The 283,604-nt window shown below is 40.0% G+C and overlaps 1 protein-coding gene across 1 annotated transcript; it reads left to right on the top strand.

The window, feature by feature from the left end:
* The first annotated feature begins 69,772 nt into the window (after positions 1 to 69,772).
* Np (serine protease notopleural) lies at positions 69,773 to 186,667 on the top strand. Its single transcript, XM_083143144.1, has 9 exons — positions 69,773 to 70,075; positions 111,514 to 111,655; positions 161,582 to 162,532; positions 167,017 to 167,355; positions 171,624 to 171,700; positions 176,339 to 176,439; positions 179,593 to 179,861; positions 183,374 to 183,528; positions 185,298 to 186,667. Exons 2-9 carry the CDS (start codon positions 111,550 to 111,552, stop codon positions 185,457 to 185,459), a joined length of 2,160 nt encoding a protein of 719 aa, XP_082999270.1. The 5' UTR covers positions 69,773 to 70,075; positions 111,514 to 111,549; the 3' UTR covers positions 185,460 to 186,667.
* The last annotated feature ends 96,937 nt before the right edge of the window (positions 186,668 to 283,604 follow it).

Below are 283,604 nucleotides of genomic sequence, written 5' to 3' on the forward strand. Positions count from 1 at the left end.
TGGCCAGGCAATGATTGGTCATCGCCATTTTCACATTCCATGCCGCAGTGGCCTTGTACTGAGGGTGTTAAGTGACTTATTGAGCCACCCTGTACAGTGAAGTACACGTGTCTGTATATTCTTTTGCAAGGAGCAACTTCGAGAGTATTGCATGCAGGTATACAGTTCAAAGAATTGACATTTCAAGACAGGACTTTGTATAAGGTTTTAGCATTGCTTGTCTTTCATTAGGCCAATTGATTTTACAATGATGTGTAAAATTGTAAAATTTATGTTCGCGATAGTAACAGGCAATAAAGAAAATATACTATGGTGGTACTGAAATCAGAACGATAGTGCTGTGACAAAGTTACAGAACTACAGTTACTGAGTCTAAATACTAATAATAGAAAGCTGACATAGAGTGCTGAATTTAATTACATAATGTGAATAAAATATGAAACAGAGATTCAAATCTTACTTATTATTTCACAGCATGAGTCGGGCAAGAAAACAATGAGAAGAGGCCACAGATATAATTTTCTTGTAAGTTCTGCAAAAGACTTGATGAATTTCAGTGGAGCAATATACCTGACAAGATTTTGCGTCCATATTTTTAAAACCTTTTTATACTTTTTATGTACTCAAAAATATACATCTCCTTGTAGATGTCTGAAATATGTCAGATGTTTTTGTGTCAAAATTACATTAAAAAGTTCAAATTTTTGTAAATTAAAATGGGTCAATTTTAGATCCTGTACTGTTATTGTTAATAAATGGAGTTACTGTTAATCGAGTTTCTTCATCGTCTTGTCCAGAATTTATACTTAAAACCTAACAGTTTGCAACACTGACTTCCTGCTATGTTTATAAAATTCGAGGTTATCGTCCTGTTCTCAAAAATTATTATTTTTATATTTTATCCGGGTGGGTTTTTCTCTTCGTTATATACAGGGTAATTATAACGTTTCGATCCTTTTTTGTGTGAAAACGGCTGATTTCCTCTTCTATTGTGTGTGATGTGAAAGCTGCTGACTGCAGAAGAGAGAATAGCGGTGGTTTACTGGGATTAAGCTTCAACGAGGTCCAGGCAACTTTCTAAAGGAAATTCCACAAACTGCTACCAGCAGGGTTAATATCAGGCTACATGTTCAAAATTCAAGTGTACAGGTACTGTGTACGATTCTAATTGTTTACAAAGGCCCAGCGTAGCAGCCAAAACCGTGCAACGGGTAGAAGATGCCATTACCAGAAGACTAGAAGCATCAACAAGAAGGCTACGCCAGGAGCTGTCTTTACCACAACCGACTGTGTGGACGATATTCCTTTACACCCGTCGCCGAAACACAGATGTTACAAAAAAAAGTCTGTCCCTTGTAGCCGCTGTAACACATATGTTACAAACAGCTTTAGATACAATTATCGAGGGTTTGCCACACTTATATTTGTATATTGAGGTTGAAACACTGACATTTCGTTCGGGACCATGTTTTGCAATCGTGTTTACGAAAATTAAAAATCCCCTCCCCCTCCTTTCTCGGAATATGTCACGTGTTTGGGCTCACCCAAACACGTGTTCGCTCTTCAGTTGACAGACACAATAAATGCTTGGTATTTACGATGTTGTTTTCCTCCAAGCTTCCAACGCTGTGATTTAGTACTGATGAGGCACACATTCTTCTTTGTGTTTAGACCTGGTGATCCAGCTGAAGTAGTGGCCGGGGGTGGGGGTAACGAGAGAGGGGATTGGATGAGGTTTGGCGGTGTCAGCTTTCTGTCGCCTCTATGTTAGAAATGCAATGAAGCTTGACGATAGCCAGAGGCCAGAAGCATGAGTCTAAAGCGTGCGTCTATCCAGAAGTATAGACAAAACAAACGATTGCAAAGGCTCCCTTCCCTCCTCTGTTAGGAAAGGCCTCAACAGTAACAGTTCGTATCATATAACAGCTCATCGATTTCCCTAACGCACAATCGTTTCCTTCCGGACATATTTCCACAAAGAGCCGAGTCAACAGGGAAGAAATAGATTCACAGTAGCTACACAAGATCCAAGTGCGAACGAAAAAAAGCAAAAGTTCGGGTTTTCTCCCCAAAGTAGCTGGAGAAGAGGGGGCAAACTCCACATTTTTATGATTTTTTCATTGAAATTCGGGGGATGCAGCCCCCGCCCGTAACCCCCCCCCCCACGGTTTGGGCATCCAAATTTTACATGGTTGCATGCACTGATGTTCTGCCTGCAAAACAAAAGTTATCCGAAGAAGATTGGTCCCATAGTGTCAGTATAACAATTTTATGAATAATATGTAAATTGGCTAAAATTCGCTAAAGTTTTACGTTTTGCCTTATTATTCAAATTGTATTGCACCCACGAACATGAATCAAGTTCCATTCTGTTGCGGAAGGTCCATTCTTTAAAAACAAAGGAAAAGTTCCAGTTTTCTCCCCAAAGTAGCTGGAGAAGAGGGGGAAAACTCCACATTTTTATGTTTTTTTCATTGAAATTCGGGGGATGCAGCCCCCGTCCGTAACCCCCCCGCGGTTGGGGCATCCAAATTTTACATGGTTGCATGCACCGATGTATTGCCTGCAAAACAAATGTTATCCGAAGTAGATTGGTCCCATAGTGCCAGAGTTATTACGATTTTTCTCCATTATGTATAGGAATTCAAATTTCCCGCTCAAAGCCTCGGCGACACTGGGCTTACTTTCGTCAGACCGCGCGGCGTACTAAGGGTTAAAGAAAAAAAGGTAATCATATTCAGGTGTTGCAAAAGTTAGAAAGGAAGGACTATGCTGGTCGTGAAACAATGTGTGCAGATCTGGTTCTCGCCCCCCCTAACTTAAAAAAAAATTGTAGGCTTGAAAATCGCTCTCGGCAGGGGAGATTTTTGAAGGTTACATATTTTTTTTAAAACACCCTGTATATAAAATTTCACACAAAAATTCCTTGATGATTCACAATAATAATACACAAGTAAACAAGGCTCAATAATACATAATACAAAAATACATAATGTTGAAAAATAGCAATGATACTAATATAGAAATAAGTGACATATAAATAAAACACAAAACAAATCAAATTGTACCTTCCCTTCACAATGTCTCTTAAGTGCCCAATGGCAAATTGCAGATTTCGCGATACCTTTTCATCCAATCTTCCCGTTTCTCTTCAGAGCAGTTCCATCGTTTGCAATTCTCCACGTGCTGCGGCGCGAGTTGTTTTCCTGTTACACAATCATCAAGATCCAAGATGTTCGTTGCAGGTTTGCCCTTACAGAAATATGGTCCATCGTACATGAAAAATAACTTCTTTATTTTTCCTTCCACCTGCGAGCTCAGGCTGTGGTTCTTTACAAACACGAGATCTCCTTGCTTGATCTCGGCGCCGGCTCGCGTCGCCTTTTCATTCGCCTTTCTCCTGGCGCTCTTGGTACGCTCTACGGCCATCAAGATTTTCTCATTGACCTTCGGGTCGCGGTCATCCTCCTGTAACCCGAAGTGACGTATCACATCTCCTCGTTGGACACTTCCGAAGTGAAGCTCTGCGGGTGTAAATCCTAACCTGTCGGACTCCGTGGTGTTGAGTAAAAGTACAACAGAAGTGACATGCTTGCTCCATTCCTGGTGGTTACCGTGGCAGAACACTCGCAGCAGTCGGTTCATCTCGCAGTGCATCTGCTCCACCTGGTTCGCCTGCGGCCTGTAAGACGGTGTCCAGAGGGGTTTCACACCGTAAGCTTCAAGGGTATCTTTCCAGACACTGCTGGTGAACTGTGGCCCTCGGTCTTCCATTAAGCCTCGCAAAACCAGGATCCTTTCATTATCCCCTAAGGACAGCTCCTCTGAGGTAGTTTCAAATCCCTCCAAAAATGCAGACGGTAAAACCCGATCAGCCCAGTTGAATCTTTTGAAATGGGTTTTATATTCAAGAGGAAAAATAGCTCTTCTCGCAATTGTGGGTACCAAATAATGACCTTCGCTGCTGGTGGTCGCTAGTCGAGTGGGTAAACCGGGGAAACTCTCATTTACCGCTAGCTCATTGATACTTGTCAATTCAGGCAAAGGGTCCTCGTTATTGCTGGTGGTCGAAGTACCTGGGTTCGTCCTCGTAGCCGTGGGCGTTTCTCGTCTCTGAGGGTGAGAAAGGTTCAAACTGCCCATTCTTTTTTCCAAAGCCTGTATCTTTTGGGAATGGTCATCAACCTCGCCTATTGTTTTCGCCACGCGCTCTCTCAAACCTTGCGAGTCCTCGTGACAGCTCGCCTCAAGTAGTGCCAGTTCCTCGTCCGTCTGGTCTGTCCGTCGCGACAGTGTTGCCAACTGCTGGTCCTGGTCATCAACACGGGAATCCAAGCGATCGACTTCTGCGTCGAGTTTCTCCTCATTGTCTTGCAAGCGCGTGGAAAAACGTTCAGTTATTTGTTCCGCCGAAACACGCACCACTTCCTGAAATCGGATCTCAAGTTCTTCGATTCGCGCTTGCGTTTTCACATTAGCTGCGTTTATCCTCTCATGGAGCCTCCCTTCCAGTTTCGCGTGTTCCGCTTGCAACAATTGCCGTAGCATTTCAAAAACTTGGTCATTGGTGCCGGTGCTATTCTTCAACTCGTCAGCGGCCGGGATGGCTTCTTCCGGGGCAGGGGGAGTATCGGTCAGCTGATTCAGGTCTTGAGAAGCCGGCGTGGATTCAGTATTTACAACTAAGCCCCCGTGTCCTGACATTCCTGACGAAATAACACAATTACTACAACGCGGCTGCGCTTCGTTCAACGGGTGTATTTCACCTAATGGGATTTCAATCCCACAAATTACACAATTCCGTGCTTCGCTCATGTTTCCGTAAATAATTTTATCACTTCTCAATTTCATTAGATTCTTAAAAGCACTCACTATGTCCTGAGGTTGTCAGAAAATAAGTCTACACTTCAAAAACATGAAACGCACTACAGAAAAACAATACAAACAAATAACTATCAAAAGTGCAGAGAGGAGGGCACGACGGGTCCCCTTTCTGCTACCTACAAAGATGCCTACGCACGCACCCACAAAACAAAGTCGCCACTGAATTTGCATGAAATAATTCCTAGAAAATTCGCCCTTGCCGATATTCGCCTACATAATTGCCCTTACTTTAATTCAAATTCGCGCCAAGAATGAATAACACAAACTCAAAATACTAAATGACACAAAAAATAATAAAAACGCCACAAGAATACACGTAAACACAAAATACCCAATGAAAGTTTAACCAAAGCAATGAAAAAAATCCTCACGCTATCTATCAATTAAAAAAAAATGAAAATGTACTTTTTCGACGAGGGTAAAAGATAGACCGGTCCCTGTTCGGGCGCCAAATTCTCACCGGACCTTTAGGTACAGGACCTATGTTTGACACTTAGTCCGGAGACCGAAGTCCCCTTCCTAGGTGCCGGGCCCAGCTAAACGGTTTGATTCCAGGGTACGTGTAACCGGATCGGTTTTTACCCCCGACGAATAGCCGACTCGTGCATAAAGTGACGTTGAATAATAATAATAATAATAATCAATAATAATAATAATTGATGTTAGCCAGCAGAAATGCTTTGCTGACTTAACGTTGAACTTAAATGTAAATACCAACAGTTATGAGGATTAGTATACTATTTGTATGAACACAAATCATAGTCAAGCATAGATAACAAAAATGTATATTATATAACACACAAAAAATAGACACATTACACAACCCCTCACTATCATTCAAGCATTCACACACTCTCTCGTACCGCAGGGGAAAAATTACATTAAGATAAATACATTGGCCCTTTTTTAGACACCATGCAATATTTAGTTTTTTCTTATGAATATTAAACTGCGCCCGAAGACGTTAATTGGCTTAGAATTAAAGATACAAAACTTTCATCTGCGCGTGCTCATTACATTCTGCCAACGGGCAAGACACGTAAACTTTTTATTCTTGCAATTTATTTAGACATTTAAATAATTGTTGTAGAATTATCACTAATGCGCCTTGGAACTTCAATAACATTAGGCATAGATATCAACTGCAAGGCACACATGTTTACAGAATAAAAATTAAGACTCTGATGTATGAAAATATTAAAAATAGCACGAAGTTAATTTACTTCCTCACTTAGCAAACTTGAGAGGTGATCTCTTCAAGAGATACACGATTTATGCTGTTTTTAATCAAATATTTTACCGAGTGAAGCATATAAGGTGACATAAATAAAAATTATTACTCAACAGTTCGGCGCAGAGCGTGGAAAAACAACAGTATGCTGTGAATATATCTTCCGAATTAGCAATTGTCGTGAAATTTAGATGATGTTGGCGAGAAATTATTATAATTAATACCTTCGCGACTTTTAATTTTAAATACTGGTATATTTTCGTCCGACGGCCGATCTTTGGAGGCTTGGGTAGATGATCACTCACAATATAGAAAATGAACAGTAGTATACTATACCATCTCGGCGTTCTAGACGTTTCAGCGACGTTTACCGTAGTCCTCTAAACGGCGGCGGGACGTCAATGCGCGGTCCTCTTTGCAACACTAACACTTCCCCACATTTCTTCTTTGTAGCGGCACTTCGCAATCTTCTTGGACACCTCTTCCTTCTACGCTTCAACATCACTGCGACCATCTTGTCGGCCTCGTAATGGAGCGATTAATTGATTCGCATCGTCTCTCTCTCTCTTTCTGGGGGGACGGCGAAAAACGGGCGAAGTTTCTTTACCGGGGGTACTCGTGGATTCTCGCTGCTAATCTCACGCGGGACGTCGGCGTCGTCTCAATACGCAGTAGGTGTCGCTTCATTATCTCAATCTTCTCTTCTAGACGGTAGATCTAAGTGTGGGCTGGTGTCGCTTCATCTTCCAATTTCTCTCTCTCCCTCTCTCTCTTTCTCTCTCCGTAGAATTCTCGTCGGCGTCGAAGTACTCAGGAATGCTGATTCGACTGGCGGCTTTCGGCGGTATCATTTCAGGGCTTCTAATCGGGCTGTGGGCGTCGTTTGTGGCGATGTGTCGTTTGTGGCTTTTGTAGCGCTTGTGGCGGCGTTTTAGTGGTGTGGCGTCGCGACGCTGAGCGATGATCTGCTGCGTTGTCGGCTTCATGCAGGCTAGGAAGACCCAAGGCCCTCCTTCTCTCGTGATTAGCCCGCCATAGTGGTATTAATGTTCCTCGTCACAAAACGAATAACGCGAATCCAGTGCACAGGTCACTAATTAACACTGCGTATTCGTACAACTAGTCACTGTCACTCACTGACGCAGGATAAAATACACGGCGCGGTAGAAAAAAGACAAAGTCCCGGATCTTTACTCCGACTGTCGCAGAGGTGTTGTCGGTTCAAAAACTGGCGGTAGACTGTGTTTGTTTGTTCGTTCTGCCACTATATAAAGACAGCTTGAAACTTCGAATACAACGGACTGACTTTTAGGCGCGGAAATCTGAAGTTACGACGTTGGTGGTCAAGCGTCCCTTTTTTGCCTGGTCCAGCTTCTTCAAGCACACGTGTTGCGTTAGAATGGTGTGAAAAGAATAGTTCTACCCTCATCCGGTACGTAACATGTTCCTCCAGTAATTGGCCTCCCACGTTGACTTTCCGTCGCCAAATGCACAAAAGTCGCTCAAAAATAGCGAAAGATTTATCACAGCACATTGTTGGTTCCGAGCTCCTACGACCGAAAGGGGGAAAAGTCGACAAAAGCAGAGAAACACAAAAGGTTCAGAAACGTGGTGTTTTTCTACCGAAGCTTCCAGCGGATACGAAGGTTACAGAAAAATATAAAATAATGAAAACCTAGGATAAAAAAAGTAGGTGACAAAAACTGATTGTCATATGGTACAGGCAGTGGAGGAGGAAGATTTGACGGAACACGTGTTGTTTAGTGACGTAGCCTCCTTTCACACATGAGGGACTTTCAACCGACACAACTGCAGATCTCCCACCTCTTGACTTTTTGAGCTACACCAAGTCACAGGTGCACAGAACGAATATCACCTCTCTTCAACACCTGCGTCCCAGGCCCGTAGCTAGAGGGGGGCAACTGCCCCTCCTGAGAGCCTCCTTTGCCCCCACCCTGTGAAAATTACAGAACACGTTCCTACCTGAAATTCTCACTAATGTTTAAAATTATATCATGTGTTACTCTAGCAACATAACAAACACACTAATTGATTTTGTGATTTATTAGGGTGTACGGGATTCCGTATAATGTCGTATCAGGATTGGATGGGGGGGGGGGATTCCCTTCCAGATTCAAACTTCGGCAAATCATTTCACAATTTTCAATATCTAGAACAACAGTTGTGACATTTTGAGTAGTCTTGCATTAATGGTGCCGAATGTGTTCGGATGTTTTTTCTTGACTGTGTTACTATGAACGTGGAACTGCTTAAATTTTTGTTTCCCAAGTCTACTTTTTGGTAATAGTGATTCATGTGGTACAGGGAGGGAGTAAAAAGGTAAAAAAAAAAAAAGGTAAAGTGTTCCCCTGTGCATAGCACCACGCCATGAAGGCGTATAGGGGGTGTGGGGGTAACGCCCCACACTTTCTTGATCCGGTCGTGAGTGGGGGTGATGTGATCAGCATCACGCCCCTGACCGCCTTTACCCCCCAGGGTTTCCCCCAGGTACCCATGTTATTCGACGCTGGGTAGGCGCCGGGGCCGCTTCCACCGTTAGAAAAGTTCCGGGATTTGAACCGGCCGGGGATCGAACCCGGGACCTTGAGCATGGTAGTCAGACGCGTTACCGACTGAGCCACCGCGGCCACTCAGGGAGGGAGTGGATATTTGAATTTATATTTGAAGCAAAAAAACAAGACTAGGAGAATCTAAGAATAGCAAGACAATTGGATACTCATTATGGAATTAGTTTTTACGTGTTCCTTGAATTTTTCTTCCAGACGGCCAAGGATACTTGCAAGGGGCACAGAGGGGCAATTACCCCCCTCGATTTCAAATTTTATACAAATAAAAATACATTTCGTAAAATGTTTTTGCTCGCTTCGCTCGCAGTATCTACTATTCTTACAGTCCACGTTCAGAGCTATAGCTATATGGGGCGGCGGGAGTCGGCCCTATGGCGCCCCCGTAAAATTATTTGCGCCCTATTAAAAAAATTTCTTTCTATGAAACTTAATATCAAATATTGATGATGACGCAGTGATCCAAGAAGTCAGGTATCGAAACATGTATTTCAATTATAATATAATACAATTCACACAATATTTTGCAAAATGGTTAACGTAACCAGTAGGCAAACATTGCCTGTAGTGATGCAAGAGTCTCCCCTTTGAAGGAAATAGAATCGGTGGTGTACTAAGGGACCCATGCTTTAATGTTTTAGTAAGGTCAAAAAAAGTATTACAATTTTTTAAACAAGTCATCAAAGTGCAGATAATATGTAAGCATTATTATTTAATTAATTCGATAAATCACCCTCTACTTTATGCTTGTCGATTTATTTCATTCTATTTTACTGGATGTTTCTTTCCGAACAATCTTGAAAACTTCAAATTTATGGATGTGAAAATTTCCTTCTTGAAATGATAAAGTGTATATTTACGTTGTACTGGAGAACGAAAGGAGAGGATAGTTGTAATCGCCATATGTGGTCAGTGCACCGGTTTTCCTGCCTTAGATGAAGATCTGCTTATATATATATATATATATATATATATATATATATATATATATATATATATATATATATATATATATATATATCTCTGTGATACAACTCATTATTAGCTCACTACACAACACAGCACATATCATTGACAAAAGTATTCACTTATTCACTCACTACACACACGGCCCGCCGCTATAAAACTACGGCGCACCAGGGAAACGAATTTTCTAGAACATCTCCCGACGTGATTTCGGCTACAACTACAAAACTCCTCGCCTTTGTTATTTTTAGCTGCAGCGATACGTTATGCTTGGTTGTGCACAGATCATTCAGTGTAATAATAATGTTAGAAAATGCAATCAGAAAATTATATTATTTGGGCAATAATATCTAGGACGTATATTGTAGGGCGTAAGCGTATAATGGTATTGTAACATTGTATGATCTATACATACCACAGGCAAATTGTAATAACATTATTGCAACAAAGAATGAATTGAAAACGATATATACGTATTTTATAAATATAGCCCACAACTCTGTACACTTCGCAACATCTTATTTGACCGCCCCGAAAGAATTCTAAGTCCCGAAATCGTAAACTTAGCAACATTGCACTTCGGCTCCAGGTGAGAGTAGCCAACTTTGAGTAGGTCCTTCCACTAGACGAAAAACGCTGCGGTGATAGGTTTTCAATTTAACACTTTGCATGAACTTAGAAACTATAAACCGCTATTATAATACACAATCAAACAGAAATAATAAATTGGAAAAAGAAACTTGAAGGATATTTACGATTCTGCTTGCTCGACTTGAAATTTGGGGGGTTTGAAACACTGAATAGAGTTTTTCTCCACCTGGAGAAAATCGCCATCAAGTTTGTGCAGAAAGAAGCAAATTTGTAAGGAGTTTATGCGACATTCTATTTACAATACCTTGCATAATATCGAACAGTTCTCAAAAACATATATTTTACGCGACTTGTCGAGAAAATGTGCTTGAAATACAGGAAGGTGGAGTCTTCATAAACGTCAACATGTTTTTAAGCGTATAAAGTCAAGAAGTTAACGTAGAGCACTTGGTTAGGCGCTGCTTTCCTTATTTTTCATCATGCGTGAAAGGTCGCGGGTTCAAATCCCACCCTCTTCTCTTTCCTTTCTTCTCTTTTTTTTTGTTTGCTGAACAGATACATTTCATATTAGAATATTTTAAAAATGAATCCGATGCATACTTGAGGGACGTCCCTTCTGCGCGTATTTCCCCTTAGAAGTTGGAGATTTCCAGGACTTAAAGTTAAAACTTTCCTTTTTAGTTATTGTTCATGTGTTGTGTTAACACACACATCATGATTAATTCACAAATCACATATATGTATTCAGGATGTAAAATGTAATGTTATTTAAGTTATGTATTGTTTGTTCTTCACTGACACCTAAAATATTGATTTTTTGATTTCGATATACTAAAAAAAGATATACAGTTATGTTAAGTAGTGATGTAGTGCAGTACTGTAACGAAGGAGAGCGTTTAATGAGTTCAAATTGCTAAGATTGGTAATTTTATGTCCGTAACTTCGTAATGACTGTTGTCAATCCCCTCTCCACCATCTTACCATGCGTCTAAAAATAATAGTAAATCGCCAATTAACATAAGTAAATGGTTATTGTGACGGAGGCCGATTCGATAAGAAACTACTAATAAGTATTTATAGTGAGTGACAAACAAAAAATTCAAAACCTCACAATGATCGTTAATTCCTCACTGTTTGTATCTAAAATGTTTGTCTTCTTTGAACAGAAAGTACGAGTATCAGATATAACAAACTTTCCGCACTAACTTTGCAATATTCGAAACCACCATTACAGACTTAGCTCTATGTAACTTGATTCTGCGCATTCCAAGTGGCATGTGACTTCCTCCTATCATCGAAATAACTTTCTCTTACTATTTCCTTTCGTGAAATACAGAGATAAATGTTAACTTCTTAGCACGGTGGATAAACTTTACACCCAACGATATACTCCTGAAAAAAATCCTGCCTAGGTGGAGAATCGAAGCACGCTACCTCTTCTCCAGGTAGCTCATGTTAAAATTTTTACAAGTTTGAAGAAACCAATTCACACATAATGTCTGATCTATAATTTCCTCATGGCGATTTTCATGAGGAAACGAATTCAGATAAAATCGAGAAACGCTGAAAGTGAAAAATGATGAACATGTCTATTGGCGTTTTGTCATATTTTGTAAATTGTGTAAAAATTCCGTGTTTTGAACAAGCAATCGTTTAGTTACGAAGTATTTTGTAGTTTGTTTAAAGTAGGAACAGGAGAGCGAAAAGGAGTCATTTGAACCAGACCCCGTTTGACAAGAAACTTCAGCTTTTTTCCAAAGACTGTATGAAAAGAGAGAGGAACGTATAAAATATAAAACATGTGTGAAATTAAAACAATGGAAACCTTTAAAGATAATACTAACGAACTTCAAACTATGAAAAACATATTTTCGTGGTGGAAAACTCCAAGTCATTTTCGAAATATGAACTTGATTTTTTTTCTTTATTATGAAGTGGAGATGGGACGATACGATCCCTCAGCAAGAAAATTTTAAGTAAGCTACCTTCAACTAATTAGGGTCCGGAAGTTGATGAAAAATCAACTTTTTTTCTGACCCTTAAAAACAATGCTAAACCTGATATCATGTCCGTTTCCCTTCGGTTAGATCCGAAAAACACTTTCTTTTTTACATTTTTTTTTTTTGCATTTTTCGGCCTTTTTTGGCTTTTAGTTTATTTGTCAGTATTTTTAACAGCCGTTGTTGCATTTTTACTTATTTTTTAGGTTTATTTTTCTCCTCCCCTGTTGTTTCGTGCATTTTAAATGCATTTACTAGTAAAACTTACATATTTAGATTTCTTGAGATGGTCCTTTTAGCAAATTCACCATGAATCGAAAATACGGTCAATGGAAAACCATAATATTATTCTTAACTGAAATGTTTGACAATGGATTAAAATACTTTGTGTGAAGATCTAATTTGAGGTTCTTTTTCTGGACACTATTATCGCTTTAATCTGCAGTTTTAAAGTAAAATTAGTCACAATATTAAATGCAATTACACTCTGGTATATGCGAAGCAGAACTGTATTTTCGGATTCTGGCCGACTACAGTATCATAGACGGCCCACTCTGAAAGGAGATGAATTGGTTGATTTGGTGTTTTAAGTCAACTTTATGCATAGTAAGGCTAATCGGGACTGGACCTACAGTTTAAAGTGGGATCCGAACCGAGTGCATAAAATAACGTGAACCGTGTGGTGTAGGGGCATCGTTTGTTTATGGAATGGAAGGTCATGGGTTCAAACCTACTTCTTTGCAAAATCATTTTCGGGAAGTAAACGGCTTTGGACGAGAATGCTTATCTACGTTTCTTGGATATTTCCGTTGATATTTATGCGATTTATATGCAGCATTTCTGGATGGAGAAATTTGACATGTAAGTTCTTAATATGTGTTAACGTATAACAGCTGAATGAAAGGAAAAGTATTTCCTAAAATCCTGCCAATCACTGAAAGATTATAAACATTAGTAGAAGCATTACTTGATTCATGCACAGTGGCGACGATTATGGAGTGTGGAGGGGCAGATGACCCAGCACTATGCTAAACATTATCTACCAAGGGAAAGAAACTGTCCTTGCCCTCCACCCTCCCCCCACCTTGCCCCATCAGTTTTGAAACAAAATCGCCGCCACTGAGCATGCATCGCATAAATATTTACAGTAATATCATATAATATTATATTACGTTATTAGAACACTTCGAACTCGGTAAATAAAAAGTAAAAAATAATAAGGAAAGGGTGGGATTTGAACCTACGATGTTTCGATCTTGACGAAAACAGTAAAAAACCGAAAGTACTGTCATCTAACCAACTACTCCAGAAGATTGCTAACAGAAAGCTCAGTAAAACACGTTAATCTCAGTTCAAGCAACATTGTGCCGGAGTTTCGAACCATTTTTCGCCAAGAACCAAGGAAAAGACACACTTTGCAGAATCGTTTGGTGTTGTGCAAGGTATCTTTACTAAACATTTCGCATAAAATCATCATAAATTTCTTTTTGCATTCAAATGTGACCGCAATTCTTTCCAGGTGGATGAGAACCTGGTCAGTGTTTCACAATGCACATACATTTTCCTATTTTCAAATTCAGAACGAAGAATCTTGAAATATTTTCAACATTCGTATTTCTACTTAACATTTTTTTTGTCTACTCATATATTTTATTATTGCTTTAGGGTATCTTTACTTTATGGAATGTGAACGAATGAAAAAAAATCACAAGAGCGTTTTCATTCAGGAAGAAGGAATGTTGCAAAGTTGGCTACTCTTAGTTGGCTCTGAAGCGCTATGCTGCCAAATTTACGAATTCTGGACTTTGAAATTTTTCAGGGCGGTCAAATAAGATGTTGCGAAGTGTACATAGGCACAAATAGGACAATGTACTGAAATGTTCTCAGTGCGAGTTGAATTTTAAAAAAATAGTTGATCTTCCTCGTGAAAGTTCCTGGATGTGCCAGGCAACTATTTTTTAAATGCACCTCGCACTGAGAACATTTAAGTACATTGGCCTATTTGTTTAAGCAAAAGTTAGTCCAAAAGGGAGCAACACTCCCCACCATTTTCGATACATGGCTCATTTCAGCATCAAATTATACGAATTATGTAATACGAGGCGAAGGTGGGTACAAGGTTGGAATGATTTTACAAGCATTCTGCCAGGTGTCAGGACAAAGCAGTGTCTCACTCTGCCATCTAGTGGACAAATATATAACTGCGTGGAGCTTCCTGCTACCCGTATCGTAGGATTTGTTGCAAATGCACGATGGCTGAGCACGTCAAGCGGTCGACTTCCGATTCGTCGCCGAAGTTCCCGGCTTCGAGTCCAGGACTGGGCATAGGTGAATTTTGTGGTAACTCGTTTACCGATTTCGTCTGATCCGTGATTTATTCAGTGGTGTAAACATTTGAAAATCATTGGTTTTGCTGAACTCAGAGATTTGTTTTATAATTTTATTATGTCATTAAGTAGGCTGAGGATTTATCTGAAAATGTAGGCTTTTCTCAAAGAAATACGAGAATTTTATAGTGGCTGTTTTGCCTATTTCAGTTGCAACTGCCTATTTCGAAGACAACTGCTTTTTGAGAGCCTACTCTGGGAAATTACGAAAAATCTGCCTATGTTTATCGGTCTGACTACCACACTAAAGGTCCCGGGTTCGATCCCCGGCCGGTTCAAATCCGGGAACTTTTTTAACGATGGAAGCGGCCCCGGCGCCCACCCAGCGTCGAATAACATGGGTACCTGGGGGAAACCCTGGGGGGTAAAGGCGGTCAGGGGCGTGATGCTGATCACATCACCCCCACTCACGACCGGATCAAGAAAGTGTGGTACGTTACCCCCACACCCCCTATACGCCTTCATGGCGTGGTGCTATGCACAGGGGAACACAAAAAAAAAAGTGTCTATTTTGTATATTTGGTGCTTTTTTCCCGGCCTATATTGAGACTTTTTAGTCCTATCGATCCTGGTTATAAGCTCTTATCAGGCCCATATCCAGGATATTTTGGAGGGAGGGCCCAGATATCCGTGTACTATACACATACATACATACATACAATATGCGCCAAAATATACAGTACTGAAATTAAAAGACGAACATTACATTGTTGTCATCTGTGAGTTTATTTGTCCTGAAAGAAACACTAACATACACACTGTTAGCGAGTTTACAACTTCCTTTTCACTACTGAGAACACAAGCGGCTGGAGCTATGCCCCATCGACAAACGCACATGCGCGTTCGAGGTGCGCGAATTTCAGTACTGTATATTTTGGCGCATATCGTATATACCGGGTGGTCCATTTATAATGCTAGTATGGAATATCGCATGCAGAATGCATCTAATCGAAAAATTGCACAGAATAAAAGTTTGATACTATTGAGGGGGTAAGTCAATGCCGCAAAAATTTCGTCGCCGCCACCCACCCCTTAGGGAGGGTGGGGGGTAAATGTGAAATTTCAAATGGAACACCCCCATTCCGTGTTGGAAAAGAAGTATTTTTTGTTCGAAAAATTTTGTGAAAAAATTTCAAACTTCGAACATTTATAAACATTTTGTAGTTTCAGATTCATTTTGTTCCCTTTATGTAATAACAGTTTTGGTTTCCGTTGAGAACATTGCATAAACGAATTTTATTCAATAAATGTGTGCAAAGAATTCGGCAAAAGAAAATTGTTTGCAATTTATGTTCTTGTGTAATAATAAATAATACGTATTAATTTGTTCCAACTCTTTGGTTTCAAGGAACAATTTCATATGAACAACAAAATTAAGTATGTTACTACAAATTAGTTATCATTTGAGGTACACAAATAAATGTTTAAAGGAGCAAATGTTCAAAATGAAGACCGTTCTCTTCAATGCATTTCAAAGAACAGTGTCTGAAGCTCCACACTGTTCGTCCCAAAATGTCAGGAGTGATAGAGGCACAAGCATCAATAATTCGTTGACGCATGTTTTCTGGCGTTGTTGCAACTTCGTGGTAGCACTTTTCTGTAAGTAGTCCACAAAGGTAGAAATCAGGCGACCTGAGATCGGGTGAACAAGCTGGTCAAGAAACGTGTCCTCCAAGTTTGACACTCCTAACATTTTGGGACGAACAGTGAGGTTCTTCAGACACTGTGCTTTGAAATGCATTGAAGAGAACGGTCATCATTTTGAACATTTGCTCCTTTAAACATTTATTTGTGTACCTCAAATGATAACTAATAGTAGTACAGTGTCCCCGGTACCACAACCGAAAATGAGGTATAGTGAGGTACACAGTGTTGCCAACCTCTTACTCGAAAAAATAACCAAGGTTTTTTTTTTTTGGTCTAACCTAACCTCAAACAAGGAGCTGGCAATCTTGCTTGAGGCTTTTCTCGCAGTGTTGCCAGCTGGGGCTCGGTGGCGCTCGCAGTGTTGCTAACTCCTCACTTGAAAAAAATTACTAAGGTTGTTTTTGGGTCTAACCTAACCTCAAGCAAGGAGCTGGCAATACTGCTTGAGGCTTTTCTCGCAGTGTGGCCAACTCCTCACTTAAAAAAATCACCAAGGTTTGTTTTTTGGGTCTAACCTAACCTCAAACAAGGAGCTGGCAATACTGCTTGAGGCTTTTCTCGCAGTGTGGCCAACTCCTCACTTAAAAAATCACCAAGGTTTGTTTTTGGGTCTAACCTAACCTAAGGCAAGGAGCTGGCAATACTGCTTGAGGTTTTACAGTGCATAAAGCAATTTGCCAACCTACTGGTTTGCCATAGCCTTTTACAAAAAAAAAAAAGAGAGAGGGAAAAGTTAAACAACCGATAGTGTTGCTAATATTTACCTAACCAACACCTACCTACAACTCTTTTTTCTTACTTGGCAAGAGCTATCTTGCTTGAGGCTTAACTAATTTATATACTGACGTAACATACACACACTGAGCAAGAAGAGTCGGCAACAAACATATACTGCCGTAAAAGAGAAAGAGGGATAGATAGATAGATAGCAACACAGTATGTGTGTGCGTGTATAATATGTAGCATTATTAACTAGAGTGCGTTGGCAACCCACCTACAACTAAAAAATAGAGATGCCAACGTTGCTGTAAGATAAAGAGAGAGACTAAGCTGGCAACAGTGGTGAGCGAATATGCATTATTTCCAAGTCCCGAGCGCCAATGTATATCGTGATTTTTGCAATCCTCTCTCGCGGCAACGATGTGCCACACACACACGTACGTACTTCTCTTTATTTTTGTATTTTCATCTACTCAAGTGACTGAAGGGCAAGCTGAAAATCTGTAGTCAACTCAACCGGTTCTCTTATCATTTGAAATCTTTTTCACATACATCGACCTCACACCCATCAATCAAGCTTCAAAAAGCTTATCACGCCCAGATATTTAAACATCCGGTTTAATTGTTACCGCTGCCGCTAGTTGATCGCACCCATCGTACCCAACCCATCCGGTTTGATTGTTACGCGACATCGCAGCAGTGATTTCCCACGGCAGCTCTTTTCTCCCCCCACGATTGCTTTCAAGCATATCGTTTCGCTCTGTTGCTTTAGTATCCTGGGCTTGTTATACATCACTGTCACTTTATTTGTATCGGCAGTAATTTTCCAAGCAATTTTAATCACAGCCTATCTACAATTTTCATCGACTGTTGGGGGTGATTGAAAGGATAAGCTAAAAATCTGTGGTCAACTCAACTGTGTTGTGTGGAAACTTGGGCGAGTAACTATGGGAAACCATCAATCACACAACAGGAAACTGTCAATTGCCTGGGTGCGACTGCAGGAAGTTGTCCATCAAGTTGGGCGTCAACGATATGTTTTCTAGGAAAGGGCGTTTACGCATAGCTCGAACCAACCTTGAAAGTTTAGCTGCCGGCAGGTATAAGTTTCTATTTAGAAATCTCGCGCACATTAGTTGCAGTCGAGTATTGCTACTAGGTAGTCGCATAAAAGTGTACGCTATACCAAGTGTAAATATCAAGTGTAATAGAAGCCGAATTAGTTTGGTCTGTCAGGTGAGTACCATATCAGCATAAGTTATACGCACACAAGTTGCTTGACTAGCTATAAAACTAAAATTTACGCAGTAAGGCTAATCGAAACTGGGTCTACAGTGGGATCCGAACCACTTCCACTGGGTATCGAACTTGGAGTTTACAATTATACAAGTGTACAGGGGAAATTTTATTTTTTTTTGAATTTGTTGATACTCTCGATTGGATTTTGTTGTTTTAAGTCTATTTTATACATAGTAAGGCTAATCGAAACTGAGCCTACAGCGAGATCCGAACCACCTCTGCAGGATATCGAACTTTGAGTTTAAAATTATACAAGTGTACAGGGGAAACTCTATTTTTTGAATTTGTTGATACTCTGGATTGGATTTTGTTGTTTTTTAAATCTATTTTATGCACAGTAAGGCTAATCGGGACTGGACCTACAGTTTCAAGAACTACTTGTGCGGGTATCGAAGCCAAGATTACAAGGCTATTGCAGTGCTATCGCAGAGGCTGTTGGAAGTACTGATTGATTTGATGTTTTAAGTCTATTTTATGCACAGTAAGGCTAATCGGGACTGGACCTACAGTTTCAAGAACTACTTGTGCGGGTATCGAAGCCAAGATTTTTTAATTATAATGCTACCGCTGCGCCATCGCAAAGGCTAGTAGAAGTACATAGTTATTCGAATCTTATTTATTTAGACTTACAATCTAAAAAAATATCATGGTATTATTATTTCTGCAATTATTTGCAATCTTGGCCAGAGAGAGGAGAAGAGGGAAAAAAATAATATTTTTGTTTCAATATCGAACCTATATTTTAAATTTATACATGTGTGTATGCGTGCAGGGAGTATTTTTTTTTGATCGGGTGGGTTGTAAGGTGAGTGAATATGTAGGAAAAATACTGGTATATTAATTGATTGATTGATTGATTTAGTTTATTTTATTTTGCGTTTTGTGCCTCTTGGCTAATTTGCGAAGATGGGGGTGAATGATGAAATTGATGAATGGATATTTACAAACAACCAAACCCAAACGGGATTCGAACCCGGGACCCTTGGCATCGCAGCACGATGTCCTAACCACTCGGCCACAGGGTCGGACAAGTACTGGTATATGCATAGACCAAAGTTACATGGTTCTAGGCCCCATAGGAGCCGAGAAAATCAATGTCTTGGAAAATGTCTTAAGACAAATATCTTAATCTTTAAGAAAGTCGACTTCCGGTATCTCAAGATGTTACTTCCGGTCTGTCAAGAAAATTTTCTTAAGACAAAAATCTTAAGATGTTTTCCAAGACATTGATTTTCTCGGCTCCTAATTGAGCTAGGATGATGATTTTAGGTTTGTTGGATAGGATTCAACGAGAACTATTCGACTGGCAAATAAAATCAATTCCACCCCCTCAAGTTTCGGAAATACAGACAATTTTTTTATTTTTTGAGAAACTTGATTTGCTGGCTTAGTTTTTACCCTATTTCGAAAATTTTAATAGTATTCGATACAAAATTAGAAGTACTCTACAACCTAATGGAGGGATGATGACTAGTGCCTGCTGTTTTTGAGTTATTTTGGATTAAAATTTCAAGATGTAATTTCTAAGATGTTTTGTAATTTATAAACTATGGGTTGTAGGAAAACGATTCTTGCTCTATCTGCTATTGCCCGACAAATACTATAAACACAAATAAATTTTTTAAAAAAATAAAGATCGAAAATAATTTTGTTTTCTGAAAATAAAAAATATGTGTATGGAAAAAAATACGATTGTGTAATTTTTATGATGTATGTTTGCATATAAAAATAAGTATACCTGAAAGTTTTAGAATTTCAAAATAACTATATATATATTTGCTATTATATCAGCCAAAACAAAAAAAATATATATAAACAAGTATATTTTCATAGTTTCACACCTCTACTAGATTGGTGGAAAAATATACTAGTGGGCAATAAAATCTGAAGAAAATTCGTGTCTAGCGAAAGTAAGCTAAATAAAATTACACATACATACAATATTTATTGTTTTTTTCCATCTACAATCATATTTTTCTTATATATTTTTTTATATTTTTTTTATAGAGTTGATTAAAACACATATTTGAGGAAGACAACGCTACCCATATATAAATAAACATACCCCGAAAAAATGCCCTCTATGAAAAGTTGCCCTGTGTGCAAAAAAACTATATTAAGCAAAAATTTTGCAAGACATTGTCGCACCTGCGTGCCAGACAAGCATTTGGCTGCCACTGAACTGTGTTCCGGATGCAATAAACATATTACGATTGCGTATGCCAGGAAGCATAAGCTTACTTGTTTAAGCAAAAGTACATCTGGGACTCAACCGTCGACCAGCTCAACCAAGAGGAAAGCGGAAGCCGACTCGCCACCATCCGCCAAGCGCATCAAAACTGTGGCGAAAGCGAACCAGTCTGCTTTCCAGCATTTGTTAGAGGACTTTCCTTTTACTTCGGAGGACTCATGCGACGTGCGTAGCTTTTTGGAGAACGTGCAAGCCCAAATTATTTTTATTCTCGGCAACGCACTGGCTACGCACTCCTCCACTAAATTCTACGCATCGCTTTGTTGCTGGTACAAAAAGCCGTCTGATGAAATTTACAGCTTCTGCCACAACACCAAGGCGAAGACGCTGCATTTGGCGGATGTCGAAAACCTAGAGGACATCTACAGCAAGTTTGTTGAGGAGCTGCTGGCAAAGCAAGAAGAACATGAAGCTAAGGGCTCGGGGGGTTCGCTGTGTGGTGAGCCTCACGAGCTGCGCGTCAAACTTTCCAAGTTTGTGCCTCTCTCCGCCTCCAGCTACGTCCGCTTACCAAAAGCAATTGCGGCAAAGACGGCCGTCCTGAACATCCAAAATAAAGATAACAAGTGCTTCGTATGGTGTGTGCTTGCGGCGTTGCACCCTGTCGACTGGAAAAACAATCCACACCGAGTTAACCACTACCTACCCTATGAGCCAGAGCTGGAAGATGCGATGGCTGGGATTGACTACCCGGTGGAGGTCTCGGACATTCGCAAGTTCGAGGCCCGTACACACAACCCTCGGTTGGCCATCAACGTTTATGGCCTCATCGACGAAAATGTGGTTTTCCCTATCCGGGTGAGCGACGTAGACAACAATGATGCTCGAGAAATCCATCTCCTACTCATCAAGAACGAGACCCATCACCACTACACCCTCATCCGTTCTCTCTCTAGACTTGTTTCGAGCCAGCTGAGCAAAGACGAACACCACATAGAAGTTTGTCCCAGGTGCTTGTCTATATTTCGTAATCGAGAACGGCAGGATTACCAGCGCATCAGAGGTCGCAACATCGCCGCCGAGAAGCTCGCTAACCACAAGCTCTACTGCAAAGCCAACGAACCTGGGTTGGCAGACTTGCCCAAACCTGGCGACGTGGAGCGTTTCCGCAAGCACGGTGCCATGGTAGAGCACCCCGCTATCATCATCGCGGATTTTGAGGCCTTTCTCAAACCCCTGTCTACTTGCGATCCCGATCCCGAAGTTTCTTCCACCACCCCTTACCAACTCCACGAGGCATCCAGTTTCGCATACGTTGTGGTGCGACGAAATCAACACATCGCGCCCGAGCCCTACGTGTACCGTGGTCCCGACGCAGCCAAACACTTCCTCGAGAGGATGGTTGTGGAAGCCAACGAGATAGGGAAGATGCTGTTGACCCCCAAGTCTATGCTCCCACTGTCCCCCGATGATCAACGTAGACACGACGAGGCCATCACTTGCCCTGTCTGCATCGAGGAGTACACCGCCAACAACCGTAAAGTCCATCACCACGATCATTTTAACGGTAGGTATGTTGGTCCTTGGTGCAACAAATGCAACCGTTTGGCCCGGGACTCGCGCTTCATCCCTGTGTTTTTTCACAATGGCTCGGGGTACGACTTTCACCACCTGATCAAGCATCTTGGGTACGACGACATGCGAATCAACGTTCTCGCCCAGAACGAGGAGCGTTACATCAGTGTGAGCAAGCGAGTGTCGATCCCAGAATCCGGCTCTACCGTCGAGCTTCGCTTCCTCGATTCCCTGAGGTTCCTCCCGGCCAGCCTCGATGCCCTTGCAGGGAAGCTGAGCAACGAGCAAATGCTCATTACCTCTGCGAATTTTCCAAACTTGGACGCCGGTCTCTTCAGGCGTAAGGGGGTCTACCCCTACGAATACGTCACCGACTCTACCAAGTTTGCGGAGACGTCGCTACCTCCCCAGGCGAAGTTCTACAGTCAGCTACGAGGCTCGAACATCACCGACGAAGAATATCATCACGCCCAGTCCATGTGGCGCGAGCTGGATTGCCAAAATCTCGGAGACTACCACGATGCCTACCTCAAACTTGATGTGACGCTCCTCGCCGACGTGTTCCAGACGTTCCGGGCGACTGCAATGAACATCTACCACCTGGATCCCGCCTACTTCTATAGTCTCCCCGGACTGGCGTGGTCAGCCATGTTTCTGGTGACGAAAATCAAGCTGGAGCTTCTTTCGGACGTGGACATGATGCTGTTTGTGGAACGCGCCGTGCGGGGTGGCATGGTCCAGGTGTCGCAACGGCACGCGCGCGCCAATAACCGTCACATGGCTACTGGCTACGACTCCACCCAACCGTCGAGCTACATCATGCACACGGACGTCAATAACTTGTACGGGCACTCCATGATGCAGCCACTCCCCTTTAGAGGGTTCGAGTGGGCTGACCCTTCCAAATTCGACGTTGAAGGTTTCGACGATTCGGAATGCGGATTTTTCGCCGAGGTGGACCTTGAGTTCTCCGAGAAGCTGCAGGATTTGTTCTGCGATCTCCCCCCTGCACCCGAGTTCAAGTGTCCACCCGATTCCAACCAGAAGAAGCTCGTCATGGATTTCGAACCCAAGAAGAATTACGTTCTTCACTACCGGAATCTCCGGTGGTTGATGCAGCGAGGGGTCACAGTCCACACAGTTCACCGCATCCTCAAGTTCGAGCATTCTTCATGGTTGCGTCCATATATCGAAGTCAACACTGAACACCGCACCGCAGCCACGTCCGAGCTTGATAAGGATTTCTTCAAGCTCATGAATAATGCGGTGTTTGGCAAGACCATGGAGAATGTACGGAATCGCGTGGACATAAAATTGGTAACAAGGAAAGAGCGATGTCGTCAGCTTGTCGCGAGTCCATTGTTCAAGTCTCGAACAATCTACAACGAGCAGCTGGCTCTGATTCACATGAGGCAAGGTGTGGTGAAACTCGCCAAGCCTATCTACGTCGGAGCCACTGTTCTGGATCTGAGCAAGCTCCACATGTTTGAGACGTACTATGACATATTACGTCCACACTACGGCCACAACATCTCGCTTCTCTACACGGACACGGACAGCTTGGTGTACCACGTTCGCACAGCCGACGCATACGGGGATATAGCCACAGCTCCATCTTTGGTTAAACTCTTCGACACCTCGGGCTATCCCCAGCCGAACCAGTACGATATCCTGGCCCACAACAAGAAGGTTCCTGGCAAACTCAAAGACGAAAAGGACGGAGACGTGATTCTCGAATTTGCAGGTCTTCGCGCCAAGGCCTATACCATCAAAGCCGAGGGCAGCGTTACCAAGAAGGCGAAGGGTGTCGGCAGACGGGTGGTTCGGGAGCATCTCACATTCGAGGACTTCGTCGATTGCCTCAAAACCAGGTCGTCGATTCTAAGAGCAGAACAGCGCATCCAGAGCATCAACCATGTGTTGACCACCAACAAGGTGAGGAAGATTGCCCTGGATCCCAACGACGACAAGAGGTACGTCCTCGAGTGTGGAATCCACACACTGCCGTGGGGGCACTATCGCTTAGCAGAAAGCAAAACCTGCAACATATGCCCATCTTCAACAGAAGATTCATAAAAACAAAACAAAAAAAAAAAAAACAAAAAAAATCATTTTGTTAGTTATTACAAAAAAAAAAAAAACACTGACTGTCATTACAAAAAACTTTGACCGTATTTTAAATAACCAGCATACCTATGAATCTTTTTGGTTTCCGAAAACAAACCAACATGGAGACTGTACACCGCGCGACGACAGATCATGAATTTCTACCTTCCATGTTAACTAAACTCAACGGTCTACTGATTGTTCACCTTAACAGCATTTGGACGAAATTGGATGACGATGTAGGCAAGATGTTTTATGTCTTTAACAACAATTTACATTTTTACAAAATTCCGATTGATGGAAAACTTCAAATTGCCGTGAATCCGGAAAACGTAGGCGAAATCAAAATATCTACCGGCAAGAACATTTTTCGAATCAAGCACGACAAGATGCTTTCTAACATTACGTACGATGTTTCTGCAGGAGATTGTTTATACGTGGAACTCCTAGGAGATTACGACAAACTCATTCCTCTCTTCGTAGAATTACGAATCGTCTATCCTATTATAAATAACCGTTAACCAAAATGCCTAACGATATTTTCGGCAACACCAAGCGTGTAGACCACGCAGAAGAGATTCTCATGTTGGACGTCCGAATTAAAAAGTTGAGGAGCGATTTGATTGCTTTGCAGGAGACCTTAAACAAAAGTTTAGAGTCCGAGATTGCTACGCTCCAAACGCAATGTCTGGACCCCATTCTGAAAATCGATTCCGAACTGAAAACGCTCATAAAAAATTATGTCGACGTACCTTCTTACGACAACGTTCAAAATATACAGTTGAGCGTGGATAAGCTTCAAAATGATTTGGCCAAATTACAACAATTTCAATCGAAAAATGAAGATTTGGAAAAATTGAAACTCGAAATCGAAGAACGAACTTCCGCAATCGAAAAGAATTTCTCTGAACTTCAAACCGTCGTGAAGGATATTGATGTAGAACGCTTGCATGTTGTTGTTTCCAAATTACAAGAAGAATTCGCCAGCACGTTGGAAGAAATTAAATCCAAGTTACAGACTTTGGAAGATACAATGACGAACCTACCATCGTCAGACGAACTGCAGGTCATCGGCAAAAGCGTCGCGAACATAAAAATTCAATTGGAGGCTTATCAAGATTTCGAACACATTCAAACCACCATCGCTACGCTTCAGGCATCTCTGGAGTTGATCAACGAAGAAATTAAAAATATTCACGCTGAAGCAAACGCGTTGACGAGCATACAAGACACGTTGAGCACGGTTCAGCAGAAGATCGAATATTTAGAAAATTTGAACGTCGAAACGAACCTTGCTCATTTTCATCACGTACTGGACAACATACAGGGTGACTTGGAATCGTTACGGACGAGCGTACCTTCGAGCGAAGATTTGGAAAAATTGAAAACGGCGGTGACGGCACTATCCGATTCGAGCGACATCAAAAGTTCATTGAGCGATCTCGAGAGTAGGGTTGCCAATCTCCCCACCTCCAAAGAATTGCACGCTTTGAAAAGAAGCATATCACGTATGCTGAAACGACTGGAAACGGAAACGGCGAACGTGGAACAGATTCGAGACGAACTTGCTTCGTTGGTGTCGACGCTGCCCACTTCGCAGAGCGTCGCCGACCTTCACACGCAGTTTACCGAGATGCGAAGCATCGTGAACGATCTCACCGAGAAGAGTTCGAAATTGAATCAAGTCGAGAACCTTCAGAGTATCGTCGTCAACATCAGAGATCAAGTTGGAGTGCTGGAATCCACGCAGGAATCGACGCTGGCCTCTTTCGGTGCCAAGTTGCAAGAACTCAACGAAAACTTCAAGCAGTTGAACGTGGAAGTGAAAATCAAACCGTCATTTTCTACAGTAACGGATACCATAGTCGAATATTTGTTGCCAGTACAAAATACACTGGGACAGCTTCACAGCAACCTCGTTAGCGTCGATACTAAATTCGCTAAACTGCATTCTCTGCAAGCCATCGAAATCAACAGCGTACCCAATCAACAGAGAATCTCCACGTTCGTTGAAGGTAACAAACTGTACATGTTGCATCCTTATCATCCGTACTACAAGTTTCTCCTCGATGGCACGATTCAGATAAACGAATTTTCGTACTGGTCTCACGGCAGAAAAGCTAGCGTTCCCACCATGACCTTGATATCGAATCGTGGTGTCCAGAAAGCAGGAAATATTCCTCTGGCACGTTGGAACGAAACGCGCAACATATATGAAATACACGAAGACGAAGATCTCACCGTTTTTGACGTGAGTGCCGGCGATAAGCTGATCATTCAAAACACGAGCGAAGTACCACCCTCTTTGAATCCCATCACGCTGGTACTTCTCTTCAAACGTAATCTCTAAAAAATGTCTAGGCAAGCCATCGTCGAAGAATTGCATAAACCTGCACGCCGCAACTACGAACGTTTGGCGGTGGTAACCAAGGGAATCGACGACCTCTGGCAAAGTGACCTCGTGGAGATGAGTAGCGGCAATCTAAAAAATGTGCATAAATTGAACAAGGGCAACAAGTACCTCCTCACCGTCATAGACACGTTTTCGAAATTCGCATGGGCTCTACCTTTGAAAGCCAAAACAGGAACGTGCGTCACGGAAGCATTCAAGACAATTTTTCGCGAAAGCGACAGACGACCTCGGTTTTTGCAAACAGACAATGGTAAAGAATTTTACAATGCCGTATTCCAAAAGTTTATTCGAAAACACGACATTCGACATTATTCAACCTTCAGTCACATCAAAGCCAGCATCGTGGAAAGATTTAATCGAACCTTGAAAACACACATGTGGAAACGATTCACGCTTCGAGGAAATTACAAATGGGTCGACATACTGCCGGAACTCGTCGACACCTATAATAATACGGTACACAGAACGATAGGCATGAAGCCAGCTGACGTTACGAAATCTGACGAGCAGCGTTTAATTTCTACAGTTTACTGTCCAAAGTACACTCCCACGACTACCAAGAAATCAAAATTCAAAATTGGAGACCAGGTGAGGATCAGCAAATTCAAACGCACCTTCGAGAAGGGGTTCACAAAAAATTGGAGCACGGAACTTTTTACGGTGGTTCGAGTTTTACCCGGAAACCGACACACGTATATAATAAAAGATAGTAGCGGTGAGATTTTGAAAGGAAGATTTTACGAAGAGGAACTCTCTAAAACAAAACATCCCGACACGTACCTCATCGAGAAAGTATTGCGTAGAAAAGGCGACAAACTGTTTGTCAAATGGCTGGGACTTCCGGAAAAAAGTTGGATCAGCGCGAACGAAGTGATCTTGTAAGTACATGGAACGTGGTGAAGCGTCTACCGGATTCGGAAAGTCAAACAAGAAAAAAGAACGGCGAGTTGCTCCCCGACAGCATCCGTTGTCTAATCGTAGGCCCTTCAGGGTGTGGGAAAACAACACTGCTCGTGGACAATTTTCTCCTCGCACCGAATTGGTTAGATTGGAAGAACAGGCACCTCTACGTATTTTCAAAAAGTTTGGAGCAATCCAAATACCAGCAACTGATGAAACTGTACGATGGTCTGGATATTGCAACGTTCTCTTCGGAAATAAAGCCACTCGACGATTGTCGTGAAAATTCAGTCGTTGTGTTCGACGATGTCATCCTGGAAAATCAAAATGAAATTCGTAATTTTTTCACGCAAGGTCGTCACAAAGGAATAGATTGCTTCTTCCTAGCTCAAACGTTTTCCAAAATTCCAAAACAGTTAGTACGCGACAACGCTAATTTCATATGTTTGTTTCGCCAAGATCACACCAACCTCAAGCACGTGTACGATGACTACGTAGGCGGAGACATGAACTACAATCAATTTTCGGAACGCTGCTGCTCCCACTGTTGGAACAGTGACGATTTCGGATTCGCGACGATCGACATGACGAGGAAACCCAACGACGGAAAATACAGAAACAAAATCAACGACTTTCTAAACGTTGCAACGTTGTGAGAAACAACGTGTATAAATAACGCTATGACGAAACGAAAAATCGAAGACGAAAATCTCAAGTTGCGAAACTACCTCGCGAAACGCTTCAAAGGTTGGAAATCCGAGAATCGCGGATTCTACGAAGAGAAGAAACGTCAAGATCAACCTGTGATCGATGCCATCAGCGATCTAGGTAAAGAAATTAAAGGCGTCACAGAACAAAATAAAAATTTGATCAACGAACTCGTACCACTTGCAGCTAAAAGTTACACCGTACCCACGCCCATTTCGAGCATTCCTTCAACGCCGTTCGAACTGAAGGACGTACCGGCACGACGTCGAGCCATAGGTAGCACGTCGTCGTCTTTGGATAAGATCGAGTTGGGACCTTTGGCACGAGACTACCTGAGCACGGGGAAATTCGACAAAGATGAAGTGTTCGGATTGTATCCGAGCATGGAGAGTAACGAAGGTGGCGGTGTGGTTTGGAAGATTGGAAAATCGAAGGTGAGTTTCGAAGGCAACGACATTAAAGTCAATTTAGGCGATAAGAATAGCTGGAACAGGTATCCGGGTACGGTGGGACTGTGGGAACTCGTTGCCAAAAAGCAGCCGAAGGATTACACCGACGAAGATTACCAGAGTTACAAGGAAATTCTGATCATGACGGACGCCTTGTACCAGAACAACGACGCTACGCAGAATAGGGTCAAATCCAGCAGCGGTGAGAAGTACAGGAATCTCATCAAACCGATATGGAACCAGGTGAAAACAGGCAGCGGCGTCAAACTCTACAACACCCTGCCCAAAGAGTTTGTGTGGGTGGACGACGTGCGCAAGCTCATAGACCGATTGTTGGTTATTGCAGGAGAGGAGAATGCAGGCAATCGTAATTTCTACAACGAGAAGGTAGGAATTGTGGACATGATCAGCACAAAACTTTCCAACTTCATCGTGAACAACGACAAGGGCATAGGTTACCTCATTAAAATTATCAACACGCTGCCTCCGAGATTCTGGAACGTGGCCGAAGGAAAGGGACTCGTGAACGACATCATCAACAAGTTACCTTTCGAGATGCATTTACCCGGCTACCAGTTCTGCGGACCAGGTACCAAACTCGAGAAAAGATTGGAGAGAGGAGACAAGGGTGTGAATCCGTTGGACGTCGCATGCAAAGATCACGACATTGCCTACAACACCACTCGCACCGATCTGAATGCACGTCACGAAGCAGACAGAAAGTTAGAGCACGCAGCTTTCGAAAGATTCGTTAGTAGAGACGCTTCGCTGGGAGAAAGAGTTGCAGCACTGGGCACCACCATCGCCATGAACACGAAACAAAAATTTGGGTGGGGTGTATAAATAAATAACATACAGTAAAAAAGAAATAATAACAACATGTCTTGCATAACCGATTTGCCGCACGAACTGCTATGTAAAATATTCAAACACGCTTGCGAGGATGTAGGGAAACTTTTACACGTAGCAAGAACAACTCCGAAATTTCGTATCCCTTGTGAAATGCTTATCAAGGGTCATCTTCGGGAGATCAGTGGAATGAGGAGCGGTGATCTTGACACTCTTTTTTCGGTTGCGGGGGAAAAATTAAACGATAGGTTAGACGAACTGCACGAGGCGAGGCAGGGGAGAAGACGATATACTGATGATTGGTGTAAGTCCAAACAGGAAACTGAAGAAATCATCACGCACATCATTGCGTTTTCCGAAGCACGAACTTTCTTCCTCTAACGCACACACACAAAAAAAATCTTCGATACAAACCGTGAAAAAAAAAATATATATAAATAACACACATCGTGAAAAAAATAATCTTCGGTATATATAAATAACACACATCGTGAAAAAAAAAAAAAAAAACTAAATTTCTCTAACACACACACTGAAAATTTCTCTTCGATATGACAACTGAAAAAATGAGTGACCTCCAAGCATTAAAACAAATGCTAAATTTGTCAGTAGAGTATGTAAAAATTCGGGAATTGGAAGTGGACAAACCTTACACGATAACTTCCGGTTCAATTGTTTCTACCCAGTATGGTCCCAAGGCGCGTCTGTTGCTCAACGCACAATACAGTCTATTTTTACCAGATCGATACGCTGACATGTTATCCAACGAGAAGCTAGCTATTTTAATCGAGAACAAAACTCGAATCGTGTACAAGGGTACAAAAGAACTTCTTGGTAAAAAAACAAAGCACGTAATAGAATTTGTGTAACGGCTCTGCGCGGAGTATATTCTTGAAAAAAAATTACACGGAACAAAAAAAATTTCAGAACATTTATATATAAATAACATACCAAAAAAAATTACACAAAACAAAAAAATCTCAGAACATATATATAAATAACATACCGTGAAAATAACATATAGAGCATCAACATGAAGCCTAAGGGTGTCGTGTACCAGATACCATACTCCAATCTGAAAAATCTAGGTGCCCTCGATGGGTTACTCACTAAGAAACAACGTGAGAAGAAACGTTCTTGCTTGACGAAAGGACACGGAATGAAATTACTTCTCAGTACACCTCAATTGAGACGCTTGCAGCGTTCGCGAAAACAGCAAAAAATCGGAGGTTTCATATTCAGCATCCCGGCCATCCTGGCAGCATTAGGGGCCGTTGGAAGTTTGGCCGGCGGAAGTGCCGCCATCGCAAAAACCGTCATCGACTCGAAGAAGAACAAGGCAGAATTGGAAGAACAAAAACGTCACAATCTGGCTATGGAGAAGAAGGGGAAAGGTATAACCAAAAAACAAAAAAGCAACCTCGATGCTTTGAAAAAATATAAAAAAAAGAAGAAGCCCTGTCCAACTTCGATATTGAATCTCTGATCGAACCGTTGGGAATAAGGAACTTCAGGGGTGTTTTCATGTCCGATTCTCTACCCTCTGCTGTGAAGAAAAAAGAGTATGGCGTGGTCAACCTGGACCGTTACAAAAATCGTGGTACACATTGGATATGCTACCTCAAAATTGACGATAACAATGCATTTGTTTTCGATTCGTTCGGTGGCACACCGCCTGCCAGGTTGGTGAAGTATCTCAGTGTTGCCAACCTCTACTACAATGACAAACGCATCCAGGGTTTCACCGATGTTAACTGTGGCCACCTATGCCTTTCCGTTCTCGCATACATGTCTAAAATAAATAACCCGTCGGTGGAACATTTTCAGAAAGCATTGTGGAGCCTGAAACACGATGGGCGTGTTCCATCTCACGAGCGAATCTTCGATCCTGAAACTCACGCTGCACGACGACATCGTCTATCCTAAATCCGTAGCTCTGCGTGCATTCTACAGCATGTACCTCATACCTAACGTCACGCAGCACAATAATAAAATTAGTGTCGGAAGCGAACACATTGTCGTCACGCCAGGCCAATACAATCTTTCCACTTTGCAAGCTCAGTTACCCAAAGGCACGTACCTTTCTCAAAATTCGGTCACGCACAGAGTGGAAATCCTATCGGCGACGGAAACCATAAACCTGGGCACCATGGGAGAACTTTTAGGTTTCGAGAACAACACCAAACTCGAAGCTGGCATCAAACACACGGCAACCAACATTCCTAAATTTCTAGCCATCGAAACTCTGAACGTTCACTGCAACGTGGCGGAAGGCATGATCACGAAATCCTCGGACGGATTGTTAGGAAGTCACAAGCAGACGGGGATCATAGCCACGTTCAAACCCAATTCCGAATTCATGGAACCGATCATCTACACGCCCTCTTCGCCGATCTATTTTCCAGTATGCCGCAACCGCATAGACGACATAGAGTTGGTAGTGACAAACGAGAAAGAAGACGTGGTGGATTTCGCAGGTGCCACTACGACGGCCATCGTGGAGATCAACATATAATAAATAACACGCATAGTAAAAATGGAGCAAATCGAAAGTTACGAATTGCAATCTTTTCCTCCCAACCGTCGCACGTTCGCTAATCTCAACGAAGCGAACAGGGAGATCGAATACGACGTGGACGTAGGGGACGGGTTTGTTCATCCTCACAGAGCGGACCTCTACCTTCAATTCGACGTGGTGAAGAAAGAAAGCGGAGAAGTGTTTCCGCCCAATGCAAATTTGAAACTCGTGGACAACTTCGTACCTCATCTGTTCTCGCAGGTGGAGGTGAGGAAACACAACACCGTCATCGACAGAATAGATTATCCAGGCATCACGTCGACGGCAGTGGGAACATTGAAATTATCCAAAACGGATGCGACATACTACCAGGCGGGAGGATTCGAAGCGGGGACGAAAATATCGGCGAGAAGTCACACGGTGCTCTTTCCCATGCGTCTGCTACCGGGATTCTTCTCCGACTACAAAGAGATCATGTGGAAGGGGGGATTGCGCGTCACTTTTCGAAGAGCAGCCAACGACAACGACGCACTGATGCGATACACCAACTTAAACGCCGACGGCACGCCGATAGCCAACACATTACCCGAAGCAGCCAAGTGCGTCATCCGGAGCATGGAGTTGAGAATGCCGATCGTGGAATACGAAACAAACTACGCCCTCAAGTACAAAGCAGAGATCTTGAAGAGTCCGCAGGTGCCGATTCACTTTCACGGTTACCAGTGTGTGCAGAAGATGGCGTCGGGAAGTCACATGGAATTCGACGTGACAACACAGTTCAACAACATACAGTTCGACATGCCAGATTTCGTCGTGGTGCTCTTTCAGACCGGGCGCGATAACAACCAGGAAAAAGATTCCAGCAAGTTCGACGACTGCAAGATCAAGAACATTTATCTGAAGAATGGACGCAACGAAGTTTTCCCGCGCGAGAATTACAACCTCGACATGACCAAAGACGATTACCTCAAACTTTACGAAGCTTACACCTCTTTCAAACGCGTGACCGAGGGAAGCATGGACATGTACTACACGCCCAGCGAATTCAAAACCCGCAGACCCATGTTCGTCATCAATACCACGAAGAGGAAGCAGGTGGTGGTCAACGATCGAACCAACATCAAGGTCGTCTGCGAGTTCAACAGTCCGTTGCCCGAGGACACCGTATGCAGTGTGATCCTGGTCGCCGAGAAGTCCTTCGTCCACGACGTGAAGAACGAGAGGGTCACAGAGCAGTTTTAACAAGTTTTTAACCTCTTTTCTTGCACAATAAGAAATTTTTGTACTAGCACAATCAGTTTCAATAGCACAATGCAAAAATTTCACTACTTCAAAATCAGTTACAATATTAATTTCATCAGTTATGAATTACAATATCATCAGTTTTTGCACTATAGCACAAAACAATCAGAATTTTTGCACAAAAATTTTGTTGTTGTTGTTTTTACATGAGAAAATTAACAATAAAATTTTTTTTTATCGTTTCAGATGCTGTCGAAACATCAAAAACACATACACATACACATACACACTAAAAAATAAGCATGCAACTTTATTTGTAACACACACACATACATTCTCCATCTTCATCAAAAAATATTATAATAAACATAATTATTTTTATCTATATCTCACAATAAAACTCTATATCCAAAAATATTACAACATCAAAATAACACTAGAGTCGTTAGTACACGTTGCATGCATTACGGAGGTCCTCTGTAGGGTTTCATGGAAGTTTGGGGGAAAAAAAAAAAACACGTGAAACTCTACAGAGGTGCGGCTATCTAGAACCGCAGCCATTAGAACCTTTTTGGGTTGGGCACCACGCACCCTGGCGGGGTTAGGGGCCAGGCATCCTAAAAACAATTATTATTATTTGTTTTTGCTTGCGTCATAATACTGAAATAAAGAGAAGTACGTACGTGTGTGTGTGGCACATCGTTGCCGCGAGAGAGGATTGCAAAAATCACGATATACATTGGCGCTCGGGACTTGGAAATAATGCATATTCGCTCACCACTGTTGCCAGCTTAGTCTCTCTCTTTATCTTACAGCAACGTTGGCATCTCTATTTTTTAGTTGTAGGTGGGTTGCCAACGCACTCTAGTTAATAATGCTACATATTATACACGCACACACATACTGTGTTGCTATCTATCTATCTATCCCTCTTTCTCTTTTACGGCAGTATATGTTTGTTGCCGACTCTTCTTGCTCAGTGTGTGTATGTTACGTCAGTATATAAATTAGTTAAGCCTCAAGCAAGATAGCTCTTGCCAAGTAAGAAAAAAGAGTTGTAGGTAGGTGTTGGTTAGGTAAATATTAGCAACACTATCGGTTGTTTAACTTTTCCCTCTCTCTTTTTTTTTTTTGTAAAAGGCTATGGCAAACCAGTAGGTTGGCAAATTGCTTTATGCACTGTAAAACCTCAAGCAGTATTGCCAGCTCCTTGCCTTAGGTTAGGTTAGACCCAAAAACAAACCTTGGTGATTTTTTAAGTGAGGAGTTGGCCACACTGCGAGAAAAGCCTCAAGCAGTATTGCCAGCTCCTTGTTTGAGGTTAGGTTAGACCCAAAAAACAAACCTTGGTGATTTTTTTAAGTGAGGAGTTGGCCACACTGCGAGAAAAGCCTCAAGCAGTATTGCCAGCTCCTTGCTTGAGGTTAGGTTAGACCCAAAAACAACCTTAGTAATTTTTTTCAAGTGAGGAGTTAGCAACACTGCGAGCGCCACCGAGCCCCAGCTGGCAACACTGCGAGAAAAGCCTCAAGCAAGATTGCCAGCTCCTTGTTTGAGGTTAGGTTAGACCAAAAAAAAAAAACCTTGGTTATTTTTTCGAGTAAGAGGTTGGCAACACTGTGTACCTCACTATACCTCATTTTCGGTTGTGGTACCGGGGACACTGTACTACTACTAATTTGTACCGTGCGTCCATTTCGATCTTCAGCCGAGAGATCGGGAGAAGCGTGGCGGGCGGCGCTGACGGAGATACCGACATTTGCAGCTTGTAATGTCCGCTTATTTTTATGAACATATGCAGACATTTATATAAATATTGCAAAACGAGCACTAACCTGTGTTATAAGAGTACGGTTTTAATTTTAGTAGCTTAGTGGCTGTATGTGCCGATGATTTTGACACGTCCACCTCTTGTCAAACACGGCGTAGAGGTTTGTTTGGAGAACGTTCTAACGCTGCACCAATATCATCGAGTTTTGCTTCGGTTAGAATCCGTCGTTTTTGCTTAGGTATTTTAAAATTTAACGATCCAGTTTCTCGTAATTTAAGGACAAGATGTCTAACCGTATCTCTATGTGGAGTTGAAACGCCTGGGAATTTCTGTACAAATTGCCTACACACGTCTCGACACGAGTCTGTTTTCACGTACGTGTCATACATAAAAAAATCTTTGTTCTAACGTGAACCTTGCGGCTGGCATTCCAATCGTCTCACTGACACAACACACATACACACTGCAATAACACAAACAAGTAACTGCAAGTAACCAAGAATAACACTCTTGCGCACAGTACGAAATTAACACGCTCTTGGTTTACATTGCTCGCCACTATATTCACAGCTCTGTCTTCATCTAGTCACGAAGGAACAAAAAAACTCGGGCTCGGAGATTTCGGATTGCAAGGAAGCTTACGAACTCCATTCACTTTTAACGGTTTCGTCTGAGGCGTAATCTTGATACAGTGTTGCACATTCGAAACCTCCAAACGATTCCCATCGCCACAAAACTCTTTCAAGCATATAAACTTAAGCAGGACGTTACTGGTCAAAATTTATGATTAAAATGCTTTATTATCTGTTGCTCTTAACATCCATCGTTTCTATAGCGTATTTATTTGTGTATATAAGAGCAGAACTTGGATGAATTACAGAACTTTTGCGTGTTATAACACAGGTTAGTGCTCGTTATGCAATATTTATATAAATGTCTGCATATGTCCATAAAAATAAGCGAGCATTACAGGCCGCAAATGTCGCATCTCCGTCAGCGCCGCCCGCCACGCTTCTCCCGATCTCTCGGCTGAAGATCGAAACGGACGCACGGTAGTAACATACTTAATTTTGTTGTTCATATGAAATTGTTCCTTGAAACCAAAGAGTTGGAACAAATTAATACGTATTATTTATTGTTACACAAGAACATAAATTGCAAACAATTTTCTTTTGCCGAATTCTTTGCACACATTTATTGAATAAAATTCGTTTATGCAATGTTCTCAACGGAAACCAAAACTGTTATTACATAAAGAGAACAAAATGAATCTGAAACTACAAAATGTTTATAAATGTTCGAAGTTTGAATTTTTTTCACAAAATTTTTCGAACAAAAAATACTTCTTTTCCAACACGGAATGGGGGTGTTCCATTTGAAATTTCACATTTACCCCCCACCCTCCCTAAGGGGTGGGTGGCGGCGACGAAATTTTTGCGGCATTGACTTACCCCCTCAATAGTATCAAACTTTTATTCTGTGCAATTTTTTGATTGGATGCATTCTGCATGCGATATTCCATACTAGCATTATAAATGGACCACCCGGTATATGTATGTATATTCAGTGGCGGCTATTTGGGGGGATATGTGGGCAACTGTCCCAGACTTTCTTGCCACTTTTGCCCCCGAACAACGGCCTCTTAATGCTTGTCTACGAAGAGAAAATAATTGCCCTTACCCCCCTCCCCTTCCCCAGTTTTGGCATCTAATCGCCGATACTGGTGAGAAGTATTCGGATAGTTCTGAGTTTCGCAAAAATTAAAAATATTTTCAAATTTCCTTTATTTTCTTATAACAGAACCATTGAACAGCCACGATATTTCTATATTTAGAAAATACAAGTTTGAAAAATCGTCCATGTTTTTTTCGTAGCTCTTTATAGGTTCACATTTTAAAAAATCATGGCTCGAGGGGGGAATGGGCCCTTATCCTTTTCAACTATCCTAACAACAAGTAATATAGGACACTGAAAAGTATCATATTGAATATCTAACAAATGCTTATGAACTATTTGATAAAACTCAGTCAGTAATAAAGTTGTGAGAATTCTGTAAATGTGCGAGGGGCGTTCAATAAAGATTTCCTCTTACTCACTTTCAGTGGCCGTATGGGGATGGAAGTGCACATGGATAAACATGCATCCTTACATGAGACATACTACAATTTGTAGCCATTAACTAATAATAGTTTTTGTTTTACGGCTGCGAAAATACTTGAAAGTGCCAGTATGGAGACAGTGGAGTATAGAGTAGTTATCAGGTTCCTGTTCCTCTAATTCAGTGGTTCCCAACGCGTGTGCCGCGGCACACTACTGTGCCGCGAGAACTCCAGATGTGCCGCAAAACTTTGTAGACTTCGTGATATTGCTGGTAGAAATTATTAAAATAATTTCACTCAATAACACAATATTTATTGTTACGCAAAGAAGAAGTGAATAATATTCAATATAAATTTAAATAATATTCTAGAAATTAACTTATTTTACAGGTGATGTATTTGCTAACAGCTAAGCTAAAGCCTTAAAGAAAAGCCTTATTAATGAGACACTTGAGCTTGTTGCTTCTTACACAAAAGTTCAATTCGTGGTGGAATTAAAGACACACACACGCATTTCCTGTTCAACTGAGAGAAGTATCTCTCCCGCTTCTTGTTTTTGATGTTTGTTAGTGCCGAAAAGGCCAGTTCGCACAAGTAGGTGGTTGAAAAATGTAACATTGCATTAACTGCTTCCGCTGCTATTGCTGGGTACTCATTCCTTGCTAACATCCAAAACTTGGTAAGTGGTAGTTCAACATCTTTCAGTTGAAGTGTTCGGTCTGTCTGAAGTTCTACGAGCTGCTCTTCTTTCTCCAGAGAAAGTTTGGTGGTTGATTCTGGTGCATAGCATAAGGTTTGTGCACCCAATCATAATTGTCGACAGTGGTGATGGAGGGGAAATACTGTGCCATGTTATTCTGAAGAGCAACAACTGACTTGTGAACAGGGAGTCGTAACGTAACGAAATGGAACGGTATTTTCAATTACGGTTTCCGTTACGTTACAACCAGAAACAGAATAACTTTTTTCGTGAACAGAAACGTTACCTCAGGTATATGAACATTACGTTACAGGTGTGCATAACGGTACCGAACCATAACTGATCTCTAAAGGAGTAGGTCTTCACGTGACACTTTAACGTTACATCCATTGCCGGCACCCAGTAACGTTACAGGGTAAGAAAGAGGTTCGTCACGTATTGACTAGTAACTTTAGTGTGTGTGGAAAGTGATAGTAACGTTACAATTAACCAGTAACTTAATTGAGGTCACGGTTGTAAAAACGTTACACTCCTTTTCTCAAAGCAACAACGTTATTTATAGCTGGTATGATACAGACGTTCCGATGTGCAATACCGTGTCCGATGCCGTGTTCCGGAGAGAATAACATAGGTCTCTCGTATAATTGTGCTCGTTACTTTTGTAACGTTACAGTTCTTTTCCTCCACAAAAGTCTGTTTCGAAAAAGTGATACACATATCCGTTACGAATAGCAAATACCGTTATCGAAGGCGTTTTCGAAGAAGCCTCATAATTATGATCGGCAGCATACTAACATTACAGTACTTTGACCCCTTGAAAGTCACTAAGTTATAATACGTATTTTCGTTTTGGATGTCAGTGAAAAAATTAAATTGTAAAACAAAACGTTTGAAAACATCCGTAAACAAGATTCGGCGTGACAAAAGTTCTGGTTATTGGAATTTACTTATTAACTATGTATTTATCACAAATATATTTCTTTTCTGCATACTTAATCGCTTTATGTGAATTTGTTCTAATTTGATTATTTATGCAAGATGAATTTTAACATGTACGTTCACTTTATACGATAGCAAAGCAAACGTTTGTTGAGGGAAAACGTTTATATCTATCTATCTCATCTCTCTCTCTCTCTCTCTCTCTCTCTCTCTCTCTCTCTCTCTCTCTCTCTCTCTCTCTCTCTCTCTCTCTCTCTCTCTCTCTCTCTCTCTCTCTGTTTACATGTGTTACATCATTTTTTTTTAAAAAAAATACAGTTGTTTGGCGATGAGAATGATTCGTGCTTAGATTAAGTTGCTGAAGGACGAAACATAAAGGACCAACCATGGTCGAGCCAAAAAATCATCCGTGCCAATCGTTCGTCCACCTAAGCGAGAGGCAAGCTTTCTCCTATCGGAAGACCAAAAATAATTGCTTGTTGCGCGACCTTGAGAAGGCGAACCGAACTGATAGCAGCAGCACCACGCAAAATCGGAAAATCTGAATCCTGAAACTTTGTACACGTGACTTTCGATCACGAAGCATCCGAGTAGACAACGCCTTGGGGCGATATGAAAGGCACTTTTGGCAAGTAGAAAATGCGTAGAAACGAAATGTTAGATGGAATTGTTGTACGAAACAAACGAAACCGCGTTTGTGCAACTGGTCTGTAGCTAGACAGGGCCATTGGACTCTCAAGAAGGCAAGAATTGTATGGAAAGTGATTCTTAAAACTAAGCGAATAAAATGACAGTATATTTTATCATTTACAAGGGCCCTCATCCGCTTACAATTTTGAAAATTACTTTCAGTAATTCTTGTCTTCTTGGACAGGAGGTGCATTAAACTTTTTGGTGTAGAAACAGACAGAATGCCCGCCTACCTACCACGTTCGAAAGAAGGTCATAGACAGACAAGAAAGTAATTTTCAAGAACGCAAGAACGGCAGTCGACATGGATATTGAGCAACGTGTGACTGAGAAATACAATCGGAACAAAGGACAAGATTATTCAAGAAACAGTAATTTTATAAAACTTCCTATAATTAACTCAAACTCAGTTCATCCTTTTATCCTCTTTTGTTTGTTATACTTTTGTATTATTCATGTTTTATATCGCTTTTCTGCCACTTGTAGATAATCGCGACTATGAAGATGAATGATGATCATATTAAATCTATGAAGGGATGTTATAAAAAAAAAACAGCCATGCCCAGATGTCTACTCGAACTTGAAATGTTTGGTACGTACCGAGTGTATGAATGGATTACTAAACGACTTCGGCCTTCGAGGCTACGGTTTCAGTTGCAACATGCAGTATAATTACGTTTCTACTACTCTGAATTGACCAAAGCATGTGGTATGTATCCTTCATTTTACTTAAAAAGCCCCCTTTATACATGAGATACTACAAATAGTTTCAGGCATACCCTTGAATTCTGATTGCCTGGCACTTTTTTTTTTAACTAAGTAATGAAGTGACGTTTATATTCATATTAGGCCTACGACTAGCTCGAACTAAAAACTCTTGTGAAATACTGTGTATATGTTATCCTTGTGAAGTGAGGAACTTCATATTTTGCTAAGAAAATATGTATGAAAAATTATATTTGTAGCTACTACTTGAAGAATTCAAATTATTATTATGATGGAATTTCAACTTACGTACAATCTGCATATAATGTGTTATCGGAGAGGAGTTTTTGTCTCGCAGTCAATTTATTTTTAGTTGAGGAACTCGAGAGTAAGCTGGAAATATATAATGACCCACGTTGTGGTGTGCTGTTCGATTAATCAGAATTGGAGTGAGAGAAATCTGTAGTTAAGTTCATTCAACACGTCAATTTGTAACTGTGAATGCAAGTTTTCTTTGATTTAGCAGGAAATCAGTCTGCTATTGTTGTAAGTAATAAATGGAAATATATATATTTTCTGCTCGAGTAGGAATCCGCAGCCGTTATCCAATCAATCAGTTTCTCTGTGTGAAACTTCTGTCTAGGAAAGCTACATACAATTTGCTTTTAATAACAGCAGCTTCAAAATAACCTATCCATTCTTGTCATGCCAAGTAATGTTTGATTTTGATTTGTTATATTTAAATTTGGTTTTATGCCAGTTTTGGCTAATCGCGAAGACGAGGATGGGTGATGAAATGGCAAAATTGATGAAAGGACATCACAAAGAAAATAATGCACAGGCTGTGATCCGAACTCGGAACCTGTGGCGTCGTATTGCACTGTGCTAACCACTCCGCCACGGAGCTCTGCAAAATAATGTTTGACCATACATTGTTCATGAAATAAAAACATAACATATACAGTGGCTCACATTAGTAATCAAATACGTAGCATCTTGCTGCATTCCTTCACAATATTTGAAAATTAACAACATGTACATAAATATAAACGATGGTGAAATATTTATACGCATTTCTTAAAGTTATATGTAACTTTTTTTTAAAAAATTTGGGTGCGTCAGCACTTAGGCTATTTTGCACCCGCCACGTTATACGGGGTGCAGCCCCTTACCATAACAAATAACATAACTGTAATGTCGCATAACTGAAATATTAAAATATTCTGACTTAGGTTAAAAGCTGAGGCTGTAAAGAGGCACTCAGCGCATATGACAGAAAGCAGGAGAACACACAGAATTATACTGGCCATAGGGCCAGTCGCCAGAGTCTCGTTAGTCTGGAAAGAGCAGTCCAGGGCGTACTACGTGGAATGAAGTTGAGGATTGGATGTAATACGTGGAAGGTCACCCCTTACACCCCTGTTACGTTTAAATATTTGAAAATAGTTATTTATGTTTGGGTGTGAAAAAAGAGATCACTTTAATATTCAGACAAATCGTGAAAGCCTTCTGTTTCTGTTAAGCTACGTTTCCATTCTGACAAGTTCCAGACCCATGACGCGCAACATGTGCAGGCGCATGTTGCGCGTCATTCAGTGCACTGTTTCCAATTCAAAACTACTTCTGCAAAATACGCCTACAACAGCACCGGAGTGCAGGACTTGAGTGTAGCGTTGTTCCATTGTGCTTTAGAGTAGTCAGTGTTTCTTCTCTTGTATTGTAATAATTTGGTAGTGATTTAACTTGTGTAAAGATGAACAATACAACTATGGCGGGTTTTGTGGTTATGGCAGGCGCGTACCATGAACTTGTAAAAATAAGAGGCGAAAACGACCTAGATGGTGGATTAGAAGTTTTCTAGCGAAAAGAAATTCGGAAGGAGCATATAACTCGTTGATGAGAGACTTACGTCTTCAAAGTGGATACGAAAACTTTGTAAGAATGACTGTAAGTGATTTTGCATTGTTATTAAATCTTGTTGGACCACAGATTGTAGTCGCGTCGTCTGTTTCTACTCTAGTGCGCATGCCCCAGGAACTTGCTGCAGGCTGTTTCCATTGTCCGCGGCGCATGTTGTGCGTCTTAATTGTTGGGGCAATTTTGTCCCCGGCACTTGCGCCGCGGCATGTTGCAGACAATTTCCATTTCAACAAATGCTTGGCACATGCAGCGTCGCATGCCGCGCGTCATGTTGCGCGGCAAATTTGTGGTAATAGAAACGAGGCTTTACATCGTTTTTTTTACTGGTCAACTACAGTGCGGGGAAGGAACAATTGATGCTACTTCCTGACTACATTTGTTACCAGTAGCTGCATTGCTCCCTGACTGAAGTACGAGAAAAATGGGTAACAAAAACAAAAATACAATATTTGACGAATGGCAGCTATTTATTTTTACCGTACCTAACCAAAGGGTACAGGGAAATTGAAAATGTTAAGTAGTATATGTAAGCGTACCGTGGGTGATGCAATAAAACGTAATGACAAGCAAAATGAGGTAGATTCCGTATCTCAGAAAATTCAACCAAGAGAAATAGGAGACTGAAATGAAGGAGCTTCAGTATAAAAAATCAAGACCCTTTCCTCATCCCGACCCCCTTTCCAAACCAAGAGCTCCGAAAGCAGCTGTGCAACTTGGAGTAGGCATTGGGACTGCTGTACGGTTCAGTAGCGTTTCGTCCGAAAGCGAAATTTCTAGAAAAATGCTACAGTTCGTCTGCGACGGTTTAATGAGTTGCGTTTTGTTCGATCCTGGCTGATGATGAGTCACACCTTGACTAACCACTGGCAGCGATGGAATTGGTGACTAGTATACCTCGGTTTACAACTTTTAAAACTACATTGCATAGACAGCGGAGTGCAGACTCAAGACAAATTGTCGAGAGAGAGGTCCCGGGTTCGATACCCGGTGGACGCACAAGTGGTTCGGATCCCACTTTAAACTGTAGGTCCAATCCCTATTAGCCTTAATGTGCATAAAGTGGACTTAAAACAACAAATCAAATCAAAACAAATCGTCGAGAGGAAGTGAACTTGGATCTAGAAATTTTAGTCATGGCTGATGGCAACACTTTCTTACTATCTGTCAACTACGAAGGTGAGATTTGCAATTTCCAGAGGGAAAGAAATATTAAAACAAAAAAATATATATTTTCTTCGATGGAGCATTTAAGAGTGTTAGCAAGAGTTTGCTTCATTAAACACTATTAGGATGTAAGCCCTCGGACGAAACGCTACTTGGTCAGGTAACCGTAAGTTGCCTGTTCCTGGAATTCGGACGCGAAACGCTGCGCCAGGTGCTGTACACCTGGCGGTTCAGAAAGCGAAGATGAGCATGAGCGACGAATGCTGAAACTGACGAAGGGACACTCACAGAGAACACTCATGTGCAGATCGGGATTCGAAACCGGGACCCCTGGCGTCGTAGTGCGCTGTGCTAACCACTCTGCCACGTAATATTTTTTATTTACTCATTTATAGCTACTTCCTTTTAAACTAACTAACTAACTCTCTAGCTTTCTTAAACCCGAAGGTTCATAGCTGCAGCAACACAGGCCTTCCATCTGTCCCTATATTGAGCAAGATCTATATACTCTTTTCCATCCCTACCGATTTCCTTTAGGTCCATGTCAACGTTGTCCCTCCATCTTCGTCTTGGTCTTCCTACAGGTCTCCTACCATCAGGTTTCCCAACAAGAATCCTGTAAACTCCTCTTTCCTCTCCCATTCGTGCCACATGGCCTGCCCACCTAAGTCTTCTTGATTTAATTATTCTAATAACATCTGGACATGAATACAAATTATGTAGTTCTAAATTATGTAACCTTCTCCACTCACCTGTCTCCTCATCCCTTTTAGGTCCAAATATTTTCCTAAGAACCTTATTTTCAAATACTCTCAATTTATGTTCCTCTTTCAATGTAAGGGACCAAGTTTCACACCCATTTAATACGAGCACTACATACAAAATTACTGTTTTGTATATTTTAACTTTTAGTTTCTTAGTTATTAAACTAGAAGACAAAAGTTTATGAAGAGAGAAGTAACTTGCATTTCCTGAATTAAGCCTACTCTTTATTTCCTCTTTAATATAATTTTCATTGGTTAATATTACTCCTAAGTATTTGAATTTGGAAACTGGTTCAAACGAGTTGTTATCAATAATTATATTTTGATTATTACCTAACACTTGGTTTCGGCCTGTAAGCATATATTTAGTTTTCTCTTTGTTAACTTCCAAACCTATGTCTTTAGCAGTTTTGAAAAGTATTTTAGCATTATTCTTAATTGTATTTATATCATCCCCTAATAAGTCTACATCATCTGCATATGCTAACAACTGAGTCACACCATTTAATTTTAGTCCTTCGTTAGTTTCTGTTACCTTCCTGACAGCATATTCTAAGGCAAAATTAAAGAGCAATGGATATAATGCATCTCCTTGTTTTAACCCATCATGAATTGTATATTTGTCAGACACATAAATACCCACACGAATTTTACTTTCTGTTTCACTGGTGCATACTTGTATCATATTAACAAGCTTCTTAGGTATTCCAAATTCGACTAATATATTATATAATTTATCTCTTTTGACCGAATCATATGCTTTTTTGAAATCAATGAATACCTGATGGACATTTTGATTATATTCCCACTTTATTCAAGTGACTTCCTTTTACCTACGCTAAAAAAAGAAATTTTAAAAAATGAATATTAGTCTTTTTTTCAACATGTCCATTGAGAATGTAAATGATCTGTCCCTTTTTTATTTTGTCAGGAAACCTTTAAAGTTTGACATTATAGTTCTTGGACTTTTGTCGCCATTGCACTGAAAGTTTACATCATTGCAAAGGTTGATATATCTATCTACCAGATAGAACACTGGAATTGAATGAGATTAGGTAGTTGTTCTGTAATGGAGATAACACATTTCCATTATAACTTTGTCATTCGGTAAAATAATCGATTACTTTGATTTCACTATTATTCAAAATGTATCTATCTGTTAAAAGCAAAAGTAAGAACCGAAGTCCACCATACCAGCAACACTACTACTTCTAAGCAGCTCCCACAATTGACTGAGGTTAGAATGAAAGTTTGTCTTGTTTTAACCTTTTGACGCCCAAGACCTTTTTCACAAGTAAGCCTCTGGGTACCGAGCCGATTTTGAGCAAAATGCAGAGTTTCAATTAAATAAGTGTAGATCGGAAGCTAATTGTCCTAGAGAGATGAGTGATATACCGTTGTACGCGGAATGAACCAGAGATTCAGACTATATGAAATTTTTGCAAATATGTGGCGAGGGGGAGGGGGCTAACTCTCAAAATTCCAAAATTTCGGGATAAAAATTGTGTTCCCCCACCCTCCCCTCAAGCATGTTCATGCAATAATTAACATATATTATTATAGCTAAAATGCAATTGCGCGATATATATAATTTTTGGTTGACTTTCCTTTTCCAGGTGGTTCGTGCCCTTGCCTTTTTTTCGGACATTCATGCAAAGGTTCTATTTTTATTTCGCGTCTACCACTTTCGGTTAATCGCGATGATAAAGGATGTGATAGGTGATGGAAGTGGTATAAAGACAAATGACCCATCCATATTTTCTAATCCGACATTAGACTTCGCAGTGTATTACGCTAACTAATTTGCCACGGGATCGGCTTCTTCGTGTTTGTCTACTCATCAAATGATTGATTAGTTATTCAAACTATATAGGTAGGAAAGCTATATAACATAACGAAACAGAAAAAAAATCCACTTGACGTCTTCTAGTACTATCATCAGCCTACAATTTCATGCTCTCAAATCCACACAGAAAACTTCTTGTGGCATTAGTTTTACGGAATGGCCTTGGGGAATAAAGATCGCCCATTTCCTGGTTCAGCTCGAAACAATCAGGTGCCTTATCGAAGCTGCTGTTGAGCACGCAGGGTTTCTAACCTACTTCGCCGTAATTCAGTTGTTGTATGTATTGTAGAGCCAACCGCAGATTAAATAGGAGGAAAAATACTTTTTCCGACGGAAAATAAGTTGGCAATGCTACGAACACTGAGGCATTCTTGATAAGACGCCTGAGGAGGGTCGAGAAAACTTTCCTGAAAAAGCGCAACCCCAGTATCGAAGGTCATGCTACACGTGGATTGGCAACTTTCGGGAGCATGCTGTCTGTCTACACAATTCTACCCAAATACCTGTTTGAAAATGAATCTTCTGCTCGCATTTTATTTTTCAAATGTAGTTCTGACATTGTAGTCATTTTGCAATTATTTTTATTTGTTCTTATTTTGCTTTGCTTTTGTCACTTTTATAATTAATCGAAACTATGAAGATGGATGATAAATAGATGAAATTGATGAAGAGACACCTAAAAAAGATATTTACAGACCAGGACTCGAACCCGGGACCTAAAGTGGATAGGTTGGGGGGGGGGGGAGACCGTCAATAACTCCCGGTCACGAACTGGCTTATAATGTTTGTAATTTCTCAGGAGTATTTTTTGTTCTGTTCATGCATAATGCCTGCTTTCGGAAACTTAATTTATAAGTGACACACTTCGTTCGGTGGGGACAAGCCACGAATTGTTTGAGAGGAGGGACAAATCTCATTCATATACTAGATACAATCATGGACTATACTTGAAATGGCCTCCCCGATGGCGCAGTGGTTGCGTCGTCGCCTAGTAATCAAGGGGTCCCGGGTTCGATACCCGGTGGAGGCACAAGTGGTTCGGATTCCACTTCAAACTGAAGGTTCAGTCCCGATTGGCCTTACTGTGCATAAAGTGGACTCAAAACACCAAATCAATCAATCATATACTTGAAAAATGACGTGCTAAACACTACTTTCGGAGATCAGATGGACATGGCAATTTTGATATACAAGATGCACTTTTTCTACTTAGATTGTTTATGTCCAAATTGTATCCTAATAGATAATCTCGCAACAACGCAAAATGTTTAAATTGACTCGAATTCACAATGACTCATATACAGTGTGTTTATAAATGAACGGTGCGGCTTCAAAAATTAATAATAAATCTATTTATTACCTTACACGGACAAAACTTACACCGTAATCAGCAGCAACTGTCCAAGTTTATATAACTTTTTTTAAAATTGGTATAAAGATAGAAATCGAGAGGGGGCAATTGCCCCTCTGTGCCCCCTTGCAGGTGCTCTTGCCGTCTGGAAGAAATAGTGCACGAAAGACGTGAAAACTAAATCCATCTTGAGTATCCTTTTGTCTTGCTACTCTTAGATTCTGCAACCTTTCTTTCTATAGTCCAATGTTTGCCTTCCTTACCTCCTAGAATTGATTTCTGTACAAGTTTGAGGGCTAATCTACCCTGCCCCCTGTGGTTGTGCCACAACACCTTCTTCCGCCGTTGTTCCTTTGTGAACTTTCATCGGCTTCAAAATACTTCATTTTCTTCAAGAGCATAATATCGTTTAATAACCGGCGATATGATTCCTCTACCCTAAATTTCTGGAATAAAGTATAATAATATAAGGGCATGGAAATCTGGAAGGGGGGCGAGGATGGCCACCTCTCCCCTTTAGAAAACGAATGTCAGCTAAAAGTATATATTTCACACGTATAATTTGATTTGTCATACTAATTTACATTAATTATTATAATGGGGATGCAGGAATGCGATAATTTCGAATTCAAGTGGTGTTTCTTGAGGGGGCAACACTATTATCGGGTTAATATGCAATTGCATATGGCATATTTCTCTGATGTCCATGACGAGGGGGGCATTTTACCCCTCCCCTTGCACCCCGTGCGCACGCCTATTGCTACTCCTTTCTACACTAGTTGGAAGCTTTATTCAGTTTCGAGCCAAAAATGTAATTTAATATCAAATCAGGGTTGTTAAACGTCCACGAACCCATAAATTCTAATGGGTTCTATTGGGTTCCGCAACAAGACTGGAAACTTTTTTATCGCACAGTTTAAATTCGGTCCAAGTTGCGTATTCTTTCATTTCAATATGGAACTTAGACCGTCTTTTAAATTGATCCGGAAAGAAGGTCCCTTTGCCGTATTTCAATTGATCAGGAGAAAAGGTCCCTGGAACGATCTGAAATACATAAAAAGGCTCTTTACGGTCCAGATCCATTTATGCTTGCTAATATTCCCTGCTGAACCGGAATTGAATTGATTTAAAATTCCTGACCCTTTAACAACCCTGGTTGAAATTCATTTGTTTACAAACAACCATATTTTTCACGGCTATTTCACATTAATCCCATACGATATACTGAGTTATTTTTCGCAATGTTCCAATGAAAGGTAAGAGATTTTGGCTATTCCTTTTTCTTCCGTGATGTTAAATAGATTATATTCGTCACGCGCCTATAACGTTACTAGCTAACATTTGTGAATTGTTCTTTCCTTGTAACGTTAACATCTACCATACTGAATTTATTTACGTTCCTTATGTAGATGGTATGTACCCAACTGCATTTTGTTCCGTTCCGCTACAGTGGTTTACATTTTGTTACATTCCTATGTAACGTTAATTAACCATATTGCCTTTCACTTCATTCCGTTACGGAGGATTGCATTCATTACGTTCCTATGTATACCGTTATTTACTACCATGTTGCATTTCGTTACGTTTTTTTGTAACGCTAGTATATACCATATTGCATTTCGTTACTACGTTCCTTGTAACTTGTAACGGTAGTATATACCATATTGCATATTACGTTATGTTCCAATGTGCTCATTTCGTTCCGTTCCTTTATAACGTTAATATCTACCATAATACATTTTGTTACGTTCCTTGTAACGTCAATCTATAAGATATTGCATTTCGTTACGTTCCATGGGTACCAGCAGCTGAACCATACTTTTCCTCCTACAAAATGGAACGTACCGTGTAACGCAAATTGGGTACGTTACGACTCCCTGCTTGTGAAGGCAAGCTGTGCTGTTGCCAAGTCGAACGACAGTCACCACTCGCACTGTGGCCAACTCGTACGTTAGTGTGCCGCGGGATCTCCCTACATAGTATAGTGCGCCGTGAGCAAGAAAAGGTTGGGAACCACTGCTCCAATGCAACACACCCCTACAAATTTGCCAGGAGATGACGACGCTATATGGCAGAGATGCTCCATTATGAAGTCATAAAGCACTGGCTTAGGCAACGCAAATGTGGTCGGACCTTGATAGAAACGGCTTCTTGACCGGTCAGACTTGATGGAGACACCGCCAAGAAATTTGAGATTGCAATCGTATAATATCGCCGCATAGCAATTCTGGAACTAATCTACATAGTCGAGATTAGCATAGGTTCTGTGGGAAAATCATCAAAGATCATCTGCATACGCGAAAGGCAGGCACGTAGCCAGGGGGCTACGGGGGATGAAGCCCCCCGAAATCCTACAAATATCAAATTTAAATATTATTTTTGTTGTTAACAACAGAAATAAAGTTATAACCACAGTATAAATTGCATTACATCGAATAAATTGATCCACAGCTTCCAAAACTTATAGTTTTCTTTGTGAGAGGTCACAGAATATAAACTTTATGACTAAAATTTAACACTAACTGTTAAAACCTTTTTTGAACGATTCTGTAAAAGTTAATAACAAAATACAATAACTATGATTTTCAGTACACTAACTGTACAAAATATAAGAAAAATAATGGACAACAATTGTGATAGATTTTCACTGATACTGTAATAATAACCATAAATTTGGATTGAAATTGGTATAATTTTAATAACTTCTAATAGTTATTGTAAAATTACAATAATTATTATTGTAATTATTATTTGTATTAATCAAGTTTTATCTATGGCCTGACCCCCTCTATAAATATTTCTGGCGGCGCCCGTGCTGATAAGGGATGAGCTCCCCCTCCCCGAAATAAAATTCTGGCTACGGGCCTGCCCATCCCTCTTATTCTCCTGACCTTGCACTTCCACCTCTTTCCCTCCATGAAGTAATTTTTGAAAGATAGGCACTTGCAAGATGATGACGCACTAATTAATGAGGTGCTGTCCTGGATTTAGTCCAAACCTGCTATAAAAAAGGGTCTGCATGAAACGATGGGAGAAGTATGTGACTCTAGGTGGCAGCTATGTAGAGAAGGACTATTATATTTGATAAGCATTTTCTTTTCTTGAGTACTTACTTAGTCCGTGTATTGCATTCCCTCTCCCTAAAATGTCCTGACAAGTAACGCGACATTACATCTCCCCAACATTCCTGAATACAGCTCGTTAATTAAGCATTTATAATTTCACCGAAGTTCGTTTAACGCCTTTATTACCTGCTTGTATGAAGTCAATCAACCGCAAGTAAGTGAAGCGCGAAAAATTGCCTTACAAGTTGACCGCAGACAAGGTATGCAAGAGCCTTTCAGAACTCTAAACATCAAACTCCATTTCTGCATGGCAATCGGCCACTGAACAACTGCAATGCGACATGGACATGTCAAGATTTCAAAAACTGTATCTTCAAGATTTATAGAGACATTTAAGAATAAGAACATAGAAATACTCTTTGGAAATGATAAACTTTCTACAACAATAAAGAGGAAAAGTGTAGATCAATGAATTTCTAATTTAGACTTTTCCACCGTTGCCATAAACTAGTAAAGTCAATATATCCATGTCTAAAGATAACAAGAACATCATTTCAAAATTAGAACTTGAATTTCTCCAAGTAATGAAACTCTCCTCGAGAGAAAATGCACAATAGTTATTGTACAGGAAAGTTTCGTTAATTGCTGATGCTAGGCTGTCAAACAAAGGAAATATAGATAAATGTAGTCTTGTGAGTTTAAATGAAAGAATATTTAGACTTTCCCACCGTTTCAATTACGGCCATAAGCCAGTAAAGTCAATGTATCCATTGGCACAGAAAAGAAATATATCATTCCAAAATTAGAAGTTGAACAATTTCTCCAAGCAAAAGTATTCCCCTTGAGAGAAATGTACAATAGTTATTGCAGATCATTGTTCACCTATGTTGTTCATTTCTTATTTTTTGAACGTTTCAGGTTTACATTATATAAACAGTAATTGATATACAGTATACTCGTTCCCTGATGGTACACTAGCAACATATTATATTCTTCTTACAGAGAACAACAAAAACAAATGCAAGTAAATATCGTCTCACACATAAAAAAATCATGCCAGCAGGAACTTGTGTTCGCACAAAAAGTAAAGGGATTAATTAACGCAAAGAATTGCATGCATGTTGTAACCTGAAGAAAACGTCTGCACAGAAAAAATGATTTGCTTGTCTCATGTATTTCTTTTTTACCATACTATTTACTGCACAATTTGTATAATTTCAAATCAAACACTTCGGTTCGTTCATTTCCTATATTTTAACTCCATAGCATATATCAACAACAAGAAATCATGATAACAACAATACATATAATTTAAAATTATGGCCGATTCAGTCCATGGCTGCATACTTAACCAAATGTGTTAAGTTAATTCAAACTATTATGAGAAGGTATATGTTTCTTGGCAGCTATAAACATAAACTTTAGTACCAGTTACCAAATTAGATGATTTTTACCGAACTCTGAGGTAAGTCTAATCAAATGAGCATGATCTTGCAAAGTTAAGCTTGGTTGCCCACGTTGCCTAGCACACGACACACCGCCTCGGTCCCCTCGAAAGAACAAGACCGGGCCTCGTTGCCTACCATTTCTCTTTCTGTTATAATAATATGCCACGACTACGCTCAGTTCCTGCGGGACATGAGAGTCCGCATCCCAAAGTTCGGGTAAGGGTCTGCTTTTGAATAATAATAATAATAAAAAAAAATAATTAATGCTTACTTAACCAAGAACCTTAACTCTAAAATAAGGTAACCTTCCTTACGCTTTAAACTTCCATGGTGATCGCACCCGCATCCCACTGACCAGTGAGGATACGCATGCGAGTCGCGAGCGAAATCAGCATAATCGAAACTAACATCTTATGGGTTGATAAAGCCTCCGCCTCACTGACCAGTGACGGCGGGACACCTCATCAAACCAAAAGGAGGCCAGTTAATTTGTACTTATAAACCAAATTTTCTATAAGGAAATACCCATTAACGATTACAAATTTATTTACATCTCAAATTTCCAATAAACTTTCCAAAATTAACATGAAAGAAGGTTCTCCGCTTAAACCTTAATCAACTTATTCACAAATTTAAACATAGTTAAGTTAAAAGAAAAATATACAAACTTCTGATCAAAAGGAAAACTACAACAATGCCAAGATAAAATTTAGATCAATAACGACTTCCGTAACAGACTGAAACTTGCTATAGTGTAAACATAAAACCCAGAGAGCACTCTCTTATATAACATGTCCATATCCCATCATAGAACTATCACAGCTTTAACTTGGTTTCAATTAACGGGTGACAAATTAATCAGTAATGGTCGACAATATTACCAGGAAACAAAACAAAACAAAAATTTGCATAACATCTATCCGTAAATTTCTATTCGTGCTTTTGTCATATTTTCACATCTGCATTATGTTCTCGAGGTAAACTACCATCTTCAGGGTCAACCTCCAAAAACATTCATAACAAAATATAAGGGGAGCCTTTCTCTACCCAATATCAAAGCCATATCTCGGCCACAAATTACAAATGTCCACGTGGAATTCCTTAACATAATAGGGGACTCTATGTCTACCCTTTTTGGCTACTCACATTGCAAAAGCAAAACAATAGACTTTTACATTAAATGATTTCTAGAAAAAATTATATACGACCGGTCACCTATTATAGCTGTTTCAAAAATACATCTAATATAAACCTAAATAAGAGAAACCATAAACTTTCCTTAACGTTCCGGATACTCAGACTTTAAAACGGACATGAAAACTATATAAGCTATGAGATTTAAAAGGCACCCTCTGACCAGAGGTATGCTCTCGGATTAAAGTAAATAAAGAAATAAACTTTTAATTTAAATGAACCTCCTGACCAGGAGAATTCTGAATTATTTAGAATAAAAATGAACTTGATGAGAAGGATGTATATATGTTTGATAAGCCTAATTTATTTATCTTGAATTTACATTGAAGTCACACTGATCAGTGCCAACTTCGACAGAATTTAAAATTTATGAATAATTTCAAAATTTATAAATTATTAAGATTAAATATATATATGAATTAATTATTTATAAGCCTGCGAAAATCCCCTGTAAGGATCATGCTGACCAGCACTAATCCTGAAAGGTGGCTTACGGAAAACCTCGGACATTGTGGAACGCCCGTACAACGCCCGTATTCTCCCAGCCCTGGACCTCGACAAGCGATTTAATCACCTAAAGATTCCGGAACATACTGATCAACTGATTCTCTTGACAGCGAAACGGTTGGTATTTATACTCGCGGGATTGCGCAATTCTAATCCCTGAACAAAAGATTTGGACAAATGGAAAGTTATTTTTAGCTTTAACAATTACCCTTTCCAAAAAGGCATATCGAGAAACACAATGAAAGCTAAACTTACAAAACCGCGCAGCGCCGAACGAAAATGAACCCATTGTTGATAACAAACTTCAACTTGCTTTGCGTTCTTTTTCGCTTGGCAGAAACTGCGTTACAATTTTAACAAGGATAAAATATACATTCAAAAAAGATTAGAACTCCAAAAGAATTTATACGAGCGCTGTCAAAAATAAAAATGAAGATCACGAAAATTTATCAAAATTTCTTGATCGTAACAATCTCTAAAATAATTTGTTACTGGTAAACAATCATTTGTTTCTCGATTATTCAAACACATGTTTGGTTGCCAGAAGCTATTTTTTGGTTATTCCAAATAATTTTTTTCCTTGGCCAAATGCGTAAGATATTAAATATACACTAAAATGCATTTGATTTTTATAAATATTTTTGACATTATATTAATCGATTCGTTAAAATACATCAATGTTCTGTAAATTTACTTCCAATAAAGCTATTTTCAATTTTTAAAAATATAGTTAGTCAATCCTGATTGTTTAAAAAAATCTTTCCTTTTGTGGAATGTATTACGTACACATGTATAATAAAATTAATGAGTAAATAAACAAAAACTACTTGAAAAGTAAACCAGTAGTATGAACTAATAATACAAGGGAATGCATAAATACAATAAAATAAAAAGCATTAAATTTCGATTCAAATACAGACAAAGTATTCTAGCATTAAGCTTCATTGATTTTAACGCTTCGTTATCCCTTGATCCATTAAAAATGCACAGAAATATACGCATATATTGAAACCATTGAATGTAAAAAAGGGAGGGAGACAGTGAGACAAATCTACAAAAGTCACTTCTATTTACTTCCTGTATCAGAAACTGACAGGAAAACAGGACGAAAGCAATAAACGCGCGAAGAATAAATTTGCAATATAAACAATTATGGCACCACAGCCGTTCCAAAAAACATAAAGCAAAATTCTCGCTCTTCTTTTCCACGGTAATTTGAGCACCTCGGTGGCACGAAAAAAGTTTAAGGAAGATTGCAACAGAAACCGAAGAAGGGGGAAAATGAATTTCGTTGGACCAGAACAGAATGTCTGAAGCACGATTCTCTCCGCTCGACCAAACTCTTCTGTCCTTTACGACTGGAGCTGTCTCTCAGCTGAACAGAATCTAATTAAGAGGCTCGCTTAACGGGTCTTCTCGCAATTTCTCCTGCTCTGACAGAGGAGTTTTTAATGGCTTTCCCACGACTCGGATGCACACGTGGAGGCCATCCCCGTTTGAGTTTTATCTCCATCAGGCTTCGAGAAAGATGAAGCATGTACAGGTGCGACCGTATATTTGCGCTCGGGAATTTTCGTGTGACGTATGGCTGACGTCATTCTCGGCCTCCAATGATGCAAGAGCGCGGGAATGTTTCAAGGATATCTTCGGTCTGACTGGTTGTTCCGAGTGCTTGCCGTGACGTGCAGGAAAAACACGCAAGTAGCGACCAATCACGTCGACTTTTGCCTTTTTCGTCACAAAATATTCTTCCACCAAACTACATTGCTTATTTTCTAAATGGATATCCTTTCAATAATTACGGTTACAGACCAACCTGTGGGCCTTCCCGATGGCATTTCGTGTACGCCATCGGGGAGGCCCTAACCTATCTTGGGAATCGACAGCAGTTCTATTTATGAAGTTGCACCACTAACCTCTTGCGACGTAGGGAGAGGTTCGTTCATGTACTAACGCCTACTTACGGACGACCGAAAGAAATTCACCACAGAGATAATTGAAAAACATATGATGGTGCAGAACTTCAAATTTTGATAAAGTTTTTGTATTGGACAATGTATATCTTTTTTAATTAAAGAAAAGCATTAATTGCACTGAAAATAGTGCCTACATTTCTGGAAGAGTAGCTGCAGCAAAGGCTACTTTTCTTTGGAAGAGTAGTTGCAGCGAAGCTACATTTTTGGAAGAGTAGCTGGAGAGAATCTACATTTTTGGAAGCGTAGCTGCAACGAAGGCTATTTTTTTTTTTTTGAACAGTAGCTGCAGCGAAGATACATTTTTGGAAGATTAGCTGCAATGAAGGCTATGTTTTTTTGGAAAAGTAGCTGGCGAAACTACATTTTTTGAAGAGTAGCTACAGCGAAGATACACTTTTGAAAGAGTTGTTACAGCGCAGGCTATATTTTTTTGGAATAGTTGCTGCAGCGAAACTACATTTTTTGAAGAGTAGCTACAGCGAAGATACATTTTTGGAAGAGTTGTTACAGCGAAGGCTATATTTTTGTGGAAGAGTTGCTGCAGCGAAACTACATTTTTTGAAGAGTAGCTGCAGCGACGGCTTTTTTTTTTTTTTTTTTTTTTTGGAATAGTAGCTGCAGCTAAGCTACATTTTTGGAAGAGTAGCTGCAGCGAAACTACATTTTTGAAGAGTAGCTACAGCGCAGATACATTTCTTTGAAGAGTAGCTACAGCGAAGCTATATTTTTGGAAGAGTCTGCAGCGGAGCTACAATTTTGGAAGAGTAGCTGTAGAAGAACTACTTTTAAAATGTAGTGTTCTGATCACTACGCATTTAATCATTACTTTGAGAACATTTCACCTAAATCCGGAAACCTCCAAAGTTTGAAAGTACATAATTGCTTCAGACCACGTGAAAAGGACTAAAGAAACTTCAACCTGAAATGTAGACCATAGAATGTCTGGACATGGTTCAATACCGCCCGACAAGAGAATGGACCCAGTGAAGGCGTTGCCTTTTTTTTCCTCATTACCAATTTCACGTAAAAAGAAGAGCATTAAAAATAAAAAAGCAACGTCTCCTCAGTTTGCGTGTACATGGGTTGCATCGGAAAGGCGTTACTCCATTGTGAAACCAGGGCTCAAGTGCCTTGCCTAGTTTTGAAGGATGGCCCCGATAAAATGGCTGCCGAGGTAGTGTGTGTGCAGGTCCTCAATAATGACGATTAAGATTGTACCGGCGATAACACTGTTGAGATGCTCCCCAAGGGAGGAGATGGGTATCTCACTCGAGCAATTGGTGTCTGGGAATTTGACCCAGAAATGTTTTCGTAGATTTCCGTGACGCCATTGCAGACGTTGATCGTTGTAAATTTGGCGCTTAGCAAGGGACGATGACGCCAGTTATTCAGTTGGTGGTGTATATATGCATTTATAAGTTCACAATATTGAAACTTCAGCCGACCTCCGTGGCTCAGTGGTTAGCACAGTGGTTCGAATCCTGGGCTGGGCCTGGATGTTCTTTGTGAGTGTGCCTTCATCAATGTTACCATATCATCACTCATCATCTTCAGATTTAGCCAAAAAATGGAAGAATAGCCAAGTAAAATCAACCAAATCAATAAACAATGAAACGCCTCGACTGATTTCATTCACATGCAACCTTCCAAAATATCTAAATGTTTTGAACATTTCCAAAGGATTGATTAGAAGGAAAATCTTACGTAGAATCAACATAATAGTATTTTGGAGTTTAAGATGATGATTGTTAGTGGGAGTAGTAGCACAATTTCTACATAAAAAATAAGGAACATTACTGGAATTAGGAAGAATCACATTGAAAAATGGAATCGGGAGGATGTGCTTAGAAATTATGATACTAGTAGTTTATTCAATTAATTAATTAAAGGAACTAGGCAAAAATATGTTCTCGCCTGTTTATAAAAAACATGGAAATCATGAAATACATGATGAAAGGATCTAATATCACAGCAGTTGAAGTGGGTATACACATTGGTGACTCCTTCCCCCCTCACCCTTAGCCATGCACTATTTCAGTTGTTTTTATTATTATTATTATTATTATTATTATTATATTTCCAATTGCTGAGTGGTTTGTTCCTTAATCTCTGAAAATGTAGTCAGATGTTTGAAAATATCTACCCTATTTAGAGCACTCGCAACATAGGTAAAGTCGTTGTCTCATTTGCAATGTTTTGACCGTCTTCACTGTAACACAATACCATATTGGTTGGTAAAAGTATCTAGTCGTTGTATGAATTTCGGCTTAAAATATCTAAATTTCCTGGATTTATCATGGTTACCAAATTGATAGCTTGCTACTACCTGTTTAATCCACGTCCCTCCTGGAAAGTATTATGTCAAAATTGTAGGATAGGTGATGATATAACTTTGAAGAGTTCCGTCTAATAACCTTCGAAAAATGTAGCCTGCTCAGAGTTTGGTTTGGAAAGAGACAAAGTAGGCCTCCCTCCACCTCCACTCTCTCTCTCTCTCTCTCTCTCTCTCACACACAGGGTGTAAAAAAGGATTGAACAAAAACGAGCTATGGGTGTCGTTAGAGATACCGGCTCCAAACTTCACAGGGATTTTAGCCTTCATAATCGTTAGTTCTCAAACTTCATTAGATTGTGTCGTGCAAATATGGCACCCTATGCCCTCAAAGGAAAGATCTTCCAAGTGAATAAACATGACAAAAACAACAGCAGCCCGGAAAAGAACTGAAAATCAGTCTAAACTAGAGTTGACGAGCTCTATCTTTGCGGGTGAACCCTGCCCAAGCCCGGCTGCGCAGTAGCATGGGGGAGGAGCTACCGGCTGCGCGTCATTATTCTTGCGTTCTGTCCTTGCTGTCGACCACCCAAAGGGCGAGTAGGTGGCAACTACATAAACGTATCTCTCTCACACTCTACGCGGAGTAGCCAAGGCCACCCGCAAAGATACAGCTCTTCAACTCTAGTTTGAGGCGAAGGTGCAACAACACGGCAAACAATTGCCAATTTCATAGGGAAAACGAACTGAAAGTTGCGAATAAGCTTCTGTGGTGGCTAATTTCGTATGTAGTCTTAATCACGTGTTTACCTGTGATGGCTCTCACATGAAACACATCATTTCATAAATCCCATGTGTTCTTATGTAATTTACATTTTGAATGAAATCTGCTTTCGTTGGAGAAATATGACTGTTTCTTACGTTAAGCGCTGTCTGTGTATAGACACATTTACAAACACGTATCTGCCTGTACGCTAGCCTGCGTGGCGGAGTGTTGAGCGCTACGAACCAAGAAGTCGCAAGTTCGAACCCTAGTCGACCTATCTCAATCGTTAGAAATCAAGTTCGTTCTGCTATTCGTGAGATTTAGCCACGCCTTCTGAGTAAAAATACTGCCTAGCTGGATTTGATTTTTAATTTAGCGCCGATTTTCTTCCATATCTGGCTACTCGCAGCGATGGGGATAAGTGAATACATGATGACATTGGTTAAGGGATACTTGCAAAGGACAACCAAACCCAGGCCAAGATTCGACCCCGGTTGCTGAGAGGTGGAAATATATTTTTATCCAATTTTTATTTCTGTCTCTCCCTCCCTCTCTATTTCTATCTATCTATCTACACACACACACGCACGTATCTGTGTGTGTGCTGGCGTCCATGCCGTAGTGGTCAGTGTTATACCTGACGTCGTAGCACGCTGCGCTAAACACTCCGCCACATAGATCGGCACTGGCTAACTAGAAACCGACTGGCTTCGTGGAATGCTGTCACTGCCAGTGCAGGATCTACAAGTCTTGGACCCCTCCGCAATATATTACCAAAGGCCCCACTACCTACACCCACCCACTCACACCCACTCAACTCAAAACACAACTATTTTTTTTTTTTTTAATGGGAAAGGAGTTATGTGATACATAGTACAGTTTTCTCACACCTGGAAAATGATGCATTTGTTACAATCATATTTTTTTCCTGATTAAAGATAGGTTGAAGAAACCTTCACCGCTGCATTTCTCGTAAAATTGTAGCCTGATTTGATTCTAGTCTGACTGCCATACGGGAAAACTGTGTTGGGTGGTCTAAGGTAGGAATTTTCCCGGCATTTTCCCCGTATAAAGCGGCTCAAGAGCCCACCCAACCTTAACTCAAATGGCATCCGGGGATGGGGGTAAAGGCGGCCGCAGCGTGGTGCTGATCGCATCCCCTCCAAGATTGCCGACATCGAAAATATGTGGGACCCTACCCCCACATTCCCTACATGTGTCTTCATGGGACGGTGCTATACGCACAGGAAATTTAACTTTTCTTTTACCTGTATATATTGTACTCGTGTACTTTCGACGTGGCCTTTGGCCACGTCTTGTACGCTCGCATGCTTGACCTTCGGCCACGTTGTGAATGCAATCACGTTATAGATGGGGTTCCTCAATGATCTTAATGACTTTGAAAATGTCTGCATGTTGTGTTGGATGATGGGGAACATATAACTTTGAAAAGTTTGGAAAGTAACTTTATGTGTGTATGGGCTCTAATAAGGTACAAATATTCAAACTATTATTGTCTATTTTCTTCATAATGAACAGAGTAAGTAATAACCGTTCCAAGATAATTAGTTGGATGTTTTGCATTTACGAATTAAATTGCGACACTAAATTGAAAATGCTATATTTGCTTCTTTTGTTACTTTCACATTTTTGAACGTAATTGGATAATAACTGTTTTCCGTCATTCCCCTCAAATTCCTACCTTGCCTCTTTAATAAATTCTGATGCTCGTATTTTGAAAATCGAAGAGTCTAGCATAATTCCCTTACAGTAGTTTTCGGGTTGAAAATAAACATTCTTTAAGTTCCCTAGCAACGTCCGTTTTCATGGACAACAACAGGCACGGCAAGCTCTAAGGAATTGCATGTCATTATACCCTCTAAACATTTAGTTAAAACAAGCACGATGGAGATATTTACGCATTGAGTATAACAATATATACGGAATTGTATCTGGGCTGAAACTCCTTATTAAGTAGATGTCACCCTTGTTTCAGGCACCTTTTCAAAGTCATGAGTTCATTCATCTGTGTGCTATTGATCTGTGAGAAATATAATGTAGCTAGACAATTAAGAATTGAAGGAAACAATGTGTGCTGCAAAAAATTTCCGTGGCAACGGTTGCTAAGGACGGGAAGAAAGGGCATTTTCACCCTTAAGGAAGGGCCGATTGAGCGATTTTTGAATTTTCTCGGTCATTTGGGACGATTTCATGGGGGGTCGTAATCGGGCATTTTTCGCCTCCGGGGCTTCCTTCATGGAGAACATTTATGTCAGAGAGTCAGTGGGATTGGGGCTATATATATATTGGATTCGTTTCTGTACCCCTGAGTAACTAAGTTTGTTTTTTACATACGCATACACGAACCTTCCGCTATGACAATGGCTGAGGGCCCCTTAAAGGCTTACTTGTCCCCGGAGCCCCAGCACTGAGGGTTTTGCGGCTTGTAGATCCGGCACTGACCACTACCTAGTATATATCTCACAAAACGAGATTCTCCGCACAACGGTGGCCAGTATACTTTATTAGAAATTTTGAACGAATCTAATTATTGAGAATTTGAAGTACTGTCGTGTTTCTTCCAAACGGAAGATATCTTTGAAAAAACTCTTCTCTCAGGTAAGCCAAATAATCTTGTAAAGTCTCCATGCACCACAGTTTGCTATGGGCCAAGAGAAGACAATGCTATTTTCGTAGCTTATCTCATGTTCCATGGCACCTAAGCATAAATCGCAAATTCGCACGTTCGAGTGTCGAAAAGCGGTCGAAAGATTCTTGCAAGAAAAGAGCGACCTGCGAGGGAAGACAATGACATCAGAAGAAACGCAATCTGGTGACCTTCGTGTAATTGTCTGTACGTGATAAAAATCCATCTTTCCACACTTCCGTGGAATCGCGGGAGGATGGGTTCACAAAGCGACTCCTGGGACACCGTGTGGTGAACCGTTAAGCATTGTCGCCCATTCTCACATGTGGTGATTTATAGCACGAGAACTTCCAGGCTACCTGTATCCGAGTAAAGGATAACCGTTTGGATCGGATTCTTCAACACGGAAACAACTTTTTACCATCTGCCTCCACGTGAACCTATTGAAACCTATCGTAGAAATACCATACAACTTAAATCTCCAATGAACATACATGGCATATTCAGCATATCTTCTATCTTGTATTTTGTAAAGTCCCTAAAACAGAAATAAACAAGCAGTCGATGTTATGTAAAATACGTAGTGTGTATAATAGCATTACAATAAAAAACGGTAGACTTGAATCTTTCATTAACCAAATAGAAATGTGTAACTCAATCGACAGTGGGTTCCAAAAGTGGGGTAGGGAGTCAAGGACAGTTTATTTTTCCTTGCTAGTGCATAGTGCGGTGGAAAAATTGGCAAAAAGTGGGGGCAATTGCCCCTAGCACCCCCTAATCGCCGCCACTGTCAATCGATAATATGAACACAAATATTTTCTTCACCCGGGATATCCTCCGAAGTTTCTAATGTTAACCATGATAATTTTTTAACTTCATATGATTTTCGACCTAAACTTTCTTTTTTGTAAACATATATTTATATTACGTATGTTTATATACGTGGTCTCCCGGATGGCCTAGTGGTAACGGCATTTCCCTGTAATCAAGGTGTTGCAGGTTCGATACCTAGTGGAGGCACATAGTGGTTCGGATCCTATTTTAAGCTGTAGGTCCAATCCCAAACAGTCTTTCTTTCTGTGCATAAAGTAGGCTTAAAAACACACACACATATATATATATATATATATATATATATATATATATATATATATATATATATATATATATATATATATATATATAAATATAAATACACACACACACACAAACACATACATACGCACACACACTCACACACACAGAGGGTAATTTTAATGGCGCCCACAGACTACAGAAACGAATAGAGGACATCAAAACAAACAACTTTTCTGTCTTTTAAAGAAGGTCGTTTTGCCTGAACCCAACATTTATATTTAACGTCGCCTCCCTACCTGTTAAGAATAAATGATGAACTGATGGAGTAGTAGATGATGGGAGAAAAAACAATAGCACGCCAGTATCCTGGCTTCTCAGCGAGTTATGTTAATCAATATTTCATCACGATCGCAAATCTGTATAGCAAAAAGATCCAGTATACATTTTCTGTTTACACCATAAAAGTTAATGACATGTAAATTTACTGAACAAAGCAAATGGTAAAGTCCACTGTTAGCTTAGATAGGCTAACGTACACAGTTAGAAGCTAACTTAAAATTAACAATATTTTACCGTTAAAATTTAACAGTTTTGCCCATTAATTTACAAAAACAGATTACAACAGTTTCTTCGTGATGGCAGATGCATTACTGACATCACCTCTCTGTGCTTTGACTAGAATGAGAAAAAAAAACATGGCGTTGGTAACCACTGGGAATATTAAACACAAACACATAGGCCCAAAGCCGGCCTCCGTGGCGGAGTGGTTAGCACCCGGCCTGGGCTTTGGTGTTCTTTGTAAGTGTCCCTTCATCAATTTCATCATACCATCACTCATCCTTATCTTCAGGATTATTCAAAAGTGGATGAAAAAGCGAAGTAAAATAAAACAAATCAATCAAACAATGCCTATAGTACAGTGGGCTCCATGAGTATTACCGTGCAAATTGTCCATGACTATTTTCATTAATTCTTCTCTTACATCCTATGTGTTTTTAAGCAATGGATTTTTATGTATGCTGGTGCAGAAGTTGTCAACAGCTGGTTTTGAGTTTTCTTTTAATTCTTGAAGCTCTTATTGGGTCAAATAAAGTGCACGAACATGGTGATGGACAATTTGCACGGTAATACTCATGGATCCCACTGTACAGCATTGTGACATGCGAAGGAAAACAACTTAAAAATTCAAAATGTAATTGTTTGCCTTGCATATAGACAACTGCTAATAATTAAATATCGTTGGAGATGGGTGTTCGTTGTGAGTGTCCCTTCATCAACTTTAATACATCACCACTTATCCTCATCGTCGCGATTAGCTAAGAAAAGCGAAGTAAAACATACCAAATTAATCAGTCAGTACAAACTAAAACCGACCTTACTTTTCATTTCTAATGGCACGCCTGTCTTTATATCCAAAATAAACTCTAACCTGCAAATTTTCTTCGATGATGACCGTCAAATACACTTATAAGAGCCTTACTTTTGAAATTGATATCCCCACGCGGGAATCTGACGTCCCAGAACAAGGGAACAGGAAGACCTTTATTGACCAAACAAAAAAAGCATTTTGTTTTATAGCCGGATTAAGCCATCAACATGCCAATAAGGTATAAGGAAAGGGGAAATGCACGAAAAAAAAGCTGTTACCAATGCGAGTCAGACGATCCGTGGCACACGGCGGCCATCGTCCGTCCTCAGACCGGACCAGCACGTTTTACGACTCTGCGACGGGAAGAACCAACTGGAGGATGTTCCCTGCTTGCAGGCACGTAGCCAGGGGGAGGGCTAAGGGGACTGAGCCCCCCCGAAATCCTACAAATATCTAATTTAGATGGTGGTAATTAATTTTACTTCCTTAGCATGATTACACATAAGATCGAAAAAAGTATAATAAAGGAACCAGGTTATTTATGTATATCCTACCATTTAATACAAAGGAAAAATGGATCCACAGCTCCCAAAATATATGGTTTTCTTTGTGAGAGGTCACACAATATAAACCATGAGTAAAATTTTGACCCTAACTTTTAAAGCCTTTTTTTTAACTTAATGTGCAAAACTTAATAACAAAATACAATACACTAACTGTACAAAATGTTAGAAAAGTAATGGACAACACTTGTGTTGGGTAGTAAAGTCTCTCTATTTATACAGGGTGTCTCATCTAACATTGCGACCTGAAAATTTCATGAACAACAACAAATATTGAAAAACTGCTTTCGCAGATATATAGGTATGAGAGGGGCTCATGAATTTCAGAGTCTGAAAATACTATTTTGTCAGCAGCAACAGTTCTGACGTACGTACACTATCACAAACGTCTGGTTAATCAGTGTACTTTGTTACGCCCTTGCTTTATTTGATAAATTTGATAAATCAATTTGAAGGAAAAATGTATAAGCTGCAAAGTTTCAAAGTTGAAAACTTAAAGATTTGTCATGGCCAAACGAAAAGAGTTGATTGTTCCAATGTACTAAAAATTATGACGTAAATAAATGAACGCCAATTAAAAATTAGAAAGATGTTAATGTACTAACAATTATGTATGTAACTGATGGCGGAATGTTTAAAATTTATACTTTTTAATAAACATTTATTTGATAACTCAGAAATATGTATCAGAACCTTTTAGATAATTTGTGAGAGTTTACTTATGTACAACCCGCAGTTGTCGGGAACATAACAACTTTCCTAAGCACAACGCATAGTATGCAGAAGAGTAACATGTTTGTTAGATACACGAATGGCCTCAAAAGGGGGATATGCATGTTACGACACACGAATCAACTTGTGAGAATGTTTGTTTCATGCGTCAACTTCAGGTTACATTTACTTGAGAACTACTTGACGTATTACAATGTATCTAACAAGCGCCATTCTTAATGATTTTTCCGTACTTTCAAATGAGCTGAAAATAAAATGGGGTTTCCATTTAAAAAAAGTAAGTTTGTGTTGAAAATCGTACTTCCTTACGTAGTTGAACGTATTGTGTCCATTAATTTCATGAGCCCCTCTCATACCTATATATCTGCGAAAGCAGTTTTTCAATATTTGTTGTTGATCACGAAATATTTCAGGTCGCAATGTTACATGAGACACCCGGTATAATAATAATAATAATAATAATAACAACAACAATCAATTTGGATTAAAATTGGCTTATTTTTAATAACTTACATTAGTTATTATTGTAAAATGACAATTATAACCGTGGTAATAATTATTATTATCATTATTATTTCTACTAATAAAGTTTTATCAGTGGCCTGCCCCCTCTACAAATATTTCTGGCGACACCTGTTCGGATAAGGGATTACCTCCCCAGAAATAAAATCCTGGCTACGGACCTACCTGGTTGGGTTGAATTGACAGTGCAGTGCAATCGTAGCTTCCATCTGCCAGTTGTCCGGATTCATTCTGAGCGGTTTCATGAACGGATATCCGAAAGCGGATGGATTCACAGTATCTAGGCGGTGATGGAAGAGACTTACAACAGAGCAGGGCGTCGAAAATTTGACAATAGCGTCGCCACAAGATTCTAGTGCTTAGGGGGTTTCGGACAGTGTTGTTAAAGGTTCAAGAATTCTGATGGGTTCTATTGGGTTCCGTAACATATTTCTCGCACAATTTAAATTCGGTTCAAGTTGCGTATTGCTTCATTTCAATAACTAACTTGAACCGTATTTAAATTGATCCGGGAAAAGGGTCCTGGAACAGAACGTGGATGTTTATGCTTGCCTATCCTGAATGAAAAGAAGAGAGTGTTGCGATTATATTTGATATGAGTTTGATGTGTGCGGGAGGTTGCCGCTTAGGTAGGCTTACCATACGGCCGGGATTAGCCAGGACAGTCCTGGTTTTTTTGTGCTGTCCGGGGTGATGTCCGGGATTGCAAAATGTCCGGGGTTTTGAGAATCTGAACATGAAAATAGCTACCGGTGTAGAATATTCACGACCAAAATTTATGACCGGAAAGGATCGATTATACCCTTTTCTGATTTACAAGAGAGTGCACAAGTTATTAATGCAATTGTAAAAGATGCCGTAAATATTGATGACCTATTTGATGAACAAGGTAATTCAAAACCAAAAGGTAGGTTGTGGTTCAAGTTCTGAAAAAGTACCAGATGCTATTAAAGAGAAGTGGCAAGCAATTTTTAAGGTGTTTCAAAAGGCTGATATTTCACGTAACAACATTTCTAAAATGAATGAGTTTGCTATGTCTTTGCCTGAAACATCTGCTCCAGTTGAGAGAGTATTTTCAATTATGGGGAATATTTGGTCTTCAGAAAGCGGTAGACTTCTAGTATCCACTGTTAAACATCTGCTGAAAGTTTAAAATTAATTCAGAACTTTTATGTTGTGAATTTTATGATGTTATTAAAACAAACAAGCCATTTCTGAAAAAAAAAAATAATGTCTAGTAAAATGTACACCTGAGTCAACTAACAGATAATGCTGGCTAGAAAAGAGAGGTTTCCTAAACATCAGAAAATGTATTATTCAATTAAACATTTGAAAATTAATTGATTGATTTTTAGAAAATAATATTAATATTTTTTTTGTACAATTTATAGTTTAATGTTCCAATAAAATGTTAAGGCTTTTAAGTCATTTCAACTTATTTTTGTAAAAAAAGAACTGAAATTCAGCAGTAACGAGTTGATCGCGAATATGTCCTGGGTTGGACCAAAAAAAAATATGGTAAGCCTACGCTTAGGGTAAAAAAATAATAAAAAGGAGTGATAAGACATGGGACCAAACGAGAAAACTGAGAATTGAGTAAAACAATATATGAGGGTATACGAAAAAACAAAGAAATAGAATGAATGTCGGGGGAAATTACCGCTTAGGGTTTTCGAAATAAACAAAGACAGTGGAAACGTGTCGCTTTGTAATGAAGGGGTCACGGGTTCGACAGCCGGTGGTTTATTAGATATATTTTTTAAAGTTCACTAATCAGGACTAGACCTACAGTTTAAAAAATGAGATCCGAACAACTATGTGTTTCCACTGGGTATCGAACCCTGGACACCTTGATTACAAGGCGAAGACGCTACCATTCACTCTTTTTCTCACTTTTACACTTTTCAATTGTTACATTTTTCTTTGTTTCTAATCAACTGGACGAACACAAATACCCATGCCTTACCCGGGACTCGAACCCAGAACCCCTGGCGTTGTAGCGCGCTCTGCTAACCAGTCCGCCACGGAGGTCGACTTTCACCCACTCCGCCACGGAGGTCGACAACCACTGGGCCCAGATGAGAACGGCAAAGATGGTAAAATATATAATCAGCAAGAAAGAGCTTACGGGGGATGAAGTAGACACTATGACACATAAACAGGGTTTATACATCAATTTCTATGTGACAGGTCAAGGGCGTTTTAAGGCTACACTTAATGCCAAAATGACCATAAACTAGACATTTGTTAAAAATTTTGGGGAGATATTTAAAAATAATAATAGGGTTACTGACAGTGCTCGAACAGGGGTGGAGGGACGTGGGGATGCTTTCCCCCAGTTAAGAAATTGCGTAAAGCATCCTCTCAGCATTCCCACACCAGCTCCAATATCTACAGGTTTGTTTGAATTTGTTTTTAAGTCCACTTTATTTACAGAAAGGCTAATCGGGACTGTTTACAGTGGGATCCAGACTACAATGTCCCTCCACCATGTATCCAACCCGGCACCCCTTGATTACAAGGCGACGACGCTACCACCACTATGCCTTAGTGTCTACATGTTCATGCATACAAGCATCGCTCATCCCCAAACTCGACGACGCGTCCCCCAGATAGCAATTTCCATTTCTATTTTATTTGATTTTTGTTACTTAGCGTCGCCTTTCTGCCACTTTTGGCTATCTCGACGATGATATGATGAAATTGATGAAAACCACTCATGCTGGGATTTGAAAACTGAACCCCTGGCGTCGTAGCGCGCTGTGCTAACCACTCCGCCACGAAGATCGGCTATTTCCACTTCACTGCATGCGCAAGAAGGAAGGGAAAAAAACCATGAGAAAGAAAGGAAAACGGAAAGGTGGAAGAGGAATATTGATATAAGAAAGAAGAGTGTAAGAGGTTGCCCTATCTCAAGACACCCAAATTTCAACCTCACACGTGTAGCCAAAAGTGTCAGAAACACGAAGTATAATAAATCAAGTCAATCAATCAATGACAGAGGAAAGACATAAATAATGAATACTAGGGCTGAGGCGATACCTGTACTGACGTCGATACTCTCACCGATTCCCACCGATACCGATGCTTGGAAATTGTAATAATTAAAACTGGGTACTTTAGTATTATATGGACTGCCTCATTTCAGACCGTCTGTTTTCAGGGAAAGCAAAAGAAACACTCATGGACATAATAGGAACACTGTATTTGAAAGTTTACAACATATAAATCATACAATTTAGGTTAGGTTAAGTTAGGTTAGAAATGTTTCTTCTGCTTTCCCACTAACCTAACCTAACCTACATTGTATGATTTATATATTGTAAACTTTCAAATACAGTGTTCCTATTATGTCCATGAGGCCTCCCCGATGGCGCAGTGGTAGCGTCGTCGCCTTGTAATCAAGGGGTCCCGGGTTCGATTCCCGATGGAGGCACATAGTGGTTCGGATCCCACTTTGAACTGTAGGTAAAGTCCCGATTAGCCTTACTGTGCATAAAATGGACTTAAAACAACAAATCAGTCCAATATTATGTCCATGAGTGTTTCTTTTGCTTTCCCAGAAAACAGACGGTCTGAAATGAGGCAGTCCATATAATACTAAAGTACCCAAAAGTGTGTGTAAATATTTTACCCTACATCAATTTACCGACGCCTCCCCGATGGCGCAGTGGTAGCGTCGTAGCCTTGTAATCAAGGGGTCCAGGGTTCGATACCCGGTGGAGGCACATAGTGGTTCGGATCCCACTTTAAACTGTAGGTCCAGTCCCGATTAGCCTTACTGTGTACAAAGTGGACATAAAACACCAAATCAAACCAAACCAAACTAAATCAATTTACCAAGATTTTTGTTTTCTAATATTTGAGTATTACATCAGGTATCGGCAAACAACCGATACTTTCCGATACCGATAAATCGGCATCGGTATCGGCACAGCCCAAATATGTACCATTTTATAGCTGACCTCTCTCTCTTTCAGATCTTTCCTATGGGCGCCCATGCGTAAGGTCAAGGTGAAGTGGACCTTGAAGATCTGGAGACCCAACTCCAGTATCAGCATAATCTTTCGAACAACGAGCATTCCAGCCATTCTCCTTGCCACACTTCATTGGATTCGCCTCTACACCTGCCCCGCTGCAACCCAGCGATTGACCCCATTAGCTGAATAGTTGAGGAAGGTTTCCCCGTCCGCGCGGAATAAGAAACCACAGGTTTTTCGGTCCGCTGGTCCCTCTCATTTCGGTCCCACATCCGTCGTTCTGCTTCGATTGAGCCTAATGGCCAAACAGCAAACAATTAGCTGTCAACAAAGCAGAATGGAGGAAAATGGGTTGAAGAGTGGCTTTCTGGTGTCCACAATCGCCGCTCCAGTGGGCTTCCTTCGTGGCGCTACCGTCGCAGACACCTTCCTTCAGCTAGGGCAAGGCTATGGAAGGTCATTCACTTTGTAGTCAGCTGTGAGTGAGTGTGTGCGCTCGGGACGAGTCCGGAGGATTGCCGGCCGCTACCTGAACATCCCCCCAGCACCGACTCTTGCGCTCCAGAAAGGAATTTCGCTCGTTCCCGAGGAGGAACAGTACAAGTGATTACCATTTTGTTTGGAACCAGTTTTTCTCTCTCTCTCAATAAGTGCTCGTGACATATCGACAATAGGAAATCTTTAAAGTGCAGGAATTGGAAGCTGCCTGTAATAAGTGCCAATTGGGGAGCAGCGGAAGTAGTGCAGGTAAGAAGACTTGGGATCTTGTGTGAAATGAATCTCGAACACATGGCTTTATCCAGAATGTTCAATCTACTGGAGTGAAAAGCACCAAAATAATGAAGTAGGCCTTTGTGCAAAAGTTTAGAGCAGTTGAAGCTAAACCTTGCCATTTTTTTGTCTGACCAGCTTTAGTACTAACAAATTATCTTATTTCGAGGCAATATAGTTAGTGTTAGTAGAATGTGATATGGGTAGTGACAAATAGTTACTGACCCTGCGAGCGCCCCCTGCTCTAAAAGATATGGAGCACATATTGTTGGTTCATATGGATGCTTTAGATTGCTTACTCTGAACCAGCTGGAGCAGTAGTAACGTGGTCGCCTTGTGGTCAAGGGTTCCTGGGTTCGATATCCTGTGGAGGCATATATTGGTTCGGATCCCATTTCAAACTGTAGGTCCAGTCCCGTTTAGCACAAAGAATCAAAAGCTATGAACAACGTATTGTCAATAAACACAAATCTAATTGAAAGTTTAAAAAACACACGTGGAACAGTAAAACATTGTTGATGGTGCATTTAAAACCCCATTTTTAGCTTCACATGCAATGTGCAAGAGGTTCATAATCTAGAATATATAGAAGGTCTGTCTTCAACATTTGTAGGAAACTATCATCTCAAATAGTATTTCTTACATTTGCAACCAGAAGGAGTGATTCAAGTATCAGGAGGGCATACTACCACAAATGTCACCCTAATTTCACTCTTAGATAAAGAGTTACGTGAAACAGTAGGCAGATCTTAGCAGTATTATTACTATTTAAATACATCTCAATGTGGGATTGCAGTAACTCATCTTTTAAAGTATTGTGATATTATTACATGTAGCACACCCAGAAGTTAAAAATTTGCAACCGGAAGGGGTAATGCAATATCCAAATGGGAAATTCCCTACTTATCCCCACATACCAATCTTAGTAATACGTAGAACCAAACTGGCAAGTATTGTTAGTCAGATGTGGAGGTAGATGTCCTACTTCTTTGTCGTTGCAACAAGAAAAGGGCATATAGTCGGAAAACCCTTACGCAAACTACTGAAATGTGTCGTGTCTTGTATTCAAACCTAGATATCTTTGCTTGCCAGTGGAGGGGCGGTTCTTGTGACAATTTGTAGTCAAGATACGTTCACTTTTTCTCTTGCATGCTTACACGGGATGGTGGGAGACAGAGTGCCCTATTTTTCTTTGAGAATTTTATTTTTAAATTTGTTACTCATATTCGTCAAACTAAATTGTTTGAATATGGTGTTGCGCACTTTGGTACCCTGTCCTTTAGGAGTGCCACGACCAGTGGCGTGCCCAGGATTTTTGAAAGGGAAGGGTTACGTATATTTTTTTTAGTAGTCAGCCTCAGTTTGCCATCTTTTATTGCCTTTGACGTTCTTTTTTAAGGAATATTGGACCAAAGGGAGGGGTTATGATCCCCCCAACACCCCCCTTTTGGTCACTTTTATCCCTTGTCAATCTCTCTTCCATGTAGCACACCCTAGAAACATTATTCTTGCAGACCAACGAGCTTCTGGCGCCTAGACTCTCAGCCAGTATAACCTCAGAGATTTGTGTTCTGCCTGTATGCATCTGTGATTGTCCATTTATCCATTTCATCTGTTGCCGTTTTTTCTCAACTTAATGATGGCCAAAAGTAGGTGCAGAACTAAGTAGCATCAATCAAATACGAATACCATTGACCCTGACAGGACGAAGTTTGTATTTATCAATTTACGTCGTTTTACCAAAACGTTTGGCTAATTGTGCCGATGACAAAAGAGTGCAGATTAGATGAAATTGAAGGGTATCACAAAGAATATCCATATGCACGCCAGGGCTCGAACCCGCGAACTGCAGTGGTGTGGTCGAAAGTCGACCAACAGCATTTGAGGTTGTATTTGTTATTTATCGTCGCTCTTCTATCAGTTTTGGCTAACGGTGACGATGAGAATGGGTAATGTGTGATGAAATTGATGGATGGACACGGGACCCCTGGCATCGTAGTCACTCGGCGAAGGAGGCCGGCTCAGATACACAACACACGCCCCTCAAAAGAGATTAGGAGGCTATTTGAACCTGAAGATTGTTGACAAAAGAATATGGCCAATGTCTGACTAGTACCTACAAGGCGCTAACCAAGACGCACGTGTAATCACATCTTTCTAAAACTTAATCCACATTTTTTTTTGTGTGCGCGCGAGCTACGAAATGAAGGTCATTGAAACTTTGTGACACAGATCCTTGGTCTTTCCAACAAAAGGATCTAAAAACGTGTCCCTGATGGTATGTGATTTGGAGAGGAGGATGTAGTCGAGCTGATTTGACGTTTCTTTTTGTGCACGTCGTTGTGAATAGTGTCAGTCCACGGGCCTTTCTTTAATTTTTGATGCTCAACCTCCACTTTTTTATACATCCCTCTACATGATCTTGCTTGGTAATCAGGATATTCAGGATTTGATACCCGTGGGAACTTTTTCAAATTTTAGGGAAACTTGCAGGAAATATATTAATACTGACCTTAATCTTAGTGACGAAAGATCGGTAAAAAAAGTAATTAAAGTATGGAATCTTAGATCAGAATTCATTTCGGTCAATGCAAGATTCATTGCAATTATATTAGTTTTCAGGAGACTTCCTTTGCCTATTACTGAAGTCTGAAGGTCGATTGTCGCTCCACTTCATCACACATACAATGAACTCCCTGCCATTTTGAAATCTCCTGGTGCGCAAATGAGGCTTCCAGCTGCTAGAGGAGTGGAAGTCTGAATGTGACCACTCGCCCCTAACACCCAAACAAGTGTTTCAACAACTTACGCACTGGCGTACGCAGAGTAGGGCTGATGGGACTACTGCCCCCTCCCAAAATTTGAGAAAATGAACATTTTCAAATAAATGCAGTGAAGAATTCGGGAAAATTACCCCAGATTTTCATTTTCGCGAGTAGAAAGTTCTAAACATATGAAATATCTTATTGTGTATACCCCCCCCCCTTTAAAATTCCAACCATTTCCGAGGAAAAATCCCGTGTACGCCAGTGCCTGTACAAGGGCAAACATGAAAATTTTTCATCTTGGTTTTTAATCTGTCGTATTTTTAAAAATTGTCAGTACAGTCAGTATTTATTTTCGTTTTCGTAACTGCAATTTCCGATTTGTTTTCATTACTTCCTTTTGGGAGATACATGACAGTTTCCCATTGAGTGACAAATCTTTCAGAATTCAATTAAAGATATATTCTTTACTAAGTTTCTTATCCTATTAATAGCTATTATTGTGCTGACAAGGTAACAAAGTTACGAAAGCGTTTCTTGGACATTGACTCTCCAAATGCTGAAGTATGTAAAAATACAGTATTACAATTTCGTACTACATGTTACCACATCACCATTATTTTTATAACAAAACTAGCTGATTGTCTGGCGTTGGCCGGGTATTTATTTATCCCATTCTTCTAATAAAGTTGTCCGTGGTAGAAACATGGCGATCTTAAATCCACTCCGCAGTACTTAAGACTGCCCCTGTGACTTGATCGTGATCGAGGAAGCAAGTGTCTCTCTCTCTCTCTCTCTCTCTCTCTCTCTCAAATATCATCGTGAATGTCACCAATTAGCTTAGCGACTCCGAAACCTATAGATTCCACACTAATATCGGTCGTTTTACATGTCAACCCCTTCCCACCCCCATCGCTAGGGGTGTCTTGGAGTTGAACAGCATTGGGAGTGTCACTATTCATCTTAGCGACCCCGAAAACTATGGCTTCCACACTAATATCGGTCGTCTTCGATTATTTTTACATGTCACCCCCTTCCCACCCCACCCCTAGGGGTGTCTTACCCCCACAGTATTTCTTTCCAGATTGTAAGTCATATGTGTACCAAGTTTGGTTGAAATCGCTCCAGGCGTTCGAGAGTTATGCCGGAACAAACATACACACATACTTACATTTTTTATATATAGAAGAAGATTACTGTATTAACTTCATAAACACATTAGTTTGTGTACAATAAAAAAAAATTACGATGACTGGATATGGAGATACTGGATGCAGAATAATATATAATTTTAATAAAATCCCATCCGGCCTCCTTAGCGGAGTGGTTAGCACTACGACGCCAGGAGTCCCGGGTTCGAATATCGACTTGGGCATAGGTGTTCTTTGAGAGTTACATCATATCACCCATCCTCATCTTCGCGATTAGGCAAAATTGGCTGAAAATCGAAGCAAAACAAACCAGATAAAAAATCCCAGGTTTACTTTTAAAATGCTAATTTCAGTCGGTATTGTTTGATCTTTTAGTACCTAAAATCAGTAGCTTTATTTAACCCTTTGAGTGGTTTGCACCCCTTGTTAACACGCTAACGTGTACGAATAAATATTATATTTATTAACTGAAACCTCTTTGTCCATGTGTGGTTTTGTTGGTTAAGTTAACAATTTAAAAATATTACTTGCAAAGAAAAAATCACAAGGCATTTCAAGAATGCCTTTATTCCTGCGCGCCAGTCTGTAAGTTAATGCATTACTCCGAGTGCAGCAGCAACTGTCAAAATGTTATGTATCACTCCGCGCTGGAGGTAACAACATCCTTACGATTAAGACATTCAGGTCTTTTGCCAAAAGTCGTTCATCCCACTTGCCACATCACGAATCCGGATTTCATTATTACGTGCGACATGTAATGGCGATTCTTTGGTCAAGATTATGTACGGCCGAACCGGATCTAGAAGTTCTGCTCTACGCATTTCGCATCTTCAAAGAGAACTTGTGCCTGTATCTTCATCTCTTGATACAGAGCGGTATGGCATCCGGAATTGAACACGCGGGATATATGTGACATTCAGCGTTAGTACGCACATATCCAGAAATATATTTCGGGAGGGTACGAAATTGTGTTTCGCAAATAATGAGATAATAAATAATATAAATGCTTATAATTAATAGGTAAAGTTCCCTTGTACATAGCACCGTGCCATGAAGGCCCCAAACATTATCATTTATACGTTGATATAAATTTGTCTGACCATAATGATAACTGGGCCTTGTCATCAAGGGGTCCCGGGTTCGATACCCGGTGGAGGCTTATAGTGATTCGGGTCCCACTTTTAAACTGTAGGTCCAGTCCCGATTAACCTATATGTGCATAAAGTGGACTTAAACAATAACCCAACTCAACATAATAATTGTTAAAATAGGTAAATTTATTAATATTGTTAGTACATTAATAGGTAATTGATTGCATTAGTCTATTTTTATATTGCTTTTCTGCATTTTTTTGCTAACCGCGACGATGTGGATAAGTGATGACATGATAGAATTGATGAAGGGACGCTCACCACGCCAGGCCTGGCGTCCTAGCTCGCTATGCTAACCACTCAGCTACGGAGGTCGGTTCATTCATAGGTAAAAAGACTGTACAAGAATAAGAACACATATTCATTTTCTAGCTTATGGGTAGTAGTTAAGATCGCTAAAAATTGTCCTTTCAAGAAAATTGACTTCAAAATATGAGATCTAATATTTTTTTGAATAACACAAAAAGGATGTTGTGTCCAGGTGATGAAAAGTTCCTGCTTAATGTTTTAAGTACATTATCCTCGTAGTATACACAAATCATCCTAGGAACTATGAATTCAAATCCGTATGATCCCAATCTAATCCTTGCCTTCGTGGAAGTTGGGTGAATATAAATAACCCCAGCTACAACAAATGCTAAACAAATATATTTCTATTATTTAAGTACGTGGTAAGTATTTCGGGGGTCCAAGCCGCCTGGACTTCCCTCTAAATACGTCCTGACTCTTTAGTTCTTTGAGGGTTATAGAGACTACTAGAGGGCATTGAACAGTAGCCTCTGGTGATTCCAACCGTTGGATAGGCAAGTATCTTCAATGACGTAATCGTTTGATGTTCTGATTGGTCCGCTTGAGCTGGGTACTTCTTCCGTGGTCAAGCAGCAGTGTTTGTTTACAAGTTGTTTACTTAATAATGTACAATAGCCGACCACCGTGGCGGAATGGTTAGCACAACCCATTACGACGGCAAGGACGGTGTTCTTTGGGAGTGTTCATAAATTTCATCACATCACCACTCATCCTCATCTTCGCAATTAGTCAAAAGTGGCAGAAAAGCGAAGTAAAATAAACCAAATCAATCAAGTCAATAATGCACAATCTATTCCATCCCCCCGAAACTTGGCAAAAAGCAGTGCTAGAAGTCGAAATTCCTAGTAGGAGGTGCTTTGTCAAGTTTGGGGATATGAGGTGGATGCGTGAGTGGATTTACCGGGTGGCCAGAATTATTGTTACCCAACTCGGAGCTTTCTGTAGCCTGTTTGAGGCATCGTAGAACCCCCACTTCGAGCACTGGTTATAAGCGTAACATTTCGAAACATTTCTTCAAGCCTTTGCGGACCCTTTGGAGGGCATGGCAGACCTCTGGTGGTCCAAGAACCGCTCGTCGACTACAATGGCTTTGATTGACCATTGTTAAATGTGTTTAATTTTCCATAAATCCGTTCCGCTATGATTCGAACGAAAACTTATTCTTTCATCTTTAGGGCCGCACAACATTATTCATTTCTCTTCTAATTGGAGGTAGATCATAACAATACTTTGCTGTAGCTATAAACACTACATTAACTCATTAAAGTTTGAATTTAAATTAGGAGAGGATTGACTGATTTCGGAAAAATGCACAACAAAGAATAATGTCTATCTCTCTCTCTCCCTCTCTCCCATTTTCAAGAGACCATCAACAGATCCACGTAATAACAATACAGTAAAACCTCGTCAATCCGGACCTCGATAAGCCGGACTTCGCTTAATCCGGACAGGCAAAACCAGCCCCCCCCCCCCCAAGAGCAGAATGCAAGGTTTTAAATATGGCTAGAAGTCAACAAGAGAACTTCCCAAAGACAGGGCAGTCAACCACTGATGAAATTCTGTTTCCCGCAGACATTTTACTGTACTGTATAGTGTATTTAGGCCTATGCTCTTTAAATTCGCCATAATAAACTTGTTTCGTTGCTATAAACGGAGTTTTAATGCACTTTCTACTGTTCTTTTAGGTTATTTCAGTTAATCCGGACTTTCGTTAAACCGGTCAACTTATCCCCCATTAGTCCGGATTAACGAGGTTTTACTGTATATGCACAATAAACGTAAAACAAGAGTTCAAGACAAATATAAGTATGGAAAATATCTGATTTATATTAATAGAAAGCAAAAAGTAGACGGTACTAATATGTAATGAAAACATTTCAACTATTTTGTAATTTATTAAAATTTTTAGCCAGTTGCTAAATGGATTAGTTGCTACTGTATAACATATGATATGTACATAAAAGTAACAAATGAATCCCTTTATATATATTTAATAATATAGTATTTTAAAGTATTTTGTAATTTACTTGTATGTGATAACATAGTAAATAAGAAGACCCGTGTTTTTTTTTCTTGCGTTACACCGTACTGGCACCTTTTCATAGGCGATTATATATATATATATATATATATATATATATATATATATATATATATATATATATATACAGGGTGTCATTTTAATGGCGCCCACGGGCCACGGAAACGTATAGAGGACATCAAAACAAACAACTTTTTTCAATAACATTTTTCTCGTTGGAGCGTCGTTTCGGCGCTACAGTCGTTCAAAAAAGCCCGTTTTGTCGCCTGAATGCTGGCAACCACACACAACATTTGATTGCATTTGTGACGTCATATCCCGTCGTGAAGCGATGCGTTACAGGGTTGCCTGGAACACACATATTCTGTGAAAAATGACATAGCTACAATCAGCCACATTATGTACCGTAAAACAAAACGAGAAAACACGTTCTGTAACCTAAGGAAGTAAACAAACGATACGAAAAATGGTAGAAAGAAAATAGAATTCAAGTGGAAGTGATCATATCGAATTTTGTCTCAGCTTACAAGTCAAATATTTGCAAATCTAGTTACCAAGTTGGCATCTACAATTTAGTCTATCCACTTCGTCCTTCTGATACTAGTTGTCTGTGACACACTGAACAGATGACAAAATAGAAATGAAAAAACTCAAAATTCCAAAGTTAAGCAACACATAATATAATGTATATTCAGGGCATTATGAGGCAAGTGACAAAAATGGTTGAAAATACAGGGATATAAGTAGTAGTAATACAAGATCTCCAACGACCGTGTTTATCTACGCAGCGGATACACATGTAATAGTTTGCAACTCTGAACAGGGCAGTATATTCGCTACTGATTCATCATTAGATTGTTACTGTGGTTGTACGTGTTTTAGCCGTAATCTAACAACGTGAACCTCGGATACTTCAGTTTTCAGCAGAAAAGTACCACAAGGCATCTGGACACAAACCTGTAGATATCAATCTTGCAACGAGATTTGTAAATATATTTGACATGTAGCTGGGCGTAAACTGCCCCATGTAAGCTGTAAGCAATAAAAGTTATTGTTGTTGATATTTGACATGTAGGCTGAGACAAAATCCGATATTGACTCTTCATTTTGAATAAGTTTTTTACCATTTCTCATATCGTTGGTTCACTTCCCCCTTCCCCTGAGATGACTGCTGATCTTCTGGCTGGTAGGCCATGATGTTCGGTTTACTGGACGCGTTTCTCGCTTCGTTTTACAGCTAATAATATGGTTGGTAGTTTGTCATTTTTCACAAAATTTGTGTGTTCCTTGCAACCCTACCGTGCACTGTTTCGTTGCAGGAAATGACGTCACAGATACGATCAAATGTTGTGTTGGGTTGCCAGCATCCAGGCGGCAAAACTGTCTTTTTGGAACAGCTGTAGCGTCGAATTGACGCACCAACGTGAAAAATGTTACTGAGAAAAGTTGTTTGTTTTGATGTCCTCTACACGAATCTGTGGTCCGTGGGCGCCATTAAAATGACACCCTGTATATATATATATGATTATTATATAGGTGGTGACTCGTGGTCTGGTTCTATGGGTGTGCACTTTAGTCTCGCGTCCGGAAGTATTATAACACCCCTGTCAAATACTTGTACCCGTTTTTGAGCACATATTGATGCTTAATATATTGGCAACCCAAGTTTTGATCAACTTTCACTGAAAATGAGGCTATGATAGTTATTTTTCATAATTTTTCTAAAACTGATTTTTTACAAATTTCAAATATTTCGGAAATTGTCCAGCCAATCACGAGAAGAGTGATGTTATTGTGTAATATGTAATTCAGCATTCGATAATCTGACAAAATCACTCAATACATATAAATAACGATCTACAATATCAATACTATTGTCGATTTGCAAAATATTTCATAAAAACTTCCTCCTCCGCTCCACTGATATTAATAAACAAGGAGAATATAACATTGACGTACACCAAAGAAGTCGATCTAACTACCACATGGAGGAAATCAATTGTAATCTATCTAGCTGTTGTTTATTTCTAATGACAGACTGATCGAACCAAGCAAATTAAGCGAATTCAAGAGAATAATAAATCTTAATGAAAATTACAGTACTCACTCAGTTCACACTGCCTTGCTTCGTACTTGAGAAATTTTCCTTCCCTTCCGCCGTATCCATATATTACTGCAGTTGCTACAGGCTTTGTAACTTCCCTCCAAAAATTCAAAACGTTAAATATTAAGTCTCTGCTTTCGCGATGTACAGTTTCCCTATTCATTATGAAATCAAACAGTTCGCACTGAAAAAAGGTACGAGCTTTTGACAACACTAAACAATTTTGCAACTTGGTAACAGAAACACACAATGCAAAACAGCTGGCTGATTGATGTACGCTTCCTCGGCGTGGGTTGATAATTCTGCTACTGCGCCATAGAGACCGTTTATTTTGGCCAAGATGCACTAAGCAAAGGCAATATCAGGCATGTTTAAAACACCCGTCTCGCTTTCAGTTGCCCTCCTCACCTTCCCCCTTTTCTTTCCCTATCATGCACGGGACACAATCGGAGGGACAATATACCATCGAAATTTCCCTTTTCTAAAAAAAAAAATTCCTCAAATTGCATTTGTATGGGTTAGCTCGATTCTGTCACACGATCTCTAATGGAATGGGTTTGCAACACTACAGTTGCTCGCACACCGATCGCTACGTTCACGGCTTTCCTCACACAGCGCTCAACCCAAAAGACCCAATCAGCGTCCTCTGCGCGACTGCTTCAACAGCGTCATAGGGAGCGAAACTAACATTGTGTTCAAGTCCCAAGCGCGGCTATGTCGACGCAGGTTGATATCACTGATCGCACACTTCTCCACCATCTATCTCTCTTGGTGAAGCGGCGTGGGAACACTTGATGTTTCGAAGGAGATCGAGTTCAATCAATAAGTATACTAATAATGTTTTGCATTACAGATTTATTTGGGTGTGCACGTGCGAATAGGGAGAAGCCGCTACTGCATAGCACAATATTTGGAGTAGTTTTTTATAACGAACACAATAACAAACTAGCTTCAAGTGAACCGGGACCTTTCTTCCAAGGAAAAAGAGCACTGTGTATATCATATAAGATTTCATACCCTGTATGTGAGGATAAGATAGTCGCTCTGTACAAATGAGATAAAAGTGGCAACGCCCCACTCAGACTGCACAACAACCTTGTCGAAAAATTGAGTAATTGGTTTTCTGTAATTGTCCTTGCACTGGAAAGTCAATTTCACGGAGATGCCTTAGATAATTCCGCCTAGGAAAAAATCGCGCAGCCTTTTAAATCTTCGCACATTGGCGTGCGAAGTGAGCTAACAGGCTAAGCAAAGCTCGTTCGAGGAACGGAGAGAAAACATGAGACAATGAGGAGAGAACGGTGGTGCACAAAGGAAGCCAAATAGCACGAAGCGCTAATTGTTGTTTTTTCCCGCATGGGTCGACCCGTTCCTTGCTGGAATACCACGAGGATTCCGTTAGAGCTGATTGTGTTCCGTGATTTCCTGCCCTCTCCTTGTGTTTACGAGGCTCCCATGCTCAAGGCAGAGCAGAGAGAGTGACTGACGTGAACCTTGCGAAGGAGACTGCACTCTCTCCTTCTTTCTCTTTATCCATCCCCTTGTCCATCTTAGTCTCCCTCTCCTATCTCCGTCCACTTCCCCATCTCAATCTCCTAGTCTTTCTCCGTACCCTTGCCTTGTCTTGTCCCAGCTCCTTCTCTTTTCTTCTCCGCACCTTTCTCACACTGTCTCTCCCCTCCCTCTCTCTTTCTGGATTCGATTTTGGTCGGGGAACATTTCAATGCTTCGAATTTCATTATATCGCCCCCCTCTCTGTTCCCTCTTCTCTGCCTTGCCTCTCCCTTTCCCCCGTTCTCTCTTTCCCCCCTTTTCTATCTTGCCTCCTCTTTCTCTATCATTCCTCTCTCTCCCCTTTATCTTGCCTCTCTCTCTACAATTGCTCTATCTTGCCTCTCTCTCTACTCTTTCTGTATCTTGCCTCTCTCTCTCTCTCTCCCTCTCTCCCCTTTCTCTATCTTGCCTCTCTCTCTTCCCTTTCTCTATCTTGCCTCTCTCCTCTTTCTCTATCTTGCCTCTCTCCCCTTTCTCTATCTTGCCTCTCTCCCCTTTCTCTATCTTGCCTCTCTCTCTCCCCTTTCTCTGTCTTGCCTCTCTTTCTCCGTCTTGCCTCTCTTTCTCCGTCTTGCCCCTCTTTCTCCGTCTTGCCCCTCTTTCTCCGTCTTGCCCCTCTTTCTCCGTCTTGCCCCTCTTTCTCCGTCTTGCCCCTCTTTCTCCGTCTTGCCCCTCTTTCTCCGTCTTGCCCCTCTTTCTCCGTCTTGCCCCTCTTTCTCCGTCTTGCCCCTCTTTCTCTGTCTTGCCCCTCTTTCTCTGTCTTGCCCCTCTTTCTCTGTCTTGTCCCTCTTTCTCTGTCTTGTCCCTCTTTCTCTTTTTGTCTTGCCTCCCTCCCTCTTTTTGTCTTGCCTCCCTCCCTCTTTTTGTCTTGCCTCCCTCCCTCTTTTTGTCTTGCCTCCCTCCCTCTTTTTGTCTTGCCTCCCTCCCTCTTTTTGTCTTGCCTCCCTCCCTCTTTTTGTCTTGCCTCCCTCCCTCTTTTTGTCTTGCCTCCCTCCCTCTTTCTCTGTCTTGCCTCCCTCCCTCTTTCTCCGAATTTTCTCTATCTTGCCTCTCTCTAACTCTCTCCTCTGTCCCGTCTCTCTCTCTTCTCAGTCTTTAACTATCTTCCCCCTCTATCCTCTTTCTCTGCCTAGGAACAACAAAACTATTTTTAAATATTATATCCCGAAGCTTCACGGATCAAATATTGATGAAAATAATCATCTTGTAATCAATAAGTTATGGATTAGATTTTTTGTCGGGTCACATTTCAATTGTTCGGATTCTACTGCAATCTCTGGATCCTAGTATAAATTAGTCTATGAAAGACTGAAACTTGAATTATGTTACAGCCTCAATAACGAAAGTAGCTATTACTTATATTGTTATTATTGTGTGCGTTGTTAATCCACTTTACGTTCAGATAGGCTAACCGTGAGCACCTTCATCGGTGGTCGAATCAGTTACCCTTGATTACAAGGCGAGAGCATTACGATTACGTCATCGCGAAGACCCGAATTATTAATATTATATCCTTAAGTCATATTATGTTAGTGTTCGATATAGCACAACATACATGAACACTTAAGGGAGGCCATTCCTATCTTTGGATACCAGGACTGCACATGTGTCTATGATAACTGTACGCGGCTGAACATTGTCCACAGTAGCAAAGGAGATTTTGCTTTACCTTTCTTCCGCAAAGTTCAGTCACCGGAAAGTGCCCCTAGAGGCATATAGACCATGGATACTCAGTAATAACTAGACTTAGGATTCTAGGTTTTTAACCTATTTTTTTTGTTTGCAGGTAAATAAGAAATAACAAGTTACGTCAGCGTTCCGTCAAAGAACGCAATACCTGATTATAGTGCCTAAAATAACTTATTTTGCTTGTTAGAACCTATTGTAAGTCTCTTCGCATAAATCAAACCTTTTCTATAAGGTTTTTGTGTCTTTTTTTAAGGTTCTGCAGGATTTTTGCATCACACAAAGGTATTTGTTCTGTTTGGTAATGAAAATATTCAATGACTAACTTGTTTGAAACACACTCTGTGTCAATTTCCCTCCCTCTAAGCTCTAAACAAAGCAAAATATCTGGTGCCACTGTTGCCTGCACAATCCAAAGTGCAAACTTCTGATCGTGTGGTCTTGCTTATTCTTGGTACTTTCTAGCATTCACGCATTACGAAGTAACGCTTCAGCATTCAAATTGGCACCACTTGCTATGCTTATGTTTAAAGATCATTTTCACCATATAAGATGATGCTCATAGATAAAAGGCGGGATTTTGTCTGTGGATAATATGAAAAAGATTGTTTATTTATTTATTTACATTAATGAACTCAACAGGCTGGCGCCCAGTTAGTGTTCAGAGATACAGGTTTTCATACATGCTTCAGAGACAGTTATTTGATATTGTTTTCATTACACTGTTTTTAAATTCTATATATGGCATAGAGAACAAATCAATATTTTTGTTACGCTTTTCTAAGGCATTGTAAAGAACACTCATTCTCCAGATAGGGAATTTCTTGACAATGTTTGTTCGCGCTCTATTCACAAAAAAGGTTTGATGATTGGGTCGCGTCTTATTGTTAGGAACGCGTAATTTAAATTGTGAGATCCAAAGAGGAGAGCGAAGTTTTCCATTATATATTTTCCAGAGCAGCAGCAGGTCGCGGACTGTCCTTCGATCGTCAAGCCTGTGCATTCGGAGCTCGTCAATTAGATTACTGTACGAATCGAATCTGGGATAAGTACCTTCAAGTTTATACTTCATATAACGTAACATTTTTGATTGTACTCGCTCTATTTTTGTAGTCTGTACTATACTGTCAGTGTTCCATACAACGGACCCGAATTCAAGTTTTGAACGCAGTAATGAGTAATATAATATCTTAAGTGTTTGGGTGTCTCGAAAGTCTCTGCCCATTCTAATAATGAACCCGATAGGTTTGTAAGCGTTTCCTATTACTTTGTTATATCGATAAGTAACTTTTTGCTAACAGTACAAGTATTAGTATTACAATAACTAGTGGATAATTTTGAAAATGATGCCTAGAAATGAAATTTTTGGTTAGAAAATTAATATATGTGATGGTTTTGGATGGATGTATGATCTGTTAAAATTTGTCACGGTTACTTTGAAATTTTGTTTCAATTGTTCCTAATTAGCATTTTTCAGGAACTTTGAACCATTTTATGTTTTTTGGACCAATTTGAGGATTTTTTGAGTGTAATTTAATATTTTTAGAGCCTATTTTAGGATTTTTAGAGCCTATTTTAGGCTTTTTAGAGCCTATTTTAGGGTTTTTAGAACCGATTTTAGTGTTTTTAGAGCCGATTTTAGTGTTTTTAGAGCCGATTTTAGGGTTTTTAGAACCTATTTTAGGGTTTTTAGAGCCTATTTTAGGGTTTTTAGAACCCATTTTAGGGTTTTTAGAGCCCATTTTAGGGTTTTTAGAGCCTATTTTAGGCTTTTTAGAACCGATTTTAGGGTTTTTAGAGCCGATTTTAGGGTTTTTAGAACCTATTTTAGGGTTTTTAGAACCTATTTTAGGGTTTTTAGAACCGATTTTAGTGTTTTTAGAGCCGATTTTAGGGTTTTTAGAGCCGATTTTAGGGTTTTTAGAGCCGATTTTAGGGTTTTTAGAACCTATTTTAGGGTTTTTAGAGCCGATTTTAGGGTTTTTAGAACCTATTTTAGGGTTTTTAGAGCCTATTTTAGGGTTTTTAGAGCCTATTTTAGGGTTTTTAGAACCGATTTTAGGGTTTTTAGAGCCGATTTTAGGGTTTTTAGAACCTATTTTAGGGTTTTTAGAACCTATTTTAGGGTTTTTAGAGCCGATTTTAGGGTTTTTAGAACCTATTTTAGGGTTTTTAGAGCCGATTTTAGGGTTTTTAGAGCCGATTTTAGGGTTTTTAGAACCGATTTTAGGGTTTTTAGAACCTATTTTAGGGTTTTTAGAACCGATTTTAGGGTTTTTAGAACCTATTTTAGGGTTTTTAGAGCCTATTTTAGGGTTTTTAGAACCGATTTTAGGGTTTTTAGAACCTATTTTAGGGTTTTTAGAGCCTGTTTTACGAACCTAATGGGCCTCCCCGATGGCGCAGTGGTAGCGTCGTCGCCTTGTAGTCAAGGGGTCCCGGGTTCGATACCCGGTGGAGGCACATGGCACAGTGGTTCGGATCCCACTTTAAACCGTAGGTCCAGTCCCGATTAGCCTTACTGTGCATAAAGTGGACTTAAAACACCAACTCAAACCAAACGAACCTAAAAGTACATTTTTTAGAACCTAAAGATCCGAGGTCTAGTAATAACCCAGAAAACCTAGTGAACAAAAAAACAAAACTTCCGCTGGAAGACAGACAAAAATCCAACTTCAACAATTTTACGAGTCTCCTTGCAACTGACAGAAGAGAAATGATCCAGAGTGTTGTATTTCCGGAACTGGATGAGGCCACATCACATCAACGGGGGGGAAAAAAAAGAAAGAAGTCCTGTAGCTCGGATATCAAGAATGTTTTCTAGGGCAGTGGTCATCAGGTGCCAAGTTCCCGTACTCCACAGTACCCTTTTTGTTCTTTCCCCATTTCCTGAAGCAGTCGGATGAATTATTGTCGCCAGTTTCCGTTGTCTTGCGTGAATCATGGCCTGGCCAATGTTGAATCCAGTCTACGAAAGACTGGCCTGAATTCGCAGCCCAAATCGCAAACGAATTTCAAGCTTCACGTGACACGGAAGAAATTTAAAGGCGAGCGAGAAATTTTTAATATCCTCTACTCTTGTCCTCTTTTTGTCTGGAGCTTCGTATGGTTTATGACATGAGGAAGTGTGGACGAAGTTTTCGAGGAAAATGTGGCCCAGTCTTCATCAAAGAAAGAGGTGACCGGCCGGAGGTAGTAGGCATATCTGCTTTCTACCACTTTAACAATGTTTGCTTCACCTGCAAGCCTGGAGGAATTTTAGTAGGATATGTACATCCATCGTCCCTTTGTCTGGCTTTCTAGACCTGAAACCATTACTACTTTTTCAAGGACCTTCGCTGCTCTTCTCATGTTGCTGTTTCAATACCGAAAATGGGTTGTTGCCGAGTATTGTATGAATTCTAACTATGTCACGTTTATATAAAAATAAGTCCAGTCCAGTCTAGTTTAGTGCAGGTGCATCCCGTGCCGGGCTGGTGCAAGAAAGTTGTACACAACACAGTAGACGTTGTGCGCAAGAACAGCGTGTTCAAGTTCAGAAGATTCGACAAATGCCTATCTGCTGTTCTCACCGTTCATTTGATTGGTTAACACGTACCATGTGATCATACACCACACTGTATACCGCTCCAGGACGTAGTGCAAACGGTGCAGACACCAAATCAACGATGCTACACTTTGTAGCCAACTAGACACGTGGGTGCAAGGACAGTGAAATTGCAGCGAACTAGAAGTGACTTTAGAGTCCTGAAAAAAAAAATGTTTCTTTCTCTTGCATATGCTTCGGCAACATAACGTCAAATACGGAATTCAGGGTTTAGTATCACCCTTTCCATTTTAAATATACGGACTGACTATAAAGCAAAGTTCATCAACTCACTCAACAGAGTCCAAGAAGTATCCTGCATAACGGACGAACGCCTTTTTTATCACTCGACAATTTTTTCGTCCTTCTCGTTGCATGCTGCACTTCTTGGACCGGCTGGACTGTCACCGCGTGCAGAGTCATTTCCGTCCTGCAGAAAAGACTCTCGTGTTGTCTGGACTTCCCGTTAAGGCTCCTCAGGCACCCACACTCTTAGCTCGGCAAAGGACAAGCGGTCTGCTTTTTTGCTTCGTTACTGCTTTTCCTTGATATGTCTCTCGCTACTTCCCTCCTATTATTTCCATCCTTGTTTCTCTTCTTTCAATCCTCTTCTGTTTCCTAACTGTATCTCTTCTTTCCTTCGGTCTTTATCCCTCAATTGTTCTTTCTTCAGGATCTCCATACCCCTCTCTATCTTTTGCCTGTCTGAATCTGCTTTTCTTTCTCCAAATTATCCATATCTCTCATCTAGATGTCTTTCCTTTCCACCTTTTTAGTCAACTCTTCTCGCTATCTCGTCGTCGCCTTGTACTCAAGGAGTCCCGGGTTCGATATACGGTGGAGGTACATAGTGGTTCAGATCCAACTTTAAACTGTAGGTCCAGTCCCGATTAGCCTTTCAGTGCATTTGGACTTTGAACTAAAACTCAAGCTTTCCTCGCTCTCTTTCTGCTTTCTTTTGATTATCTTTGTATCTCCCCCCTCTCTCTTTGTCCATCTCTGTGTTAATATTTTATCTTTGTTTATAACCTTTCTATTTCCGCTGTCTCTCTCTGTGATTGATTTTCTACATATGTCTGATTTCGGGCCTACACCTACATATTTTCAATAAGCAAATCCACGTAAACACACCGGTAACTGCAATGTTGTAGGGACAACGAGGCTCTGGCATCTGGGCATACATCCAGTATAATCCTCGGTAGAGCTGTGCTGTCCTGTTTTTTGTCCTCGTATGGGCTGAGTGGCTCTTTACGCCTTCAACCTTTAACCTGGATAAGGATATATTAGTCCTCAGAGACACATGTTGATTTTTAGCTATGGTAAGAGGCTTGACTTCATATAATGTACCCGAGGCATTCTGATGCACACTAAATCTTAATGAATCAACCAACCATAAGAAAATCCTTCCTTTGTGATTTCTAACCACTCGCTGTTCGATGTTTGCAAACGTGAACGAGCCTTTAATTTCCACCCTAAAGTACAAAACTAACCAAAACTATTACCAAACTATCAAGTCCATCTTCCTTCTAGTCTCAAAAGTGTCAATTGATTCCAACAGCTGACCTCCTAAATATGTGGAAAAACAGCAGAAAACAAACAAGGAACACTTGCTTGTATAGGTATGCATGCAAGAACCGATAATCGGTTTGAACTGCGCTGAAAATAGCCACATGCAAATGAACTGGATGCAGAATTCTTTCTACTTGGACAGATGTTTAGTACCCAGCGTATAATCGTTACGGTAAAAGTGATTATAACAAGAATGCGTAATTTCCCCGGTCGATGTTCCCCGAAGGAGAAAGTGCAGGGAAGTGTTTCCTCTTGAGAGAAATGTCTTGTAGAAGTGTTGCCCATGAAGTTGAAATTTCGTGCTTCTCCATGTATTTCTATTTCATTTTACATCACTTTTCCTTCTGCCTCTTCATGCTAATTACGACGATGAGGATGAATAATGATTAGATGAAAGTGATGAATGAGCATCCATAACTTGAACTCGAGGAGTCGAACACGGATCTTAGAAAGAAAATGCTGAGAGATTCATCAAGCTAATTTTTTCTCTAGTTTACTGGACAATAGTGTGGGTGAATAATTCTCTTTATCTTTATATTTCATCTTGTGAGTTTCATTTTTCTTCACAAAGCATACTTAATTTAGTTCTATTAATTTAGTTAGCTTCTTGTTGTAAATTTAGATTTATTAATTTAGTTAGCTTCTTGTTGTAAATTTAGATTTATTAATTTAGTTAGCTTCTTGTTGTAAATTTAGATGTATTAATTTAGTTAGCTTCTTGTTGTAAATTTAGATTTATTCATTTAGTTAGCTTCTTGTTGTAAATTTAGATTTATACATTTAGTTAGCTTCGTGTTGTAAATTTAGATTTATTCATTTAGTTAGCTTCTTGTTGTAAATTTAGATTTATTCATTTAGTTAGTTCTTCTTGTAAATTTAGATTTATTCATTTAGTTAGCTTCTTGTAAATTTGGATTTATTAATTTAGTTAGCTTCTTGTTGTAAATTTAGATTTATTAATTTAGTTAGCTTCTTGTTGTAAATTTAGATTTATTAATTTAGTTAGCTTCTTGTTGTAAATTTAGATTTATTAATTTAGTTAGCTTCTTGTTGTAAATTTAGATTTATTAATTTAGTTAGCTTCTTGTTGTAAATTTAGATTTATTAATTTAGTTAGCTTCTTGTTGTAAATTTAGATTTATTAATTTAGTTAGTTCTTCTTGTAAATTTAGATTTATTCATTTAGTTAGTTCTTCTTGTAAATTTAGATTTATTCATTTAGTTAGCTTCTTGTAAATTTGGATTTATTAATTTAGTTAGCTTCTTGTTGTAAATTTAGATTTATTAATTTAGTTAGCTTCTTGTTGTAAATTTAGATTTATTAATTTAGTTAGCTTCTTGTTGTAAATTTAGATTTATTAATTTAGTTAGCTTCTTGTTGTAAATTTAGATTTATTAATTTAGTTAGCTTCTTCTTGTAAATTCAGATTTATTCATTTAGTTAGCCTCTTGTTGTAAGTCCCATGTTATGCTCAGATCGGCCAATCTGAACCAGACCTAAGGTTTAAAATAGGATCTGAACCACTATGTACCCGGTATCGAACATGTAATCCAACAAGCCACCTCTGTAGTGGAGTGATCAACACAGAGCGCTACAACGACAGAGGTCCCGGGATCGAATCCCGGTCTGGGCATGGGTGTTCTTTGTGAGTGTCCACTCATCAATTTCATCGTATCGTCACTCATCCTCATCTTCGCGATTAGCCAAAAGCGGCAGAAACTACGGATTAATCCAAGATATGGAAATGCGACTTAAATAACTTAAAACTACATTTAAAAGTAAACTCCATTGCTTAACAATCCTCTGAGGGTCTGTCAGAGCGGCTTTTACATTTTTTCACGCGTGGTCAGTGCATCTCGTTCCGTCGCCGCTGTTTCCTGGCTTTCGAGACAGGAGACTGCTACTTCCTTTCTCACGTGTATATGTATATATAGTATGTTGGAGTAATCACAAACATATAGGAACAACACAAAACGAGCCCAACAGAGGACTGTACTGGCTGGGAGTGCTGACGCCAGAGCCTCGATAGTCTGCAATATGAAGCCCATGAAAGGGAGGATGACATTTTGGTGTCTTCGCAAAGTGTTACCCCCATATATATATATATATATATATATATATATATACAGGGTGTATATAAACATGTGTCAGAAACTTTAGGGATTTATTCGTGACATCAAAACATAACAAAAAGTTCATATGAACATGGGTCCGCAAATTCTTCGTTAGGGAGGTATGAAAGGAATTCCCTGTAGTGACTCCTGGTTGTGTAATGTACCTCAAATGTGCATTTGTACTCACTTTCTTGTGTACAGTTGGGCATGGCATTTGTTTTTTTTTGTGTGTTTTTTTTTTTTTGGTCTGGTTGTCGTTTGTTCTGTTTTACAGTAACTTCCATCACAACACATCACAACGATGTATTCAGTGTCTGAAATTACGGATATGCACTACATGTACGACCTAGCAGATGGGAATGCGGACGCAGCACGTCAACGTTATGCTGAACGTTACCCTGGGAGGCAGTTACCTTGTGCACAAACGTTTGTACGACTACACCAACGCTTGCGAGAGACAGGCACATTTGAGAAGAGAGTTGCAGATGGTGGGAGACCACGCGATGTACGAACGCCTGAGCTTGAAGAACGGGTTCTTCGGACCGTGGATGAAACTCCATCAACCAGTACAAGGAGAATTGCGAGAATGGCGTTAATCACATGACGATCTGGAACATTCTGCATGAAAATCTTCTGTACCCGTATCACCTTCAACGGGTGCAAGGATTAAACGAGGCAGACTTTCAGCCACGAATAAATTTATGTCAATGCATGTTAGGGCAGTGTGCTGTGTTTCTGCAGTTCTTAGCATGTACCTTATTCACTGATGAGGCTGGCTTTGCACGTGATGGGATCTTCAATTATCATAACAATCACATCTGGGCTTATGCAAACCCTCATGCAGTGCGACAAGACAAACATCAGCAGAGGTTCAGCCTCAACGTCTGACTGGACAAACGTATCTACAGTTTCTCAGACATGAGTTGCTGCATTTACTTGATGATATACCTCTAGACGTCATCCAACGAATGTGGTTTATGCACGATGGTGCTCCACCGCATTTTACACGGATAGTTCGCCAGTTTCTCGATAACCAGTTTCCGAACAGATGGATTGGTCGCGGGGATCCATTGCATGGCCTGCCCGATCGCCAGATTAAACCCAATGGATTTTTCCCTTTGGGGACATTTAAAACCCTTGGTGTATTCAACTCCCGTACCCAATGTCGATGTTCTGAGGGAGCGTATCCAACATGAATTTGACCAAATACGGAACACACCAGGAGTTTTCAACAACGTACGGCAAAGTATGGAACGCAGGCTCAGGGGATGCATGGAACCAGGATGTGCTCACTTCGAGCAATGTGTTTGGTAAATGTATCATTTTTGTGCCATGAATATTAAATCCTTTCACACATGTAAATGTGTTTGGTCAATGTCTCATTTTTGTGCCATGAATATTATTTCCTATCATACCTTCTTTAAAGAAGGATTTTCGGACCCATGTTCATATGAACTTTTTGTTATGTTTTGATGTCAAGAATAAATCCCTAAAGTTTCTGACACATGTTTTTATACACCCTGTATATACACACACACACACTTACACACGTCTTTCTTTCCCTGATTACAAACTTTATTCATATCCGCTTTATGCAATGAATAGATGTGAAAGTGGTGCCAAAATTTTGGAAAACTAACCAGGTGTATTTGATGCAGGTTTCAGTAATGTGGCTGTAGTGTAGCAGTGTCAGTGCCAAGGAATCCGGAATTAATGCTCTTGACATCGGGTGGCACCTTTTCATAGAATGTTTCTTGGACTTTACAGGATTTGGTAATGAAGATAAATTCCATTTTTTAAATACCAACTTATTGATTGCAGATGTTCTAGACGAAATAATTCTGTACATTTGAAAGTTCCTCTGCACTGTTATTGGTGACCGGGTCTCGTGATACCAGAGGACATGCTGAGCTTTTTCCTGATTTGTGAACATTTCCGGTTTTCTGGGCACTGACACTGCTACACTACAGCCACGTTACTCAAACCTGAAACAAAAAAACTTGGTTAGTTTTCAAACATTTTGACACCACTTTCACATCTCTACCTTGCATATAGCGGATATGAATAAAGTTTGTAATCAGGGAAAGACTTCTGGGACACCCGGTATATATATAGGTGTGTGTGTGTGTGGGCGCCTGTGATGCAGTGATTAGCACGTCACACTACCACGCCAGGAGTGCCGGGTTCGAATCCTGGCTTCGGCATGGATGTTTGTAAGTGTTCATTCTTCAATTTCATCATATCACTCATCCCCATCTTCGCAAATTAACGAAAAGTGGAACAAGAAGCGAAGTAATACAAAGATATATATATAATTTGTACGTATGTCTGTATGTATATACACAAGAGGAACAGAGTAGAAGTGTTTCCACAATAAGTCCATTGAAATAATTGCCGTAGTTTATATGCACGGGGCATAACTTGCTGATTATGACCATCTTCGTAACATTTTCTCCGGACGTTCATGGATACATGGAGAAGAGGTGGGGGAGTGACCGACCGAGAGAAAGAAGCCGAGAGATCTAACAAAAGAGCTCTCTCCAGCGCCTTAACGTTAACGGTTGGAAGAGGAACTAATTTAGAGCATTGATAAAGAAGGAAAAAACGTATTAGCTGCGTGGCGAAATGTCCTCCACGGCGGAACAACGGTTCCCAACCATTGGAGGTCAAAGTCAAGGACTCTCCAGCGGAGGGCCTCGAGGAAGTCGGGCGACCACCAAACTGGTTCCCCATTGCCTCTGGTCAGGCTATTCCCGTTCCTCCAACCTCAGGGATTTACGCAAGCGGAGGAATTTTTAGCCACAGACGCGGATGGATGCTGCAATGTGGAAAATATGGAAAAGCCTGCGTTGGTCGTAGGTTGCTCTTCCACATGACATAGATACTCCATTAAGTACCAATGATTTTGCTTTCCTTACTCTCATATACTTTTGCACCAGCACTCGAAGTGATGAGGGTGCGGGAGGATGGTATCCTCTCAGCCAGTGGCGTACCTAAGGAGGAGTTGGTTGGGGTTATAACCCCTCTCCAGTATTTCTAAAAAAAAGAACGTCATAGGCCGGAAAATATAGCAAAATGAGGACTGATTACTTCAAAAATGTACGCATAACCCCTCCCTTTCAAAAATCCTGGGCACGCCACTGCTCCCAGCTAACAAAGTTTTCGCGAAGCATGTCCCAGCTATTACAAAGGCTTGACCAAACATTCCGCCAATTGGCAATTTCCACTTCAAGGGCTGGTTTGCACCATGCATTGCTTTGTAAGACATCATGATTGAGTGAAGAATTGATTTTGTTTATTATACTTCCCTTTTCTGCCACATTTGGCTTATCGCGACGATGAGTATGAGTGATATGACCTATAACCTAACCTATCCAAACGTGGTAGAATTCAGTCAATCAATCAGGACTCGAATTTTAATAGCAAATTTCCAATGTATTTTGACGTACACTCTTGAATACTTGATCAAGAAAGTTTGCTAAGGTTTTTAGTTTAAGTCCAGTTCAGTCACAGATTGGTTGTACGTGACTGGACCCGCTGTTTAAAGTAGAATCCGTACTACTATGTACCTCCACAGGGGATCAAACCCAGTACCCCTTGATAACAAAGCGACGGCGTTGTTAGTACGCCATCTGGTGCTGTCCCTAAACGTAGGGTTAGAGCAAGAAAGAAAAGTAGAAGAGGAACTGGACAATAGATAATGCCCAATGAAAATGTTGTCTAAAAGATGTTCTATAGTGCAGGAGGCCTTAGAAAGAGCGGGCTAACAGCAGACGTCGCTCGCATACTATTGCCGATACTCTCGTATCGTCTGCTTCTTAGCCGAACAAACAGGCCGAGGTAGCAAGAGGCAGAGGTGACTCACCCTTCCAGAAGGGTGCAGCGAGCTAGCTGGTGGCAACCGGGCTCGCTCATTCGCGGACCTCATTGGTAGACACACCCCCATATTGTCGTCTGCTGTAAGCCCGCGAAGCGATCTTTGTAAGGCCTCCTGCACAATAATATCTGTCTCTGTATCTGTTTTAATAGCTTCCCTTATGTGAGAAGAGAAGGCCTGTTAGACGTACTTGCAGGAGTGCCCCCCCCCCCCCCCCGGGTCCCACCAGATCATGTCATAATCCCCAAAAAGTATTTACTTACGACAGCGTGTCCACTACTTTGATATTACTGAAGTAACTTTTTTTAGCTCTACTGAACACTTTACTTGATATAAATTTCCCAAAATTCCTTCTTTTCTTTATCTAACTGACTAAATATGATGCACCGAATAGAGCAACTTACTAAACTGAATTAATTATTAAGGAAATATTTTTTGAACACCCGGTCCCACCAAAGTGTAAACTTCTTTAACACACATTTTAGGAGAATATATGTACAGATTATATATATATATATATATATATATATATATATATATATATATATATATATATATATATATATATATATATATATATAAATAAAAGAAAAACAAATATTCCTCCTGTGGGCATCCCTGGTCACTTGCGTTGAAGTACAGAAACTTGGAGATAAAAAGGATACAATAGAAGTTCTTATTTTTTCTAGCCCCTCCCACCAGCCCCCTACCTCCATCTTTACCGGCTCTTTTTTCCCCCTTTTACGTTCAATCGTTCCTCTTCCACACCTCTCCCACGGTGCCTCGTAAGCAGATTAACAATGTCAGAATTTCAGAAAGGGGACTCAACAAACTATTTCACCCGTCCCTAGGTTCACAACAATACTCAAATGTAGAAAGTGAATGGATAACTCTAGTTGCTGGACAGCTATTAATTAATACAATAAAACCAGTAAAGATCGATCCCGATCTTGGCATATTTTACACAAGTACAGTCAACGGCAATAAAAATGGGAAAAGGTGTTGTGTATGTTGCGTAACTGTACGGCGGTGGTAGAAGTTACCATTGGAAGTTTGCTATTAAAATCCACTTATCGCCTCGAGTTAGACAACCCACACAACTCCTTGCAGGGAAGCCAGTATTTCAGAATCTAGGTGTCCCCTTTTTTTGCCGCTGACTGTACTTCTAAAGGGATGTGTGAGAGCGCATATGAAATGTCACTTTAAACAAACGTAAGTTCGACAGTCTATGACTCGGACTACAACGATAACTAAAGGCCGAATCACAAGGAACTGGATAATAGTTCCTTAGTTAGTTGGCGCTGAACTAGCTGCCTGGCTGGTTGCTTGACTGGTTTGGAGGAATAGGACATGTTCTAATTGCAACTGGCTTTCGTCGACTGACTTCTGTGGAACAACCAATCAGAGCGAAATTTCGACATGTGAAGATAATCTGTGAGTATGCAAAGGGGAGACTTTTGTTTGTGGTTTCAGAGTGTTGGCTGTTTTTGTTAGTTTCTCGATAAATAAGAAGCAACTAGATGACGTGCAGTGAATTCGTGTTCAGTTCATTAATATTTAGGTATTATGCAAAGCGATGAGATGTGTACGTCACAAATATGATTAGCCGAAAATCAAAACCCTCATTATTACAAGTGTATTAAATTAAATGTTTGATTCTTTTAAAATTTATGAATGAATCCTGCGAATCTCATGTATGAATATGCATACCTGAGTTAATTAAAAAGCTTGTTCTGTGCTTATCATATTTTTTTCGACCCAATCTCTAGTCTATCCTTTTCTTTTTTAATTTTCAATAAGAGCACAAAGCAGTAATTCTCCTACAACATTCTTCAAATTGCTCGTCCATCTTTACAGATTGTCTGCTCTGTGCAATGCCTCATGGGAACAAAAGTCTATCGACAAGTAGGGTAACACGTATCGTGTGAGGCGAAAACTAGCAAATGGCTAGCCAGTACTGGTCATCCAGTTCCGTCTGATGCAAGCTTAACCTGGTGTCATAAGCACAGCTCCAACCTGCCTGCTTTCTCCTCGAGCTAACTTTTTGTTTTTAGTCTTTCGTCTATTTAACGGACCGAGAATGCAAACACGTTGACTTTTTTATTATTATTGTTGTTCAAGCTGGAATGATGTATTTGCGAGTCGGAATTTTTGCTGGATTTTTATGACAACCTGTTGCCTGGAACCGTTACACCGTCACGAACAGAGAAGGTGAGCGATGGGGCGAAAAGGAAAGAGAAAGGAACCTGCGTGACGGGAGAAACCGACCTTTGAGTTGTGGGGGTTAGCGCTGCCAGTTATGCTATTTATCTTCAGAATTGGGCAATTTCCGAGAGGTATACGGAAAGCCAAAAGTCAAAATCATTCTGACCGAGGTTCTTCCTCGGATCTTCTAGGGTTGGATGATATCTTCGAAGTTGACCATTGACGCCCGCCCTATCCCCTTGACAGTTAACCGAAAACCGGCGTCATTTGTTGAACCAACTTAGTTCCGGAAGAAACTTGGTAATTCATACGGTGGAGGCACATAGTGGTTCATATTCCACTTTGTAAAGTGAACTTAAAAATAACATTAGTCCACATTCATCCTCACCATCTCGACTAGCCAAAGTATGAGGAAAGCAAAGTGAAACAAAACAACCAATTGTGTAAGAAATAAAGTTTTGTCATAGTCCGGCGTATACGATGGCCAATTCTGAATTTAGCAAAGGGAAGTTTTCGAATTGGTGATGCTGGTGGAGGAGAGGGTGAGTAGAGTTCGTAACAGAACGTGCCTATTGTTCTCAGGTTTGCAGCAGTGTTGCCACATGAAGGGAAATTTCCCTTTTTGCAGGGAAATTTTGACCGAATTTTATGCCAAAAGGGAAAACGAAATTTCGATGAAAAATTCCAAAATTTGACTGAACAAAACACATCATATTAGGTCCTACTTCCATATTCACTCCTATAGGTATCTAACCTAACTCAACCTAGCCTAACCTTTACTATCTAATTAGTTAGGTTTGGTTCCTGTGGCGTACTAATTAGATATGAAGGTTAGGTACGTATAGCGTACTAATTGGATGTAGTCCGTGTAATACTAAAGTACCCTTAAAAAATAGTCGAAAAAGGGAAATTTTGCCCCTTGCATAGGGAAATTGTGTCATCATATTGTGGCAACACTTTTTTGCAGGTGTTCACAAATTTTGTATACAAGTGCACGTGTGTGCACACGTGTTCACAAATGTTGTTAACAAGTTTGACATGTAGTGAATAGAAGTAGAGGGTGAATAACTTATGTTCTTTTGTTATAAACAATAAAGAACGCAGGGGAAAATAAATTAGAAGAAATGTATTGTATATATGTAAAAAAGGAAAGAAGTTTTGTATTGTATGTATGGCAAACTTGTTAACAACATTTGTGAACACGTGCACTTCATTACAAGATTTGTGAACACCTGCAAACCTTAGAACAATAGGCACGTTCTATTGTTGATTCTACTCGGGTCGATCCATTATTGCCCTATCTGAACATAAGTGGACTTAAACAGACAGCACTATACACGGTTTCACGTTGAGGCCGTCTCAGTGCCCGAGCACGTGACTGTACTTCGTCACTGAATTTTGTGGATTCGAGTCCCCACCAGGCCATGAGTGTTTTGTGTGTGTCCTTTCACCACTTCCGTTTAACCTTCAATCATCCTCATTGTCGCGATTAGCTAAAGCGAAAATAAAACTTCGTAAAATAACAAAAATGTAAATGCGAAATTTTTGGCTTCCGTGATTGCTTTAGTGGTAACGCTTTCGCCTTGAAGTTCCGGGTTCAATCCCCGGAAAGGGTTCGGACCCCGATTAGCATATTTGTGCATAAACTGGACTTTAAATCTTAATTTTCTCCTCCTTTACACAATTCTCTGCAAGCTTCGTTTGTTTCCAAATGAATCCTGTACTTGGAGAACTACCTAGTGATAAGGGTAGGCTTGGAACATCATACAAGCCTGTCTTGGCTTGGTTTCCAACGCGTGGTGTGGAGAGAGAGAGAAAAAGTTAACTGAAGAAGTAGAATTCCGGGGCATTTGAACTTCGGGTCCATGACACCGTGGGGAGGAAGTGACGTCATCCGTACACGAGACTTTCTTTTGTTGCCGCCTGGCGGAATGCATCCGACTGACTTTAATCGTTTAGGAGGTAAATATTCTCATGTGTTGCACCAATTAGCACTCTCCTGGACGTCGTTTCGCTATTTACCCAACAAGCTCAAGGTGGTGCCATTGGAATCTTGGGTGATGGTCAATGCCTCAAACTGGAGTACTGATATATAGGCACTAGTCAAATGGAAAACTAAGCAAAATGAAAGCAAGTATTCAAAAAGCGCTAGACATTTTCAAAAAGCGCTAGAAATTTTCAAATGCGCCAAAATTGACTTGTATTTTTAGTATTTCATACTTGTATTTTTTATTATTCAGTGTGGCTTTTCTGCTACTTTTCTGCACCAAACAAGTGCTTTAAGTTTCGCACGCAATACCAAACCCTAACCTCTTGGCAGCCACAGTGTTTTCTTCGGCCTCTGCTTTCAACTGGGACAGTTTTTACCCAGGCACAAAGAAGACGCGCACACCATTCCGTGCATTTGTATTCGATCGAGGTTCCGCTGCGGCTTGAGTGGCTGCCAATCGGATGAACACTTCCTGCTTTTGTGGAACGGACAGGCAAACAAATAAAGAGGCTGTCACTGGCAGGTTGCAAGGTCTCTGCCAACAGGACAGGAGACGAGCGGTCCTCCTGAGTGAAGCGCCATCAATCTACAGAATATGCTGTTAGGAGCGTATATTCTGGGGTAGCTAGAAGTCTCAAATCTAAAGAAGGAAATACAGGAGAAAAACCCATCAGAAATTGTAAATAATATTATTCAACCTGATTTCTTATGAGTTGGCAACCTGATTTCTTATGAGTTGGCAACCTGATTTCTTATGAGTTGGCAACCTGATTTCTTATGAGTTGGCAACCTGATTTCTTATGAGTTGGCAACCTGATTTCTTATGAGTTGGCAACCTGATTTCTTGGGAGTTGGCAACCCGATTTCTTGGGAGTTGGCAACCCGATTTCTTGAGAGTTGGCAACCCGATTTCTTGAGAGTTGGCAACCCGATTTCTTGAGAGTTGGCAACCTGATTTCTTGAGAGTTGGCAACCTGATTTCTTGAGAGTTGGCAACCCGATTTCTTGAGAGTTGGCAACCCGATTTCTTGAGAGTTGGCAACCCGATTTCTTGAGAGTTGGCAACCCGATTTCTTGAGAGTTGGCAACCCGATTTCTTGAGAGTTGGCAACCCGATTTCTTGAGAGTTGGCAACCCGATTTCTTGAGAGTTGGTAAATTTATTTGTATTCATAGCCTAGGACCACGTGACATCGTGAGATAGCCCAGATCTTGGATTCAGTATACGCTACTGGCTGTTAAATTATCATTTTAATTAACTAGAAGCCTTAGGGTGTATCGTCACTAGGTAGCAATGTTACTTCAAGCTGATGTAACAAATTCGGTCCATTGCGTTGACATAGTAGATCTTGTGGTTTCGATTCCAGGGCACAACATAATTCCCTATGTTCATCCTTCAGTCGGGCTCCAAAATCAACCAATTGTAATTATTGCAGAATTCCTGTAGTGTCTCCCCTTTTAAACTTCATCCCAAGTATCCACCTAATATCATCAAGGGGTAGAAGGGTTGTACCGAAAATTATCAACTTATCTTGATTCGTAAGAGGGCCGTGTATTTTAAATGACAACCTTAATCACTTTTCTATATATTTCGTGCTATTTTGTACTTCTTCCAAAAGTACTCGATGTTGAAATTTGTACGCAATATTCCTTTTCCTGAAAAGTTAACGTAACAACTACGATTCTTAAGTTATTTGGGCCTCCCCAATGGCGTAGTGGGGTCCCGGGTTCGAAACCCTGTGGAGACGCATAATGGGTTGGTTCGGATTCCACTTTTAAACTGTAGGTCCAGTCCTGATTAGCCTGTCTGTACATAAAGTGGACTTAAAACACCAATTCATATTCATACATAATTTATTATTTTTTTTGTTTGATTGATTTGGTATAAGTCGAGATTGAATTTACTGCAATCGAAGGATGCAAGAGGTTATTTTTAAAGGAATGGCGATAGAAATTAACTTAGATTAGATATGGGTTTTATACTCTCCATGACTGAACCGATATGGATTGGTTAAGAAAAGGATATTACTTGCCTTACAAATATATGAAGATTGTTCCTACACTTGTCCTCTCAACTATCACTTGTCTGACCTCCCTGTTAGACATCGAATCTATCACACACCATCGTCCAATAATCGTTCTCCACTTTGCTCCTCTCTCACAATCCGCAGACCTTACTCTCTCTCGTATTCTCGCCAACTGATCACACCTCCTGACAATTCCAACACTCATGCCACATACGCCTTCCAAGTCAATCACCCGACCTTTGTCTGATTACTTATTCAGCATTCCTATCTCTGCTACCTGCTATGCTAAGACTTTATACTTCTTACCCAATACCTTGGGTACCATACGGTACAGTTTAATAGTTAAAATAATTGTTACTATTTATTTATTATTAATAAACAATCAAATTATAATCAATAAAATTTTCATTTCAAACAATTTGGATATAAATATTAGCTTGATATAGGCCTACGTTATATTAATCATAACAATATTATTTTTGCATTTAAGTTCAGAGGTAGACTTTAATTTTTAAAATTCTACTTTTGTGTGTGATATTAATATAACTTTTAAAATTATGGTGTTTTAAAATTATTACGCAATGTGTGTAAAATGTTTACGAAACCAGTGGGAGAGGTTGGAATCCGTTAAACCTTTCCTTCATACACGACATATGCCAAAACAAGAATAATACAATAAAACACAAGCGTGCGTGTGACGTGGACAACTCTCGATTTCGCCACTAGTTATTTGCTAGAATCCCTTCATAATTTTCATTTAATTATCACTTATTCTCATCGTCGCGATGTACCAAATCAATGGCCTGGCATGGTACTATGATAAGTGTCAAATCAACGACATGGCCGTGCAACAAGTACCAAATCAATGCCTCATGATCCTCTGGTAAGTCAAATCAACGACATGACCCCGCAATACGTACCAAATCAGTGGCATAATCTTCCCACTTACAAAATCACATTTTTGTCTGTTTACCAACAAGTCAATGGCATTGTTACACTACTTTGTGATTTGATTTGATTTATTTTTTACTTCGCTTTTTGTGCCACTTTTGGCTAAGTTGCGAAGATGGGGATGAGTGATGATATGATGAAAATGATGAATGGACACTCACAAACATCCATGCCCAGGATCCTGATAACATAAATAGTTTTCTATTTATAAAGCATTTAAAGTGTCTTATTTCTTTTGTAGTAGCCCTGTATCAGGCAAGTGTCTCAGGAACCAAGTGTCTCAGGAATTATAATTATTATAATGATGATAAAATAATAATAATGTTTAAATTAAAATAATTATATTAAATCAAATCAATACTAATTACAATAATAAGTTAATATTATATTATTATTACACGATTAGGTAAAATGACTGTAGCTATAAAAATAGAGATGTAACAGCGAATATTCATTACGTAACTTACCATTAGTTAAGATCGGAATAATTTACATACAATCAAGTGCTCTGGTAATGAAATTAATGTCAAATTGATGAATAATTGAATATTTATCGAATAACAAAAATGATGTCACATGTAGTTGGAGAAAAGCAAGTTTCTGTGATTAAAAAAAGTTCAGAGGAAATTAATAACCATCGATTATGCAACAAATGCTAATATTTTCATTACTTAATTTTAGTACTTGGTAAGTCTTTCGGAGGTCCGGACGCATGGACCCCTCCTAAGTACGTTCTTCCTGTCCCTCAAAGTCGTATGATCCCAATATAACCCATGTCTTCTAATAAGTTCAGAGGAAATTATATAACAAATACTAAAAGAGTATATTTTCATTATTTAATTTTCGTACTTAATGTCTCTTGGGTGTATGTGTGTGTGTTGGGAGGGGTGTCCGGACCCCCTTCATACGTCCTTCCTGTCCTTCAAAGCCGTATGATTCCAATATAATCCTTGTCTTCCAATAAGTTCAGAGGAAATTATACAACAACGACTGCACGAATATATTTTTCATTATTTAATTTTCGCACTTGATAAATCTTTCGGGGAGGGGGGGGGGTTCGGACCCCCTGGAGCCCCCCCTAAATACGTCCTTGCCCTGTATTTATAATATCCATTGGTAAACCATGGAGTCCGGTTTACTGAAGTTTAACTATTATTTTTTTAATCTGTCCACTGTAGGAACGATGTCGCTGTAAACAAACGCACGTGACTTGTGGAAAGAAAGCCATACCATTTAATTAACTAAGCTACTGTAGTGAAGTTAAGGGACCTTATTTTATGCATACGTTCAATGAACCTGTGAACGAACTCTGCTAAGAGTTAGCCAATATGCTAGTTCACAAGTCACAAGTCTCTGTTTACATAGACTCAGTTTGTACAGTGGACGAAGAATAGTTGATTTGTCCAAAGAACGCATCCTCTTTAGAGAAGTATATGAGGATGTCCTTGTCCAGTAGAAGTACTGTTAGTTAGTTCATAGCCGAGAACCTCTTCTCTCTTCACGGCGAAGTGGTATGCAAAAAGAACTTTCCGTTCTCATCGATAGATAAACTTAGGAAGAGGAAAGGAGTTTGGATTCTCTCTCTCTCTCTCGGCGTCAATCTTTATTTCCTTCCATCCCTTTCGTTATCTGTCTCTCCATTTTCTCGCTCTCCTTCCCTTCTTCTCTGAGAGAGGGGGATTGAGCGAGAGAGGGAGGATTAGATGGAGATAGAGACGGACAGAGAGACTCAGAGATGAAAAGTGGAGAGAAAGAGAATAACGGAGAGGAGAAAACATTAGGTCTCCCCCTCTCTGTTTCCCATCATCCCAATCTCTCTCTCGAAAGTCGAAAGAGATGAATCTGAAGCTTCTCCCGATGCTAGACCCACTTCTGTTTCCAAGTTCACTGCATTTTCATGGCCCACCACCGGGTGCGTAGCGTAACAGGATGCGTGTCTTGGATTTAACGCACTGTTTGGCACGCGGATACGCAAATTGCGTCCTCGGTCATCAAAAAAAGAGTACTGAAGTCAACAACGGAAGGTACATGCAAGAAGACGTTGCACATTTCACGGTCAAACGGCTGCAACCGAAATGTAAATGGATACCGACTTGATGCAGATGGCTGCTGGCTACAGGTAGCTGCTGGCTACAGGTAGCTGCTCGCAAGATAGATGTCAGTTTGCAAAGTGCTAATGAGCCAATCTTCCGCTTCTTGAGCAAACAATGTTTACAGCGGGCGCGGGTTCTTGGGGAACGTGATGGGTCAGTCATTAAGGAGTGGCCGAGTGAAGCACGGGAGATGTTATCGAGCGGACATCAACGGCCACGGGGCTATGATTTGGAACAGCGTGACCAATCATCTGTGATGCCCACGCACCAATTAAATCACTTCAACAACTCACGGATGCTGTGGATATGTGTACTTAACATCATTGCAGCTTCACGAAGACCACCACGAGAAGATCGGAATGCAGGATGTGGAAATACATGTTGTTGGTGTCGGTAAACATTAAAAAAATAAATAGCAGAGATAAGTGATTTATCCACACACCCCAACACCTCCATTACACTCCCCAAAACCTCATCCACACCCCTTAAAACTTTCACAAAGGTCCAATTTAAGGGCATTTTGGCTCTGAATTTATGCTTACTTACCCACCAGATGGAAAATTTTGAATAAACCCATAGAGAGTCATTGGGAACACAACGGGACATTCCAGCGTTACTTGTGAGACGGTTTACACACAAAATGTAAGATTCTAGACGTGCGATGGGATTAAAACGTTCACAATGAACATGGAACTATGAAGTACTTTGTGGTGTCTAACAAATGAAAAAACTTGAACATGATGACACAGCCTAAGCGAATGCAAAACATTAAAGAAAATGTGTTACGTGAAGCTTTAAAAATGTAGCAAAGTTTGACTTTATTTGTGTGTGAAGCATATAGGCTACAGATGCTAATATTTTTTGTTGGTGAAATGTACAAATTATATGCTTCACAAACATTTAGACCTTAATTAAATTAAAAACACTAATAATTTTGTGATTAATTCGTGGAGTAGGATCACTTTTCGTGGATTTGATTGATTACTTTATTTTATTTCGCTTTTTGTGCCACTTTTGGCTAATTTGCGAAGATGGGAATGAGGGATGATATGATGAAATTGATGAATGGACACTCACAAACATTCATGCCCAGGCCGGGATTCGAACCTGGGATCCCTGGCGTCGTAGCGCGATGTGCTAACCACTCCGCCACGCGTGCACTTTTCGTTGAATGCACCATAAGTGCAAATATCATTGATTCCTTTACATATTCACAATGGTGAACTTCAGATTTAATTTTGTCGGTTACTAAACTTTACACGGATGTGCAAATGTATGTCTCCAGCAAGTGGCACGTTGTGCGTTAGGATGTTCGTTATTTCTGTATTCATTTGACGTCCGTTTTCTGTATCTGCGAGGATAACTGCGACGATAGAGAACGAGTATTGAAGGGACATTCAAAACTGAACCCTCATCCTCATGTCTATATCAGGACTCGAACCTCGAACCTTTGGTACCGCTAAACGTGGATGGTCAAGGAGTGGGTTGGACGTTATGTATGGCTAGTGCTTTACAAAATGGGAATGTCTTAAGCCATAATGATAACCATGGAACATTTTGCAACGGGGTCGCCATTTTTGGCAAAGGGTCATGTGCCCCCTTTGATGTCCAGAATATTTTATTCCAAGGAGGTGCAAACAAGGTTTTTTCCCGCTGGGATCATGCGAGGAATATTTTCCTCATAATATAATTTCCTCCTCAAAAAAACACTCCTTCAGTCTGAAGTTGTCATGTTCCTGCAACTCTCTTATAATAATTAACATAAGCTACTGTGACTGAAATGAAATTATATATGTGAAAATTATAATTTTAGATTCACATTCATATTCCAAGAGCGTCGTGCACCCTTGCCCCCATTCTGGACTTCAATGTTGCACCCTGTATCCCTCCCAATGACCATTTATGGACCTCCTTGAACTTGGTACAAGCCAATAGAAGAGAAATTGCATTATAATAGTTACAAAATCCAGTAGAACGTGCGCCATTAAAAAAAAGTCCTGGTCCATGTTTTGACACATTTTTTGTTTGTATTTTTAAATAAAAGTAAATTTAGATTTTATAAAAATATTCCCAATTACAACGTATTTATACAGAAAACATTATCCTATCCTAATATATAATTTGTAATCGGGTGAATTTTATGTGCTACGATTCATAAGCCGACCTGTGTGACAAAATGGTTAACACAGCGAGCTACGACGCCAGAGGTCCCAGACTTAAAATTGGGCTTGGGCACGGGTGTTCTTTGTGAATGTCCTTTAATCAATTTCATCATATCACTCATTCTCTTTGTCGTGATTAGCCAAAAGTAGTAGAAAAGCGAACTAAAATAATTGAAATCAAATTAAGTTGACATATTTAAAGGCTTGATACTAATTTATATACTTGAGCAAACTCAAGGCCCATAGCAAGCAACATGTAGATGTGAGCGTGTGTTATACACATCCATCAAATAAGAATCAACTCTGTAAAAATACAGTTGTAAAAAAGAAACACGAGCAAATTACGAGACAATCCGGAAAAGGAAATGTTTTTTTTTTCCGCAAATCGATATTGCGAAGCGAACAGCGTTCTCTCCATATAAACTCCAACAGTTATAATCATATACATATTTGTGAAGTCTTCCAAAACCAGACTTGAGAAAAAGAGCACATTATTTCTTACAAGCCGCCATGCAAGTTATATCTCCGTAACGGACCCATTCAATTCGTTCCTTCCTCTCGGAACGGCATTGTCTATCTGACAACATAAAATGCACAAGAATAACGGTAACGTTTCCTCCATTCAGCCATTGCTCAAGAACAACCGTCATTATATTTATGATACAAAGAAAAAGAATGATGTTATTCCATCAGAAACAAACAGGCGGTGTATTTTTTAAGGTTTACCGCTCCTTGCTTGCAGAAGTTTCCATTTGGTAATAATATTTAAAGATGTAACGTTTTGCTCGTGGATATACCACGTTTTGAACACTGCTGAATACGATTGAAACTGCAAAACTCATATTAGTTAAAAGTCCAAACGTTGCTCGTAACTGCACGTAGAAAATAAGATATTTGAATTGGTATTCTGTCACAATAGTCCAACGTTTTACAACTTACTCTTACAGAGATTAGGAACAAATATGAAGGTAGTCAAGACTTTTTCGATATTATTGTATCATTTAGTAAGTGTTTTCATTACATTAATTTGGTAAAGTTCCTGTGGTTGCTAATTATTATGTGCAATAATTTAAATCGAAACGTTAAGGCTTCAACAGTTCCACAAGGAAACCCCTATAAGTGTGAAGGTAGATTTGTGGACGAAGGTTACGGCCATACAGAAAATTATAAAACGACACAAGGAAGAAAACTTAAGAAATTTGAATTATTAACAGTTTTCAAACTTAGATTTTGCATCATTATATGCAAACTATTTGTTTATACTGAACTCCGTTTATGTATGTTACATGTTTCCAGCAAGTTTATTTTCGGTAAAGGATTATGTCGTAGGTTTTTTGTGGTCAAAAAGATCTGAGGAAGTTTAAATAATACACTTTCATAAAAAATGAAATTCCCAGTTCAGTAAAATGTACATGAGACGATATTTACTTAAATGTTTAAAATAAAGTTTTACTTAGCCGATCCATGTTCGAATTCTGCCCTACGCATGGGTATTCCTTGTGAATGTCCTTTCCATCAATTTGATAATATCATCACTCATTCTCATTGTCGCGATTAGCCAAAAGTGGCAGTGAAACGAATTAAACCTAATCAATCAACAAATCAAATATATTAGTTCGTAAACTTCTTGAGCTATAAATGATGCAGATCTTGACATACATATCTGTATAGATATTATAATAGAAGAGTTGGTCGTGAAAGCTGAGACTTTAAGCTAGAAGACACCTATAATAGAACTCACATTTAGTATATATGTATTTTGGTAGAGTTGTTTGCACCTTTGGTACTGTCACGATTGAGTTATAATTTCACTAGTAGTGAACGATTAACAGCCATGTGGTTCCAAAAAATATTTTCCTGAAAACATACTGTAATGCTCTGTAAGTGTGAGATTTGAGCTGTTCCATCATCCAATATTCTTGTTTCATGAAGCATTGAATTTACATTTAATGTGCATGTTCTGCTTGCAATGCTCTCTCAACAAGTCGTAAATCGCATAATGTGAAGAAAGCAAGCGTTGATTATAATTCTTGCTTTCAAATTAGTATGGTCAAAAATAATCTTCATTGTGGAGAGCCTTTTTAACAACTTTCTCCACATAAACATACATTACTGTCGATCCGTGAAACCAAATAGGAAGATGCACGCGGGGGAGGACGCCGTGTAAAAGAAAAGACTTTCATTTCTCGCTGGTAACTGGGCTGGAAACGCCTTTCCCATGTGAAAAGTGATAACTCGACAGTTACTGGACGCTTCTCTGACTTTTTAGAGATTGCGTAGGGCTCTGATACCTATCGAGGCGGACACGGGGTGTAGCGGAGAAGAAAATAAAGCGTACGGTCACCGGCAATAAAAAATGGTACACCTAAATCCTGAAATACTCTCTTCCTTTCAAGGCGATGTGCGTGTTGCCTAACTCTACGGTGGTAGTATTGCAGGTGACTGTACGTGGTTAAGCCCATATTATAGTCAGATTGGCTAATTGGGATTGAACGTACACTTTAAAGTGGAATCCAAACCACTGTGAAATGTGCCTACGCCGATATCGAAGCTCAAACCTCTTAGTTCGAGACGACCGAGGCTCTACATGCTATAAAGCTATGGCCTATAAGTAGGGAGACAAATTTATGGTAAATAAAAACTGAGGAGAGCGGTGAATAAAATGTTAGATCAGCGGTATATACCAGCGGTGAAAAAAAAATGGCACACACTTTTTCATCATGAGAGGAAACAACATACAAAAGAGCTATAAATTCATAAACTACTTCATTTTTATATACTGTACACATACACAAGTACTTAGCTGTCCAACCAAGAAGAAAACATCAACACAAAATCACTTCATTTCTAAATTGCATATCTCAAGTGATTTATTCATTGTATGTATTTAAAGGATATCCATGCTGTCCAACAAATAAAATAATCACTACTGCACATACACAAACACATGTTCAAAATCACATGATGATAAACAAAATTCGTTCATGACTGAACACAAATGACACCATTGTTTCCCTTGATGTGCGGGAACAGACTAATCTTATCGCTGCTACAGCTAGCAAGTTCAATGAAACTGGATGTTGAGTAGACATTGGGGGGAAGAAAGGAATGCAGCTTGACAGGGGGCGAAGTTTTCGAACTGAGATTATGTGCATGGGAAATCCCAATTTGCAGCGTCTTCCTGATGTGATCGAAGATAAAACGTTCTTCAGCTGCTAGTGGTAGGAAACTTTAGGCAAACGTTTCGTTACAAATCGAACAATACTTGTTCCTGGGTTCGTATCCCGGGCTTGACATGGGTGTTTTTATGAGTGTCCCTTCATCAATTTCATATCATCATCACTATTGCTAGGATTTTATGACCTAAGAATCACGGAAATATGCAAAATAAAATATGCTCTCATGACTTAAAATTTTACAAAATATGCACTTTAATTTGAAAAATATGCCCTTATAACTAGACTGTTTCAAACATCAATATCTAACTTATGCTGAAATATTTTCATATACATACTATTTTTAGTTCACTTTATGGACCCTTATGAGTTGAAATGCACAATGAATACTTTCTGTAAAGTTTCAATTAAAAATTAAACAGATTTTGCTGCAGTCAATAAAAACAACCCTCGAGAGAACATGGGAGTACGAACGAATCCACTTGGAAAATGACTGTATATTTCTTGAAAAACTAAAATATGCTGAATATGACCGAAAATGCATCAAAATATGCTTTATCCCGTAGAAATGTTCACATATGCTAAAATATGCCCTTAAAAAGCACCTTAATTCAATTAGTTTCTTCACAATACGAATTTCTATATATTTAGGGAACACATCGCCCTTACCAAAAAAAAAATGCTAAGTCATAAAAATCCTAACCCTAATCATCACTCATCCTCATATTTGCGATAGTCAAAAGTGAAAGAAATGCGAAGTAAAATAAGCCAACTCAATCAATCGAAAAATACTTTGTTCATGCAGATTACTATCGTTCATTCTGTTCCTATACCACCATTAGTTTTTGTACGTTACGATGTTCAACTCTTTGTTCATCAGTGTTTAATTTTTACGCTGGGATGTTCAATTTTATTCATATGGGTAATTTTTACGTTGGGATGTTCAATTCTTTGTTCATCCTTGTTATTTTTACGCTAGGATGTTCAATTTTGTTCATCCGGGTTGTTTTTACGCTAGGATTTTACGTCTGGTTTAGGTTACCTTCTTTGTTCATCCGGGGTATTTCTTACACGCTATTCAATTGTTCCTTTATACGTTCATCCAGCATAAAACGAATTAAGGACCATCAACGGCATCTGTTGATAAGGTTGACATACAAGATCTTCGGAAAGGATTATTGATCTCTTATTTTGACTAACTGTGCCAGTTTGATTCTGCGACAGAGGCACTCATAAACAAAAGTGTTACACCAATCTAATGCACTGTATGAGCTAGATGTAACGCTGAAGTTACAGACTATAATATGGTGGTAGCTTGACAGCCAACAGTTCGCTGTGATAGCGACTCTCACGTGACACTCTAACATCTGTTATTGAGCAAGTGTGACCCGCATGACCTGTTGCTTACAGTTAGATCACCAGCCTCTTTTCTTCAATCTTCATTCGGGGGGGGGGGGATCCTTAACTGCCAAGAATGAAATATATTTTTTGCATCTCTTATGAAGACAGCGACGGGATAACTATTTTTTACACGTAGACTGTTAGAATATTTTCAGTAGTTAGTGCCCTAATTCTCATTGTGGTCTTAGTTACAAACTACTCATGCCAAGAATTTTTTGTTTACATTTGTACAGGGTGAACAGATATGACAGTCGTACAATATCCACCTATGTAGGTGTTGCTCTCTAAATTTGAAGATTTTTCATCAATCACTTTTGTCTATTTTTGTGTTCTAAAAGCAGTTTAGGATGGAAATGTTGCGATTAGGCAAACGCAAAATTCCAAGATGACAGTAACTAAAACAGACACAAAATGCCTCCTAGATCATACCCAGAAAGAACATCAATCATATTTCAACTCCTCCGTGAGATTTAATAATATTCAGTTAATCCTATGTATCCAATCTTCCTCCATACTCGTGTTAATATATATTTAAAATTTTCCAAACTCCAATGTGATGTGTTGGGACAACTTCAACTACTTTGTTCATGCAGATTACTATCGTCCTGCTGTTCCTACCCTCTTAATTTTTGTACGCTAGGATGTTCAATTTACGTTCATCCGTGTTATTTTTACGCTAGGGTGTTCAATTCTTTGTTCATCCGGGCTATTTTACGCTGGATGTTCAATTCTCTGTTCATCCGTGTTGTTTTTTTACGCTAGGATGTTCAATTTATGTTGATCCGTGTTATTTTTACGCTAGGATGTTCAATTCTTTGTTCATCCGTGCTACTTTTACACTAGGATGTTCTGGCGTGCCCAGAGAGGTGGGTGGGGTATACCCCCTTCACAAACTTTCATAAAGAAAAAGTCTAATCCAGAGGCAAACTGTCAAAATATGAAAGTGTCTTCTAAAAAAAAAAGATGCAGAATCATCTTTGTCTTGGAAACAGAGATAAATTTATTTTGCTTCGTCAACACTGCTCTTTGTATCGTTGTTCTGCAAGTTCAATTCTTCTGCTATCATCTTCTCTTGCACTAGCTCATCGCAGCTGAAACTGATGCAAAGTCAAAGAAGAACAAAGGACTTCTGCGAAGAACAAAACAGGGTGTCACGCAATCTCTTTACTTCGTCTTTTTCATCTTCCTCTACTGTTTTGAGAATTCTGTCACTGTAGTCTTCCCAGAAATAAGGTTGCCAATTGCAGGATTGCCTTTCTCCATATCAAGAATCGTGCCAAAACATGAATTCTACCTTCTAGCATGCACATATTCGGTAATATCTAACATTAATAGTCATTTAATATTGATTAAACCAAATGAATCAACAAAGTATACGCAACATATCTTGCATCTTAATCACAGCTTCAATATATTTATAAAACCTCGTCGAATTTCAAACCGCCACAATACTTATGTGTTTATATGTATTGAAAAATGTTTTTTTTTTCTTTTCGTTGCAGAGGGGCAAGGTTCACCTGAATGTCGAGACAAAATACATGATGGAATTTGCCAAGTCCCCCCCTCTTCTGGTGGCCCTCATCTCCCTCTTTGTACAGCAATGCCTCTCGTCTCCAGTCTGGCTGCCACAGTTCGTCTCTGGGGGTGAGTATTTTTTCCAGTTCTTCTATAGTAATGATTCTTACGTGTGTTCTCTTCAAAGTATTAGCAGAGCTCTGGTATTAGCCTTCCAACTTTATATACGACACTAACAGGATTTGTCCTGCTGTTTTATGTGGGATGCCAAAAGCGAAATTCGGGTCCTCACCAGGGATTGAATCTAGCATAACTCATACACTCTAAAAAATAAAAAGTCGAACTGAGTTGCCAACAAAAGTGGTGTAATATAATACCTAAACGTACTTGGTGTGATTTGACAACAAATGGTGTAAAAGGACACCAAAGATGGTGCTGAAGAACCAAAAAGTCAGTTTCCTATCACATTGGGTGGCAACTGAATTGCACATTTTGCAGAGTGTAGGTAAGGTAAGCCTCATTTATAAAAATAATCATGTCTTCCGTGAAATTAATTCAAGAAGATATCTCAAAAACAGACATAAAAATATGTAGAGGGAATTGGCCACAACTGAAAACTATACAGAATTGCATCTCTTACACTTTTAAAAAGAAAATGTATGGAATGCAATTTATCCCATGAAAAGCTGCTTCACTGACCAATTTAATATCACAAATTCTTGTGTTTTGCTCCATGTCCTCCGTGTGGCTACTATAGCAAGCTACAAGGCAGGGAGTCTAGATTAGAGTCGTGGGTTTGCCATACATGCCATGATGTATTAGATGTTAGTAATTTTCAACTTTCTGTGTGAGGGAACGTTTTTCAAATCTTAACAATAAGTTAACAGAATGATTTTAGGAAGAACAGAAGCAGGAAGGCATGCACGGTAAACTAGTTATATTAACTAATGATGCAACAAATCACATAAATGTAAGTAAATGCATCAAAAGCTTGATTCAAGTTCAAAACAACCATTCCAGTGCATCTCTTGATATGTATTATTTTCAACTGATACAATAAAATGCATCGTATCGGATTTAACGACAAACCAAGGAACAAAACATTGTGTCAAAATATATATTTGAAGTGCATAAATTAAATTTGAAGCATTTTGTCTATGTGTACCTTCTGACGACACGCGAGACCACCTTTTCCTGCTTTCCATCCTTTTTCTCCATCCGAGTAAAAACACTTCCGGTGCGGCCTTCCCAGATCACGCCACATACTGGCAGTTCCTCCGTCGAGAGTGGAGAACCGTTAGCTCTTAATGACGACCTCGCTGCCAGCTTTTCTTAATCCAGCTTCCATCTTCTGCTCCATCAAGCATGTCCATGCAGGACTTCCCAGTTTCCTCCACATCGCTCCTTTTTGTTTTTCTGCGATTTCTGGCCATCATGTCTTTCGATGTCAAAACTATCAGTTTATAGCGAAAGCAGAGGTGCATATTGCAGACTAGCTAGTTTATCTTCGAAGCCCAGAGACTACACCGCAGAAGAAAACGTTCAGAACATGAGCGTAAAAGTATTCATTTCAAGAAGTAATAAGTTGGCAACCCTTTTCTTAGGAGCTGACAACCTGTCCGGGCTCAAGTCCCTCTCCCACCTTTCCACCCCAAACACCAATACTGATTAAACAGAGTGGTAGCTTTTGCCTTGCTTCGAAAGCATGTTGACACGAGTTGAATTTTCCCATAATTTGGAGCCCAAAACCGAAAAAACTGTGCATCTTTCTCTCGACAGTATGTCCAACTGCCATAGTTTGTTGCTAATTGAATATGAGGGGACCGACTTTTGCAACAATTGAGCAAATGCATGAGAAATCTTTGGTAATGAAGATTTATATATCGGAAGCTAATATCCTCTCATAATTGAAATTCGGATATCGAATGCCATTGGATTCCGACAATAAAGATTAGGATATCGTTTCACTGACTTGAAGAACCAAATCCGTTTCAGCTCTAAATTAAGAAGCTAGTCTCACGTTCTTTAGGGGGTTCCGAATGTTATTCTCCTCAGTAAGAATTTACAGAACTACACTATTCCCAAAGACAAAGCTTGTCACAGGCGACCAAACAAGGTGGAGGACAATCGCTAACTTTGTCGTTCTGTTTGGGGAAGCCGGTGGTATGTGCAGCCATGGGAACTGGTCGAAGCGCTGGGAAGGTTCCCAAGAAGCGAAGAGTCCTCCACGAGCGCTCCTCGGCTTTTTGTGTGAAGCCGTTTTGGTACAACAAGTACTTTGGTCAGTCTTTCCGAGAGCAGGTTGCAGTCAAATTCTACGAAGCCAGAGATTCTCGGAGGTTCTTTCTCGTACGCCTTGTGATCATGGACGTTGCGATCCTACGAGAGAGTAGTGGTTGACGAGTACATATTGTTATTAAGGTGTAACTGGTTCGATTGCATGTGGTGGAGACACATTGAAGTGGCGGCCCGGAAAACTCGTTCTAAATTGTAACAAGGTTCCAAGCAGCTTCTCTGTGGGGTAAAAAAGATGACTCAAATCAAGCCAAACGAACCGCAAGAGGGTGTCATAAATTTGTAGCAGCCGATGGCTTAGCGTGTTGGGTTTTCGACTCTCGATTTCGCCACTGAAGATCCAAGGTTCGAGTCCCGGCATGGGTGTTCTTTGTGAGAATGATCTCATCGTCAAGATTAGTCAAATGTGGTAGAGAATCGACGTAATATCAAATATGCTAGGGCAAATCAAAAAGTAAGTTTCACCTCCCTGTATAAAACAAACAAGACATATTAGAAAGAAAATAATTATTGGAGAAAAATGCATGAACATAGTCACCAAGGTATTCCAAGCACTTTTCGAATCGTGTGACCAGTTTTTTGATTTCTTGTGTGTAAAAATTCCGTCCAATTTCAATTGAGTTGACTTTTGTGCACATCGGTTAACAATTCGTGGCACCCAGTGAGAGCATAGTTTACTATACACCCAACTGGTCACGAATCAGCATAGTCACACTATTGTATGGTATGTTCAGTTCACTTGCAATCTCTTTTAATGTTCACATGGTGGTTGGCAAGGATGATTGCATTCACATGCTCAGTTTTGTCGATAGTGTTCAAGTTGCAGGCTGCCCGACACACTGTTAGTTCTTTCGAACATTTGGCAATTTCCTGATCATGGGACGTGACATTGCATTCCCACCATACACCTTGACAATTTGGCAATGAATTTCACTGCCTTCGTGTCCACTAAAATCGGACGACTGAGCGAAACTCAATGTTGGACGCCACCTCAGTACGACGCGCCATACTGACACGGCGACTACTCTCATATTAAAGCAGCTGCAGCATGGCTGCTTTGGGTATGGGGAGAATACATTCCGGACAGTGCTGCCACCAAGCGTGATTATTTTCTCTTTTAGTGCAGGAACACGGCTCGGGTGTAACTTACTTTTTGATTCGCCCACGTACAAATTAATTCGCAGCGTTTACGGGATAGAGGTTGATGGGCTTGTAAGTAAATATGAAATGTGCAGTCATTATATGCTTCTCTGTTATCAATCATACAGGTTAACCATGTGCCACACCCGTGAGCTTATTCAAAGCGAGAATGTCCGAGAATAAACTTGTTCATGTACTTCTACGAAGGCAAGCTGAGCTCAGACATCGAGATTGGGTTTTGTTTCTCAGTCCACTTTGTGCACAGATAGGCTAATCGGGACTGGACCTACAGTGTAAAGTGGGATCCGAACCACTATGTGAATCCACGTGGTATCGGGACCCCTTTTGTAGCTTAGAGAGTGAAGGCGCAGTGCACCATGCAAAAGCATGGCTACAATGCTTCCCATCTGGAGCCGCCAATCTTGTCGACGAGCCGATGGTTTGGGCGATCATTACAGTGGCGGATTAAGGATACATCTCACGGAGGGTAGATGACTCGTCGCGCGCTAGGCCAATTGAAGTTTCATTGTCAGTTTTACGTGTGACAGTGGAGGAGGATAGCTCACGTTTGATGTCAACCGGGAAAATTGTCGTTGCTGTTGTCTCTACCAATACAACAATATAAGTTACTGAGAGGAACATTTTATTTATTGAATTAAGAGTGTACTATGTTATTCTTAGGATAATTCATGATGGTTAATTAATGAAAAAGCTATAATTTTTCGTAATGAAGTTAGATTTAGCCCTGGCGGAGTGGTTAGCACATGGCGCTACGACGCCAGAGGTCCCGGATTCGAACCCCGGCCTGGGAATGGATGTTTGTGAGGTTCCATTCATCATTTTCATCATATTATCACTCATCCCCATCTTCGCAAATTAGCAAAAAGCGGCACAAAAGGCGAAGTAAAATAAAGCAAATCAATCAATTGTAGTTATTTTATATAAATAGACCACATGTCTTCCATTCTCTCCCATAATCCATCCATGGACCAGTAACTACTGACACAGAGGTCCTACACTATAATTATTGTAGTGATGCTCTTGTATATTAGGTAAAAGCAAGTGTTATTGATCTTCAATTAAGTGAGTCACACAATACGGGGACAAGTACCTTAATTATCTATAAATCAAAATAAAATGTCTGTTTAAAACTTCCTTAATCAATTTCTAAAACTAATACACTTAATCCTTAACAACAACTAAACTAAACAGTCTCCGAGCATAAAATCTCCATAGCACAGATCAAGTTGAGGCTGTGAAGAGGTATTCAGCACACCTAAGGACAAATGCTGGACAGTACGACCCCTTAGAATTGTACTAGCTGTTTGTCCAGACGCCAGGGCGTCATTGGCCTGCAGGAAAGGCTGACTTGTGGGTGCCTTTTCAGAAGGTTACATACCTCCTACACGTCCAAGAAACAAGTGTTAGTGATGATGATGATGATTTGGTGTTTTATGTTCACTTTATGCACAGTAAGGCTAATCGGGACTGCACCTACAGTTTAAAGTGGGATCCGAACCACTATGTGCCTCCACCGAACAAGTGTTATATTTCGGGGCTATGCGATGAGTGACGCAATGGAAAAAAATAATAATGTTAATTTAGTGAGGCACTGGCCCTCACGGGTTGTTACGCCACGGGTTATTATTACAGTAAAACCTGTCTATCCCGGAACATGATGGTTCGAAGCAAAATTTTCCGTCTTAACAGTTTTCCTTCTTATACGGGGTTGACTTTAAATACAGTATAGAGCGCTGCACGAAATAATGAAAAGACAGATTTACATTTCGCATTACTTATAATGTACAGTACTAATAGATGTACGTACATGAATAAAAATGCGATACAGTCGCAATAAGCATAGCAGAGATTACAATTATGTAACTAAACAACATGTTGGTACACTTTTTTCATTATTGTATGAATGTACAGTACGCACTTATGTATCTTTTCGAACCCAGGACCCCAGGCGTCGTAGCGCGATGTGCATAGAGGCAAAGAGAAAGATTAAAAGATGGAATAAGATTGGTGAAGAAAGATTGAGATAAAAGTGAAGAAAAAAGAAAGAAACAAAGAGAGATAACAAGAAAAATAGAAAGATGACGAAAGAACAGAGGAGAAATAGACAAAGGTGGAGGAAGAGGGTAAGAGATGAAAGAAAGAAACTGAATCGTAACAGCTATGAGTATTGTAGCGCATTCTTTCATATCGACAATGTTACCGATAAGCGAGTGGCAACAGAGGCATGTTCCACTTACAGTATTTCATTGTTTTCTTGCGAGCGAAAATAATAAAGGAAGAAATTTCCGTTTTACTGGGAATAAAAACATCTCGTTGGTCTTTAAATGGTGTTCCGTTTCCGCCTCAAGCAGGTCATTTTCAGGTATAAAATCGGTCCGTTCTGGGGACTTTTTTTCCCCATATTGACAGGTTTCCTTCTTATAGAGGTTCCGGGATATGCAGTTTTTACTGTATTATTTAGTGAGGAATTTTTTCTCATGTAAAGAAATGCATGTGATGTTGTGTTTGTTTATTTATATTTTCCATGTTTTACATAACTTTTCAGCCACTTTTGGCCTATTGCGATGTTGAGGAATAATGATTGTATGAAATTAATGATGGGATGCTCACAAAGGAATGAAAACCAACCCATGTTCAAACCAATTCTCGAGCCTGGAACCTTTGATAATGACACCGTAAGTGGACAACATACCGCGTATATTCCCTCCCGCGCGAGAGAGGACAATCACAATCCAAAATGGACAAGTCCCACAGAGATGAGTGCAACAGGCACCACAGCCTCGCTAGTCTGCCAAAGCAAGCCCAGAGTGTACTACGTGGAAGATAAGGTTGACATTTGGCTCTCAAAGGCCCTTACACACCCACCCAATTTTGAGAGAACTTGATAAAACTTCATGGAATCGTCACTTCCCATCCTCCTCCCCCACATCTAGGAGATCTCTCCTTTTCTCCGTACACTTTGAACTGCCTCACGTGGCAGTTTCATGTCCCGTTACTCGGTGCTTCAGTGGACGTGCCACGATCGCCGAACGCGTACGCCAGGCCTCGGCTTTCACACGTCTGGCTTCCGATCGGAGCATCTCGGAATGTCTTCTGTGATTGCATCCGCGACGTGGCCTGCAAGCAGATGAAACGTGGACATCTCATTTTGCTCGAGGAAACTGGAGCTCCAGCGAGAAGCATGCACGGTCACCACGAGACCATAACGCTCTGTAATGAATTTATACCAACATCTACGAGGCGCGTCCAGAAAGTAAGTTCCGATTAGCCATACAGTAGCAATGGCTATTTATCGCCGGCTGAATACTGTGTTGTCGTATGTCAATCAGCAATAACTCTTCAGAAGAGCTGCTCCGAAGCCAGAGGTCTCGGGTTCGAATCTCTGTCTAGGCATGGATGTTCTTTGCGAGTGTCCCTTGATGAATTTCATCATATCAACCTCATATTTGAAATTAGACGAAAGTGTCAGAAAAGGGAAGTAAACTAAATCAATCAATCTTCAGGAGAGCCGATTGAAGTTCGATGTGGATTTTGAATACACTACAAGATTTACGCAAACATCCTATTCATACCAGATACGTCGCTTCCGAACGCATTAACATGTACGAAACGCGATGACGTCATCAACACATTTCCGATGAAAAAATGAGGTACGACAAAACAGTATTCAGCTAGCCTTATTGCAAAAGTTGCTCACAGCCTACGTGTCGACATACTATCCACTGTTTTTCAGGTATTATCGTAGCGTGTGCCCTCGTGTCTGCCGCCAAAGGGACCAGAAAGTTACCACCGCCTGTGCCGCAGGGTCGCTGTGAAAACATTGTCCTGCCAGAAACCGCTTCAGCGGAAGGAAGAGATGAAAGTCGCTATGCTCAAGGTCGGGGTTGTACGGGAGGTGGTCGAAGATCTCCCACTTGAAGTGATGCAAAAGAGCCAGCGTGCGCTCAGCTGAATGGGGTTGTGCGTTGTCGTGCAAAAACACAATGCCTTCGCACAGCTGTCCATGTCTCTTGTTCTTCATCGCCCTCCGCAGGTTTCTCACAGTACCGATAAGTACAAAATCAGAGACACGATAGGTATCAAATCAACGACTTGACCCCACGATAGGTATCAAATCAACGACTTGACCCCACGATAGGTATCAAATCAGTGGCATGAGCGTACGATAAGTACCAAGTCAGTGGCAAGGCCCTACGATAAGTACCAAATCAGCGGCATGGCCCTGCAATTAGTTGGGTTCTCCTAACGAACACGTCAGTGGCGTACGTTTTGTTTGATATCTGGTTCTCCACAAGTAGGTACTAGTAGTATTACTACAGGCACCTAAAGAATGGCCAACGAGGCTGAAACACACCTGCATAAATAGTCCCATTCAATTCTATTCTATTCTATTCTATCGGCGAAACTCCTAATCTAATCAATATTTTATCCCCGCTTCCTTCTTCTTGGTTAGAAAGTGAGTGCAATCTCTTTGTTTTGCCTCCTCCTTGCTTTACAGAATGTGCAAAGAAAAAAATAGTCTCAAGAAATTACATTTTACAATAAAAAAAAACGTGAACCTTTCTTTAATGAAAGCAATGAAGAGAACGAATTTCGCAGTTATGCACATGCTACATATCCTTTTCCTTCTTCTTCTATCCTGAGACGGATAGCTGGTGAGTCATGAACCGTTACAGGTCAATTCCAAAACGGAAAAGGAAACTGGAGGGGAAAATGTAAAAGAAAAAGCCGCGATTAGGCCCTTGGCGCTGCTGTCGCTCTCAGTTGACCAAGACTCGCCTCGAGCCGCCATTAGGCGTCACGCAAGGCGGGAACTGGGGAATTTTCATCAATCAACAGGTTTCCTTTCGTTTGGAAGCGAGTTTTCTTCGCTTTTTTGCAGTGATTGGGAACTTTTTTGTAGTTTTTAATAGCAGCGATGTTATTTTTGTTTCTTTCCCAAACATTATGCTCGTACATTTGGGATTAACGCCACAAGAAGTTGACAGTTGAGATCGTATTTTTTCCCGCCATCAGGAAAGGTTTATGGATTACATTACCTCATTCTTCATTGTAGCAGGGGAGGAGGGGGCAGTCTATCACCCCTGGAAATTGACAACGTTCATTTGAATGAACAAAAAAAAGCAAAAACCTTATATTCATGATGGCCGATAAAAAAAATGTAGTAAATTAATATTTCGTCTGACATCCGTCGGAAAAAATAAATTAGCTAAAAAAAGAACGGCGTGCCGAAGATGGGAACTAACGGGGGTGCATCCCCCGAAATCCGCATGATCGGAAAAATACAGTTTTGAGAAAAGAAATAGGAGATATTGCATGCAATTTATAGGGATATACACAGATGTTTCTGTGAAATCAGGGGAGAGCAATATTTTGTTCTGAATTATTCTTGTTAGAGCCTCAGCCCCTCTCAAAATAAAATCCTGGGCATGCTGCTAGATACGAACTTGATATTATCATATTCCTTCACTAAATTCTAAGGATAGATAATTTCACAAAAGTATATGTGAAAAAAAATCATTATTGGGTTGGGTAAAAGTTGCAACAAACAATGATCGCGTATTTCACTGTATAAAAGATTTTAAATCTGAAAAAAACGTTGTACTACATATTTCCCTCTCTGCTGTATTTAGTGGAAGTCTCACCAAGGATATGATAAAAATTAGTTTACAATAATTGTTAATGACTATACTACTTAATTTTATACATACGTCTTGACCAGCGACTGAAGTGAGAATTTGGTTGCTTCTATTGTTTAATAGAATCAGGGAAAAATGTGCCCGGGAAAAATGCGCTCTCGCAATAAAAGTGGGAAAAATGCGCCCTCCCAAGAGTAACCACATTAGAAAGTGGGAAAAATGCGCCCAGCACACAATTAAGCGAGTCTGTGGCGCAAAGTTCAAGACGTTGGATTGGTACCGGACTACACGAATGACCAAGAAGTAAGGCTTCATGTCCGCATGTGCAGCGCTCTGGCAATGATCCCCCGCGAGGACGTTGAAGATGGGTGGCTCCAAATCCATAGTACGGCGCCAGCAGGAGAGAAACTGACAGCGTTTCTTGACTATTTTGTACAACAATTCCTGCAAAATCCAAATCTACCAGTTGATGTGTGGCACTGTGGAGATGCAAAGCACCGCACGAACAATGCTGTCGAAGGGTGAAAGAATAAGCTGCAGGAGAAAGTTCGACTTCATCCCAAATTCTACACCCTTCTGAAGATGCTGAAGCAGGATACAGCGGATACAAATATGACAGGGCTAGCATCGGTTTGGAAGGAACGAAGAGGAAACGAACGTACATAAAACTGGATGAACAGATTAGCAAAATTTTACATACTTACAAAACAAGCACACCCAAGGACCTTACCAAGTGCCTGAGAAGTCTGGAGTAAAAGATCGTCAACGGAGGTCACAAGAAATGGAAATACAAATGTAAATAAAAACCTTAATCAAATAAAATAAAAATGACAACATATTAAATGGAAATTACAAAAGCAAAAAAAAAAATATGACAAAGGACATCATCTCCAGCTTCTAAACACGCCAGAAAAGATAATATTTTTACTGTACTTTTTTTTAAAAAAAACTCTCTTTCCTGACAGTCCCAAGCCTGTGTTAAGGTTAAGGGGAAGCTGCGTCAAGGTTGTTTTAATCAACATATTATCATATTGATGAAGGTCGTCTGTGCTGGGCGCATTTTTCCCACTTTTCATTGTGGTTACTCTTGGGAGGGCGCATTTTTCCCACTTTTATTGCGAGAGCGCAATTTTCCCGGGCGCATTTTTCCCGACACCGTTTAATATGGTGACAATGACACACCTTGGGGGTGGGATTTACGAAAATTTCGCTAGCTGTATCCTCCTGTCACCATATGCAAATAATTTTGGCAACTCCCCTGAACTTAAGACAATCACGATATCATTCATATCAATATTGAACTTGATTAAAATTTATTTTTGTATTAAGCAATCAATTAATAGTAAATTATTTTATTGATCGCAATATATACGTATATATTTTTCGTGGGTGTCGTACATTGAAAAGTTATCAATAAAAAGTGAATTTGAAGAAAATTATATTTAAATTTGCTTCTATTTTCATAGTAAAGTAAACATTTCCACCATCTCCTAATAATTTTATTTTTAATGATTGATTTAATTTTGAGTTTTAAGTCACCTTTAAGCACCGAAGACTAATCGGGACTGGATCTGCCGTGAGATCCGAACCAATAAGCGCTTCCACAACTAGGTGTCGAACCTCGGACCTAATTTATCATAAGTACTGTGCACAGCAACAGGTTAAACATTTCGCCGGCCTCCGTGGTGGAGTGGTTAGCACATTGCGCTACGACGTCCGGGTTCAAATCCCGACCTGGGCATGGCAGTTTTGTGAGTGTCAATTCATAAATTTCATAATATCATCACTCATTAGCCAAAAGTGGCAGAAAAGCGAAGTGAAAATAAACCAAATCAATTAATCAATCACGTCAAACATTTCATGGAATGGTCACACCAGGGACGTATCTGGAAATATGTTTTTGGGGGGGTCCGAACCAAGTGTCTCAGGAATAATAATATTAATAATGTTTAAATTAAAATAATTATATTAAATCAAATTAATACTAATTACAATACATAAATTAATATTCTATTATTATTACACGATTAGGTAAAAAAAAACTAGCTATAAAAATAAATATAACAGCGCATATTCATTACGTAGCTTACATTTAGTTAAGATCCGAATAATTTACATAAAAACAAGTGATCTGGTAATGAAATTAATGTCAAGTAGATGAATAATTGAATACTTATCGAATATCAAAAATGATGTCACATGTAGTTGGAAAAAAGTAAGTTTCTGATTAAAAAAGTTCAGAGGAAATTAATAACCATCGATTATGCAACAAATGCTAATATTTTAATTACTTAATTTTAGTACTTGGTAAGTCTTTCGGGGGGGGCCAGAACCCCTGGACCGCTCCTAAATACGTCCTTCCTGTCTCTAAGAGCCGTATGATCCCAATATAATCCTTGTCTTCCAATACGGAGGAAATTATGCAACAAATGTTAAACGATAATATTTTCATTATTCAATTTTCGTACTTTCGGGGAGGGGGGGGGGGGTCCGGACCCCCTAAATACGTCCTTGGGTCACACGTACAAAAATTGCTCTTTATCAGTCCACCAGCACTTCAGTGTTTAGTAGTAGGCAATGTTTCTTTGGAAAAACATACGGATATCACTGCATGTGGATCGCCAACACGAGATAAGTCAGAGTGCAAACCAGAAGAGATCACCTTTTCGGATGAGGCAATCGTGACCTTGCGTTTAGGAGTTCCTTTTTTCCCGAAGCCGTCTGGCATTGTGGGATAACGGGATATGGATGGGGAGTAGCGGTTAGGAGTGCCTGAGGGTGCGAACCAGGTCACCAATCCACCTGGCTCCCGCTGTAGGCCATCCGAGAGGTGTGACCATCATTCGTCTCCTACGCCCCGCGCATTCCAACGAACCCTCGCATCGCAGGTGAAATGAAGCGAGGGAATGCTCGGCAGGCACTCCGCTTGCAAGGGACCAATTTATATTTATATATTTTTTTAATAATTGTGTAAGTTGTAGTTTTTGATTTGGTTTTAGTGTTGGGTTAATATTAAATTTTGTAATGTTATGTATTGTTTTTGTTATGGTGTTAGTTTTTTTGGTTATTATAATGTTAGGTTTTGTTATTTGTAGTATGATTTGAGGTTGGGATTCGATTTTGCTATATTTTTGTAGTATTTAAGTGTTTTTTTAAAATTTTGTAAGAATTTGGGTTGGTGATTTAAATTAAAAATGATTTAGGATTTATAATGTTTATTAAGTTTGTGTTTATTTGAAATTGTAAATTTGGTTTTAAATAAGTTAAATTTTGATTTTTAGAATTTGTTAATTTGATAGGAATATATAACTGAGATTTAGGTTTAATTTTAATTTGTTTGGAAGTTATAAATTTTGGTATAAATAAATTTTTGATTAGATTAGCAATTGTTATGGATATGTTAAAGGTTTTTTGTGTTTTGTTTTTAATTGGTTTTGCGGAGGAGTTTTAAATTTTTTTTAATGCGGGTTGATTTTGTTTAAATTTTGAATTTGTTGTATGAGTTTTTAAAAATTATTATTTAAGATTGTTTTATGTTTAAAATTTGGAATTATTTGAAAAGGGTGGGTAAAATTGCGGCTGTTTATTGTAAATGTTAATAGGATATTTTTTTAAATTTTAATTTGTTTCTTTGTTATTTTATATGGTTGTATGAATTTTAAAATGTTTGGCAGTTGAAGGAATATTTTGATTATTAGTAATTGATATTTGGTTTTTGAAATTTATAAGAAAGTTTTTTTTATATATTTGTATTAATATATATATATATATATGTTTTTTATAGGGGAAAATAGAGATTGACATTTTTTTTAATTTTTTTTATAAAATTGGTCCCGAAGCAAGGGACCAATATTTCAGCCTTAGTGTTCACGTGATCTAGCTAGAAATTTCGAAGGTATCATAAATTGTATTTTGCGTGAAGTAAGGCCTGAAGCTTTTCTGGCGACGAATGATGAATAGATTCTCTCGGGCTATCGAGCAGGTGAGTTGTGGAAAAGATTCCAAGGTTTCTAGAGCTAACGTCACTCGTCTTCAGGTAGAAGGTGATACGGAAGTTTGGAATCTTTTCCACAACTCACCTCGTCGATAGCCCGAGAATATCTTTTCATGTATTTTACATGTTTAGATATATATTTAACAGTTATGATCATCTACCTAATACCCTAGGTCGATGCGGGGCCGTACAATATATACGCTGGGCCTGTAACCAAAATTTTTCAGAAGCCTAAAAAATCAGATTTTTGTTTCTTAGTCTGAAGTACAGGTGTCCAATATGTTGACAATACAAACATTACATTACAATAGACAATTAATTGATATATTTCGTATTATTAGATGAGGGCAATAAACAGAACATGTGGAACCGAGAATTATGGAAAGTTGTTGCTAAACTAGTGTTTCATTTCATTTCTGACAAATCACTGGTGTCACGTTCATAATATTTAATTAAAAACTATTACAGTAAAACCTCGTTAATCCGCACTAATGGGGGGATAAGTTGACTGGTTTAACGAAAGTCCGGATTAACTGAAATAACCTGAAAAGAACAGTAGAAAGTGCATTAAATCTCAGTTTATAGCAACAAAACAAAGTCTGCGGGAAACAGAATTTCATCAGTGGTTGACTGCCTTTTCTTTGGGAAGTTCTCTTGTTGACTTAGCCACATTTAAAACCTTGCATTCTGCCTTTTTTTCTATCTTTTGCCTGTCCAGATTAACGAGGTTTTACTGTATTATACCTATCAAAGTGGGAATTTTTAATCATAACGAATAATAAATATTCTGTCACAGTTCTCTTTTGTTTACTTCTTATTAAATTTTAACGCTGTAGCGGATTTATATTGTTTCATACAAAATAACATTTTTACTTCATAGTTTCATTCTGTACTGCATATTGACTACTTTTGATTGAAATGTTTGAATATGATTTTTATGTAATATCGTTCTTAGTTTAGAATATAATTTCAGAAATATTGGCTTTTTTCAATGTGAAAATAATCCATGAAGTCAGGAAAAATCACACTACTGTAGTTGCTTAATTTCAAGCAGCAGCGTCCTATAAACTCGCATTAACCCGTTCACAAATAATATTTGTCATCTGGCGCTGGGCCTAGAATGAATGCCCTAGTTGCCCTTCCTAAGACCGACTCTGCATAATACAGATCAATTCAAATTGCGCCACTGTGCCAATTTTAGTTATTTTTACCAATTGATGAAAGCTGAGTCATTACCAGAGCTACTATATCGAACCCAGGTTCCAGCGTCAACGAACAAAAAAAAAAAATGTTATGAAGCGATGTTCGTATTCATAAAATTTCCACGTTTAAGAAAACATCATTAACTTTTCATCAGAAGTAGTTGTTACATTACTATTTTTTTGGTTTAAGAGACCATTACTTACTTTTCAGTCATCTGATGAGTCTTGAAGGTGGATTTGAGTGTAATTTTATTTAAAGTAAATCATTTGAATTGTTAGTTGTAAGGCATGCACAAATCGTGGGAAGGTCCTAAAGAAAACCTTAAATAAAATAAATAAGAAATAAAAAACAGTGCAGTACGAACGGGAATCAAAGTATTTAGATGAATTGCCACCCTACATGGAACACAAATTAACTACTCCCCGTTAATAATATCAACATAAGGATTTATGTTATTTGCCATAGGAGGACTCACATGAGTGGTTTTAGCAAATTCATCACTATATCGCGTTTGTTACAACCTGCCCCGGTTCCCGCGCTAGCTGGTCGCTGACTTTTCTCTGTGCTGGGGAAAGTCAAAGCCAGGCAGCCAATTAAAATACGCAACGTCTCAATAGTGTCTACGTAAGCGCCTCTCTTCTGGCTTCCATTCGCTCCTCGCTGCCCAGCAGACGACTTTTTCCTCGTTTCTCATTGGTGCAGAAACTGTCGAGCGATCGCTAGCGCGGGAAACGGGACAGGTTCTAACAAACGCGGTATAGATATTGTATTACATGCATATACATCCAGGCTCTTACCCAGGGCCATCACCTCTTCGAACCATATCTTTTTTTTATGTGAACGTATACAAAGCTACAAAAATAACATAGACTATTTTTGAAACTTGTAAAAATTTCAATTTTGTCCCATAAATGAATGTGTTTTTTGTGTAGAGAGGCGTCTTCAGAAGTCTGCAGTCTGCGATTTTGGGTACTCTTAGTTTTATAACCGGGGATGCAAGGCTACCAGTAGCGCGGCGATTGGAGGGGAATGGGGGGAGGGCATAGTGGTTCGGATCCAACTTCAAACTGTAGGTCCAGTCCCAATTAGTCTATCTGTGCATAAAAGTTGGCCTAAAACAAAAACGCAAACTTTTCCACAAAGAGAGAGTAAATTGTCCTTTACCCTCCGTTTTGGCACCCGATCGTCGCTACTGGTTATCAAGTGAAAATTTCTCTCTCTCTCTCTCTCTCTCTCTCTCTCTCTCTCTCTCTCTCTCTCTCTCTCTCTCTCTATCTCATCTCTCTCTCTCCTTTCTCTGTCTCCTTTCTCTCTCTTTCTCTCTCTTTCTCTCTCTTTCTCTCTATCTCTCTCTCTTTTCTCTCTCTCTCCCTCTCTCTATCTCCTCTCTCCCCCCCCTCTCTCTCTCTCTCTCTCTCTCTCTCTCTCTCTCTCTCTCTCTCTCTCTCTCTCTCTCTCTCTCTCTCTCTCTCTCTCGTTAACCATAGTCCGCTACGATCCCTCGTAGCGGGTTATTGGTTAACTCACATTTAGAATTCTTTATTGTAATAATAATTGCGAAACTCGGAACTGTCCGAATTCTTCTGACCAGTATCGGCAATTGGGTGCCAAAACTGGGGAAGAGGAGGAGGGCAAGGACAGTAAAACTGTCGACGGCAACTACCCCAGGTGTATATATATATACACCACAATTTTTGAATGTTGTTTGGCAATAGGTGATAGGCACGGTGGCATATGTCGGTGAAAAGACAAGAACGTCCACCAGACACAATGTGTTGTTGAATTCCAAGGCCGTGTCTATCACCCATTGTCTAATATAACAATATTCCAAACTTTTTGTGAGGAGTGTAATACTAATTACCTCAACATAAATACAGTTAGCCCTAAAAGAAAAATTAGTTGTGAACCTTTACACTTAAGCTGTATTGGACTGTAAAAAGTTTGGGAACCATCCTTTTTCATGCTTTAATATGATCCATGTTCCAAATAATCCCACATTTATCAATTTCCAGAAGCTACGCACCGTGAACTTCTAAGCGAGTCACGCTGTTCGGGCAACAGGCAGATCGGCGTGACTTTGAAAGATAGAAAAGATATGCTACGGAGAAATTAAGTTATCGTATTGCAGCACATGGGAACTTCCTACTTGCCGAACGCACTTATGCGAAGGAAGCTACAAGGGGCCTTTGACGGGCCAGCAGGTCGCAGAATGCATGTGAATTGCCTTCGGTACAACAATGTAGTGTTTACCAGTAGACCCACGAGAACCGCACGCACTCCCTATGCGTGTCCCGACAGTTCTGCTTTATTAATGTGACTTAAACAGTTGCTAACAGATCGTCTGATGAACTTCAGGTTTACATGCAGTTCCTTTGTTCTGCTGCAAGAAAACTAGGAACATTTTCACAGAAGTTAACAGCGAATCGCTTCACGCTTGTAAGAATCTTGACATAATTCTCGATGCTGTACACACACATATATGTAATGCAACATTACAGTGATTTGTTTGTACTTTGGTTACTTAATGATGCATTTGTGCTTCCTTCGGTTTATCACAATGATAAGGATACAGGGCCCGGATTTAGATGACCTGAAAATCTTTGAAAATGACCTTTAAAATGACAACAAAAATCCTGTAAAATGACCTAAAAATGTTTGAAAAATTACCTTTAAAATAACAACAAAATCCTGTAAAATGACCTAAAAATCTTTCAAAAATGACCTTTTTTAATGACAACAAAAATCCTGTAAAATGACCTAAAAATCTTTGAAAAATGACCATTAAAATGACAACAAAAATCCAGTAAAATGACCTAAAAATCTTTGAAAAATGACCTTTAAAATGACAACAAAAATCCTGTAAAATGACCTAAAAATCTTTGAAAAATGACCTTTAAAATGACAACAAAAATCCTGTAAAATGACCTAAAAGTCTTTGAAAAATGACCTTTAAAATGACAACAAAAATCCTGTAAAATGACCTATAAATCTTTGAAAAATGACCTTTAAAATGACAACAAAAATCCTGTAAAATGACCTAAAAATCTTTGAAAAATGTCCTTTAAAATGACAACAAAAATCCTGTAAAATGACCTAAAAATCTTTACCAAAATGACCCAAAAATTCGTACAAAACTTAACCTGCTTATTGAAAATAGTATATATATTCCAAGACAAACAATTTAACAATTCCTTCTTCACCTTGGTGTGTTGTACTGTGAATAAGAAACTCGACAATGTTGCATTTCGCGATTTTCAGACAGGCTTTGTTGCGCTGGTAGTTAAACACAGAGTAAGTACCGCTAGATCACATTCAGACAAAACAGAAATTGTTGAACATGTTATGTTTCAGCATGCAATGACACAACATTTTTTAAAAAATGACGCAAAATTTTTAAAAAATGACCGAAAAATAAAATAAAAATGACCCAAAAAAATTACATTTCTTCAACCTGAGGAGCGTGTTCAGGATTTCTGTACTAGTTAGCAATGTCTACGTTGCACCAGTTAAAATATGAAATGTCATCAAAATCCGAGCCCTGAGTGATATTCATGAAAGAACAAACATACTCGGGCAGGATCACCTTAGAGGAAAACATCATGCGCCTCCGCATGACGAAAAAATATTACTGGGAGGCAGAGGGGAGTGGGAATATTTTTTTAGCAACAGTCAACACCTAAATACAATACCAAAAAAAAATATGTTTGGCTTAAACAGGCTTTTATCTTATTTCCTCTTGTTTCATGGGGTAGTAAGGGGAGGGTCGGTCAACAGAAGGGGAATATACCTGGAAATGTACTGAAAACAATGTTTTTACCAAAGCTTTCTATTAGTTTTATCAGCTGATCAAATTTATAACAACTGTCTGAGACAACCTCCGCGGTGGAATGGTTAGCACAGCGCGTTACAACGCAAGGGGTCCTGGCTTCGTATCCCGGCCTTCACATGAATGTTCCTTGTGAGTGTCCCTTCATCAATTTTGCCCCTTTCATTATATATATATGAAATATATGTATGAATTATGAAATCAAACTGAAAAAGAAAAGGGGCACTAAACGCATACCCCTGAATGTATGTGGGTGGAGGTTGGGCTACTTCGCGGGTTCCCTCCTATCTGTCTAATTTACTTCGTCTCTTTACCTCCAAAATATGCGTTTACACAAAGAATTCGGAAACCTTTATATTTTTTTTCTGGAAAGTTTAAAATATGTATATTTTACGTTCATTCTCATCTTCGCTATTAGCCAAAAGTGGCAGAAAAGGGAAGTAAAATAAACTCAATAATTTAATAACTCGTAAGACAAAAAACTTTCTGATTATCCTCATTTCGTACTTCCCTTACCCACCATCAACTACAGTAAAACTTCGTTAATCCGGACCCCGATAAGCCGGACTTCACTTAATCCGGACACACAAAAGGCAAAAAAAAAGCAGAAGTCAACAATCGCATTCGTTTTATTACTCCGCAACTGCTAAGAATACGTACATCCAAATACACCATAATAAACGTGTTTTGTTGCTATAAACTGAGTTTTAATGCACTTTCTACTGTTCTTTTAGGTTATTTCAGTTAATCCGGACTGTCGTTAAACCGGTCAACTTATCCCCCCATTAGTTCGGATTAACGAGGTTTTACTGTACTAACAATAGCCAATATATTGGGGCCTCCCCCGTGGCGCAATGGTAGCGTAGTCGCCTTGTAATCAAGAGGTCCAAGGTTCAATACCCGGTGGAGGCACATAGCGGTTCGGAACCCACTTTAAACTGTAGGTCCAGTAACCGATTAGCCTTACTGTACATAAACTGGATTTAAAATCAACAAATCAACAAGCCAATATATAGTTTTGGTTTAGTACATGCATGCATCATGTGTAGTATGTGATCTACCAAGTTGATCGACTTCCAAAGCAACAGAAAAATATGTGTGTTATGGGCTAAAGGTAAAATTAAGCATGTTTATGAGAAATAAGACTTCGCAGATTAAATTACAACCATATTTCTGAAGTTTCCGCTTCCTAATAATGAAACACTCATTTGTAGTCTGAAATGCCTTTAATTGATAGGGAAAGATTGACGATACATTTTTCTTCTTGTGAAGAGCACGGTACCACGTGTCTGGTCAGGGAAACATTGCTCAGTAATCGTTGTTTCCAGTCATGTATATGAAGCTGTACAAAGTTGCTGAGGTATAATCACATAGTGGCTATCCCATTTTTATTACTCCAATCCTACCACCTCATTGCTTTCATTTCCAGGATATAATCAATTAGGCACAACTCCAGGAATTGCAGAGCATACACGACGTGTGGGCCAAATTGTGGGATCTTCTTCCTGAGCATTGTCGAACATTCTCACGAGTTCCTACGCGAAAGGTGTTTCCTACGTTGTCTCGGAAAATACCGTAGGATGGTTCTTCTTCGGAAACCCCTTCGAGACAGCTTGTGTGCGTTTCCCCCTAACAAGATCTCACTAACCACATGCAACGGCATGCTCGCTTAGCTCCTGAATCTCCACAACTTTCAACGTGGTTCGATGATTCGCCCACATGCACTGCGTTGTTTTTCTTTGCGGCCGAGGAATTCACCTTGAACCTGTCAGCCTGCTTTTTCATACTTGTCCGTTGATGTGCCTTGTGGCGCTCCGCAGTGTTTGCTGGTCTCTGTGCAAGATGTTGAACCAACAATACAAAAACACAATTGTTGCCATTGACGCCAGGGGCAAATGCAAAAGGCTGAAAATGTTCAGCCATATGCATTAGAGATGGTAAAAAGCATACAGGACACAAAATTTGGCTTGAAATGTACCCAGCTTTCTGTTTATCTCAGCTGAGTGGTTAGCACAGTGCACTACAACGCCAGGTATCCCGGGTTCGAATCCCAACCTGGGCATTGATATTCTTTGAGTGTTCCTTCATCAATTTACTGATATCACCACCCATCCTTAGCCAAAAGTGGTAGAAAAGTGAAGTTAAATAAACCTAATCAATCAACAACTGTCTGCAAAGGCCAAAAGTACATGAAGCCATGCAATAAAAATGGCAGCCATTTTAAAACTAAGCTATATGTAAAATATATAATGCCTGTTTTAAGCTACCCTTGCATAGGAGTTAAAATAAAAAAACTGATTTTTTTTTTACAAAATTAGGCAACCGTTTAATTTTTCTTTTGACCATTTGATGTGGATTGATCCAATAGTTATTTTTATTTTATAATAATAATTATGCTATTCAAGTTTTATAAGCGGCCTGAAACTCCTTAAAACACGTTGACTGCCAAGGCCAGATTGTCTGAATGACATCGTGGGGCCAAATAAAAGCAATTTGTGAAAATGGATCAAGTTGGTGTCATTAGATCTGTGAAGCACAAGAAATTTCAAAACAATCCAAAAAACCATTGAAAATTCACTTTAAATTTCAGACCCAGTTTTGGGTATCGTGGCCTGGAGAAGAGAATTTTCATCAGAAGGCCTAGAGACCCATTTCTGTGTCTCACTTTTTTTTTTTTGAAAATGACTTTGTTTTTTCAAATAACGAACTTCAATCACTTGAACTGTCAAGCTCGTCCAGTGTTGGACGCATATTTTCTGTTTCTTGTTCATGCATCGTCAACAGAACATACAACAACAGAAGTGCTTCCTCCATAAAATATTGAACGAAATGCAATCTACACGTTCAATCACACTGAATATAGTCTTAATTTCTTCTTCTTCCTTTATTTTTCTCCTTCTTTGTTTAATTCTTGCCTGAAATACAACAAATGTCAAACAAGGATGCATTAAAAAACGCATCGATTGTTGTATTGAAAATCAACAAAATAAAGTCATCATAAATAATCACAGAACACTAAGTTTATTACTACAATGTTACGGCCATTTGTACGCCATTGTTGTAATCGCCTGTTGCTATCTAGGGCCAGGCTACGAGTATAGTGTAACATTCTGGAGCCAAAACAATATCTTTGATCATGTTAGCAAATGACAAGTGAAACCCATATAGGCGTATCGCGGCCTGAAGCAATTGCTGAGGTGAGACACACAAGTGGGTATCACGGCATCATGAACGACGATACTTGAGACCCACTGTTGGGTCTCATGGCAGTCAAAAATCCTTCCCGATGGCGTAGTGGTAGCGTCGTCGCCTTGTAATCAAGGGGTCCCGGGTTCGATACCTGGTGGAGGCACATAGTGGTTCGGTTGATTGATTGATTTATTTTTCTTCGCTTCTTGTGCCCCTTTTGGCTAATTTGCAAAGATGGGGGCCCGAGAACTGTGGTGTCGTAACTGTAGGTCCAGTCCCGATCAGCCTTACCGTGCATAAAGTGGACTTGAAACACAAACTCAATCAGCTCAATCAATCATGGGCAGTAGAAGCATAAGATGATAAAACATAGTACATGAAAAATCTGTGACGTCAGATCCGCCTTGGTTTAACAACAGTTTTATAGAGCAAAAAGGATCCCATCTTTCCAGTTCGTAGACAAGACTATGCGAACGTGAGGCGACCCGTCCGATTATGCCCCAAATCAACCGTCCTTGATCTGGTAAATAAGTGCCCAGACTGGAGGGTACTGTTTTTTGCGTAGAGAAAAATCGAGATTTCCTTCCAGTTCAGTAATTCAAGCTCGACCTCAATTCGCGGTTGTAGAGGTTCGCCCAGAAATCCTCTTTCACTCAATCTAACAAGGTGTGGAATGGAAAATCAGCCCTTCTAATTACTCCAGAAGAAGGGACGATCCCTGGTCCGTAAAATTACGGGACCCGCCACTTTGCTCCAAAGAAATTGCAATCTGATCTTCACCCTTGGGAGAAGAACACGGAATCTTGATCCCTTTTTGTTCTGTGTGCAGGCATTTTCTTCCTGAAAGCAAGAGGCAGTTGAAGCTATGAGGTTCTTTTAACCTACATCCTCGGCTCCAAGACTGTGGATAATGTGGGCATGCCCGGGTGGAAAAGCGAGCTGGTCGACCATGAAGATGAAATTGCACCGGGTCGTTGAAAGACGATCTGTCTTGAAGTTTCCGGTTACTTAATTGAAGTGGTAGTTTCGAAGACCACTTGACACACTGCCACTTAACTTGAGATCTCCACCAGTGATTGAGAGGTTGAATTTGAAGTCTAATTTAATCACAGATAGGCTAATCGGGACTGGACCTACAGTTTAAAGCGGATTCCTGACCACAATGTGCCTCCACCGGGTATCGAAACGGGGTACCTTTAGTTACGAGAATGCGTGAGAACTTAACCTCTACGGTTCCTGAATTCCTTCACGGAATTACTTTGCATTTCTGATTTCCAGTCCTCACGCCCCATAATAGAAGCACACATGTGGGATCCATGAGTATTACCATGCAAATTGTCCGTCACCATGTTCGTGCACTTCACCCAATAAGAGCTTCAACAATTAAAAGAAAACTCAAAACAAGCTGACAACAGTGTACATAAAAATCCATAGCTTAAAAACACGTAGGATGGACAATTTGCACGGTAATACTCATGGATCCCACTGTACCAGTTATCAGTAATAAAAACGAGACAATTAGATCTTGAAATACTCCTCACTTGTGTAGCGTTATGTATGCTGCCTAACTCAGACTTTCAGTAACAAGTTAGCCCATCGCTGTAGAAATAGACAACACACATAACACCATAGAAGGAAGTCTCGTTTTGTATTGCCGGTGAGTGTACCTAAGGAATGCTTGAAATCGGTATGTAAGAATTACACTGTGCGACAATTAAAATTGCCGCAGAACCAAATCATGTGATTCCTATGGAGTTTAGCGCCCTGATGACGATACTGAAAACAGTTTTTCGCTATCACCTAAACTTTTCTCTGGAAACGCAATTTTATCAGCACACGACTGCATGTTATTGTTGTCGAGGCGCTTATCAGCACAGCCTGTTACTAGGGCTTGACAGTGCATAGGGGAGGGGGTGGAGAGGAAAGGGATAGATAATCAATTGATTGAGGTATAGTGGAGTTGCAGTTATTTGCATCAGTCAGTTGCTAATGGGATCACGCAGTTTCTGTTCATGCAGTGTGTGTCGTGCAAAACCTCTAACGTGAAGAATACTGTTTCTTCGTGTTCGCATGTTCCTTGTGTTTAGATATTTATAGGAAGTGTGTAAATTCACCAAACCTTTCCTGTTATGTGTGTGGTGAGTTTACGACGAAATCCCAAAGACATCCCATTTCCCCGCTGGTCAAAAAGTCGTGCAAGTTGTATTTTAAATCAAAGGTAGATGAGGGTAAGTGTTGGGCACCACAGAACTGTTGCTTACGTTGCTCCCGCTATTTAAGAGGCCGGTTGCATGTTCTATGCCATTTGCCGTACCACAGTTGTGGATGGATCCTAGAGACCACATAACAGATTGCTACTTTTGTTTAACGAAAGTAACAGAAATAGCAAGGAAATCAAAATACACAGTTTCATATCAAAATTTGGAATGTGCAATGCGCCCTGTTCCAAAACCACAGCGGAATGGACACTGGAAGATGAAACAGACAATAGTAGTGACCAACCAATAGATCACGAATATCTTGATTACACGCCATCTACATCAAAGACCCAACAGCAGCCATTGTCATAGGCAGAATTGAACGATCTTGTAAGAGTTCTAAATCTTTCGAAAACGCAAGCAGAATTACTTGGTTCTCGTCTTCAAGAAAAAAAACTGCTACACTAGTATACCATTACGTAAACGACAGCTTGGTCTTTTAACTTTTTTCTCAATGGCAGAGAGTCTGGTATATTGTAATGACTAGAGACCGGATGTTAGGCAAAATGCCTATTCTTTCCTGTTAGAGATATGATGAAAACGAATGTTGCGATGGCCAGGGGGGAGGGATTATCTTCATTTAAAGGCAATTTAATTTTGCCTATTTTGCCTATTTCATACGATATTGCCTATATTATTTCATAAATGCCAGATATTGCCTATTTTAGGCATTTTCTTTCAAATTGGGACATGACTGAACTCGGTGCATACAATTTCCTGTTCCCAGGATTAGTTTCCGATGCTTCCAAGAAATTTAAAAATAACAGTTAGCGAGTTATTGCAGCTAATAAGGACTTGGACAAATTAAGGGCAATTCAACAATTTCTGAAAGGTGAAAATATAAAACTGAGTTAGATCCACATGTTCTGGCGTGCTTTAAGTATGCTCCGGTAACATCTGTGGAGGTTGAAAGATCATTTTTAATCTAAAATATGTGTTGTCCGATTGCAGACATAACTTGTCGGTTGATCACGTGAAGAAATACCTTGTTCTGATGTGCAACCGCAATTAGTGCTTCTTATTCAGAGATTGCCAAACCGTACAGTACAAACTTGAAATGCATTTAAACAGTTTCCTAGTTCGAACTGCTGTGTGGAATATATAGTGTAAATTTTTTAACTGAAATAATTCTGCGTGCAGTGATAAAGTGTATATTTAAATAATTTGCGTACCTACTGGTTTGAAGTAGCCAACAATTTCTTTTGTCAGACTATTGTGTGTAGCCATTATACAATGGAAATTTTTTGGCTGACGTGACTCCTGTTTGCAGTGATTTATTAAGTACACTATTGGACTGCTGTCTCTAATGATGAGCGCCTGGTTTATTTTAAGCAAATATAAAGAATGTACAGGTATGTTTCTATATAATTTAAACACCTATTTCTTTTTGTACGTCTATCTTCATTATTTTGAGTTAAAATTCATTGCCTTTTTTATTGCCTATTTGTATTTTAATGCCTATTTTACTGCCTATTTTGAAAATTATAAGTGCTTATTTGCCTGCCTATTTTATATGTTTCTAGGGTCTAAATATCCGGTCTCTAGTAATGACATAAATGGGTTGCTTACAGAATTTGGTATGATTCACAATTCGGAAGAATGACGCCTATTCATAGATTCATCAAAAACTAGTCTCAAAACTGTTCTCTTGCATAACGGAAACGAGAAACCTTCGATACAAGTGGCACATTCTGTTCAGTTAAAAGAAACCTACGAGAACATGAGACTACTTCTGAAGTATATTGGCTATTCGAACCACAAATGAAAAATCTGTGGTGATATAAAGTTCTGAGGCTTGTGCTGGGAATGCAGACTAGTTTCACAAAATATTGCTGTTTCTTGTGTCACTGGGACAGTAGGGCAAGGAGAGACCATTATATAGTGAAACAGTGGCCTTCGAAAGAAAGCATCAATCAATCCGGGTACACAAAATGTGTCGCATGAACCCCTGGTTGACAAATACAAGTGTCCTGTTACCACAGCTCCATCTGAAATTGGGCTTCATAAAGAATTTTGTGAAAGCAATGGACAAAGATTGTAGGGGTTTTCAATTTTTACTTTTCAAATTTCCTGCGATTAGTACTGCAAGAATTAAAGAAGGTATTTTTATTCGGCCTCAGATTCGTGACTGGATGAAAGACATAACCTTTAAATAGTTGCTGACAGATACTGAGAAGGCAGCTTGGCTTGCCTTCAAAGATGTATGCAACAATTTCTTGGATAACGTCAGGTCTGGTAATTACAGGGAACTGACGTGACAGATGCTGGACGGTTACAAGGCTGGCTATGGAGTGCAACATATCTTTGAAAATACATTTCTTGCATTCATTTGTTGTTTTTTTTTCCGCCTAATCTCGGAGATGTGAGTGACGAACATGGTGAGCGATTTTATCAAGATATCGCTGCCATGGAAAGACGATATAATGGAAGATGGTCACTAAACCTTTTGGCAGATTACTGCTGGACACTCCTACAAGAATTTTTACCATCCACCCGCAAACGGAAAGTTTCCAGGACACTGGAAGTACATTTCAAGCTTTTTGCAGCATTCTCGTAACTTTTTGTATGTTTTATAATACAAAGCATTAATTTTGTTCCATTATCTGTATTTTATCCAGCTACAGGTTCTTCTTGTACTGTAATGGAGTCGTTACCAAGTGTCGCGAAAGTTGCTACTTTGTTTTTCAAGAATTACATTATATTGCTAACTATATGAAATATAGGCCAGGTGATACAGTGGGATCCACGAGTATTACCGTGCAAATTGTCCATCACCATGTTCGTGCACTTTATTTGACCCAATAAGAGCTTCAAGAATTAAAAGAAAACTCAAAACAAGCTGTTGACAACTTCTGCTCCAGCATACATAAAAATCCATTACTTAAAAACACACAGGATGTAAGAGAAAAATTAATGAAAATAGTCATGGACAATTTGCACGGTAATACTCATGGATCCCACTGTACATGTGGCATATTTTTTCCAGAAAAATTGGTACGTGATGGAACATTTCTGATTTCATTTTCGTAATCAGCGCATTTGATTTAGTAAAGAACACCTTCCTTCATCTCGCGGCAAGCAGAATTTGTTGCACTGTGTTATTGCATGGGCATTTTTGGAATCTCAGACTTGATAGATTACTATAACGTGTGCCCAAAGGATAATACCTCCCCGATGGCGTAGTGGTAACGTCGTCGCCTTGTAATCAACGGGTCCAAGGTTCAATACCCGGTGGAGGCACTTTGAACTGAAGACCCGATTAGCCTATCCGTGTACGGAGGAGAGAACAGCCATGCCCAGGCTGGGATTCGAACCAATCCTCCACGGAGGTAAGTAACATACGAGTAAAGTTGTTTATTTGTTTGATTTTACTTCGCTTTTCTTCCACTTTTGGGTAACCGCTAAGATGAAGTTGAGTGGTGGTAAGGTGAAGTTAATAAAATAATACTATAGACAAGCCACACTGAGGATTATACCGGCTGTGGGACCAGAAACCAAATCCTCGTTAGCCTGCAAAATTGCATTCCGGGGTGAACTACGTGGGACGGTGGAATAACCGCGAAAGAGCACAACTGCGAAACGTAACACAGGGTTAAACGCGAAAGGAATAAGAGCCAAAGGGAACAAGAATGAACGGGATAAACAACGCGAAGGAACTAGCGCGAAAAGTTTAACCGCGAAACGGATTAAACGCGAACGTAAAAAACGCGAAAGGTTTAAGCAAGAAATAGAATAAGAGCGAAAGGAACAACCGCGAAACGGATTAAGCGCGAAAAGAACAACCGCGAAACGGATAAATCCCGAAACCAAAATTAAAAACCTGATTAAGCGCGACAGGAACAACCGCGAAACGGATTAATACCGAAACCAAAATTCAAAACCTGATTAAGCGCGAAAGGAACAACCGCGAAACGGATTAATCCCGAAACCAAAATTAAAAAACTGATTAAGCGCGACAGGAACAACCGCGAAACGGATTTATCCCGAAATCAAAATTAAAAACCTGATTAAGCGCGAAAGGAACAACCGCGAAACGGGTTAATCGCGAAACCAAAATTAAAAACCGGATTATGCGCGAAAGGAACAACCGCGAAACGGATTAATCCCGAAACCAAAATTAAAAACCGGATTAAGCGCGAAAGGAACAACCGCGAAACGGATTAATCGCGAAATCAAAATTAAAAACCTGATTAAGCGCGAAAGGAACAACCGCGAAACGGATTAATCCCGAAACCAAAATTAAAAACAGGATTATGCGCGAAAGGAACAACCGCGAAACGGATTAATCCCGAAACCAAAATTAAAAACCTGATTAAGCGCGAAAGGAACAACCGCGAAACGGATTAATCGCGAAACCAAAATTAAAAACCTGATTAAGCGCGACAGGAACAACCGCGAAACGGATAAATCCCGAAACCAAAATTAAAAACCGGATTATGCGCAAAAGGAACAACCGCGAAACGGATTAATCGCGAAATCAAAATTAAAAACCTGATTAAGCGCGAAAGGAACAACCGCGAAACGGATTAATCCCGAAACCAAAATTAAAAACAGGATTATGCGCGAAAGGAACAACCGCGAAACGGATTAATCCCGAAACCAAAATTAAAAACCTGATTAAGCGCGACAGGAACAACCGCGAAACGGATTAATCGCGAAACCAAAATTAAAAACCGGATTATGCGCAAAAGGAACAACCGCGAAACGGATTAATCCCGAAACCAAAATTAAAAACCTGATTAAGCGCGAAAGGAACAACCGCGAAACGGATTAATCCCGAAACCAAAATTAAAAACCGGATTATGCGCGACAGAAACAACCGCGAAACGGATTAATCCCGAAACCAAAATTAAAAACCTGATTAAGCGCGAAAGGAACAACCGCGAAACGGATTAATCCCGATACCAAAATTAAAAACCTGATTAAGCGCGAAAGGAACAATCGGGAAAAGGCTTAAGCGCGAAACCAAAATTAAAAACCTGATTAAGCGCGAAAGGAACAACCGCGAAACGGATTAATCCCGAAACCAAAATTAAAAACCTGATTAAGCGCGAAAGGAACAATCGGGAAAAGGATTAAGCGCGAAACCAAAATTAAAAACCTGATTAAGCGCGAAAGGAACAACCGCGAAACGGATTAATCGCGAAACCAAAATTAAAAACCGGATTATGCGCGAAAGGAACAACCGCGAAACTGATTAATCCCGAAACCAAAATTAAAAACCTGATTAAGCGCGAAAGGAACAACCGCGAAACGGATTAATCGCGAAATCAAAATTAAAAACCTGATTAAGCGCGAAAGGAACAATCGGGAAAACGATTAAGCGCGAAACCAAAATTAAAAACCTGATTAAGCGCGAAAGGAACAACCGCGAAACGGATTAATCCCGAAACCAAAATTAAAAACCTGATGAAGCGCGAAAATAACAATCGGGAAAAGGATTAAGCGCGAAACCAAAATTAAAAACCTGATTAAGCGCGAAAGGAACAACCGCGAAATGGATTAATCGCGAAATCAAAATTAAAAACCTGATTAAGCGCGAAAGGAACAACCGCGAAACGGATTAATCCCGATACCAAAATTAAAAACCTGATTAAGCGCGAAAGGAACAACCGCGAAACGGATTAATCCCGATACCAAAATTAAAAACCTGATTAAGCGCGAAAGGAACAATCGGGAAAAGGATTAAGCGCGAAACCAAAATTAAAAACCTGATTAAGCGCGAAAGGAACAACCGCGAAACGGATTAATCCCGAAACCAAAATTAAAAACCTGATTAAGCGCGAAAGGAACAATCGGGAAAAGGATTAAGCGCGAAACCAAAATTAAAAACCTGATTAAGCGCGAAAGGAACAACCGCGAAACGGATTAATCGCGAAACCAAAATTAAAAACCGGATTATGCGCGAAAGGAACAACCGCGAAACTGATTAATCCCGAAACCAAAATTAAAAACCTGATTAAGCGCGAAAGGAACAACCGCGAAACGGATTAATCGCGAAATCAAAATTAAAAACCTGATTAAGCGCGAAAGGAACAATCGGGAAAACGATTAAGCGCGAAACCAAAATTAAAAACCTGATTAAGCGCGAAAGGAACAACCGCGAAACGGATTAATCCCGAAACCAAAATTAAAAACCTGATGAAGCGCGAAAATAACAATCGGGAAAAGGATTAAGCGCGAAACCAAAATTAAAAACCTGATTAAGCGCGAAAGGAACAACCGCGAAATGGATTAATCGCGAAATCAAAATTAAAAACCTGATTAAGCGCGAAAGGAACAACCGCGAAACGGATTAATCCCGATACCAAAATTAAAAACCTGATTAAGCGCGAAAGGAACAATCGGGAAACGGATTAAGCTCGAAACCAAAATTAAAAACCTGATTAAGCGCGAAAGGAACAACCGCGAAACGGATTAATCCCGAAACCAAAATTAAAAACCTGATTAAGCGCGAAAGGAACAATCGGGAAAAGGATTAAGCGCGAAACCAAAATTAAAAACCTGATTAAGCGCGAAAGGAACAACCGCGAAACGGATTAATCGCGAAATCAAAATTAAAAACCTGATTAAGCGCGAAAGGAACAACCGCGAAACGGATTAATCCCCAAACCAAAATTCAAAACCTGATTAAGCGCGAAAGGAACAACCGCGAAACGGATTAATCGCGAAACCAAAATTAAAAACCGGATTATGCGCGAAAGGTACAACCGCGAAACGGATTAATCGCGAAACCAAAATTAAAAACCGGATTATGCGCGAAAGGAACAACCGCGAAACGGATTAATCCCGAAATCAAAATTAAAAACCTGATTAAGCGCGAAAGGAACAACCGCGAAACGGATTAATCGCGAAATCAAAATTAAAAACCTGATTAAGCGCGAAAGGAACAACCGCGAAACGGATTAATCGCGAAATCAAAATTAAAAACCTGATTAAGCGCAAAAGGAACAACCGCGAAACGGATTAATCGCGAAACCAAAATTAAAAACCTGATTAAGCGCGAAAGGAACAATCGGGAAAAGGATTAAGCACAAAACCAAAATTAAAAACCTGATTAAGCGCGAAAGGAACAACCGCGAAATGGATTAATCGCGAAATCAAAATTAAAAACCTGATTAAGCGCGAAAGGAACAACCGCGAAACGGATTAATCCCGAAACCAAAATTAAAAATCTAATTAAGCGCGAGAGGAACAATCGGGAAAAGGATTAAGCGCGAAACCAAAATTAAAAACCTGATTAAGCGCGAAAGGAACAACCGCGAAACGGATTAATCCCGAAACCAAAATTAAAAACCTGATTAAGCGCGAAAGGAACAATCGGGAAAAGGATTAAGCGTGAAACCAAAATTAAAAACCTGATTAAGCGCGAAAGGAACAACCGCGAAACGGATTAATCGCGAAATCAAAATTAAAAACCTGATTAAGCGCAAAAGGAACAACCGCGAAACGGATTAATCGCGAAACCAAAATTAAAAACCGGATTATGCGCGAAAGGTACAACCGCGAAACGGATTAATCGCGAAACCAAAATTAAAAACCGGATTATGCGCGAAAGGAACAACCGCGAAACGGATCAATCCCGAAATCAAAATTAAAAACCTGATTAAGCGCGAAAGGAACAACTGCGAAACGGATTAATCGCGAAATCAAAATTAAAAACCTGATTAAGCGCGAAAGGATCAATCGGGAAAATGATTAAGCGCGAAACCAAAATTAAAAATTTGATTAAGCGCGAAAGGGACAACCGCGAAACGGATTAATCCCGAAACCAAAATTAAAAACCTGATTAAGCGCGAAAGGAACAATCGGGAAAAGGATTAAGCGCGAAACCAAAATTAAAAAACTGATTAAGCGCGAAAGGAACAACCGCGAAATGGATTAATCGCGAAATCAAAATTAAAAACCTGATTAAGCGCGAAAGGAACAACCGCGAAACGGATTAATCCCGAAACCAAAATTAAAAACCTAATTAAGCGCGAAAGGAACAACCGCGAAACGGATTAAGCGCGATACCAAAATTAAAAACCTGATTAAGCGCGAAAGGAACAACCGCGAAACGGATTAATCGCGAAACCAAAATTAAAAACCGGATTATGCGCGAAAGGAACAACCGCGAAACGGATTAATCCCGAAACCAAAATTAAAAACCTGATTAAGCGCGAAAGGAACAACCGCGAAACGGATTAATCGCGAAATCAAAATTAAAAACCTGATTAAGCGCGAAAGGAACAATCGGGAAAACGATTAAGCGCGAAACCAAAATTAAAAACCTGATTAAGCGCGAAAGGAACAACCGCGAAACGGATTAATCCCGAAACCAAAATTAAAAACCTGATGAAGCGCGAAAATAACAATCGGGAAAAGGATTAAGCGCGAAACCAAAATTAAAAACCTGATTAAGCGCGAAAGGAACAACCGCGAAATGGATTAATCGCGAAATCAAAATTAAAAACCTGATTAAGCGCGAAAGGAACAACCGCGAAACGGATTAATCCCGATACCAAAATTAAAAACCTGATTAAGCGCGAAAGGAACAACCGCGAAACGGATTAATCCCGATACCAAAATTAAAAACCTGATTAAGCGCGAAAGGAACAATCGGGAAAAGGCTTAAGCGCGAAACCAAAATTAAAAACCTGATTAAGCGCGAAAGGAACAACCGCGAAACGGATTAATCCCGAAACCAAAATTAAAAACCTGATTAAGCGCGAAAGGAACAATCGGGAAAAGGATTAAGCGCGAAACCAAAATTAAAAACCTGATTAAGCGCGAAAGGAACAACCGCGAAACGGATTAATCGCGAAACCAAAATTAAAAACCGGATTATGCGCGAAAGGAACAACCGCGAAACTGATTAATCCCGAAACCAAAATTAAAAACCTGATTAAGCGCGAAAGGAACAACCGCGAAACGGATTAATCGCGAAATCAAAATTAAAAACCTGATTAAGCGCGAAAGGAACAATCGGGAAAACGATTAAGCGCAAAACCAAAATTAAAAACCTGATTAAGCGCGAAAGGAACAACCGCGAAACGGATTAATCCCGAAACCAAAATTAAAAACCTGATGAAGCGCGAAAATAACAATCGGGAAAAGGATTAAGCGCGAAACCAAAATTAAAAACCTGATTAAGCGCGAAAGGAACAACCGCGAAATGGATTAATCGCGAAATCAAAATTAAAAACCTGATTAAGCGCGAAAGGAACAACCGCGAAACGGATTAATCCCGATACCAAAATTAAAAACCTGATTAAGCGCGAAAGGAACAATCGGGAAAAGGATTAAGCTCGAAACCAAAATGAAAAACCTGATTAAGCGCGAAAGGAACAACCGCGAAACGGATTAATCCCGAAACCAAAATTAAAAACCTGATTAAGCTCGAAAGGAACAATCGGGAAAAGGATTAATCGCGAAACCAAAATTAAAAACCTGATTAAGCGCGAAAGGAACAACCGCGAAACGGATTAATCGCGAAATCAAAATTAAAAACCTGATTAAGCGCGAAAGGAACAACCGCGAAACGGATTAATCCCCAAACCAAAATTCAAAACCTGATTAAGCGCGAAAGGAACAACCGCGAAACGGATTAATCGCGAAACCAAAATTAAAAACCGGATTATGCGCGAAAGGTACAACCGCGAAACGGATTAATCGCGAAACCAAAATTAAAAACCGGATTATGCGCGAAAGGAACAACCGCGAAACGGATTAATCCCGAAACCAAAATTAAAAACCTGATTAAGCGCGAAAGGAACAACCGCGAAACGGATTAATCTTGAAATCAAAATTAAAAACCTGATTAAGCGCGAAAATAACAATCGGGAAAAGGATTAAGCGCGAAACCAAAATTAAAAACCTGATTAAGCGCGAAAGGAACAACCGCGAAATGGATCAATCGCGAAATCAAAATTAAAAACCTGATTAAGCGCGAAAGGAACAACCGCGAAACGGATTAATCCCGATACCAAAATTAAAAACCTGATTAAGCGCGAAAGGAACAATCGGTAAAAGGATTAAGCTCGAAACCAAAATTAAAAACCTGATTAAGCGCGAAAGGAACAACCGCGAAACGGATTAATCCCGAAACCAAAATTAAAAACCTGATTAAGCGCGAAAGGAACAATCGGGAAAAGGATTAAGCGCGAAACCAAAATTCAAAACCTGATTAAGCGCGAATGGAACAACCGCGAAACGGATTAATCGCGAAATCAAAATTAAAAACCTGATTAAGCGCGAAAGGAACAACCGCGAAACGGATTAATCCCGAAACCAAAATTCAAAACCTGATTAAGCGCGAAAGGAACAACCGCGAAACGGATTAATCGCGAAACCAAAATTAAAAACCGGATTATGCGCGAAAGGTACAACCGCGAAACGGATTAATCGCGAAACCAAAATTAAAAACCGGATTATGCGCGAAAGGAACAACCGCGAAACGGATTAATCCCGAAATCAAAATTAAAAACCTGATTAAGCGCGAAAGGAACAACCGCGAAACGGATTAATCGCGAAATCAAAATTAAAAACCTGATTAAGCGCGAAAGGAACAATCGGGAAAATGATTAAGCGCGAAACCAAAATTAAAAACCTGATTAAGCGCGAAAGGAACAACCGCGAAACGGATTAATCCCGAAACCAAAATTAAAAACCTCATTAAGCGCGAAAGGAACAATCGGGAAAAGGATTAAGCACAAAACCAAAATTAAAAACCTGATTAAGCGCGAAAGGAACAACCGCGAAATGGATTAATCGCGAAATCAAAATTAAAAACCTGATTAAGCGCGAAAGGAACAACCGCGAAACGGATTAATCCCGAAACCAAAATTAAAAATCTAATTAAGCGCGAGAGGAACAATCGGGAAAAGGATTAAGCGCGAAACCAAAATTAAAAACCTGATTAAGCGCGAAAGGAACAACCGCGAAACGGATTAATCCCGAAACCAAAATTAAAAACCTGATTAAGCGCGAAAGGAACAATCGGGAAAAGGATTAAGCGTGAAACCAAAATTAAAAACCTGATTAAGCGCGAAAGGAACAACCGCGAAACGGATTAATCGCGAAATCAAAATTAAAAACCTGATTAAGCGCAAAAGGAACAACCGCGAAACGGATTAATCGCGAAACCAAAATTAAAAACCGGATTATGCGCGAAAGGTACAACCGCGAAACGGATTAATCGCGAAACCAAAATTAAAAACCGGATTATGCGCGAAAGGAACAACCGCGAAACGGATCAATCCCGAAATCAAAATTAAAAACCTGATTAAGCGCGAAAGGAACAACTGCGAAACGGATTAATCGCGAAATCAAAATTAAAAACCTGATTAAGCGCGAAAGGATCAATCGGGAAAATGATTAAGCGCGAAACCAAAATTAAAAATTTGATTAAGCGCGAAAGGGACAACCGCGAAACGGATTAATCCCGAAACCAAAATTAAAAACCTGATTAAGCGCGAAAGGAACAATCGGGAAAAGGATTAAGCGCGAAACCAAAATTAAAAACCTGATTAAGCGCGAAAGGAACAACCGCGAAATGGATTAATCGCGAAATCAAAATTAAAAACCTGATTAAGCGCGAAAGGAACAACCGCGAAACGGATTAATCCCGAAACCAAAATTAAAAACCTGATTAAGCGCGAAAGGAACAACCGCGAAACGGATTAAGCGCGAAAGGAACAACCGCGAAACGGATTAATCGCGAAACCAAAATTAAAAACCGGATTATGCGCGAAAGGAACAACCGCGAAACGGATTAATCCCGAAACCAAAATTAAAAACCTGATTAAGCGCGAAAGGAACAACCGCGAAACGGATTAATCTTGAAATCAAAATTAAAAACCTGATTAAGCGCGAAAATAACAATCGGGAAAAGGATTAAGCGCGAAACCAAAATTAAAAACCTGATTAAGCGCGAAAGGAACAACCGCGAAATGGATCAATCGCGAAATCAAAATTAAAAACCTGATTAAGCGCGAAAGGAACAACCGCGAAACGGATTAATCCCGATACCAAAATTAAAAACCTGATTAAGCGCGAAAGGAACAATCGGTAAAAGGATTAAGCTCGAAACCAAAATTAAAAACCTGATTAAGCGCGAAAGGAACAACCGCGAAACGGATTAATCCCGAAACCAAAATTAAAAACCTGATTAAGCGCGAAAGGAACAATCGGGAAAAGGATTAAGCGCGAAACCAAAATTAAAAACCTGATTAAGCGCGAAAGGAACAACCGCGAAACGGATTAATCGCGAAATCAAAATTAAAAACCTGATTAAGCGCGAAAGGAACAACCGCGAAACGGATTAATCCCGAAACCAAAATTCAAAACCTGATTAAGCGCGAAAGGAACAACCGCGAAACGGATTAATCGCGAAACCAAAATTAAAAACCGGATTATGCGCGAAAGGTACAACCGCGAAACGGATTAATCGCGAAACCAAAATTAAAAACCGGATTATGCGCGAAAGGAACAACCGCGAAACGGATTAATCCCGAAATCAAAATTAAAAACCTGATTAAGCGCGAAAGGAACAACTGCGAAACGGATTAATCGCGAAATCAAAATTAAAAACCTGATTAAGCGCGAAAGGAACAATCGGGAAAGCGCGAAACCAAAATTAAAAATCTGATTAAGCGCGAAAGGAACAACCGCAAAACGGATTAAGCGCGAAACCAAAATTAAAAACCTGATTAAGCGCGAAAGGAACAATCGGGAAAAGGATTAAGCGCGAAACCAAAATTAAAAACCTGATTAAGCGCGAAAGGAACAACCGCGAAATGGATTAATCGCGAAATCAAAATTAAAAACCTGATTAAGCGCGAAAGGAACAACCGCGAAACGGATTAATCCCGAAACCAAAATTAAAAACCTAATTAAGCGCGAAAGGAACAACCGCGAAACGGATTAAGCGCGATACCAAAATTAAAAACCTGATTAAGCGCGATACCAAAATTAAAAACCTGATTAAGCGCGAAAGGAACAACCGCGAAACGGATTAATCCCGAAACAAAATTAAAAACCTGATTAAGCGCGAAAGGAACAATCGGGAAAAGGATTAAGCGTGAAACCAAAATTAAAAACCTGATTAAGCGCGAAAGGAACAACCGCGAAACGGATTAATCGCGAAACCAAAATTAAAAACCTGATTAAGCGCGAAAGGAACAACCGCGAAACGGACTAATCGCGAATTCAAAATTAAAAACCTGATTAAGCGCGAAAGGAACAACCGCGAAACGGATTAATCGCGAAACCAAAATTAGAAACCGGATTATGCGCGAAAGGAACAACCGCGAAACGGATTAATCCCGAAATCAAAATTAAAAACCTGATTAAGCGCGAAAGGAACAACCGCGAAACGGATTAATCGCGAAATCAAAATTTAAAACCTGATTAAGCGCGAAAGGAACAATCGGGAAAAGGATTAAGCGCGAAACCAAAATTAAAAACCTGATTAAGCGCGAAAGGAACAACCGCGAAACGGATTAATCGCGAAACCAAAATTAAAACCCGGATTATGCGCGAAAGGAACAACCGCGAAACGGATTAATCCCGAAACCAAAATTAAAAACCTGATTAAGCGCGAAAGGAACAATCGGGAAACGGATTAAGCGCGAAAGGAATTAGAGCGAAAGGAATAACCACGAAACGGAGTAAGCGCGAAAATTTCACTTTCGCGGTTGTTCAGGCGACCCAACTACGTATGAGAGAGGATGACTTAGGTGTCTGCAGCGAATGTCACCCGCTTACACCATTTATAGTATACATGAAAAAAAAAGTATGTGTATTAACAAAACACCTTTGATTATTCTTTTTGGCATCCATAAACAAAACAAAATCATAGCCTCAATTAATTATTTAACTTTGACCAAAATATTACCAGAAACTATTTTTTTTTGGTTGTTCCAGGTTTTTTCTTTTTTTGTGGATATGAACCACTAGATGCCAACATCACTTCCACCCGATGTCACAGAGACGGGATGCTTGTGAACCGGAAAGCTTTGAATACGAAATATTGCACCATTGCCAAAATGTTTCCCTTTGTTTGATTTTGACGTTACACTTGGTGCTTCTTTAAGAGTTTTTTTTTTCTCTTAAACTACCGTTCCTCCATTTGTAAGAAAACAAAATGGTGGATGTAACGGTTCGCGCATTTCTATTTATTCACACACACGCTCTAGACTCTGTTCTTACCCACTCCATGCCCCCTCCCCCCTTTCCTCTTTGCTAACACAACGGAAACGCATTCTGAGTGTCACTCGACAAACTTGCTTTGAAGTTATATAAACTGGACCGAAGCCGGAAGATAAAATATTAAAAAAACTTGAAAAGGCCGCAAAAAAAGAAGCTTTTTGGTCTTGTAGTTCGACTCGCTCTTCCAAGATTCAACTTCCGTATTTCTTGGGACGTGGAACAATCCAAAAGTGCCCGGACTCGTGCGCTTGGCAAACATTTGCTTTCGAAGTAGCCCCCTGGGTGGACGAAATCAAGTGCTTTTCGTTTCCGTCGTTAGGGCTGCAAAGTTGATATTGTTCTTAATCTCGTAAACGCTTAGTTAAGCTCTGAAAACACTTTCGTTGTCTCGAAATCTCTCCTGTAGGTAAGAGTTTAGATTACTCTCTTTTGCACTCAGTTTTTCAAGTCGAGGACACTTTCCGGTGAATCTGGATCCAGCTGACTAAAATATTTTTAAGGCGTTTTTGTTTATGAAGACCAGTCAGAACATAGCGAGAAAAAAATAGTCAATTCATATTATAATGTTCCTTTTCGTCAATATTATCTTTTCACGTTAGCCTGAAACAGGGATTTCTTTTTGCAAACATTATTGTTTTCGGCTTGATACGAGATAACATTCTTGCAAAACACTTTACCTGCAGGGCCTTTCCAATAGCGTAGCGGTAATTCTATCGACTTGTAATCAGAAACCCCGGGCTCGATTCATAGTGAGCAGAACCCACTTAAGTAATAGAGTTTGAGTGTTTGTTTTAAGTACACTTTATGCACAGATAGGTTAATCAGGACTGTACCTACAGTTTAAAGTCTGATCCGAACCACCCAAGTGCCTCCACCGGGCCTCGGGGCCCCTTAATTACAGGGCGACATTACCACTGCGCCATCGGGGAGGACCGTACGTCCAGTCTTGATTTGTCTATCCGAGCACAGGAGGGTAGTCAGACTTCAATTAAGAAACACGTGTTTGAAATTCGTTAGAAAATAATGCACCCTTCACTATGTATATTAATTTTGACTTCTGTATTAATAAAATACTTCCTTTGACAAAATACCGGGTGTTCCAGAAGTCTTTCCCTGATTACAAACTTTATTCATATCCGCTATATGCAAGATAGAGATGTGAAAGTGGTGCCAAAATGTTAGAAAACTAACCAAGGTTTTTTTGTTGCAGGTTTGAGTAACGTGGCTGTAGTGTAGCAGTGTCAGTGCCCAGAAAACCGGAAATGTTCACAAATCAGGAAAAAGCTCAGCATGTCCTCTGGTATCACGAGTCCCGGTCACCAATAACAGTGCAGAGGAACTTTCGAATGTACAGAATTCTTTCGTCTAGAATATCAATAAGTTGGCATTTAAAAAATGGAATTTATCTTCAGTCCCAAATCCTGTCAAGTCCAAGAGACATTGTATGGAAAGATGCCACCCGATGTCAAGAGCATTAATTCCGGATTCCTTGGCACTGACACTGCTACACTACAGCCACATTACTGAAACCTGCAACAAATAAAGTTGGCTAGTTTTCTAACATTTTGGCACCACTTTCACATCTCTACATTGCATATAGCGGATATGAATAAATATTGAAATCAGGGAAAGACTTCTGGGACACCCGGTATTATGGAACACATTAAACTCACATGTCGTTATACTCACTCAGAAGCAATTTCAGACAATTGACGTTTCGTCGGTGTTATTTCATTTGTAAAGAAATAAGTTGCCTACATATTTCCATGTATTTTCAGTTACATTCCCTTATACAACATGATAACTGGAGTCAATCAGCAAGCGTTAGTCGACCATGTGTGGCGGGATCGTTAGCACAGAAGTTTGCAACGCCAAAGGTCCCGGGTTCTTCGAATTCCGGCCTGGGTATGGATGTTCTTTGTGATAGTTGCTTCATCATTTTCACCATATCACCACTCTCCCTCGCAAAAGTGGCAAGAAAGCGGCGCTAAATAACAAAACGCAAATCAACAAACGTTGACATAATTTTGATATTGAACACCTTAAAACCAGGGTGCGAAATCCCACCAAACTTTTCCAGTGGGGAGGAGACTTTTTTTTGTTGTAACAACAAAAGAGAAACAATTAGTTTTGAAGTCGAATATACTTCACGGGAATAATATCGGAAACACGCACAAAGAATGAACAACAGAGCCTCGTCTCTAAGGACACTCAACGCAGCAATCCCCAGAACACAAAAATTAGTCCGATTTGTTATTTCTTCTCCATTTCTCATCGCATTTCGTCAACTACCGCAAATTATATAAATATATAAATAAAACTTCTTAGCTTTTAGATGTCATTTTTATGTTGGCAACTATTCTTATGTCTTAATTTTGGCCACTCCCCCTACTCACGCAAATCATTGTTCACAGCATTAGCAGTGTAGTAATATCTTAAATTTACAATCGAATTTGGAAAAAATATATATAATTACAATATAATTGAATTATTTGATAATTGACATATATTTAATGACTATTGTGTGTATGTATGTCTGTGGGTTGCTCATTCCCCCCACCAATCTGTTGTGATTTCACACCCTGCTTAAAACGCAAAGTGAAGCTTTCGTTTGTTATAGGTGTAAGAATCCGTGCGAGAATTTACGATACCCATGGATAAGACCCTGCAAGCACTAAAATCCTGGAATAGCCTTGTAATCAAGAGGTCCCGGGTTCGATACGCGGTGGATGCACAATGCACAGTGATTTGCATCCCACATTAAACTGTATGTCCTGTCCTGGTTAGCCCATCTGTTCACAAAATGGACTTAAAACAACAATTCGAAGAACAAAACTAAAGACGTAGAATATTGAGATTGATATTGGCACAAAGATCGAGAGAAATATCACCAAAAGGGTATTGTGCTATGTTCTGTCGCTAAGGCCTCGGCATAGTGTCTGGGTCAGGAAGAAATCATGCTGCATTTATGCCATATATCGACTGCTGTGCCAACAGAAGGAAAACTCTTGTGGAAAACAAACTGACCGTTCCACAATCCCATTCCCTGCCCTCCATTACGTGGCAATAGGTATTCGAGTGTCCTCCTGTCTTCTCACGTACTTAACAGTTAAGAACTGGTCTCGGCCAAGTTACGCAAACATTGGAAACAGCGGTAAACAGCCGTATGCTAATGCACAGCGCACTTTGCGTACTTCCCGGAACCCCCGCTAGAGGCAGCACATGGCGCCAACGAAATTCCCCCCTACCACGTACTGTACGTGTGTTTGCCCAGCTGGTAACTGTATGTCGTTTGTGGGACATCCTTCCATTGTGGTCGAAGGACTGATGGTACACTAACCTATTGAAATATTAATGAAAACAACTGAATTTGCTTCTTTTGCAAGATAAGAAAAAAGGAGATTGTATAAGAACAATAAAATTGCAGTGAACCTGAAGGTTGTAACAATTCTGAATTGTTTTGTATCAAAGATCTGGATCAGATATATTTCAGCATTGTTAGTGCAACAATATCTTAACGGTATTTTAATATTTTGGATTAACTAGCAATGCTTTTCTATCTATATTGGGGCCGATTAGCTGGGGCTCAATCATTGGCACATCCAGACATATTTAAGGGGATTCAACAAGATGCGAAATCCTGGCCTCAAAAATCCCCCCACCAAAAATTTTCGGGGGGAGAGTTTGTTGCAACAAACAAAAGATGAACTATTACTTTTAATTTCAAATATACTGTACTAAGAATAATATCGAATACATACACAAATTAGTGTAGTTGTGAGTGTTCAATGCTTTTCCTCTCTCAAGAGATCATTAACAAATCTACATCAATACGCACAATAGAAGTAGCAAACAAGAATGGAAAACAATAAAAAACTATGAAATCTAATTGATTTATATTAACATAAAGCAAAAACTTGATAAAATCTTACACATAATAAAACCACTTCAACTATTTTATAATTTATTAACATCTGTAACCAGTTAGTAGAGGACGTAGTTTGATACTTTATTATATCTGATATATTTAAAAGTAAATTTATTTTTTATTTTTTGGTAATTAATAATAATAATAATATATTTTTAATTTAGTACTGTATTTTTACTTTTAATAACATTATAAATATGTATATAGTATAATTTATATGTATGTTTGTGGGGAGGGGGTTTGTACATTAAGATTTCTCCCCCACCAGTCTTAATCGATTTCGCACCCTGGGGTTCAACTCTTGAAAAAGAACTGTGCGATTATGAATAGTGGCAGAGTCCAAAGGTACAGTGTATGGTGAATGATGATAGATGAATAGATTGTAGATACATACTCAGAACCTACATATTATTTGATTTGATTTATTTTAATTCGCGTTTCTGTCACTTCTGGCAAATTGCGAAGATGAAGATGAATTGTGAAAAGATGAAATAGATGATGGGGAAATCACAAACACACACATGGACAACAAAAAACACAAGCCTCGCATGAGGCTTCAGGTCCAGGCGCCAAAGCCTCGTTGGTCTGCTAAATACAGTGAGATTGACCGTGTCTGCAGATTAACTGAAATTTTTCCACAGAACCAATTGACACGAGGTAATCGCTGTGATTTTGAAGTTACGAATTAATAAGTAAAATCCACATAAATCGACTTTAAACTGCTGATCCAGTCCCAGTTAGCCTATTTGTGCACAAATTGAACTTTAAACTCTAAGGGAGAATTCAAACCGAATCGACAAACGACATGTGTTGCTTGAGGATTTCACCAATCGAACGCAGGTTTGTGCGCCGTCATGCTGCTACGGTGTGAAACGTTGCTGCTGATTTGCTAATTTCCAAGCGACACGTGTCGCCTCTCTCTTCGGTTTGAATTCTCCCGAACCAAACACATAAATTTTTCAGTTCTAAATGCTTCTGAATCACAACACGATTCCTGATACCAATTAGTTCATTTAAGCATGGCGTTGTATTCAGCTTTTGAAGTGGGAATTGCTTGCTGCGAGGATGTTTGGTAAAGCCTAGGAGCTAACTGGGAGGATGTTTCAATTGTTTCGGGACTGAACCTACAGTTTAAAGTGGGATCCGAACCAGGGGTGCCCATCCCTCCCATGGCCGAGGACGCATCCCCCTAAAATTGTTCATCAACCCCCCCAAAAGAATTGTTCATCATAACCCCCCCCCCCCCACACACACACACACATACATACACACACACAAATAAAGTTTGGATAAACATGCAGTAATTGATTTTTGTTTGAATGTCGATAATTTGTTTTAATTTTAAAAAAAAATAATTCGAAATACTTAAGTTTTAGACAACGAAAACTGACAGTATGTTAAAATTATCCAGTCAGTCGTAGCACAGGAACACATACATGCGAAACAAATGTGCCTGAAATCAGCCAACACTAAAGCTGAAATCCGCATGTCGGAAGTTCCGGGCCGACTCGGAACTACCAAAAGAAATACCAGACAGTTTACCACTGGCCGACAAGTCAACAATTCAAAGGCGCATGAAATTCGAATCCTTTCATTGCAGTTGGAATTAAAAGACTAAAGAAAGGAAAAAAAACGCGGTTCACTTTCATGTTTGCTAACATAGAATGTGCAAAGCTGCTCAGGCTCACTGACATTGTTAGTGTACTGAATCAACCCTATTCTTAATAGTTTGTCTACTTGACTAACCTTGTAAAGGGTGTTTTCTTAAGAGTGATAGAACTTTTTATAGGGATAGCTGTCATTTGTTTTGTTTTGATGACGTGTTGTTTTGTCATTTCATATCAGTGAGCATTGGCAAATGATCATGGAAAGACTGACGCCGCAACAACGTTTACAAATTGTGGAAATATATTTCCAAAATCAATGTTCTGTTCGCCAAACGTATAGAGCACTTCGGAAATATCGGTGCTGTCAGTGAATTGGCCTCACAAGATCATGGGACCTAACGCCACTGAATTATTTTCTTTGGGATATCTAAAGTCTCTGGTTTATGCTGATAAACCAGCAACAATTGACGCTTTGGAAGCCAACATAACTCATGTTATTAACGACATACGTCCCCAATTACTTGAAAAAGTGATTCAAAATTGGACTGATCGAATCCGGTTCATCACAGCTAGTCGTGGTGGACATATGCCGGAAATTATTTTCAAAAAGTAAAAGTCAGAAAGTTATCTTTCAAATGAAAACACAATTGGCTTCAAACTTATTTTTTTGTGTGTTTTATTTCAATTCAAAGTTCTATTACTCTAAAAAAACACCCTATATTAATGTGAACAGCGACCCCCCACCCCCGTTTCCAAACCGGTTCTAAAGGCATAAGAGGTAGGGTTTCATTTCAACCCAATTGCCGCGATCACTTATAGGTAGGAATAACAATAACTAAAAATCAAACTTGTGACAAACAAGTCAATCAATCCAAATGACCCCCTCCCTCATTGTTGTTTGAAGATATGTAGAATTGATAGGTAAACTATAAAATTGCCCCCCCCCAAAAAAAATTCCCATGGCGCAGGCGCGTCATGAATCCCTCCCGTGGGCACCCCTGATCCGAAACACTATGTGCCTCCACCAGGTATCGAACCCGGACCTGGGTGTTTGTGAATGTCAATTCATTAATTTCATCATATCACTCATCTTCAGCTTCGCAATTAGTCAAAACTGGCACAAAAACTAAGTAAAATAAACCAACTCAATCAATACGTGGCACCAACAGCGGTAAACGTCCAGTTCATTCACCATGCCCTGAACCTACTGCACATGTAGAAGCTAAAGGCAACTTGGTCTGGCAACTATTGCACCATCGAGATGGTGTTATCAAAGTCGGCCGTCTCTCTTTTCATCGGCAACTCCCACACAATCACGTCCGCCTGCAGCCAGTTCCTGGTGACGGCCACCCGTAACATTGACCCAAATCACGATGGCCTCCGCCACGTCCACTTACTCAAAGCTGATGTCCAAGGGCTGGTGGCGTCTTCGGCTGTTGGCAGGGATAACACCCACTGTTGATGATGGAGTTTGGCTTGGAACCGGAAGTACACTTTCAAGGTGTTGTTCGTTACGTACATGCGCGTCGTTTTCCCACTATATGCCGGTGTTGACAGTTGACACCGTCTGTCAGCGTCATTCCATCCTGTGCAAATACACGATTCGTAAAAGAAAGCGATGGGCAATTGCCTACTCGCATGCACTTGTTGTTGACTGTATTACATTGCAATTGGGAACACTAAACAAGGAATGTACATGTCTGCTCCTTCCAAGACATTCCAAATGTCTATTTCCCTAAGCAAATAGATCCAAAGCCCATTTTCCTAATTTAGTGCATTTCAAACGCTATTCTCGGTGAAACAATGATTTGTCTCTACACTGTAGTAACATATTGAAATCACGAAGACACTAAAACACTCTGCTGCAGCAACAATTGAAGTGATGAGGATATTGAAACAATGATTGTTCTCTGCTATAGTTAGCTATACACTTGAGCGCAGGAACATGATTTCTCTCTGCTATACATGCAAGCGTATCTAAGTGGCGACGATACTGGAAAAAATGTTTGAATTTTCTATAGTGACTTATTCACTTGACCGCAGTGAAAATATGATTGTTCACTCCCAATCCCAGTGGTTATTCATTAACAGTTGTCTTTTGCCACAAATAATGTGATATCAGTTGCATATATCTTCTCGTTACAAGAATTCGACATTTGGTTCAATTCCAAATTACTATTTTTCACATTTCCTAGTGCCCTAATTCGTACTTGCTTGTGCGGTAAGCTTTTACTAAACACACCATCAATAAAAACCCACAGTGTAATAAACAAAGATTTTCACGTGACGAGGAACATTATATGTCTGTGCTTATAATGAGCTTAATTTAAATATAGAAGACAAGGCAGAAAATGGTAGTACAGGGTGTTCATAAAGTCCCGGTACCATTACAACAATGTTGATTGCAAAATGAGCTACAACTCTCCACGTTTATATGCCATACACCTCAATGTGCGCCCCTCTAGTTGCTCTCAGAACATCAAGGCGGCAATCAACTTCTGACCATACACGCCCCAGCATATCACCAGTAACAGTTAGGATACTCTCAGTTATTCTTCTTCGAAGAGTAGCAACATCTGGAACAGGAGTGCGGTAAACATAATCTTTGACATACCCCCAGAAGAAGAAATTTAAGGGGTGTGATATCAGGAGAGCGCGGTGGCCAGGGAATAGGTCTATCATGGCCTATCCAGAAGACGTCGAACATCTTTGGACCAATGAAAGGGTGTCCCATCTTGTTGAAAAATTATGGTTGGCTGGAATTCCTCCCACTGAGAAAGAAGGCACTGTTCAGGTTGTTTTTTTGTAATGGTAATTGGCTAATCCCGAAGACGAGGATGAGTGGTAAGATTAGATCGATGAAAGGGCCAATGGACATCACAAAACACAGGTCTCGCAGAGGATTAAATTGACTGTGACGTCAGTGTCTCGATAGTCCGCCAAATGTCCAGGGTGTACTACGTGGAAGGGACGTTGGTATTTGGGTGTCCTCGCAAAGAGGCACTCCAGATAATGGAAGTAGAGTTGAGATGCTACGTCAAAGCAGATTATGTTAGGTGTGTGGCATGTACCATTACGTTCATCAATGTGGACATCTGAATGTTTCCTTGGCAGTCCATTTCAGTAATATAATCAACAATTTTCATTTCGGCACGTTAAAAAAGTAAGCTTTTATCCAAAATATTCATATAAGAGTCTACTTGCAGGATTATACAGAGATATTGAGGAAAATTTATAGCATGGTTGTGTACGCGCGAGTGTGTGAATAAGTCTCTAATATAGACACTTTTCATCTTCCCAATTGCTTATCATCCCTGTTAGGAGATGACGACAGCGTTTTAACAATGTCTTTAGCTTTTGGAGAAAAGATTGTCTCTTCCACTGTCTGTGAGCATGGGCGTAATTTGGGACCTAATTCTGAGAGGGCAGAATCAGACTTGGGCCTAATTTTGAGGGGGCAGGATCACACTTGGGCCTAATTTTGATGGGGCAGAATCAGACTTGGGCCTGATTTTGAAGGGGCAGAATCAGACTTGGGCCTGATTTTCAAGGGGCAGAATCAGACTTGGGCCTGATTTTCAAGGGGCAGAATCAGACTTGGGCCTGATTTTCAAGGGGCAGAATCAGACTTGGGCCTGATTTTCAAGGGGCAGAATCAGACTTGGGCCTGATTTTCAAGGGGCAGAATCAGACTTGGGCCTGATTTTGAAGGGGCAGAATCAGACTTGGGCCTGATTTTGAGGGGGCAGAATCACACTTGGGCCTAATTTTGAGGGGGCAGAATCAGACTTGGGCCTGATTTTGAGGGGGCAGAATCACACTTGGGCCTAATTTTGAGGGGGCAGAATCAGACTTGGGCCTAATTTTGAGGGGGCAGAATCAGACTTGGGGCCTAATTTTGAGGGGGCAGAATCAGGCTTGGGGCTTAATTTGAGGGGACAGAAACAGACTTGGAGCCTAATTTTCATGGGCAGAATCAGTCTTGGGGCCTAATTTTGATGGGGCAGAATCAGACTTGGGGACTACTTTTATTTAAAATTCCTGGACCTTTAACAACCTTGCTTTTTACACCCTCTTTTTCTAACTCTTAGGTAAGAATTTTAAAGAAGGTTCTATTTCCCCACATACATTGAAAGGTGCAGATTGGCGTTATGTGCCGAAGCACCAAACATTTTAAATTCATTCATTCTCTGACTGACCCGCAGTGACGATGATTTGTGTGTGTGTGCGTAAGGGAGGGGTGGCGTTTTTGATACTTTTGCCTCCTTACTATGTCCTCTTAATAATGTCTAGCCTTGTCTACTAAGATAAAGTAGACTGTTGTTGCCCACAGTTTTCTCTCAATCGCCGCCACTGCTGACACGCACACACGCATTATTTCATTTCAGCCACAATTATATGTGTTAATTGTTGCACGAACATGATCAATTCAAATTTAAGCAATGTTTTTTGAAGGAGCAACACTATTATTGCGGAAAATGTGCCTTGTTTGCCCAACCCCTGGAAAAAAATACCTTCCTTCCTTGCCCCTCCCTGGAAAAAATCCTGCGGACGTCCATGCTGACACGCATAATACTTCTGATGAACCGTCTATTTTCCCTGAGGTTAGTCTTCCTGCTTACCAAGAGGGCATCAAAAGCGCTTTGAGTGGTTAGGCACATCATTCACGAACATCAAAACATCACATTGATGTATAAACTGCCTTGAGTTTGAACCACAACCCAATTGCATGCTCAGCGCAGTCTTCCAAAGCCGTACCCGCAAAACAGTCATCAATTCTGGCCCAAGGGAGTCGATGGTGACGTAGGCGGGCAAGTTCTTTGAAGAGTGTAGGCAGGGTATCGCCTCTTCCTCTTTTTGTTTTCTCCTTAATCCTGATGGTCCAGTGACCCCTTAAGCATCCTCGCGTGCGGCAATCGAGCAGTGAAACTAGCTGGAGAATTTATCTCCATGAATCACCAGGGTTGGGTTTTCTTAACGAAGGGGACCGTGCATTGTTTACTGCCGTAAGGAACACATGGGACTATTTTCTTCAGTCTTGCGCCTTTTTGCAAACATACATCAACTTCTAAGCGCATGAATACAGTGATTATAACCAGTTCCAAGAACAGCAAGGTGTGTCGAAAGCACATGGACTACATGCGTAACTACAAGACAAAAGTTATGCATAGTATGGAAAGGCTTATTAAAAACATACACATACGTCACGAACTGTTGCATTGTAGCTTCGAACAGCCACGATTGAGTCCAGTTCTTGTAAACTTACGTAATTCAAGCGGGCTTGCGGGAGAGACATTTGTGATCTAAAACAAACGTGCAGTTGGTGCAGATGTAGCGAATTGATTGTTGTTAATTTGGTGTTTTAAGTCCACTTTATGTACAGTAAGGCTAATCGTGACTGGACCTACAGTTTAAAGTGGGATCCGAACCATTACGTGCCTCCATCGGGTATCGAACCCGGGACCCCTTGATTACAAGGTGACAACGCTCCCATTGTGCCATCAAGGAGACTGACGTTATATGAAACCAACCTATAGAAAATATTCAGTCTTTCTACAAATGGGAGAAACTTTACAGCTAATCTGGTCCTGTTAACCTGTCTGAAGTTTGAATTGGGAAAAATTTATCTCCTTGAGAAGGGGTTTGCAACTTGTATAACTTTAAGGAAAAATGTCGCTTTTGAAAATGTAAACGATAATATCCAATTATGTATCATGTTTTCATATACCAGGTTTTAGTTGGAAAAGCAGTTTGCAGGTAGTTATAACGACTGACAAAAATTTATTTGCGTAGATGTTACGCACAGAATAAAGTTCCTTGGAATAAACAAAAAATACTTTCTGGTAACCAATTTTTTTTTTAAATAAGTAAAAAACAAATTACTGTAAACCAGAACCGAATTTTTTTAGTAATCGTGGAGATTTGTTTACAGTTGCCAAAAATTTGTCAAAATTGCCACATTTAGTAATGAATGCAATTTTTTTAGGTTAGCAAAACGACCCACCAAACATATTTTGTTAACTGAAACACATCAGTTTATTTTGTGTATGATTCAAATGCTATGCATTTAAAGAAAAACAAAAGAAAGGTAACTGATTCTCAATTTAATCTTGTAAACGAAATGCTATTTCTTAGTAACAGAAAAGATTACAAATTTCATTCGGTATACTGAATGTTGGTGAGCAGTACATTTTTATTCATTGTACACAGAAATATCAAGCGACACGTGGATCGTGTCATTTGCAGATCGTCACTGCAGTGATTGGTTCGTTCTCAAGTGACATGTACTGAGCGTCGCTTGCCATTTCGGTGTGAAAGCTCACTAACTAACTCTCAAGCCTTCTTACACCTACTCGAAGGTTTATGGCTGCAGCAACACAAGCCTTCCATTTGTCCCTATCCTGGGTGAGATCAATTCAATCTTTTCCATCCTTACCGATTTCCATTAGGTCCATCTCAATGTTACTCCTCCATCTTTGTCTTGGTCTTCCTACAGGTCTCTTACCATCAGGTTTCCCAACAAGAATCCTGTAAACTCTTCTTTCCTCTCCCATTCGTGCCACATGGCCTGCCCACCTAAGTCTTCTTGATTTAATTATTCTAATAAATTAAAGTTATTTTAATTACTATTTTAATAATAGTGTGAAAGTTCAACTAATATCAAAATTGAAGACAGTGAATCGAATTGAAACTGTGTTGTTTTATTGCATATGTTTTGCTCCGTCAATGTACAATGTGTAATCTGGATTTCTCTTGTTTCAGGGTTTGGTCGAAACATCCGCCATCTTCCGTGCATAAGTAAAAGAACAGGCGAGGAGGGAATCTGTATGTTCGCCTTCACGTGCATGAAAGCCAACGGAACGCATCTAGGAACGTGCATAGACAGGTTCTACTTCGGTAGTTGCTGCAAGCTGGACGAAAGCTCTCTCTCGACGCTCGAGAACGACGTCTTCCCGCCGGCGTCGTCGGGAAGCGAACCCAAACCAGTGACGAAACCGACACCAAAGCCTGCAAAGCCAACCACGGAGAGCGCCAAACCATCCACGACCGTAACGACAACCAAGCGTCCGTCGAGCATTACCCCCCAACCATTAGTCGTAACGGACAAGACTACCCCAAAACCTCAGACGAAGCCTACGGCTAAACCGACAGCAAAACCGTCGACGTCCAAACCGTCCTCCCAACCGTCGACGACAGTAACTACGGCCAAACCTACCAGGAAGCCCTCGACAAAGCCAACAACACAGGCGACTTCCACGACAGCCCGTCCAAGTCCGACGACGACCCGCCCGAAACCAACAACGACCCGCCCGAAACCAACGACAACCCGCCCAAAACCAACGACGACCCGCCCGAAACCGACGACTACCCGCCCGAAACCAACGACGGCCCACCCAAAACCGACAACGGCAACGCAGAGACCAACGAAACCGGCCACTCCAAGACCGACGAAACCGTCCCCGAGCACAGTCGTCAGCAACGAGATTGTGCCGTCGTCGACACACAAGCCGACTGCAAAACCGTCCAACGTATCTGTTGCAGAGGAAGAGGAGGAGAACCTCAACACCATTGTCGAATCTCAAAAACCACCGGGACCAACTGGGACGACCTCAGCGCCAGCGTTGTCCAAACCTTCCCACCCCGATGGACCATCGGACACAACCTCCACTGACAAAGTTCCTTCAAAACCGCAAGTTTCTTCATCTACGCAAGGTAGGAGCACACATTCTTTCTCTTTATTACCGTTGAATATGCAGATATATATTAAACAATGGGAAAAGTTCAACTTTCAATACCCAAAGAGTACTTAATTATTATTATTATTATTACTCAATATATTTATAAAATTTTGCACATTATCTATCGCTAATATAATATTTTATTTTTTGGAAAGATCATACGTATAAAGTGCACAAAGCAATAAGGCATATTTCTTAGTTTGTTGCTTTAACAATGAAACTTGTCTTCATTAATCAATAAACGCAATTTTCTAAAACATTTTGAAACGTTGTAATGTGTTGCCTAGTTCTGGGCTGTTGAACATGTGTTCATGTAATTTATTCAAAATGTTTGCTGTAACAATGGGGGAAGGGGTTTAAATTCATTAAGCCTTTCCCTCCATAACACCATGCTAGTTTTTATTTTTGAAGGAGGGGTAAAGTGTGAATTGTTTTATGAAGTGATCTGCTTTTTTATCATAATCGATTACATTCAAAACACAACTTTCTTTACAAATTATAATGCAAGGTAAACTTTGTATTAGTGACTCGCGATTCTTAAATAAATTTATATTAACAGATTTCAATATTTCACATAGTTGTTGTAGTCGATATTTCGTAATAGTATGATGATTAATGTTATCCATTGTTTCATTGTTTGGTTATCAACAAATAACGAAGATAGGTAACCAGAGGGAGGGGTGTCGTTAGATTCATTTCCCGCTCCAGACCAGTTTCATGTGTAAAAAGTGGACAAAATATTTTCAGTGCAAATAGCATGTTGGACTCTGACTGATGTTACATGAAAGTAAAAAATATATACATATAAACTGTTTTGACACACTTAAATATACAATAATTAAATGGGTTGGGTATGGGAAGAGGGAGGAAGGGGGGCATTTGAACAGAATACCAAATCAGAGACAGATTACTGGCCATAGACAGACAAGAAATAACAGCAGACTGCCAAACGAAGTCCTCAATCAGGGAACAGTTAAGAGTAAGAGAATGGGGGAAGAGAAATATATTAATGTTGTGGTAAAAAGAGGAAAGAGGCGCGCTGGCATGGTTCAGATTAGGGGGATGGAAGCAATTAAGGAAGGGGAATGAAGAAGGGGAAACGATATGTTCTATGTGCGATGGAGAGGAGACGGACGAGCATATCCTCCTGAACTGCCCTTCTACACTTGACCTAAGGGACAAGTTTCTGAAAAACTTAACAGTAAGGGAGGTGATAAAAGTGGTAAACGATAGAATAAAGACAAAAGAAGCGGGACAACAAGTGGGGAAATACTTGGGGGAAGTAAGAGAACGACGGAGGAAAGCTATTAGAGAAGACAGCGAAATTAGTGATCATGCTCAAACAGAGCCATCTTTATAGTGTAACGTAAAGTGTGAACACCCCTTATCACATAAAGAAGTGGGGAGAATGGAAGTGTGAAAGGCAGCCCGAGAAATAGTGCAAGGGGGTAGTTTGTGTTGGGGAGTGAAAGATGGAAGAGAGGTATATAGAGACTGGACACCAAAGGAAGCAGACACATAACTTCATTTGATTGCTAAACTATATTTATTATGTCTAATATTCTTATATGTGATCAACTACTAAGAGTATCTGTATATTAACATAAAGAGGGTACAATATTAATACATGACTGTAAGGAAATAGTGTGTGTGTAAAGAAAAATTTATATAGTGCGTACAGCTCGCACAAGGAAAATACAAATAAAATATTACAAATATCGGGCTCGCACTGCACTAGAAACTTACTCCAAGTACCTTAATATTATTTATATGTTGCATTAATTGGTCTCTATAATTAAACAGGGTTGTGAACCTTTAAACTTATACGCAATGGCTGTCAATTCACGCCATAGGACCGAGGAATAAACGAATGGGAATTGTGATAGTTGAATATGATTGAAAGTTACGTGTTCTGATGAAAAGTGCTATAGTCACATACTAACCATAACTTAAAAGTAACAGTAGTTTCTATATCTCCATAGTTTTTGCATCTCTGTTTATGATTTTAGAAGATTTTTTGGAACTTCCGCACATTGCCTTGTCAGGTTCAGTTGCAATGCGTAAGACACACACAAATCTGTTGTTCATTAATGAATGTTTATCGTGAGTGTTGGGAACACATGTACGCTGTTGGCGTGGGTGTTGTTTGTGAATGATCATCACTCATCCCCATCTTCGCAAATTAGCCAAAAGTGGCACAAAAAGCGAAGTAAAATGAAGCAAATCAATTAATCAACCAAACGTTGCAGAAAAGCTATGTAAAGTAACAAAAATTCAAATCGAAACTAAGGAAAAAATATATCCGGTTTTCCGTAGCCCTAAAATTCAACCAGTTCCGGTTCGCATCATACTACTGCAAAGAAAATTCTGGTGCAAACATTTATAATGTTGACGACCTGCCATTAATGAAATTTCTGAGCATTGTATCACATTCCCTTCATAGCTAAGGAAAGTGCCTTCAAGACTGCATCACATTACACCGAGGTGATGCTCTCAATGCATCATTCATTTGCACTTTCTTCCAGCCAACATCCTCCAGTCGCCTTAATGAATTCCAGCTTTCCCTTCTGGATCTGGAGGTTTCCATTTCTGGTGAACGCCTTGGTGTAGGTCTTCTGGTTATGAGGCTATCGGTCGGAGGCCCTTGACCTTTGGAACCGGTCCAGAATCCTCACGAAGGTTTGGCAACTCGAGGAAGATGTGTAGGCGACGCAGGGGACACACTAACACACATAGCCTCTTGTGTGGTTGCGTGTGCTAGGATTGGGAAGGCAGGGAGAGAGTTTGCACTCTTGAGTAACTGACTAGCTGTCAGCACGATTGACGTCATTCGGCAACTAGGAAATGCCAGGTTCTTTGGACAGTAAATGGTGCTGTGACATAGTTCGACTGTTGCTATCTCGGTGCCCATCATGCATCAACGTGGATGTCATCTGGCTGAGGGACACGTGAAAATTGACATTGTTTACGACAGTCAATAGAATAAATAAATTTCGGTTAATTTATATACGTCGCCTTTTACAACACCCTCCCTTTCGGTGCGATCCACTATATATATAATTGGATAAATATGATAAACATAAGCCGATGATCTCGGTGGCGAAGTAGTTAAATTGGCAAATACTATTGTAAATAAAGAAATAATGTATATTGTAGTTGTCAACTATGCAATAAGTGTATCTGTAGAATTAAAAAGAGTGGTTAGCACAGCCCGTTACTATGACGGGTCGCAGGTTCGAATCTTGTCCTTGTCATCATATCATCACCCATCATCATTTTCGAGATTAGCCAAAGTGGCAGAAATGCAAAGTAAAATTAGTCAATGAAAAAACATAAGAGCCTTTCAAATTTAATAACAAATGTTTATAACAATATTGAGTATATTATTGTTTGACGACGAGGATGAGTAATGATATGATAAAATTGATAATTGGGAACTCATAAAGAACACCCATGCCCAGGTCTGGGTTCGAACCCGGAACCCCTGGCGTCATAGCCCATTGTGCTAACCACAGCCACGGAGGTTGGCTGTATATAATTGAATGTGCGTATTGAGTAAGCAATGTTCCCCACTAGCATTGTACACACACAAACACAGAGTGTTAGTATAAATATGAGATGCCACTTACCAACACCCAAAGTCAAGTTCTGTCTGATTCCTCAGCGACTGTGAAGATGTAGGCACCAAGAATACGACCTGTAATAACAAGCCAAGTAGAAATTAGCTTTCAAAGCAACTGCAGTTTTGCACTGTGGAACGTAATACTGATTAAATTGTAAACATGAACATAAAATTTTAAATGTTAACATTTTCAAAATTGAAAATATTGATTTTTACACACACTCAGACCAAATATTTATTCCTCACAGCCAAATTCTTGTGGGAGAATTATTTTATTGCACAATAAAAATTAAAAGGAAACTGAAATATCCGCCAAAAATCGACAAAAATAACAGTAGGACAGAAGTTGTGCTAGAAACAATAATGTATGACTACACCTGCTGTGTATATAACAAAGCAAGGATCAAACATTGTAGTCTGGTCTCATTTTCAGGGGTTTCCTAGTGATGCTAGGGGCCATAGGACGAATCCGCCCGAAAAAAAGTCTTGTGAATATGAAAAGACTGAATTTTGGCGGAGGAATTTCAGATTTAGGTTCTAAGGTACTGTCTTATTCCAGTTGTTCAAGTCACTATAGACTCTATGCACTAGGAACCTCAATCTTCATTTCCAGGTGGTTTTTAATTTTATGATGTTTAATTTTGGATGTCAAAAAATGGATGGAGCCAGTGGCGTACCCACAAATGGGGAGGTGACTGTAAAGGGTCGATTAAAATGCATTAGTAATACACCACGGCTCTATCGGTGAGACAATAGAACGTTTCGCCTGTAGTGTTGTGTAAACATGGCCATTAGAAAGTGATCTGCTCTGAATTAATACATGATTTTTTTTTCAGGGTCTTCGCCCTCCGTGACGTCAGAGGAAGAAACTGAAGAGACGTCAACGGAGAGCTGGGTACTCATCGGGATATCTACTTCCCCCGACAAGGTCAGCACGACCCCAATCCCCGAGGAGGATGAGGAAGGCAGTGGCGGAGAGGACACGTCTAGCGCGGACCCCGCAGCAACCCCCAAGCCGACAACTGCGAAGCCAGGGACGACTTCACCGTCAGCAGCAACGAACACGACGACACCAAGCGACGGAGAGCCTCAGAACACCACTGCCGCAACTGGACTGGTCACAACATCTACGCCCGACATTGATGCTCCTCTAAACATGTCAAACTTCAAAGATGGTAAGCTAAAAAAAAATAGTGTATAGATAATTTCAAAGGTTTACGTATCCAGTTATATTTTCTCCTTGGGAGTAAAATCTATAAAACCTGCAATTGCGGATTAAAGAAAACAACAATATTTTATTGTAAGTATATTGTATGTGCCACAATGACTGCAACAGAAATAGAGTGAGAAGGCAGAGAGGGGGTATTACCTTGAGGCGAGAACTTGGTGTGCTGTCTCTTTATATTCTGATCATGGCTTGGTATATACTTCATCTCAACTCCAATCCGCGGTGATCAAATCGGTAGAGAGTCTGTCTGTCACGTAGGATACCCTGGTTCGTTTATTGGGAATGGGTAATCTCAGATGGGAAGTTGCCGACAGAGTTCTAACACAAAGCGGCTTTTGGTCTTGATTTCGCCGTTCGATTGTCATTTCCACAGTCAATGTTTTACAGTGTAAGTTCCCTAAATACTATCAGATAGAACGCAGGGTAATGAAAATAACAGGTGAGCTTGCGTTGTGATCCTATTTAACTTACAGCTTTGTTAGACTTTTATTCATTGTTTTTATATCCCACGTGATATGATCAAATTATTTATCTTTTCAATAAAACTGGTTTCACAGACTACCATTTATGTGATAATCGAATGGCTTTATCTTATTACACAAAGAAAGGACTTTATAGTTTATTTTAATAAATCAACTCGGTAACACTTTACTGTTTTCACTCCCTTTAAGTCTTAATACGCGAAGAGAAAATTATGCAGGTGACACTGTGTCACGCCCAAAAGGAAATTCCTCAGGTTTGCTGGCTGATATCTACAGGGTGCGTCACGGGAAACGGACGGTTTTCAAATGAAGAATTCGAAGCAGGGTGAGGGGATAGATGGAAGTAGGGTGGCATTGAACTCTTTCGGCCATGTCATTTTCGGCTTGGCTTGACGTAACAGCAGTAACAGTTTCGTGTAAAAGTGGCGAGTCGCTTATTGAAACACAGTGGCTCTTTCGACGCCGCTTCAATATCGAGCTTCATGTGGCCATTCACCTCTTCACGAAACTATCGTATGCGAACACAGGATGCTCAAATGTGTACGGCGGCATGATGCAACTGATATTGCATGTACTGCTGTTACGTCGAACCGAGCCGAAAATGGCATGGCCGAGAGAGTTCAATGCCACCCTGCTTCGAATTCTCCATTTCAAAACCGTCCGTTTCCCGTGACGCACTCTTTATAATTGTCATCTGTATGTTATAATCAGATAACCCTGTATGTCACTCGTATGTATGCATTACGTATTAATCTGCAGTAGGTTTCCACCAGGTTAAAATCTCACATTTGTAATTCTCAGTAAGTGGCGTGGAAGGGGTATTTTCAGCTGGCTCTGCTTCGATTGTTATGGCTGCTAAGATTACAACACCCTTTCTCTCTCTCTCTCTCTCTCTCTCTCTCTATCTTTCTCTTCCTTTGTGCATGTATTTCCCTCTATCTCTCTGCATGTCTTTCTATCTCTTCCATTTCTTTATCCCACTGTATTTTCCTTTGGCTATCTACACTTATCTGTATCTCTCCCTCCCTCCACCCCCTCTCTCTGTGTTTGTATGTGTTGTTAACTCTTCCGATCTATACCTCCCTTCTTCTCTCTTTCCTTCTGTCTTTGTATGTCTTTCCCTCTATATCTTCCTCTCTATACCTCACTTCTTCTTGCTTTCACTCTCTCTTCGTATGTCTTTCTCTCTATATCTTAATCTCTATACCTCCCTTCTTGCTTTCTTTCTCTCCTTGTATGTCTGTCTCAATATACCTCCCTTATTCTCTCTTTCCTTCTCTCTTTGTATGTCTTTCTATCTATATCTTCCTCTCTATACATCTATATCTTCCTCTCTATACCTCACTTCTTCTTGCTTTCACTCTCTCTCTTTGTATGTCTTTCTCTCTATATCTTCCTCTCTATACCTCACTTCTTCTTGCTTTCTCTCTCTCTCTCTCTCTCTCTCTCTTTCTCTCTCTCTCTCTCTCTCTCTCTCTCTCTGCATGTCCTTCTCTCTATAACTTAATCTCTATACCTCACTTCTTCTTGCTCTCTCTCTCTCTCTCTCTCTCTCTCTCTCTCTCTCTCTTTGTATGTCCTTCTCTCTATATCTTCCTCTCTATACCTCACTTCTTTTTGCTTTCACTCTCTCTCTCTCTCTCTCTCTTTGTATGTCTTTCTCTCTATAACTTAATCTCTATACCTCACTTATTCTTGCTTTCACTCTCTCTCTCTTTGTATGTTTTTCTCTCTATAACTTAATCTCTATACCTCACTTCTTCTTGCTTTCACTCTCTCTCTCTTTGTATGTCTTTCTCTCTATAACTTAATCTCTATACCTTACTTCTTCTTGCTTTCACTCTCTCTCTCTCTCTCTTTGTATGTCTTTCTCTCTATATCTTCCTTTCTATACCTCATTTCTTCTTGCTTTCAGTCTCTCTCTTTGCATATCTTTCTCTCTATATCTTCCCCTCTATACCTTCCTTCTTCTCGCTTTTCTTCTCTCTTTGTATGTCTTCTCTCTATCTTCCTTTCTTTGTATGTCTTTCTCTCTATATCTTCCTCTTTATCTCTGCATATCTTGAACTCTTTTTCTATCCTCTGTATATACGAGTGTTCCTAGATCTACTAGCAGTAGTCGTGTTAAAATATTTATAGGCGTTATGAAATTTTTCTCGTATGGTGTGGTATTTGGGTGGACAGGAGAATGAGCTGAGATTATTTCACGATGGGTAGAGCCCACTTCTCCCACCTTGTGGCGATGCCTTGCGACCAATAAATGGCAAGTGTCGTGGTAAACACCATTCCTCCAAGGAGGCTCAGAACCTCGTTGTAGAGGAAAGTTTTCATCAATCCCTGGAAGGGTTTTCTTCGTTTCAAGAGAAATATTGATGTTCGGAACGAAGGGGTTGGGTTGTTATGGGGCAATAACTCCCCATGGAACCAAATTTCCTTAAAACAATGAATGTCAGATACTTGAAAATATGATAAAATAAAACACTGCCTGCTAAAGAGATGACGTGATTCCACACAGAAAACTAAATGCATCATATCGATTGATGCACTAAAGTGTGTTTTATGGCTTCTTCAAAGAATCAGATTGACATTTAATGCATTTGGGTGCATTTTTGTATATCGTGAAAGAAACACCAAAGTGCATCATTTGATTCAAGTGAGGATTCTTTTCAGTCGAGATGCACTTCAATGCATCAGTTGATGTTCCTTGATGCACCTTCCTGCATCTTTTTGGATGATGCACTTGGACGTTTGGTCTGAGCTACAGAGTTTATGTAGCTCAGACGAAACGTTTAAGTGCATCATCGAAAAAGATGCATTCTGGTGCATCAAAACGTATCAAGGTGCATCAAAACGCATCAACTGATGCGTTGAAGTGCATCTCTACTGTAATAAGTCCTCACTTGAATCAAATGATGCACTTTGGTGTTTCTTTCACGAAATACAAAAATGCACCCAAATGCATCAAATGTGAATCTGATTCTTTGAAGAAGCCATAAAACACACTTTAGTGCATGAATCGATATGATGCATTTAGTTCTCTGAGTGCACTGTTACGTTCATATACCTTTTTTATAAAAGTACTATTTTTCCACACACACACACACACTTCAGGCAAGACCAGCAATAGTTTGATTCTAATTACGAATTTCTAAAAGTACTTGGTAGTCATCAACCGTTAGACATTGCCTAATCTGGTCATTAAAATCAAAACATGTTTCATTTTATTGCCACTTCCACTTAATTTGATGCCACTCACACACAAGAGAAACAATACAAGAGCTGCCAATAATCTCTCCAGGTACTTAATGTTGGTGGAGACAAAAATTCGCGAAACAGATATTCATCACACGTTAGGTGTAGAACTAATGTCTTCAGTGCGAAACTTCAATTACTATTTACATGGCAACATTGCAGCAGCATTTTGGCGCCCTTGAAAGTTCCAACAATGTACGTGTGGGCGTCACGCGAAAATTACTTCCCTCGTAAAACTCGAATGTTTGTTTCCTTGCTGGGTGAATGCCTTCAGACAGACAACAACCATAATTAGCAACAACAATGAAAGAAGGCACGAACGAAAGAGAGAAAAAAGAGAAGGATAAATGTTCCAAGAGCTGGTTGGCGGGTTTTTCTTTCCCATGCTCCCGTGCGCCCCGACGCCATGTTTGAGCAGAAAGAGCCGAGAGTTTATGTGGTGTGCAGATGGCTGTGCTCACCGGTCTTGTTCTTCTTGCAGTGTGCGGCAGGAGGCTGTTCCCGGAGTCCAGGATTGTAGGAGGGGATAAGGCGTCCTTCGGGAAGTGGCCCTGGCAGGTAAGTCCATACTTAGATACTTTCACTTTTCTGCTTAGTTGAGTGGGTTTGTTGACTGGTGAGATGGAAAGTCACTGAACTCTGGTCGTGTCTCAGCTTCTGAGGGAACAACGGGATCACTGGAAGAGATGGATTCGCACTGTGAGATCGAACTTTCTGCAAAATCTGGTCAAGTTAAGTGCTAGTAAAGAACTGGAACTGATACTTAGCGCAAAGGTTACTAACGGGGCCTCCCCGACGGGCTAGTGGTAACGTCGCCGCCTCGTAAGCAAAGAGGCCAGTGATACCCGGTGGAGGCACATAGTGGTTGGGATTCTACTTCAAACTGTAGGTCAAACCACGACTAGCCTCTTTCTGTACATAAAGTTGACTTGAAAACAAACTCAAGCAAAGATATTCAATTTAAGTGTAACTAATGAACGTAATTGAAAGTGACTTTGAGACCTACTTGCTGACACTGGCTTTCTTTGAGGGCGATACGCTGACACTTGACTTTGTTTGAGGGCGATACGCTGACACTTGACTTTGTTTGAGGGCGATACGCTGACACTTGACTTTGTTTGAGGGCGATACGCTGACACTTGACTTTCTTTGAGGCGAATCGTTGACACTTGACTTTCTTTGAGGGCGAATCGTTGACACTTGACTCTCTTTGAGGGCGAATCGTTGACACTTGACTCTCTTTGAGGGCGAATCGCTGACACTTGACTCTCTTTGAGGGCGAATCGCTGACACTTGACTCTCTTTGAGGGCGAATCGCTGACACCTGACTCGCTTTGAGGGCGAATCGCTGACACTCGACTCGCTTTGAGGGCGAATCGCTGACACTCGACTCGCTTTGAGGGCGAATCGCTGACACTCGACTCGCTTTGAGGGCGAATCGCTGACACTCGACTCGCTTTGAGGGCGAATCGCTGACACTCGACTCGCTTTGAGGGCGAATCGCTGACACTCGACTCGCTTTGAGGGCGAATCGCTGACACTCGACTCGCTTTGAGGGCGAATCCCTGGCACTCGACTCGCTTTGAGGGCGAATCCCTGGCACTCGACTCGCTTTGAGGGCGAATCCCTGGCACTCGACTCGCTTTGAGGGCGAATCCCTGGCACTCGACTCGCTTTGAGGGCGAATCGCTGGCACTCGACTCGCTTTGAGGGCGAATCGCTGGCACTCGACTCGCTTTGAGGGCGAATCGCTGGCACTCGACTCGCTTTGAGGGCGAATCGCTGGCACTCGACTCGCTTTGAGGGCGAATCGCTGGCACTCGACTCGCTTTGAGGGCGAATCGCTGGCACTCGACTCGCTTTGAGGGCGAATCGCTGGCACTCGACTCGCTTTGAGGGCGAATCGCTGGCACTCGACTCGCTTTGAGGGCGAATCGCTGGCACTCGACTCGCTTTGAGGGCGAATCGCTGGCACTCGACTCGCTTTGAGGGCGAATCGCTGGCACTCGACTCGCTTTGAGGGCGAATCGCTGGCACTCGACTCGCTTTGAGGGCGAATCGCTGGCACTCGACTCGCTTTGAGGGCGAATCGCTGGCACTCGACTCGCTTTGAGGGCGAATCGCTGGCACTCGACTCGCTTTGAGGGCGAATCGCTGACACTCGACTCGCTTTGAGGGCGAATCGCTGACACTCGACTCGCTTTGAGGGCGAATCGCTGACACTCGACTCGCTTTGAGGGCGAATCGCTGACACTCGACTCGCTTTGAGGGCGAATCGCTGACACTCGACTCGCTTTGAGGGCGAATCGCTGACACTCGACTCGCTTTGAGGGCGAATCGCTGACACTCGACTCTCTCTGAGGGCGAATCGCTGACACTGGACTCTCTCTGAGGGCGAATCGCTGACACTGGACTCTCTCTGAGGGCGAATCGCTGACACTGGACTCTCTCTGAGGGCGAATCGCTGACACTTGACTCTCTCTGAGGGCGAATCGCTGACACTTTACTTTCTTTGAGGGCGACACGCTGACACTTTACTTTCTTTGAGGGCGACACGCTGGTTGCTAAGGTTTAGTATAGTGCGAGAACAATATTTACAAAAAGGTGGGGGCAACTGACTCCCTCGTCGTCCCCCTAATCGTCGCCTCTGGCTTTCACTATTGTGCAGATATTCGCAAGATTTTCGTAGCTACGTATTACCATTTTCATTATAGATATCTAGACAACAGCGAAACGAAAGTGAAGAAAAGTTTGAATTATGAAATGATTGAAATAACATTGAGAAGGATGGGAGTAAGCAAGATGGAAGGATCTAGTAAAACTGAGAAAAGGAAACTGATGCCTTGAGGATTAAGTCCAATTCATGCACATGTAGGCTAATCACGACTGGACATACAGGTTTTAAAGTCCGATCCAAGCGACTATGTGCATCAAGTGGGTATCGAACGCGAGACCACTTCATTACAAGGTGACGTTGCCATTACGCCCTCGGGGAGGCCTTCGGAAAGCTAGAAAGAAGACAGCAGATCAATAGAAATGGATAAAAGGGATTCAAATAGTTGAGAGACAGGATGAAAGCCATTTTTCTGCATTACAAGAGGATGAGAAGTCATAGACACGCAGTCAGGATTTACTCTACTTCCTGACTGTAAGGTGGTGGCAGTCTGAAATGAACATAGGCAGTCCTGATTTTTTATTGTAGAGTCATCAGGAACCTAAATGAAGTGATCAGAACTCTATATTATACCATTAGCTTTGGTGCAGATGTTATTCCAAAAGAGTAGCTTCTCTGCAGCTACTCTTCCAAAGAAATGTAGCTTCTCTGCAGCTACTCTTCCAAAAAAAATGTAGCTTCTCTGCAGCTACTCTTCCAAAAAAAATGTAGCTTCTCTGCAGCTACTCTTCCAAAAAAAATGTAGCTTCTCTGCAGCTACTCTTCCAAAAAAAATGTAGCTTCTCTGCAGCTACTCTTCCAAAAAAAATGTAGCTTCTCTGCAGCTACTCTTCCAAAAAAAATGTAGCTTCTCTGCAGCTACTCTTCCAAAAAAAATGTAGCTTCTCTGCAGCTACTCTTCAAAAAAAAATGTAGCTTCTCTGCAGCTACTCTTCCAAAAAAAATGTAGCTTCTCTGCAGCTACTCTTCCAAAAAAAATGTAGCTTCTCTGCAGCTACTCTTCCAAAAAAAATGTAGCTTCTCTGCAGCTACTCTTCCAAAAAAAATGTAGCTTCTCTGCAGCTACTCTTCCAAAAAAAATGTAGCTTCTCTGCAGCTACTCTTCCAAAGAAATGTAGCTTCTCTGCAGCTACTCTTCCAAAGAAATGTAGCTTCTCTGCAGCTACTCTTCCAAAAGAAATGTAGCTTCTCTGCAGCTACTCTTCCAAAACAAATGTAGCTTCTCTGCAGCTACTCTTCCAAAACAAATGTAGCTTCTCTGCAGCTACTCTTCCAAAACAAATGTAGCTTCTCTGCAGCTACTCTTCCAAAGAAATGTAGCCTTCGCCGCAACTACTCTTCCAAAGAAATGTAGCCTTCGCCGCAACTACTCTTCCAAAAATGTAGCGTCGCTGCAGCTACTAATTTTGTATCTAGCTATAGTAGGGCGTTACTTCCGACTAATGCCTAAATGAAACAAACATGTGCGTATGTAGTAATAGTTTAAACTGAAGGACTCTTAATTACTTGAAATCCATATAAAAAACTAGCGTACTGCCAACACCGAACGAAACAATGCAACGAAATTAGAATGCACGGCAGGTGCTGGTTCCGTTGAATGCCCTCTTTCTTGCACACTCTCCCAGAAGTCATTGTTGGGTAAGGCTCCAAGGCCACGCTTTAGCTGTTCGCGAAATTCAAGTTCAAGGTGGAGCTTTTGAGCGTCGTGACTCAGCCCCCGTCGCTTCTTCGCTCAGAGCATTCCCCCCTTAGTTTGTTTGCATCACGAATTCTGGACGACAAAGACCCCTTTTCCTCCAAATCATGTTTATGTCGTCAATGTATTCCTTTACTCTTGGCCAGCATTCAACGTGGGAGCAATCTCTGTGTCAATCGCCAGGTGGCTCTGGAGGCAACAACCATCCAAAAGTGCTCCGAACTGTGTACAATGACAACAAGAGGCAGCACGCTAACACCTCTATAATAGAAAGAATGACAAATGCATATGAAGATGAGAAAAACTCCTTTGCTGACCTCCACAATAGGGACTGTGCATGGCGGGGGGCTCTAGAACCATTGATGATTAATCGCGACGATAATCCAGCAAGGGCGTTGGTAGAAATTTTTGTAGGGCGGGAGTGGGAAGCCAGGCCGTTGAATAATAAATACCTATTGTAAATAAAGAGCTAGTTATATTCCATATATCAGTGTTATTATTATTGCTATTATATCCTTCTCGATCCACAAGATGAGTGAATATCCAGCACAAATGATTTTAGTTATTATTATTATTTTACATTTCATACAGTAAGTGTACTGAATTGCATACTTATTATACTATTTTATCTTGTACGCACCTTGCTCAAGAAAAGTATTTCAAAGTTAGGGGGGAAATTTAGTGATACGTTTACGTTTTTGACCCACATAAAAATCTCATTTTTGGAAGTTTGAAAGCATCTCGCTTAATGGTAGAATATGAAAACAAATACATGCCACTATAAACAACCATGTCTCTTACAATAACTGTATATCTATTTTTTCAGATATCCTTACGGCAATGGAGAACTTCTACTTACCTCCACAAGTGTGGAGCGGCGCTGCTGAATGAAAACTGGGCCATTACTGCAGCTCACTGTGTAGAGAAGTAAGTACGAGCAATAATACAATCGCCATTGTATACATAACACAGCGGTAGTAACATTTCTAGAAATGAACGCCGGAAGTACACGAAGACATCCGGAATTACACGAGAGCACATTTGGAAGCGCTGTGTGAGAAAAAGTGCACAGAAATCTGACTTCTGGCATGGAAATCCCGCGAGCCGCTTCCGTAAAGTACCTGAACCCAATATGGCCTACCTAAGATTTGCGATTGTTCCTAATGGTGTAATGGTAAAACTAATTGCAATATTCAAATGAGGGAACATTTCTGTACGTTTACTGAAAATTGGAGGCAGTTCCAAATAATAACATGGGTGCAGTTTAGATTTTGTTAAAAATTACCGTTTAGGACATATTGGGTACATATGTACCCAATATGGCCTAGTAATATATTTTCTTCTTTCACATCACAAAATTCAACAGAAATTGTAAAGAAAGTACTAGAATGTTATTTTTATAGGTAGCTAAGTACATTGATACACTTATGTTTTATTTACATAACGACATAATGAGATTATACAAAGAAATAACATCGTTTACAAACCAATAAACAAGGAAGTGACTTGTCATAACTTGTCACCAGATGACCATGGATTACACATCACAGTCTGGACAAATGAAAGTCCCTTCATCATCCTTAGTGACTCCCTGACATTCTACTTGAACATAAGAATAACAAATGTCACATTTGCACATGTTCTTTACGATATATTGCTGTATAGGCCACATTGAGTCCACCTTACATAGTGTTCGTTTTTAGTTTGTTTTAAATAGGACTTAAATCCAAAGTCTAAACTAAGTACCTTATTGTAAAGTACACATTATGAGCTACCATAATATGGACTATAGATATAAACATCACTTGGAAGATGCGTAACGAATAACATACCTATGCAATATTAAATCGCGTAAAACACAATCACGACGAGGTCCAGCTATTCTGCTTCTTTGTCTTAGTTACAGAACTATAGCTACAACCAACAGGTTCCATTATGTCATTCGGACAGTCTAAATGACATAATAACTTTATCTGTCCAATTAACCATGTAACTACTTGGAAACAGAAAATAGGCCATATTGGGTACTAGGCCATATTGGGTACAGGTACCTTAAGTTTCCTCTTGGTGTCTGCAGTGGGCGCTGGAACATTTGATGTGTATTATTGGCCGATAATCTTTGGTATCCATGTTTCCACACCAATATAAGGATCACCAGTATGGTACGACTTGTTTCTGCTTTATACTGCATTCCACAGACAGTGGGAAGTCATTGATTGATATATGAAGTATATCCTGGCACACTGTAAACCATATCCTTATTTTCTAAACGTCTAATTTGTTTTAGCAACCATTCCACTTCCTTACCTTGTGCAAACACACCAGAGATATGCAATCCAGTCTCTGCACATAACAATGTTGACTGAAGATGTTAAAATATGTTCTGTGCAACAAACAATTTTTGGCAAAATGCTTCCGACTGCTACATCGTAAAACCACTAAGAGATATCCGTTGCCATGTAACTACAGTAAATAAATGATCATGACTGTTTAAAAAGTATTGCATTGTTGACCTATTTAATTTAGTTTATAATAATTCAGTTTTTAAAAATATATTTATTGTGCATTCATCTGCAATTTATCATTATTATCGATCTTTATGCATGGTAAAATATGACAAAATTGCGTACCGTTTTTGCAATTGTGTCCCGTGACTTTTCACAAGAGGCAGAGCGTTTTTCAAATTTTGAACCGAATTTCGGAGAAAATTAAAATTAGTTTACTTCTTAGGCGTTTCTCCTAAAGTATGTTATGTTGAAAGGGGCTACAAACTAGCATTCGAAGAATTGTTTTTCTCTTTATTGTTTATTGTATCACATCATGTTTTAGTCTCCTTGTCTCTTCTCCCTTCCCCCCTCTTTCTCCTTGTATATATTCGTCTCTCATTTTACCTGCCTGGCCTCTCTGTCTCTGTCTCTGTCCTTAATTGTCTGTGTGTCTATCCTTTCTCTCCCTCTCTCTTTCTTCTCTCTGTTCCCCTTTCTCTCTCTGTCCATCTTTGCCTCTGTCTGTCATGCTCTGCCTTTTTCTCTCTCTGTCATTCTTTGCCTCTGTCTCCCTCTGTCATTCTTTGTTTTTTCCTCTCTTGTCATTCTTTGCCACTGTCTTTCTCTGTCATTCTTTGCCTTTCTCTGTCATTCTTTGCCTTTCTCTGTGATTCTTTGCCTTTTCTCGCTGTCATTCTTTGCCTTTTCTCTCTGTCATTCTTTGCCTTTTCTCGCTGTCATTCTTTGCCTTTCTCTGTCATTCTTTGCCTTTCTCTGTCATTCTTTTACTTTTCTCTGTCATTCTTTGTTTTTTCCTCTCTTGTCATTCTTTGCCACTGTCTTTCTCAGTCATTCTTTGCCTTTCTCTGTCATTCTTTGCCTTTCTCTGTCATTCTTTGCCTTTCTCTGTCATTCTTTGCCTTTCTCTGTGATTCTTTGCCTTTTCTCTCTGTCATTCTTTGCCTTTTCTCTCTGTCATTCTTTGCCTTTTCTCTCTGTCATTCTTTGCCTTTTCTCTGTCATTCTTTGCCTTTCTCTGTCATTCTTTGCCTTTCTCTGTCATTCTTTGCCTTTTCTCTCTGTCATTCTTTGCCTCTTCTCTCTTTGTCATCCTTTACCTCTTTCCCTCTCTGTCATCTTTTGCCTCTTTCATTCTCTGTCATTCTTTGTTTTTTCCTCCCTCTGTCATTGTTTGCCTCTGTCTCCCTTTGCCCTTCTTTGACATTTTCTCTCCTCCCATTCCTTGCCTTTTTCTCTTTCTGTAATTTTTTGCCTTTTTCTCTGTCAATCCTTGCCTCTGTCTCTCTCTGCTCTTCTTTTTCTATCCATGTCCCTCTTTACCAGTCTCTTTCTCTTTCTTTATCCTCTTTGTATTTCTCTTCCTCTTTGCCTGTGTCGGTTTTACCTATCTTTCTTTAGCCGTATCTTTCTCTCACCTTTGTCTCCCTATCCCCCTATCCTCTCTCTCCTTCTCTCTGTTTCTGTCTACCTCCCCTTTCTTTCTAAACGACTCCAAAGGTTGCATGCAGCACAGCTTGATCATCCACCGCACAAGCAGGTCCAGCTTGTTTCAATGTATCTTTCTTACTTCCAGCGTTCCTCCCAGCGACCTCCTCCTGAGGCTAGGGGAGCACGACCTGTCGTCAGAGGAAGAACCCTACGGGTACCAAGAGAGGAGGGTGCAGATCGTGGCCTCGCACCCGCAGTTCGATCCCAGGACCTTCGAGTACGATCTCGCCCTCCTACGCTTCTACGAGCCAGTGATCTTCCAGCCCAACATCATTCCCATCTGCATCCCGGAGGACGACAAGCACTTCATCGGGGAAACCGCCTACGTCACTGGATGGGGACGACTCTACGAAGGTGAGTCAGGAACAGGAGATTGGAGCAGACATTTCCCCCCGCTACTCGTATATTTGATATCATGATACCTAAGTATCCGAAAATAAGAGTTTGGAAACAATGAATGAATACTATCTGCACCCTGTATCATTTGCTGGAATGTAACAATATTTATATACAGTAAAACTTCTCAATAACGTACAGGCCTTGGGGAAAATAAATGTCCGTTATTAAGAAGTGTCCGCTATTCAGAAAAAAAGTGTAGGATGTTACACAATAGGATAAGCCTATTACAGTACGTAGTTTACGAACATAATGCTTCTTTTTCCCTACATTCAAGGAACAAAATACTGTACTACATACGGTGAATTTAAATTTACTAAAGTATCCCTACATACATTACAAATTTCAAAAAGGAAAGAAACAGTTCATGTAGTGTAATCCTTTGTTAAATTACTGCATTCAAAATGACACACTTTCTATAGATAACCATAAAGAATACTGTCCACTGTCTGCACTTTTAAGAGGAAATACGTTCGGTATAACATGAAACAATGCGCGCTAGTTCGAAATACTGGCCATTGTTGTAACGAATTCCAGGAATTGCGACCGTTTTCTTTCAGGCTGTCCGTTCTTAAGAAGTTTTATTTGCGTTGGAGATGTAGTTTTCAGTGTCCGCGTCCGTTATTGAGAATGTCCGTTATTGAGAAGTAATATTGCCATTAAACCCCATGTATTTCTTCCGGGGAATTTAAAAATGTCTGTAATTTAGAAGTGCCCGTTATTCAGAGGTGTCCGTTAGGAGAAGTTTTACTGTATATTGACCTGCAAAGAGTGTTTTTCTTTTCTGGCGGCACCCCATGGTACGCCGTTCTACCACCTTTTTACATGTGATAATTTATGAATATACCATAATATTTTAAGTGTTCATATAAGGAACACAAGAACACACTAAGTTGAAGAGTACCGGAACGTTTTCTTCCCAGAAAAAATCACTGCCTGCCTCAAATTCTATCAAATGATGTGTGTAGGGTGCAGATCACAGGCGCAACCACGAAGTTTTGTGGGAGGGGGCAAATACCAGGATAAACGTCTGGGGGAATTTTTGGATTAATTTTTTTTGCAGGCTGAAATCAATATTGATTTAATAGGGCACAAATAATTTCACGGGACGCCAATGCATTCTCTCTATTACGACTTTTGTGCCTCCCCGATGGTGCAGTGTCGCCTTGTCATCATACCCGCTGGAGACACATGGCACAGTGGTTCGGATCCCACTTTAAACTGTAGGTCCAGTCAATATTAGCTTTTCTGTGCGCAAAGTGGACTTAAAACCACAAATCAATCAATCGATTTTACAACTTATTTTCATTTCGGCGTCCAGGGCCGACTCCCGCCGTCCCTTAGCTACGGTACTGAACTTGATAAGACGAAGAAAAGCAGGCATTGCGAGGGAAGCGATGTAGAAATTTTTACGAAAAGTATTATTATTTGCATAAAATTTGAAGTTATGGGCGGTAATTGTCTCCTGCAGGTACACTTGGCCGTCATGTTTGCCCCCCCCCCCCCTAGAACTCAATTTTGTCCGAGGTTTGGGGAGGGGGCAATGACCCCCCCTGTGGTTGCGCCACTGATGTAGATAGATCTTGTACAAACTCTATTTTCTGAGTTACGTTCTTCTTTCAGCTAACCCTTCAATCGTATCTAACTACAGTGCGTTCGTTTTGGCTCTGGGCCGAGATAGCACGCGAACAACTTTGAACAACTCTTGTAACATTGTCAGTACTAGTTATGCAATATAAATATAATTGTCTACATGCTAAAGATATGTGCGTAAATAAGCGGGACGTTACGGGACGAAAATGCCGGCATCTGCGCCATGTCACTCGCTATCTCGGCCCAGAGCCAAAACGAACGCACTGTATAACAATAAGACATTATTTTTTTAAACTTCAAAGTGGCACTCTTCTCTAGAACTAGTCTATTTGATCTATTTTCTTATGAAAAGGAAGGTTTTCACAGAAGTTTATTCAGAATTTTCCACCTGGGTGGGTTTAACATCGATTTTAGGGGAGGTGTAAAGGAATATTTAGAGCCAAACCTACCATAAATTAGACTTCTGAAAATTTTAAGTGAGTGTTCAGAAAATTGGGGGTGGGATGTAAATAAATCAATGGGTTTGCCCATATCCTGTGGATGCTCTACAGTCAGGAGTAAATAGCGATTGCTAGGAACCTTTTTGAAAAAAACAACTGAAATCCCCACAACTTCCATCCTGTCGTGACGAAACAATTGCATATTGTATTGACTCTTAATCTTTACCATTTATACCAGTGGTTCTCAACCTTTGTGACCCCGCGGTTTTTTTAAAAGTCAATGCCCCGGTCGCGAATTTTATTTCCAGTCAAGTTGTGAATGCGGGTTCATTTCTTGCTCTCTGATTGGCTGTTGGAATGTTACGGTGCTCTGATTGTAAGGATATCTTATTTCCTATTTTTCAGCGAAAATTTCTGTTTTCTAATCTAACCTAACGTACAGCGCAAGTAAGATATTCTCACAATCAGAGCACCGTAAATTTCCAACAGCCAATCAGAGAGCAAGAAATGAACCCGCATTCCCAAGTTGACTGGAAAAAACAATGCGCGCCCCGGTCCCAAACATTCCACTCGTAAATAGCTTTCTATTTTTTTTAAACTTTATACGTTAATTAATATGTAAGCTTGAATTCTATTATAAATAAATAAATAATCATCCAGAGTGTTAGTTCGATCAGGCTGAAAGTCGCTTTACCCTTCCGGCCGTAACTCGAGAACGGCCCCAAGGTTGCAATTCAAATTTGGTGACAGTCCCCTCTCAGCGACTTTGAATTCTCACTATCACTGCCGAGAAGGGATTTCCTATTTATCGCTGGTGAACCCCGAACAAGAGCCATCTTTCCAGGTGGTTGTCAGATCGGGCTGCAAGTTGCAAACTTCAGAAGAACCTCTCGCGGTCCGGGCCCGGTGGTTTAGACCATGGGGCATCGGTTAACCTTCTGCCCTAAGGAATATGCGAGACATCATTATAAGCTTTACTAAGAAAGAGCCGTATTTTAAAGCGGAGAAGGTTCAACTTCCCTTCCTCAAAATTCCTCATCCTTTCTTTCCATCTGTACAGCATCTTTCAGGTCTTCGTTCTTGAAAACTTTAATTTCTTCTGGTGAAACGTAAACATAACGTCATTTTATCACACCATCTTGAAATCTTTTCTGCGCCTGTTGAATTAACTCTTCTGTAAGGTCTCCAGTAACATTTATATCGTTACAATCATTACCATGCCTTTACTTCTCAGACATTATTGACCAGATATGAAATGGTGTGAAATCCATGTTCGAAGTGCAAATTTCAAACTGGAGGGGGATGCTTGGTTGAGTTGGAGGTAGGTGGGTGGATGCTTGTATGAGCCAACATGGAGGCAATGAAGCGGATGAGTGGATGCTTATGGAGTGTGCCAGCTGAGTATGAATAATATATATTCATGTTCTTCTGTTGTAGATGGTCCACTGCCCAGTGTCCTGCAAGAAGTTGCGGTTCCTGTGATAAACAACTCCGCGTGCGAGGCGATGTACAGGTCGGCCGGATACATCGAGCACATCCCAGGCATCTTCATCTGCGCTGGCTGGAAGAAGGGAGGCTTCGATTCCTGCGAGGTCAGTAACTTATGGCAGAGCTGAAGAAAACTCTGTATTTGACCTTGGTGATACTTGTCAGCTCACACTTTTGATTGGGTCCTAAAGCTCACTAAAGTTTTGAGAGAGAACTAACCAACACTAAAAACAGACTGCAATGGGCATCACGAGGGAGAGAGCGGATCGATCAATCTGATCAGTCGGCAACATTTATTTTCAATTTTTTTTTAAAAAATGCTTATTATTTTGATAATCAATAGCAGAAATAAAATCCGGGTGATTAATATAAAACAAGCGAAAAATTGAGTTATTTGGAATGAACACTCATTTATAAACAATAGACAGGATGCAAACAAAATAAAACTTACAAAGAATTAATAAACACAAAATGCAGACAAAATTCAATGTAAAGAAGTAATAAACACAAAATGCTTACAGATTGCAGACAAAATAGAAAGTCAAGAACTGCTCAACACAAAATGCTGACAGCGTACAGACAAAATTCAACATAAAAGACTTACTCAACATAAAATGCTGACAGAATGCAGACAAAATACATCATCAACATAAAATGATGACAGGATGCAGACAAAATCCAACACAAAAAACTACTCAACACAAAATGCTGACAGCATGCAGTCAAAATGTCATCGTTAAAGAGCTGCGCAACATAAAATGAAGACTGCCGTGATGTCACAAGGGGAAAAGGGAATTAAAATGGTTAGCTTAAACCCCGGATGCATAGCCAGGTATGGGTTCTCCAGGTCCCTCCCGAAACTCTGATATTACAGGAATGAATTATTTTACAGAAATAAAAGTGGTTCTTCTTTGCATGCTTTGTATTGTAGCTTTCTTTTTTTTTTAAAAAATGAACATTTCTTGATTGGGTTTAGTTGCACAGTAAATAATTAATTCGTTTTAAAGAGTTGGATAAAATCCCCGAAATAGTAATGTTGTATGACTTCCATGGACGCAATTTATATAAATACTGATTGGTACGTTACAAATTGTTATTTCAGTACTATCCCATAACATCTTACCAAGACATTGTTTTGTTTATATTTCTTTTTATTGAACATTGTACATTCCTTACCTGAAAAGAAATCTGGCTACACCATTGTACTCCTCCTAGAATATTGGTATAATTCATTTCGATTTATAAAAGCAAAAAGCTTATTTTGACAGTTGAAAACATAATTAAATTTCAATTAATTAATATTGTTTCCAGTAGCAGAGACTGGGGTGGGGGGCAAGGATACTTTATTTTCTCTGGGTAGACAGGGTGGGGGAACTTTCCCCGATGGTCCCCTAATGGTTGTCACTGGTTGTTTCAGAAAACCAAGAAAATTTTAAGCTAGCTTGAATGCAAACAAATAACTGAGCAAATTTTGGTTAGTTTGATGCAAAGGAAATTTCTTGTAGTAAAACGTTTTCTTGTTTGGCAACTTCTCTTACAAGGAAAGGTACTGTTGTGCAACAAAGAATTATTCACTTCAATAAAGTCGTTTTAAATAATCTTTTAAAGTAATATTATTTTTTAAGTGCAGCAACCAGATCAGAACTGTTTTCATAAACTAGCACTTAATCTGAAGAATAGGTCCATATGATTTCCTGAAGCCAGACATTGTAATTTCATAAGTAAAATTGTCCCCTAATCCTGAAGTATTTTTCTTGAGTATATTTCCTAGCAAATTAATTTTGATCATATTGTTATGAAACGTGAAATCTCTATTTTACTATTCCTTTTTGGTTTAATTTTACTATTTTATTTTCTTTCTTTTCCATTGAAGGGCGACTCAGGTGGGCCTTTAGTGATCCAAAGGGACGACAGACGATGGCTTCTTGCAGGAATCATTTCTTGGGGCATTGGATGCGCAGAGCCCAATCAACCAGGAGTCTACACTCGCATATCGGAATTCAGGGATTGGATCAATCAGATATTGCAATTTTGAGGAAGATACGTGAATTAGCCAATAACGAATCTAGATAACTGCAAATGAGAGCTCAGGAGTGACCCGGATTTTGACAAAAAAGAAAAACACAAATCTCTATGAAGATCTTACCAGGCTGCAGACAAAGGGTACAAATTTTTAATATTATAATGGACTTACAAGGCCATAACATGCAGCAATTTTTTTTATACATGTGGGTAACTTAATGAAGAATGTTATTTGGAAATGCTGCTTAGTGTACATTATTCTGATTGGTTTTCAGTTTTTTACGAACACAGTAATGTTTGCATGTAATGTTTTAACAATTACTATTTTAATCACTGCAAAATATCGGGTTAGCAATCTCTTATATTAAAAAAAATAAACACTTCAAAGTTTTTTTTACAAAATGGATACTCTTTATCGGCTTTTCCTTTAAAAAAAATTGCATCAAGTATAACGTAATGTATGAAACTTATATCAGCCATCAGCCATGTTTTCTGATCTTAGTGCCTCATAGTTATACAGCTCATGAAAAAAACACTAAATTTTTGTAACACATTAAATGGTACTGAACAAAACAAAATTTGTAAAAATGCCAATGAGAAGTGTAGAATTCTACAATTGTGTTGAAGAAGGAAGTTCCTACACCCAGTGCTGCTATTTATTGTTATGTTTTATATTGTTGCCTAAGTATACAAACAATCATTCAAGTTGTTATTGTTGTGAAGTTAACAGCGAGGAACAATCGACACTTGTGTGCCTTGTTTTATTACAACTGTGTTAACTCTTGTCTTTCAACAATGCACTTTTGTAGAACATTATCACAACGAGGATAAACAACAATGCTGTATGTTTTTGTGTGTTCATATAAGTGTGCGTGTAAAGTGGTTTGTAATTTATTTTCAATAATTTATTTTATATTCTAAGCATTTTTTTAAAAAAAATCTCCTCTATTCTCTCTCTCAACAATATTATATTCTACCATTAAGTGAAGACGAATGTTTATTTTATAAACATACCATTGTGTAGACGACTGAATATTGTGATGTGATGTGTTGTTGCCCCCTCTCACATATGTATGTGCCATTGGGGTTTATATGTTTTTTAAAACAATAGTACAGCTTTGCTGGACAGAAATAATTTTGTAAAAAAAAAGTACTGTTATACGGTTTTCGAATGTGGAATATATGAACTTTATACTTAGTATTATGTGCTGTACAGATGAGAAATAAATTTTAAAATAGTTTGTTAATTTTCTTTATTATTGTCATGAGTTCCATGACAAATATTTTCTAAGGAAACCCACAATTTTCATGGTTTCAGCGAATCAACGTGTAAATCAAAATCCAGATTTTATGTTTTCCTATCTTTTCTTTTTTTTTACCTTGGTCGTGTGAAAAATGTAAAAGCAAGGTTCCATTGTACGAGGGTTAGACAAATGAAAACCTCAATTTTTTTTTATCTGGTAGATTTCTGCATGCAAAGTTGTACAGGTTTGCTACATTTTAGCATAGATCCACATATATTTTCAAGTCTGAGTTAGTATTTGCGTACCTCAAGAACAACAACATTTGAAATCTATGTGAAGTCACTTATGAACCACCGCGAAGGTCTTTCCACCCACCTGCGTGCGCACTGAGGCCATTGTTCAACTTCCTCCTTTACTTATAAACTTGCTGGCGTGGTAGCATGCATTTGCCGTAGAATGCCTATAAGTTTTAGGCTTCCAGAGGGCAAGAAACAACTGCGTTTCGCTGGTGAATGTGTATGCAGGAGGCGCCATCTTGATCAGTGTTGCAGCCTTGAGGCCGTTTTGTAAATAACAGTCGATACCTCATGTGAATTTGAGCTGTTTACAGCCTGTACTGTAATTTTTGTCGAACTTTTAAGGTTTTTACTCTATCTCGTATTTTTAATGGCCGTTCGGAAGGAGGCAGTGGTGTACCACTCCTCCTGTGAGAAGTGAATATTAGACTGAAAATTATTTATTGCGTTACATGGTTACATGTAATATCATAGGCCTGTGAAGATAAAACTTTAAGAACAATTTTAGCTCTTATATGTATTTCTGCGTGCTGAAATCGAAAATATTTAAAATATATCATGTACTGTCTTTTCACTATCAATCATCGTGTACCAATGAAGTACTGTGAATAGAACGTAACATTCACATTTGATATGAAGGAAGCCAAACCAGTAATGGTTGGTATTTTTGCAGGTGTGATGCTAAAGACTAGCAAGTATAAAATAAGAGAAATATGTTGCAAATAATGCTAATCTAATATTTTTTTGTGAAAAACTATCCAGTTCTTACCATAGAACATGCTTTATTTTTTTCAGTTTTAGCCAAAAATGTGAAGGATATGTGAAAACAATACATGATAAAGTAAAGAATCCCGGGTACAATACCAAATGGAGGCACATCGCACAATGGTTTGGATATATCTATCAGTCCCGATTAGTGTGCATAAGCATAAAGTGGACTTTGTAGGTAACAAAATAGCCAGTCCCGTTAGCAAAAAATTGAAAGGCGAGATGTAGGGAATGCCAATAGAAGTACAGTCACCGGAAAAAAATGGGACACACAGATCCTGAAATGCAAAGCGTTGTGTGTTGCCTAACTCCACGGCGATAAGTGGATATTAATAGCAAATTTTCAATGGTAACTTCTAGAGTTAGGCAACACACAACACATTGCAAGAAAGATAGCATTTTAAGATCTATGTGTCCCATTTTTATTGCCGGTGAGTGTACATAGAAAATAATTGTGAGTAGAAACAGGTTGGGCGCCATGCCGGAGAACCGGCTTCGATTTCTGGGCTTGGAGATCTCGGGCAGAAGTTCTTCCGTTAACGACTTTGCGCCGACCTCCTAGGTGTAGTGGTTAGCACAGCTTATTACGAAGCCAGGGGTCCAGGGTTCGAATCTAGGCCTGCGCACGGGTGTTCTTTGAGTGTGTTCCTTCATCAAATTCATTATATCATCACTCATTCTCATCGACGCGATTTCCCAAAAGTGGCAGAAAAACGACATAAAATAGGCCAAATCAACTCTTCTACCAGGACAAACCTTCTTCCCCATAATATTTATTCTAAAGGCCGAATCACACGGAACTGGAAATTCAGTATAGTAATAGGAATGCCCTAGTTGGCGCTGAACTGGCCACCTGGGTGGAAAACATGGCCGCCGGCCTGGCTGCTTGACTGGTTTTGAGGAATAGGCCATGTTCTAATTGCAACTGGTTTACCTGGACTGGATTCTGTGGATCAACCAATCAGAGCGAAGATTGGCCATGTGAAGATAATCTGCGAGTTTGCCAAAGGAAATGTTTTTGTCTGTTGTTTCCGAGTTGTTTAGTTCTTGTTCGTTTCTAAAAAGTAACAGACATGATGTGCGTTCGTGATCAGCATCGGCGTAAATTGGCGGGGGCAAGAGAGGGCACTTGCCCCCCTAAATTTTCAGGTTTATTAAAATTTTACAAGTTAGGCCACCTAAGGAACAAAGTAATAAAGAGTAATACTTTGATTTCGCAACCTTAACCGTTATTTAGCAAATAACCATGGACGCTGTTTTTATTGGATGGAAAAAATTTTCGAATCTCTTCCCCCAAACTTAAGCCCCAGGTTTGATTCTACGCCCTCAAAATTAGGCCTAGTTTGATCCTGCCCCTCTCAAAATTAGGCCCAGTTTGATTCTGCCCCTCTCAAAATTAGGCTCAGCTTGATTCTGCCCCCTCAAAATAGGCCCAGTTTGATTCTGCCTCTCTCAAAATTAGGCCCAGTTTGATTCTGCCCCTCTCAAAATTAGGCTCAGTTTGATTCTGCCCCCTCAAAATAGGCCCAGTTTGATTCTGCGCCTCTCAAAATTAATCCCAGTTTAATTCTGCCCCTCTCAAAATTAGGCCCAGTTTGATTCTGCCTCTCTCAAAATTAGGCCCAGTTTGATTCTGCCCCCTCAAAATAGGCCCAGTTTGATTCTGCGCCTCTCAAAATTAATCCCAGTTTAATTCTGCCCCTCTCAAAATTAGGCCCAGTTTTATTCTGCCTCTCTCAAAATTAGGCCCAGTTTGATTCTGCCCCTCTCAAAATTAGGCTCAGTTTGATTCTGTCCCTCTCAAAATTAGGCCCAGTTTAATTCTGCCCCTCTCAAAATTAGGCCCAGTTTAATTCTGCCCCTCTCAAAATTAGGCCCAGTTTGATTCTGCCCCCTCAAAATAGGCCCAGTTTGATTCTGCGCCTCTCAAAATTAATCCCAGTTTAATTCTGCCCCTCTCAAAATTAGGCCCAGTTTGATTCTGCCTCTCTCAAAATTAGGCCCAGTTTGATTCTGCCCCTCTCAAAATTAGGCTCAGTTTGATTCTGCCCCTCTCAAAATTAGGCCCAGTTTAATTCTGCCCCTCTCAAAATTAGTCCCAGTTTAATTCTGCCCCTCTCAAAATTAGGCCCAGTTTAATTCTGCCCCTCTCAAAATTAGGCCCAGTTTGATTCTGCCCCCTCAAAATAGGCCCAGTTTGATTCTGCGCATCTCAAAATTAATCCCAGTTTAATTCTGCCCCTCTCAAAATTAGGCCCAGTTTGATTCTGCCTCTCTCAAAATTAGGCCCAGTTTGATTCTGCCCCTCTCAAAATTAGGCTGTTTGATTCTGCCCCTCTCAAAATTAGGCCCAGTTTAATTCTGCCCTTCTCAAAATTAGGCCCAGTTTAATTCTGCCCCTCTCAAAATTAGGCCCAGTTTGATTCTGCCCCCTCAAAATTAGGCTAAGTTTGATTCTGCCCCTCTCAAAATTTGGCCCAGTTTGATTCTGCCCCTCTCAAAATTAGGCCCAGTTTAATTTTGCCCCTCTCAAAATTAGGCTCAGTTTGATTCTGCCCCTCTCAAAATTAGGCCCAGTTTGATTCTGCCCCCTCAAAATTAGGCCCAGTTTAATTCTGCCCCTCTCAAAATTAGGCCGTTTGATTCTGCCCCCTCAAAATTAGGCACAGTTTAATTCTGCCCCTCTCAAAATTAGGCACAGTTTGATTCTGTCCTTCTCAAAATTTGGCCCAATTTCATTCTACCCCTCAAAATTTGGCCCAGTTTCATTCTGCCCCTCTCAAAATTAGGCCCAGTTTCATTCTGCCCCCTCGAAATTAGGATACGTTTGATTCTACCCCTCAAAATTAGGACCAGTTTGATTCTGCCCCCTCAAAATTAGGGCCAGTTTGATTCTGCTCCTCTCAAAATTTGGCCCAGTTTAATTCTGCCCCTCTCAAAATTAGGCCCAGTTTGATTCTGACCCCTTAGGATCAGTTTGATTCTGCCCCTCTCAAAATTAGGCCCAGTTTGATTCTGCCCCTCTCAAAATTAGGCCCAGTTTCATTCTATGCCCTCAAAATTAGGCCCAGTTTTTTTCTGCCCCTCTCAAAATTAGGCCCAGTTTGATTCTGCTCTCTCAAAATTAGGCCCAATTTAATTCTACCCCCTCAAAATAGGCCCAGTTTGATTCTGCCCCCTCAAAATAGGCCCAGTTTGATTCTGCCCCCTCAAAATAGGCCCAGTTTGATTCTGCTCCCTCAAAATAGGCCCAGTTTGATTTTGCCCCCTCAGAATTAGGGCCAGTTTGATTCTACCCCTCAAAATTTGGCCCAGTTTCATTCTGCCCCTCTCAAAATTAGGCCCAGTTTCATTCTGACCCCTTAGGATCAGTTTAATTCTGCCCCTCTCAAAATTAGGCCGTTTGATTCTGCCCCCTCAAAATTAGGCACAGTTTAATTCTGCCCCTCTCAAAATTAGGCACAGTTTGATTCTGTCCTTCTCAAAATTTGGCCCAATTTCATTCTACCCCTCAAAATTTGGCCCAGTTTCATTCTGCCCCTCTCAAAATTAGGCCCAGTTTCATTCTGCCCCCTCGAAATTAGGATACGTTTGATTCTACCCCTCAAAATTAGGACCAGTTTGATTCTGCCCCCTCAAAATTAGGGCCAGTTTGATTCTGCTCCTCTCAAAATTTGGCCCAGTTTAATTCTGCCCCTCTCAAAATTAGGCCCAGTTTGATTCTGACCCCTTAGGATCAGTTTGATTCTGCCCCTCTCAAAATTAGGCCCAGTTTCATTCTGCCCCTCTCAAAATTAGGCCCAGTTTGATTCTGCTCTCTCAAAATTAGGCCCAATTTAATTCTACCCCCTCAAAATAGGCCCAGTTTGATTCTGCCCCCTCAAAATAGGCCCAGTTTGATTCTGCTCCCTCAAAATAGGCCCAGTTTGATTTTGCCCCCTCAGAATTAGGGCCAGTTTGATTCTACCCCTCAAAATTTGGCCCAGTTTCATTCTGCCCCTCTCAAAATTAGGCCCAGTTTCATTCTGACCCCTTAGGATCAGTTTAATTCTGCCCCTCTCAAAATTAGGCCGTTTGTTTCTGCCCCCTCAAAATTAGGCACAGTTTAATTCTGCCCCTCTCAAAATTAGGCACAGTTTGATTCTGTCCTTCTCAAAATTTGGCCCAATTTCATTCTACCCCTCAAAATTTGGCCCAGTTTCATTCTGCCCCTCTCAAAATTAGGCCCAGTTTCATTCTGCCCCCTCGAAATTAGGATACGTTTGATTCTACCCCTCAAAATTAGGACCAGTTTGATTCTGCCCCCTCAAAATTAGGCCCAGTTTTATTCTGCCCCTCTCAAAATTAGGCCCAGTTTGATTCTGCTCTCTCAAAATTAGGCCCAATTTAATTCTACCCCCTCAAAATAGGCCCAGTTTGATTCTGCCCCCTCAAAATAGGCCCAGTTTGATTCTGCCCCCTCAAAATAGGCCCAGTTTGATTCTGCTCCCTCAAAATAGGCCCAGTTTGATTTTGCCCCCTCAAAATAGGCCCAGTTTGATTCTGCCCCCTCAGAATAGGCCCAGTTTGATTCTGCCTTTCTCAAAATTTGGCCCAGTTTCATTCTACCCCCTCAAAATTAGAATCAGTTTGATTCTGCCCCCTCAAAATTAGGACCAGTTTGATTCTACCACCTCTAAATTAGGTCCCAAGTTACGCCCATGGTGACCAGTGCATTAAAATTTAGGTATTTATCCCAAGCGATGAGATGTGTACGTGACAAACATGATTAGCCGATAATGAAAATCCTTATTGCTACAAGGGTATGAAATGTCTGACATATTTAGTTGAACAAAGTATTTTTTAATGAATGAATCGTGCGAATCTTATGCATGAATATGCATACCAGAGTTCATTAAAAAGCGTGTTCGGTATGCATTCCTTACCATATTTTTTTCGAGGCAATTTCTACTACATACTTTTTTTTTCAATTTTTAATAACAGCGTAATTCTCCTACAACGTTCTTGAAATTGCTCGTCCATCTATTTAGATTGCCCTGCGCAATGTCTTATGGGAACAAAAGTATACAGATAAGTACGATAACAAGTACACTCAGAGAACTAAATGCATCATATCGATTGATGTACCACAATGCATCGATTGATGCACTAAAGGGTGGTTTATGGCTTCTTCAAAGAATGAGATTCACTTTTGATGCATTTGGGTGCATTTTTATATGTCGTGAAAGAAACACCAAAGTGTATCATTTGATTCAAGTGAGGATTCCTTTCAGTCGAGATGCACTTCAATGCATCAGTTGATGCGTTCTGATGCACCAGAATGCATCTCCTTTGATGATGTACTTAAACGTTTCGTCTAAGCTAAATAAACTCTGTATCTCAGACCAAACGTTTAAGTGCATCACCCCAAAAAAATGCATTCCATAGAGAATGAGCATTTTGTATTTGTTTAAGTTTACGTTGCTTTTCTGTTATTTTTGGCTAATTACGACGTTGAAAATGTTTGATAAGATAGATTCAGGGTGCGAAATCCTGGGAGGAACAGGGGGGATTTCCCCCCACAAACAATATTGACCTCAAAAATCACCCCCAGCAAAAATTTCCCGGGAGGAAGTTTTGTTATAAATTCAAAATATAAGCAATTAATTTTGACTTCTTATGTACATTACTAAGGATAATATCGAAAACACACACAAAACAGCGTGTTTGTGAGTGTAATGCTTTCTGTCACACACTCACTCTCTCTCTCTCTCTCTCTCTCTCTCTCTCTCTCTCTCTCTCTCTCTCTCTCTCTCTCTCTCTCTCTCTCTCTCTCTCTCTCTCTCTCTCTCTCTCACACACACACACCTTCAAGAGATAATTAATAAATCTACATTACACCAATAACAACATGCGCACAAGAAAAGTAAAATAATGCAAGTTAAATATAATTTTAAATTTTAATAGTCTTATATTAATAGAGCAAAAACTAAACAAAAGCTTATACATAATAAAACTATTTCGTAATTTAATGACATCTTCAAGCAGTTAGTAATGGGGTTGTTTTGCTACTTTCCAAATATCTGATATAATTACAAGTAAAAAATTAATTCCTTTACGTGTATATAATAATAACAATGTTTTTAAAAAATATTTAGTAATAAATTGACATTTATATTTAATAACATTATATCCATATCATAATAATTTATATATATATACGAGGGTTGTTCCGAAAGTTCGTGGACTGAGATTACTATTCCGAGCCCGAGTTAGTACGACGGTTGGAGTGAGTTTCCTTTTCGAAATAGCACCCTTCACACTCTATACAACAATTCCAGTGATGCACTGGCTTCTCAAACACATGTTGCAGACCATTTTCAGGGAGTTGGTGTAAGGTAGTGCATGTGACAGCTTTCACTTACTGGTCCGTGCTAAACGTCCTTCCGCGTAACTCATTCTTAAGTGTTGGAAACGCCCAGAAATAGCAGAGTGCGAGGTCTGGGCTGTATGGAGGATGGTCTAGAGACTTCCCACCAATTTTCTCCAAAGCTGCCATAGCTTGTCGTGCCACATGTGGCTTAGCGTTATCCTGTAGGAGAAACCAACCATCATGAAGCAGTTCACGTCTTTTTTTGTGTCTCTTTTTGAAAATTGCTACATCAGCATTCAGTTTAGCTGCCATTTCACGAATCGACAAACTTCGAATCGAAATCTTGTTTCAACAATGTCTCTGCTTTCGCAATGTTTTCAACGTTCACTGATGTTGATGGACGCCCACTTTCCGCCTTGTCTTGCACATTGGGTTTACCTTCCTTAAAATGCTTCTGTTTGACCGATCTGCCCATTGCTTGGTTACCGTAAGCTTCTTCGATCATCTCAAACGTTTCCTGGCCACATTTGCGTAACTTCACAAAATTCAATAGCGATCCTTTGTCTGGTAATTATCGGTATATCATTCTCATCCTCCATTGTAATACACTCTGCAGTTCGAATTTTATAGCGAGCAAACAAACAACAGCTGCGCATTGGTTCACTCGTACATTAACAAAGCACACCACAGGCTATCTATACCTGCAACAATCACAGCCTTATCTTACACAGAATCAGCGCAGTGTTGCCAATCCACGAAATTTCGGAACCTCACTCGTATGTGTGTGTCTGTGTGTGTGTGTACACACACACACACACACACACACACATATATATATATATTTTTGTGTGTAGATTAAGATCTTCCTCCCCCACCGTCTTCAATGATTTCGCTCCCTGACGGTCATATACGTAAACCAGACACAGAGGATGTTTATGTTGGATGCGGTCCAGTCGCCAGGACCTCGTTAGTCTGTAGTAATGCAATGTCTAGAATGCATGGAAAATAGATTGACTTGTATGATTTTCGAAAAAGTAACTTCTTACGTTAGTAAGAAACGATAGAAAAGAATGATACCACTATTCGTAAAAAGCATGGGGTCGTGGATTCGATTTGAGATGAGGTTATATTCAGTAACTGCACTTGTAGTCCCAGTTAGTCCATCTGAGTGTAAAGTGGACTCAGTTTAAGTTTATTTTTAAGTCCAGTTCACTCACAGAAAGGCTAATTGGGACTGGAGCTACAGTTTAAAGGGATCCGAACCACTCTTACTTCCAGCGGGCATCGAACCCGGGACCCCTTGATAACAAAGCGATGAAGTTATGACAATGCCACCGGGAAGGTCCCTTAAGTGGATTCAGGAAAAACAGTTAAGGAATCATAGCTCGAAACGTCATCTCGCTGCAGAGACAGTTGTTCAAATTTTGCGCAATAGATGGAGCACTGTGTTGCATCAAAGAGTTACGAACGAGACGCGTGCTGCCACCTGAAGACAAGGAATTGAACAACAACAATACTTGGCTGCCATAACTCTGTTACGAATATAAATATAGTAGTTGCATTTAGCGATCAGTACCGCGCTAAGAAAGACAATATATATAAAGGAATCCATTGCTGGATTCAGATAGTGACAGGAAATGCATTTGTTCGCTAATAATTCAAATATCTTTTAGAGAGGATGTAAGTGCATATTACTATCACATTCACTGTAACAGCGCATTCACAAAATACCCACAATGCAGGAAAGTCAAAAAAGTGGCAGGTTTGTAAATCAATGAAGCATATGTAGGATTATGGAGGGCTTCAGCCCCCAGAGCGCCCCTGGCTACTTGCCTGCCACAATGATCGCTCATTTCCTCACTTAAATATCTTTCTCGCGCATTCAGAGTCAATGCTGAAATTATTTTTCAAGTATTGTTCTAGAAAAACTTTACTATTTTTGCACAATCAACACTCAAGACTAAGTTAACATGTGGTATGTCTTTATCTGAGATTCAGCGTAGCCAAATGGTTAACACCCACACCCTTGATGCAAGCGATTCAGGTTTCGATCCAAAGTGAGAGCTCCAAATTTCGGTGTTAACCCAGCATTGTGAGGGCAGTTTTTAGGGATCACTCCTATGAAGTTCACTCGACCCTAGACAGGTCGTTAGTTCTTCGATAGTTGTAGCAAATGGTTTCGCAAATACATGAATATTATTAAGGTAATTAATGGGTCGGCCAACTTGTCAGTTTCGAATCGAAAACTATTCAGATCGCTTGATTTTCGTCAGTTCCCATTAGTTCTCATTAAAATTTTGTTAGTTCTCAAAATTTATGCAGTATATATTCGCCGAATAAGTCATGGGAATTTCGAAGGGAAGTAACGAAAATCAACCGATCTGGATAATTTCCGGTTTGGAAATAAAAATTGATCGATTGATTTGAATTGATTGAATCCCGTACATAAATAATATACTTGAAACGATTGTTTCTATCATATTACACATAAAAACGTAAGCTTCTTTCGTGCTTTCAGACACACGTTATACGGTGTGTGTGTGTGTTACACACACAGACAGTGACACACATAGAGGGAGAGAGAGAATTGTAACTTAAGGGAGGTTTCCCAACATATACGCTATATAACACTTGTAAGAATATTTCTACCATATTTTAAAACTTTAGCTTCTTTCGTTTTCAAATTTCACCACTGGAGTCGCTGACACACATACTTGCATACACTTCGAAAGAAGGTACTGGAAAATTCTTCACCTATCACAGTACCTACATCCAGGCACGTATCCAGAGGGGGGGCTTAGGGGGCTCGAGCCCCCCCCCCGAAAGTTTTAGGTTTACACTAGATAAAAAAAGGTTTTTGATTTCTTGTGGTGTGAAATAAAATAATGTGACAATAATTTAAGGAGAGAAATAATTATCGAGGCAAGACAGAGAATGTTCCGTAACCCTGTTATTGATAATAGCACGTATCCAAGATGGGGCACAGGGGGCTAGACCCTCTACCCAGGAAATTTTTCAGTTTACGTTAGATAAAATTAGGTTTTTGGCTTCTTAAATAATGTGAAAATAATGTAAGGAGAGAAATAATTATCGAGGCAAGACATAGCATGTTTTATACCCTTGTTATAGTTAATGGCTCGAGCCCCCCCACCCTCAGAAAATTTTTCAATTTACACTAGATAAAATTAGATTTTTGGCGTCTTCAATAATGTGAAGATAATAAATTTGTAAATCTGAGAGAAATAATTATCGAGACAAAACGGAGAGTGTTCTATAACCCTATTATTGTCAATAGCACGTATCCAAGGTGGGAATCAGGAGGCTCGAGCCCCCCTTCAGGATTTTTTTCTGTTTAAGCTAGATAAAACTAGGGTTTTTTCTTCTTGAATAATGTGATGATAATTTGGGAGAAATAATTATCGAGACAAGATGGAGAATGTTCTATAACCCTGTTATTGTTAATAGCACGTATCCAAGCTGGGGCTGAGGTGGCTCGAGCCGCCCCCCAGGATTTTTTTTATTTTAAACTAGATAAAATCAGGTTTTTGGCTTTTTGAATAATGTGACGATGATTTAAGGAGATAGACAATTATCGAGGCAAGACGGAGAATGTTCTATAGCCCTGTTGTTGATAATATTGCACGTACACTTTTCTTGTGCTTTCGGTGTTCTCGCAGTGTACTTGAGCACTATGTAGATACTTGTCAGCATTTGGAAGCTACACAACAAAGGTAGCGCCACACTTAGGGCGATTCGTTGTAATTTCTAATCTCTGGAAGGCGGGAGGGGGTACGTTCTTGAATGAGAGAAGGAGTCAACTACTGACGATATTAACGAATCGTTTTATCTGCGGAACGTTCTAGAATATAATGAGGATATAAATACGCAGATTCAATTTTTCGGTTGATCTGTACAAAGAATCGGTTAATGAGATTTCAGAGGTAAGTGTGACAATTCATACAGTCGTTGGTGATCAGATCAGTCAGCATCCTCTGATTGCTTTATAAGATATAGTGATTCGAAAATGAAGACATTGACGACAACAGAATTTCCGGGGCCTCAGTGTAGTGCAAGTTCGGTTCGAGGGCCGAGGAGATCCAAGGTCTCTCTCTAAAGTGAATATTTCAGCAGTACCGGATATTGGAGTGGTTTATTAAAACAGAAATAAACTGCATAGGTCAACTGAAAAGCAAAGTTTTGAGTGATGATTTAGTTTTGCCAGAACTAAATTTCGTATATGCAGTCCGAGAATTTCATGGTATAAAAAATACTTTTGTTTAAGCCTACTGGGTTTGAAACACATTCAAACACTTAACTACCATAAAGAGACAGCCGAAAATTTTATGAATGTCGAGAAGAGCGAGCAAGAAGATGTTGCATATGTAGACATTTTAGGCGGAAATTGCAGGCTCTACCAACTGAGCCACCTAGCCATCCTTGACTTCAACCGATTTTTCGTTAAAATGTCTACATATTACATGTCCTATGTATATCAAATCGTAAGGTGTTGCCTGTATAGTGAACAAGCACAGAAAATATAGGAGAGAGAAGAAAACTGAGGAGCATTATCACCGGTTGAGGATAATTTTTTCTGTGGTCAACAAGAGCTACTACTTCGAGGTGACAATGACAGTGGTCTAATAAGGGAGATTCCACACCCTGTCGCCTGAGGATTTCACAAATCGAAATTAGGTTTGTGCGGCCTTTTGTGTCGCTACGGTGTGAAACGTTGCTGTTGATTGGCCCATTCCAATCGACATGTATCGCGTGTCCCTTCGGTCTGAAACCTTCCTAAGTCTTGAAAATCCAAGTCACAAGGATGGAAAATTAGGGTCTTGTTAAGGTTAGGTGTGAAGGCAGGCAGACGACAGCACCCTAAAGGATCATATCCAAACCTGCAGGAAGAACGCATCTTACTTCAATCTCCAATACGATGATAAAAACTTCTGGTGAGTTGATTTTAAAAAATGTCCGAGATAAAGAGAGGCGTGCCCAGGATTTTCGGAAGGGAGAGGGGGAATACTGGGTCAAATGGGGTTATTACCTCACCAAACCTCCCTTGGGCACGTCACTGGAGGTAAATGAGTAAGCATTTCATCATACTGGGAGACGAAACATTAGATGTGTTGGGAACGGAAGGGTTTTCACTGTGCATTAATTGTTTCGTGATCCACCTGTATTCGAGAAGACTTCCTTTGTTTCGTGCCGATATATGACAAGACAGCGGAAGCTGTGACAGGCATTTTTGAACACTTGTGAGTGCTAAGGCCTGAATCTGAACAATTTGGTGGGTTTCGGCTTTTATAAGAGCTGAAAAATGGGAGGACAAGACACGTTAGTGGTGTTCAGGCTCGAATCAGAGAGAAATATTAAAGAGCTGTCTGCATCCAGTTCGCAGCCCACAGTTTGAATCTCGCGTTGTAGAGTGGATTGTCCATCCCGTGCATGTGTAACAGCTTCGTGAAAACACTCAAAGACACCATAGATATTTTTATGTCTGATGAGATGAAATGGACAAACACACATACTGAGATGGTTCCGGCACACAATATTAATGCATGGAAACAGAGGAGTCGAGTGGTAAAAAATGTTCCGATTTCACGTTCTGATTAAAATGACAGCCTTACAGTGGCAACGATTTAAGAGATAGTTGTTCCCCATTTTTTATTTTTTTTGCCTCAACATTATGACCTCTTAATGTTGAGCCTAGGCTACCAAGAGAAAGTAAACTTTCCTTGCAACGCCCTCCGCACCCCCCCCCCCCGTTTTGGAACCCAATTGCCACCTCTGGTCTTAAACACACAATTGTGAGGTTCTTACTATACCCCTTTAAAAATTGGTGTTGAGCCCCCCCCCCCCCCCGAAAGGAATTCCTGGATACGTGCCTGCCTACATCGTCCCTTATGGTGTGTCTTTTGCTAACTGTATCGACGTTTTTGATGGCTATTTTTTTCTATTTTGTTGCTTACATCTTGTCTTACAGCTTCTTAAGATACCTTTGGCCGTTTTTGTCCTTATTTTTAACACTTTTGATGCATATTTTTTTCCTTTTGCTGCCTATTCAGCCCTTTTAATGCCAATATTGCATTGTCCCTACGAACCTGTCACTCACTTGAATGGAAATTCCCAAAGATACAAGACCTGACTCGGGGACTTCCTTGCTTCCTGCACGAACGGATTTTCTGGTCCTTGGCTCGCGTTCCATCACAGGTCGGAGGAAGGAAGAGCGACAAAAAGTGACAAAATGGCGACAAAAAGAAGTGCCGTGAACGAAGGATGTTGCCTACTTGCGCTCGATGCAAACACTTTTATTTAGTGGCTTACTCGTTCCACTGGGCAAATGTGTCACTGTCCACTTGCACGACTCTACCTAGAAAATCTTGCACGCCTGTCCAAAATGATTCCTTCACATTTTAGGCCCGCTTCTTGCCGACTCATTTGCGTCTGCTACGGGATCAGGCAGCGGCTTAGCGTTGCGCCCAATAGACGTATAGAGCGAACACAGACAAAAGAACCTTCGACGAAAAGTGTCCGCGCAGCTTTCCCTTCTTCCGTTCAGCTCGGGCCATAAGGAAACATGCTCCACTCTTCGCGGGAGTACGGTTCACAGGAGACGCGGGTCTGCGCAGGTTTCTTTGCTGGTGGTTCCACTGTAGACAGAATAGACTTTTTTGTGGGGTCGCCCTTACTACATAGACTCCGTACCAGCTAACTGTAGACCAGGCGAACGAGAACAAGTCTCTGCGCAAGTAGTGACGCGGGACGGCTCCACCAATGAACAGTGGAGAAACGGGATTATGTAATGGGCGACGGGACTTACCCGATTTCCTCCTTCGATATGCAGCGTTGCAAACCTTTGAAAAGGAAAGCACCGAACGCGCATGGCAAGCGAACCGTATTTTTGTCTTCAGGTCCATACGATTGGTTTAAGAATTTCTTAGGGAAATCTTAGGGATAAAACTGCAAGAGCAAATTTTGACAAGCCGTGCATTTAGCGTACGGACTAAGGTCTGGACCGTACGGTTGGCAACACTGCGCTTTCTCTACTCGATTTTCCTCTTCCTCCTCTGCCGATATGCGCGGCCATCCTCTACAGTTAGCTGGGACACGGTATAGCTAATACTTACAAAATATCAAAAATATATTTTCGGTTTTTAGTCCACTTAACGCACAGATTTTGGCCTGCTAATGGACAAGAGCCTCACATTCACATTATGGACTTAGCAGATCGGGGAATCGTCGGATAGCACTACTACTGTATATCCAATCTTACGCAACCAAACGCTGTCGATGGCTAGCAGGCTCAACATCTTTCAAGTTCTGATCCGGAGCCTTCTGACCTATGCATGCGTGGTGTGGATGCACAGTGCTCCAAGTCATCTACACATAGAAAACTAAATGCATCACATCGATTGATGCACCAGAATGCATCGATTGATGCACTAAAGTGTGTTTTATGGCTTCTTCAAAGAATCAGATCCACATTTGATGCATTTGGGTGCATTTTTGTATGTAGTGAAAGAAACACCAAAGTGCATCATTTGATTCAAGTGAGGACTTATTACAGTAGAGATGCACTTCAATGCATCAGTTGATACGTTTTGATGCACCAGAATGCATCTTCTTTGTTGATGCACTTAAAAGTTTCGCCTGAGCTGCATAAACTCTGTAGCTCAGACCAAACGTTTAAGTGCATCATCCAAAGAGACGCAGAAACTCTCATGCATTAAAGTGCATCTCGACTGAAATAAATCCTCACTTGAATCAAACGATGCACTTTGGTGTTTCTTTCACGACATACAAAAATGCACCCAAATGCATCAAATGTGGATCTGATTCTTTGAAGAAGCCATAAAACATACTTTAGTGCATCAATCGATATAATGAATTTAGTTCTCTGAGTGCAGTCAGACTTCAGTCGGTGCAAAACAAAGTACTGGCGATAATAGCAGCAGCAGATAGATACATATCAAATGCAATAATACGAGATGTCCTAGATCAGGAGACTATATGATTTCATGGCGAGGGCAAGAATGAAGATTTTGGACAGCACAACCGAACCATCCAAACCCAACGATCAGCATGATTAGACAAGACAGCCCCAGACGTCATGTATTCAGGTTTCCTCGCTTGTAGGATTGTCTAGTCGTCGTAGTCGACGCAATCTTATTTCGCCACCGTATGCTGTTGTAGTCGTCATCATTGCAGTCGTCATTGTCGTCAACGCCGTCTTTCCTTGTGAAGACATTCAGAAATAAATAAATGAATCCGTCGGAAATAACGAATATCGTAACAATCGAGATAGCCTGGATCTTCAAATGTGAAGCCAGCGACTCCAGCCAAGAACGATAAACAAAATAGTCCATTACTGCGACAGATGTGGGAAGGACATCTAGAAATGCGTGTAATTCAACCCAACATGCCATTTACAAATATTAGACACTCACTAATAGACAAAACCGGACATGATAAGACCTTGACCTTGAGATAGGCTAATCTGGAGTTGGACTGACGCCAGCGAAGTCATTTTCGAACTTTCCTTTCCTTTAAGAACAAAACAGTATGATGTTGAAAACTCTGAAAAAATTACGAGGAGGTATCAAAAAGCACAGACTTACCTCAGACTTAAGTAGTTAAGTTCAAAGTGGGAGAAACCGAAAGTGTGGACATGACAAGGAGTGGCAGGCCATCAACGTCGTTGACCGACGACAACCGCCTCAGGGATGATGAGCTCATTCGAGAGGATAGACGCATCACCATCCAGGAAATTTCTGATGTCCTATGGGTCAGCACGTGCAATGATTGAGAGTTTGGGATACCATAAAGTCGGAGCTAAGTCTGTGCTTCGTGGCATGAGATTCGATGACCTACAGGAAGTTAAAACAGCTCTAAACGGTAGGGCAGGGAATGTTCTGTGGAATTTTTCCAAACTGGTTTTGAGGGCTGGATAAAACGCTGGCCAAAATGCATCGAACGTGATGGGAACTATGTATAAGGGTAACTCTGAGTAGAGGACACTACAGGCAAACTATATGTATGTTCACTGTTTCAATCTTTCCATTGTTAAACAAATTATACCTCAAAAGGCAAAACTTTTGATACCCCCTCGTATATGTTCTTTGAATTCGTTGTGATTTTCTATATTCCCAATAGATTAAAAGGCTTACGTAGACACGACACTTTAGGGAACATCTAGACAAGAGCGAAAGCAAACCACGCAATGATTCACATGAATGATCTAGAAGGTGTTCTAAGAAGATGTCATTTTTCAGAATTTGGAAAGGAGAGAAAATTTCGAAAACGGCTTCGCTGGTGTATGTCAAAGGTCCAGATGAGCCTTAAAGTGAAATCCGAACCACTATGTGTCCCCACAGGGTACCGAACCCGGGACTCCTTTATTACAAGGCGGCAACGTTGGCACCACCATACCATCGTGAAGGCCATTGAAAACACAATACATGGGGTAATTGTGAGCTTGTGTTGCGTGGCTGCATATATTTAGGATAAAATTCCTCTTTTACGAGGGTTTGTACCGCCGAAACGAGGCGACAAACAGAAAAATGTTTATTTGTATTGTTTATTATAAGAAGGTAACGGATTTGTACATACAAAAAAATATTAAAGCTGAAACAGTAAATCAATAAATACTCTTGCCCTTTACTTGCACTCAGGTACATTCTCTTCGTGACAAGAATTTATTTGTTCTAGCCGTAACAACCTTCAAAATGTTCAGGTTGTCGTCTCTTCTCGATTTCGTTATCTTATCACAAGGCTAGCTCCTGGGTGTTTGAACACTCTCCTGTAAATGCTGCATGTCGAGCTGACTCTGAGCAATGTCTGCCAGTGCTGCCTGAATCTGCTCGAGCAGAAGCTCTCCGTGGTGCACAACCTCCTCCAGCCTCTCTCCGTCATCTTGGTTCTTTTGTTCCAAACGTCACAATCTAGCTACCTGCACTTCTGCTGACGAATCTTCACTGGGCAAAGATTCAATAAGAACATTTGTATCCTTTGCGCATCTTGCAATTAATGTTGCAAACAGATGAGCATAATCTTCTTGGGACTGTTGTGAAGGAAGCTGTGAACCACTGCGATCAAAGCCTGAGAACTTGCTTGGAGATGAATAAATATAAGTTATCTTAATCAAAATATGGAATTAAAAATTGATTTACAATTGTGAAAAAAGGCAATTTTCATTAAGCACCAAGCTAAATAAAATGCATTGGGCTTACATGGTTTTAATCGTAATGCAAAATTAAATCATAAAATATGCTTAAATTTTGGTTTCCAAACAAGGATAACCAAACTAGGCTCACATGACATTAATTGTAAGACAAAATGTACTTTTTTTTTTGCTGCCAAAACAATCGAATATCAAAATTTTCATTGGGTGAATCTCCTCCTGTTATCCCTGAAGACAGATTTATATTGACTGAAGCTCCGTTCAGTATCACATATAGTAGTTGGAGTATATTTAAAATAAGTAATGGATTTCACCGCAAAAGCTTGAGCTTGCGTTTTCCATTCTTAAGAAAACATGTTAGAATAGCAGATGCATTGTCAAGATTTAAAATAAACAGAGGGTACAAGAACGAACACAATACAGATGAACTTGGTATTTAACACAAGAAGGGGGAATGTAGAAATATCATGAATATGGAACATAACAGTTGGGCTGAAAAGTTCGTAGGCTAACATAGTAAAAAATATTTTTTGGACAAAATTCGATTTTATTATTCAATATAGTTGCCTTCGAGGGCGATACAACGATTATAGCGGTCATACAATTTTTCGATGCAATTTTTATAGTACGATTTCTCTTTAGCCTCAAAATAGGCCTCAGTTTCGGCGATTACCTCTTCATCAGTGCTAAATTTCTTTCCAGCGAGCATTCTTTTAAGGTCTGCAAACAGGAAAAAGTCACTGGGGGCCAGATCTGGAGAATATGGTGGATGGGGAAGCAATTCGTAGTCTAATTCATATAATTTTGCCATCGTTTTCATTGATTTGTGACACGGTGCATTGTCTTGATGAAACAGCACTTTTTTCTTCTTCAAATGGGTCCGTTTTTTCGTGATTTCATCCTTTAAACGCTCCAACAACGTTATGTAATAATCGCTGTTGATGGTCTGGCCCTTTTTGAGGTAATCGATGAATATAATACCATGCGCATCCCAGAATACTGATGCCATAACCTTGCCAGCCGACTGTTGCGTCTTTCCACGCTTTGGATTCGGTTCATCACGTGCAGTCCACTCGGCTGACTGTCGATTGGACTATGGAGTGTAGTTATGGAGCCATGTTTTATCCATTGTAATATATCGACGGAAAAATTCGTGTTTATTACGGTTGAATATCGCTAAACATTGCTCCGAATCATCAAAACGTTGTTGCTTTTGATCGATTGTGAGTACGCGCGGCACCCATTTTGCACACAGCTTTCGCATGTTCAAATATTCATGCACAATATGTCCAACACGTTCCTTTGATATTTTTAAAGTCTCAGCTATCTCGATCAACTTCACTTTACGATCATTTAAAATTATTTTGTGGACTTTTTTGATGTTTTCGTCGGTAACAGCCTCTTTGGGGCGTCCACTGCGTGCATCGTCTTCGATGCTCATTTCGCCTCGTTTAAATTTAGCAAACCACTTCTCAACGGTTGATTTTCCTGGTGCAGAGTCCGAATAATGTTTATGAAGCCAAGCCTTGACTTCAACAGTATTTTTTTTCGCCAAAAAGCAATGCTTTATTAACACACGAAATTCTTTTTTATCCATTTTTTCACAATAACAAAAGCTGCTTCACTCACAATGCTATATCTCACGAACTAATTATCCGGCAGCTGTGAAATTTATACACGTATCTTTTGAAGGTTAGTACTAAGTAAAAATTACATGGATTTAATTCTAGTAACGCCATCTATGAGTCAGCCTACGAACTTTTCAGCCCAACTGTTATATCAGAAAATGTTTGAAAAATAAGGATTTTAGGTAAGGGTATAATATTTCCCCTTATACATTGAAGGGTTAAAAATGAACATATGTGTGATGCACCCAAAACGTTTCTCATTCATTCATTCAAAATGTTGAATTGTATGTAAAATAACTAAAATATGTACAAATATGCTCCTAAAGTTAATATGTGTAAACATATAGAAAATAAAAATAGTATATTTCAAGCTTACATACCAGGATTCGCAAAAACAATACAAAATAACATTGATTTTAGCATCATATAAAGATGTGTATTGACACATAAATCCTTGATTACAAGTATATGCGAGACTAGGGACGAGAACGGGGACTTTCGTGCTACAAATCAACACGAGGACGAGAACAAGGCAGGCAAGTGAGACGAGACTGTCGGGTGTCGAAAGCATCCTTAGTTCCAATCACCTGAGAGCAAGATCTCTCGGTTTGTCTCCAACCGCAGCTTCACATGTGGCCGCCATTGTCCTCACATTACCGACTCACATAACACATATCCATCTCAGCATCATCTGCTCCTGTTCTCTAAGTTACACAGCATCCCCTTTCATATATTCCCATCTCTCTAGGTTAACAACGACGACGAGAGTTGCCAAAGTAAAAGATTGGTGTCAGCGTTCATTTCTGGCACAAGAGATTTTCGCTTGTTTCCCAACCAGCACTGATCCTTTATGTAAATATGTGTTGCCGGGGCTTGAAACAAAGGCAGCCACCGGACGGGGCATCTTGTAAGCCGAGGGAGTATTTGAGATGGCTCGTAATGAGAGGATGGGCAGAATTTTTAAGTGATCCCTGAGGACACGATGCTCTCTCGGAATGCAAATACTCACGCTCTTTTTTTCTGGGACAGCAACAAACGTTCGTGCCACTTCCCGGATGGGCGGCGAACTGGACTCCAAGAAGAAGAAAGGAGAAAAAAAAAAGATTAGAAGAAGTTGGTACGTGGGGTGACGTAATCCCCTCATCAAACGCTGGAGAACCTGAAATGGCTAATTGAGCCTTCAGCGCGGAACGAATACGCGCACATGGTGTCGTGTTATTAAAAATGACGTTGTGTGGGTTACAAAAAAGATTTGCAAGTTTTTTTCAGTTGAAGCACAGATAGAGACTGGCTGCAGTAGGGGGTAGACAAACTTACATATCGGGGCTGAATCTGCAGCAGGGGAAGCCAAACTTGCTTGTCGAGGGTTGGATTTGCAGCACAGAAAACCAAACATACTTATCAGGGGCTGGATTTGCAGCAGGGGAAGCCAAACTTGCTTGTCGGGGGGTCGATTTGCAGCAGGGGAAGCCAAACATGATTATCGGGGCTGGTTCTACAGCAGGGGTAGCCAAACTTGATTATCGGGACTGGTTCTACAGTAGGGGTAGCCAAACGTATTTATCGGGAATGGATCTGTAAGAAGAGTAGCCAAACTTGAGACATACGATACACTTCAAGCTACAAGACATGACGTAATAGCACACACATACGTTTATATTTTTACTGTTGAGTTTGAATTGATTTTTTTTTGTTGTTTTAAGACCACTTTATGCACATAAATGCTAGACTAAATGCGGGACTAAACCTACAGTTCACAGTGCGATCACCATGTGCCTACATCGAGTATCGAACTCGGTACACCTTCATATGTATACTGGCTGGCACTTTCAATACTCCACCAAATACCTTAATGGGAACAGATGTTATACGTACGTGGACAATGTGTGAACAATTCCATAGTTACGGATCATGGGCGTTGCAAGGAATTCTTGTAGGATGTCTGGCATAAAATTGATTGATTAAGTTGGTATTCTTAAGTCCACTTTCTGCACATTAAGGCTAATCGGGACTGGATCTGTAGTAGGGGGGTAGCCAAACTTACACATGGGGGCTGGCTCTGCAGCAGGGGAAGCCAAAGTTGCTTGTCGGGGGCTGGATTTGCAGCAGGGGAAGCCAAACATGCTTGTCGGGGGCTGGATTTGCAGCAGGGGTAGCCAAAGTTCCTTGTCGGGGGCTCGATCTGCAGCGGGGGAAGCCAAACTTGCTTGTCGGGGGCTGAATTTGCAGCAGTGGTAGCCAAACTTGCTTGTCGGGGCTGGATTTTAAAGTGGGATCCAAACCACTATGTGCCTCCGCCGGGTATCGAACCCGGACTCCTTGATTACAAGGCGGCGACGCTACCACTGGGCATAAAATTTACTACATAATATTAATATTTATCATTAATGTTATAATGTTAACAATAGAAGTATTATAGTAGTATAAAGCCAACAAAGTAACGAATAAGGTAATAACAGTAAAACTCTTATTATTATATCCTTGGGGAAACCATTTAACTCAAACTCTGTCGATGGTAACACTGAGTCCCACGGTGTTCGTTGACGCACAAAAAAGGAGCTTTTATCGTAGGATTCTGGTACTATTCCAGGCCTAACCTACCTTACGAGATTACGTCACGCCCTCGTAGAAATGTAAAGTTGAGTTCCCTCTTTTAATGCTGTGGATATTTGAAACAGGAAAAATACCTTTCTAATGGTACTGGCGCCAGTATAACTGAAAAAAAATGAAGAAACGGTCCTCAGGAATAGCATTCTCCTGGTTGCTGTAAGGAGAAAACTATCACAAAGATTTCGCGGAATTCAACATACCGGTTTTGTATTCTCAAACCAAGAATGGTTATGAAATACCTCGGATATGGGACTGGTGCAGGGCACACCCAGCCTGCAACAAATGCCAAAACATAGTTCTAAGAGCTCTAAATCTGACCTTCCTAACCTAAAAACATATGCATTATTAGACCTAAGTGGTAATGTAGATTAAGCGGGTCAGGTTTAGTGCTCATAGCATTTAGTTTTGGCGTTTGGTGGTGCATGGGTGTGCCTCGCACCACACAGCAGTGGCGTATACTAAATCCAAGATCTGGGCTATCTCACTAAGTCACGTGGTTCTAGGCTATGAATAGAAATACATTTACCAACTCCTAAGAAATCAGGTTGCCAACTCATAAGAAATCAGGTTGCCAACTCATATGAAATAAAGTTACCAACTCATAGGAAATCAGGTTGCCAACCCATAAGAAATCAGGTTGCCAACTCATAGGAAATCAGGTTACCAACTCATAAGAAATCAAGTTTGCCAACTCCAGAATCAGCATCATCATCTCACTGATATGAATAATATTATTTACAATTTCTGATCTATTTTTCTCCTGTATTTTATTCTCTAGACTTCAGGCTTCGTAGATAGAATAGCTAGCCTAGAATATTTGCTCCTGCCACACAGCCTCGGATATTGGCTGACCTGATTGAACCCAGAAGGTATATTTGTGAATTGAACTTGACTTGTTGTTTTAAGTTCGCTTTATGCACAGATAGGGTAATCGGGACTTGGCCCAGGGATGCCCATCCCCCCCCCCCCCAAGGCCTATGACGCACTACCCCCAAAAAAGTAGAACATTCCCCATGCCCCCCTTCTATGCCGAATTATTTACTCAAATTATTTTCGTCAGACAAAATTTCCGGAAGAATATAATGCAGACATATTTAAGCAATATATGTTTACTTTACGCTTTCATGTTTTCTAACATAAAACGCATCCTCAGGATCACTGCCGTTCTTAGGGTACTGAACCTTATTCTTAACAGTTTGTCTGCTTGACTAACCTTGTATTAATGCGAATACCACGCTCCCCCTGCATCCAAACCGATTCTAAAGTCATAAGAGGTGGTGTTTCATTTCAACCCCATTGCCGCGATCACCCATAGGTAGGTAGAAAAACTGTACATAATAACCATAACTAAAAATCAATAAGGAGTCAATCAAAGAAACGATCCCCCCATTTTTGTGTGAATATATATATATATATATATATATATATATATATATATAATTGGCATAAAATCTTATCCTCCCAAAAATTCCCATGAATCCCCTCTGTGGGCACACCTGACTAAACCTACAGTTTAAAGTAGCATCCAAACCACTGTATAATGTGCCTCAACTGGGTATCGTACCTGGGACAAGGCGACGACGTTACCACTACGCCATCGGATAGGCCCAGGTATATTTGTGTCAGTCTCCGAAAATAACGCGTTAATCGTTACAAATAACTGCTTTTTCTTCGTACTTGCAGCTGTAGGTCAGTTAATCTTTTGCACAAAATCCTAACGAAAATAATAGTTACGTTTCCGTTAATTTTGTCACCGATCTATAGACGAGCTATAGACGGAATGGTTAGCGCATGCAACGACGTCAGATGTGTACCGGGTTCGAATCTCGGCACTCACAAAGAACATCAGTTACCAGGGTGGAGTTCGAACACTTGGCGTCGTAGCACGGTTTTCAAACCACTCTGCCAATGAGGCCACCATTTACCTATGCAGGAGACCCCACCCATCCCCGCACACACATATATCTACGGGTGTGTGTGTGTGGAGGGGGGTGTAAGTCCAGTGGATCTCCGCAACAATCTATAGATATTGCTCAGAAAGAAACGTACTCTTGAAAGTAACTACATGTTACTTTTTAACATTTCAAATCTGTAACTGTGTAACATTTGAAACTTAGAAGCATTAATCTTCCGAAACTGGTTTGCAGATATATGTAGGCCCTTTCCCCAACGATATCTGATTGAAATCTCAGCGGATGGTGGAAACAGACGGAAGCTGATCTGGAAAAATCAATCGTGTAGTCCCAGTGGCCAACATTGAACAAAAACGATCCTATGCAAGGGTAAGTAACGTGAATGCCCAGATCTGAGAGGTAAAGAAAAAGGCATCGCTGGATTCTGGAGCATGGTCCAGTACACGATCCGTTCACTGACCACATCTTCAAGAGCAAAAAGAGAAAAAAAATAGCATCGAATCCAGTGATGCAAATACCTTGAACGCATCAAAAACTATGCAGTCCCTCCCCACGGAGAGAAGAACAAGGGACTCTTTCTGGCCTCGATTAAAATTCCTTTCCCATCGGAACCTCAAAGGAGGAACTGGATCACTTCCTTCAACACTCTCTAAGGCGGATTCGATCTTTAATAATATGTGCATGGGGTCGCTTTTCTGGAATCCACGACTTTTGCGACACCGTTGTATGCGACACTTGCATTTCTGCCATCATATGCGACACTGTATGGAAAATATATTCCATGACAGTTGCGACACCGTCATCTGCGACACAAAGTGTAAATAGCTTCCGTTCACACTTTATCCAGGCTTAGGACTGACAACATCATGAAAGCTGGTGTGTTTTTTAAAACCTTTATTAGTTTTCCTTCACACTGGCATCATGGAAGCTGGGTGTTTAAAAGCTGGATGTATTTATCCTTTGTCAATGACGGATTTTTTAGATCCCTTGTCAGTATAGGAGCAGACTGCAATCCCTTGTCAATGTAGAAATGTAGAATGCGTCATTTCTCTTGTAGTTGAACCAACATCTTACTATTTTCATTCTAATTTCTGAACGTACGCCATTCTCCTCAAAAAGAGCTTAAGATCTCTATGCATTTCATAGTCGGCAAACGCTCTTTGTATTCTCTCATCTAATGTAATGTATTGACGTCGTCTACGTTTCCCTTTAAGATTCAAGGCCCTCCTCTCACATAAGTATCGAATAAGGATAGCTTCTAATCTTAAAGTCTTCACTAATTGGTACACGTTAGGACTTGACTTTTCCGTCAATACATTAACTGTATGGTTCCATCCCTCGACTGGATCTGTTTTGTAATCGTTTGTCAGTCCCAACTCCTGCACCTTTTGCCACAAACATTGGTTAAAGTGATAATTACAACCGCTGATCTGAGCCCCGGGAAATACTCCCTTCATAGACGCTATTGCTGCTGCACGTACGCAAATGTCGCTAATTCTGGTAAACAAATTAGAAATCGTATGGGAAAATCCAAGCAGTGTCGCTAATGACGGGAAAAAACAGTTTTTGCCTTAGTGTCGCAAATGACGGTGTCGGAAATGTCGGAACTCCGCTTTTTCTGCACTGTGGAAATTTGAAACAGAAATGGTTCTCCGTTAATACTCACTGGAGACGTAAAACGTGGTGGTTCTTTTCCATCACGCTACAACGCCAGGGGTCTCGGGATCGAACCCCGGCCCGTACATGGATGTTTGCGAGTGTCAATTCATCAATTTCATCATATCATCACTCATCTCCATCTTCGCAATTGGCCAAAAGTGGCACAAAAACGAAGTAAAATGAACCAAATCAACCAATCAACCATGTGTTATGGTAATTATGACTTCGATTCGAGTCGGATCGCACTTTAAACTGTAGGTCCAGCCGCACCTGTCCTATCGGCCACTAACTTTGACGAAATTACTCTCCTTTTTGTTGTACCACGGACTATCTCTCAACTACTTAAAAAAAAATAACCCTTGAATGTGATAATTAGGGTTAGGATTTTGATGCAAATGCATCTTTTTTTGGTAAGGCAGAAACATTGCATAAGTAGATAGAAATGTGTTTTACACGCAAGTGAATTAATTGGGATGCCCTTGTTAGGGTATTTTTTTGCATCTTTTGACCCTTTTTGGAGTAAGTGTCATTTTTTAAACCTTTTAAACCGTTTAAGTCATTTACGGCTTTTTAAAAGTCATTTTATGCATTTTTCTACATTTTGGTGAAAGAAGGGGCATTTTACATGCAAATGTAACCCTTTGAAGGAGAGATGTTCCCGACTCTCGTCTCATTGCCTTCAGCGCAGTTCTGAACGACTGTGTTTGAAGAAACAAAGAAATTCTGTGCAGAATTGTTGACACAAGCTGTTGTGTAACAATTCAGCTCAAACAATATGATTTCCCCCTCTATCAGTAAATATATTGTCGCCAGACGGATTATTGTTAAAAAAACAAGGGGTACAAAGTTTTGTGCTCTGTATCGGACATTTTGTCAGGGAAGCAATTTGCACTCTATGGAATTGAAAGTGAATTAACAGCAAGTGATATTGTTCATTTCAAGTACGCTCCTCTTGTGTCGGTGGAAGTCGAAAGAAATTTTTCCGTGTACAAGGCTCTCTTGTCCGAAAACCGACAATCATTCACTTTTGAAAATTTCCATATGATTTTCGTTGTATACTGCAACTCAGTACTTAGAGTGTAAAAGATGACAAAAAGTGAACTTTCTTACTTGTACTACCATACGCAATGAACATGTGATAGATACTGTAACGTTAATTTGTAATTTGAATTTCTGTTGGTAGATTATAAATTAGTTTTAAAAATCTTTCAGAATTTTTAGGTCATTTTTCTAAGTTTATGGGGCATTTTCTTGCATGTATTAGATCATAAATGCATTTTTTAAAGGTCATTTTTTGGCAATTTTAAGATCATCAAAATCCTAGCCCTAGTGATAATTCTCTAAATGTTAGTGACAATAGTTCTACATTAACAAGGAATGTTAATTAAACATTGTTTAGTGCTTTTAAGCATACTATACAGTTAGATTCGAGAGAGCACCAATTCTCTCGTCTTCATGTGAAATAATATATTTCTTGCTGATGGTGGCGATCGAACCTGCGATAAACCTGTAAATGTTTACAAATCCGGTGCGCTAACCGCTACTCCACGACGTCCACTTTGAAGAGAATTCTTATTAATGTCTGTATGGTGCTCACTACATTTTTAATTGTGAATTATTTCGTTATTCGCAAGTCGTAAGGAAACAGGGAAAATGAATGATGGAAGAAAAAAGTTTTAAGTTTTGGCAAAGATAAAGGGAAGGAGAGAGCAGGATGCGAAATCCTGGGGGGACAGGGTGGATTTCCCCCCACCAACAATCTTGGCCTCAACAATTCCCCCACCAAACATTTCCGGTGGGAGTTTTGTTATAACAAACAAAAGATAAGGAATTACTATTAATGTGAAATATACTTCGCTAAGGATAATATCAAAAACACACACAAATGAGTGTACTTGTGAGTATTGAATGCATTCTCTCTCAAGAGATCATTAACAAATTACATCAATATGCACAATTAAAGTAAAACAAGAATGCAAGAAAATTATAACTATGAAATCTGATTGATTTATATTAACATAAAGCACAAACTAAACAAAAACTTACACATAATAAAACCCACTTAATTTAGTATTTCATAATTTATTAACATATTTAACCAGTTACTAAAGGAATTATCTGCTTTGCAATATCTGATATGTATAAAAGTAACAAATTAATTTCCTTTATGTAATTAAATAATAATAGTAATAATAATAATAATAATAATATATTTGTAACTGAGTAATGTATTTTTACTTTTAATAATACACATATGTGGGGGAGGGGGTTTGTAGATTAAGAACTTTCTCCCCCACCAGTTTTCAATGATTTCGCACCCTGAGAGAGAGAGAGAGAGAGGCATGAACAGTGAAGGAACAAGAGGGAAGTAGTACAGACACGAAGAAAGAAAATTCATGTAAAAAGAGACGGTGACAGAGGGAAAGGGAGACAGAGACGTAATGATCTAAGGTGGTCAGGTGATCCCCTAAGTGTGCGCCGTGATTGGCTTACATTGGCGCCGCGAAACGTTCCAATATTTTCACTGAAATGACACTTACTTGTTAGGAAGGTGGATTCATTTAAATTAGGTTAATTTAAATCGCGATTTTAGTCAATTTTAGGAAATAATTTATAGAATAATGTTCATAAGGATTTCGCAGATATCAGAATCAATTTTGGTGAAGGTACATTAATCTTGTATCATATAATGGTGTTTATTAAGCTCTAAGAAAGAAAAAGGAAGGACACAAACTGGTATATGTACTGATGATCAGGGCCGGATTAAGGTGGGTGCTATTGATGCTGCAGCATTAGGCCCATTCCTGAAATAGGCCCAGATAAAAACAGACGAGAATTTTCTGAAATCTGAACAGTTTTCTTTTGCTATATTAACCTGAAAATAAATCTTAGAATGAAATTTGGAGCCCCAGTTTCGGACGCCTAGACACAGCGTTACTTATTATACAGTTACTATTATTCTTTGCGCTGTGACGTAACAATAACGTCGTTGTGTTTATTGTTCACCGAAGATTTCAAGCATCAGGGCCAATTTCGTCTTAATCCGGCCCTGCTGATGGGGTGACACACTTACATTTCTCTTGATTTAAAATTCAATAATTGTTATAGGCAAAAATAGCAAATATTTTGGTTAGAATAATATACAAAATACTAATCATGTTAAACCATAAATAGTGTCATTATCATTAAACTAAATAAACATGGCAGCTGATATTTTACAAACTAACATTAAAAAAATTCCAAAATTCAGCTACAAAGACTATAAGAATATTTTTAGTTACAATTATATAGTACATCCAGTGTGTTTTATTTTCACTGGAAGAAAAGTTATTAAAATTATTAGTTTCATTAACACACTCAACAAACATTTCCCTAGTAGGTTCATGTATACAGTATCAGAAACAGAAAAATGTATATTTATATATAATTTTTTATTCATTTTAATCAAACTGTTCAAATATTTTACAGGGCCGTTTACCAGATAGAACATTTCTGTAAAAAAAAAGTATCTGTATGTGTGGTGCCAAAAAATCATACATGCAATTTTAGGCGTTTGTTAAAACATTAAAAAATCCGATTTAAGTAAACAAAATCATCAAGAATTATTTTTAAAATAGAAATGTTGAATTTTATCCACCCTGTTAGTCTGCACATGGTTTCAGTACTTTTTACACATAAAGTGTTTCTGCATGTGAAATATATGTTAATTTTTTTTAACTTAAGGCCAGCAACCTAACCACATAAACTGAGTGTTGCAGGTGTTAGATAGAGGCCTACATTCTGAGTTGGGCGCCACGACAAATCTTGATACAGTAAGTGCGACCTGAAACGAAAAGGTCTGGGAACCACTGGTCTAAGGGAAACTTAGAGGAAGAGATAGGTGATACATAGAGAGAGAGAAAGGGGGGGGGGAGAGAAACGACGAAAGAGAGCGAGAGAAAATTTGAAACGTGCAGGCAGGTACACTCAGAACTAAATGCATCAAGACAGTTCCAAGATAAACAGATGTATTTCACAAAAGCATTACTTATATACAATTTTTTCTATGTTGGTGATAAAAGATGAATATTAACTGAATATATCGGTTTGGTTTGATATGACATTGAACTGATTTGGTAGCCTATGAAATAGTGAACGTTGAATGAGTGAGAGTCTTGGAGTTGCAGTGTGGAACGTTTCCTTGCTCCGTGTTTTGTGTCTGGGCACTCTGAGGGAGAGTTCGTGGAGTGGGATGCTGCATCTTAGGGTTTTGAAGAAAAATAATTATTAAAATATTAAATTTAACCCCCCCCCCAAAAAAAAACGTTTATTCTATTAATAAAAAGGTATAAAAAGTACGAACTTTTTGACTTGGGCAAATAAGAAACTAGAGAAAAAGGTTAAAATAGAGCAAAACAAATTCAAATTTATGAAACTTTATCGTATTTGCGACACCTCAAGACTTGCTCCGAATACCATCAAATTTTATTTTTGTCGTTTTTACATCAAAAGGCAAATTTTCCACACTATTAGATTTTTATTTAAAATATTTTTTTTTCGTTCCACCCTACTGTACACCTCTCCAGGACCAAGTGCACAAAATGCACTACATGATACCAAATCAACAATGTAGACGACTTGGTGTTGCACTTCGAAAGCAGCTATACTGATCGCAACTCCATCTGGCGGCTGACCTTGAAGGCTGTTTCTGTCCCCCAATCATTTTTGGGAGCGTGTTGTCCGATGGGTGTCAACAAACGCAGTTGCGAAGTAAAAGCTGAAGGCGTCCCATCGATCTCCAGAAGCAACGTTGCCAAGCGTACTTTTGTTCTTGCCAGTTGTCTTTATATGACTGAGTGTCCGCCTGCGTTCCGATCTGTGGGTGGACGTTCCGGAAACTTCATCGTTTAGGACCGCGTGTGCAGTTGTACCATCAACACCCGCTGATGTCTGGTGCTGACAATACCGTTGCCCGAGAAGACTTTTTCTCGCCTTACGGTACGTTTGGCAACGTTCGGTACCTTGTGACTCGAAAATGCCCGATCTCAGTCGAAGAAAATTCAACTGATCGCTGATTCGCTGTTTCCCAGCCGCCAGTTGGAGTTGCTATCAGTATAGACACACGAGTACAGTTGGGCCTCGCCAGTGGCATAGTGGTAACCCCTTGTACTGAAGGGTTGCCGGGTTTGATACCCGTTGGGAGCACGTGGTGGTTCTGATCTTACTTTAAACTGTAAGTTCAGTCCAAATTAGTCTAGCTGTGCACTCAAACTCAACGAAACTCAAAATGTGAATATAGTAAAAAACGTGCAACGTACTAGACGAGACTAAGGATCCTTCAGGAGTTTATATCTGGGGATTGCCTTTTGTCATTACCTGGATATTCTAATTGCGTTACGGAAAAGCCAAAAAAAAGTGTTGGGTGGGTTGCATACACTTGTGAACAAAGTCACAGTTATGTTCCCATAAACAACAATTTGCAAATTCCCTTTACAATTTTTCAAATTTCCTCCTTCCTACCTCGTAAAAGCACAACATTCTGTTCTCTGTTTTGGACAATAAAATCACCGTTAGGCGAACGCCACATCCATGTGACTTGCAGGATGAATCGGCTTACAGTGTAGTGACGCCAGTGCATGTGAAATGGTGTTAAACAATACGGAGAATAACATTTTCTCACCGTGACAGCTCTAAATCATAATTTACGACCGCTGAGAGGAACAGGTTCTAATTCTAAATGCTGTTGCTCTGGAAAACCTAAGCCGTAGCAATAGTACTAGAAACCGGAAGTAGAGACACGGGGGTGTGTCAATAACACTAGCATGCTAATTTTAACTTTCCAATCATTGCATAAAGTTAAATAGGTTTCGTTTTGTATTGCAGGTGTGCTGAATCCAAAACTGAAGTCCGTTTTACTCCATCACGTCAGGTTTGTTTGCAAAATGCAAAGAAACTAGAGCAAGGTTTAAGAATGCAATGCTGTTCTGTCAGAGCACATGGGAAACATTTGATTACACTGGTTGACACGGGTTTTGTTGTCTGTTGTCTCCGAACAATTTCAGCATGCGGTTCTGAAAATGAAATCAATTTTAACCCATCACGTCTAGATTTTTCAGAAAACAAAAATATAAAGGATGTCTCAGAAATATTTTCGTTTTTAAAAACAAAATGGTGACCGTTCATGTTAACGCACGCAGTCTTAACGATTGGCGACGATCCTGTCTAACAGACTGGCGGACACGGTCAAAGTTTCTGTTCGATCTTCATGACCTTGGACGTCCCGGCGGTTTACTCGTCAAACTTTCTCACTCAATATTTAATTAAATATATAAGAATCATTATTTTTATAAAACGCACGAACATAAAAAGCACGTTGCAGCCCCGTAAAGCGCTCCATGGCAAATAAATATTAACAATGTTGCCAAGCGTTTGCGATCTATCTAATTTCTCCGTAATGTGCGAATTGCCCCAGAGGGCGGATTCAAAAACGAAAATATTTCTGAGACACCCCTTATTAACAGCCTTAATTTCACAATAAAACTTGAAGTTTCATTATATTCCCAACATTCCCAAATTGATGTGACGTGTACATAAGCAGTAAAAATACTAATTTTCTGCATTACAAATTATCCAATTTTGAACTGTAAAGGAATATAGAATTCTAAACATTTGATCCACCTTCCACACATTGGTTACGTAAGTTTTATTTACAAATCCCTCATAAAATTTTCTTCACAAATGTCCAAAAATCAGTGAATTTGGAAATACAAGTACGTGAACGATGAAATGAAATCATGGCAGGTTAGTGTAATTATAGGCAATGCCGTTATGTTTGTTTATCTGTGGTGGCATTGTAGTTTTTCTCGCAAGCATTTCCAGGCGTGGTCTCTGCTTCTCACTTCTGCACATGTTTGAAGTTATACTGTCGCTGGGGTGACGTTATCACTTATCGCACTTAAGTCAAACACTTTCTCGGTCATGCGCCGTATTTCGTCTTCTGACGTCAGGTTAAATGATTTTGTTGTTAGGCTGGATGCAGTGCATTTACGCTAAGACGTTTAAATCTAACCTAACAATCCTAACCACGAAAGAATTCCGCAAAGTTCGCACTATCTTCATTGGAATTTCCATAGTTCCTGAATTTGGAAATCCTGAATCGGAGAGAAATCTTTGCAAATTGTTGTGCAGGGGGTAACAAGACATTCGGACCACCCTGTAAGTTGCCTTGTGGGATCAATCATCCCCTCCTACCCCCGCCCTCGTCAGAATTGCAACCTGGTTTAATTCGTGACTCTACCGTATCCGAAACTGCTCAAAGACCTTGCGAAAACCTTTGTCGCCTTGGCATGACTTGCCCCAAGGCACCGTAACATCCATTTCGACGGCGTCGAGAGGTTCTCGTCGTGACGGCCAGAGACCCATAAGTAACGCCGGGTGTCGATGTGGGTCAAGTTGACAAACGCTTCTTTGACGGGAGACGAGCGATCTGTGTTTCCGGGTCATCGGGGTGTTTTCACTGCTCGGAGAAAGGACAGGACAGACTGCGTGGGCGGCCAATCTCCAATTGTGCCACCATGGCCATAGGTAAAAAAGGGGGGGGAGGGGGCTAATGAATAATAAGTGACCGATAAATAAGGCGCCAAACAACAACGTCAGCGTCGCCGCCGTGACCTGGTACAAAAACACCAAAATACTTTTCTCTCTCTTGTTACGTCATGTCCAGATATTGAAGGAGATATCAGACTGAAGCGACAGGTCGCAAGGTGGAAACGAACCTTAAGAAATAAATGCAACGTTTCGCACCAAGGTGACACTACAAGCTGCATGATGATTTGGGCCTCCCCGATGGCGCAGTGGTAATGTCGTCGCCTTGTAATAAAGGGGTCCCGGGTTCGATACACGGTGGAGATACATAGTGGATTGGATCCCACTTTAAACAGTAGGTCCAGTGGACTTAAAAAAAAACCAACGCATGATTGATTTATTTTGTTTATTTTACTTCTCTTTACTGCCACTTAGGGTTATTATGAAGATGATTATAGCTGATTATGTGATGAATCTTATGAAGAGACAATCACAACGAACACCCATGCTAAGGACGGAAATCGAATCTGGGACCTCTGACGTCATAGCGTGCTGTGCTAACCACTCCGCCACGAGGTCGGCCGTATATGTCTTAATGCTTATCAATTACTTATCTCAAGTTCTTCAACGAAGGTATTTTGTTATAATTGGGCAATACAATTTGTTACAATATTTTTATTGTGAAAATAAAATAATGTGGGAGCCGCTGTCGTCCAGTCAGTAAGGTGTCTGACTGGTGGTAGAGGCGGCCGGAGCGTGATATTTACCACATCACCTCCAGTCAAGGTTGTGAATGTGTGGTTCTCTACCTTTTTTTTGTAAATTAGACCTGAAAATCTGAAGTGACTTTTCAAGGACCTGGAAATGTTTATTACACACAATCTCTTATTATTAATATATTCGCAACAAGTCTTGAAGGTCGAAACATTTCTTAAAGCTCTGATGTACCCCTCTGGGAGGACATGGTGGCTCCTGGAGTTCGCGGATCATAGATTAAGAACCGCTGTACTAACGAATACATGCTTCACAGATGTAAACACCCAACAACATATTCTATATATCAATTTATGCTAATTGTGAGTGAATATAGGGAGAGGGGGCAAAAATTGCCTTACCCCTTCGACAAAATCAGCACCTACGACCATTGTGACCATGCTTTTGTGTAAAACAAGCAGCGTTACTCATGCCCGATTGAGCGTTCATTGTATGTATTAGGCAAAATTGATTTCCAGGTCTAAGCACATCCGCAAACTTACCAGTACGTGTACTTCATTCCCAAAAGGAAAAGACAAATTAAGTTGTTTGGTTTTCTTGCAACGGTCCGTTGCACTAATCCGAGGTGAGGTTCTGCCTCAAAAACTGGTAAATGAGTCGAAAGCTTTTTGTTTGCTGAGCCAGTTACATGCTGGAATCTTCATATGTGAAGGACAAGGAGTGAAGATTGCCTGAGAGAAGTGTTTCCGTCAAACTTTTATTTTTCCTGTCACTAATTAGAATAGCGACGACGACCAGCAGCTTCTAGGTTGAAAAGTGTGTCTGTCTCCTTTGTTTCTTGTGCTTTTTTTCAGCATCTTCTACAGTGTCCATCCACCGCACCATGAAGAAATCAAGCAGAATCCGCCATGCCGTGATGATGTACACTTCCGTGACACTTTTGTATCCTGTGACAGACTGTTGTGCAGCCTTACGCAGTTTTTTTTTCTTGAAAGCAAATCACGATTTAAGACTCAAACCACGATCTTGCTCCAAACGCAACAATGTCACAATTTATCTAGCCGGGTGCAATTGTTGCGTGACGTCAACTTTGGCGCTTCAGTTGTTATGCCTTGTATATTTACTGACTATCACGTTTACTGTTGAATTCACAGTTATGGAATTTACGTCGAAGAAAATTCATTACAATCAATAGAAAAAACTAAATTTATGTTTTAAATGCAACAAGTTTTAGCAGAATCGGACTATATGTCAGTTTTTAAATTTGGCTAATTTCAATAAGACATTTTCTCTTTATATTTTAATATTTTTTTATGGTTATAATCCTTTCTCGTGTGACACGCATATATAAATATAAATCTGAACCAAATTCTTCTTTGTGGAAAAAAGCTTTTGTTGTGGCTATAACAACATATGCACAGGAAGTTGAACCATTCTCGCTTTCCAGAAATGTATAGTCTGGTAACGAGACAGTCTATCCAAGACAACAGGTGGTGGTTACACAGAACTAAAATTGAGATATTCGAGAAGGTGCTAAGTTTATTAAAAGACAATTTTAAGAGGATTGTTGTATTGAGATTGTGTGTCGTGAATGTTAATAGTGGCATTGTTACTGAGCATGTGTTAATATTAATAACGCTTCAATAAACTTAGGGTGTAAGCAGTGGCGGCGATTAGGGGAGGCGTGGGAGGCAGTTGCCCCCACCCACCACACTTTTTGTCACTTTTTCCCCGCACTATGCTAGAGCTTATCTACCAAGGGAAAGTAAACTTTCCTTGCCCCCCTCCCCAACTTTTACACAGTTTTGGAACCCAATTGGCGCCACTGGGTATAAGGTAAGAAGTTATATTTTCATTTTTTCCCATCAAAAATCAGGCTTGGGGCTTAATTTTGAGGGGGCAGAATCAGACTTAGGGACTAATTTTGAGGGGACAGAATCAGACTTGGGGACTAATTTTGAGGAGGCAGAATCAGACATGGGGACTAATTTTGTGGGGGCAGAATCAGACTTGGGGCCTAATTTTGAGGGGGCAGAATCAGACTTGGGGACTAATTTTGAGGGGGCAGAATCAGGCTTGGGGCTTAATTTGAGGGGACAGAAACAGACTTGGGGCCTAATTTTGATGGGGCAGAATCAGACTTGGGGACTACTTTTGAGGGGGCAGAATCAAAATTGGGGCTTAGTTTTGAGTGGGCAGAATCAGACTTGGGGACTAATTTTGAGTGGTCAGAATCAGACTTGGGGATTAATTTTGAGCGGGCAGAATTAAACTTGGACCTAATTTTGAAGGAGTAGAATCAAACCTGAGGCTTTGATTTGGGAGAAGAAACTCGAAAAGTTTTCCATCCCATATAAACAGCGTCCAGGAGTATTTGCTAATTGACTGTGACGTTTGCGAAATTAGAAATATTAGTGTTTATCACTTTGCTCCTCAGGTCCCTTAACTTGTAAATTTGAATAAAAATACATTTGAAGGGGGGCGGGGTGGGAATTGTCCCCTTTTCCCCCGCCAAGTTACGCCTATGCCTGAATGTTAAAAAAAAGTGTAAAAAGTGTAAGGTTGTAAAGGGACTTGTACAGGACCAAAAATAACACATTTAAAAGGTAAGGAGGCACTATGTAAAAGGCCCGTGCTTCTCAAAAGCTATAAACATTAATTAAAAAAATGTCATCATCTCCCAACATGACTGATAAACAGTTGGGAAGGTTTGACATTTCCCTGAAGACATTTAAATCGGTACATTCGATAAGAATATATCGAAAACTTAAAATAACATTGCATACACGACAGATTGGAGGGTCCGGCCCGTGCTTCAAGTAACGATGTCACTCATTTCTGCGATCAAACCAGTGGCTGCAACTGGAGGGCGTAGAGGGGCATTTAGCCACTTTTTGTCCCAACACTATGCCTCTTATGCTTAGCTTTGTCTATCAAGAAAAATTAAACCAGGAAAGCTTCAAGAATTATTTTAAAAAGTAAACTGTCCTTCCATTACCTCACTCCCAAATCGTCTGCATCCTGCGATATTCTACCTTAATTAACCTCTTATAACTCTGGAAATTTAAACTCACAGATATTATCTAGTATAGTTCTTGACAGGCTAATACAATCCTGCATTTTTAAGCAACCTGTCGTTGAACATGTTTTAACTTTGCTTCATGATTATTTCCAAAACGAACGCAGAATTATTTTCAATGTTCGGAAAATGTTTGAGAATATTATGGAAGCTTTTTATGAACTTAAAACAATTTTACCTAGCTGTTTGAAACACATTCTGCACATGTCTAGCAATGATACGCAAGAGTGTTTACAAAAAACAAATTTTGGAATCCAGAAACAACCACAGGAAAAGCAAAAGTTACAATCTCTTTGCACACTAAATTCGTAACTTTTATCATGGATTGCTGTGGACGTGTATATGTATAGAAATCCTTCACAAACCACTGAAAGTTTACAGGCCTCAATTGGGATTAAGCCCCCTAATTCCCCATCCCCATACGCATTGTGGAGTATTGGTGGGCCATCGCATTTTCGAAAACAAGGAAGATAATTCAAAATTCCAGTTCTGTATTGTCTAGCACTAATACAAGGTATATAGTGATGATATCATCTTTATACCGCAAAGAAAATCTAGTGACCAGACTAGTGTTGTCCACGGGACGAGGCGGGACAGGCTTTTAAAAGTTCGAGACGAGACGAGATTGACCATATGTCATGAGACAAACGAATATTTTCGAGACGAGACAGCATTTCCACGAGACTTCCACGAGACGAGACAGGCCAAAGTCTCGTCTCGTGGGCAACACTAGACCAGACCTGGTAAATTTGAAAATAAAGCGAGTAGTACTGGTTAAACTTACCTTACACTAGATATGCCTGCCCATTCTTCCACTAACATTATTCATTATCAGCCGGGAAATCTGCAAAAACAAATTAATTGAATTTATTTTTATTTTACTTCATTGTCCATTTTTTATAGTAATAAAAAGACATAAAAATAACGAGAATACACTTTAGATTTCAAGAATAGAATTTTGAGGTTAGTTTTCAAAACTTTCACAATTGAAATCGTTCATTTCTGAAACACTCATAAACTACATCTTCAGTTGTAAAACTACTTCAGCATAAATATTGGAAAGCGAGAAAGTAGCTACATTTTTCTCAAGCCTTTGTGAACTTTTAAATACCGACAGTGAATCTCCATATACTCTTTGTTCTACACACTGTGTAATATTCACACCTCGCTATCCTAAAGCCCTTGTACACTTTTAGTCATTGACAGTAAAATGCCCTAAAGTTGTTACATTTAGATCAGTGGCGTATGCTGAGTCTAAGACGTGGACTAGCTTACTATAACACCTGGTCCTAGGTTATGGAGAAAGGGAGAAGACTACTAGTAGACTAATTCTTGACTAGTGTTGCCCACGGGACGAGACGGGACAGGCTTTTAAAAACTCGAGACGAGACGAGATTGATCATGTGTCCCGGGACAAACGAATATTTTCGAGACGAGACAGCATTTCACAGCATTTCCACGAGACGAGACAGGCCAAAGTCTCGTCTCGTGGGCAACACTATTCTTGACGTCTTCAAAGAAGCCACGTTGCCATCCCAACGGTAGTCAGGTTGCAAACTTTAAAATTCAGGTTGCCAACTCCTAAGAATTCAGGTTGCTAACGCCTAAGAATTCAGGTTGCCAACTCCTAAGAGTTCAGGTTGCCAATTCCTAAGAATTCAGGTTGCCAATTCCTAAGAATTCAGGTTGCCAATTCCTAAGAATTCAGGTTACCAATTCGTTAAGAATTCAGGTTGTCAACTCCTAAGAATTCAGGTTGCCAACTCTTAAGAATTCAAGTTGTCAACTCCTAAGAATTCAGGTTGCCAATTCCTAAGAATTCACGTTGCCAATTCCTAAGAATTCAGGTTGCCAATTCCTAAGAATTCAGGTTGCCAATTCCTAAGAATTTAGGTTGCCAATTCGTTAAGAATTTAGGTTGCCAATTCGTTAAGAATTCAGGTTGCCAACTCTTAAGAATTCAGGTTGCCAACTCCTAAGAATTCAGGTTGCCAATTCCTAAGAATTCAGGTTGCCAATTCCTAAGAATTCAGGTTGCCAATTCCTAAGAATTCAGGTTGCCAATTCGTTAAGAATTCAGGTTGTCAACTCCTAAGAATTCAGGTTGCCAACTCTTAAGAATTCAGGTTGCTAACTCCTAAGAATTCAGGTTGCCAACTCCTAAGAGTTCAGGTTGCCAATTCCTAAGAATTCAGGTTGCCAATTCCTAAGAATTCAGGTTGCCAATTCCTAAGAATTCAGGTTGCCAATTCGTTAAGAATTGAGGTTGTCAACTCCTAAGAATTCAGGTTGCCAACTCTTAAGAATTCAGGTTGTCAACTCCTAAGAATTCAGGTTGCCAACTCCTAAGAGTTCAGGTTGCCAACTCTTAAGAATTCAGGTTGTCAACTTCTAAGAATTCAGGTTGCCAATTCCTAAGAATTCAGGTTGCCAACTCTTAAGAATTCAGGTTGCCAATTCCTAAGAATTCAGGTTGCCAATTCGTTAAGAATTCAGGTTGTCAACTCCTAAGAACTCAGGTTGCCAACTCTTAAGAATTCAGGTTGCCAACTCCTAAGAATTCAGGTTGCCAATTCCTAAGAATTCAGGTTGCCAATTTCTAAGAATTCAGGTTTGCCAACTTCAGAATCGCCATTATGTTCTCATTGATATCATATTTATTCACAATTTCTAATAGATTTCTCTTCAGCATTTTACTTTCTAGGCATCAGGCTTCACAGATAGCCTCGCTAGCCTGTAATATACACTCCTGATTTACATATTGATATTAATTGCCCTAAAGTCAATCTACATTTTCAAATATTGACAATGTTATCATTATCTAAAAGATTAGAAAGACTTCAGGACGATATACTTGATAGAACCAGTGGCGAAGCGTAGATTTCCTAGCAGGGTAGGCACAAAAGTGCGATAATTTCCATTAGTTGCTTAAATATGTAAAAAGAAAGGGAGGGGGGCTATGCCATGGAGAGTGGTTCAATGTCTCTAGGCCGCTTCTTTACTTGCCAGTGGTGTACGTTTTCAAAAGTGTTGTTACCGGCCATCAATACGATAATTATGTCTTAGACGTTCTTCTCCCGCCCACCAGATCTAGATTTTGTTCATTTCGTTTTGTTTTTTTATTTGTTTGTATTTTTTTCAACCCCTGATTTATGCACACACCTCCAGAAAGAACTACCAATCACGGGACATCGCGAAAATCCAACGAAGAGTGCTCGAGCCCTGTTGTCAATTCTTCATCACTTTTTTCTAAATTTATTTATTTATTTTGCAATTGAGGTGAAAAGGGCTAGAAGAACCCCATAATTTACCGGTCAGTCTGACGTTTGAGCCGTGAGCAGACGACAGAATTCCGCACTTTCAGCGACTGTCAGTTTGGTACGTTCTACTGCTGCCAACTTAACTTTTTTAGCAAGACTTCCTCGCACCGAGGAAAACACCATTGTTATCTTTTGTCTAAGTAAAGGAATGGTTGTATTTAATTCCAGTCTTGGCTTTCTAGATAAACGAATTTCTGACACTTGTATGTGCAAGTAAACATAATTTAAATTTTGAATATTTTCGTCTCATTTGTTCTGTTCTATGCTAATCGTGACGACGAGAATGTATGGAGAATGAATTAATGATGATCAGGAAACATTGACATGACCACAATTAGGTCGCCTGGCTTCGTAACGTGTTAAGATGACCACCATGGGGCTTTCAAGAAAAAACATAAGTAAAGGTGTCCTCTCTCATTCAGTGTGTGTACTTCGCATCCTAGTTTGTTCTACCCCTTGTGTTAGTAGACACCTTTACGTGATAATAGAACATAGGATCCTTGTTTGGGACCCGGCAACACGACAGGTTACTATGTAACATATAAACAGGTTATAATAAATGTAGTTGCTTGAGAGAATAGAATCCCAATTTTTAGGCGCAATTTAGCTCTTTTCTGCCAATCCAATGTGACAACACTGGCCTGTTCCGCCAGACCTGAAACAGACATGGCCCGCGCAATAACCCCATAACACAACACTCTTTGTCCTAAACCCCAAAAAAAAGTCTTCCCTTGCATTCTACTCTAATTCCCCGCCCTCTTCTCTTGTTATCCCTTCAGGGTAAATGAAACTACCTACCTCTTCGCTTGTGTCGGCTGCATAAAAAAATGTCTGCTTGTAATATCTATTCGACGACAGTGTTAACGCATTAAATAACTTTTCAACAACTTTTAATATATATTTTTTAATATTTTGCTGTCACTTGCCACTGCTACTTGCAAAGGAAAATATAGTTGAAAACATTTTAGAAATGAATGCTATAAGAAGGAAACATGACAGACCAAAAGTGGGTCCTACCTTACCGATTATTACATCTTCACTGAATTAAGAACTCGATTGTTCTTGCATTTCAGTCCGGCACTTCTTGCATAAATCTGATCGCTGCACAAGACACGAATCACAAACAAAGCTCTACCGCCACGAACCTCGCGCTCCGAGCCACGCTCCCTTGTAGCGTCCTGAGCAGGAGGCAAGTTTTCACAGAGAGGGAACGAGCTAGGGAATCCCCGTTCACGATAAAAATAAATTATTCTATTTCCAGTGAAAGTAAAACTACTTTGTAAATATAAGGCGTAGCTAGCATTTTAATTTACATAATTTGGTAAGAAGACTTACTTTACACATATAAGTTCTTTAGACTTTCTGTTTACGGTACGGTGTTGGGTGAATCGACAAGACCAAGAGCACTCTGACCAGAAAACGAAGTCAGAACTACAGTACTCCGTAATTTTCAATTTAACTTACACTTGTTGATGAAAGGAAGGAAAACCTAAGTTTCGTACAAAATATGGAGAATGTACAATGAAATAGAAATATCTCTGCACGAACACAGGCTAATGTTTACAAAAAATGCCGGTACACCACAAATTTCCAACCCTGGCGGAAATGCAGTGTTGCTGATATTCTGTTCGTTCTAGTGGGTAACACCGCGAGGCCGGCCTCAGGAGCATGTTATAAGCATACGTACAGTACTCGTAAGATTAGGCTTCCCGCATATACGACCGTACGACGGAATGTAAAGAGAAGAGGCCCCAGCAAATGTGCCTCACTCCGTGGAAAGTTCTTATACTGGACAGGGTTAGAATTTTTTTGTAATTATCATAAATGAAAATTCCAAACTTTTCCATTGCATTACATGTGTTTTAACGAAATAAGTAAATACACCTTAAAAGAGTAATGGCGTGGGTAGGCCCGGCCTCCTGGCCTCATAGGACGCTTCGCCACTGGATAGAACCTGTTTGCAAATCACATTGCTCTTATTCGCAATGACTAGGTTGAACGGAACGGACCTCTATGCGTGACATTCTACATATATTAACACAGAACTAACGAAGGGTGAACAATATAATTAATCCGCCATGTAATAAGTATAATAAAAAGCAGCGGCGAAAATAACTGTTTGAAATGAGCATTGAAACGTCTGTGTTAAGATTGGATTCCTTGTTCACGGTGACTCATTTATTGTGTCAGGCCATGTTAAGTTTGTGTTGTGTGACTTCTGTCATAAAACACTAATTTTTGGAACTTTGAAAATAGTGGAACTTTTTATTCCTTGCAAATGGTAGAATACGAGAACATAACCTGAATACCTTATCTTACGCTAAATGTTTTCAATGTAAGGCATTTTCTTTGGTTATCCTGAAAATTAACTAACCGAACTTCATCTTCTTTATTAACAATAAAAATAACAAGCTTTGTGCTGTTTGTAACTTCAACGATGCCAATTTCCAAGGGGGTGGGGGTCGATGAACCTGTTCGACACCTTCCCAACGCCCATGGACTTGTCTCTTCATAATCATTGTTATAGTGCAGGAGGCCTTAGAAAGATCGCTTCGCGGGCTTTCAGCAGACGACAATATGGGGGTGTGTCTGCGAGAACCAATGAGGTCCGCGAATGAGCGAGCCCGGTTGCCACAGCTAGCTCGCTGCACCCTTCTGGAAGGGTGAGTGACCTCTGCCTCTTGCTACCTCGGCCTGTTTGTTCGGCTGAGGAGCAGACGACACGAGAGTATCGGCAATAGAGTGCGAGCGACGTCTGCTGTTAGCCCGCGAAACGCTCTTTCTAAGGCCTCCTGCACTATATTATTAATAATAATGGGAGAGGAAAGAAGAGTTTGCAGGATTCTTGTTCGGTTTGATTGATTGATTGAATTTTTGTTTTAAGTCCACTTTATGCACAGAAAAGCTAATCGGGACTGGACCTACAGTTTAAAGTGGGATCCGAACTACTATGTGCCTCCACCTGGTATCGAAGCCGAGACCCCTTGATTACAAGGCGACGACGCTACCACTGCGCCATCGGGGAGGCCCGATTCTTATTCGGGAATGATGGTAAGAGACCAGTAGGAAGGCCAAGACGAGGATGGAGAGATAACGTTGAGATGGACCTAAAGGAAATCGGTGAGAATGGAAAAGATTGGATTGATCTTGCCCAGGATAGGGACAGATGTAAGGCTTGTGTTGCTGCAGCCATAAACCTTCGGGTTTGAGAATGCTAGAGAGTTAGTTAGTTAGTTAATAATAACAATAATAATAATAATTTCCTGTGCATTTTCATTTGCCTAAAAGACTATTGGTGGGGAGCTAACACCTTTTCGGCTAAAGGTCTTCTCAAGAACATATGTGTTATGTAAAGAACACATACCCCTCCTCCATTTAGAATTTCCCGGACAAGCCACTCTGTATACTTTTCGAGATGTGTGACCTACATCGCCACGTCCACTTCCTTCCTTACTCGTCAACCTAGGACGGACATCAAACGAACCGACAAGTTTTCACTCAATGACCATCTTGTATGCTTATAAGAATTTGTAGAAAACAAATTTACAATTTTTGGCCGTGGTTGTGCATGCCAGTTTTTTCCCCCCCAATCTTGACCTCGTCTTCAATTAGTAGCCAATTTTCTCTGCAGCTTGAACCAGTTAAACACATTCATGTACCAAATACCTTCAATACATATTCTCAATTAGCAAGGATTTCTTTTATGAGACTTGGTTTATGAACTTGTCGCTAAGTTTTTTTTCTGTTTCAATCATTTGAACAAGGTAAGTGACAGAAGACTGGAAATGTGACAAAAAATTACAGGATTCTGGCTACGTCCCTGTAGGAAACAAAGATAATCAATGTCGTTGATTGATTGATTTTCGATAGATTTATTTTATTCAACACTAGCTGATTACCTGGCGTTGCCCGGGTATTTATTTATCCCAATCTTGTATTAGACAGGAAAATAATGAATTCTAACTATAGTGTAAAATGCAACTAATTTTAAATGTGATCGTGAATGTCACCAATTAGCTTAGTGACTCTGAAAACTATAGATTCGACACTAATCTAGGTCATTTGTGGCATTTTATTTTTCACCCCCTCTCACCCCCCCCCCTAATGCCGATAGGTGATGAACTTCGAGTTGAACCGCATTGGGAGTGTCACGAAAACTATGGATACCATTCGTAACACAGCCTGAATGTTAGACAACCCGAGAAACACTATCGTTGTGCGGATTGCATAGAGTCACGGATGTCTGCTTGTGCCGAATTTAATATCGGTGGTTTTCGATTATTTTTACATGTCACCCCTTCCCAGGGGTGCCAGGGTTGTCTTACACCCACAGTATTTCTTTCGAGTTTGCAAGTGATAAGCGTACCAAGTTTTGTTGAAATCGCTCCAGGCGTTCGAGAGTTATTGCTGAACAAACACACACACACACATATACACATATACATATCCATTTTTATATATATAAATAAGAGATTGCATTTCTGTCACTTTTGACTAATCACGACGATGAGGATGAATAGTAGTGATGCTTGGGCTTGCCCAATGTATAATTATATAATGGAACCCTTCAGTAGATGTGTATGGAATTCCACCGCCCTATTGGTGTTAGCAAGGTCCTGCTTGTATCGTATTACAAGGGAGAGTCAAATGAAACCTTCATTTGTTTTTGTATCTTATCTAGTAGATTTATAAATGTAGGGTTGCACAAGTTTGCTGCATTTTAGCACAGACCTATTGCTGGTCTACATATATTTTCAACTTTGAGTTAGCGCCTGTATGCCTAAAGTCTTTGGGGTCCACGTGCAGTCACTTATGAGCCTCTGCGAATGCCTTTCGATCCATCTGCCTGCGAACTGAGGCCATTGTCGAACTTTCTCCTCCATGCACAGAAATATTGAATTTTCAGTTGCCTAGAAATTTCTGCAAGTTTTAAGCTGACCACTCCTCTTCACTGGTGCAAATGTGTAGAGGAGGCGCCATCTTCAAAATGGCAAAAATGACCTTTTCAAGCCCACTTTATTAGTGTTACAGCCTTGAAGTCGTTTTGTAAATAACAGTTGATGCCTCTTGTACATTTAAGTTGTATACAATCTATCCTACAATTTATATTGGACTTTTAAGATTCTCATATGACTCTCCTAGTACTTGGTCGCTCCATTATCACCCACTTTTGGTTGCTTCCAAACTAAAATCAGCCTAAATAATGGAAGCATCGTATTTCGATATTAGTCTAAAAGATTCCTATGAAGAAAAAAAAGTTTGTTTAAGTTTTCAGTCCATTTTCATGTACCACTGGACCTACAAAGCGTGATCCGAACCATTACGTGCCTCCATCGGATATCAAACCGTGGACCCTTTCATTACAAGGCGACGGCTTATGAAAAACATGAAATGCAAGGAAGTGAATGTGATGAGAAAATGATGGTTGTGGAAGATTGACGACCAAAGACCCCGTCGAGGTACGGTTCAATAAATTATCCACAGCCCTTAAAAAAACCGAAAGACGACAACTTTCAGGTCATCTGTCAGAGGGTGTTCGTTGATGGCCCTTCTTCTTTCTTTAACCGAAGCTGCCGCTGCGGGCGATAGTCTGTGCTGGTTAGCACAGCATTCCTAGCTCCTTCTCATCGGATTATGACCAGTGTTGCCACAATCTAAAGGCATTATTTCCCTTTGCAACGGGTCAAAAATCATTTTTTCGCCCACTTTTCCCCCTTCATCTAAAAACAACAGTGGTAGCTATAGTTGTATTTCCATTGGCCCATGTTTAATACATGATAAAAGTTTTAACAATTAAACACATGGGCCAGATGTCTCAGGTACCAACCTTGGTCCATGCTATCGCCCATTTAGCCTGCCTCCGTGGTGTAGTGGTTACCTCAATAACGCCAAGGGTCCCGGGTTCGAATCCCGGAATGGGTATTCTTTGTGAGTGTCCCGTCATCAATTTCATCATGTCATCATGTCATCACTCATCACTTTGCGATTGGCCAAACGTGGCAAAAAAGCGAATTGAAATAAATCCAATCAACACATTGTCCATTTCATAATTTCATCATCCATCCTTAACGTTGCTATTAACCAAATATATGGGAAAGAGAAGTAAATAAACAAAATACAAATATGTAAATACATTGTCTTATACTCAAATGAGGATCATTAAAAAGAAACAGAAAGGAAGCAGGATATGGAATTGGAACCTAATCTGTACTAATACAAAGTCCAATGTTTTCAACTTTTCTTTTTTTCATAGAATTTCCCCTTTGGCTTAAAATTCGGTCACAATTTCCCCCCCCCCCCAAAAGGGAAATTTCCCTTCTTGTGGCAACAGTGCTTATGACATCACAATCCCTGTCGGTACTGAAATAAGGGACAAGGAGCGTGCGACGATCGAGATGTTCCAGGAGTGGCCGACGAGGAAAAGTTTTCCGCCGTTAACAGTCCGTGATTTATTTTTCTTTCAATTTTCTCCCTCCGTCCTGCTTTTCTTTTTTGCCCGTTTTCTGGGTCACGCTGCTCAAAAAAGCAGGCAAATAGCACAAAATAATGGACAGGCGGCCCCCTCCCACCACCAGCGGGTTCCACAATGGATGGAGGAAAGTTCCGCAAGAGGTCTTCTTCCGTGCCTCTCGAGCGCAATAGCGTATGATGTAAAGGCCAAGAGCAACTTTCCAATATGTAATATTCATAACAAGGGGTGTGCAGAATCTAGCGCTTGTGACTTACGGCTTTGCTTCTCTACCTGTTTTTTTTTTTCGGTTGTTTTACGTCAACCTAGAGGCAAATTCGCGACGATGAGGATGAATTATGAAGTACATGGTGTTGCAAACACAAGCAGAAGAGAACTATTCTTTTACGTTAGCTTATCTTCATGTATCATCGTCTTGTAATGTTGAATGTATGATACGTTCATGCCTGTATTACTATACTATTAAACGTAGTATTATATTTATTAATAATAACTTAATAATAATCAGCGGTGAACGATGAGACTCGGTGAAGTACACAGACTCGTCTCAGGTACAGGGATAGTGTTAGGCAAAGACAATATTCACAGCACAGAGAAATAAAACCACATTGCTGCAGTAGATAAACTAAAAGGTTTTATTCTTTATTTATGGCAACTATAATGCGAATATACTTGAGACGAAGGCGAGGATCTCGCTTTGTCGATGAATTGACTCAACTAAAAACGCATAAACTCAATGCGTGGCTATCGGCATACCTATGATCACATAGACCTAGCTTGCGCCCCGAACTACCACACCAAGAGATATGCAATAATAACTGAGCCAATGTTTGCTCTTTAGCCTTTTATTTCCAAATTAATCCTTAGGCTAGCTTTATTATTTAACGTAGAATGGTTGCAGTATTGTGCATAGTATCAATGCATGGCAATCGGCGCACCTATGATCACATAGGCCTAGCTTGCGCCCCGAACTACCATACCAAGATGTATGCACAACACCGAGGAGTTCTTTTTAAGTTTAAAAACTTTTTCGATCCGTGGCGAAAGTGTGATATTTCTTACGCAATATCCTCGCTTTTATACTATTTTCGAGAACACAGATTCAAATACAGATGATCACTCACTTTCTACAAAAGGATACTATCAACAAAACTGACATCTACACATGTTTAGAAATACAAATTCACATAGTGCACTCTCGCAAACATGAAGATGCATTAAACTACTCATAATAGAGCATAAAATGCAATAAACATTAAACAAAATATATACATTACAAACAACGTGCATTATTACATATAATAACACAACATTTACGTGTCCTTTCATAAAAGTATAATATATCAGTGACATATTTTAAAGTTGTGACGTCACATAAAAATATGGATCATATCATGTAAGCTCAGACGTGTTCAATTTTTTTTAAAAACATTTTTAAAATTTAACGGCCAACTTGCTTCTGTAACATAATAGAAATAAATTGGTATGTAACCGTACAAATCTGATTGGCAATCTTCACTAATAAGGCAATAGGGAACAAGTATAACGCATTACCAATTAGAATAGGATGACACTGATGAGACAACGGAACGATCTAAGAAATAATTAGAAATATCAATATAATGAACCTCCAAATACCAGTTATTCAGCCATCATTTTCCATACAGGAACTTGACAATCAGGAATGCAGTATCAGATATTAACTAAGCTCTTGCTGGTCACCAATAGCGTGAATATGTAAACAGGTGAAACCAGGAAGAGGATAAAGGTAACTGACTCTGCATTTGTTTAATAATATCGATTATAATAGAGTGTAGCACTATATGGTGCAGAAACCTGGACATTGAGAAGAAATTAAGAGAAACGACTCGAAGCTTTTGAAATGTGGACATGGCGAAAAATGGACGGACAAGGTAAGAAACGAAGCCGTACTGAAAAGAGTTGGTGAAAAAAGATCAATACTGGAGACCATCAAGAAGAGGAAAAGAAACTGGTTAGGACACTGTCTAAGAAGGAACTGCCTGCTAAGAGATGCCTTGGAGGGAATGGTTGAAGGAAGAAAAGTCCGTGGAAGAAAGAGATATCAGCTTATGGATGATATTAAATTAACTGGGTTGTATGCTATTACGAAGCGTAAGGCAGAGAACAGGGAAAGCTGGAGATTGCAGTGAAAAACCTGCCAATTAGGCAGCAAACAATGAATGAATGAAAAATAATAAATATCTGGGAGGAGAGAGGTGATGAGCCCGTTTTAGAGCGAACATTGAGAGGGGCAGAACGACGACTGAGCGAGGAAACGTTGGGGGTTGCAAGTCAAAATCTCGACGTGTCGTACAGTCACGATCATAATTACTCACCGTGGGAAGTTCATCTCCAGGCAAAGACAGGTATACTTTTCCATTAGCCATGTTGATCCAGTCTTTATGGGTTTGAAACTCAAGTGTTGTGTTTTGCCATTCATATTGTAACGGTATATTTTGTGCTTTTAAGTTGATTCTCAACAACATACACAATATACACTACCATACATTTTTGAATCCTTGTCCCGAGGTTCAAAACTTGCAGTACCTGAAGTTCTGTGGATGCTAGTTTAGGCAATAGACACGTATTTCTTCAAATTATAGTATAACGCCCATTTCCTTTTAGATATATATAGGTTTATTCATAATATATTTACAGAAGTTAATTCTTGGCCGTTATTCGCAAAATTACATTCCGGTGTACCCTGTCCCCCCTTCCCGAAGAGAGTGTGTAGACTCGCGTAGCCACTGGCTCCACGAGTAAAAAAAAAATATAACCCTCAGTACCAAAAAAGGTGGCTGAAGGTATGTGTGTTGTGTACCCGGTTTCCCACATGAAATAAACTATTGGGATAGTGTGAAAAGAGCAAGTGTGTGTATTAAAAGAAAGAAAGAAAGTTAAAGTATCCGCCTATTCATATTATCAAGAAAGATTCTTCGTTTCGCCCCATAGAGAAACAACACCTCTTTACCTCGCCGAATTGCACCGAAACATCTGAGACCGACTGCTGCCTTCCCTTCCTTTTATAGGCCCCGCTAATGACCTAAACCGTTACTGGAAACTTACCGCTCCCCAATGGCCAAGAACTCAAACGTACAGGACATAGACATAGGCATACACAATTTATAACATAAAAAGGATCCAGTAATGATCGCATCATTACATAGTCCCCCCTTCCTGAAGAGAGAAAAATCAAAGTTCTGTAACCTAGAAAAATAATAATAATATACACAAAACACTTGTCCGCAGTTTCTGTTCACTACAAACACACTTTCATTAGGTCACACGACACTGACAGTCAATGTTCACTCTAATTTTGTCCACAAGTGTACTTCGAGATCTGCGTTCTTCCCTCAGCACTGGAGCTGGTTAACCCACGTCGATTCTTACCCACTCAGCATCTATTCCATGCTTCCTCCTGGACCAATTAGAGACAGTCTCCTGGAAATCCATCCAAGTCACCAAGGCTCCTGGTTCGACTCCCGGCAACGCCACTGCTCTGCGCTCCTGCCGAGATCGGAAGACACCGCTTCGACCGGGTTCCACATGAATGGGTCTAAATGGCTCTACATCCAGAGATGTCACTGCTATTCACTGGATTTTCTCACCACCGAACTGCGGCTTCTCGACGAAAATACGCGGTAAAAGAATACGCACTAACTTTGCGTTACTTTTGTTGACTGCGGAACGAAACGTTTGCACGAGTAGGTGCGAGGTATCAGAGAGAGAAAATAAATGAAAGATAAAAAATAAAGAAAAGATAGATAAATCCCTATATACAATATTTACAAAAATCCCCTTTTGAAATTAGATCAGAATCTGTTTCTCAGCTTGTAACGCATCTGGGGTACATCTTCATTCTCGTCTTCTGGAGAAGATACGTGCGCTCCCTTCGCTGAATTTTGCCCGGCTACTTTCTTCGCGAACTCAGGCGGCGAAGAATAAGGTTTTAACTGATCGCTGTTGGCTCTCAATATTCTTCCGTCCTCGCTGTGTTTTAGTTTGAAAGTATTTGCCGAAGTTTGCTCCACAATTGCGTGTGGTCCAGAGAACTTCCCCGAGAGTTTACTAGTTACTCCACGGGCCTTATCAGAGAGAGGATGTTCCTTAAGCCAAGCTTTTTCCCCCACCTTAAACGTGCACTTGCGGCGTTTCTTATCATATACTTTCTTCTGTGCATTATGCATGCGCTCTTGATTGTTGCAAGCTATCTTCTTGGCCTCTTCTATCCTGAATTTCGTTTCCTCCACGAATTCCAAGATGTCCTCCTGTCTGATTTCAGGTCCTTGAGGCAAAGCGTCCCTGGCCTTCTCGAAAGGACCCCTCACAGAACGTCCAAAATGCAAATATGCTGGACTGAATGTGGTCGTGTTGCAAACTTGTGAATTCAATGCAAACTGCACGTACGGTAGCGATGACGCCCACTCGTTGTGCGACGAAATTAGTGTGGAAAGAGCACGTTTAGTTGCCTTTACGTAGCATTCTGCGAGATTGCCCTGCGGGCGATATGGAGAAATTCTGATCTGCTTGGAATCAAACATCTTCATCATCTGTTTCCACATTCTGGAATTGAAAATGCTTTGATTATCAGTGGAGATTCTTGGATAGAATCCATGGATCGAGAATATATCCAGTAATTGTTCTAACACAGATTTCGCAGTCACCACGCGAAGAGGGCGCAAGATAGTAAATCTGCTAAAACTATCGACGCATACTAGAACGTATTGGAAATTTCCCTTTTTCGAACGAACGACTGGTCCCAGAATGTCACAGTATAAGTTCTTGCCAACTTCTGTTTCCTTATTACTTGCCATGAAGCCTTGCTTCTTAGTCGTGTCCCCTTTAAATACACAGCATGGTTGGCACGACTTACAGTATTGAATAACGTCTTTTGTTAGGCCTAGCCACGTGTATTGTTCTCTGACCTTTGCTAAATTCTTCAATCTTCCAGGGTGAGAAGCGAATGCACTATCATGCAAGGACATAAGAATTTGTGCACGTAGAGAAAGAGGTGCCCATATTTTGCCAGTTCCTTTCTCTTTGTACTTTTCTGCAGGCAAATTTCTCCTAAGGATTCCATCATCGTCGAAATACGAAGATTTGGCCAGTGTCTTCAACTTTTCCTTGTACATCTTCGTCCCTTCCACCTCCTCGTTCCTAACAGTCTTCCCTAAGTCTGCAAGAAAATTATCTTTCATTTGCTCTGAAATGATTGAAGTGGTGTCCAGAAGCCTGCTCGGATCCAGCGGTTCGTGTTCTTCATTCCCCTCGGCCACGGAAAAAGGCAACAATGAAAAGCCCTGCATCTTTTCACTTTTAGAGAGACGAACCTTGGGTAGTTTGATCCCTCGAAGCAAATTTTCTCGTCGTTTCTTCTTTATTTGCTTCGCGCTTTGTATAGTGCACAAAGCACTGAGGTCAGCAACTGGTTTCTGTGGAATATCTGACGAATCGATCACAACTCCGTCTTCCATCTCGAATTTTACGTAACCTTCATCATTTTCATCTTCCAGGGGGAATGTTTCCTGCGCTGCGGGTAACCCGTCGTACTCAGACGGATGGGTGTTGCATACTTCATTTCTCGATAGAAAGTCTACCAGATTTAGCTCTCCTTTCACGTATTTGATGAGCAGAGGGTAACGCGAGAGACGAGCGGTCCACCTTGACATCTTTGCGCTCTTGTTTTCAGTACTGAATATCGTGGTCAGAGCACTGTGGTCAGTGAAAACTTCCACTGCCGGAGCGTGGCAGATGTACTTGTCGAAAGTCTCGACTGCAAGGAGCAGAGCGAGGAATTCTTTGTGCGTTGTGCTGTAGTTCTTCTGGGCTTGTGAGAACTTTTTACTTCCAAAGGATACAACATGCAGTTTCCCCCCTTGGTCCCTCTGTCCTAGTAAGAAACCGGCGCAGTTATCGCTCGCGTCGCTGTAGATGACGAACGACTCATTCAGTACGGGAATGTACAGAGAAACGTTATTCTTTACTGCTTCTTTCAGTTTGGTCAGGCACTCTTCGTGAACATCCGTCCACCGAAAACGAACTCCCTTACGTAACATGTCAGTGAGAGGACTCGTCAACTCTGACATGTGGCTAATATGACCTTTCAGAAATCCGAAGAATCCTAAAATGCTCTGGAGTTGCTTCACATTCTTCGGAGCCCTTATCTGGTCCAAATACTCAATCTTGGATGGGTGGCACATCACTTGCTTGTGAGAAATTCTGAAACCCAGGTAATCCACTTCCGAAGTAAAAAGTTGGGACTTCGATGGTGAAAGTGTTAAGTTCGCCTTGTGAATTCTCTCCAAAACTTCTTTCAGCGCGAGCAACAATTCTCCCTCCGTTTCTCCATAAACCAAAATGTCATCGTAAAATGCAATGCATGAGACACCCTGCAGCTCTCCAAGGACAATATTCATCAGTTTCGCCAGTGTGTTAGGAATCATGCTCAATCCATAGGGACATCTCAAATAGCGAAAGATTCCTCGTGAAGTGTTGAAAGCCGTGTATTGGCGTGAGTTTTCCTCCAATAAAAGCTGGCCAAAAGCGTTTACCAAATCTAATTTACAGAAATATCTAGCCTTGCCTAATTTACTCAAAGATTCAAACATATCCGGGACTTCATTCCTAGATTTCTTTGTTACTGCGTTTGTCTTTCGAGGATCCAGGATCACCTTGTATTTATCCCCTTTCCTGATTAACAACGGTGAAAAGTTGAGATTTGTAGGGCTCAATGAAACCCCCAGCTAACAGCTCATCGATACAGTTATCCATTATTTCCTGCTTTTCTGGAGTCAAAATACGAAGCTTAGAATAGAATGGTGTCCTATCGGTTAGTTCTATTTTGTGCTGTAAGATGTGTGTAACGCCAGGTTTTTCAGAAAAGACGTTACTGTAGATGTTTAAAATATCTGCTAATTTCTTCTTTACTTCTGGTGAACATTCTGCACGCTCAATCAATTCTGCTATTTCGGGACGTCTTTGGCAATATCCCATCGTCGCGGTTACCGTCGCGGTTGCCCCAGCTTCAGCCTCCACAGTCGACGTTATCCCCTGCAGAATCGGAAGACTCATCCCCGCTTCCCTCTTCTCCGCAGAAAACAAATAGATGACGTCACTGTCTGCAAAGCTGTAGCCTCCCTCTTTCAAGTGCAAAGATAATCCGGCTTGCCTTATGAACCCACGACCTGCGATGAATTCCTTGAAACAATCGCGCAAAACGACGAATTTATGCCTAAGTTTCACCCCATTCAAATGTACAGTAAGATACATTTCCCCACATGATTGTACAGAGCCTACTGCCAAAGAAATATTGATACGTTTATTGTTAATCTTATTTCCTTGTTTTTTCAGTTGTTTTGCGATCTCTAAATTTACAGTGCTCACAGAGGCCCCTGTGTCTACGAATAAGGAGAAGTCCTTTCCATTGATTTTACAGGGGACTAACGGCTCTTTGTCGCCAGAAGTGAAATTCCTGCAGTTGCGTATCTTCCTACTCCCCCCTTTGTTTTTCTTCCACGCAGCGCCTGCTACGATGGCGGTGTCGCTCTGTTCGGGCCTAACGAGTTTTTTGGAGCAGTACACATGGCGGCTTTGTGGTCAAGACCGTCACACCGAAAACAACGGATCCCCCTTCTCTTCGTCGGTTCTTCTGCTCTCGACGGGGTCCCAACATTCCCGGAAAAGCTTAGCCGGTTGACCAGTCCAGGATTTATGGCGCTCATTGATACTTCTGTTCTCACGTTGCCGAAGAGGTTCGTTGCCCCCGCGGCTGCTAATTGCTTGGTTCCACTCACAGGAAAAGGCTGGGCGAACACCTGCGGTGAACTATTGTCCCTCAGTTCTGGGCAATAGTACAGGGCTTCTGAATACAATCTCTTTTGAATGTCCATAGAATGGGTTTCCAAATCTTTGATTGTTGCGAATGTTCTGTTGTACAAGTGTGTTCTGAATTTAGGATGGGAAAATTTCAAAACGTGCTGGATGACCTCGTCTTCTGTCCCCCGTTTCTCCCTCATTGCGAAAAGCTTCCTGGTGTGTCGAATAAATGCAAGAAGAGACTGGTCTGGTGACTGGTAATTGTTCTGAATGATCCTTGCTATTTCCGAGTCGTAATCGACACTAAAGAATTCTTCCAAGAACGCCTTCTCAAATTCCCTAAAAGAGCCGAATGGTCTCGAAAATCTGAACCAATCTGCAGCGATTTCCTTCAACGAAAGCGGCAAGATTCTATCTAAGAGAAAAGTATCCCCAATTTCCATGATTTCCTGATAATTGCGTAATTCATACAAATAATCGTGTGGACTTACATCGCCGACGTTTCCCTTAAAGATCGGAATGTTTATGTTGCTTTTTTCCAAGATTTTGTTCATTTTCTCCTCGCCCGTCCTTGCCGAAGTTCCTTGCGTAAGGTTTAGAGAAAGTCTCTCAAGTTCCCCAACAATATCTTCCTCAGGCCTTCCCTCCAAGTTCGCATTGCCTAGCAACTTGCCAATGAGCTCCCTGTCTATTTGAATTGCCATTTTGTCTTCTGTTACTTTCTTTCCACTTCGCAATAACATATGCCTTCAGTACTTCTTACAAAAAATATCCCGGCTATGAGCCCCCAGTATGTAACGGTATATTTTGTGCTTTTAAGTTGATTCTCAACAACATACACAATATACACTACCATACATTTTTGAATCCTTGTCCCGAGGTTCAAAACTTGCAGTACCTGAAGTTCTGTGGATGCTAGTTTAGGCAATAGACACGTATTTCTTCAAATTATAGTATAACGCCCATTTCCTTTTAGATATATATAGGTTTATTCATAATATATTTACAGAAGTTAATTCTTGGCCGTTATTCGCAAAATTACATTCCGGTGTACCCTGTCCCCCCTTCCCGAAGAGAGTGTGTAGACTCGCGTAGCCACTGGCTCCACGAGTAAAAAAAAAATATAACCCTCAGTACCAAAAAAGGTGGCTGAAGGTATGTGTGTTGTGTACCCGGTTTCCCACATGAAATAAACTATTGGGATAGTGTGAAAAGAGCAAGTGTGTGTATTAAAAGAAAGAAAGAAAGTTAAAGTATCCGCCTATTCATATTATCAAGAAAGATTCTTCGTTTCGCCCCATAGAGAAACAACACCTCTTTACCTCGCCGAATTGCACCGAAACATCTGAGACCGACTGCTGCCTTCCCTTCCTTTTATAGGCCCCGCTAATGACCTAAACCGTTACTGGAAACTTACCGCTCCCCAATGGCCAAGAACTCAAACGTACAGGACATAGACATAGGCATACACAATTTATAACATAAAAAGGATCCAGTAATGATCGCATCATTACAATATGTGTGTAATTAGTACCTCTCGCACGTTACCATCAAGCTTACCATGAACAGGGAGTATGCCATGTTACGATAAATACCAGGAAAGGCTCCGTTCTCTCCGGAGCTCGAACTTCGAACATTTGGTAGTGAGACGCCAAAGAATAGAAGGGTTCTCTAATCTGGTTTATTTGGTAAAAAATTAAGCGTTACTGCCATTGAAGTTAAGATGAATGTTCGAATATCACTTCGGGACTGCGGCATATACACAGGACACAAAATGCGTCAATTGACATCAATATGTTGACTCCTGACACACATTAAAGTTCATAAACTGCTAATGGTGCATCCAAATACAGACAGAAATGCTTAAACGATACTTTTATCGGCTACAATTTCGTGTGATGCATAAAAAATACATCACTCGAGAAGTTATTTCAAGGAAACCAAATTTACACGTTTAAATTACAATGACACTTCGTGGGCAACAGCCAGAGACTGGCAGAACGACCTTTTTTTTCTTCATTGGGTGACGCGTGGTCAGCACATTGAGTTCCATTGCCGCTGTTTACTGTCTTTCCAGGCCGGAACCTCGCTACTTCTTGTTTACAAGTAGCTTCCCAAATGTCATCACGACGCTGGGTCAACGCCGAAATGTTTGGAGCTCACACCGAGAGATCGAACCCGGGATCTCTTGCACCTAAGGCGAGAGCAATATCCAATCGGCTATGCAGGAGCCCGTTAACTTACATTGATGCAACAAAAGTGCATCTATCTTGATTTCATTAGTTTTGAGTTCTGTGCGTATGCAATTATAGTGCAATGCCCTCCGCGATCTAACCTTGAGGACAAGGACGTATTTACGGGAGGTCCAGGTGGGTCCCGACCCCCAGCCGAAAGACTTACTAGCCTAAATTAAATCATGAAAATATACTTGTTTATCATTTGTTGTATAATCGAGTTTTTTTTATTTCCCCTGAACTTACTGGAAGGCAAGGATTATATTGGGATCATACGTCTTTGAATGACAGTTACAAAGAAGATTTGTGCACACTACTTCTTAAAATTAATTAATCTGAAAATTAACATTTCGTCAACTGAATTTACTATCCTTTTTGTTACTGTATAAATATTCAATTCTTTATCTATGGGACATTAATTTCCTTCCCAGTGCAATTGTTTTATAAAAAAATTGGCGTAATAATAAAAATATAATATTAAGTTATATATTTTAATTTAAAATAATTATAATATAATTATTTTAACATAAACATATTATTATTATTTCTGAGGCATTTTGTTTGAACCACTTTCTTTTCCGAAATGTATTTAGAGAATAGTGCCTGCTTGAGGAGATAATATTTGGTGCATTTACAAGAACTGTATAAGATACAGGATATTTTTCAGATCCGGTACAGGCAGTCCTACTGAGTCAGACATCACCAAAAAGAAAATAAGAAAAGTCCTTTGGGATTGCCAAGCTGTGCCCCTTCCGACGGAGAATCTTTGAATCTTTATGGAGGGCATCGTAAGGACTTCTTTTACAACCGCACAAGGCCCGGGGCAATCCTCGTGCAGCTATTATATTTAGAGACCTACATTCGGCTTTCGGCATTCTTTGACGGCGGAAGAATTGATGAGTTGCAAATCCGGTTGGGAAATTTAGGGTCGTCCGTGTTTATTGACAATTGAGGATTCCTAAACGTTTCTGCCGTGGATGGACGTGTTCGTTAACAAGAAAAAAATGAAAAGTAGGAAATAACAATGAATTTACCACAGTGTAGATCGTCCGCAAATGCCACTATATAGCAGTAACCTTGACCTTGAAAACGGGTACCCATGGCATGAAATCAAACCTTGTGTTCTGTATTTATCACACGTGGTATAACATCACTGGAATCAAGTCACGCTAGTGCGCTGACTCGTAATAATTACATCTGATTGTTTGTGAAAAAATTGCAAGCTTCCAGGTATCCTTTCCCCGATCAGCCAACCTACCCCATACCACTGCCCTCCGAGTAAACAAGAAAACTATATATGTACGTGGGTTGTAAATTTATAAGTGGCAACACTGTCAGGAAGAGGTGATAACACTGTGCATGTGCTATCAGACGGTGAGCATTGTCAGTTGCGGCTCATGTCGATGTGTGGAGTACCAAAAGTGGTTGGTGCAGCGAGTGCTGTTGTGTATGTACGAGGTTGAAATGAACACCATTTTGTGTACTGTCCTAAAACATGTTTACAAAGGTAGAACAGCGATTGTGGATCAAAATCTAGGTGGCGCATAGCAAAAATGCAAGAGAATGTTCCCTAAACATCAAATTCCAAACTATCCACACGCTAACAGAGAAGACCTGTTCTGGATGAGTCTTGATATTAATACATATTTAACTATCATAACATAAAATACAGGGTGAATCAAAAGTCAGGTTACATAGGGATTAATAGTTTATCTTCCATGTGTGCACCTTGAACAGCAATGCATTTGTGCATGTCACGTTTTCAGTTCTCCAGAACCCTTTGCAGAACGTCCGGCATTATCATGTCTGCATTTTGTACAATGCGTTCCTTCAGATGATGGATGTTCTGAATCTTAACTGACTCGACGAGCGCTTTTAAATGAATTCATAGGACAAAATACGTACATTGGTCTAGAGACCGCGGTGGCCACTCAACGGGACCATCATCCATGTACCAGGAAACGAGCAAAGGAAAACTTTCTATGTAACATGTGACTCACTCTGTATATCAAAACTAAATTGTATGTATAACATTGTTTCTCTTTTCTTTTCTCTTGTGATATATAAGTAATTTATTATAAATGAAGAATATAAAGAAAGGCAAAAGGTGGAGACCCGATAAATTCGGAGCAACTGACGTCGTGGTTTATTTAAATTCACCAGGACATAAACGCATACTCTCGAATGTATGCGAGTGAAAAAATTAAAATAAATGTGTTTCGAGTAATCTAATCAATGAACCACCCCTTGAGTAAATCTGAATATATCACACAGTGACGAAAACTCACATATCTTCACATTCTAAGATACTAAAGTTAGAACGAGACAAGATTCGGGTTCTTGGTTACTTCTCGATTTTATGCACAGCGGAGATTATCTTTTAAAACTTGAGAAGAAAACGAGATGATGCCCTACAATATGATTGGATTTGATGTTTGTTATTTAGCGTCGCTTTCCTGTTTTATCCCTGCAAATAAATATATATGTATGTGTGTGTCTCTGCCAGGGATGTTTCAATGTCGCTCAAAGAAAATGGAATTGAAAGCATATTCGTAGTATCCCATTTCTTAACTAACATACACAATTTCAAAATCACCCCTATTTAAGGCGAGGAGATACAATTACGCACCAATTGTGCACTTATTTCAGTATCGCCCGAATGGACACTGCTACTAAAGCAAACCCAGGATGTATCCAAGAGTATGAATTTCTCTCCATGTTGCAAGTGCAAACATTTTGTTATGTTGATTATTAAGCTGGACACGATGTCTGAAAAATATGATGAATAATAATTTTCGGAATCCCATGTATTCCTTATGGGGAATCAACTTCAACATCAAGTTACGGCTAATCAAATGGAAGTTTCGAGTTTTCCGCTGGTGAAATTCATCTTCAAACTGCCCTCTCCCGTTGACATCTCTTTCTAGTCCATCGGAAGTTTTTTTATTCACAAGAGAATGAATCAAATCATACTCCCATATGATCAATGCTTTTTCCTTGCCTCCTGGCAGTGTTGCCAAACGTAATGGGCATAAAAGAACTAAATTTCACCTTAAATGGAGTTAAAACTGACTCTCATGGAGCTAGATTTACGATGGCTGGATAAAGTGCCTTCTAGGATAATGTTAGTTGTCAAAGGGGTAGGGCACTGCTACTATCGTTAACTCTAAATTGATGACAATCTATTCTTAGTTTTCAACATCTAGATCCAGCGGCATCGCCCATATCAATGATCCACCGATGGTGGTATGAAATCGAAAGTAAAGAATTCCCTGACGACAATATTATGTCAATTTCACGTCTAACATTGCGCTATAAAGAAGTAGCTGGGGGAGATAAGAGAGAGTGGGGCGACGCAGCCAATATAACAATATCACGTCACGTGCAAAATGTATAATTATGACGAAAGGTGGTCTATGTGGGTCGGAACCAGAGATGGCATCATAGTGGGGCACGGGGGGTGGGCGTCCAAGTTCACAGCCGAACGAGTGCACGAAAGATTGATTGATTGATTTAGTTTCTTTTACTTCGCGTTTTGTGCCTCTTGGCTAATTTGTGAAGATGGGGATGAGTGATGAAATTGATGAATGGACATTCGCAAACAACCAAGCCCGAGCGGGATTCGAACCCGGGACCCTTGGCGTCGCAACGCGATGTGCTAACCACTTGGCCACAGGGTCCGGCTAGAGTGCACGAAAGAGCCAGATCTGGCTCCAAGAGAGCTAAGTTGGCACACTGCCATGAACGGAAGGGCTTGAGAAGACTCCCGTGGAAATTGTATCGCATGCTCTTGGCTAAACATTAACAATAGAAGAAAATACTTAATACTCCCCTTGATGCACAAAATACTTAAGAGTGGCTCCCCAAAATACTTATTCTATAAGATCTGTTCTGGTAGAACATCAGTCGAACATAATATCCGCAAGATGCACGATCTATAAATCCCCAAACATCAAACGGCCACATACAACAAGTCCTTCATTGTTACAGGGATCAGTGAGTGGAACAAACAGCCTGCACCATTGACTAACTTATTTGCCATCAAAGTTTCAAGAAAAAACTAAGGAAGTTACTATTGTCCCGAAAATTACATTAATCTTCATATATTAACAATTGTACCTGCACTTACACATCATACAATGCATACCTAACACCGCCCCCCCCCCCCCGCACACACACAATGAACTTCTGAAGACTTATTACTTATCTTTACACCAAGTATATATACTTATCAATTCAATGTATCATTTTAGAATTGTATAATCTTTATATTATCTTTATTGTATTATCATGTTCAATGTACAGGGTGTATCAGAAGTCCCTTACCATTACCACCTCTTGTAAAATCCGCAGTGATGTATTTTCATGGAATTTGATATGGGCGATACAAAATAGGCCTAGGGGGACACCTTTTGGAGTACGTCACGGGGACGGCCGCCATCTTGAATTCAACTTTTTTATTTAAAATGAGAGGTGGGTCATGTGATACATGACCATCGACTAGAATTTCGTCAGGATGTTAAATCTGAAATCAGATTTCATGTAACTTCATTTGGTGAAAAGTTATTGGCAACTGAAAGTGATGTTTACCTGTTACAGGATGTGCTCCACATGTTGTCCGTGCTGGGCAATGCACGTGTGCAGGCTACTCCCAATGTCTGTGGACACCGAGCAAGGTATCTGGTGAAATTTGCACAAAGGCAGCCATGATACGTTGTTCCACATGACGAAGATCACGAATTTTCACACCATACACCATAGCCTTAACGTGTGTCCAAACGTAGAAGTCCGTTGGAGTTAGATCTGGTGATCGGGCAGGCCATTCAACTGGCCCACGTCGACCAATCCATGCCCAAGGAAATTGTTCATCCAGGTACTGACGCACCTGGACGCCATAATGGAGAAAAAACCTTTGTTTTTATTCATTTATTGTATTTTTGATAAAGTTTCTCGGTGTTACTAGTCCGATAGATATTTTAGTGTATGAGTTTGGATTTTCTTAGAATGTAAATACAGGGTGAGTCAAAAGTCCCTGGCCACCCCTTATAAAATGAAAGGGAGTGTAGATTGCAGCAATTGGTCATGGTAGTAATATGTTAGGCCTAGAGGGAAACTTTTTGGTGCATGTCATGACAACGTCCGCCATCTTGGTGATCGCCATCTTTGATCCAACTTCATTTCTTTTAAGTGGGAACGGGGGCATGTGGGGTATGGTTTTGAGCTAGAATTTCACCAGGAATTCAGTGGTGAAGTCAGATTTATGAAAACTTTAATGATAATGTTTCTAAATTACCTTTATATGTTATCACAAGATTTAATGACCTAGGTAAGAACTAATGTTCTAAGGTAACATATACAAATTTGAATACCCCACAAAAAAAATACCTCCCGAAATGAAATCAGAAATACGCCATTAAGTGCCCCCTAAAGCAAGAAATATTAATTAGCACAGTGCTTATACCCAAGGCCAGGGCGGGATTCGAACCCGGGACCCCTTGCGTCGTAACCACCACTGCCAACACAATTTATTTTGTCCTGTCGACGAGCAGGATGGAAATTTTAACAAAGTGATTGCAAACTCTATTATGTTAAAAGATTAATGATGATGAGGAATGACACACTGCACTCATCACGTCAACACTCGCGGAATCTTCTCATTAGGAGCAGCCGGTCCTCGTTAGGGGAAAGGCGAACCACCCAAGCATCTCGTCCGAGCGAAATACGAGGCAAATGAGAAGGGCTGGAGTAACGGAAAACAGAGATGAATTCATAACCAGTGTGCGTGCCTGTCACGCTCTTACGCACCACACGCTGCGTGCGGTTAGGGTAAAACGAGGCGAACGTAGGTCAGGGTCGTAGCTTTTTCTGCAAACGCTGCATACAGTGTTGCCATATGAAGGGAAATTTCCCTTTTACAGGGAAATTCGCACCGAAATTTTAGCCAAAAAGGGAAAAGGGAAATTCGATGAAAAATACCACAATTTCAGGGAAATTTTAAGGTCATATGACTCTACAATACTACAGTTTATGCTAATTGAATATCCACATTTTTATGTTGTTTTATTTCTTTCTTTTGCTATTCCGACTTATTTCTGCTCCTTTAAGTTTATTGTACGTTGCTTTTATGCATCTTTGGATAAATAGTAACGATGAGGATTAACGATTTTTAAATGGATTCCTGACCAGGATTCAAACCTGGGACATCTGGCCAGGAAGTGAAACTAAAATGTGAATTTTTTCAAAAAATATGTTTTATTCATCGAGCATGAACCAACGGAATACTTAAGTACGTACTACTACCATAGAATATGCTACTACTGCTTCCACAACCACCACTAATAACGCTGCTGCTACTACTACTAATTATTATTCGGCCATTATTATTATATAATTTGCTATTTGCTTAGGTGAAGGGAAAAATTGGACCAAAAAGGGAAATTTTGCCCCTTGGAGAGGGAAATTTTGCCCTCATATTGTGGCAACACTGGCTGTATAGCCATTGCCAGTAGTCTCTGCGCCCAGGGCGGGAACAGATTTTTTTTCGAATCCCCCACTGCTTTCTTTATTGTTGTTCTCGGTTTCCTCAGCCGATTCCGATGATAACACAATTAAGCCTTGTTTCCATGATAACCAAAAACTCAATATGCTGACCAAGCCAGAATTTATTTAATTTAAAACATAAACAAAACGTTACGTTTCAACCTTCTAGCAAGGTCTTGTACTTGGTACAGAGTCTGAAGAAGACCTTGCTAGAAGGTTAAAACGTAACGTTTTGTTTATGTTTAAAATAAAATAAATGCTGCCTTGGTCAGCATATTGAGTTTTCGATACCGATGCCGATGTATCGGTATCGGCCGATACCAGTGGTATTGGTATCGGAAAGTATGGGTTGGAATAAATTTACAGATACCGGACGATACTTGCTCTTCCGTTTTTTTTTTGTTTTTTTTTGTATTTCAAGAATTCCACAAAAAAATGCCGAGGGACATTCATTTGAGGAGTCATGGAAGTTATGTAATATTCACGGTTTATTTTTATTTTTCACCAGCTTTGTGTAAAAGAACTGAATTTTTTAATAACATAATATAATAACATAATAATAATTTAATAAGCTGATATAACACTTGAATATTTTAAAGCATAAATTGATTTTATAGGTAGAAATTGGTGAGAGTATCGGTATCGGTATAGGTAGAAATTGTTGAGAGTGTCGGTATAGGTAGAAATTGGTAAGAGTATCGGTATAGGTAGAAATTGGTGAGAGTATCGGTATAGGTAGAAATTGTTGAGAGTGTCGATATAGGTAGAAATTGGTGAGAGTATCGGTATAGGTCACCATCGTGAGGAAATTGGGAAGCTCCGAATGAGTGAGCGGTAACCTGGTCGACAAGACCTACAACGGCTGGGGGTTCGACGGGCTGACCACCCGTCACCCCAATACTGGTCTAAGATCTCCACGCTACACCAGGTGACGGAGGAACAGTGTGGGAGGGAGACCAGCAGTCGGTAGGTAAGCCAAGGCCCTCACGGGCTGTAGAGCTATGGGTTATTATTATTATCGGTGTAGGTAGAAATTGGTGAGAGTATCGGTATAGGTAGAAATTGGTGAGAGTATCGGTATCGGTATAGGTAGAAATTCAGGGTGGCTACAAACAAGCAGAAATGAAATTCCCTGACTTTTCCAGGTTTTCCAGGACAAAATTTACATTTTTCCCTGACAATTACAAACTAAACTAAATCGATGTTTTTCCAAATAGAAATAATAAACTCACACAGATCCACGTATGGTTTTGTTAAGTACCAATATTATCTTCTATGAAATTGACTTAATTTCTCTATTCTCTATGATTTGAATTCAAACTGCAATATAGTGAATTTGGAAAATTATTACAATTCACAAGCTAGGGAAGGATTACGGAATTTTGTCATACGCAGTAAGTGTAAAATAAAATACTTGATTATTTTTAAAGTTACAACTAAATGAGATAAGAGTGAAGAGTGATTGATTAAGAAATACAATTTGTAATTTATCAGTCTCCTTATCTATTCTCGGTATTATATGTTGATATTTCCACTGAGGTTTGGAACCCTCTGCTTGCAAGAACCATGAGTGCGGACTCATTTTTCAATGCATAAAGCTACTTCTCTCTTCTCTGTAAAGCAAACAACTTAACTCTTGCATAAAAGTGAAACAATTGAATCGAACAAAATAAAGTGTCATATTTCCTTACATTATCAATGGGATTTCTGCTTCAGTACAGTATATCCAAGTGAAGTACTGTGAAACTGACAACATGCAGTTATACCATTAATGCTGACGAAAAGGGTATGTAGGTATTAGAAATTTAACGCAAGGAATTTATAGAAATGCATTGTATACGTACCTGATTTAGCTAACCAGACATTAAAACGGGAACACACTAATAATAAAAGCTTCTGAAAGTTCATATACAAGGGGCATCCTGAAAAAAGCTCCAATGGTGCCTATACGCAGCACAAGTGGTCAGAGACCGACACACATACATGCAGGCAGGAACAAGTGACATGTAGCTGTAATCTGGTACAGTGCAATGCAGCCGTTTTAGGACAGTTCTAGGTTAAAGATTGCAGGTCTAATACAGTCTCCCACTGACTGCGATGTAGCCTACATTGCACGCTCAGAATTTGGCACAGAGCTCACTTGCACTTTTCCATGAAGGTGTATAGGGGTGTGGAGTTAAGGCCCCACACTTTCTTGATCACGGCTGAAGGTAGGGGTGGTGTGATCAGCACCACGCTCCTGGCTACCTTTGTCCCTCAAAGTTTCCTCAAGGTACCAGCTTCATATGATGCTGGGTGGGCGCTGGAGGAGTTTGAATAGGTGGAAAACGTCCCGGTTCTCCCCTGCAGGAGATCGACCTCGGATCTCTCGCATAGTAGTCAGACGCCCTAACGACTGAGCTCCATTATTACTCACTCGACAAATGCCGATGGTGCGCACTTAGCTTGTTAATTCAAAACATATCTCGTGCGACAAATACGAAGATGTGGCTCCCGTGTGACGGTAATTATGCACTCGATCTCCTGTTAGAACCCTGCCACTTTACTCTGTGATGCAAATGGTTTTGATAGAAGTTGAAAAAATTATGGGAAATACATGATTTAATGTGGCTGTCGGAATTATTCTATGTACGTATAACTCTATAGTTTACTCTTGAGTAAAATGTTGGAAAACTTGCATGTTCTATGTACACAAACATGGCCTAGAAAAGACAAGAATGTTGGATTTCATGGAATTTTTCGTTGTTTTAGGACATTTCTTTAAAAACTAAAATCGCTAAAAACGCCAACAATTCGCATTTTATGCCAAATTCGCAATATTTCGATATTTCGAACGGGCGAAAAATGTGTCCAGACATTACTGCACATTCCTAAATATAACTTCACAGCAATTACCATTTTTCACGGTTTTGGCGTTTGCGAAAAATCAATGTCCCTACTAATTGGAAATTACTTTCTGGCCACCCCTCGTATAAATCAGTAGATGGAAAGTGAAAAATTAGCAGGGCTGGCAGAGAAAAGTCAATTCTTGAAGAAAGTTATCTGCTTTCATGATTGAATGATTCGAGTAAATATAATATTAAAATATTTACGTTATTATTATTAGTATTATATTTCATAATATTGGACATTAACCTTACTCAGTGAGAGATTAATGACCATCTCTCATAAGTTTAAACAGACAGGACAGGAAAGGCGTTAATTTCATTGCAATACTAGTGTTGCAGTAAATTTGAAGTTGGGAGCATGCACTTGCCAATATTTATAACGTTCATTAATGCAGATTTATGTTTCGTGATAGTATTCAATATATATCCCATTTGGTTGTATTCTTCTTGATATCGAAAAATAGTGCAATGCCATTGTAAACGTATGTTAACTTTTGCGAAACCAGTAATACGTCAGGATGATGAAAGAAAACCTTCGTAAGCACTGCTACATTAAATAAAGTGAAATGAGCCAGAAGAGTAATAAAATTCCAGCAGCATATTTGCAGTCTAAAGCTCTTCTTGTTTATGCATGCGATTTTTGTTGGATGTTGCAGTCCATGCAATTTCTGTCGGGTGGCGATATTCGTCAAAAATCGTATGTATCAATGGAACTTATTTGTTTCCATGTTCCTTCAGTTTGCCCAACTAAATGCCTTACTACGACGTCCAACAACTATCGGACGGCGCCACCCACTCTTATCCACTTCATCTGTTGACAAGTCCCCTTAATACTCCTATACGGATAAGAAAAAATGATAAATGATAAATCAATGCATTTTCCACGTAATATTTAGAGGCTTAACCTTTACTCCCGCGATGATACCATATGGTATCATCAGAGTAAGGTCGTACTGGCCCGATGATACCATATGGCATCATGGTGCTGATTACGAAATGAATGTGCTTTTTGGACCTTCATAGTTTTATGTTTGGGTGGAGACTGACACAGGGAATCAGGGAAAAATGCGCCCGGGAAAAATGCGCTCTCGCAATAAAAGTGGGAAAAATGCGCCCTCCCAAGAGTAACCACATTAGAAAGTGGGAAAAATGCGCCCAGCACACATGACCAGTCAGCAGGAGAGAAACTGACAGCGTTTCTTGACTACTTTGTACAACAATGGCTGCAAAATCCAAATCTACCAGTTGATGTGTGGCACTGTGGAGATGCAAAGCACCGCACGAACAATGCTGTCGAAGGGTGGAACAATAAGCTGCAGGAGAAAGTTCGACTTCATCCCAACTTCTACACCCTTCTGAAGACGCTGAAGCAGGAAGCGGAATACAGCGGATACAAATATGACAGGGCTAGCATCGGTTTGGAAGGAACGAAGAGGAAACGAACGTACATAAAACTGGATGAACTGATTAGCAAAATTTTACATACTTACAAAAGAAGCACACCCAAGGACCTTACCAAGTGCCTGAGAAGTCTGGCGTACACCCAAAAAATGGAGTAAATGATCGTCAACGGAGGTCACAAGAAATGGAAATACAAATGTAAATAAAAACTTTAATGAAATAAAATAAAAATTATAACATATTAAAAAAAAATTACAAAAGTAAAATTTTAAAAAAAATTATGACAACGGACATCATCTCCAGCTTCTAAACACGCCAGAAAAATGAATATTTTTACTGTACTTTAAAAACAAAATGATCTTTCCTGAAAGTCCCAAGTCTGTGTTAAGTGTGAGGGGAAGCTGCGTAAAGGTTGCTTTAATCAACATATTATAATATTGGTGAAGGTTGTGTGTGCTGGGCGCATTTTTCCCACTTTTCATTGTGGTTACTCTTGAGAGGGCGCATTTTTCCCACTTTTATTGCGAGAGCGCAATTTTCCCGGGCGCATTTTTCCCGACACCGACACAGGTCTGGAGCAAACTCCCCCCTCTCCGCAACATATCCATGCCACATTTCCGAACAGAGTTTCACATTTTGGCTCATTATTCAACTTGTATGGCACCCAGGAACATTGAAACATGTTTCAATCTTTTTGGAAACTTCCATTCTATGAAGAGAATACTAAGGTTTGCGCCTTCTCCGCAAAATAGCGGGAGAAGAGGGGGCAAACTCCAGATTTTTATGGTTTCTTTCCATTAAAATTCGGTGGTCGCACCCCCAAACCCCCCTTCCTCGGTTCGGCGTTCTGAATTGTACACGGTTGCATGCTATGATGTTTTACTGCAAAACAAAACTTATCCGAAGTAGATTGATCCCATAGTGTCAGAGTTATAACAATTTTCCTCAAAAAATGCAAATTACCTATTTTTCGTAAAACAAATATTCACATTTTGGCTTATTATTCAACTTGTATGGCACCCATGCACATGAAACATATTTCATTCTCTTGGGAAATGTCCATTCTTTGAAAAGAATACTAAAGTTTGCGCCTTCTCCCCAAAATAGTTAGAGAAGAGGGGGCAAACTCCAGATTTTTATGTTGTTTTTCTTTTCATTGAAATTCGGTGGTCGCACCCTTCCTCGGTTCGGCGTTCTGATTTGTACACGGTTGAATGCTCTGATGTTTTATCTGCAAAACAAAACTTATCCAAAGTAGATTGCTCCCATAGTGCCCGAGTTATAACAATTTTCCTCCAAAAATGCAAATTACCTACTTTTCGTAAAAAAAAAAATAATAAATCACATTATTCAACTTGTATGGCACCCAAGAACATGAAACATGTCATGTTCTCTTGAGAAATGTCCATTCTTTGAAAAGAATACTAAAGTTCGCGCCTTCTTCCCAAATAGCGGGAGAAGGAGGGGGGGGGGCAAACTTCACATTTGTTTGTTTTTTTCCATTGAAATTCGGGGCTCGCGCCCCCCAAACCCCTTCCTCGGTTCGGCGTTCTGAATTGTACAGGGTTGCATGCTCTGATGTTCTAGCTGCAAAACGAAACTTATCCGAAGTAGATTGCTCCCATAGTGCCAGAGTTATAACAATTTTCCTCAAAGAATGCAAATTACATATTTTGCGTAAAAAAAAATATATCACATTTTGGCTTATTATTCAACTTGTATGGCACCCAAGAACATGAAACATGTTTCATTCTCTTGAGAAATGTACATTCTTTGAAAGGAATACTAAAGTTTGCGCCTTCTCCCCAAAATAGCGGGAGAAGAGGGGGCAAACTCCACATTTTTATGTTTTCTTTAATTGAAATTCGGGGGTCGTTCCCAAGCCCCCATACTTAGCCCGGCGTTCTGAATTGTACATGGTTACACGCGCTAGTGTTTTAGCTACAAAACAAAAGTTATCCGAAGTAGATTGCTCCCATAGTACCCGAGTTATAACAATTTTCCTCCAAAGAGTGTTCGAATTTGAGGTGTCAAAATAAATTTTAAAAAAAGGTCAATGAAGAGGAAATTCCCTGACATTTCCCTGACTTTTTTTGACACCTCAAATTCCCTGACTTTTCCCGGTTTTCCAGGTTTTCCAGGTCTGTCGCCACCCTGATGAAACATGTTTCAATCTTTTTGGAAACTTCCATTCTATGAAGAGAATACTAAGGTTTGCGCCTTCTCCGCAAAATAGCGGGAGAAGAGGGGGCAAACTCCAGATTTTTATGGTTTCTTTCCATTAAAATTCGGTGGTCGCACCCCCAAACCCCCCTTCCTCGGTTCGGCGTTCTGAATTGTACACGGTTGCATGCTATGATGTTTTACTGCAAAACAAAACTTATCCGAAGTAGATTGATCCCATAGTGTCAGAGTTATAACAATTTTCCTCAAAAAATGCAAATTACCTATTTTTCGTAAAACAAATATTCACATTTTGGCTTATTATTCAACTTGTATGGCACCCATGCACATGAAACATATTTCATTCTCTTGGGAAATGTCCATTCTTTGAAAAGAATACTAAAGTTTGCGCCTTCTCCCCAAAATAGTTAGAGAAGAGGGGGCAAACTCCAGATTTTTATGTTGTTTTTCTTTTCATTGAAATTCGGTGGTCGCACCCTTCCTCGGTTCGGCGTTCTGATTTGTACACGGTTGAATGCTCTGATGTTTTATCTGCAAAACAAAACTTATCCAAAGTAGATTGCTCCCATAGTGCCCGAGTTATAACAATTTTCCTCCAAAAATGCAAATTACCTACTTTTCGTAAAAAAAAAATAATAAATCACATTATTCAACTTGTATGGCACCCAAGAACATGAAACATGTCATGTTCTCTTGAGAAATGTCCATTCTTTGAAAAGAATACTAAAGTTCGCGCCTTCTTCCCAAATAGCGGGAGAAGGAGGGGGGGGGGGCAAACTTCACATTTGTTTGTTTTTTTCCATTGAAATTCGGGGCTCGCGCCCCCCAAACCCCTTCCTCGGTTCGGCGTTCTGAATTGTACAGGGTTGCATGCTCTGATGTTCTAGCTGCAAAACGAAACTTATCCGAAGTAGATTGCTCCCATAGTGCCAGAGTTATAACAATTTTCCTCAAAGAATGCAAATTACATATTTTGCGTAAAAAAAAATATATCACATTTTGGCTTATTATTCAACTTGTATGGCACCCAAGAACATGAAACATGTTTCATTCTCTTGAGAAATGTACATTCTTTGAAAGGAATACTAAAGTTTGCGCCTTCTCCCCAAAATAGCGGGAGAAGAGGGGGCAAACTCCACATTTTTATGTTTTCTTTAATTGAAATTCGGGGGTCGTTCCCAAGCCCCCATACTTAGCCCGGCGTTCTGAATTGTACATGGTTACACGCGCTAGTGTTTTAGCTACAAAACAAAAGTTATCCGAAGTAGATTGCTCCCATAGTACCCGAGTTATAACAATTTTCCTCCAAAGAGTGTTCGAATTTGAGGTGTCAAAATAAATTTTAAAAAAAGGTCAATGAAGAGGAAATTCCCTGACATTTCCCTGACTTTTTTTGACACCTCAAATTCCCTGACTTTTCCCGGTTTTCCAGGTTTTCCAGGTCTGTCGCCACCCTGATGAAACATGTTTCAATCTTTTTGGAAACTTCCATTCTATGAAGAGAATACTAAGGTTTGCGCCTTCTCCGCAAAATAGCGGGAGAAGAGGGGGCAAACTCCAGATTTTTATGGTTTCTTTCCATTAAAATTCGGTGGTCGCACCCCCAAACCCCCCTTCCTCGGTTCGGCGTTCTGAATTGTACACGGTTGCATGCTATGATGTTTTACTGCAAAACAAAACTTATCCGAAGTAGATTGATCCCATAGTGTCAGAGTTATAACAATTTTCCTCAAAAAATGCAAATTACCTATTTTTCGTAAAACAAATATTCACATTTTGGCTTATTATTCAACTTGTATGGCACCCATGCACATGAAACATATTTCATTCTCTTGGGAAATGTCCATTCTTTGAAAAGAATACTAAAGTTTGCGCCTTCTCCCCAAAATAGTTAGAGAAGAGGGGGCAAACTCCAGATTTTTATGTTGTTTTTCTTTTCATTGAAATTCGGTGGTCGCACCCTTCCTCGGTTCGGCGTTCTGATTTGTACACGGTTGAATGCTCTGATGTTTTATCTGCAAAACAAAACTTATCCAAAGTAGATTGCTCCCATAGTGCCCGAGTTATAACAATTTTCCTCCAAAAATGCAAATTACCTACTTTTCGTAAAAAAAAATAATAAATCACATTATTCAACTTGTATGGCACCCAAGAACATGAAACATGTCATGTTCTCTTGAGAAATGTCCATTCTTTGAAAAGAATACTAAAGTTCGCGCCTTCTTCCCAAATAGCGGGAGAAGGAGGGGGGGGCAAACTTCACATTTGTTTGTTTTTTTCCATTGAAATTCGGGGCTCGCGCCCCCCAAACCCCTTCCTCGGTTCGGCGTTCTGAATTGTACAGGGTTGCATGCTCTGATGTTCTAGCTGCAAAACGAAACTTATCCGAAGTAGATTGCTCCCATAGTGCCAGAGTTATAACAATTTTCCTCAAAGAATGCAAATTACATATTTTGCGTAAAAAAAAATATATCACATTTTGGCTTATTATTCAACTTGTATGGCACCCAAGAACATGAAACATGTTTCATTCTCTTGAGAAATGTACATTCTTTGAAAGGAATACTAAAGTTTGCGCCTTCTCCCCAAAATAGCGGGAGAAGAGGGGGCAAACTCCACATTTTTATGTTTTCTTTAATTGAAATTCGGGGGTCGTTCCCAAGCCCCCATACTTAGCCCGGCGTTCTGAATTGTACATGGTTACACGCGCTAGTGTTTTAGCTACAAAACAAAAGTTATCCGAAGTAGATTGCTCCCATAGTACCCGAGTTATAACAATTTTCCTCCAAAGAGTGTTCGAATTTGAGGTGTCAAAATAAATTTTAAAAAAAGGTCAATGAAGAGGAAATTCCCTGACATTTCCCTGACTTTTTTTGACACCTCAAATTCCCTGACTTTTCCCGGTTTTCCAGGTTTTCCAGGTCTGTCGCCACCCTGATGAAACATGTTTCAATCTTTTTGGAAACTTCCATTCTATGAAGAGAATACTAAGGTTTGCGCCTTCTCCGCAAAATAGCGGGAGAAGAGGGGGCAAACTCCAGATTTTTATGGTTTCTTTCCATTAAAATTCGGTGGTCGCACCCCCAAACCCCCCTTCCTCGGTTCGGCGTTCTGAATTGTACACGGTTGCATGCTATGATGTTTTACTGCAAAACAAAACTTATCCGAAGTAGATTGATCCCATAGTGTCAGAGTTATAACAATTTTCCTCAAAAAATGCAAATTACCTATTTTTCGTAAAACAAATATTCACATTTTGGCTTATTATTCAACTTGTATGGCACCCATGCACATGAAACATATTTCATTCTCTTGGGAAATGTCCATTCTTTGAAAAGAATACTAAAGTTTGCGCCTTCTCCCCAAAATAGTTAGAGAAGAGGGGGCAAACTCCAGATTTTTATGTTGTTTTTCTTTTCATTGAAATTCGGTGGTCGCACCCTTCCTCGGTTCGGCGTTCTGATTTGTACACGGTTGAATGCTCTGATGTTTTATCTGCAAAACAAAACTTATCCAAAGTAGATTGCTCCCATAGTGCCCGAGTTATAACAATTTTCCTCCAAAAATGCAAATTACCTACTTTTCGTAAAAAAAAAATAATAAATCACATTATTCAACTTGTATGGCACCCAAGAACATGAAACATGTCATGTTCTCTTGAGAAATGTCCATTCTTTGAAAAGAATACTAAAGTTCGCGCCTTCTTCCCAAATAGCGGGAGAAGGAGGGGGGGGGGCAAACTTCACATTTGTTTGTTTTTTCTGTGAAATTCAGGGGTCGCGCCCCCCAAACCCCCTATCTCGGTTTGGCGTTCTGAATTGTACACGGTTGCATGCGCTGATGTTTTAGCTGCAAAACAAAAGTTATCTGAAGTAGATTGCTCTCATAGTGCCCGAGTTATAACAATTTTCCTCCAAACAGTGTTCGAATTTGAGGTGTCAAAATAAATTTTAAAAAAAAGTCAATGAAGAGGAAATTCCCTGACATTTCCCTGACTTTTTTTGACACCTCAAATTCCCTGACTTTTCCCGGTTTTCCAGGTTTTCCAGGTCTGTCGCCACCCTGATGAAACATGTTTCAATCTTTTTGGAAACTTCCATTCTATGAAGAGAATACTAAGGTTTGCGCCTTCTCCGCAAAATAGCGGGAGAAGAGGGGGCAAACTCCAGATTTTTATGGTTTCTTTCCATTAAAATTCGGTGGTCGCACCCCCAAACCCCCCTTCCTCGGTTCGGCGTTCTGAATTGTACACGGTTGCATGCTATGATGTTTTACTGCAAAACAAAACTTATCCGAAGTAGATTGATCCCATAGTGTCAGAGTTATAACAATTTTCCTCAAAAAATGCAAATTACCTATTTTTCGTAAAACAAATATTCACATTTTGGCTTATTATTCAACTTGTATGGCACCCATGCACATGAAACATATTTCATTCTCTTGGGAAATGTCCATTCTTTGAAAAGAATACTAAAGTTTGCGCCTTCTCCCCAAAATAGTTAGAGAAGAGGGGGCAAACTCCAAATTTTTATGTTGTTTTTCTTTTCATTGAAATTCGGTGGTCGCACCCTTCCTCGGTTCGGCGTTCTGATTTGTACACGGTTGAATGCTCTGATGTTTTATCTGCAAAACAAAACTTATCCAAAGTAGATTGCTCCCATAGTGCCCGAGTTATAACAATTTTCCTCCAAAAATGCAAATTACCTACTTTTCGTAAAAAAAAATAATAAATCACATTATTCAACTTGTATGGCACCCAAGAACATGAAACATGTCATGTTCTCTTGAGAAATGTCCATTCTTTGAAAAGAATACTAAAGTTCGCGCCTTCTTCCCAAATAGCGGGAGAAGGAGGGGGGGGGGGCAAACTTCACATTTGTTTGTTTTTTCTGTGAAATTCAGGGGTCGCGCCCCCCAAACCCCCTATCTCGGTTTGGCGTTCTGAATTGTACACGGTTGCATGCGCTGATGTTTTAGCTGCAAAACAAAAGTTATCTGAAGTAGATTGCTCTCATAGTGCCCGAGTTATAACAATTTTCCTCCAAACAGTGTTCGAATTTGAGGTGTCAAAATAAATTTTAAAAAAAAGTCAATGAAGAGGAAATTCCCTGACATTTCCCTGACTTTTTTTGACACCTCAAATTCCCTGACTTTTCCCGGTTTTCCAGGTTTTCCAGGTCTGTCGCCACCCTGATGAAACATGTTTCAATCTTTTTGGAAACTTCCATTCTATGAAGAGAATACTAAGGTTTGCGCCTTCTCCGCAAAATAGCGGGAGAAGAGGGGGCAAACTCCAGATTTTTATGGTTTCTTTCCATTAAAATTCGGTGGTCGCACCCCCAAACCCCCCTTCCTCGGTTCGGCGTTCTGAATTGTACACGGTTGCATGCTATGATGTTTTACTGCAAAACAAAACTTATCCGAAGTAGATTGATCCCATAGTGTCAGAGTTATAACAATTTTCCTCAAAAAATGCAAATTACCTATTTTTCGTAAAACAAATATTCACATTTTGGCTTATTATTCAACTTGTATGGCACCCATGCACATGAAACATATTTCATTCTCTTGGGAAATGTCCATTCTTTGAAAAGAATACTAAAGTTTGCGCCTTCTCCCCAAAATAGTTAGAGAAGAGGGGGCAAACTCCAGATTTTTATGTTGTTTTTCTTTTCATTGAAATTCGGTGGTCGCACCCTTCCTCGGTTCGGCGTTCTGATTTGTACACGGTTGAATGCTCTGATGTTTTATCTGCAAAACAAAACTTATCCAAAGTAGATTGCTCCCATAGTGCCCGAGTTATAACAATTTTCCTCCAAAAATGCAAATTACCTACTTTTCGTAAAAAAAAATAATAAATCACATTATTCAACTTGTATGGCACCCAAGAACATGAAACATGTCATGTTCTCTTGAGAAATGTCCATTCTTTGAAAAGAATACTAAAGTTCGCGCCTTCTTCCCAAATAGCGGGAGAAGGAGGGGGGGGGCAAACTTCACATTTGTTTGTTTTTTTCCATTGAAATTCGGGGCTCGCGCCCCCCAAACCCCTTCCTCGGTTCGGCGTTCTGAATTGTACAGGGTTGCATGCTCTGATGTTCTAGCTGCAAAACGAAACTTATCCGAAGTAGATTGCTCCCATAGTGCCAGAGTTATAACAATTTTCCTCAAAGAATGCAAATTACATATTTTGCGTAAAAAAAAATATATCACATTTTGGCTTATTATTCAACTTGTATGGCACCCAAGAACATGAAACATGTTTCATTCTCTTGAGAAATGTACATTCTTTGAAAGGAATACTAAAGTTTGCGCCTTCTCCCCAAAATAGCGGGAGAAGAGGGGGCAAACTCCACATTTTTATGTTTTCTTTAATTGAAATTCGGGGGTCGTTCCCAAGCCCCCATACTTAGCCCGGCGTTCTGAATTGTACATGGTTACACGCGCTAGTGTTTTAGCTACAAAACAAAAGTTATCCGAAGTAGATTGCTCCCATAGTACCCGAGTTATAACAATTTTCCTCCAAAGAGTGTTCGAATTTGAGGTGTCAAAATAAATTTTAAAAAAAGGTCAATGAAGAGGAAATTCCCTGACATTTCCCTGACTTTTTTTGACACCTCAAATTCCCTGACTTTTCCCGGTTTTCCAGGTTTTCCAGGTCTGTCGCCACCCTGATGAAACATGTTTCAATCTTTTTGGAAACTTCCATTCTATGAAGAGAATACTAAGGTTTGCGCCTTCTCCGCAAAATAGCGGGAGAAGAGGGGGCAAACTCCAGATTTTTATGGTTTCTTTCCATTAAAATTCGGTGGTCGCACCCCCAAACCCCCCTTCCTCGGTTCGGCGTTCTGAATTGTACACGGTTGCATGCTATGATGTTTTACTGCAAAACAAAACTTATCCGAAGTAGATTGATCCCATAGTGTCAGAGTTATAACAATTTTCCTCAAAAAATGCAAATTACCTATTTTTCGTAAAACAAATATTCACATTTTGGCTTATTATTCAACTTGTATGGCACCCATGCACATGAAACATATTTCATTCTCTTGGGAAATGTCCATTCTTTGAAAAGAATACTAAAGTTTGCGCCTTCTCCCCAAAATAGTTAGAGAAGAGGGGGCAAACTCCAAATTTTTATGTTGTTTTTCTTTTCATTGAAATTCGGTGGTCGCACCCTTCCTCGGTTCGGCGTTCTGATTTGTACACGGTTGAATGCTCTGATGTTTTATCTGCAAAACAAAACTTATCCAAAGTAGATTGCTCCCATAGTGCCCGAGTTATAACAATTTTCCTCCAAAAATGCAAATTACCTACTTTTCGTAAAAAAAAAATAATAAATCACATTATTCAACTTGTATGGCACCCAAGAACATGAAACATGTCATGTTCTCTTGAGAAATGTCCATTCTTTGAAAAGAATACTAAAGTTCGCGCCTTCTTCCCAAATAGCGGGAGAAGGAGGGGGGGGGCAAACTTCACATTTGTTTGTTTTTTCTGTGAAATTCAGGGGTCGCGCCCCCCAAACCCCCTATCTCGGTTTGGCGTTCTGAATTGTACACGGTTGCATGCGCTGATGTTTTAGCTGCAAAACAAAAGTTATCTGAAGTAGATTGCTCTCATAGTGCCCGAGTTATAACAATTTTCCTCCAAACAGTGTTCGAATTTGAGGTGTCAAAATAAATTTTAAAAAAAAGTCAATGAAGAGGAAATTCCCTGACATTTCCCTGACTTTTTTTGACACCTCAAATTCCCTGACTTTTCCCGGTTTTCCAGGTTTTCCAGGTCTGTCGCCACCCTGATGAAACATGTTTCAATCTTTTTGGAAACTTCCATTCTATGAAGAGAATACTAAGGTTTGCGCCTTCTCCGCAAAATAGCGGGAGAAGAGGGGGCAAACTCCAGATTTTTATGGTTTCTTTCCATTAAAATTCGGTGGTCGCACCCCCAAACCCCCCTTCCTCGGTTCGGCGTTCTGAATTGTACACGGTTGCATGCTATGATGTTTTACTGCAAAACAAAACTTATCCGAAGTAGATTGATCCCATAGTGTCAGAGTTATAACAATTTTCCTCAAAAAATGCAAATTACCTATTTTTCGTAAAACAAATATTCACATTTTGGCTTATTATTCAACTTGTATGGCACCCATGCACATGAAACATATTTCATTCTCTTGGGAAATGTCCATTCTTTGAAAAGAATACTAAAGTTTGCGCCTTCTCCCCAAAATAGTTAGAGAAGAGGGGGCAAACTCCAAATTTTTATGTTGTTTTTCTTTTCATTGAAATTCGGTGGTCGCACCCTTCCTCGGTTCGGCGTTCTGATTTGTACACGGTTGAATGCTCTGATGTTTTATCTGCAAAACAAAACTTATCCAAAGTAGATTGCTCCCATAGTGCCCGAGTTATAACAATTTTCCTCCAAAAATGCAAATTACCTACTTTTCGTAAAAAAAAATAATAAATCACATTATTCAACTTGTATGGCACCCAAGAACATGAAACATGTCATGTTCTCTTGAGAAATGTCCATTCTTTGAAAAGAATACTAAAGTTCGCGCCTTCTTCCCAAATAGCGGGAGAAGGAGGGGGGGGGGGCAAACTTCACATTTGTTTGTTTTTTCTGTGAAATTCAGGGGTCGCGCCCCCCAAACCCCCTATCTCGGTTTGGCGTTCTGAATTGTACACGGTTGCATGCGCTGATGTTTTAGCTGCAAAACAAAAGTTATCTGAAGTAGATTGCTCTCATAGTGCCCGAGTTATAACAATTTTCCTCCAAACAGTGTTCGAATTTGAGGTGTCAAAATAAATTTTAAAAAAAAGTCAATGAAGAGGAAATTCCCTGACATTTCCCTGACTTTTTTTGACACCTCAAATTCCCTGACTTTTCCCGGTTTTCCAGGTTTTCCAGGTCTGTCGCCACCCTGAAACATGTTTCAATCTTTTTGGAAACTTCCATTCTATGAAGAGAATACTAAGGTTTGCGCCTTCTCCGCAAAATAGCGGGAGAAGAGGGGGCAAACTCCAGATTTTTATGGTTTCTTTCCATTAAAATTCGGTGGTCGCACCCCCAAACCCCCCTTCCTCGGTTCGGCGTTCTGAATTGTACACGGTTGCATGCTATGATGTTTTACTGCAAAACAAAACTTATCCGAAGTAGATTGATCCCATAGTGTCAGAGTTATAACAATTTTCCTCAAAAAATGCAAATTACCTATTTTTCGTAAAACAAATATTCACATTTTGGCTTATTATTCAACTTGTATGGCACCCATGCACATGAAACATATTTCATTCTCTTGGGAAATGTCCATTCTTTGAAAAGAATACTAAAGTTTGCGCCTTCTCCCCAAAATAGTTAGAGAAGAGGGGGCAAACTCCAGATTTTTATGTTGTTTTTCTTTTCATTGAAATTCGGTGGTCGCACCCTTCCTCGGTTCGGCGTTCTGATTTGTACACGGTTGAATGCTCTGATGTTTTATCTGCAAAACAAAACTTATCCAAAGTAGATTGCTCCCATAGTGCCCGAGTTATAACAATTTTCCTCCAAAAATGCAAATTACCTACTTTTCGTAAAAAAAAAATAATAAATCACATTATTCAACTTGTATGGCACCCAAGAACATGAAACATGTCATGTTCTCTTGAGAAATGTCCATTCTTTGAAAAGAATACTAAAGTTCGCGCCTTCTTCCCAAATAGCGGGAGAAGGAGGGGGGGGGCAAACTTCACATTTGTTTGTTTTTTCTGTGAAATTCAGGGGTCGCGCCCCCCAAACCCCCTATCTCGGTTTGGCGTTCTGAATTGTACACGGTTGCATGCGCTGATGTTTTAGCTGCAAAACAAAAGTTATCTGAAGTAGATTGCTCTCATAGTGCCCGAGTTATAACAATTTTCCTCCAAACAGTGTTCGAATTTGAGGTGTCAAAATAAATTTTAAAAAAAAGTCAATGAAGAGGAAATTCCCTGACATTTCCCTGACTTTTTTTGACACCTCAAATTCCCTGACTTTTCCCGGTTTTCCAGGTTTTCCAGGTCTGTCGCCACCCTGATGAAACATGTTTCAATCTTTTTGGAAACTTCCATTCTATGAAGAGAATACTAAGGTTTGCGCCTTCTCCGCAAAATAGCGGGAGAAGAGGGGGCAAACTCCAGATTTTTATGGTTTCTTTCCATTAAAATTCGGTGGTCGCACCCCCAAACCCCCCTTCCTCGGTTCGGCGTTCTGAATTGTACACGGTTGCATGCTATGATGTTTTACTGCAAAACAAAACTTATCCGAAGTAGATTGATCCCATAGTGTCAGAGTTATAACAATTTTCCTCAAAAAATGCAAATTACCTATTTTTCGTAAAACAAATATTCACATTTTGGCTTATTATTCAACTTGTATGGCACCCATGCACATGAAACATATTTCATTCTCTTGGGAAATGTCCATTCTTTGAAAAGAATACTAAAGTTTGCGCCTTCTCCCCAAAATAGTTAGAGAAGAGGGGGCAAACTCCAAATTTTTATGTTGTTTTTCTTTTCATTGAAATTCGGTGGTCGCACCCTTCCTCGGTTCGGCGTTCTGATTTGTACACGGTTGAATGCTCTGATGTTTTATCTGCAAAACAAAACTTATCCAAAGTAGATTGCTCCCATAGTGCCCGAGTTATAACAATTTTCCTCCAAAAATGCAAATTACCTACTTTTCGTAAAAAAAAATAATAAATCACATTATTCAACTTGTATGGCACCCAAGAACATGAAACATGTCATGTTCTCTTGAGAAATGTCCATTCTTTGAAAAGAATACTAAAGTTCGCGCCTTCTTCCCAAATAGCGGGAGAAGGAGGGGAGGGGGCAAACTTCACATTTGTTTGTTTTTTTCCATTGAAATTCGGGGCTCGCGCCCCCCAAACCCCTTCCTCGGTTCGGCGTTCTGAATTGTACAGGGTTGCATGCTCTGATGTTCTAGCTGCAAAACGAAACTTATCCGAAGTAGATTGCTCCCATAGTGCCAGAGTTATAACAATTTTCCTCAAAGAATGCAAATTACATATTTTGCGTAAAAAAAAATATATCACATTTTGGCTTATTATTCAACTTGTATGGCACCCAAGAACATGAAACATGTTTCATTCTCTTGAGAAATGTACATTCTTTGAAAGGAATACTAAAGTTTGCGCCTTCTCCCCAAAATAGCGGGAGAAGAGGGGGCAAACTCCACATTTTTATGTTTTCTTTAATTGAAATTCGGGGGTCGTTCCCAAGCCCCCATACTTAGCCCGGCGTTCTGAATTGTACATGGTTACACGCGCTAGTGTTTTAGCTACAAAACAAAAGTTATCCGAAGTAGATTGCTCCCATAGTACCCGAGTTATAACAATTTTCCTCCAAAGAGTGTTCGAATTTGAGATGTCAAAATAAATTTTAAAAAAAGGTCAATGAAGAGGAAATTCCCTGACATTTCCCTGACTTTTTTTGACACCTCAAATTCCCTGACTTTTCCCGGTTTTCCAGGTTTTCCAGGTCTGTCGCCACCCTGAAATTGGTGAGAGTATCGGTATAGGTAGAAACTGTTGACAGTATTGGTATTTACTCAAAGTGGTATCAATTCAGCTCTAGTTTCCACCAACCCCTAGGGTCTCCATTTTGCGTACTATCAGTGTCGTCTCTTTGTAATCAAGAATTCGGATCCCACTTTATAATGTAGGTCCAGTCCCGATTACCCTTCCTGTGTATAAAGTGGACTTAAAAAACTCAAGTAATTACTGTACGAGAATAATTAAGACAACCTGGGCTGACACATGTGTCATCATCCTTTTGTTACAATTAATGCCTAATTTGTTTGCAAGAATTTGAATTTGAATTTGAATTTAAAATTTTGGAAGCGTCAGCACTTAGGCTATTTTGCTCCCGTCACATTATTCGGGGACCAGCCCCTTACCATTACAAATAACAACTCTAACGTTGTATAACTAAAAATCTTAAAATGTTCTGACTTCTGTTAAAAGCTGAGGCTGTAAACGGGCACTCAGCGCACACATGGACAAAAAACAAAACATCACACACAAAATTATACTGGCCATATTGCCAGTCGCCAGAGCCTCGTTAGTATTTAGTCCAGGGTGCACTACGTGGAAGTGAGGTTGACGTTTGGGCGCCTACGTGGAAGGAACCCCTTACACCCCAATTTGTTTGCAAGAAACTTTGCAGCAGAAGGTAACTGCAAATGTAATTTACAGTTACTTTTCAAAGTACTGTAACTGAATTACTTTTTAAAATGAGTAACTGTAACTAAGATACTCTTAAAAAGTAATTTTGTGATCTCTAGTATAATTCTCAAATGAAAATGATACTAAAAAGGGAATAAAAGCAGACTTAATTCCAGAAATTCGTCTTACATTTCTCTTCATAAACTTTTATCTTCTCGTATAATATCTAAGAAGCTAATAGTCAAAATATACAAGACAGTGAATTTGCCTGTATTGTATTATATGGATGTCAAACTTGGTCTCTTACATTAAAGAGAGGAACATAAATTAAGAGTATTTGAAAACAAAATCCTTAGAATAATATTTGGACCTAAGAAGGGATGAGGCGACAGGTGAGTGTAGAAGATTACACAATTTATAACTACATAGTTTGCATTCATGTGCAGATATTCTTAGAATGATTACATCAAGAAGACTTAGGTGGGCAGGACATGTGGCACGAATGGGAGAGGAAAGAAGAGTTTGCAGGATTCTTGTTTGGAAACCTGATGGTAAGAGACCTGTAGGAAGACCAAGACAAAGGATAACGTTGAGATGGACCTAAAGGAAATCGGTAAGGATGGAAAAGATTGGATTCATCTTGCCAAGGTTGAGTTGAGTTGGTGTTTTAAGTCCACTTTATGCACAGTAAGGCTAATCGGGACTGGACCTACAGTTTAAAGTGGGATCCGAACCACTTGTGCCTCCACCGGGTATCGAACCCGGGACCCCTAAATTACAAGGCGACGACGCTACCACTGCGCCATTGGGGTGGCCCAATATCTTGCCAAGGATAGGGACAAATGGAAGGTTTGTGTTGCTGCAGCCATAAACCTTCGGGTTTGAGAAGGCTAGAGAGTTAGTTAGTTAGTATAATCCTCTACGGTTTGTGTCTTATCCATGTGTTGTGATTATCCTTTCATTAAATGCATCTTATCATTCATCCTCATTCTCGCGATTAGCCAAAGATGGTAGAAAATCCAAATAAAATAAAGCAAATCAAATCAAGTCAAAACAAACATTTATCCATCAGTATCCCCATTGCTTTTGCTTACCGATCACATACTCAGTCTAAAACACCATTACTTTCGTCTTCTTGTGTGCTGAGAGGGAAAAAAATGGGCCTTCTTAACACCCCGTCCTACCTTTGAAAACCGTGTCAAATTGCATAAAGGTTAATGTTTGCCTTTATTTTCTCAACTTCGCCGTGTCAAGGTCAACCTGCAATAAGGAACTCTTTATATTGAAACCCGACACCCACGAAGATGCTCTCCGTTAGTCATCTAAGTGTTTATGGACCAACACGTGCTGGAAACTGATTACTAGTGACCCCGATGCGGTCTCCAATCCTAAAACTTAAAAGACAGGCATGAATTTGGACCAATCAGGTATCATCGTTTGTTCTCCAGCTTAGAAGCTCTCAATTGTGTGCCCTGGGGGCCCGTTGCGGGCGGGGGCGGCGGAATAACCAAGGTTATATCCCATTAAGTAATTTGGGGTTAGGTGGTAGACCAGAAACAGCCGACCCTTGCCCAGCAATAAAGACGATTCAATTGCAACTCAGCGACTCTCAAATGGACTTTAAATGTGTGGAAAGATGGAGAAGTGGAGCAGGCAGAATAGTAGGTTCATCGATTGATTTTGTATTTATCTTTTTCATTATGTGTACGTCAGCACATCTATTTTTACGGACAGCCCCCTAACAAGAAAATATATTATTCAATCAATTTTTAAAACAATACATTCATTCATTACAAAACAAGATCTATAACTACGCTATCCCCGAGGATAAAATTTCCATACCTTATTTAAAAACTGACGTTGTAAAGGTGCACTCAACAAACTTCTTCTACTTCTTTACCATCCCCTTCTGCCATTAAGCGTCGGGTTCCATCATCCACTTCCTGTTACACTCTTCGCTCCAAGGCTAGTTTTCGGACTTCCGGCATTGTTTTCCCTTTCTTCTTTCCTATCATTTACACATACTCTTCCCATTGAACTCTTGATGATCCTCTCCCCCTCTTGCCTTCTGGTGTGGCCTCCAGCATCTGTCTAAGCTTGCGATCCTCCTCCATTCTTGTCACGTGTCCAAACCATTGCCGTGCCTTTCTCTCTATTGTTTCCAATAGGTTTTTTTTCTGTAACTGAGCTCTAATAGTGGTATTTCTAATCCTATCTCTTCTAGTCTTTCCTCACTCTTCGTAGGTATCTCATCTCCGCTGCTTGAAATCTGTTATTCTGTTTTATTATTTATTTATTTATTTATTTATTTTAAAAGTCCTGAATACAGAAATATCCATTTTACATCAGGATATCAACCGGAAAAGAAATAAACAAAATAATAAGACGGACACATACACATACATATATAACAAGAATAATAACAACTAGGGCAAAAATAATATTATTTACACTTCAGCTGCTTTATGCACGCCGTTCTGTAAGTCTGCTTTGATAAATGGAAGTCCGGAGCGTCTCTTAGTGAGTTGGTTTGTAGCCTGTAGAGAAGTGATCTTTGTTCTAAAGATAGCCTTGAATATTTAATGTAAAAGAAGTTGTTGCATTTACTGTTGGGACGTGGGATTCTGATATTAAGAAGTGGCAAGAGTTCGTTGGTGAAAAGTTGTCCATTAATGATTCTGAAGAGTAGTGTTAAATCTGAGAGTTGACGGCGAAGAGAAAAGTCATGAATTTGTAGAGTGGATAGAATTTCTTGTTTGGAGAAGTTTGCAAGGGTTGGGCATCTGTGTTTGACTATTCTGACGAAGAAACTTACTACTTTGTTTGTTTTCTTTAAATTGCTTTCACATGCCATTGACCAAATACAGGAGCCATATTCAAGAATAGGAACAACACACATTGTAAAGTAGGTTTTGAGGGCAGAAACGTGTGTTATGTCTGTAAATCTGTAAATTAGTCCAAGTGTTTTCATCGCTTCCGAAGTTATGTAGTCTATGTGATGGTTGAAAGTCAGTTTGCTATCAAAAATGACACCAAGATCCTTGTGCTGTCGTAATAATGTCAAGCTTTCTGTTCCATACAGTAATGTGGGATAGATTGTCTGTTAGATCATCATCTTTGTTTGATCACTTATCTCCTCTTTACCAATTAATGTGTTGTTGAGTTGATAGTATACTTGGTTTGCCTCTTGTACTCTATTATTCTATTCACTTCTTCATCCATCCTTCCATCTGATGTTATGGCTGTTCCTAGGTAGGTGTATCTGCATACTTGTTCCAGCTGCTTTTCTTTCCACTGTATATTTAAGGGTACAGTTTTTCTTTGTCATCAATTTACTCTTATCCACGTTCATGCTCATTCCTTTCTCTTCTATTGTACTCCCCCATTTGATTACCGCCTTCTGTAACTCCTCTCTATATCTAGCCACCAGGGCAATGTCTTCAGCATATACAGGTGACTGTACTTGTACTGGTCTCATCTTTCGGTTTCATACTTTGTATTTCCCAGTTCTTAGTTTATATTGTTTGATGATCTGGTTCATAAGGATAATAAACAGAAGGGGGCTCAGGCTGTCTCCTTGTTTTACTCCAATTTCTATACTAAATAAATTTGAGAATTTCCCTTCTAATCTGACTGTTCCTTTCACTCTCTTGAATGCACTTTGTATTCTCTGTACAAGTGCAGAAAATGTTCCAATTTTTACCAGTACATCCCATAGTTGTTCTCTTGGTACCGTATTAAAAGCTGCTCTCACATCCAGGAAGGCCACATAAGATTCTCTATCCTTGTTTAATGCCTTTTCAATGACTTGCGGAAGTGTAAATATATCATTCTGTGTCTGGCGGTTCTTTCTAAATTCAGCTTGCTTTTCTCCTAGCGTGTTTTCCACTTCATTTCGTAATTTAATTTCTAGAATTCTCGTGTAGACTTTCATAGCTACTGAGGACAGACATATAGTATATCTCTATAATTCTCGCACTTGATTGTACTACCCTTTCTGTAAATTGGTATTATTAAATTTTTCCCCAGTCTATTGGCATGCTCTTCTTCTCCCATGCTTTTTAACATATTCTCCACATCCACCGTATAACCTTCTTTCTTCGATATTTTATAAGCTCTGGGGATATTTGATCTACACCTTCCGATTTCACCAGCTTTATATATTTTCTGTTGCCAACTCTACTCCAACAATTCTATTCCATTTCCATCTTGGCGCTAACCCTGTTCCGTCTCTCTTCACTATCTCTCTTTTTTCTTTTCTTCGTTCTGTTTGAACAATTCTGCATAGTATTCTCTCCCTACTTCAAGTATTTCCTCTTTTTCTGTTTTGATGTTCACTTCTCTATCTTCTGTATTCCTTATTATATATCCATATTTCCCTTTAAGGTTTCTGACAGTTTGCCAGAATTGTTTAACATTTCTTTGATAGTTCTCTTCCATAATCTTTCCAAGTTCCCATCTTTACTCGTTTTACTGCATGCTTGGCACTATTTATTTCCAAGATATTTTTTGCAACCTTCTTTCTCTTTCTAACTTCCTCTTTAGCACTATTGATCCAACATTTTGTTCTTTCCTTTTGTCCCTTTATTGTTGTAAGTTCACACACCTCTTCTCCCTTTCTTAGAAAAAGTTATTCTTTACACATTCCATCTCATTCCAATGTATTTTCTCCATTAATTTCTTCTTCTCTTGTGCTCAATTCTTCTGTCACTCTTCTTTCAAATTCTGATGTTTTCTGTAAGATTCGTAGTTGAGCTACTTTTATTTTTGTACACCTTTCTTCTTTCTGCTTCTTGGTTCTTTAAAACCTGTCTTCCTTATAAGTAGTCTATGTTAAGGACTTAGCTCTGCACTTCTATATACCCTAACATCCTGCACTGCATATCTTATTGCCCTGGTGTATGTAAAGTAATCTATTGTACTTCTGGCTCCACTATTTCGGCTCAAATGTTACTTTATGAATCTGCTTGTCAGGGAAGAATGTATTCTCTATGAGCAAGTTGTTAATTATACGAAAGTTTAAGTTTATCGTCATCATCGTGATGATAAACTCAACACACAGAAGAGCAAACTTAGGGCAACACGATACCACGGAAGATTATCCTGGTCATGGGTGCAGGCAACAGATCCTCGCTGGCATGCAAGAACCAAGAAGCATACTAGGGTAAAGTGGGGTTGACTGTAGGGTGTCGTACCAGAAGGTCGCCCTTACACCCCAATAGGTACATGGTTCATTACAGCTGCATTGTAGTATGTATGAGAGTTATTCCTGAGTACACAAAAAGTAATCGATCAGACAATTCGATTATCGATGGCGAAAAACAAACTTCCGGTTTGACCAAGTTTCCCATATAAATAAATGGAATACGGATTGCCTTCGAGCTTATTTTGTTACAAAAGATCGGATACAAACTGGATCACTTCAAAGGTTTAAGAAATATGGAGAAACAAAGGTACCTCGAAGAAATTGGCAAGTTCCCGGAGGGAGCTTTTGGATGAAGATTTATGGAACAATATTAATGTTTTCCGAGACAATGTTGATCTTCTACCACCGGTTTCGTAAGGAACTTTATTCTTTTGTTATTCAATAAATATTCAATTTTTTTATTAATTTCCTTAATTTTCGTGTTCTACACTATATGTTTTGTAAGCTATAATGAATATGTGCAGTTATATCTCTATTCTTATACCGTCTTTTTGCCTATTAATGTAAATAATACGTATAAATAAAACGTATAATAATGTAATAAAAAATAAATAAATATTGTTATTATTATTATCATCATCAGACACTGCAACTAAGCTGTAAAAAAGGGCCCATCTCATTGTAGTCACGCTCAATCTCAAGTGCATAAAGCAGGATCTACTGTATACAGAGTGCCAGTGAAAGTAAGCTGTTGTCCCAGTCCATTCTTCTAGGAAATTATTTTTACGAATTCAAACCAGAACTTAGATCTTTTCAATTTTATTTTTAGGTTACCAGCTGTTAGGTTTATTTTTAGGTTACCAGCTGTTAGGTTACTGGTACAGCCTTCCTTAGAAAGGCAAGAATTAATTACTTTTAATGCAATCTTGCATAAATTAATAATCAAACGTTTAAAAACATATATCAAAATGTGTAGCTTTATCTTAGTTGGATTCATGGCTTTCTTAGACGATATTTGCTCCCTCCCAAAAGGCTTATGCATGCGGTTTCAATTCACTTTCAACTTTTCTTAGGTGTCAGGTATAGTCCTCTGGGTGCACGCTAGTGGCTTGAACCAATATCTTCGAGCGCTTACCAAACGAATGGCTCACGTGGAGTTGCCGTAACGCTCATTTGGGGACTTGTTGTTCCACGGAATGCAGAAATCGGGAGGAATTTTATTGACTGCTTCCAGGCCATCTCGTTCGTGGCCTCCCGTTCGCAGCCCGAGGGAACGCCGCCCGTTACTCAGGGCCAGAGCCACCTGCCAGACCACAGAAGCAGCCCAGAAAATTGGCCTCGGTTGGAAGACAATTGCCATCAGTTACCACAACATGTCATCTTTTGTTATCGCTGTTCGCCTCCGAAAGAAGCTCCCGCAGTTACTGGCTGTGCGTAACACTGTGCCTCGTTTACACTGCGTTTGTGCTCCTCTGGGATCTTCCGGCAACTGGGCGAGACTGAAAACATTTTTTTCTTTTGTTTCCGAGCCTTTGAACCGGACAATGTGCTCTCAAGAGCAAGGGTGCAGCCGAACGTCTCTAGGTATAGGCTTTAAAAATTGAAGATTCGACTCCTGGAACTTACAATGGTTCGCATCAAATTCGAAACAAGTCCTGCCGCCGTGGCTTAGTGGTCTTCACACCGCGTTACGACGCCAGAGCTCCCGGGTTGGAATCAGTGCCTGAGCATGTGAGTGTCCCTAAAATAAACCAAACCAATCAATCGATACAAGCACAAAGTCCCTAATTGATTACAAACCTTAATGTTATTAAGATAGAGGAGTGAAGTTTGTGTCAAATTGTGGTACAACTCGCCAACATTTTTTTTTTTTTTTTTATTGTTTGTTCAAGTCCTATTGATGTGGTGTTAATGAAACAGAAACTTTGCTGTCCAAGAAATAAGAAAATATGCTCATATTTGGAAAAAGCGTACTATCATATCACGAGACACATTTACCACAAACTGTTCAAAGGAACTTACACACCAAGTACGGAACAATCAGTTGTGCCCGATATTTACTTATTTGGTGTATCGTGTAGAGTATTTGATATTTGTCATTTAGTGTCGCTTTTCTGCCACTTTTGGCTAATTACGATGAGGATGGGAGACAATATTAATGAAGGGGCACTCACAAAGAATGGGTATGATTGTTTGAGTTGGTGTTTTAAGTGCACTTTATGCACAGGAAGGCTAATCGGGACTGGTCCTACAGCTTAAAGTGGGATCCGAACCACTGTGTCATGCGCCTCCACCGGGTATCGAACCCGGGACACCTTGATTACAAGGCGACGACGATAAAACTACGCTATCGGGAAGGCCCAGAAAGAATGGGATTTGAATCCGTGACCACTGACGTCGTAGCGCGCTGTGCTAACCACTCCGCCACGAAAGTAAGCTATCGTGAAGAGGGATTTCTTCCAAAGGATATGACAAATTTATGTTGATTATAATAATGAATACACAATAAACATAATCTGTAATAGTTGATTTTTTGTTAGAGTTGGTGTTTTAAGTCCACTTAGCAAAGTAAGGCTAATTGGGACTGGACCGACAGTTTAAAGTGCAATCTGAACCACTATGTGCCTCCACCGGGTATCGAACCCAGGCCACCTTGATTACAAGGCGACGACGCTACCACTGCGCCATCGGGAAGGCCCCTGTAATAGTCGTGTAGACGAACTGGGAGCTTTGCAAGACATAAACAAACAACACAAACAGTTAATTACAGCAAATACTTTGTTGGAGCAGGGGAATATGCAAATCTCCCTGCAGCACCTTCACAGAGGAAATATGATGAATAAAGCAATCACTCTCTACGGAGGGAAAAAAAACCCGGCATATATCACTACTGAACCGTACAATTCTCAACCTTATTCTTTTTTATCAACGCATAATAACAATAACGCAACAGTTGGCTTCCCTTCACATTGAAAACCATCCCAGACACCCACGCAAGAACCTCCTTTGCATAACCGGCCGAATTTCTTTGCAATAAAAATCACATTGTCGGCTGCTCTCACAAATTTCAGTAATGGGGACTATTATGTTAAGCAGCCGTATCCAGTCTCTTAATGGCGGCATAAAAAAAGCAGACATGCATTGTTACATGTATGTGTGTCTCTGCCGGGGGACCTCCTGCCCTAAAAAGAAAAAAAACCGAAGAAATTTCTCTCCACGTTCCACTTGCCTGTCTTCCTATGCTTTGACGGGGATTCAATGAGAAAGAGCGCGTTCTCATCGGTAATGCATATGATTTCTTGTGCGTGTAGCCGCGATTCATTGTTAATCTGTGCACCGTGCTGGAATCGCTGTTGTCAGGGGACAAAGGGAAGATTCCCAGAAGCGCGACGGTCGTGAGTCGACGGCAGACAATAAGGATTCAGTTCCGGAGTGGGAGGCAGGCTGATATCAATTTGCACCTCGCAGCGGCGGGTTCGTTAAGTAACGTCCTCGCCTTGTAATCATTGGGTTCCGGATTCGATACACGGCGGAGGCGCATAGCGGTTCGGACCCCACTTTAAACTGTAGGTCCGGTCCCGATCAGCCTATCTGTGCATAAAGTGGACTTAAAAACCAAACTCAAACAATTAAACGCAAGGGATATCTTATGGAGTGGTAGTTAGGAAATGCAATCCCGAAAAGATTTAATAATCCCGGGATTTCGGGACTGAAACTCTAATTCCGGGATCCCGATCTTTGATGGCGACTAATCCTGTATCTCCTCCTCTCATCTTCTTCTCGGTTTGTAAATGTTTCTGAATGTATGATCAATGGGGTGTATGTTTAAGGCGGGGCGTTTATATAACAATATTGTAGGATACGCACAGCCGAAGGGCTCGTATCAATATCAATAAATATCATATCACAAAATCCCTTTTCATGATTCCAAGCGGCTGCAAAATAGAGTTGATATATGCCACAATGTATCCGCATACATAGCGGATGTACCTACGTATATACGAGCCAAAAAAAACAGAATCGAAAGAAAGGGGAATAGAGCAAGTTCTGCAGAGGGGTGACATAGTCTTGACATTACAAATGCGTCATTTTGCCTTATTCTCATTTCTATTGGAATTACAATACAAATTGTAATTAAAAGTGATTGGCAAATGACAGTATAGGCGAGAAATATGTTTCGAATGCATACTGCAAATAATTTCTACAATTCAGGGGTATGAACAGTGCTCGAAAAATGTTCTTCAAAGCTAGGCGCCAGCTCTGAAAATCAGGCACCAGGAAACCACCTACGAGAAATTGTGCATACTATGTATAGTATGTTTCAAAAGTTGCGCAATCCAAACGGAAAATATATATCATGAAAATCGTAAGATATACCGGGTTTTCTGCGCTAAACTAATCCTGTAGGCTATCACTGGGTTCACAAATTTATGTCAGCATTTATCTAAATAAAATCAATTACATTATTTTAAAAATCATTGTTAATTTGCTGAAAACATCTGAGAACTGATTTTGAACAATAAATACCAACTCAAACAATTTGTGGGATCATCTGTTGGTATTTGACTGGTTGTAAAACCGTTGCTTTGTGAGGTACAGCAGAAGCAGGGGATTTTTCTTGGAAAACCTCTTGCACATGAGTGTAAGAATGAGTAGTAAAATACTCTTCAGCGATGCACACGCACTGCTCCAATGAATACGCCATGCTGAATCAATTTAAAAAAAACAGGCACAGTAGCGGCGAAAGTGAGCCAGGGGCAGCCTAGGATTCTCTCAGAGAGTCCAATTTCGGCACAAAATCTTGATTTACGATTTTTCACGTAAATGTATAGCCAATACGTAGACACATGTTGCATGCAACTGTTGGCGATATTTCCTTCTGCTAGTGTTGACATATACGGATATATGTCCCAAAAATGGCACTTTCCACTCAACCCATAAAATCGCCAGTCAAAAATTCATCAAATGTTGCACATGAGCAATAGTGGTCGCAAATGACAGACTGACATGGCATCAATCATCAAATGTCTAATTATGACTCTTCGATAATTTCTTACATACTTTTCTTACTCAGAAGTTTATTTCTGGAAAAAATTGAATGCTGCTTTCCGTCAGTTATTAATTTTTATAATTTTCTATACGGAGTGAACTGATAATTTTAAGCATTGGAAAATATCTCAATGGATGAGGCTTTATAATGCAGAAAACCCTGTGTATATATCTCTTACGGTTTTCATGATATACATTTCCAAAGTTTGGGTTGTGCGACTTTTGAAACACACTGCATAAGATGCTGAGCATCACGGTATTGAAGACATTGCTAAATTATTTCAGAAAGCAGGAAATGTGGTGTTGGGGGACAAAGGGCAAGAAATTGTTACGGACTTTATGGAATGTTCACAACGTTGATAAAGAAAAATAATCTTTTGCTAACTTATGCTGTACTGCAATTTGAACTTAGAATCTTCAAAATTTCGTATTTATTACAGCAAAAGATCACAGTTGCCAGGCTGAAATTTTTAGTCGCCATGGCGACCTGGCGTCCGGGATTTTTCGAGCCCTGGGTATGAATCTTATAATCCTGGGATTTCGGGACGGCATAAACAAAGAGGAATCCACAGTGATAGTTCATTACACTCCTTATAGAACATCTTCTTTCTAGTATTTTTGTTGAAGCGAAAGGTAGTAACAAAAAAAAAACTGTTTTAAGTTCACTTTGTGTTTAGATAAGTAACGTGAGGGAGGCCCTCCCCGATGTCGAAGTGATAACGTCGTGGCTTTGCAATCTAGTGATTCCGGGTTCGATACTCGGCAGAGCCGCATAGTGGTTCTAAGATCCCACTTTAAACTGTAGGTTGTCCCTATTACCCTTTCCATGAATTCAACGAATACAGATTACCACCGTACCTTTTGACATAGAAATCTATCAGTAACATTTTCCTCAGAATTAGTGCGTCTCGAAGTTCAAAGACATGAGTTTCCTTTGTTTCTCATAGTGGAAACCCTCCTCTCCTCTTGTTCTGAATATTTTCAAATGAAGAAAAAAAGCATAAAACCTGATCTTTGCAACCGCACTGATGACGAAACAGGGAAGAAAATGGTAGACCGAGAGAGGTTTTGGCATTTCAAAATCTCACAAACGCTTCACACGGGAATACCCAGAAGAGCATAATCGGATCATGGATCCCATGGTTAAACAAATTCCCTGACTTTTCCAGGCTTTGACATTTTGACTAGGGATTCCGGATTTCCAATTATCCCAATATCCAAATAATTAGAGATTCTTGTTCCTTAGTCTGAAGTACAGATGTTCTACATGATCCAAGTTAATACATTATTGTAATTAATAAACAATTAATTTATATTACAAGAGTCAAATAAAAACCTTTAAAGTCCAATATAAATTGCAGGGCAGGTTGTATACAGCTCAAATTTACATAAGGTATCAACTGTTATTTACAAAATGACTTCAAGGCTGCAACACTAATCAAGTTAGCTTCAAAATGACATTTTTGTTATTTTAAAGATGGCGCCTCCTATACACACTTGCACCAGTGAAGAGGAGTGGTTTCCTACCATCTGTCAGCCAGTAACTTACAGAAATTTCTCGGCAAATGAAAATTCAATATCTATGTGCAAGCTTACTACACCAGCAAGTTTACTAATGTTACTACTAATGGAGGAGAAGGTTCGACAATGACCTCAGTGTGCAGGTAGATGGGTGGAACAGGCTCCGCAGTGGCTCATAAGTAGGGAGCGGAAGTTGATGAAATGTCATATTTTTTCTGACGTCTTGGACACGATGGCCATTAAATATACACAATATTACACTTCGTCTAGAACCCAAAAAAGGTAATTTTAAAGTGCATTCTTTTACATATTTTGCAAAATTTTCAGCTTTTAGGTCATTTTCCCCGATTTTCGGCATTTTTCGCAATATTCGATGTATTATTTCGTCATATTTTGTCACTTCTTTCATTCTGTTAATATTCTTGAGTCTTTTCACCAAGGTGAACATGGGCCTATATATATCTCGCAGGATTGCAATTTACGAGCAAAAGAAATGCTGAACTGGTCGGGGGAAACCACCAGGTGTCCATCTGGGGCAAACAGGGAAATTAATGCATTTTACACCAATTTCTTCAAACTGGGAAATTAATGCATTTTACACCAATTCATTCAGTGTATACGACTTTTTCATTAAATTGTTTTAAAATTATTCGGTTGTTTCCATTGGAATTCCTCGTTGCATATTTTAATTGAATGTGCATGTGGTATCATTTGGTGCCTTTTTTTTAAAGCAAGATTGCATTTTGTTTAATTTCCTTTTTATTTCAATTTTTAACCTGAAACTAACAAATTTAATGGTCAAAGTAGTGCCTGTAGAGCACTAACTCAAAGTAGTGCCTGTAGATCAGCAATAGGTCTGTGTTAAAATGCGGCAAACTTGTGTAACCATAGAAACAGAAATCTACTAGATAAGAAACACAAGAACATGTTGAAGATTACAGCCATTCGCGATTCAAATTATCCGAGATGCCATCTGGTGAGATTTGTGGTAACTACTATGTGTAGGATACTATCATAATGTAACAACTAGTACTAGTGTAAGTAACTCTATCATACTATGCTGGGTTAAAGCCGTTCAAAACGTGGTGAAGGTGCGAAAGAGTATACCCTCTGCTGTTCATTTTTTGGCTGTAAATCGTTTTATGAGTCAGAACATTTGTGAAAGGTTTTCATGTGTTTCCACCCTGAGGAATCAACAAAGTGAAATCTGTAAATGAATCAGGAAAAGGAGAATCGATTTACAGAATTCTGGCATGGGAGAAAATACTAAAATGTGGCAAGAAAATTACGAAGAATGCACGAGTCTGCTCACATTATATTATTACACAGTGGCGGCGATTGGACGTTAAAACTGGGGGAGGAGGGCAAAGACAGTTGACTTCGTCTTGGTATTGATAGGGAAGGCATAACATTAAGAGGCCATAGTGCGGGACAAAGAGAGGGGAGCAACTGCCCCCTTGCCCCGCCTCCCTAATTTTTAAACTGCACTTTTTCGAAAAGTCATGAAGCGTCTTACCGAATGCATGAAATTTGGAACAAACGCAAGTCGACTAACTGCAAAGATGAAAATAGTTTGAGAATAAATTATTAATAAAAAGTAAAAAATTCACAGCACGTAACAGTTGCAAGATGAGTACTTGCTATACAATTGTTACTTCACAAGTCACGCTTTTAGTCACCACTTACTTATTTAAATACAAAGAACAGCAACAATATGTTTGCATTTTCTCCTGCCCTAGCTTTGCAAGTACAGGTGAGTTGCATTATTTTCGAATGATCTCCGACAGTTGTTACATGATGTAGATGATACAACAGTGCTTTGAAGGACCGGTGCGTAAATATTAGTTTTCTGTGTCCTTTTTGCCAATCATAATTAAATGCTTTACTCAGCTTCACCTTGTTATAGTTCCTGGAATTTACATCGCATTCGCAATATTTAAAAATACGTTTCTACAGTTCCATAACAGCCATGACCACACCCTACTTCTACCTACTACGAACTGAACGTAGACAAATTTGTATCCTACATGCAGCGACCATAAATTAAAGAGTATTTGAAAATAAAATGCTTACAAAAAATATTTTGACCTGAAAAGGACGAGGAGACAGGCGAGTGGAGAAGGTTACATAATTTAGAACTGCACAATATGTATTCCTGTCCAGATATTATTAGAGTAATTAAATCTAGAAGACTTAGGTGGGCAGGCTATTGGCGCGAATGGGACAGTATACTGTAGTCTTGTTGGGAAACATGATGGTAAGAGACCTGTAGAAAGGCCAAGACGAAGATGGAGGGATAATGTTGAGATGGACCTAAAGAGAATCGGTAAAGGTGGGCAGATGGAAGGCTTATGTTGCTGCAGTCAAAACCTTCGGGTTTAAGAAGGCGAGAGAGAAGAGAGAGATGAGGTAACCATATTGGGAACGAACTAGCGCGCTCAAGTGGTAAAATTAATCGCAAATGCTGGGTGGGTAGCTTTATGGAATGCGCCTGTTCTCGACATTCTTGGTTGAACCGCGAGGGGATAGCAGATGTTACCTGGTAGGTTTGCCTTATCACAGAACGCGATGACAGCCTTGCTTCCTGACGTCTGATAGCACCTACTCGTAGTGGCGTGCCCAGGATTTTCGAAAGGGAGGGGTTTAAGTATACTTTTTCTTGATAGTCTGCCCTCATTTTGTCATATTTTCCGACCTTTGATGTTTTTTTTTTAGGAATGCTGGGCCAAAGGGGGGTATAACCCCCCAACTCTGCCTTGGTTACGCCACTGCTTACAGGATCCATATACAATGTCCACTTTCATTAGTCCTTTTGCTGTCTTTCTACAGATGTCAATGGACGTTCCATTCCTGTGAGAAAGGCAAGCAGGAAAATGAACCTGGAAAGAAGCGCATCCTCCGAATGCCGGAGAAAAGCCACTACAGGAGGGGGAGGGGAGTTTCCGTAACACTGACATTGACTTCCCTCACACTACCTTGACCATGATAACGGCGAGCTTCTCCGATGCCTTCCGAAGGCATATGTATGTCATCGGATCATATGGAGAAGGCGAAGAGGCAACGTTGCCAACCATACCACAAATGGTGTTAGACCTTGAGTTTTTTCCTCGCTATCCTAATACAGTGATGTATGAACAAGTTTCACTGATAAAATCGTTCGTCATACATGGAACTGAATGTTCTTTGTTTCTTACATGTTACCAGAAAAAGTTAAAGCTCAAACATATTGTGATCAGCACCGTGCTCCGGAAGCCTTAACTCCTCACGGTTATCCGTAGATAGCAGAGGCCTAGTGCCGCTTTAAGCAGGGCTCTGAGTGGTACCACAGTTACTATAGGTTGTCTCGATATTCGCAATAG

This window comes from Lepisma saccharinum, chromosome 21 (genome assembly GCF_977018435.1).
Source record: "Lepisma saccharinum chromosome 21, izLepSacc3.1, whole genome shotgun sequence".
NCBI lineage: Eukaryota > Metazoa > Arthropoda > Insecta > Zygentoma > Lepismatidae > Lepisma > Lepisma saccharinum.

Bases quoted from the DNA above. Each gene is read 5' to 3' on its own strand.
- Np (XM_083143144.1), top strand. From the start codon at position 111,550: ATGATGGAATTTGCCAAGTCCCCCCCTCTTCTGGTGGCCCTCATCTCC. The intron at 111,656-161,581 runs GTGAGTATTTTT...CTCTTGTTTCAG, and splicing joins GCCACAGTTCGTCTCTGGGG to GGTTTGGTCGAAACATCCGC. The intron at 176,440-179,592 runs GTAAGTACGAGC...TCTTACTTCCAG, and splicing joins GCAGCTCACTGTGTAGAGAA to CGTTCCTCCCAGCGACCTCC.